Source organism: Natrix helvetica, assembly GCF_964273705.1.
Source record: "Natrix helvetica genome assembly, chromosome: 2".
NCBI lineage: Eukaryota > Metazoa > Chordata > Lepidosauria > Squamata > Natricidae > Natrix > Natrix helvetica.
The window spans coordinates 100107473-100395830 of NC_138552.1; the positions used below are offsets into that span (position 1 = coordinate 100107473).

Genomic DNA, 288358 nt, shown 5'->3' on the forward strand with positions numbered 1-288358 from the left:
TCACAGTGTGGTTTAGAGAGAACATTTTTGCTGGTTCTAATAAAGGACCATAGTTTTGAAACCTCTCCTAAGGAATAACTTTACTATTTTAATAACTAATTGCTAATCCTACTAAGTGCGTTTCAAATCTTTTGAAGATAGAAGAAAGAAGAAACACCCTGTTATATATCAAAGTTGCAATTTTTGAGCCTATTTTTTTAAAAAAGAACAAAAAGGAGGGAAATCTGGATGATGCAGAAGGAAAATATGTAGTCTATGGGAGTGCCCTCCCATAGTAGGCATTTTGGAAAGAGGTGATAAAGGTTCTAAAGGGCAAGGAAGATACTGTGACAGGACAGATATTCTGTTTGTTTGTGAATTAAGGAAAGGATACCTTTCAGAAACAAAGGGCATGGAAAATTCTAGCAACTGAAATCATATAAGTGGTGTTTGAAGAGGGAGGAAATGGAAAGTCTCTTATTTCCTTTAGCTTATACTTTGTTAATCTAGCCTACTGTCAAGACTGAAGCACAATCAACAATGGTCTCCATGCTTCCGTTGCCCTTTTATCTGTACTCCATGGATACACGTAGCAATAAAGAGAATAAGAATAAAGTTCTCTACAGCAAACACCATTAAGTTTCTGCTATGTACTTTGTGGACGTCCAAGTCTTCTACAGCTCACCACAACTTGTCATTATCAACCCAATCAAATCTTGTAGTCAATGAAGCAGATATAGATGTTCTTTGATTTTCTTGAGATTTTTCCTTGATCCAGCATAGATTTGCAATATGGTCCCCGGGGCCACAATCCTTTCTAAAACCAACTTGAATATCTGCTTATTCCCTTCCGATGGCCATTTCAATGATGTCACTATTCCTTGGATAGTGAGGCAAAGGTCACTATCCAAGTCTGTAGAGATTCTCAGTCATCCAGGTCATGGTTGTCCCAAGGTGCTTTTTCAGGAGGCAACTTGACTTGATTGTTTTTTCTTTAGAAGATGTTTCACTTCTCATCCAAGAATCCTGTCAGAGCTAAAGAAGCTTCTTGGATGAGAAGCAAAACATCTTCAAAGAAAAAAACAAGAAACTCCAGTTGCTCCTGAAAAAGCACCTTTGGGACAACCAAGACCTGGTTGACTGAGAATCTCTACAGACTTTTAGCTATACAATTTGGGATGAACACCCTTTGAATGGTGTGAAAGTAAGAATGGATTTCCAGAGGAAAAATTGCAGACTACAGGAACCAGGAACACTACTCAGGACCCTGAGGACACAGATAAACCTCCTAGGGCTTCAATGATCCTCTAAAAGGATGCAAACGACCTGCTGCCTGCAAGGAATATAAATCCTTCTATTCCCCACTATCTAGTCAGAGCTGAAGAAGCTTCTTGAGATGAGAAGCGAAATGTCTTCAAAAGAAAGTTGCCTCCTGAAAAAGCATCTTTTGAACTCACTATCCAAGCAAAAGTCTTTGCAGCAAACTCTGTTAAGTTTTGGCTATGTGCTTTGTCCTTCTGGAAAGACAGGTGACCAAAATGGAACAACAGGGGCAAGATCTCAGTTTTGTAATTTTGTAAATTACTAAGCTTAACTCAGAAGCTTTATCCCTACTGCTGTGTGGGTTTTGCAAAAAAAAAAAAACACACCAAAAAAACAACAACAACCTCATGCTCATTCTAAGAGTAAACGGGCCATTTGTCAGAGCACATGAGTTACGTGTGTGGGGGCTATCTATGTAAACTTACTTGACTAAAACCAGTAAACATTTCTTCATTGTCGCAAATAATCAACAACAGAGTAACAAACGCAAGTTTAACTTTAGATCTGCCTGTTTATCATTATGACTTTAAACTGTTTATAAGAAGAGGAGTAGTTTGAATGCTCCTCCAAAGGATGGGCAAAGCCATATGGGTTTCTTTCTGAAGCAAAGTTCAGAGGGACATGTGCCATTTTTTTTTTTTTTGCTTGATCTATGTATCATTTTAAATGTGTTTACTGACATTTAACCATGACATTAACTTGCAGGATTGATACTCTTTCTACCAACATAGTGAATTAAGAATAGAAGGCAAGGATATCTAAGGCTAAGCATAAGTCTCTTACGTGTTTCTCTATTTTCACAAACTATACAAATTCTTTCAGTTTTGCCCTGGTAAGTTATAAAAGAAGCCAACATGTATCCTACGGCTTTTGATACTTTTATAAATTCATTAAGAAAGAATCAGGGCTGGCCTTCAAAAATTTTAGCAAGGGGTTCTCTGCCTGGTTGATGGGTGGGGGTGGCCATGGTGGGCGTGGCCTAGTTAGCCTCTTGCACCACGGCAGGAAGGAGGGGTGATTTTGCCCTTCCCAAGCACCGGAGACTTTCCAGGAGATCAAAAACGGCCTCCCCAGGCTCCGGAGGCTCTCTGCAGACTGGAAACGGGCCCATTTCTGGTCTTCCGAAACTTCTGGTAGGCCTGTTTTTTGGCCTCTTCAAGCCTCCATGCATTCCCTGCAATTACTTGCATCCAAAATGAGTCACGTGGGGACTCCTGGAAGGGGAAGGGTGGGTGGGGTCAGCCAGGAGTGGGATTTGGGGGTTCTCTGAACTGCACAGAATCTTAGCTAGAGGTTCTCCCGACACCTGCGAACCCCCAGCAGCCCCCCGGAGCTGAGGGGTCCCCGGAAAGAACAGTCAAGAAAGAGCTGGTTCTCTTTGCTCTGTTGCAGTGTTTATCAGAGCAGCTATGGATTAACAACTATGAGCTTGCAAATGGAGATACAATATTTTAGACTGAAATCAATGGCGCCGCTTTAAGCCATGTTCTTCATAAAGGACAAAAAAAAAGTATTACTTCCTATAACAAAAAGTGATATCTTACCCCGAATTACTTCTAAAGAATATGTAAATACTACCTTTTTGCCTAGGGACTATAAATCACGATTGAGTCACAATGGAATAGCTGTTCTTGTCTGTGCAAATCATTGAAACACTAATTCATTCAAACAGAGCTGATCTAAGGCGCTTTACTGGCTAGGATGAAGAAGGTGAGGTTTTCCTCTGTCAGAAGAAGCCAAGTGAGATGCTTCAAATATTTTGCTGCATCCTACCAGCATGCACAACCTGAGACAACTGCCTTGAGCTACTCCTTAGCTCCTACATTTGGGAGCATTTGCACTTTCCATGTCTTTCCCTAAAGTCAGAGGTGTCCAAACATGGGAAGACTTGTGAACTTCAATTCCCAGAATTCCCCGGCCAGCCATGATATCAGAAGTTGTGGGAGCTTCATCCCTGGAGGCTTTCCAGAAGAGACTGGGCTGCCCTCTGTCAGAAGTGGTGTAGGGTCTCTTGCTTGAGCAGGGGGTTGGACTAGATGACCTATAGGGTCCCTTTCAACTTTGTTAATCTCTTAATAGAGATTCCGGAGACCTCCTGCCCCATTCCCTGTGTCAATCAATCAATCGCCTGGAAGACGTGCCAAGAGCGACAGGACAAGATTCTCCAGACTAGCCCCATGCAGACCTACCCCCAAGAGACCTCTTTTGAACTACCTCTTTGTATCTTGGCCTCCCTTACAGTGTTGTTGTTGTGGGGGCCCAGCTTCAACCCCCCTCCCCCCAACAATTGACTCTGCTCACCAGAAATCAGCTGGCAAAATTGGCAGTGACGATCGCACAGCCCTGTCATAAATTCAGTGGCATAAAATTTTGATTACTTGACATGGCTGGCTGGGGAATTCTGAGAGTTGAAGTCCACAAGTCTTAAAGTTCCCAAGTTTGGACACCCCTGCCTTAAATTCTTACTCTTTACCCTCTTAGTCAAGTAGCTGGGAAAAACATGGCAATATGTATCTTTTTTCATGTGCAGCGTTGCTTTGAATATTCAGTCTTTTGGCCACCTCTTATAAAAAGGCCTTGACAAGAATACAAGTAGTCCTCAACTTACAACAGTTTGTTGACCGTTCAAAGTTGCAGCAGCACTGGAAAAAGGAACTTATGACTGTTTTTCACACTTATGACCATTGCAGCATTCCCATGATCGCATGATCAAAATTCAGATGCTTGGCAACTGGTTCATATTTATGATGGTTGCAGTGGCCTGTGATCAGTTTTTGTGACCTTCTGACCGGCAAAGTCAATGGGGAAGCTAGATTTACTTAACAATGGTGTTACTAATTTAACAAATGCAATGATTCACTTAACAACTGTGGCAAGAAAAGTCATGAAAAGGGTGGAAAACTCTCTTAACAAACGTTTCGCTTAGCAACATGCATTTTGGGCTCAACTGTAGTTGTAACTTGAGGGCTACCTGTGATTTAATAAGGTGGGGAAGAGAGGAAGCAGGTAAGCTGAGAGGCAGGAGATCCTAAAGAGTTCTGGACCTGAAGCCTAGAAGTGTGTTGGCTGGGGAATTCTAGAACCTGAAATTAATATACCTTAAGTCAGGGGTGTCCAAACTTGGGAACTTTAAGACTTGTGGACTTCAACTCCCAGAATTCCCCAGCCACCTGGCTGGGGAATTCTGGGAGTTGAAGTCCACAAGTCTTAAAGTTCCCAAGTTTGGACACCCCTGACTTAAGTTGTGTTTACCAATTTGTTGTTAACTGTGGAGACAATTACATCGGCAAAACTGGCTTTCAGAATAAAGGAGCATCTTCTGAAATGGGTCCAAATAGCCTTGAGTAATCCAGCCACAACAGCAAATCATGGCCATAAAATGCCTTCTTCGGCCATTGCAAGACATTTACTATCTATGGGTCACCAGGTGGACCAAAATTCTGTGTTTAAATTTCTAACTGTGCCACCGGAACTCTCGTTTCCGGTGTCTTGCTGAGTGTTCCGGTGTTATCATTCCGGTGGTAACCGGAGTGTTCCGGTGTTACCGGTGTTACCATTAACTGTTTGAATCCCACCTTGTGCATGCACCAACAGCTTTATGTAATCTACACCTCCTGTGGGCGTAAGCAGAGGTGATATCCAGCCAGTTCTGACAGGTTCTGGAGAACTGGTAGTGGAAATTTTTAGAGTGGGGAGGGAATGGGATTTTGCAGTATCCTTCCTCTGCCATGCCTACAAAGCCACGCCCACAGAACTACCCACAGTAGTAAAAAAAAATGAATCCCACCACTGGGCGTAAGGCTTGCCATTGGTTGCTTTCTTGCATTCATTATAGGCTAAATTAAGGTTCTTGCTAGATCTTATATCTGAGGCTGAGTTTAACCGTGTTATTGCAATGTAGGTACTGATGAGTTAATATCAAATGCTTGCATCTACCTGTGTTGTTAAAATTATTAAAAGGGACTAATTGTTCTAAATAACTTAAGTTGCCAAGTTTGAAAAACACTGCTCTAGTAAGTAGGGAGACAGGAGGCCACAAACAGAGGCCAAGGGAACCAGACTTGATCACACCTACTTCTCAATCGGGGGATAGTAGTTTCCCATCTATGGGGAGGGAGGAAAGAAGGAAGCACTTATTTTGAAGAGATTGGACAACCGTTTGTTATAGTTTCCTGCCTGAGCAGGGGTTTGGACAAGGTCTCCTCCAACTTGGTTATTCTGTTCTGTTATTCTGGGAAGGAAGGAAGGAAGGGAGGGAGGGAGGGAGGGAGGGAGGGAGGGAGGGAGGAAGGAAGGAAGGTAGGTAGGGAAAGGGAAGGGAGGGAGGAAGGAAGGAAGGAAGGAAGGAAGGAAGGAAGGAAGGAAGGAAGGAAGGAAGGAAGGGATAGGGGAGGGAGGGAGGAAGGAAGGAAGGAAGGGAAAAGGGAGGGAGGGAGGAAAGGGAAGGGAGGAAGGGAGGGAGGAAGGGAAAAGGAAGGGGGGAGGGGATGAGGAAAAGGGAAGAGAGAGAGGGAGGGAGGGAGGAAGGAAGACTTATTTTGAACAGATTGGGCAATCATTTGTTATAGAGTTTCCTGCCTGAGAAGGGGGTTGGACTAGAAGACCTCCAAGGTCCCTTCCAACTCTGTTGTTCTGTTCTATTTAAATCAGGCAAAATTAGAGGACCTCTGGGTGGGTGGAACCAAGCACCTGCACTGGCATTTCCAGCCAAGTTTGATTAATTTAAACTTTTGAGGGGTTTGTTTTCGTTGCAGCCTAGTGTGTAGTATGAATCCATCCTACTTGGTGAGTTTAGGGCTCAGTGCATTAAAAGAACATGGATTGATTCAACAGTTATGCAACTTGGCTTGTTAGCAGCAGCTTGTACACATGCCCGGAGCATATGTCCAAACTACTGTTTGTGGTGCAGATCTGCAAATCAAAGTAGCTGGATCTCCTCATCGAGGGGCTGTAACATAACACACAAAGCGTCTTGGCCCTGTTGAGGTGGGCAACAAGCCTCCCGCTGACAAAACTCAACAAGGGAGATTCCTCGCAATTCACTCCCCTCTGGAAACAAAACCCAAATTCAGACAAGTCATCTATTGTGGTTGCTCCTAACGTCTTTTTTGCTCTCGCATTCTTTGCACATCCTGCAGGAGTTAATGTGTACTTTTCTTTCTTTCTGTTTATTTTCGGAAAGATAGGCCCTGGGTACTTGAGTCCAACAAAGTGCACTCTTGCTTGAACTTTACATTGTGCTGCTCTTTCGATTTCTCAGAAGTGTTCCATTTTTAGTTTCCTTTTTTTTTCCCCAGGATTGACCTGTCTCCTTTAAAAATAAGGATCAGAGCCTGTTTACATAAGTAGCATTATTCGATTCTCCTCAATTTTCACACACATGTTGTCTCACCAAAAGAAACAAGTGTGTTGCATACTGCATTCATTTACCTTACATTTATTTATATTACGTATATTAGCAGTGTCCTTTCACGTCTTGGTATTTTCCAGATGCTTGGAGTTCACCTGGCATGACCCCCCAAGTGACATGATCTTTGGTTATGATGCTGGCTGATGATTTTCAAAAATGAAGTCCAGCTCATCTGGAGAAGATCAGGCTAGGAAAAGGCAATGGAAGTGAACTACAGTGTACCTTTCCAACTTTAAAATTGCCACCAGGCGAACAGCTCTTTGCAATTTAACTGAGTTATACTCACATTTCTTATTGTAAAATCAGAATCTTGCATCTGTCTTTTTGTCACTGTTTGGCTTAGAAGCATCACCTTTGACTGCACAATATAACTTAGCTTTCTTTAAGAAATGCATTTTGGTCCCATAGCAGATCACCGCAATATGGATTGTACTATTTAGAATCTATTTTAAAATACTAGAAGACAGTCTTTTGCAGTTTTGAAAATAAAAAAGGAACAATGTGTAGCTAAACATTTCAAACTTCTTAAAATATGAATGATTAAATAAAGGAAATGTGGAAAGGGAATAAGAAATCGGTTGGTCCTCAGTAGATCCTCTGTTGGTTCCCTCATTTCCCAGACTCTGCGTCACCTCAGATGAATATAGTTGGCACCTTGACAGAACATAGTCCCTACATCCTTTTTGCTACCACCCTATAGAATCAGTTTTATAATTGTGGGTTTCTTTAGCTTATTCAAGTGTCATGAACAACATCCTTCAAAATAATTCATTCCACCACTTCCACCTCTAAGAGGTACACTATTGTATGTAAATTACTTGTACCTCTGGGAACAAAATAGTACCTACTATGGTTTATTTGTTTGTGGCTAATTACTAAGTATCATCTTATAAAAGTATTCTAAATAAAAGTGCTGTGCATATTATTTAAAACTGGTGACCCACTTGCTACAAAGTATTTGGTAGAAAAATCTAGGGGAAGAGAACATTTGAACAGATTTTTGTGAGGTTTCTCACTTCCCTCACTGCCTTTCCCTTTGAAAGATGTTTCACAAGATTGTTGGTGACAATGGACTTGACAGGTTGAACTGTGCAAACCCTACTCCCTCCCAGCACTGATAACGTTATCTAGTTTGGTAATGAAATGTCTCCAACAAAACACCCAAGCTCAGAGAGTACCAACAACTCAACCATGATCTTGAGGGAGTACAGAAAGGAGAAACCTGCTAAGCACTGTTCTAGGATAATTTTCACTTGAATCCCTGTGGAGAGTATGGGAGAAGATGCAAGAACTACATCTAGGTAGCAGACAAGCAAGGAAGGCCAGGCTAGGTAAAGGGTGTGCCCTGGGGAGAAAGTGATATTTAAAACTTAGATGGACACTTTTCTGATTTACTAAGATAAGAAGAGAAGGAGATACAGCACAATTCAACTGTCAAAATTGAAAGTTTTCAATTTTAGCCAGTTGTCTTTCCCCTGGAGTTGAATTTCTGGTCTGGTCTAGTGTGGATGAGACTTTCCCTTCTTTCTTCAAATATATTTCCCCAAGTTACTTAGTGGTTCTTGTCTTGTTTCAGAGTGTAGGGGCGGAAGGCACTGAGAACAGTTTTGTTCCTTCAGAACCTAGAGAAAAGAGATTAATAACTAAAGCCTTGTATTCTAAACATAAATAGTAGGTTGGTATTTTAAAAAAAACAACACACATGACCTGAAACAGTCACAAACAAATGTTTGAGGCATTCAAGTGGATGGTATATAAAATAATAATAAAGAAATAAACGGGGGAAAATGTCAACAACAATAACTGATAGATAGCAAATAAGACTAGCATAAGGTAGGAATGAAGAAGATTTAACATTCCCGCAATCAATATCTCCTGTACAATAGACTTGTTACTCCTTGTACTTTCAAGAATATGGACTATATTTTTTTTTACATTGTAGCTTATTTTAAAAAATGCAATCAGAGAACTGACAATCTTTATGTCTCTTCCAGTATCAAGAGACTCAACTGTGGTTCATGTGGTGAAGTTGAAAACCTGACCATTTCTAATATTTTAATCTGCACACTTGAGGACATTTGTAGTTTTTTCCCTGCTTGGATATTCTGTGTATCCTCTTCATTTTTCTCAATCACCTCTGCCATCGACATATCCTCCAGTTTTATGGGCATGAATATGGGAGAACAGAATCAAGACTGTGTGTGAAAAGAAAGTCTACAATTCTTTTTTTAAAGTAAGATTCTTCTGGATTTTTTTTATAGCCGTAGAAATGATAACAATTGAATTCAAGTTCTACATTTCATTTTTTAACTATTTTTTTAAAAGGTATCTAGGCTTTAAAAAACCTCTAAGCAATACCCCAAAAAAGCATCATCCTCATCACTGCTATTATCATTACTGTACCATCACATTTGCAGAATATTTAAGAAGAAAAGACTCCAATCTATAGCTGCAGTTCTAAGCCTTCTTTATACTTATTAACCAGGTGGTGGAAGCATGGGAATGGAGGGAGAAAAGGGATGATATGGAAGAAAAAGACATGAGTAATAGAAAATGAATGAACAATTTAGTGGCTTAAAGATTTGCATATCAGTCCATTTTATTGTACAATTTCTATTATCCCTAATAACTCAAGACAAGGTTACATAATTTATAAAATAAAATACAAATAAAGATTATAAAATCATCCGGGGATCCACTATCTCTGCACCCCAAATAAAATCATTTTCACACTTTTACAGAATAGTGATCTCAGAGAGTGAGGCGTTCCATAGTATGGGATATCATCTCCCTTGGTAGCACTTGCAACTGAAAAATGGTGGCAAACAGTTCAAGCCATGAGGGACAATCCTGGAAGTACATTTTACCCCAAACTATGTGGATTTAAAGGCTAAATCACCTTGAGCTGGGCCTAGAAACCTACCAATAGCATTAGCAGAGGTATCCCACTATGAACCACTTAAATATAATTTAGAAAGAGAGGGAGAGGAGAAAAGAGGAGAGAGAAGAGAAGACTACATCAGAATCCTAGAAAAGAAATTCTGGTATAAAAGCTGGAACAAGCATAGAGACCTTATAGTTCATGCTCTAAATAGACTTGCCTGGAAGCAATTCCTTTCAAGATAAACAAATGCTATACGATATTCCTATTGATATGAATAGGCCATAAATCTTATGGTTAGAGACAAACAAACATATATGGAATCATCCTATAAAGGTATATTTACAGGAAAGATTGCAGATGGTTTAGGATAAAAAGAACGCTATATAAACAAGTACAAATGATTCATGCAAATGCTTAGGACAAGCATAGACAAATACATAGAATATAAGTCATAGTTCCTGTGACTTGCTCAGGTCCCACACTTTCTTTTCCTCTCTCTGAGTAAAAGGGTAAAATATTATGATGAGCAAGCCAAATGAGTAAGGCACCTTATATGTTATTTTAAAAAGCAATTTCAAAATATGCACTTAAAATACATTTTTTTCAAATACATTTCAACATTTTAAAATCCGGTTACCATCTCATTCCCAATATGCTGACATTCGTTAGATCTGTAGCCATTTTCACAATTAATAAGCATGCTAGTTTGCAGCACCAAATGATATTTGGATTTTTTTAAAAAAAAATTATTCTAGTGAAGAAAGATTCTTGGCTTATAAACGAAAGTGATAAAGTACTATGGATAAATGCACCGATGCTGTACATCTCCAAAGAAACTAGAACCCTTTTAAAATTATTGTTTTTATTATATGCACAGATGTGAATAGTATTCTTCAACGAGGCTACATAAAATGGTAAAAAGAGACTCTTTTGCATAATATTATCAATCTTTCTATGAATAGTTTTCTTGGTTATAAAAATTAAGCTGCTGATAAAGTTCAAGTGGCCTCCTGTGTTATAAGGACTGGATGAAATATACGTATATTCAGATGGCTAGATTTAATAGTCGTAAACCGTTTGTGCCTATTTGCAAACTGATATTATAATCAGCACAGGACAATATTGCAAAGATATAATTCAATGCAATGCAACGGACCTGTTAACACACAAAATCTATCACTTTTGGAAAAAGATCATTACTTAAAAAAAAAGCTTCATATAAATACTAATCCAAAATATGACAAGCACTAGAACTTAAAAAGTATACTTTATTTACATGACTGGGAGGGAGGGCGATCGACAAGGGGGTATCACTCCAGTTAATAGCAATCCCAGGTAGATTTTGCAAAGAAAAACAGAACTAAAATAGGAAGTGGAAGCATGTTTGGGGAAAATAAATATTGCAACAGTACAAAACATCTTTTTTAAAAAGAGACTCCTAAATCGTCCTCTAACTCAGTGTTTTTCAACTACTGTTCCGCGGCACACTAGTGTGCCGCGAGATGTTGCCTGGTGTGCCGTGGGAAAAATTGAAAAATTCGAAAGATTTTTTTAAAAAATGTCAAATTTTCGCCCACTAGGCGGGCGCCGGACTGTGTCCTGGGTATGGGGGGGTAGGGTTTTTGACCCCACCCTCGGCCAGCAGGGATGCCGATTGGCGCTCCTCAGGGGGACACCCTCCACTTTTCTGATGTCCGGGCTGTGATTGGTCCAGACTCCAGCCTGGACCTATCACAGTAGGACATCATCTTCCGACTTCCTTCCCGCCCGAGCACAGTGTGCGCAGCAGCGGAGAGAAGAAGACATCGCGACTCGAGTCACCAGGAGGACCGGAGCAGGAGGAGACGGACGGAGACCAGGACTCGGCGGGAGTCGGCACTGCAGAGAGACCGCATCCGGATCCAGACCAGGCCGCAGGTGCAGCGTGAGGTGAGGAGGAGGTTTTCATATTTCTGTTTACTTATTATTTCATAATAAAGTAATTATAAAATACTTTGTGTTTATTTGATTCCTATTCAAGCGAATTACTTTATATATAGTCAATATAGGCACAGAGTTAAATTTTTTAACATTTTCTAATGGTGGTGTGCCTCGTGGTTTTTTTCATGAAACAAGTGTGCCTTTGCCCAAAAAAGGTTGAAAAACACTGCTCTAACTCAAGACCAATGGGGTCTGAACCTTTTCCATTGGTCAATAATTATTAAGTAGCTACTGGAACTGAACAACCAACATTAGAAACAAATAAATTTAAGTTAAATAAAACCCAAGTAACTTCAAGGATGCTCACTTAATCATATTTGAGGAATGATCGCCCCTTCTAAAACAAAAGCTGAAAATATTAAGGACTGTAAATTCATAAACAAAATGATTTGAACAGTGATAATAAAGATTTCCAGGCTCTCCAGGTACAGAAGTTGAAGGAATTATTCAGCTTTTTTTCTTTAAACTCTATTATTTGGAATAAAAGAAGATCAGCTCTTTAGATTTCTATACAGCACGGTATTAATGTATAGCAATTATGCAAAATATTAAAATGGAAAGACATGACACTGACCACAAGTGCTATTTTTTCCAAGTTATAATATATGGCTACAATATCTGACCCATCAGAAAAGCTAAACAAAGAAGGGATTTGAGTTATAGTGCTGGAAAAAATTATTGAGACTATCTGAGAACACAAGAAGAAAAAATGATTCTGTAATAGATGACATGAAACCAGACTGTTCACTAAAAGCACTAATAATGAAGCTGAACCCGACCATTTTGGACACATGATGCAAAGGCAGGCATTATTAGGAAAAATTCTGAAGTTTGGAAAAATGAACCACAACAAAAAGAAGCTGACAGAGGTCGAGGTAGCTAGATCTGATCATTGATGACACAAGCAGGACCTCACAAGTATTCAAAACAGTGATTGACAAACAGTCATGCTTTGGGAAATAATGTCCATTGAGGCACATAGCAATCAAGAGAACTGAACAACAAAAGAGTAACAAAGCAGAGAGAAGGATTATAAACCCTGAATTATGCAAATCTTGAAAGTGGTACCAGGTTAGGAGGGAGATGTAAACTCATTTTGCTAAGACTACCAGATGAAAATTCTGGATGACCACTAAATAGAAATTGAAATATGCAGAAAACGCTCATCCAGTGACTGTCCATTGCTCCCAAATCTGGTAGCCCTCCCATTCTCTGTTAATCAGACAATTGCAAAGCCAACATTGAGGCCTCTATCCATTACTGAATAAGAAATTAAAATTAGAATAAAAAATAGAAGGCCCATGGCTGGTTAATACACCAACTCCTTCTGACTTCCTTTTCCTCCTGTTTCTCCTTCTCTCCCATAGAAAAGGTTTATCAGGAAGCAAAGCAACATTTATAAAATAAAATTTAAAGCAATGTTCTTCATATAGGTTATCCAAACCTTTTATTGTTATTATTTTTACTGTTTAATAAAAAGAGAGGTTTTCAGAAACAGGGAAAGAATCATTCTCTATTAATGTACACGCAGTCTTTTCCTTAGAACATTTTTATATTAACATTCATCAAATAAATAGGATAATTTAGAATAATGATTTTACAGTTAAGCCTACACTATTGTTTTTTTTTTTTTTAATGTGACTGTTGAAAAGTAATGTGTCCAGTCTTTCGGATGTAACCATCTTGCTATTTTTACATTTGTGGCATGTTGTAAATTGCATGAAAGGAAATAGCAGTAATAATAGCATTTACTGTAGACTTATACACCACTTCATAGTGCTTTACAGGCCTCTCCAAGCAGTTTACAGAGTCAGCCCAATGCTCCCAAGAATCTGGGTCCTCGTTTTACCTACCTCAGAAATATGGAAAGCTGAGTCAACCTTGAGCTGATCAGTATCGAACTGGGAGTAAGCAGCAGTGAGTTAACCTGCAATACTGCATTCTAACTACTGCGCCACTAGGGGTGAAATGGATGCCAAGTTTCATATTTATACATACCAGAAGTAACTCTTAATTCAGTAAGGTTTAGTGGCGTTTGCTTAAAGCTTTCCCATGTGAATTGTGAAAATCTCACGAGTAGCTATTTTCTGTATCTTTTTGCTGTCATGCAATTCTTACCCCGACTTTCCCAAACCATGTCCAGTAACCCTAAATTTGCTTCTGAGTCAGATCAGATTGCACTGTGATAAACCTGACAATTCTGTCTCAAATGTCTTCCCCCCCCCCCAAGTTTTCATCTAACAATAAGTTACAACTTCATTATTTATGGTTTACAAAATATACCACATTATACCTGGCTGATTGAAAAGAATAAACTAAGCTAGGGACTTGCCTATGAAATGGCTGCGTAAAGGGTGAAATAACTCCCAAAGGTGCTCTCCACCATAACAGCGGGCCCTCCGTAGGGTCTAAACATATTCCTGAAAATAAATATTGTTAGATCGGGTAATGGACACACAGGCTAACGGTAACAACAGCTCTTTATTATAACACAACAAGTAAGAACAATCCAGCAAAGGTTGAGTCTGACAGCAGCCCTTTTATAGGGAGCTGTCAGACCCTTCGACCAATGAGATTAAACCTCTGTTCCCACCGGAACAGAGGACCTTGGTGGAAACCATTATAACTGAAGCTGGAATCTAACACCCCTCCCCTCTTAGATGGAATAATCCTACTGGTCGCAGGTAGGCGGGCTTTTTGGTAGCTCTGCCTGACCTGCGCAGTTCAGTCGGAGGGTGTTCTTCAGACAGGTCAGATGGACCTGTTTGCTCCACAATTCCATTTGGTGGAAGCTCCTGGAATCTTTCACAGGCCGTGGCTGGAGCTTCTAGAGCCGATTCGCTTGGAGCTTGCTGTGGGCCTGCAACACAAGAAGCTAAGTATCCCGGTGACTTCGGGTTTGAGCTGGCTGTGGAAGGAGTGACCTCGTGCTCCTTTTGGGTAGGGCTTTGGCTAACTCGAGCAGGAGTTACCTCTGGCTGCCTAAGAGTGGACTTGGAGAGGTGGCCACAGAGTTGGTCAACATGCCTTCTCCAATTCCGACCGTCCTCAAGCTCTACGAGATAAGAGCGAGGTCCGGTGATGCCTATCACTGTGGAAGGAGTTGTGGGTGTAAACTGAATCCCCTACGCTAAATTTCTGAATTTTGCTTGTGGAGTCAGGGGGCGATGCAGCAGAATAGTTTGGGTGTAGCCGGTCTAAGTGGGACCTTAGCCGGCGACTCATGAGAAGCTCGGAGGGGCTTCTCCCTGTAGTGGCACTGGGCGTGATATGTTGAATTAGCAGATAATGGTCAACCCGTGTTTGCCAATCTCCCGGGCCCATCCTAGATAGGGCCTCTTTTGCAGATCTCACCATTCTCTCCGCCTGACCATTGGAGGCCGGATGGAATGGCGCGACCAGGGCATGCCTGATTCCATGTGCTGCTAAGAAGGTCTCGAATTGCATGGCTGTGAATTGGGGTCAGAGACCAGGACATCGGGCAGGCCGTGTGTGGAGAAAAGTCTCCGTGGTACCTTGATGACCGCTTCTGCCATAGTGGAGGTCATCAGGACTACCTCTAGCCATTTCAAGTAGGCGTCCACAACTACGAGGAATGTCTGGCCATGAACTGGGCCAGCAAAATCTATGTGCACCCTAGACCATGGTGCTTGAGGTCGCTCCCACTCCTTAGTGGGTGCCTCTGGGGGAGTTGGTCTGGAGTCCTGGCACGGTGTGCAGGTAGCCACCCATTCTTCGATCTGTCTGTCCATGTTAGGCCACCACACGTAACTCCTGGCCAAAGATTTCATCCTGACAATTCCAGGATGCCCTACGTGTAAAGCCTCTAATACTGCAATGTGCAGTTTGGGTGGAATAACAACCCGGTCCCCCACAGCAAACAGCCATTTACAACAGACAACTCATCTCTCTTACAATAGTACATTTTGAAATCAGACCCAACAGGCCCCTTGGGCCACCCCCTCCACACCCAGTTCAAAATTTGTTTGATGGTGGAGTCTTTTGCAGAGTGGCCGGCAATGTCACTAGACGAGACAGGGCCAGTCTCCAAGTAGTCAATAAGGAGGACTGGCGTCTCGGGGGTAGGGTCTGCAAGAAGTTCTGGCAGCGGGCAGCGACTCAAAGCGTTGGCATGCCCCAAAGTGGAGCCTGGTTGCTGGATGAGACGGTAGGAGTAGACAGCTAGAAAAATGGTCCATCTGGTCATCCGCGGTGATAATGACACAGGAGTGGGTCAGTCCCCAGCCAGCAAGCCCGGGAGTGGTTTGTGGTCCATAATTAGTTCGAAATCACGGCCGTAGAGGTACTCATGGAACCTTTTTACACCGGCCACTGCAGCCAAAGCCTCACAGTCCAACTGGCTGTAGTTCCGCTCAGCAGCGGACAAGGTCCTAGAGTAAAAGGCTATGGGAGCCTTGGTTCCATTGGGCATGCAGTGGCTGAGTACGGCTCCAACGCCAAATGGGGAAGTGTCGCAGGTCAACACCAATGGCAGGGTCTGGCTGTACTGCACCAGGAACGTGTCTGCTGACAGAAGTCTTTTTACCGCAGCAAATGCGGCTGCTTCGGCTCTGCCCCAGGACCACTTCGCGTTCTTTGCCAGGAGACGATGTAGGGGCTCAGCAACGGTGGCTTTCTGCTTAAGAAAGACGCTGTAGAAATTAAGGAGCCCAAGCCCAACTGCAGCTTGGTTTGATTGCGAGGTGTAGGGGCGTCCTGGATTGCTTTAATTTTTTTAGTGGTTGGGTGAATCCCAGAGCCGTTGATTAGGTACCCTAAGAATTCAACCCTTGGCACATTAATTTGGCATTTTTCTTTTTTGAGACGGAGGCCTTTGTCTCTAATTCTGGCCAAAACAGTTCGTAAACATTTGAAAAGTTGTGCCTCATTTGCAGCCGATACCAAGATGTCGTCAAAATAGGGGACGACCTCTGGAATCCCCTGCAAAAGCCATTCCATGACGCTTTGGAACAATCCAGGGGCGATACTAACTCCAAATTGCAGGCGGTGACATTTGAATGCACCGCTGTGTGTCACAATGGTTTGGGCCTCCACCATAGCGCCATCTACAGGCAATTGTTGGTATGCCTGCGCCATGTCCAATTTAGCGAATACATTGCGGGGCCTAATGAATGTAATAAATGCTATACAATAGGTACATGGTAAGCACTTTGTTGTAACACTTTATTGATTGTGCATTTGTAATCTGTGTAGATGCTGACAGACCCATCAGATTTGACAGGTGTCACTATAGGGGTCTCCCAGCATTCATGATCAACTGGCTCTAGGATTCCCTGGCCTACGAGCTTGTCAATTTCCAGATCAATTTTGGGGCGGAGAGCGAAAGGTACTCTCCTGGGCTTTAGCCTTATGGGGGCTATGTTGGGGTCCAAATTAAAAGAGATTGGAATCCCCACATACTTACCCAGACCGGTGCCAAAGATGTCCTCGAACTCCTTAAAAATTGCTTCAGCGCTCTCATCTTTCAAGGTGTTGATACTGGTCACTTCTAGGCCCAGAGCTTTGAACCAGTCAAGCCCCAGGAGGCTCTGCAGGTCGCCACTGACCACTGTCACTGGGAGCTGGTTGCTGTATTTCTTGAATTGCACTGGAAGGTGCCCTGGCCCACGCTGGAGACTCGGTTCCCTGGTAATTGCGAAGGTGGATGTCAGAGGAGCATAGATGCTGCTTCTTCAGGCTAGGGATAGCCCGCTTGAGTGTAGAGCACAGCATGATGGTCAGTGATGACCCTGTGTCTATCTCCATCTCGCATGGAGAGCCCTCGATGAGGACTGTGACCTTCAGCTATTTTGGCCGCCTAGTGCAGACTTGGCCGATTGAGGTGTGGTAGGTGACTCTGGTGTCACCCTCTGTGCCCCTTTCGCTCACAGCGCTGGCAGATAGCGTCACGGAAATGACAAGCCAATCGGGCATGGTCTCCTCCGCGCTAGCGCAAGGCGGGAATCGTGGTTTGAATTTGCACGCTGGGTTGGCGTGGCTACTGCGCATGCAGTAGCTGTCATCTTCTTCGCCTTCGGAGCTCTCAGCCTCTGCAGCCTCGTGATGTACGCGTGTGCTCTTCCGTGTGTCTTGCGGAGTGCGTTGGTGCTGCAGGGTCTCTGTAGACTTGATGGCCGATTCTGATGCCCTGGCTTTGTCCAAGGCAATTTGTAGAATGAGGTTAGATTTCGCAAGTAACCTCCTCTGTAAATTAATGTCCCACATATGATGCAGTCAAGAATAAGTTCGTCTAGGTCTCAGAACTTGCTGTTTGCTGCAGCCTTTCGTAGCGTCGCAATGTACTCATTGATCGATTTTCCTTCCTTCTGGTTGCAAATATTAAATTCATGCCAGCAGACATGCTTAGATGGCTTGAGAGCGTAGTGGGTCCTCAGCGTCTGCTGGAGCACGGACCAAGCAACCAATTGTAGCGGCGTTGGTTCCAAGAGGTCTTTGGCAGTTTTGAACACTTCCCGTCCACAGTAACCGAGGAACATGTTCTTCTTGCGGCCTTCAAAAAGGCCCATGAGGTTGTTGGCTTCGAGGAAGCAGTCGAACCTCAGCATATATGAGTCCCAGTGCTCGGTGACTGGGTCATACAGAGTCAGTGGGGTGTGCATGGCCATTTTGTGTTCTGAGGGTGTTTTGAGTTTGCCACTCAAAAATGGCTGCTCGAAGCCGCGCTGAGCTCCGGGCTGGATGTACTTGCTGGATTGCTATGCTCTTTTTGGTTCGCCTAGTTGCCTTCCAATCCCACCTTTGTCGCCAGTGTTAGATTGGGTAATGGACAGGCACACACAGGCTAACAATAACAACAGCTCTTTATTATAACACAACAAGTAAGAACAATCCAGCAAAGGTTGAGTCTGACAGCAGCCCTTTTATAGGGAGCTGTCAGACTCTTCGACCAATGAGATTAAACCTCTATTCCCGCCAGAACAGAGGACCTTGGTGGAAACCATGATAACTGAAGCTAGTATCTAACAAATATAAAACCTGGTGTTCTGATTTTTCCTCGCCCTCTGAGATACGATGCACAGAAATATATCAAAATACCTCTCACTTCTAAATAAGATTTGTTCTTAACATTTATTCCCAGCCATAACATCAAACAGCCATGCATCATCCAGCATTATATCATTCCTCTAACTTGGTTGTGTGCAGAAAGGGAATTGGGCTTGCAGTAGCGCAATGCCAGGTAAAATCAAGTGATCTGGTGGTTTTTTAATAGTAGAAACCCATATTCTAACACAATGTGTCTAATACAGGGGTGTCCAAACTTGAGAACTTTAAGACTTGTGGACTTCAATTCCCAATTCCCATGCTGGCTGGGGAATTCTGGGAGTTGAAGTCCACAAGTCTTAAAGTTCCCAAGTTTGGACACCCCTGGTCTAATGGAAATATGAGGTATACTAACTAATTTCCTGTACTACAGGCTACATGAGAAAGGCCAAGGGGGAGAGAAGGAAGAGCCACAGATGGGATAACCAACATAAAAGAAACATCTCCGACCACAGAAGGGAAGTAATTCAGAAGGGAGCCTTCCTAGTTGTTGGGAGAATAAGTACTTTTAGACTTGGAAAGATCCTGTTAATGTAACCTTAATGTAAGTTAATGTATTGTAAGTGTTCCTTGAAAAGCTGGGTTCTGAAGTCACTTTACAAAAAGTTTCCTATTAAGGCATCCTGAGCCTTTCCGTGAATAATTATAATATATGAATAGAGACTACCAGTAGTGCTTCCTTTAATTAAGATTTTAAAATGTGCTGCTTCATGCAGCATTTACCCAGAAGGAAATGATTTGCCAAAAATTAGGCAGATTTTCTGTCTTTTTATAACTGTGTCAGTTCATCCAGTCACTGGAAATGCTGTTGTGAAAAGAAGGCATACGCCAAACCATTAGCTTCCATTGCGATATTTGCTTACTTGAATTTTCTTATTTGCACTTCTGCAAATATTTGCATTCTTGAAAATCTTAAATTCTTATTAATGCAACTGTAAGCATTAGCCTAGAAAACTGTATCCGGAGCTGCTAAACTGCCACAAAACCTTTAGAAAAATAATGCAGGGACCACCTCATTGTAAACTTTATTTGGATCTGTGTTCTTTTCTTTCAATGGAACCAAAAGTTAGCATAATGAGAAAGTAAACAGTTAAGCTAGAAACCCTTTTGTTTTCAAGCTGCGTCCCGAAATGCCTCCACTTCTTTCAAAGGGTTGCAACTATTGCCAGTTTTAATGTCAAGTTAGTATACAGTCCTCTTTTACTAAAAAATCTGGGACCATTTGAAAGAGATAATGGATTAGACAGCTGACTAAGCAGTCCGTTGACCTCTCTAGCAGCTTGCTAGATTGATGATCCTTTGCTTCTCTCCTGGGGAACTGAAGCATGCAAACCTATCTTTTGTTATTTTGGAAATAGCGAGCTCTTCTGTAACATTCTATTGAGTGGTACTCTGTAAGATAACTCGGGGAGGATGGCTCCACTTGGATACAACAGAGGTTACATCAAAGCAAATGAGAAACAAGGAGTTCATAAAACATGAAAGTGCACACAGTCAACCATTGATGGCCATGGGAGCAGAAAACCAATTAAGTTAAATATCCAGGCAACAGTGATTGCTCTGACAGAGAGGAGAGAATAGTCCTATGAGAGTTGTATGCACAGGCAGCCCACTCAAGTTCTGGAAATACAGTGAAATGAACTGTACATCTGATGTTAATTCGTTTTCTCAAAATATTGATATTTCTTGTTAATGGTTATCTTTGGAGTGCTGTGTTGGTTGCCAAAAGGGCATTCTTGATTCTTGGGTACATTAGGATTCTCTGCTAAGATTCAGATTTTTAAGTTAATGCCTGTCTTTTTATATACAAAGGAATAATTTTATAAATTTGACCAATACCAATGGGCAAGCAACTAAAAAAAAAATCCAAACCAAATGAAAATTGTGGAGACATTTTATGGAGCAACTTTTTAAACAGTTGGCTGCTATTTGCACATGTTTTAAGTTTGAAGAGCCCACTAATTTTGCCATTTATTATAGGGAAATACTCAGCTTGCATGAAAATGGGCAGGATAAAGAAACCCTTTCAACCTTTTCCTCAAAGTCATGTTCTTCTTTTTCAAAGTTCTAAATATGTGTTTGGAAATCACATGAAAAGAGAAGCAACTTGAAGGGAATGACAGCAGAAATCCTAGAAGAAGGGTGTATGCATGCCATTCACCAACCTCCACTAGCCCAAGACCATTCCTCCCATAGGAAACAACTGCGAGCTCTTTCGTCTATTTGCTTGTTTTTGTCTGAGTTGCATACAACTTCTGTTTCCACTCGTTAGTGCTGGTGGGCCCTTGGCATTAAGAAAGCATCTGATCAGATCCGGAAATGGTGACTCCAGAAGTCATTCAAACTGACTCAGTGTTAAGATTCTCATTCACTGGAAAGAATGGGTGCATTTGGGTTTGTTTCTTTTTTTTTCCCCAGTAGTGTGGGATGAAATGAACAAGAAGACTCTTTACAGGAATGGGGATTCCCAAATTTTATAGAAATCATTGTAGGAGTTGCACTGTAAGCTGCATCCTTTGTGTTATTTATGTGGCTGTAGTTTTATGAACAGAATATGGAGAAAAGAAAGCTTGGCCCAGTTTTGAACAAATGGAAAGAACTATGTTTATTTGATTATCACCCCATCTTTTGTAAAAAGGTAAAAGTACCCCTCGCACATATGTGCTAGTCGTTCATGACTCTAGGGGGCAGTGCTCATCTCTGTTTCAAAAGCCGAAGAGCCAGCACTGTCCAAAGACGTCTCTGTGGTCATGTGGCGGGCATGACTAAACGGCGAAGGCACACGGAACGCTGTTACATTCCCACCAAAGGTGGTCCCTATTTTTCTACTTGTATTTTTACATGCTTTCGAACTGCTAGGTTGGCAGAAGCTGGGACAAGTAACGGCAGCTCACTCCATTACGCGGCGCTAGGGATTTGAACCGCCAAACTGCCGACCTTTCTGATCGGCAAGCTCAGCATCTTAGCCACTGAGCCACCGTGTCCCTATCTTTTGTAGAGGGTCTCAAAGCAGAGCACATAGAAATTACTCACATTTTTCCTGACAAGAACTTTGTGAAGTTGGTTGGGTTGAAAGTAACGAGCTCAGAGTCATCAGACTGTGTTCCCATGGCTGAGGGTGGACTAAAACCACTCCTAATCCAGCATCTTTATCGCCTCTCCTGTTCAACACATATGTAAAGCCGCTGGGTGAGATCATCCGTGGTTTTGGGGTTGAGTATCACCTCTACGCTGATGATACTCAGCTGTATATTTCAACTCCAAACCACCCCAACGAGGCTGTCGAAGTGATGTCCCGGTGTTTGGAGGCCGTCGGGGTCTGGATGGGGGACAACAGACTTAAACTCAACCCCTCCAAGACTGAGTGGCTGTGGCTACCGGCACCTCGATTCAGCCAGCTGATTCCATCGCTGGCCATAGGGGGCGAGCAATTGCCCCCTGTGGAACGGGCGCGCAATTTGGGCGTCCTCCTTGATGCCCGGCTGTCAATGGATGACCATGTGGCGGCCGTGGCAAGGGGGGCGTTCCACCAGGTTCGCCTGGTGCGCCAATTGCGCCCCCTACTGGACCGGGATGCCCTACGCACGGTCACTCATGCGCTGGTGACGTCCCGCCTGGATTACTGCAACGCTCTCTACATGGGGCTGCCCTTGGGATGCGCCCGGAGACTGCAGTTAGTTCAGAATGCAGCCGCGCGGGCTGTGATGGGGAGTACGAGGTACTCCCACGTAACACCTCTCCTGCGCGAGCTGCATTGGCTACCTGTGGTTTTCCGGGTGCGTTTCAAGGTGCTGATTACCATCTTTAAAGCGCTCCATGGCACGGGACCTAGTTACTTGCGGGATCGCATCCTCCCACATACATCCCTGCGGCCAATACGCTCACACAGGGAGGGACTTCTCCTGGTGCCATCCACTGGACAATGCCGGCGGGCGACACCGAGGAGTAGGGCCTTCTCTGTGATGGGCCCAACCCTCTGGAATGACCTCCCCCCCGACATTAGAACCACTTCTGACCTCCGCTCCTTCCGGCAAAAACTGAAGACTCACCTGTTCCGATTAGCAGGCCTGGCATAATTTAACTGTCCCTCCTGGCAAACGTACTATATCTGGTTATTTTAGGGGTTTTTTAATTCACTGTATTTGTTTTTAGGGGTTTGAACTTATTTTAATCTGCTTTGTACAGTTCTTTTAATGGCATTTTAACCTCCTCCATGTCAACTGTCAACTGTACATATTTAATTTTATTGTATCTGGTTATATTTTGTATGAACTGTACACCGCCCCGAGTCCCTTTCGGGAGAGGGGGCGGTCTAGAAGCATTAAATTAAATTAAAATTAAATTAAATTTATCACAATACCGACACTGGTGCCCTATTACGAGATCCCTTTCTTGAATATAACAAAGCTGGGATTTTAGCATAAGTTTAAAGGATTAGCTTACATCATATGTCTTTTTTCATCCAATAAATAAATTGTTAGGACAAGTCTATCGGCTAAAACAACTTACAAACACAAAATGGTTTAATTGTTATGCAACTACTCAGGAAGAGACCAGATAGAGCACGGCAGAGTGAATGATAAAACCAAGGGTATCACCCCTAACAGCAAGATGTTCACCACGGGTCCAGTGGAATTGAGCTGAGCACAAAGGTCTCTCAGATTGAGCAGAGCTGTCAATTCAGTCAATGAAATCAGTACTTTCCCACCCCATCCACATCACAGCTTTAAAAAAAAAAGGAATTGCTTTGCTTTGTTTATTATTATAGTTGTTCTGACATTGGTTTCTACTGCAGAGCTGCAGAGAATCAGTCTAGGATTCATACATTCAGATCCATTCAAGGAAAAGAAAAAAGAAAAGGGGAGGGGAGAGAAAGGAGAAGGGAAGGGAAGGGGAAGGAGCTCCACTTTGAGATTCAGCTTCCAATTATTTCAATTGCACATTTATTTATTTTTTTAAAAAGCACTGAAATACAGATTGAATTCTAAACAACCATAAATTACATTGCTACTCATATCTGGCTATTGATATTGCCCTTTTCCATTCTCACTTAACTTAGAGGCTCTTGTATAACAGTTGTAGTTCTGGATTGCTTCAGGCATTGTATCTTTTGCTTATTCCTGTTTTCAGGGGATACAGCAATAGCACTTAGACTTATATTCAGCTTCATGGTGCTTTTACAACCCTCTCCAAGCAGTTTATAGAGTCAGCATATTGTCCCCAACTATCTAGATCCTCATTTTTATATAGCATAGTGACTTCTGGCAACTGCTGGTCTAGTCCACACAGTTTTCCTGGCAAAATTTCGGAAGTGATTTGCCATTGCCTGCTTCCTAGGACTAAGAGGGAGTGATGGGCTCAAGCTAGCTGTGTGTCTAAGACACCACTAGAATTCACAGTCCCCCATACGTTAATAGGCTCTCCGTTTCTTTTATTAGATGTGATAACTGATTAGATTGGTGTGTATGTGCGTGTGTGTGCGTGTGTGTGTGAAAGAGAGAGGGGGGAGGGGGAGGGAGGGAAATAGAGAGATGATGGTTGACGGTTGGGGGTGGCCTGGAACACCGGAGGCCACTGGAGGCCCTGTTTCAAGGCCATGGATAGGCCTGAACAGTTACCTAGGCCAAGAACAACTGGGCCAAGAACGCCCCCCCATCTGGAACCACCTTGGACTGTCTCCCACCTTTCTGTCATCTCTGCCATCTCTCACCACTTGAGGATATTCGATCACTTCCCGCCCCCCCCCTCATGCAAGTACTAATCTGGACATTGGACATTGAAGCCTCCTACTTCCTATTGAGACTCTACCCCCGTTCACCAACTTTTTATCATCAGCACCCTTACCCCACTGGGTTCTTAACAATCTATTCGAGGTCAGACCTGCTCCGCCTGCGGGAGGCCCCTCTCTCGCAGGCATGGCCCTTGGCTCTTTCAAGGGCCCGCCTTGATGACGGGTTCGTGGACCCCGAGAGGTGCAGGAACCGGAAGCTAAGGGGATTTTTAGTAAAATGTTTTTTATCTTTTTTAGGGGGTCCCAGGGTGGGGGGGAGGGCTAATCAGACCGGGAGGAGGGCCAGAGCCGGACAGACAGGTGAGTCCAGGAAGGACGGGGATGCGGTGGAGGGGGGGAATATAAAGGTCACTAAAGCAGAGGGTTGTCCTATTACAACGGTCGCGGGGAGGAGGGGATGCGAGGACAGGATAAGATCTCAAGGTCGGTTGGGAGACCGTGGCTGTTGGTTACGCCCGGTCGCTTGTACCAACCCCTGCAGTCTAGGTGGACAGGTCATACAGAGCCAGGGCCTGCGGCTGATACTTTGCAACGCAAGGTCTGTCACCAACAAGGCCCCCCTCATTAATGAGTTGATCTCAGAGGGGGAGCTAGACCTTGCAGGGATAACGGAGACCTGGCTGGGCCACGAGGGTGGTTTACCCCTCGTGGAAATGTGCCCACCGGGTTTCCGTGCATTCCATCAGCCTCGGGCCCTGGGTAAGGGTGGAGGGGTGGCGGTGGTTATGCGGGAATGTTTAGAGCCGAGGGAGTTCACTGTCCCTCAGATACCCGGGTGTGAGTCCCTTGGTGTGAACTGGGGCCCAGGGAGGCAGTGGGGCTTGCTGATTGTATACTTGGCTCCTCGCTATGCATCAGCAGCCCTGCCCGAGCTCCTCGAGCTAATCTCAGCGACGGCAGTTGAGACTCCCAGACTCTTGGTCATGGGGGACTTCAACTTGCCGTCAATGGGAGCGGCTTCCGAGGTGGCCCGGGAGTTCATGGCTTCCATGACGGCCATGGACCTGACCCAATTAGTGCAGGGCCCCACTCACGAAGGGGGCCACACACTGGACCTCATTTTTGTATCTGAACAGTGGACGAGTGATCTGGGAATAGGGGATTTAGTCATCACGCCCCTGTCATGGTCAGACCACTCATCCCTCCGGCTGGACTTCCCTGGCGCTATCCCCCACCGCGAGGAGGCGGAACCAGACTCTATAAACTGGTACCGCCCCAGGCACCTGATGGAATCTGATAGATTCCAGACGGAGCTTGGGCCAATTCCTGTAGCCTTGTCCCGCTCCCGCTCCGAGGACCTAGTGACTGCCTGGAATAGGGCGACGACTGGGGCCTTGGACCGGGTTGCGCCTTTGCGACCTCTCCTGCGGCATCGACCCACCCGGGCTCCTTGGTTCACTGAGGAGCTTAGGGTGATGAAGCGCCACAGGAGACGTCTAGAGAGCAGGTGGAGGTCCTCACGCTCCGAATCTGACCGAACACAGGTAAGAGCCTATTTGCGGACTTACCTTGTGGCAATAAGAGCGGCCAAACGTAGACATTGTGCTGCTCTTATTGCGTCCGCGGATAACCGCCCTGCCACCCTGTTTAGGGTGACTCGCTCCCTTTTATCGCAGAGGGCGCGGGAGACACCCTTACAGGGTAGAGCAGAGGAGTTTGGGGAATATCTTCAGGACAAAATCGATCAGATCCGGAGCGGGTGGACCTCCGTCAGTGGACCAGACGAGCCGCCAACAGCGAGTCTTGAGAGACCATTCTGGGAGGAGTTTGACTCTGTTGCCCCCGAGGATTTGGACAGGTTGCGTGGACGGCTGCGACCCACCACTTGTTTAACGGACCCGTGCCCCTCCTGGCTGGTACTGGCAGCCTGGGAGGTGACACGAGGCTGGCTCCTGGGCCTGGTGAGCGCCTCACTGGGTGAGGGATACTTACCAACCGCCTTGAAAGAGGCGGTGGTGAGACCCTTGCTCAAGAGGCCTTCGCTCGACCCAATGGAGCTAGCTAACTATCGTCCAGTCTCCAACCTCCCCTTCGTGGCGAAGGTTGTTGAGAATGTGGTGGCGCAGCAGTTCCCGCGACACCTAGACGAATCCGACTATCTAGACCCACGCCAGTCCGGCTTCCGACCCGGGCACAGCACCGAGACAGCCTTGGTCGCGTTGGTCGATGATCTCTGGAGGGCCAGAGATAGGGGTTGCTCCTCTATCCTGGTCCTATTAGACCTCTCGGCGGCTTTTGATACCATCGACCATGGTATCCTATTGCGCCGGTTGGAGGGGATGGGAGTCGGAGGCACTGTTTTGCGGTGGTTCGGCTCCTACCTCTCCGACCGGAAGCAATGTGTGTTGACAGGGGGACAGAGGTCGTCCCTGAGGCCACTCACTTGTGGGGTGCCACAGGGGTCGGTCCTCTCGCCTCTCCTGTTCAACGCATATGTGAAGCCGCTGGGTGAGATCATCCGTGGTTTTGGGGTTGAGTACCATCTCTACGCTGATGATACTCAGCTGTATATTTCAACCCCAAACCACCCCAACGAGGCTGTCGAAGTGATGTCCCGGTGTTTGGAAGCCGTCGGGGTCTGGATGGGGGACAACAGACTCAAACTCAACCCCTCCAAGACCGAGTGGCTGTGGTTGCCGGCACCTCGGTTCAGCCAGCTGACCCCATCGCTGGCCATAGGGGGCGAACAGTTGTCCCCTGTGGAGCGGGCGCGCAATTTGGGTGTCCTCCTTGATGCCCGGCTGTCAATGGAGGACCATGTGGCAGCCGTGGCAAGGGGGGCATTCCACCAGGTTCGCCTGGTGCGCCAATTGCGCCCCCTACTGGACCGGAGTGCCCTGCGCATGGTCACTCATGCGCTGGTGACGTCTCGCCTGGACTACTGCAATGCCCTCTACATGGGGCTTCCCTTGGGACGCATCCGGAGACTGCAGCTAGTTCAGAACGCAGCCGCGCGGGTTATTATGGGAAGTACCCGTTACTCCCACGTAACACCCCTCCTGCGCGAGCTGCACTGGCTACCTGTGGCCTTTCGGGTGCGTTTCAAGGTATTGATCACCATCTTTAAAGCGCTCCATGGCAGAGGACATAGTTATCTGCAGGATCGCATCCTACCACACACGTCCCTGCGACCTATCCGCTCACACAGGGAGGGGCTCCTCCTGGTGCCGTCTGCTAAGCAATGCCAGCGGGCGACACCTAGGAGTAGATCCTTCTCTGTGATGGGCCCAACCCTCTGGAATGACCTCCCCCCAGACATTCGAACTACCACCGACCTCCGTTCCTTCCGGCAAAAGTTAAAGACTCACCTATTTCAATCAGCTGGCCTGGCACTTTCTTAGTTTTACCTCCCGGGATTTATTTATTTTAATTGGGTTTGGGGTTTTAATAGGCTTTTAACGTATTATATTTATTATTCTATTACAGTCTCACAACCTCCTTCACCTACGTATTTAATTATTTAACTGTTTTATGTATGTATTTTACAACGTATTTTAGTGACTGTACACCGCCCCGAGTCCTCTCCGGGAGAGGGGGCGGTCTATAAGTGTGAATAATAAATAAATAAAATAAAATAAATGGTGAGAAATGATGAAATAGTTTCCTCAAAGATTGAATTTAAAGGGATTCATTTAAAGAATGTGGAAGAAGACTAGTGTTCCTCAGCTTTTGAAAACTTGATTAAGTTTTCAATATCTTGTTGCTACTACTAGGTATCTCTTTGACAGGTGAGTACATTGGACATTCCAAATCTCCATAGAGACAATGCATAGATACAATTCAGTAGAGGTAAGGTCCTCAGTTCTGGATACTCTTTCAAAAAACATTGACAGAAAATTAGAATACCTAGAGCAGCGCCAACTCCCTCCTTCAACTTTTTGGGCACCAGGGATCAGTTCCATGGAGAGAAGCTTGTCTGTAGACCGGAAGGGGTGTGGTTTTGTGTGCTGCCTGAATCCTGTTGATGGGGCTTCACTTCTCTGTGGGGATCGATTTCTAGCCTCCCATGGACTGGGCTGGTCCATGGACCAGGGATTGGGGATCCCTGGTTTAGAGGGGTACCCCAATACCCCAACCATCCAAACTTGAATAAACTATTCATTGTAAAAAATTACTTTTAAACAATCTACCATGAAACAAATGCAATGCTTCGCTGTACAACCCTTAAAAGAAAACCCATTTGAAATCTGGAATGCAGCCTTTGGAGCCCTTCCAAAAGATGTCATCAGTCTCTCATTTTAAGTGTGAGAGAAAGGAGGAGGGGAAACATTTAATACATAACCCAGGAACAATCATACTAATTATATTTAATTAGAGTGATTTTAGTTAAATTTGTGTACATGCAGTCAGATCTGCTTTGGTTTTGTTCTGCCTCTCCCCACTTTTTGGGAGTCGAGTTCCTGGCACAGACATTTGTGTAGAAGTTGCGCCTCCAGTTTTAAGAAATACCCAAAATACAAGAATGACTTGTGCCAATTCACATGTGCATGGAAGACGTTCACATGTAACAGTAAACCGTAATTCAGACTTACTTACATGAGTAGGAATGTGCCTTTCGAAAGTGGGATGCTCAAGAAGCCCCCCCCCCCTCCCTAAGGTAGACTTTAGCCTCACTTTAGCAGATTTCTGGCTTGCTATTAAATGCAAACCAAAAATTGCAATTTAAAATACGTTCTAGTCCATTCTGTTTGTAGATTCCCAAAAGAGATTCCCCTTCTCCTATTACCTTGGAAACACAAAACACAAATGTAGGGATGACTCATATGCCTACTTTTTACCATTTCCTGTAAAACATGAAACCGCCGTTTATAAATTAAAGATATTCATAGTTACTGATTTTGTACAGACAAGATTGTACCGATGTGAACATAGCCTGGAACAGGGTATTATTTATCACCTACTTCATCAAACTAGGAGAAGCATTAACGAGATTATCAACGCATGACACATGAGATGCTTTCCATGTACACTAATGAGGGGGTTACGCCACTGAACTTCCTGCTTAGCTGAAAAAGCCACAAATGCAAAAGAAATATTTATTATTTTTCTCATTAGAATGTTTGCTCCTTATTTTAAGCATCACAGGCCGAGGTGCTCTCATAGAGCTTGTCAATCCCACAGAAGAATCATGTATCAGTCACTTATTGAATCAATTAAACATTTAACATTTCTTTGCCAGCAAACTGCTGTTGCAAGAGCCTGATGCCAAACAGCAATGAAGTTTAGCAATTTCCTTTTAAATGGGGGGGGGGAGAGAAGACGACGAAGAAAGAGTGTGTAGGTGGGATTGTAGGAGAAAGAAACGTAACAGCAGCTGTGTCCTTGGTTAAGTCAATGTGTTATCTAAACTGTTTGTAAAGCTCAATTATAAACAAAACAAAATAGAATTTAATCATTCCCCATATTCGTTTTAGGTTTCGTTTAACAGCCACTTTGCCGGAGCAGCTCATTTGCTGGAGTTGCTGTCCAGGGATGAGATGAGTATTTGTCATTCTTTGATGTCATTTGGGACAGCATCTCTCTACACTTATACCCTTCTTCTTCTCTAGTCAATGAAAAACCTAGTCACAGATCATGTTCTCAAACATTCTGGCCTCAGGGTGCCTTACAATTCTTAAAACTGACTGAGAACCCCAAAGAGTTTTGGTTTGTGAGGGATACATCCATAGATATGTACTGAATGAGAACTTAGAACTGAGGAATTTGAAAATATTTATTCATTTGACACTTTCTGGATCACCTGAAAGGCCTCAGGAGTCCCCAAACCAGCCTTTGAGTACTGCTGCTCTACATTAGTATTTGTTAGCTTCTCACTTACTATCTCACTTACCCACTCAAGGGGATACGCTAATTCTATGTGTTGAGCAATCATATGAGAGTGATTTTCATAAGGATCAGTTTGTATATTATGATAATAAGCAAAATTGTTGTATATTCTGAGCTGCTGTTTAAAATAAGTGTGCTGTTGCATACTTTTTGGCTACTTCACTTGGCTATTATAAGCAAGTACAGCTAATTTTGGTATGAATTGACCAGCATTCAAAAATATGAATTACATTGGCTTACATTGGTATCTGAAGTCTGGTTTACAATTCTTAGCTTGTTTGAAAAGAATAAAGGGTGAGGTGTTTGCTAGGGACTTCCTAATTAGCTTTACTGTTAGAAAAAGTAGAGTGACATGATTGTAAATAATAAATTCACTATTTTGAATATTGGTTACATGGAAACTAAACCTATATCTGTCAACAGAGGTAATAGAAAATTTTTCATTGATTGAGCAAGATGGATGATCTGCATTTAAAAATAACCTCAGTAATAATAGCAACCAGCTATTGATCTTATTGATCACATTGACTTAATGCCTACCCTCCATTTTAATGGTAGTTTTAATCCAGTGCTTTAAAATCCCTAGGTTTGCAGATAACCCAAATTAGAGATTCATCCAATCCTGAGTGGACTTCTAAATGTTGCAGTTATTCTCTATTTAATTCATAGATCACATATGCTATAGGTCTGGGCTACAGGTATCTTCAAGTCCTCATTTACTCTAGTGTTCAAATGGTTATAAAGCTGAAAGATATCATACGAATCTCATTAATTGTGGAGAAAATAAGTGGTCCATTTTAAAATAATCAAATGCACATTCTTGTCAAGGTGACCTTTAAAATTTGATTTGCAGTTCAGAAAAGGCAAAAACAAGCCGCCAGGGACATTTGTTACAATTTCTCATTCGTTTTGTTAAAGGAATCAGCCTCAGCGGCTTGTTGAATGTACATTTGTCAGTAACAAATTGAGTGCACATGCTCATAAAAATACACATTTTAGGAAACTGTGGTTAAGATGCTGATCTAGAAATGGGACAGTCCCATTTAGCTGGGAAAGTTTAGTGGATGATTTTGGCCTAGCCACTCAATCCATTCTACTTTATAGGGTTAATTTTGAGGGGGAAACAGGATTGATCTCCTGAACGAAGGTGAATATAAATCAAAGACGTATATAAAACATCACACAAACAACATGGTGGCCTAGAGGTGGAGCTCTTGCCTTACAATCAGGAGGCTGTGAGTTTGATCCTAAGTCACAGCAGATATTTCTCTCTCTGGGCACAAAGAGAAAATATCTGCTGTGAACTGCATGTAGGCATCAGGAAGGGCATCCTACCAGGAAACGCTCAGCTCTATTCAGTTGCCCCAACTTCATATATGATATCACTAGGAGTCACTATACATTGGGCAGCTATACAAATGTGTTTAATAAACAAACAAACTAATAATGGTTTGTATTGCTGCAATAGGTAGCTGGGTGATTTAAGCCTAGTGAAGTTGCTGCCAAAATGGCATTTCAGTTGAGTTCTGTACCTTGACACTGTGCACTATCGATGAGTAGCTCTGTGTTCTGGTATCTCTATGTGATTTCCTCTGCTTTGGCTAGTAATAGTCAGAAAACAAAGAGCAATTACAATGAGAGTGGCTTGTGACATCAAGAGGCTTTTTGATGGCTAAAATTCATGGTTTTGGTGGAGAGAGGCTGAGCAGAGGAAGGAATTATGCAAATTGTGTGGGACTAGGTCATGTATATGGAGAGTTATTTTCTTCATTTTGAGAATGAGATGGTAGAATGCTTTACAGGGTTATCTTATAATTATATTTTTGTTATATCATAATAAGACAGCTACTATATTCTGCATTAGAATGGTGGGACACTGTTACTAGTTCTCAATATTTGTTACTGTCGACAGAAGGTCTGGAAGCTACAGAATTAAGAATTAAAATTTATGGGCAAGTCTTAGGGATAGGACTGAGCTACCAAAATCAGTGCAACTGATGCTTCTGACATCAAATGGGGATCCAGGTTTTGAGCTCAGATCTGGAATCTTTACTCCAACAGTCAAGTTGCTGATACCTGGTTCATAGGAAGATGAAGGGAACTCAGAACAGAGATTGCATTTTGGGAGACAGCCACTTGGGCTCCTGTGCTGAATAAGTATGCTTAGTTTCTTTGAACACCTTTTTCAATTCAGTCATTCAGTAGGTGGACAGGTAATCCTTGACTTAAAAGAGTTCATTTAGTGATCGTTCAAAGTTACAATGGCACTGGAAAAGTTACTTATGACCGTTGTTCACATTTATGACCATTGCAGCATCCACACAATCATGCAATCGAACTTCAGATGTTTGGCAACTGATCATGTTTAAGATGTTGCAGTGTCCCGGGGTCGTGTGATAACTTTTGTGACCTTCTGACAAGCAAAGTCAATGGGGAAGTCACATTCACTTAGCAAATGTGTTACTAACTTAACAACTGTGGTAGGAAAGGTTGTAAAATGGGGCAAAACTCACTTAACAGCATAAATTTCACAGAGGGATAGAATCAAGATCACGTGAAGTGTTAATACCACTTGATAATGCCTTGGTAAGGCCACACTTGCAATACTGCATTCAGTTCTGGTCGCCACGATGTAAAAAAGATGTGGAGACTCTAGAAAGAGTGCAGAGAAGAGCAACAGAGATGATTAGGGGACTGTAGACTAAAACATATGAAGAACGGTTGCAGGAACTAGGTATGTCTAGCTTAAGAGAAAGAAGGACTAGGGGAGACATGATAGCAGTGTTCCAATATCTCAGGGGTTGCCACAAAGAAGAGGGAGTCAAGCTATTCTCCAAGGCACCTGAGGGTAGAACAAGAAGCAATGGGTGGAAACTAATCAAGGAGAGAAGCAACTTAGAACTGAGGAGAAATTTCCTGACAGTGAGAACAATTAATCAGTGGAACAGCTTGCCTCCAGAAGTTGTGAATGCCCCAACACTGGAAGTCTTTAAGAAGATGTTGGATAGCTATTTGTCTGAAACGGTATAGGGTTTCCTGCCTAGGCAGGGGGTTGGACTAGAAGACCTCCAAGGTCCCTTCCAACTCTACTATTGTATTGTATTGTATTGTAAATTGTGGGCTCAATTGTGGTTGTAAGTCAAGGACTATCTATATCCCAAAACCATTCTGGGAGAAGGTTTAATCTGGTTTACCATCAAGAAAGCCCATCCCATATATTGGAACTTAAATTAAACTTTTATGTAGTGTATGTTTTGTTCATCATCCAGCCGCACTTGTTTCCATCTTCCAAAATCCTATTGATACTATACTGCCATTGATACTATACTGGGGGAGCCAGATTCACTTAACAACAATGTTACCAACTTAACAACTGCAGTGATTTACTTAACAACCATGGCAAGAAAGATTGCAAAATGGGGCAAAACTCATTTAACAAATGTCCCCTTAGCAATAGAAATGTTGGGCCCAATTGTGGTCATACGTCGAGGACTACCTGCAATAAGTGCAGTTGTCCAGCTGTTTCAGAGCAGTAGTTCAACCTCGTTGTCCGATATGGGCAACCTCCTTTCTCATTTGCAAATACTCAAATAGGTAACTTCTAACATTCCACAAATAATCATTTTCACAGTACTTGTTTATTTTGTCTATGTCCTGCTGCAATCAAAATGAGCTCCCAGCAATTACTTAAGACATGTGAATAATGCAATAAAATGCAGACCTTGAACCTCTAACACTACGAGAGTTTTCAAAACGTTTGCATTATTTTCCTGAATATGGAGCAATTTCTAACTAGATTTAAGGTTACAGGCATTCCTATCTTGAAAACAATAGGCATTGGCAACTCTGTTGCTAAGCAATGCAGGCATTGAGTGACATGCCACAACCTGCCATTTTACTGCTGGCTTCTCCATCAACTCTGCTTGACAGAAGCTGGCTGTGAAATGTGCAAATGGCAAGCACATGATTGTAGGAATGCTGCAACAGTTGCAAGTGTGAGGGCTGGTAATAAAATTATTTTTTTCAGTCCCAATTTAATTTCAGATGGTCACTAAAGAAGGCAATTATTAAGCGAGGACTACCTGTACTTCAAGGACATCAACCCTGACTGCTCTTTAGAAGGCCAGATCCTGAAGATGAAACTCAAATACTTTGGCGACCTAATGAGAAGGAAGGGCTCACTGGAGAAGAGCCTAATGCTGGGAAAGATTGAGGGCAAAAGAAGAAGGGGACGACAGAGAATGAGGTGGCTGAATGGAGTCATTGAAGCAGTAGGAGTGAGCTTAAATGGACTCCAGAGGATGGTAGAGGACAGGAAGGCCTGGAGGAATGTTCTCCATGGGGTGACGAGGGGTTGGACACGACTTTGCAACTAACAACAATGACCTGTACATCCTCTAACTCATATAACAAAATACTTATTCAAACAGTAGACGTGGTCAGTAATTCTAGTTTTGAGATCTAAAGGAAATCTGCTGGTGTTTATGAAGATATCTAGGTTTTTTTAAAAAAATTCATGGAAGGCTTTAATTGTTTTTATTTTACTCAAGGACATTGGGAATTGCAGCCATTTGTATTTGGAAACTAGCTGAAATTTTATACTCATTTATCAGTTTTAAGTGTTGCAGGTATATAAGTGTTTGCAGTATGTATTCTGAAACTACGAATCTAACCTGAGAAGGGATTAGTGAAGCAAGTTTATAACTAACTCAAAAAGAAAGGTTTATTTAAGGAAATACATTTAGGTAAAGCCTAACATTGAGCTAATTAAATCCTACCATGGGTGATAGAGAGTAACTGCTGGATGTGCGTAAAAAGAGCAATAGGAAAATGATGCTGGCAGGAAGTATCCAGGAGCCAAAGTAGGCAAAATGGCAGATGAAGTAAAGTTATCCTTGACTTACAACAAAATTCAAACTTACAATGACACTGAAAAAAGTGACTTATGACCATTTTGCACAGTTACAACCATAGCAGCATCCTCATGGTGATGTGATCAAAATTCAGATGCTTGGCAACTGGTTCATACTTATGATCATTGCTGTGTCCCATGGTCATGTGATCACCTTGTGCAAACTTTTGACAAGGAAAATCAATGAGGAAGGCATATTCACTTAACAAGCGGGTTACTAACTTTGTCGACTGCAATGATTCACTTAAAAACTGTGGCAAGAAAAATCGCAAAATGGGGCAAAGCTCACTTAACAAATGTCTCCGTTAACATCAGAAATGTTGGGCTCAATTGTGGTTGTACGTCAAGGACTACCTGTATCACAGTGCAAACAAGTGAATATTGCACACACAGTCAAAATGAGTGCAGCTTGCATCACAACTCTTATCTTGCTGACTTAAATTAAAGTATCTTATTTTCCAGTCAGATACATGATTGTATGAAGGCACTTTTCTGTTTGTTTGTTTGATTGATTGATTGATTTGTTTTTAGATATTGATTTAGGATTTCTTTTAAGTATACGGATACAAATTACCTAGAATGCACACAACAAACATTAAGTTTCAGTAGTTTCTACTTTACCCACTGAGACACATGCACATCCACAAACATGCATATAATATTTTATCTTGCAAGATACACCAAGTGTCCTTAAAAATAATTTGAGAGTTATAACTTTTTGGCAGCTAAGATGTTTAGAAATCTTCCTAGTTTGAGGATATGGACATTCATGATAGCAAAAGATAAGATATGTCTAAATGTAGACACTGAACAATCTGATACTGTAATACAGAACACTGATTTTAATTTCACACTTCACAGACAATAAGGTCATATTCCTTCATTCATGTTTCCTTTTGTAACCAACAGCTTTCTCTAAGCCACAGAATGAACTTTAGAGTTAGAATAGATAGATGATAGGTCAATGATAGGTAGACGGATAGATACTGTAGATAGATAGTTGATAGATACTGTAGGTAGGTAGGTAGGTAGGTGGGTGGGTAGGTAGGTAGGTAGGTAGGTAGGTAGGTAGGTAGGTGGGTGGGTGGGCGGGCGGGCGGGCGGACGGACGGACGGACAGACAGACAGACAGACAGACAGACAGACAGACAAGACAATACAATACAATACAATACAATACAATACAATACAATACAATAGCAGAGTTGGAAGGGACTTGGAGGTCTTCTAGTCCAACCCCTTGCCTAGGCAGAAAACCCTATACCATTTCAGACAAATGGCTATCCAACATCTTCTTAAAGACTTCCAGTGTTGGGACATTCACAACTTCTGGAGGCAAGATGTACCACTGATTACTTGTTCTAACTGTCAAGAAATTTCTCCTAAGTTCTAAGTTGCTTCCCTTCTTGATTAGTTTCCATCAGATGCCTTGGAGAATAGTTTGACTCCCTCTTCTTTGTGGCAACCCCTGAGATATTGGAACACTGCTTATCATGTCTCCCCTAGTCCTTCTTTTCATCAAACTAGACATACCCAGTTCCTGCAACCGTTCTTCATATGTTTTAGTCTCCAGTTCCCCTAATCATCTTTGTTGCTCTTCTCTGCACTCTGTCTAGAGACTCCACATCTTTTCTACATCGTAGCGACGAAAACTGAATGCAGTATTCCAAGTGTGGCCTTACCAAGGCATTATAAAGTGGTATTAACACTTCACGTTATCTTGATTCTATCCCTCTGTTTATGTAGCCTAGAACTGTGTTGGCTTTTTTGGTAGCTGCTGCACACTGCTGGCTCATATTTAAATGGTTGTCCACTAGGACTCCAATATCCCTCTCACAGTTACTACTATTGAGGATAGATAGATAGATAGATAGATAGATAGATAGATAGATAGATAGATAGATAGATAGATAGATAGATAGATAGATAGATAGATAGATAGATAGATAGATAGTTAGACAGACAGACAGACAGACAGACAGACAGACAGACAGACAGACAGACAGACAGACAGACAGAGTGAGTTAGGTAGTTAGGTAGGTAATTTCAGGCGTGTGATGTACAAAATTTAAAAACTGGGGGATTAACACCATTCCCTAAGAAAACTCAGGAGAATTCTGCCCCCTAAATGTTATATCATCCCTGCAATATCATCCACTGTACTTTAAATCGACTAACTCAGGTCATCAGTCAAAGGGCAGAGCCGCTGCTGAATAAAACATCACAGCAACAGAACTCTCTGGAATTTGTCCAGTTAAGAGACAGGAAAGGAACCAGAAGGTGATCTCAAGAGTTAGGTTCATACTGGACTGCAGAATGAAGAAAAAGTCTTGGCTAGAATGAATTGGCTTAATGCGTAGATGAAACCTATAGATCTCTGTGAGAAATTTCTACTAAGAGAGAGGAAAAGAACCTTTAGTACGATGCATTTCAGATAGATTTGGAGAATTTGATGCCATTTAACACAGAGCTTGGGGCCTTCCTGCTCCAGAGCATTGCTGTTCTCTTCCTTCAGATGGGGCACTTCAGGTCATGATATCAAATTGGTTTTGAGGCTTAATGACTTTTATTTTGGTGTCTGTCAAAATGCGGTTCATCTTTCAGATTGGCCTTCTAATATCGGATCATGCTCTGTAAGATATAATCCTCTCCAGATGTTTGTTTTGCTCTGTGCTTTGAACAATGACTGTGGTTGCAGTTTATTGTGTGGAAATTTGCAGCCTGCGGAAAAAAAAGAAAATACATGGGGAGAAGGCACAATACGTAGAAAGGAGGTAAAGCAAGTAAGGCAATAGATCAGGGGTCCCCAAACGTGGCAACTTTAAGACTTGTGGACTTCAACTCCCAGAATTCTGGGAGTTGAAGTCCACAAGTCTTAAAGTTGCCAAATTTGAAGACCTCTGCAATAGATCATTTTGCTTTTGCAGCATTGGTATGAATGAACTAAGGATAGAAATGTGCTAATTGGGATGTATTAATTGTTGGTGAATCCTCTGGGCAGAATGGAATGGAATAAAGTAGAATAAAATAGAATAGAATTCTTTATTGGCCAAGTGTGATTGGATACGCAAGGAATTTGTCTTTGGTGTATATGCTCTCAGTGTACATAAGGAGAATAAAATACATTCATCAAGAATAAAAAGATACAACACTTAGTGATAGTCAAAGTTACATGGCCTCCAAGGGATTCAGCCGATGAGTTTCACAAACATTCAACCTTCGATAGAGTGATATGTTGCTAAACAGCTGTAGTTATAAATCTTCCTTTTTTTCTGAAGCTAATACCTACTTGATCCTGAGGCTATGTACAGTCCGGCTGCTAAAAAAAATCTCTTCAGATTATGCTGAATAGGACTTGTTAAACTCAAAGCCTTGGAAATAGGTGCAGCTTGTGCCTCTTTCTGCTACTTTTATGACTTCTTCTGAGGGGTGAGCCCATTAACTCTTGTGTCAAGACTGGGAATGGAAGAACAGCTGAGTCAATGGAACGAAAAGCCTTGACTAGGGCAATGGCAATTGATAACTTTCAAAAAGTGATACTAGGTTAGTTGGAATATATTGGGCACTAAACCTCCAAATTGCACCCCTCAATGTTTTTCCACTTAAAAAACAATAATCAGAACCTCTTCAAATACATGTATGCTAATCATTTCACCTTTTTCGCCCCACAACCATTAATTTCGAATTAACTTGAAAACCTGGATGGTTTAAATAAAACTTGATTTGATTGATTTGATGTTTTGGGAGTGTCAGGTGGCTGAAATACAGGTAGTCCTCCTCTTACAACAGTTCACTTAGTAGCCATTCAATGTTACAATGGCACTGAAAAAAAAGTGAGTTATGACCGTTTTTCACACTTACGACCATTATAGCATCCCCCATGGTCATGTGATCAAAATCCAGATGCTTGGCAACTCACATTTATTTTTATTTATTTATTTATTTATTTATTTATTTATTGAATTTATAGACCGCCCCCTCTCCCCGAAGGGACTTGGGGCGGTGTACAGACAAAAGCTAAAAAACCGTATACACAATAAAAATATATTAAATACCCCTTAAAAGCAAATTAAATAAAGGGTCTGTACAATAATAGTAAAAATTAAAAACAGCTTAAAAAGTCAACCCCTAAAAATTTAAAATACCGGCCAGGAGGATTGAAGATTAAGACTACGATTGGGCCAGGCCAGCTAATTGGAACAGGTGGGTCTTGAGTTTCTTGCGGAAGGAGCGGAGATCAGTGGTAGTTCTGATGTCGGGGGGGACAGTTTATGACAGTTGCAGTGTCCCAGGGTCATGTGACCCCCTTTTTCAACCTTCTGACCAGCAAAACCAATGGGGAAGCCAGATTCACTTAACAACCATGTTACTAATTTAAGAACTGCCATGAGTCATTTAACAAATGTGGCAAGATATGTCATAAAGTGGGGCAAAATTCACTTAACAAATGTCTCACTTAGCAATAGAAATGTTGGGCTCAATTGTGGTCATAAGTCAAGGACTACCTGTAATTTATCTGCTGGTTTTTTTGTTTGTTTTGTTTTTGTTTCTGGCAAGTTACAGTTACAGAAGAAATGTTTTGAATTTCCTGTTCACTTTTTCTCAAATTATCATGTGCCTTCAAATTCCAAATATGTATATTTAAATACTATTAACCAATCTCATAGCTGGTTAAAATCCAAGTGAATAAATAGTTAACAATTCTAAAATAATTTCTCTGACAATTAAGTAAAATATCAATGTATTAGAAATGAATCCTTTCCTGAAACTAGGTGTATATATAGTATTTGCCTAAATTGTGATGTTGTTTCTATGCTATCCTGACCTAGTTGTTCTGCTTTCTTAAACCACTAAAGTGTATGCTTTAATGTGGTGTGTAAACTCAAGCAATTGTCACTTATGTAATAAATAAATAAATTTGTAGTTAAACAAATCATGGCATAACACAGGGCAAGAACATTGCTTGAATATTAAACAACTAACTATAGTAAAATTTAAATCTTTATTTCTTAACTTTAGCCAACCAAGTATTCATATGGTCCTTATGTAATCTATAACAATGCCTATTTGTTTTCTGTCAAAAGCCTCAGCATTTGTCCTTACATCTAAATGAGATATACTGTATGCATCTTAAATGTGACATTGTTTTCATTCATCTCCATTGAGACAACTAAATTCTAATCTGAATAATAGCCAACATAAAGCGTTAAAACAAACAACAGAAAGCTGTTGCAAAAGGCACCAGTTATGATCCAAAATGAGTGAGGGAGCTCAAATACATCAAAATGGCAGTCTCAACTAGGTTATCAAAACCCAACCCCTTTCTAATACACTGGCCTAAATTACACAGACATAAAATACAGAATGGCTTCAGTAATCTCAAACTGCCTGCCAATTTAATGTTGTTGTTTAATAATTTTATTAAACGTTTTAATTTTAATAGTAAACAATAATACAAATTAAAAAGGAAAGGAAAAAATGAGTGAATAAAAAGTGCTAGAAAATAAGAAAGAAAAAGTATCCTTATAAAAACGACTTCCTTCTTCATCACTAATATAAACAATTTCACTATATTTTTTATCTCTTCTCAATTAACTATTATAAAATTCTTCTTCCAAAAGCTCAGCTCTTAATGATAGGAAAATCCAATAAGTAAACTCTTCTCCAATCCAGGAGTGGTGTCAGCAAAAAGTCCAAACAGAGCCTTAAAATAATAATGTTGATTAACAAATGTGAAACTCATCTTTCCATATCACAACCCTCAATTGCAAGCAAATCTATATTTAGAAGGTATCAAGTGGTCTCAGTATTTCATCATAAATAAAAGGCTGAAATGTAACATGACAAAGAAGGACAATATCACCTTTAAAAAGAGAAAGCTCACAAAGATTGCTAAATGCAAAGACAATTAGATACTAAAATAATTTAGATACTGTCAGATTAGGTTACAGATTAACAGAGTTGGAAGGGTCCTTACAGGTCATCTAGTCCAACCCCCTGCCCAAACAGGAGACCCTACATCTGCCTCTACCTAGGATCAAAATCATAACCTCCTGATTGTGAGGTGAGAGCTCCACCTCTAGGCCACAGGGCAGGGGTGAAGAGCTGGCCCATGGTGCCTCTGCCAGCAAAAATGGAACTCAGGAGGGCCATGTGTGATTTCCCCCCCCCCTCCCCAAGCTCCATTTTCGCTGGCAGAAGGTTGCAGGAGACCATTGAGCCAAAAACGGAGTTCGGGAGCCTTTTTTTTGCTGGCAGAGCACTCAGGCCAGCACAGGCGCCCCTGATACGAGTGATGTTATGCTGGTGACACCCATCCTGGCCATGCCCACCCCAGCCCTCCAAGGTCAAACACAACCCTGATGCAGCCCTCAATGAAATTGAGTTTGACACCCCTGCTGTAGGGGAAAAGGCTTAAACACCAAGGGGTTTTTTTTTTTTTCTTCATTCAATCAGGTCCAATTCCCAGAGTCTGCTTGTACAAGTACCTCAGTTAACTATAAATAAATCCAACACATATATTTCTAGTCCAGATATTAGCAAGTCCAAAAAGAGCCACCCCCCAAAAATATGTTGCATTTTAACACTGATTGAATAAACCCACTTTATGTTCCTTCCTTTTGTGTAAAAGAATCTTGATTTTTTTAATTCATCATTCAGCGATGAGTAATCCATTTAATCCATGATTATCAATTCTTCTCTCAAATTTCTTCCTTTTTGATGTTGTTAACTGCCTGTACATGCCCCTAACTATTGGGCACACCTTTCAAAAATGATAGTGATTTTTTAGCAGTGTTTTTTTAAAACAAATAACACGATGTTATACAGCATTATTACGGATATACTTATATGTCAGGTTGTATGGAGCATTTTAAAGCAGGATATAAATGAAAGGAATGTGTATTTTTGTGTGTGTGTGTCTATTTAGCAAATATACAGTATATGACCACCAACTCACACATGGTAACTCTGTACAGCTTACAAAATACATACCTTTGAATTTTTTTAAAAAATTATCAAATATGCAATTTACAGAATACTAATGTCCTTTGTGGCAGGCTTAGATTTTAGACTGATATATGGTTGTAATCAAACATAAGAATCCCATGCCTCTTTTATCCTCCCAATCCTAAATTGTCTGATGAAAGTATTGAATGATATAATACCACGGCATTACACTTCCCTTATTAATCACTACATGCAATGAAGATAAAATTTCACAGGATGATGATGCAATATGCATTTTATGTTCAAGACACAACAGGAATGGAAGGGGAAAAGTATGGAATTCCTGTTCTTTTCTGCAGAGCTTAGGAATCAAATCCCATAATATAATAAAAATGCCATTATTAATATTGTGATTAAATATGTTCAGCTGGCATTTGTACAACATTCGCAGACTTATTAATCATTGCTGCTACCTAAAAGTGACGTAAATATTGGAAGGGAATTCTGTGATACAATCTTTCCTAAACATTACCATTCAGCTTGCAGGGTGAGAAGGTAAGTATTTGCATAACGTTCTACGCAAATAGAAAACCACTGAAGAGCTCATCAAGAATATCTTTCTCCAAAACTATACTTGCACAAGTGTCCTTATTTCATGAGAAAGGCATTTGAGCATGGAATTTCTTCATCTTCATTCTGAAGAATAGGATAGAGAGAAAATAATTTTGTTATTTGTTTTATAAAATATTCTGGCTTATTCCACAAACTTTGGTTAAGGCAAAATAAAAATAAAAAACACAGTATAATATGTGAATCCTGCCAATGTGTGCTCTGCACAAACCAATCTCTAGCCAGCTGGGGAATTCTGGGAGTTGAAGTCCACAGGTCTTAAAATTGCTAAGGTTGGACATCCCTTTTCTAGAGGAACTTGATCAAAACTGCTTCCCATCAAAATTGCCCAAGCTTGCCACATAGCTAGATTGAGACATGCCTTTAACACATTTCCTCTTGCCTACGCAGACAGGATACACTTCCTTTTGGGTCATGTTTTCCTCGTTGCTTTTAGCCCAAGTGTTGTCTGTTTTCCTTTTATAGATCCAGATGTTGATGAGTTTAAACATTGAAAAAGAATATGTTAACAAGAGCAATCATATGAGAGTGGGAATAACTAATGGAATACTTGAACAGTAACTTCTAAATTCAAAAGAATTTAGGGATGAACAACTCCAAGAAACAAGGTTGTTGAAAAAAGAGATATCCTTTATTTCCAAAGTATTACAACTATCTTACTGGTATCATATTCCCTAATTGTCCAGCCCAAATTAGATCTCTTTCTTCTCCTAACCCTAAACTGGCGCAAAATAAGTTCTTCCTTCAAAAAATAAATCCCTCTATGAAACAGTACACCAAACTCCTGCAATGGATACACTTCTTATTCATCATCAGTCTAGCCATTGTCTCTCCACTGCAGGATGAGGGCCTCATCTGCATGTTTCAAACCAATGTGGTCTTGAGCTTTCTTTTGCCAATTGAGACCACTTCTCATGATTTAAAGTAATTGAACAGAAACTAGCATTCTAAGTCATTCAATTCCATAATCATCTCTATTTCCTGGTAAGGTGTGGTGGTCTTAATGTAACCCCCATCCATAAACTTAGAAAATAATTTGGCAGGTGGGCCAAATTTCATGCCTATCTGACCAGTGGTGGGCTCCAGGCGGTACAGCCCAGTACAGCCGTACCGCTAGTAGCTGGGAGCAGCAGCCACCATACCGGTACGGTGGCTCGTTTGGCCCACCCACCCGCCCATGTTGCTTACCTGTTTTTAAAGCAACCGGGCCAATTAAGCACATGTGCACAATATGCAGCACCTGCGCAACCTCTGCCGAGCAGCTGTGTCTTACAAGTTGGTGGTGTGTGCATGTGTGCGCAGCTTGCATGCCCAACTAGGACACCTGCCCCCGTACCATCTTACCGGTTATGACTGGATCTGGAACCCACCACTGTATCTGACCAGAAAATATGGAGAGATATAATAAGATCTGATGCAGTGTTAGTGATTGATGGTAAAGTGATGTCCTGACTTTGCCATAGGAAAATAAGGCTGGAAGGAGGACAGCTACTTTTTTTCTATATATAATTTTATTAAGGATTTTGAGTATAATAGTGAGAATTAATACAAACTAAACTGAAAAAGAAGAATCAACAATGTAATAGGAAAGAATAAAAAGTACAAAGAAAAGGAAAAGGAAAAGGAAAGAAAGAGAAGAAATATATAAATGACTTCCAACCTTTATTGTAACAAGACTAGACAAATATAACAACTCTTCACTCCTGGTAAGGTTACAAACAGATATCTCTTCATACCATATCCCATAAATAAATAAATAAATCAACTTTTCAATCCTAATCACAGCAAAAATACAGATGGGTTGGCAGAACGTGGCAGAAAAAAAGTCTAATTATAGCCTTAATCAAGTAAATACATTTTAGATAGATAGATAGATAGATAGATAGATAGATAGATAGATAGATAGATAGATGATAGATAGATAGATAGATAGATAGATAGATAGATAGATAGATAGATAGATAGATAGATTCCCCCCCCCCTAACATCACTCTACTGAACATTTAATTCCCATAGCACTGTCTCATTTCTAATCATTTGTCATCTTCTCATCTTTCCTACTATCGTCTCCTATTGGTTTCTTATGATTTATCAATTGTTGTTTGTAACGTATGATTAATGATTGGAACTTCGTATGATTTGTTACCTGTGATCTATTACTTGCTGTTTATATATGATGTATGAGCTTATGCATTGGAGTCTTCTTTGTGTGTTCAATCACACTTGGGCAATGAAGAATTCTAATTCTATTCTATTCTACTCTACTCTACTCTACACTATTCCGATGCTGTTTCTATGAGGTAGAAGTAGGGATTATATTTTTTGTGGGTACGTTGAAGACTCAAGAAACTTCTCAATTATGACACCTCCACTTTAGAGATCTTTCACTTCTGAGATATGAGAGGCAGTTCAGTAGATCAGTTTCTCTGATATCCACTCTTTGATCCATTTGGAGCTGAGTAGTTTGAATATGTAGACCCTGCACAAAACAGTTTTATAAAAGTTGTGTTTGTTTTTTTTTGCTTTTCATTTTTTTCACTTTTCATTTATTATTTCCCTTTTGAATTATGTCAGCTGTTTTGCTATTGTTTAAATCCAGGAGAAATATGGGAAGAAAGCCGAGGAAGAAAGAAGAGGGAGAAAAAGGAGTTTGTGACAGAAGCAATATTTGAATGGGAGATATCTCAATTCTTACCATAACCTCTTAGCTACGAAGCTCCTAAAGCAGCAATTAGCAACATGAAGATTCAGTCCAATTTAACTGGAGCATCCCAAGTGGCTTCCAACATGTTCTCTGAGCAAGCTGATGCTGAAGTTTCTTGTTTATTCCCAGTTCTTTGTTCATTTGAAACCCTGACAGAATCAGTCATCTATACCTAAAGTTTATATAAGGCTACACCTAAGAGAACTAACTCATGTCATATGTCTTTAATCAAAGCATTCTGCAGTTCAAGATAAACAATAATTCTATAATGAGATTTTAAGGAACTGAATGTAAGTCCCGTAGGCATCAAACCACAAGGAAATGCTGTAACATTTGAACTTTCTCTATGTTGGGACAGAAGCTTAACAACAGACCCTTATTTTATTTCTCACCTCAGCTACTTTTCCAAGAAACTAATAAAAAAGTTCAAAGCCACTTCCATGGAATGAAAAACACTCTGGGAATAGAGATTTGGCTCGTATGCTGAAAACATAGTGGAATAATCAGTTCTTGCTTTCTTGCTTTGATCTGTTAGTCTTTGGTTAAGTCAAAATATGCTCCTATCCTGACACAGATTAGTTGCTAATCAATTATTTCACGTTAACATGGATTTCTTTTCTGCATTAGAATATTAAGTACAAGTAGTCCTGGATGGACGACCACAATTGAACCCAGAATTTATGTTGCTAAGTGAGACATTTGTTAAGTAGGTTTTGTCCCATTTTACAACTTCCCTTGCCACATTTGTTAAGAGAATCACTGAAGTTGTTAAATTAGCAACGCAGTTGTTAAATCCATGCTTCCTCATGGATTTAGTTGTCAGAAGGTCACAAAAGATGTTTCACATGACTCCTGGACACTGCAACTGTCATAAATATGAACCAGTGGTCAAGCATCCAAATTAATTCACATGACCATGTGGATGCTGCTAAAGTCATAAGTGTGAAAAGTGGTCATAAGTCTCATTTTTCAGTGCCGTTGCAACTTTGAACAGTCATTAAATACATTGTTGCAAGTTGAGGACTACCTTTTCGGTCAACTTTATTTGCCAGACTGAGACTGAAGTTCTATATATCTATATAATGTATGTGGCACTGTAAGGTGCATTTGTGTGTGAGAGAGAAAGGTGTGTGTGTGTGTGTGTGTGTGTGTGTGTGTGTGTACACATTCACATATATATTCACAGAATTTCTATCCACACTTCTATGAATGTTATAACTACACTTTTATGGCTTTAATTTAACACATGAGTGGTTTCCTGGGTAAACTTTCACTTTAATCTCCATTTCATGCCATATAATAATATGATATCCTCACACAGCTTATTTTCCATCATGAAGAAAAAAGCTCAGGATAACTTTCATATTCTTGCATATTTGAAATATTGAGTGAAAAGTCTGCAATGACTCAATTACATTGCAGAAGAGAATATTTTAAAGAACCAGTGGAAATCACTCTTTAAACAAAATTGCTACTGTGAAAAAACAGAATTAAATTTGCATAACACAGACTGAATTAACACTATGCTGCATATAATCTAATAAAATGAAATTCAATGGTGAAAATAATAATAATAATAATAAATTTGGATTTATTAGCCGCTCCCTTTCCAGGCAGGACTCGGGGCGGCGTACACTAGGACATATATAAACATACATATATACAAAGACATACATGCATACATGCATGGAGGAGGTAATAGATTACAACATTTAGACAATTAAAACCAGTAACATACCCCAATAATAAAAACCCAATATACAATAAAAATTTAAAATTTAAAAAGACAGTCAGGAGGAATATGAAAAATTACGGTTGAGCCAGGCCAGATAATTGAAAGAGGTGGGTCTTCAGCTGAACACGGAAGGAGCGGAGATCGGAAATAATCCTGATGTCACGGGGGAGGTCATTCCACAGGGCTGGGCCCATCACAGAGAAGGCTCTGCTCCTGGGTGTCGCCCCCCGACACTGTTTGGCGGACGGCACCCGGAGAAGTCCCTCTCTGTGTGAGCGAATTGGTCGTAGGGATGTGTGGGGCAGGATGCGATCCTGCATGTAACTAGGTCCTGTGCCATGAAGCGCTTTAAAGATCATAATCAAAACCTTGAAACGCACTCGGTAGACCACAGGAAGCCAGTGCAGCTCGCGCAGGAGAGGTGTTATAGGGGAGTATCTAGTCCTCCCCATAATCACCCGCGCGGCCGCGTTCTGGACCAACTGTAGTCTCCGAGTGCATCTCAAGGGAAGCCCCATGTAGAGAGCATTGCAGTAGTCCAGGCAAGACGTCACTAGCGCATGGGTGACTGTGCGTAGGGCATCCCGGTCCAATAAGGGGCGCAATTGGCGCATCAGGCGGACTTGATGGAACGCCCCCCTCGCCACGGCTGTTACATGGTCATCCATGGACAGCCGGGCATCTAGGAGGACGCCCAAATTGCGCACCTGTTCCATGGGGGGTAGTTGCACGCCCCCAATGGCCAGAGATGGAAGCACCTGGTTGAACTGGGGGGCCGGAAGCCACAGCCACTCCGTCTTGGAAGGGTTGAGTTTTAGTCGGTTGCCATCCATCCAGACCCGTACGGCCTCCAAACACCGGGACATCATTTCGATGGCCTCATTGGGGTGGTTCGGGGTGGAAATGTATAGCTGAGTATCATCAGCATACAGATTATCATCCCACCCCAAAACCACGGATGATCTCGCCCAGCGGTTTCATGTATGTGTTGAACAGGAGAGGCGAGAGCACCGATCCCTGTGGCACTCCACATGTGAGTGACCTCCGGGTCGAACTCTGCTCCCCTGCCAACACACGTTGCATCCGGTCAGAGAGGTAGGAGCCAAACCACCGTAAAACGGTGCCCCTGACTCCCAGCCCCTCTAGCCGGTGCAACAGGATACCATGGTCAATGGTATCGAATGCCGCCGAGAGGTCTAATAGGACCAGGATAGAGGAACAACCCCTATCTCTGGCCCTCCAGAGATCATCGACCAATGCGACCAAGGCCGTCTCCGTGCAGTGCCCGGGTCGGAAGCCGGACTGGCGCGGGTCTAGATAATCATTTTCCTCCAGGTGACGTGGGAACTGCTGTGCCACCACACTCTCTACAACCTTCGCTAAAAAAGGAAGGTTGGAGACAGGACGATAATTGACTAGGTCCGTTGGGTCCAGGGAAGGCTTCTTGAGCAGGGGCCTCACCACCGCCTCTTTCAAGGCGGCCGGTAGAGACCCCTCACCCAACGAGGCGTTCACTAGGCCCAGGAGCCAGTCGCGCGTAACCTCCCAGGATGCCAGTACAAGCCAGGAGGGACACGGGTCCAATAAACATGTGGTGGGTCGCAGACGTCCACGCAACCTGTCCAAATCCTCGATGGCAACCGAGTCAAACTCCTCCCAAAACGGTCCCTCAAGACTCGCCACGGGCGTCTCTACTGGACCACTGAAAGGGGCCCATCCCATCCGGATTTGAGCGACTTTGTCCTGTAGATATTTCCCAAACTCCTCTGCTCTGCCCTGTAAAGGGGCTTCCCGCGGTCTCTCAAACAAGAGGGAGCGAGTCACCCGAAACAGGGCGGCAGGGCGGTTATCTGCGGACGCAATAAGAGCGGCACAATGTTGACGTTTGGCCGCTCTTAATGCCACAAGGTACGTCCTCAAATAGGCTCGTGCCTGTGCTCGGTCAGATTCGGAACGGGAGGATCTCCAACGACTCTCTAGGCGTCTCTTGTGGCGTTTCATCACCCTTAGCTCCTCAGTAAACCAAGGGGCCAGGGTGGTTCGTCGCCGCAGGAGAGGCCGCAAAGGCGCCACCCGGTCTAGGGCCCCGGTAGTCGCACTATTCCATGCGTCCACCAGGTCCTCAACTCGGGGGCGGGTCAGATCCACAGGAGGTGGCCCAAGCTCCGTCTGGAACCTATCTGGTTCCATCAGGCGCTTGGGGCGGAACCATCTAATACCTTCCGGTTCCACCTCCTCGCGGTGGGGGATAGCTCCAGGGAAGTCCAGCCGGAGAAGTGAGTGATCCGACCATGACAGGGGAGAAATGGCTAGATCCCCTATTCCCAGATCACTCGTCCACTGGCCAGAGACAAAGACAAGGTCCAGCGTGTGGCCTCCCTCGTGAGTAGGGCCCTGAATTAACTGGGTCAGGTCCATGGCTGTCATGGAAGCCATGAACTCCCGAACTCCCAAAAAGTAAAGTTCTACATTTAGGCAAGAAAAACAAAATGCACAGGTACAGTATAGGTGGTACCTTGCTCAATAGTAGTAACTGTGAGAGGGATCTTGGAATCCTACTGAACAACCATTTAAATATGAGCCAGCAGTGTGCAGCAGTTGCCAAAAAAGCCAACACAGTTCTAGGCTGCATAAACAGAGGGATAGAATCAAGATCACGTGAAGTGTTAATACCACTTTATAATGCCTTGGTAAGGCCACACTTGGAATACTGCATTCAGTTTTGGTTGCCACGATGTAGAAAAGATGTGGAGACTCTAGAAAGAGTGCAGAGAAGAGCAACAAAGATGATTAGGGGACTGGAGGCTAAAACATATGAAGAGCGGTTGCAGGAACTGGGTATGTCTAGTTTAATGAAAAGAAGGACTAGGGGAGACATGACAGCAGTGTTCCAATATCTCAGGGGTTGCCACAAAGAAGAGGGAGTCAAACTATTTTCCAGGGCACCTGAGGGTAGAACAAGAAACAATGGGTGGAAACTAATCAAGGAGAGACGCAACTTAGGCAATGCCAGCGGGCGACACCTAGGAGTAGGTCCTTCTCTGTGATGGGCCCAACCCTCTGGAATGACCTCCCCCCTGATATTCGAACTACCACCGACCTCCGTTCCTTCCATCAAAAATTAAAGACTCATCTATTTCAATCAGCTGGCTTGGCACTCTCTTAGTTTTACCTCCCGGGGATATATCTTAATTGGGTTTGGGTATTTTAATTGGGGATGTTTTTAGGGTTTTTATAGTATATTTATTTCTTGTACAGCCTTATCTCCTCCATCCAAATGTATTTAACTGTTTTATATTATTGTATTTTTATCTGCATTTGACTGTACACCGCCCCGAGTCCCTTTTTGGGAGAGGGGGCGGTTTAGAAATCCAAGAAATAATAATAATAATAATAATAATAATAATAATAATAATAATAATAATAATAATAATAATAATAACAACAACTTAGAACTGAGGATAAATTTCCTGACAGTTAGAACAATTAATCAGTGGAATAGTTTGCCTTCATAAGTTGTGAATGCCCCAACACTGGAAGTCTTTAAGAAGATGTTGGATAGCCATTTGTCTGAAATGGTATAGGGTTTCCTGCCTAGGCAGCGGTTTGGACTAGAAGACCTTCAAAGTCCCTTCCAACTCTGCTATTGTATTGTATTATTGTATAATAGCAATTAGCTTCACTGAGGCCAGATCTAGTGTTGTAACTAGAACAAAATTGTTGTTATGCTAGCCCTTGTCTGCTTAGTCCTCCTGTCCATTAATACCTAATGATAACAGTATCCAATGTGATATTATTGCCAATCCAATCTGACTTCCAATGAGCCCATATGTCAGAAAAAAAAGTTGTAAAAGTTCATCAAAACAATGGTCCCTTCTTATTGGCCAGAAAACAGTGAGTATGGCTAAAGCTACTGCAGTCAGACAGTATTTGGAAGGCATCTCCCATAAACCACCTAATATTGCAAGACAATTTTGAAGTTCCTTGTGTTTGCTTTATGGACCAACTGATTGAGTCTTGGATATTACCCAATTGTTGACTGGATTAGTACGTTTACAAAAGACAATTTCTCGAGTTTTGTGAACTCAGCTATGTTTTCTTGGAGGAAAAATGATATCTGCTTTAGTTTCAGCATCTATAGTTTTCTTGGACAAGATGTTGTTAGTGCCCTATTCCTTGAGTGTATCCTTCTTGAAAAATTGCTAATCTGGGTCCAATTCAAAAGTTAGAGATTGAAGAGTTTGATGTTTCTTCTCTCCCTCTTCTGATTATTTGCTTTATTGGAGAAGATAAGGGAACAGAATATAGCAGGGAAGAGAGGACAACTCAGGAAATTTCAGGAATTCAACTTCCAATCTCTTACTTTAATTCTAAGATAAGTTGTCTCCAGTTTGTAACTTTGGTAGGTTCATATCAGCATATAATTACAAGTAAAATGAAAGAGAGAGGGGGAAGAAGATCTTCTCCACTATGTTAAATGGGAAACAACAACTGGAACCTTTGAAGGACATGCCATACTCCATATTCCAAAACTGGGATGGGACATGACTAAGAAGCAAAAGAGACTAGGGCAAAGTTGATTTCATTCTATATCATTTAATTGTGTGAGCTGGATAACATTTATAAATAATATGATTCATCAAAAAAAACCATGGATTTTTCTCCTTCTGTTACAAATCAGCAACAATGCTTAGCGGAACTGCCCCTAAAACTTGCATGGACTGCAGATTGCACTCCCATGCTAATTAAGTAAAGCTATCTCTTTAAAGAACAGAAATTATTCCAAATAATAGTATTTAATGAGCAGATGTGCATACAAAGCTCCTTGATAGCAGATACTCCATTTCTGCTTGTTAATATAACTTGCAGTTGCTTATTTTAAGCTCTTGAAAGCTTGGAAATAATAAATATTATACTATTTCTGTCCACATTGTGTCATTTTTCTAATAAAGTTCATCAAATTGGTGATAAATCAGATGATGTTAAATCTTACATATACTCTTTGTATATAAAACCATTTATACAAACAACCCAGAAATTTGCCTTTACTGGGAAAAATACGCTAATACAACGTCATCCACTATTAGAAGTAGTAGTGCTGCCAAATCACTTGTTTAAATATTCAATCTCTCGTGACCCTCATGTTCCCTCCACCACTGTTTGGGTACTTTAGGTCATCAGATGCTGGAAGTTTATAAATTCAGTATAATAAAAGTTATAGTTAATCTAATTCAGCTGAGGAGGTAGAAAAGAAGTTTTTATTAAGCTTGCAAATATATAACTGCTGATCAAATGCAGAAATATCTTTTTTGAGGGATTTATCTTTATATCTATATCTGTCTGTTTGTCGGTCTATTTATGTCTGTCTGTCTGTCTATCTAGCTAGCTATCATCTACCATGTTTCCCTGAAAATAAGACAGGGTCTTATTTTCTTTTGACCCCAAAATAAGTGCTTGGTCTTATTTTCAGGGAAGTCTTATTATTTTTGAGGTGCAGGAGGCAACGAGTATGGTCACCTCACGGCTGCTGCTGTGTTGCAATATTTTTGGGGAGGGGTTATTTTCAGTGGAGTGCTTATTTTAGCGCATGTGTTCAAAAGCCCGATTGGGCTTATTATCCGGAGAGGTCTTATTTTCAGGGATAGATAGATATAGGGTATCTATCTATCTATCTATCTATCTATCTATCTATCTATCTATCTATCTATCTATCTAAACAGTAAAGTAAAAGTAAAAAAAAGTATCTATCTATCGGCTTAGGTGTGAATGAACTGTTAATGGGATATTCCCAGTTGTGTAAGTTTTTCCCCTTCCAGTCCTCTTTATCTCTGAAAAGTTGAGACATACTCTAGAATTATATGGAAAATAGCATTGGATCTTGAAAATATACGAGAAACATAATTCATGAAAATCACTTTCTTCTTCCATTAAATCAAAGATCAATAGTTCCTCTAATTATAAAACAAGTCCCGTAGAGTTTGATTCTGATGTGACACCAAATAATGGCTAAGCCAAGTATAAGCTTAACAGTATTATCATTATTTCCTCTCCTTTTTTTGCTTTTCTGTTTTGAAGAGAAAATAGAAGCCATTGTTTTCCAACTCAAACATAATGGTGAATTATAATTTGCAGAAAAATTGTCAGGCACAAAGAATCAAGACTATTTGGGAGAGTTGCAGCATAAATAATTTATTGAAACATATATCCAAGAATCTGGTCAACTAATGATCAGCATTAAATTGGTGCTAGATAATGGTCAATGGAATTCAAGGGGGCTGCAATTGGATTACTCCAAAATATCTTCTTTAGTCGTCTGTCTGTTCATTAGAATTACCTTTGTGTCAACACAGATTTAAAAGTGTGCAATTGTAATATTTTTAATAAATAAGCATAAGCATATCTCATTAATAAATGGAGTCTGATTGCAATTGTTGACTGAACAAAATTATTTGAAACCTAAGGTGATTGGAGGGGAAATACCTTGCACTGATTAAATTTGATTTTATTCCTAAAATCAGATTTAATTCCTTCAAAGAGCTACTTTTTTATGTCCAACAGTTATCATTTTATAAAACTAACTTTTATTAAAGGTCAGTGACAAAATGTTGGCTTAAATTTGAAAAAATTAGTGTTCACAATATATATGAAAATATATGTTAAAGTATACAAGTCATGTAGTTTGCCAAATTGAATCCTGGTAAACGATTTCTTCCCCAAAATGCAGGCTTTAAAGGAGATCTAATAATGGTTTTTGAAAGTTAAAAAGCAGCTAAAAAAATAATCACTGAGATGTTCTATTCATTTAAATTGTTACAAATTATAGAATAAAACTGTTCTAAAAACCTTTAAGATGTGAATTGCAATCAGCCTACATAAGCATTTCCACTTGCTGTTAGTTAAAAACGTTGTGCGCCATTTTTCCAACCAAACCTTCTAATTCCTTTTAGTAGCCCATCAGTGTCTTTTTTATCCCTTGCTTACTAACACAACTCATGAGATTATATAACTACATGGTAAAAAATAATAATCAAGATTTGTCACCTTTAAGGTATGATAGAGTATAAATGAAAAAAAATGTAAATCACTATCATTATTTTCCATTTCAGAGGTGGCTGCAATAATGAAATATATAACAAAAGCACCAAGGAGTTTGCATATGAACAGTCTGTATAGTACCAGAAATATTTACTGTACTTACTATCTCAGGAAGTCCTCTGTGAAAGTATCAGACAGGCACAGACCTGCTTACCTGGGCTGTGCAATGCTAAATATGTTTAATTGGAACTAAGTCCTATTTAATTCAGTGGGGTTTTTATTGCCTTAAGAGATTCCAACAGACCAAATGGTTTGCACGCAGAATGGCTACAGTAAAAATAAGCTATTGAAGTGCATTGAATAAACACAGCCTATTTCATAAGATCTGCCTATCTATCTACATGTAGGCCTGCCTTTTATCAGAATTAATTGGTGATGAAGAGGTATTATCTGCATACCTGTTACAAAAGTCATTTCATATCATTGACTCATTATAAAGAATCAAGACACCCGGTGAATCTGAATAGGTTGCTTTTCGATTACCAACCAATAGAAGAGTCAGCAATTAGGTTTAATTCGCTTCACTCCAGGGGCTTGTAGCAGTGGTGGGATTAAAAAAAAAATACTACCGGTTCTGTGGGCGTGTCTTTGTGGGCGTGGTGTGGTTTTGTGGGCATGACTTTGTGAGCATGGCAGGGGGAAAGGTTACTGCAAAATCCCCATTCCCTCCCCACCCCACTCACCTACTTTCCAGCTCTGTTCTCCTGTTCAGGGCAACAAAAGAAGAGTCTGGGGGCTGGGAGGCAATGAAGGTGGGGCGGGGCCAGCCTATTTGCCGGTTCTCTGAACTACTTAAAATTTCTCCTACTGGTTCTCCAGAATCTGTCAGAACTGGCTGAATACCACCTCTGGCTTGTAGAAAGAAAAGACCTGACCAAAGTTTCAGGCCTACTGCAAACCCACCGAAGCATGGAGAGTCTGAGGCTCATGAACAGGGACCCTTGGCGAAGAAGTAATATTCTTCTCCAGGACATGTGGTGAATGTCCTCACAATGACCATTTTGCTCCTTTAAATAATAGCAACACCCTAGTATTTCTCATTGTTTCTAAAACAAATATTTATCTTTAACATTTGTACATATACTGAGCTTGTAGCAGATTTTAACTATGAAAATCCTCACACCAGATCTACTTTAAAATTAGGTTTATGCAGTACAAAGAAAGGCGGTGTGGTGAAAATAATGTCTGCTGCTTGCTGAGCACTGACCTCTTAAGGAAATTGAGAGATACTGCATCTCATGTAAGAAAAGCTTGATGTTTCCCTAGCAAATCTTAGATTTCTTTGAACCATGCTTCAAGGATCTTGACAGTTTATGTGAAGAGTACGTCACACTATTTCAATACCACATATTCAAGAATATCATGTCAGAGCTGTGACAATTGTTTAGCAAAATCATTTGAACCTGCTTTAAAGAGGGGGTTTTTTGGCCATTTTTGTTTGTTGCAAGCAAATATTGTAACATGCTGAATTCTGATTCATTCATTCATTGCTCCTTCCGAGTGTACTGCAAACAACTGCCATCATACTATCAGTGCTTACAGAGTTCAAAATGAGATGCAATCCTGATTAACAGAGATTTGGGGAATCTTTGTATTATTTAAATATCAGAGTAACTAACTCTGAGCCATGATCATATTCACTATGCCACACTATGAAGAGGGATTTCATTGTTAATTTGAAGTTCTAAAACATAATTAAGCAATCTTGCGATACAATATGAATAATTTAAGAGACTTCTAAGAATTAGTCCTTATCCACTTACCAAACAGCAGGAAATTGCCATATTTCCTGGTAACACATGCCTTTTTTTTTTAACTGCAGCTTTGTCTGAAATCTAAAAAATGTTTTTTTGGGGTTTCTTACTCAAGGATTGCTGAGCACATAAAAACCAATGTTGCTTGGATAGGAAAGCTGCACATGTCCATAAATCACCTTGATTATTTAAAATACATATGTGATTTTTGGTCTTTAAGCAACTTTTTAAAAGTATTTTTGTATGTCAGCCATGAACTAATGCACATATTTGAAACTGAGTATTTCCTACTTTGTGACATTCTATCATCCTATACCTCTGGTACCTCTTTTTTTTTTTAGCTGCAGTTACTTTATTTATGCCTTCTGTCCTGTCGTGCAGCACTATAGATCTTCAAAGCCTTATGAAAGTTGGCCCTGGACTTTTCCTACATTGCCCCAAATTGGAACACTTTTTATTTATTTCCATCACCATCTGCGTTGGAAAGCAGGGGTTTTGGGATGAGTGGTTTGCACTTGAAATGTCTGTCCATGATACACAGATAGTAACAATTCATTTAGGAACCATTCAAAATTACAATAGCACTGAGAGAAGTGACTTACAACTGGTCCTTGTACTTATGACCGTGCAAGCATCTGCACGGTCACATAATCAAAATTCGGGCACTTAGCAACTGGAATGTATTTATCCTGTGATCACCATTTGTAACCTTCCCAACTGGCTTCCAGCACACTAAGTCAGCTGGGGAAGCTGGATTCACTTAAGGGCCACACGATTCTCTTAAGAACTGTGGCAAAAAAAAAGTTGGGAATGTAACTCATTTAACAATCGTTCTGCTTAGCAATGGAGATTCTAGTTTTATTCGTGGTGATACATTGAGCACTGCCAGGTGAGCTTCCATTCACAAACTTTCATTTAAAAAAAAGCGAACAGCTCTTGAAAACAACATTGAAAATCTTCCTTCTTAAAATGATCCCCAGTGGGCTATCTTGCTTAGGAAAAGAAGAAATACTCTGCTGGATCAAAATAAGATTCTCTTAGCCCATCTTTCTTAAAAAGACTCCTCCCACCAGAGACACTAAGTCTGCCCTGCCTGGTTGCCCCATTGGCAGAACTGTTTCTGGAGGGCTGCCTTGAAGAACAACATCTGTATTAATCCCCAGCTGACACTCAAAGTGACTGAAGGGCCCAACCCTTCTATCTCAGGTGGCTGGGGAAATAGTAGTTGAATAGTAGTCATTAAAAAGCAATCAATCAATCAAAGGAGAAACAGGATGCTCAGAAAGACATACAGTATTTTAAGAATTCTGCTGAATTTTCAACTAGCAACCTTTTACCAACAAGGCCACTGACTTCACCATTATAGCAGTCTCATTGAAAAATGGATGAAAAATCAAATGCAGTCATAATAATAATGCAGTTTTATCTCCATGTATATGCATTTTGATACTGTGACTTTTATATGTGCATAAACTTTGTGTTAGGGGGGGGATGTCTGCACAAATGGATAGATGTTTGTATACAGGTAGTCCTCGACTTACAACAGTTCGTTTAGTGATGATTCAAAGTTATAACAGCACTGAAAAATTGAGTTATGACTGTTTTTCACACTTATGACCATCGCAGCGTCCCCATGGTCACTTGATCAAAATTCAGGCGCTTGGCAACTGATTCATATTTATGACGGTTGCAGTGTCCTGGGGCCATGTTATCTCCTTTTGCGACCTTCTGATAAGCAAAGTCAATGGGGAAGCGAGATTCACTAAACAAGAATGTTGCGCAAGAATGGTTATAAAATGGGGCAAAACTCACAATAACTGTCTTGCTTAGCAACAGAAATTTTGGGTTCAATTGTGGTCGTAAGTTGAGGACTACCTTTATATGATCAGGAAGACCCACCCAGAGGAAATTCAGCATTGCTTTCCTAGGATAGAAAGATTGGAGAAGGGGAATTATCCAGTGGGCACAGTAACCTCTATCCAGATTTCCAAAATATCTCAGATCACACAGGCATTTTTAAACTGGCTCAGAATCAAGCCAGCATGAGCAGAAGACAGGAGCAGCTTAAATAACAAGTATGGATGGGCCTTTTGCAATATAGTAGTAATTAATATCATGTGATAATTTTTTTCTACATGGTAGCATAGACCAAAGATTCAGTGTACCTTGTGCTTTCCAATTCCCCATAATGAGTAAGGAAGTTTTTATCACATCAATTAATTTCTAATTATACTTTCCCTTTATTCTGTTTTATCAACAGAGATTAAATACTTTGGGGGATCATTTCAGACACAACAATCTTGGAGACCGCAGACAAACACAGACTTGTTCCTATCTACCTGCCTGTAACTCTCTCCTCTAGTTCTCATTGTGTTGGAAAGTTTGCTAAACCATAGTTTTCAGCTGGAAAATAGGATTGTAAAAGTATATGTGCCTGAAGATAGATTCAAAATGCTTCAAATAGATGATTTAACCTTTCCATCACAACTTTTTTACAGTATAGAAATCTATAAAGCTTTTCTTCTTTCTACAAAGCCCCAATATTTGCAACTACCATATCTTGGCAGTAAAAATCTGGTTGAACACTAGATGGCAGTAAATGTATCTTTGTTGCCCTCTTATTATCTTCTGGGTTTTGCAGCCCAGATATGTTGGGTTAATTTATGCTTCTTGGTTCTGGACATTATGGTTTGTAAACCATAGTTATGGCTCAGCTTACTATATGATCCAGATAATTGTGATTTATTCTATACAACTCACAGGCTTTTCATATGTGCTTGGAATTATTTGCCTCTACAAGTACGTTCAGATTAAGGCTTTTTTTGAAATCCACTTTTTAAAAAAGAGCTATGGAATTCTTTCACTTTTAATTATTCAGATGAAGTGGCATTGTGATTGCAAAACATACCAAACCAAGGTTAACTGAATCATGGTTTATGATATTAACCCAATTACCTGGGTTTGAAGAGCACACCAAAATGTAAACTAACTACATGGGCTTGTTTCATGCAATTAAACGTCTTGTCTTTTGTTGGCAGCAAAAATATTTTATATATTTTTATTTCTACAATATACAAATTACTAGAAATAATGAGAAAGCAATATATACAATACCCATGTTCTGTGTGTGTGTGTGTGTGTGTGTGTGTGTGTGTGTTTCTCTATGTGTGTGTACACACATTTGTGTGAGTAAGCAGGTTGAATACTGTATGTGAGTAAACAGATGGGCACATTGCCCTTATTTCAAGCTCAGATACTTCCTGATTTATTTTCAAATGATAGCTCACTTTGGAGGAAGTGTGGTATCATTTTATAACTTTTTTTTTAATTATGGCTAGGGACTCTGAAACCCAGAAGCAACCCAGTTGTCTGAATTCTAAAAGGGGTGGAGCCATTTCATACCTGACATGCTAAAAATAATAATTATTTGAGAAAATCCCATGGATTCCATAGACTTTTCTTCTTCTATGTATAATGATGTATTATAAATAAACATTAATAAGTCTGGTTTATTAAGCAAAGCAGAAACCACCTCTTCCTAAACCACATTTGTGAATGCTCACAAATGTGAGGATTTGCACCTTCACCTTCTCCAGGCATTTCCGCCTTTGGTGGAAATACTGAATATCAAAGCATGATATTATTGGTAATTTATTGTTTACGTAGTAGCAGAAGGCAATAAGGTTCACTGGTACTGTATGTTGCACATTAAAAAGTATAGGGCATTTTAAATCCTAAAATGATTTATATTAACAAAGGATTAAGTGTTGTTATCAGACTTCCCTCAAATGTACATACATAAAGAACACGCATTAGCTGAATGGCTATGGACCAAAGTATTCCAAATGAAAAGTGGGAACTCTTTCAAAGTAAGGATTATACATTTTTCAGTAACTGGGTAAATAATAACATTCTAAGCTACAAGAGTGGGAAAAGATTATCTCTGCAGAGTATATGGAAATGTCATGTCTAAAACAAGGATAGGTAGTTACAGGTATGGAAGAGACAATGTTATACACACATTGGTGCATTTAGGAAGATGGGTACCTACTCTATTATAAAATACTGAAAATTTGTGCCGTCCCTTTGCCATTATTCTGCTAGATGGCATTCCCCACCCCCACCCCAAAGACAGAATTTAAGAGATAGTAAAATACCAGATTACCAATACCCTTTGGGAAAGAGCTGAATTTCAAAACAAAGGAAGTTTTTGATCCACCTTTCATATGTTAAACCATTAGAATACCCATTAAACTTCTCAGTGTAAACTGGAGAGTTAATCTTGTTAGTACAAGTCTGTGTATTGATTGAAGATTTCCCGAAATTAAATCAACTGAACTGCTGACCTAATAGAAAAAAGGGATGCCAGGTGCAATACTTTACCAAATCTCATTTTCTGGTCCCAAGGACAGGAAGCAGGATCTCCTGGATCATTAACTATCAGTTTTGGGGAATAAGAATCTGGATCGGGAGCTGTCATTGCTGGTGCCCAAACTTTAAAAGAAAGGATCAACTTCCTCATTTCTCAGCTTAGTTACTTTTTGTAGGCAATCTGTTAGCCACGGGACAAAAGGCTTTTAGTTTAAAAGAAACAAACAGATAACTTCACAACCTGGGAGGGCAGGATGGGCATCTAGGACTCTTCTCTCCAAAACCTCATTCTTGTACGTTAATTTTGTTTTAGCACTGGCTTGTAACCTTTCAGGTCTAGGCAGAAGGAACTGTAGCAAATGCATCAGCCAGGGTCAACCCTGAGAGCCGAAAATGTCTCCTTGTTTTTAGAGGTGCAGGAGGATGAAAGCTCCGTGGCAGGGATCCCCCCCCCCTGTTTTCTTCCCTCGTTTGTTGACAGTCTGACAAAACTTGGACTAGATGACCTACAAGGTCCGTTCCAACTCTGTCTAATCGAATACATCGCCACTATCCTTGACTTGGGCAAAGTGAATATAGGACTTGAGCAAAAAAGTCTTATTATCCATCTCCAATGGGATCCACTATCCAATAGGATAATGTTACAGGATCCTATCTGGGTCCCAGGATAACGTTGGGATGGGATCCTGCAACATTATCCTATTGGATGGTGGATTGGATAATGGATCTATTGGAATCTATGTAGCAGAAGTTCCCCTGAAGATGGGCTCCAGCACGAATCCAAAACCTCGGAAGACCAAACCGAGTGACCGACTCAGATTGGATCCTGCAAAAGCACTTATTCTCAGGGGGAAGTTTGGAGGGAGCCCCTCTCGGAGGGCGGCCGGACGAGCGGCCGGTTCTCTCTCTCCTTGCAGAAGCGGCCTCTGTTAGGCTCCCTCCGACTCGACTGGCGATTCCCTCGCGGCTGCTCCGCCCCACCCGCCCACATTCCCACACCCTCATGCCCTCCCGGGGGGGTGGGATTGCTTAGGCTTCTCCCGTCCCCCGGCAAGCGGTGTGCCTGAGTGTGTGAGGGTGCCGGGGGCGGACTTACACCTTTCCTGCGCGGAAGGGGGGGGGAGAGGCGGGGGGAGAGAACCTGGCAGAAATTCCCTGCCCCGAGTTCTCGTTCGCTCGCGCTCTCCGAGGCTGCAGCAGATGGAGCTAGGGGGACCGAGGAAGAGCAGCGGGCGCTGAAGGCAGCTGTGCGAAGAGCGGAGGGGGGTGAAAACGGAACAGCGGAGAGAGAAAGAGGAGACGAAACTTTTCTCTCAGCTCTGCTCCGGCCGTTGTCTCGCTCGCTCGCTCTCGCTCTTCCTCGCCGTTGCCCGTTCTGTGTGTGCGCGTGTGGGGGAACATTGGAGTTTTGGAGACGCCACCAACGCTGGACATGAACGAATCGCGGAGGGCAGCCACCCAGGGGCAGGGGGCAGCCGGCGTTGCCGCTTCCTCCTCTTCCTCGCCGTTGGAGGGTCCGGAGAAGAGGCGGAAACCGCGGAAAGGCAAAGGGGGCTCCGGCAGAAGAGGCCCTCCGCGGGAGGAAAGCGGACCAGGTAACTTCAACGCCCCCCCCCCCCCCAAACTATAGGGATGAGAGCAAGAGGGCGCGCGCGGCGAAGTGCAGGGTCTCTTTGGCAGGACACAGGTGGGCGGCTTGATTGGGAGGAACAGCCCCCTCCCCAGTCCCTCGCCAGCTTGGAGGCACATGTCTCTGTGCTTGCTTGTGTGTGTGTGTGTGGCTGCGCGTTGATTCTCCCGCCTCGTCCCCTACTCCAGCCGAGCGGCAGGCTGGTTGGTTGGCCCCGGAGAAGGTCCCGCACAGGCGCGCTTGTTTCTCTTCGCCCTAAGCTTTGGAGCCTCCAGATAGCCGCTCCCCGCGTAACGGCTTACGACAGTTTGCGTGCATAGCCGCTAAGTCGAGCGCTTGCTTGTATTGTCTTGCTAAATGGGGAGAGGGGTGAAGGAAGAGGAGAACACACACAGGGAGAGAGAGAGAGAGAGAGAAACACACACACACACACACCCCTGATCAGCAATCCTGGGAACGCAAAGGAGTGGCGCACTTAGCCGGACCGTACAGGCAGGGTGAGAGCAAGCCCTCGCGTGCCTGCTGCGATAAGCTGCTGTTTGGGAAGTGGTCGTGTGCAGATTCTTGGTTAGATTGGTTCAGATCTGAAGAAACGATCTCTCTCTCGATCTCTCGATCTCTGTCTCTGTCTCTGTCTCTTCCCGGCCATGCTCCCTAAAACGACTTAGTCTTCTTTTGCCTACTTTGAACTACCTGAACTAGTTTCCTCAAGACTCGGTCCAGCTGCTCCCAGAATAACTTAACCTGAGATGAAACATACCTAGAATTGCTCTGTAGAAAGGTGCAAAGACTATTTATCCTTCAGCATTGCTTGAATTCCTGGGAGGCATAGTTGTCTTTACGGTTATACACATCCATAATACTGTATTCTTTTTAGCCTTCCTACTGTATTCACAGTTAATGATGATGAGGTGTTTTTTTTTATCGTGTTTGTAATCTGCTTTGCCTGCTTGACAACCATGTGAGGAAGGTCTGCCCAAATCGACCCACAAAGTTGGTGATAAATTGGGTTTTATATCTTAAATCTTCAATGCTTGATAATGCTTGCTCCATGATGCCTTTCTCCAACTTTTCTCCAACTTGCATAAATTCCATTTCGTGAAATATAGCAAATTTATGTGACTGTGAGTATGCAGACTTAGATAATCTTTGCACTCATGGACATGAATGGAATGAATTGTATTGCTGTGATCTGATAGTAGTGAGTGTCAATATATAAAGTGGAAAATGCCTTTTAATGCACGCTTCAGGTTCAAGTTTGCATTCTGATAACCACAGACAAGTTTGATCTTAAAAGTTGAATGAAGGAAGACCTTTTGCATGTAATACAGAAGGTAATTGCTTTGCCCTAGTTATTCTAGAAGTGACATCTTGCATACTATATTCATATAATTGGTTATGCTTGGATTTTTTAAAAAAAACAATGATCTTGTGTGACTTACTACTTAGAAGGGTACGTCATGCTATTCTAGACAGGAGAAGATAGAACAGCGTAAATCATGTCCAATTGTTAGTTTTTGGAGGATAATAAAAGTTGGTCTAAATTTACAAAGTTGTCTAAATTTACAATAATTAACATCTCTTTCACATCCATTAGCCTTAAGAGCTTTGCCAGTGCATCTGGTAGTGGTCATGTATTTGGATGTTAAAAGCGGACTCTCACTAATAATGCTATATTGGTGGGATATTTCCAGCAGTAGTTCCAGCTGTTGAACATCTGTAGCATGCTACTGAAGCAGTGCTAGTTTCAGCAGCCTACTCCTCAAATCTCCAGAATCTGGAGAATAAGGGCATGACATCTTCCAAGATTAATAATAATAATAATAATAATAATAATAATAATAATAATAATAATAATAATAATAATAATAATAATAATAATATTTAATGCTTCTAGACCGCCCCCTCTCCCGCAAGGGACTCGGGGCGGTGTACAGTTCATACAAAATATAACAGGATACAATAAAATTAAATTAAATATGTACAGTTGACAATTGACATGGAGGAGGTTAAAATGTAGTTAAAAGAACTGTACAAAGCAGATATAAAATAAATTCAAACCCCTAAAAACAAATACAGTAAATTAAAAAGCCCCTAAAATAACCAGATATAATACATTTGCCAGGAGGGACAGTTGAATTATGCCAGGCCTGCTAATCGGAACAGGTGGGTCTTCAGTTTTTGCCGGAAGGAGCGGAGGTCAGAAGTGGTTCTAATGTCGGGGGGGAGGTCATTCCAGAGGGTTGGGCCCATCACAGAGAAGGCCCTACTCCTCGGTGTCGCCCGCTGGCATTGCCTAGTGGACGGCACCAGGAGAAGTCCCTCCCTGTGTGAGCGTATTGGCCGCAGGGATGTATGTGGGAGGATGCCGCAGGGATGTATGTGGGAGTATTGGAGAAGGCAGAAGTCTCAAAATAAGCAGTCAAATATTGTAGTTTCTTTGCCAGTCTCTCCTGTTAATTTTGGTGCGACTTACATCAAGCAGGTGTGTTTACCAATGAATCCATTTAATTTCATTACTTCCAATGAGTTACAAAATGGTATATTTTATTATATATTGCATAATCCTCTGTGTGTATATTCAGAAGTAAGTTTCATTTGCTTAAATGTGACTGACTTGGAAAGAAGTAGCTGTAGCCTCAAGATGATAAACCTGTTGTTGTTTAAAAGAATTTGAGCAGGAAAATCTCTAGTTTAAGACCTTTCCTCAAATGTGAGCCTGTTAAGTGAACATTAGTAAACTTTTTTGGACCTTATGTTTTCATTTGCAAGCAATAGGAATGACAATACTTATTATCCCAGAAGACCATGTAAGAGTCAGTGAAATAGTCTAGAAAAATCACTTTGGGCATTTGAAATAGATCATGTAAGTGTTAATTGTCCTGTTTTATATATTAATCCATAGTCAGTGAAGAAATTAACAATTTCCATGGACAAGCTCTTTAAATGATAGGTTCATAAGTTGTATCCCAAAAAAAGTTCAAGGAACATCAAAGAATAATAATACCCTGTTTCCCTGAAAATAAGACCTCCCTGGATAATAAGTCCAATCGGGCTTTTGAGCACATGCGCTCAGATAAGCCCTCCCCCCCAAAATAAGCCCTCCATGAAAATATTGCAACACAGCAGCAGCCATGAGGTGATCATGCTCTCTGTCTCCTGAACCTCAAAAATAATAAGACCTTCCCGAAAATAAAGCCAAGCACTTATTTTGGGGTGTCAAAAGACTTGGGGAAACACAGTAGTTGTCTTCTGCTTTTTTTGCAGCTGTTTGCATATCTTTGAAAAATTAGTGGGGTTAAAAGGATTCCTGAACAACTTAAATGAAACTCAAGTATTGTTTGGAAGTAGGTGAAATAGAAACTTTCCCTTTTTTTTAATGTAGGAGGATCCAATCCTGGTTGCCAGCAATCCATTTTCACAAAACAATGACCCACATTAAGTCTTCAAAATGGTTTAGGCTGAGGACTGCCAAAAGGGAAATATCAGCTTTCCCTCAAATACAGATATCTTTGTAAACCTTTTCAGATAACCCAGCTGTGATCCGAACCATCAATTAAACTTCCAACGTGTTTTTGCAAATGTGTGTAAAAGACTATAAGACAAATCTCATGATAACAAGCAGTCAATACTAACACTGGGAATTGGTTTGCCATTTTAATAGGAAATAATAACATCTTTATGCATACTTTGCCTACAAATCTATTCTCTCTTCCATATTAATGTATGCTGCTAACATTTAATGTTTGAACAGTGGATTCACTGGTACATTTGGGAATCATCATAAAAATATTTGTCTTTGCTTCTTATTTCAAACTAACATGTGAATCTTGAATGTAGGGTTATTTTTAATGGTTTGGAACAAACCATTCAAGGATGAGTATCTCTACAGGTAATCAGAACGTCTGTAAATAAGTATGCCTATTTGTATACATGAGGCCCTTCAAGAACTGTATATATGAGACTTTTGAAGAACTGTGTGGGGTAAACAATGCTTTTTTATATATTTTGTTTTGCTTTGTTCAGGAACAAGAACAGTTAATGCTATAAGATAATCTAGTAAAATGCTGCCCTCCCCTGTTGTTTCCTCAAACTGTTGGTATTAATGGCTTAATTCTGCCATAATTAAAAACAAATCAAAATGTCCTTGTTCTAAGCACTAAGAAATTCCATGTGGAGCTTCATCTGATAGTAAGTTATACCTGTAATTTAGTTTAATTTAATGGTATTTACAGATTTTTAGTATTAAATGGTGAGGGGGGGGGTCTGGCAGAATGTATTTATTGTTGACTTTATTGAGGCTGTGCTCCCAGTTTCTGCTGATAGTAAAAGATATCTTTGTTATAATAAATATTTTTCCTACAGATATAAATTTCTGAAACCGAACAAGCTTGTCTAGACTGGAAGTCCTAACATCATGTTTTGTTTTGTTTTGTTTTGTTTCCTAAAATGCAAGAACGTAATGAGGTATTATGTAAATGCTTTAGTGGAAGATGATATCAACTAGGATACTAGGAAGTAACTCTTTACTTTCAGAACTAAGACAATTCCATTGACAAAAGTTTTAAAAGATACCTAATGAAATTAATTCAGAAAATGAAAGATTTCTCTAATGTAATATTTTTCTTATCAAATTGTCAAACACAACAAGCTTATAACCAAGCAGCAATTCTTGAAAATAAGTTCTAATATTAGTAGAGAAATGTACAAATGAGACAGATCCAGACGTTGCCTTTTTTTTTCACAAATCTTAATTTTGAGTCATTGGCTTTGAATCTTTTATTAGCAAAGGTCATTGTTCGTATTAACTATGCTTTGAATTGGAAGTAGTACAAATGCAATGCTTTCACAAGTGAAATTAGATGTAACTAAATTTCCCTAATGTAGTCACATTCCACTTAAGAGCTTTGATGTAAAGATGAGTTTCAACCACCTTTCTTTGCAGTATGACATTGCTGAGATGAATGTAGGCAAGTGTAATAGAAAAGGTTTTAGTCAAACATGCTACCAGACAAGCTTTTGAGGAAAAAAGGTGTTGAGTGTTTGAATGAACAGCAACCAGACAGCTTCCTTACCTATAATTGGCTCTCTTACAGTTACAGGTACTACACACAATAGTTGTAGCTTAGAAAACTGAAGTGTATAAAAGGCCTCCAACCTTTTGGGCACCAGGGACTGGTTCCATGGAGAGAAGTTTTTTCCATGGACCAGAGGGGGCGTGGCATTGCATGTTATCTGCATCCCGCTGATGCGGCTTTGTTCCCAGTTTCAGGCATAGCATAGCCCAGCACCAGTCCACAGACTCTGTGTGTGGGGGGGGGCAGGGGGGTTATTTAGTGTAAATATATACAGCATATGTAAAGGTAAAGGTTTCCCTCACACATATGTGCTAGTCATTCCCGACTCTAGGGGGCGGTGCTCATCTCCATTTGAAAGCTGAAGAGCAGCTCTGTCTGAAGACGTCTCCGTGGTCATGTGGCCGGCATGACTAAACACCAAAGGTGCATGGAATACTGTTACCTTCCTACCAAAGGTGGTTCCTATTTTTCCACTTGCATTTTTACATGCTTTCAAACTGCTAGGTTGGCAGAAGCTGGGACAAGTAACAGGAGCTCCCTCCATTATGCGGTACTAGGGATTCGAACTGCGGTACGGCCAACCTTTCTGATCGACAAGCTCAGCGTCTTAGCCACTAAGCCACCATGTCCCTATATTTCCTCTGTCAAAGTTAATTGGAAGCTTACAAAGATACCAACATGCTAAATTGATACAATAGTTATTATAACAATCCTTGACTGTAATTGTACGTTTGCATAATGTCAGAATTCATTAGGATAAGTTGCCCATATATATAGGGAGTAGAATTACCCCAATTTAAAGAAAATCAAAAAGTTAATGATTTTCTAGGCAGCTTAAACTTATTGACACGGGCCATGTTCCATCAACTCCTTAGAAATGCTCATTTTTATTCTGCACTTACATGGCCAAGTGCATTCATCTGCTTAACTTGATTTTTGTCCTCTTGTCTGTTTTAACTATAAAAATATTCCCCTTTTGAGAAAGAGGGAAAGATTATGTACCATTAAATGCAACCCTCCACTTGCAGTGCCTGATATTGTAATAAACCTGAGAAGAAAAATCAAACATAGAGGGTCCAGATTGTAGAATATAAGTTACTCAGTACAAGACAGTTCTTTCAAACAAGTGTTTGAAGCTTTATGGCATACTTTGTTGTATTCATCTGGATACATAATGTTTTCTTAGATGGTCTGCATACAAGAGAATATTTGTTCTTTTTTAATCCACAATTCTCCATGCAGCAAATACACACATTATTTGTACTAAGTTTACATGAGCAAGGATATGCACATTTTTCATTATTAAAACCCTTTCCCAAAACTTGCTATAGATATAGTCTTTCCTTGGACACAAATAAGAAATACCTGTGATCACAGCCATATCTAATTATGGTAGATTATGCTAATTATAACCAAAATAGATTTTTGATATGGTAGTATTTATTTATGGTAGAGTTTATTGATTGTTTCTGTTTTATTTATCTGTCCATAGAAGAATTCCTTAGTTTCTGTATTCCTCTTGCCAATTTTTCCATGATAAAACTTGAAAAAGTTTGAAGATAACATACTCTTCCATCTTCCACAGAAGAGGGATAATGCTGAAATCTTATTTTTGCAAAAAAAAAAAGATTTTCAATATGATCCTGTTTACTTTTTCCCCTTAATATTCTGGTTTGTTCAATTTACGCTTAGTTTTTTAAAAGCAGGTTTCCTTACTAAACAGAAATTAATATTTCTTAACATTGTAATTTGCCGTGCAGTTTCTCTCTCTCATGGTAAACCCATTGCAGACAATATTAGTATATGAAAATTACATGAACTATCATGTAAAGACTTGGAGTAAACTGTGCATTAGAGCTGTGAAGAAGACTGAGTTCTACATGCTTCTCTTCACAGCTGACTAAGCAATCAGAGAAACTAGTCATGTGAATCCACCCTTACAACTTCTATAAAAAATTAACTTATGAATCAAAGTTGATGGTTAATAAAAACAATTTTTGTAGTCCTTGGAATTGTTTGGTCATGATAGGTAAGGGGCACAATCTTAAGCTTAATGAAGCTTGAGTTCCACTGACATGACTTCTAATGATGTCACTGTGAGGACCTGGACCTTTTTTTTCCATATGTTAGATAAGAGTGCATGCAGTAGGGAAGGGGGATTTTATGTAATAGGTGTAGGGCCATTTGCAACACTGGAGATGTGTGGATTGCAGTGACTACTAGTTCTGCTGTGCAACTGAAGTTTTCTCTTTCGCTCCATTGTTAAATAACCCAGAGGTGGAACAGAGTGCTCTGAGAAGTCATTCTGTTGAATAACATTTTGGATGCATTGGCATATTATGAAAGAGAGACCTGAAATGCACTTTTAAAGGCAGTGCAGTAGGTAAGCACACTGTCTTAATTTCGTTTCCTCCCTCCAAATCTCAACCGGTCCTTAAAGTACAGGTAGTCCTTGATCTACAACCATTCCTTTTAACAACCATTCAAAGTTACAACCGTACTGACTTACAAGAGGTTGTGCAGGCTTTGGAGCAGTATATGTATGTAATGGTTAACTAGATGAGAAGGAATAATAATTATTATTTATTTCATTATTATTTATTTCTTAGCCGCACCCTCTCCCGAAGGACTCGGGGCGGCGTACAACAAACATATGAAATAAATATGTAAACAAGACAAACATATAACAGAGACATATACCGAGACATACACAAGGAGGAGGTCGGCTGATGAGTAAAAAACAATTAGAATAAGCTGAGGCTGAGGCCTTAAAAGATTGACATATGTGTCCTTTTCTTGATGGAGCAAGTGCACACTTGAAGCAGTGGTAGGATTCAATTTTTTTTTACTACCAGTTCTATGGGTGTTGCTTGGTGGGCATTGCTTGGCTTGGTGGGCGTGGCTTGGTGGGCGTGGCAGGGGAAAGATACTGCAAAATCCCCATTCCCTCCAGATCAGCTGGGACTCAGGAGTATTTATGTATTTATGAAAAATGCAAAGTTCTGGGTTCATTTGTGGCCTTCCCAGCAACTTCAAAATCCACAGGGGAAGCCAGATTTGCTTAAGGGCCACGTGATTTGTTTAACTGTGACACACACAAAAGATCGTGAAATCAGGTACAGCTCACTGAACAAACACCTTGCTTAGCAACGAAAATTCTGATCCCACTTGTGGTCATAAGGCCAGGACTAACTGTATGTAAGCTGTAACAAACCAAAAATCTGACTGTCCCATACACATTCTAATCTCTGTCTCAGCATATATGTCTGCTGTTCTACTGATAAAAAGTGTTCTCTTTTTAATAGTTTTTTTTAAAGTTTGTATATCAAAGATAGAGAAAAGGCCCTTTTGTAGTTGAGTATCAATTGCAACAGTATACCACAATTACTAAAAAAAATGGCTTCTTGTCTTCAGCTTTCAATTTTTACAGGAGAATCTAAGATGTGAATGGAGGGATCTTTTACTCCAATTAGTTTTGCATCTTCTGACTTAAGCTTTAATTGAAATGGCAACGCTAAAATTTGTATAGCGGCTGGTATAAACAGTAACTTTGCAATAAAAGTTTTACATACTTATGAGCCGTGGTGGCGCAGTGGTTAGAATATAGTAATGAAGGCTACTTCTGCTGACTGCCAGCTGCCAGCAATTTGGCAGTGTCATTCTCACCAGCTCAAGGTTGACTCAGCCTTCCAAAGTCAGTAAAATGAGAGTCCATATTGTTGGGGGCAATATGCTGACTCCGTAAACCACTTAGAGAGGGCAATAAAGCACTGTGAGTCTAAGTGCTATTGCTATACAGTAGACTATTTGTAAAATAATAGTTTTACATAGATCTCACAAAGCCAAACTTGGAATAATCCAGAGATAAAAGATAAAGTTAAAAATGTTTTTAGTATTGTAAATAGTGAGTTAAAAATAAATACCAGTCTTCAATTATGAAGAAATTTGGAAATGGACATTGATGGAATTTCTCTCTCTCTCTCTGATACTTTAGCTGTTTTTCAAATGTTCCTGAACAAATGGATTTTCTTTGGCTTGTTTTTTAAATGTAGAACAATTGTGTCTTCAGCAGTGGGAGGCATTGGTGCTTATAAATACAGGTGGTGGGGAAACTGTGAAACTTGGGAGAGAACATTAATAGAAGTTGACTTTTTGCCAAATGAGATCATCAAATGGCTACACTAAGTGTGTACATAGGGTGCACAATTTGTGAAGCAATTTAGAACACATAAGATTCAGCTAAGGTTCACTATGGTCATAATTCTAGGAAATATTGTGTTTAGAATAATATTAAAAGTTCCAAAGTAAATTATGTTGTAATTTGATCTCAATTTTGTTTTTGATCATATAAATATTTAATAATTTAAAATTAGTTTTGTAGCTGAAATTCTGAATCCTTTACCAGACCTATTGAGCTGATAAACATATATCAAAATATGTTTATCCAATTTAAGCCAAAGTATTTTGGACTAATGTACCTCCTTAAACTAATAGACAAGCCAGTCTTATTTTGAGTGAGTCATGGCAATTCAGTTTTTAAGTTATCAGCACAGAAATCACTGTGACCAGGTTGTTCCTATCCAAGAATAGCTGTCTTTCGAAAGCACTTCTTATTTCAGAAGCTTCTTGGGCCTCCATTGGAAAAGGTGAAACTGGGAATACTCTTCAAGTATGTACTTGCTCCGTCGAGAAAAGGACAGATATGACAAACTTGTCAAGCCTCAGTGTGAGTTTATTCCTTCCCATCTAATTTACCATTATATACGTACATATACTGTTCCAAGTCTGCACATCCTAACTAGATTCAAATGTAGAAGTAAAATGTATCTACACCAACTCTTTTTTTTTCTGCCCGTGATCTAGCTGTATTGTGTAGACATCTAAACTAAGTTCTCCCTATCAACTATGTCATGCACTAAGGACAGTGAGGCCATCATAGATTACTGCTTCCTATTTAGCTAGGATATCCATAATTGTTACTCCACGAGCATATAGAGGTGTGATTTCCCTGGACTAACAAACCACAGGGTCAGAAAGCTATCAAAATGCAACCATATTGAGTGATGGAATTTCACTCGAAATCTCCTGAAAGTGGCTTCTATGGCTCATATGGATGTTGAAAAGCTGATACTAGTACACCCTAGTTCAGTAGCTAAGGCGTGGTCACCTAATAATATTCATTTCACATGGGCACGCAGGTATGGTTGGAAGTACTCCAGCCCTATAATTGATCTACGAAGGCACAATGAGTAGCCAGAAGGCATACAAAGCCGTTGTATGATCAAGGACAATTTATATTGCTCTTTCCAGATGCTGCTCCATACCCAGACTTGAAATCCAGATTGCAATCAGTTTCTTTCAGGAGCATCTAGAGCTCTTCAGACACCACACAGTTAGGCTTCTTCTCTAAGAATGGGATATTAGCAATAGCTGATCATTATTAAGAACCCATTGAAAAATTCTTAGAGATTTTTTTAAAATTACATTTTGGGCCCAACCAAAAATGTATTTGGGCAGATTGAATTAATGATAAATGCCAAATATCAGAGAACTTGTACATGGATATCATATTTGTCCATATTCTTGGAGGGTATTACAATCACATCCAGAAGAATCTGATATGGAGATAGGTGACGTTAGCATCAGATATAGTACAGCACAATAACACAAACATTAAGATTTTGGTTATCTGTATGTTAACCATGTCTCAATCTGCCTAATTGTTGGTACATCTTCTGAAAACTAGGGCACCCTTTGGGCACTGGAGCAGTGAAGAGAATGTTTAAGAACAATCGCACTTTTGGCCTAATGTAATGTAGCAAGATGAGGTTCCCAATCAGGTTGTCAGACCTATCATCTGGAAAACAATCCAAAGCATGCAGAAATCCTTCCAATTTCACACATTTTTGACAGTAGATTATATTCATGGGATCTATACTCCTCCAGCTATTATGTTCAGAGAAATCCGAAATAACTCTAAAGATTCAGGAGAACACACCAGATTGGTGTATATAATGTATCTCTCTTAAACTGGAAAATAAAGATGCATTGATCACTATTGCATTTCTTCGAGTAATGTTTTGTTTGTTTATTTATTATTTAGAAAATTTATATAGCTGCCTGCTTGCTCACAGCAACTATATGAGAAGTCAGTAATGATGTAAATGAAAAGTTTGAAGAAAGAAAGGAAAAATCGATAAATGGAATGTCCATATCTCAGTTTTCCAAGTAGAAAATCTAAAGTGTTGTTGCTATTTTTTAGACTTGAATATTGCCTTACTGACTACTAGAATTTTACTAGCCTGTGACATTTTATTGAACTCTTAAAATGTCATCATTTATTATGGTTTAGCTAGTTTTAAATGTATTGTGTATTATGGCTTAGCTAGTTTTAAATAGTGCCTTTTATGAAGTAGATTAGCAGACGGATAACTCCTGATCATCTACTACAGCTAAATTCATCTATGGCTAAATTATGGCTAATAATCTTTTATGGGCCCTCTTACTATTAAACAAACACAAAGGCTAGGTTTACGTATCATAGACATGCATTTCACACAATGAAAAGAAAAAAGTTTGTGTTTTTTCTTAAACATTCTTAAATATTGTCTCTGCTATCAGGTCTTCTGTAATATGTAAAATATTATCATCTTGTACATTTATCAGCTAAGAGAGGTGAGAGAAATTGGTTTTGTTTCACATTTAATGTGAAATTATATTATAGCATTTACCAAGCCTCTACAAAAAATTGAGACCTGCAGTTTTCTTAAGTTTGTGATGCAGTGAGATTAAAGAGTGTAAAATTCTTTAATTTTAAAGATCACAAATATACATACAGAAGAATTCACTTGCCAAAAATGTATGCTTGAAACCACTTCTATCAAGAATTAACATTTCCATTTTATAAATTATTATTTGTACTTATTAATGTTATTTTATTCCACCTGGTTATACTTAATTCAAGGGGACTTGAGTAACTCACTTCACTACTTTTCCAGTCGGTATAGTCAAAAAAAGGAGTGCTGAACTCCCTTTTGGTAAGGGAGTTACCATTGGAAATGAGCCAAGTGGCAATCTCTTAATGCAAATATATAAATATAAATTAAATAAAAAGTATAAATTGTAGACATAATCCTTGCTATAGAGTTGAAGTGAATTATCATTTATTCACTTTAGTTCCCTTGTTGAGATACATTGGAGTCCAGGTGAAAACTCAAGACTATTTAAATAACTCCAGGAACATGCAGGATAGAAAAACATATTATAGATGCAGCAGTCCTCAATTTACAACTATAATTGAGCCCAGAATTATAGTGGTAAAGGTGATCTGGTTGCCAAGCACCCAAAATGCAATCATATGATTGAATGGAGGCAGAGTATGCAGCTGTCATGACTTTTAAAGTGTAAAATACCTTTTGGGGGGGGTCTATTATAAATTTGGTTGTTACTAAAAGATTGGTTGTAAGTTGAGGACTACTTTTGATTATTTTAATTTACTGTTAATAACAATTCTTTTGATTTTGTGACAGTGTTTTTTCTTAAATGTTCCTATTGCCTCTACCTTCAGGTCTTCTGTAACATGCAAAATATTTTTTACATATTTATATGTAAGGATTTGATTGGAAACATCCATAACAATTACAACTTATAAAAGAGACCCAGTATATATAAATATAAATTTAAAAATGTATAAAAATATAAATAAATTGTAGCTTGCCATCAATAATGTGTGATGAATAATAATTTAATCTTGTGGATTGAGTATCGGTAATTGGTTCTTGCTGAAACCCCAGAAAACAATCTTTCTTTTCCATGTTACCTTTCCGTCTTAATTATGATCTTGCAATTAAATAAGGCTAACTTACCATATCTTTCATAATTTAAATACATGTTACAGGAGTTGTGTCTAATCCATGCAACTGTGACAATTTTCTTGCTACTGCTTTGTTGAACAAATTGTCCTGACAGATAAAATTCTACAGAAGGGAAACTGTATCTTGTGCCTTGCAACTCATACATTATTTAAGGCAGAGATACAGGGCAATTGTTTGTCCTGTTGACCTTAATCTGCCTGCATTATTTGTACCCTGAATTGTGTTAAAGATTGGAGGAAAGGGGTTTGCAAGAAGAAGATTAGAAACTTGTTTTTCCTTCTTTTTTCCTTTTGTGACTAATGAATTAGCTTTTGTGACTAAAGCTAAACAAACCAAGATTCCATTTCAGTTAGAGAAAAAGTGGTCTAGCATAAAGAGGAAGAGCTGGGAATTATCACAGATAAGAGTAACCATATTTTCAAGTAAGATAGGATAATTCTTTGGGCAAAGTAATCTTTTGAAACGAATAACAAATCAATCTCCCTGGGGTTTTTATTCCATGTAAAAATATTTATGCACTTCTGTCATGGCAGTATTGGAAAAGAAAACACTTTAACCTCATGAATGCCTTCAGATATATCAGAAAATATTTAAAAATAATTTGATGATTAATCTTCATAAAATGAATGCAGCCCTCTTAACAGCATGTCAATTAACGTCAGTTACTAGGCAATCAACTTTTGCCTGGAAATAACAAGAGCTACTCTACAATAGTTAGTGGAATGTAAATAAAACGGTAAGGACATACCGGTACTGCTTTTACTCAGTTTACAGTTAATAATATCTACGTACGGAAAGATAGTTCCTGTATATAATAGGCACAGAAACTCTTCTAGACATTGAGCAAATATTGATGGGAGAGAAAGGGAGAACATACTTTGTGCTTGATTTTAAAAGTGGAAATGTGTTAAGCTATGCAAAGAGGTTATGAAGAGGTTATCAGAGCTATGCTGTATCTACTGTATGATGTCTCCTTTGAGAGTGGGGAAAATACAAAAAGGAGGAAGAAATTCTTATAGAATCAGAAGTTCCTGAATGTCTTCAGAAACTCCATGTGTTGATTTGTTTCAAAGAGTTCCAAGTATGATCTTTGGAGAACAGTTTCCCCATTTTCCATGTTAGTTGACCCACTGAGAAATTAAACCACAAGTAGAGATGAGCATTAATTGCTCTCTGCATTAGCCAATAAATGCTTTGATTTTTAAGAAGAAAGGATCCACTTATGGATGGATGGCAGGTGCCAACCAACACCTTAGAATTCTGAACACCAATAATGATTGTGGCAGGGCACTAAGTGTTCTGGAAATGCTATGGATTCTTAGCAAATCATTGTGCTATTAACAGTCCAAAAACAACAAGACTGAATGCAGTCCTTAACAGTGCTGATAGTTTTTATCATTTTCCGTTATGATAGAAGAAAGTAAACCAAGTATCAGGAGTTTGTATAAGTTGTTCAGGCAACACAAGAGAGGCACCAGCACAATAGACGTATTTTCTCTCTTCCACTTTCTAAAATATATCCTGCTCTTGTGATCATATATGCTTTCATACAGGTGAAACTCGAAAAATTAGAATATCGTGCAAAAGTTCATTTATTTCACTAATGCAACTTAAAAGGTGAAACTAATATATGAGATAGACTCATTACATGCAAAGCAATATAGTTCAAGCTGTGATTTGTCATAATTGTGATGATTATGGCTTACAGCTCATGAAAACCCCAAATCCACAATCTCAGAAAATTAGAATATTGTGAAAAGGTGCAATATTCTAGGCTCAAAGTGTCCCACTCTAATCAGCTAATTAAGCCATAACACCAGCAAAGGGTTCCTGAGCCTTTAAATGGTCTCTCAGTCTGGTTCAGTAGAAATCACAATCATGGGAAAGACTGCTGACCTGACAGTTGTGCAGAAAACCATCATTGACACCCTCCATAAGGAGGGAAAGCCTCAGAAGGTAATTGCAAAAGACGTTGGATGTTCCCAAAGTGCTGTATCAAAGCACATTAATAGAAAGTGATGTGGAAGGGAAAAGTGTGGAAGAAAAAGGTGCACAAGCAGCAGGGATGACAGAAGCCTGGAGAGGATTGTCAGGAAAAGGCCATTCAAAAGTGTTGGGGACTTTCACAAGGAGTGGACTGAGGCTGGAGTCAGTGCATCAAGAGCCACCACACACAGACGGATCCTGGACATGGGCTTCAAATGTCGTATTCCTCTTGTCAAGCTGCTCCTGAACAACAAACAATGTCAGAAGCATCTTACCTGGGCTAAAGAAAAACAGACCTGGTCTGTTTCTGAGTTGTCCAAAGCCCTCTTTTCTGATGAGAGCAACTTTTGCATCTCATTTAGAAACCAAGGATCCAGAGTATGGAGGAAGAATGGAGAGCCGCACACTGCAAGATGCTTGAAGTCCAGTGTGAAGTTTCCACAGTCTGTGTTGATTTGGGGAGCAATTTCATCTGCTGGTGTTGGTCCACTGTGCTTCATTAAGTCCAGGGTCAACGCAGACGTCTACCAGGAGATTTTGGAGCACTTCATGCTTACTTCCGCAGACGAGCTTTATGGGGATGTTGACTTCATTTTCCAGCAGGATTTGGCACCTGCCCACATTGTCAAAAGCACCAAAACCTGGTTCAATGACTGTGGGATTACTGTGCTTGATTGGCTAGCAAACTTGTCTGACCTGAACCCCATAGAGAATCTATGGGGCATTGCCAGGAGAAAGAAGAGAGACATGAGACTGAACAATGCAGAAGAGCTGAAGGCTGCTATTGAAGCATCCTGGTCTTCCATAACACCTCAGCAGTGCCACAGGCTGATAGCTTCCATGCAATGCCACATTGAAGCAGTAATTGCTGCAAAAAGGGCCCAAACCAAGTACTGAGTACATATGCATGCTTACACTTTTCAGAGGTCCGATATTGTTCTATGTACAATCCTTGTTTTATTGATTGCATGTAATATTCTAATTTTTCAAGTTTCACCTGTATGTGGAAGAATTGCATACTTGTAGTCCTCAATTTATGGCCCTTAACAACCATTTGAAATTATGATGGACCTCCCAAGGGCTAGTTGTGATATCTGAACAGCCCCCCCCCCACCTCAGGTGGTCACATGATCGTATTTCAGGTGCTCAGCAACTGGCTCACATTTATGGTCATTTGCAACATTCCATAGTCACGGGACCATAATGAAGGGAGGCTCAGCCAATCTCATTGTACACATGTTGTACTCTGACAATAAAAGTTTGAACTTTGAACAACTGCCAGAAAAATGACTGTAAAATCAGGTGGGATCACATTGTGACCCACTTAAGGACCAGCATGATTTACAACTGTAATTCTGGGCTCAATTATGGTCGGTCATTGAAGATAATCTGTATGGTACTGAAACCAACTTTGTTTCTTATATGAAGGGCTGTGAAAGTATAAAAGTGAACTTTTATGCTTACTGGATTATCTAACAACAGAATAGTGATTCACCACCCTTACTTTTTCGTTTACAAAATTAGTTTTTTGCTTTCTGTGCTGTTTTTGTTGGTGCAGAGATCTTTTTAATATGAGTTTTTAAATTCTCCCTTTCCTTTTAATGTTTTAAATAGATGAACTAGTGTTCCTATAATGTCACACATTGGGATCAACTTGTTTTTCCTTTTGTAAACAAAAAGGCACTTTTTTCTTTATAAAATATCATTTACAAATGCTTTCCTGTTTTCTGTAATAACTGAATAAATGCGAGAATGGTATTGATGTTGATTGTTGAAGATATAACATTTTGTTATGGCCGTGTCTACCTTCTTGTGGGAATACTGCATTTGTAAATAAAGAAATAAATATATTCTTTTGGGCCTCAGTTAGAAAACAAATATAACTTGCATTAGATGTTGTTTTCAATAAAATTCATAAATAATACAGTGTTAGATAATTTTTAGAATACACATACTGAACTCACTAGGATTAACAAAGGTTCTCTTGATTTCAGTTCTTTTGCTATAAACATGATTAATCTGGATCCAATCTCTAATTTCCAGTATTTATGTCTTACCTTTATATAAATAACACAACTATTTTGGTATTGTTGTTTTTTAAATGAGCAAAATTGACCACACATTTGCGTAACTTTATAATTGCCTCTGTTCACTGTCTATGACTAAATAAGAATAGTTTCCAAAAGTTTAACAAGAAAGTTTTGTAAGGATTGCTCCTCTTTTTTTTCCTCTTAAAGTAATGAGCTAATGCTTCCTTGGGCAGTTGTATTTAGGTGATTGAATCAAGTTGTCTCATGGAAAGGAGAGATGCTATCTCCAAGTGATGTCACTGGTTATTCTACAAAGGAAGAAGTGAGTCTATCCTTCTCTTTGCAGCTGCTTTTAGATTTAATCGTGAGCAGTGTCGTAAAATATTGCAAGCCACCATTTACACATAGTTCTTATTGAAAGCATTAACTTGTATCTGATGGCAAAAATGGATTGCAATTCAAACTGTATGCATCTCCCAATCAAAACAACACATAGGAGTTTAAAAGATATAAACACTGGGTAGCCAACTGCAAGAAGAAAGCTGTGTAACTAAGTTACACAGGCACCTAAGTTTGGCCACCAGAGGGTGCTCCACGAGCAGCACATACTAAAATACACTATTTGTTACTTTTTATATATTAGTAAGAATATATAAACTGTGAAACTCAGCGTTTCCATATTCTAATCCATACAGTACATTTTTGGGAAAACATTCTGTTATCATTCCACAGTAAGTTATCTTGCTTTGGCTAGGCTGATTATCGATAAAATATTTTAAACTAAGTTTTACCTTTAAAAACAGAGGTGATTTTTTGGCTTTTGTATCCTTGTAATTTATCTATTAAAACCTCAAGTCTGAAAGGATCCAGAATTATTTGAATTAGTAATTTCCGTACTACTTCATAATGTTATTGTTTTGTTTTTAACAGTGGTTGTTTATCTGAAAAGTAATTTTAATTGCTGTACATTTAGTACATTTGGTTTAAGTGTTTATTTATTTGTCAACTTTGTCCCTTTCATCCAAAGAGATTGTAAAACAAGAACTGAAAATATTGCTTAAGGTAGTTTCCAAATAGGTCAACTCACACAATTTCAAGGTTACATTAAATGGTTCAATTAGATAATCTGGAACTAAAGATAGTTTTGTATCCTATAATGAACCCGAGTTAGATAAGCATCATGAATATGTATATGCAAGGTTAAACCTTTTAAACTGTTAAATGTATACACGCTGCAATTCTGATTACGTTATGGACTTTTCCATTTAAACTGATAGCAAGGAGGCAACTGCTTCCATTAGACAGCTGTTGAGTCTTAGAAAAGGTGTGTGTTTTATACCGTCAGAGACTTCTTTAGCTTTATTCATGCCTGACTGACTGGAGAAGATTATGGAAATGGCAACTTTTAAGACAATCTTTTAAAGAGTTAGAAAGGTCATCCAATCTGCATTTGTTCATGTTCACACATGCGGTATATGCATTCTGATGGAGAAAGGCAGATTCTGTCTCAGAAGTTGAGATACTGATCTTGTACAAACTTGAGTATGGAATAAATTCAGTATGAGTCAAAGACATGTCCCAGAACATGTCTTCTTCTCTTTTTTCATATATATATATATATATATATATGTATATATACTGTTCCAAGTCTGCACAACCTATCTAGATTCAAATGTAGCAGTAAAATGTATCTACACCAACTCATTTTTTTCCTGACCGTGATCTAGCTGCATTGTGTAGACATCTAAACTAAGTTCTCCCTATCAACTATGTCATGCACTAAAGACAGTGAGGCCATCATAGATTACTGCTTCCTATTTAGCTAGGATATCCATAATTGTTACTTCACGAGCATACAGAGGTGTGATTTCCCTGGACTAACAAACCACAGGGTCAGAAAGCTATCAAAATACAACCATATCGAGTGATGGAATTTCACTCAAAATCTCCTGAAGGCGGCTTTTATGGCTTCATATGGATGTTGAAAAGCTGATACTAGTACACCCTAGTTCAGTAGTTAAGGCGTGGTCACCTAATAATATTCATTTCACATGGACACGCAGGTATGGTTGGAAGTACTTAAGACTTCCATTTTTGAAAGCATTCTTTGTTTACAGCATTTTTTCACACCTGCCTAAAACTTTTGCACAGTACTGTGTGTGTGTGTTGTGTGTGTGTATTATATTCTATATATTGCCAAAAGTATTCGCTCACCCATCCAAATAATCAGAATCAGGTGTTCCAATCACTTCCATGGCCACAGGTGTATAAAACCAAGTACCTAGGCATTCAGACTGTTTTTACGAACATTTGTGAAAGAATGGGTCGCTCTCAGGAGCTCAGTGAATTCCAGCGTGCAACAGTGATAGGATGCCACCTGCGCAACAAATCCAGTCATGAAATTTCCTCACTCCTAAACATTCCACAGTCAACTGTCAGCTGTATTATAAGAACGTGTAAGTGTTTGGGAACGACAGCAACTCAGCCACGAAGTGGTAGGCCACGTAAACTCATCCAACATCAGTGTGTGACCTCACAAATGCACTTCTGGAAGAATGGTCAAAAATTCCCATAAACACTCCTAAACCTTGTGGACAGCCTTTCCAGAAGAGTTGAAGCTGTTATAGCTGCAAAGGGTGGACCAACATCATATTGAACCCTATGGATTAGGAATGGGATGTCACTTACAGTAAGTTCATATGCGAGTAAAGGCAGGTGAGCGAATACTTTTGGCAATGTGTGTGTGTGTGTGTGTGTGTGTGTGTATAATTTGCCTTTATATATATGTATCAGATAAAGAAAATTTCATGGTGATGCTACCTTGTCTTAATTTTGCAGGCATGGAAAAACTACAAGGTCTATTGCATTCTTCATAAATTAAACTCTATTTTAAACCTGCTAGCATTTTTGTCAGAAACCATCACGTTTCCCAAATTTGTTGATTTTTCCTGTAACCATTTAAAACTGTCTTCAAACTCCAGAGTCATAAGTAAGTATAGATAAGATATCAACTGCCCAGTTTTCACAAAATATCTTTTAATGAATGACATAATATGAAATGAGCTTATCAGAAGTTGTCTTAAGCAACTAGAGAAGAAAAATGAAAAATGTACCAAAATGTTAGGCAACAGGAAAAAAGCAGCTTTCCTCCTGCCACAGAATGTTAAAGGCATTATATATTCGAGTAGTCCTTTGTGGTCGTAATGGAGGTTGGAATTCCCATCGCAAATCATCATTTTGATCATAAGTCAAGGCACCGTGGTGGCCACTTCTGATTTTACAACTGAGTCCATGTATGCCTATCTTCTTTTTTCCCCCTAGAAATCAGCCCCAAAGCTGGAAAGTGGCCAAAAACAATTATTGTACATTACGGTCAGGTGACTGCAGAATGCTGTAGTCAGCCAGAAGATGAGCCAGTTGCCAACTGCAGGAAATGCAGTCATGGGACTATGGGAGGCTGTGAAGCCTTTGGAACTCTGGAACTAGATGATGAGTACTTTTTGGAGGGTCTGTCATAACTCAGTTCCTAAATGACCAATGATTGAGCAAGGACTACTTGCAACTTTTAATATATCAGTGGTGCAATTCAGCCGGTTCTATCCAGTTTGGGCAAACCGGTAGTGGTGGTGGCAGGAGGCTCTGCCCACCCACCCAGACGTCATCACAGCCCGTTTTTGATGCTCTGCGCATGAGTGGAAGGTCTTGTGCATGCACAGAGATGGTGTGTGTGCTCACATTTGCGAACCGGTAGCGAAGGTAAATTGATTTCACCCCTGTAATATATGTCATCTATGTATTAGGAATGTTTGTCATTTTTTTAGATTGTCGCCCTTTCTAAATTATGAATATTAGGGAAATTGAAGACTACTTAGAAGCTGGTGTTTTCTTGATTTGCAGAATAAAAGTGTGTGACGGAAATGTAGCTTCTGGTGATTAACACACACATACCCCCTCCTCCGTCTGCTTAAACTTGTTTTAGAAAATCGAGGCTCCATCCACACAACTTTCCAGGTTTCTAGTTGTTTAGTCCTGCTTTGTGGCTATTCTCTGTTTCTCATCTTGAGAGGATCAACACTTCCACCTATGTAATGGGGAACCTCTAACAACCGCAGCAAGACAACAGATTGTCTTTCTCATTCTGCGCTTACCACTCTGTGTGTGTGTGTGTGTGTGTGTGTGTAAAAGAGAAAACAACCACAACCAGAAGACAATTGAGTACTATGCTGAGGTACGATGAAGTTGCCCCAAAGAGTGACTAGAAAGCAACGAGTATAGTGGCAAGGCACTGGAAAGGAAGAGAATCCTGCAGGTAAGAGATGGGTGAGGCAGGAGTTCCCTGAATGGAGAACTGCTTACCCATAACTAGGAAATAAAAGCAGTAAATCTCTTTTCACTGCCTTTTCTGGGTAACATCCCTGAAGTTCTGAGTCAATTAACTGCAAAAGTTTAGTACTGGTTTAGCACTGCATCTGGAGCAACTTGGGAATTTGTGTCCAATCAAACATAATTCCTAATATCCTAATTCATGTCTTAATTTATTATCCTAATTTATTTCTTAAAATGTGATCCTAGGATCCCTGGGGCTTTCTTGGGGGGGGGGGTGTCCTCAAAATCAACATGATTTCCCAGTAAATATTTTTTTTAAAAAGCACATTACTAAAATCCCATCAAATGATTGTGAGGAATGGTAGTGAAAACAAATGGATCAATTTTAATTTTACTAGGATAAATATGAGTAAACCTAACATGCAAACCAAGGTTCTTTTGGGGTCCTTCACATTTTTTAAAAGTGGGAAGGGGTCCTGCGAGAAAATGTTTAAGAAACACTGTTCTAATTGTCTTCCCATTCCCAACCCCTTTGAACTGCAATTTATTAAATGCTCCCTTTGCAAATTAGACATCATTAAAATTGCCTAGCTTTATGATAAGCAAAGGTTTCAGTTTTCATGGGAAACTTTGAAGCAAAAACAGAACAAACTATTAAATATAATACATTTTTGACTTTTAAGAAAAAACTTGAGGTATTGAAATTCCTCTTGTTCATTTACTTCACAATTTTACCTTCCATAACACTATGAAAAAAAATAATGATAGGGATGATAAAATCAGTAAAAGAAATGGTTATTTTACTCTCTAATAAATGCAGGTAGTCATTGACTTACATCCACAATTGAGCGCCACATTTCGGTTGCTAAGTGAGACAGTTGTTAAGTGAGGTTTGTCCCCTTTTTGACCTTTCTTGCCACAGTTGTTAAGTGAATCACTTAAGTTAACTTAAAATGGTTGTTAAGTAAATCTGGCTTCCCCATTGACTTTTCTTGTCTGGAGATTGCAAAAGGATATTGCAAAAGGCATCATTAAAATTGTCTAGTTTTATGATAAGCAAAGGTTTCGTGACCACAGGGGATACTGAAACCCTCATAAATACATGTCGCATGGCCGTGCAACAGTCATAAATGAAAAACAGTCCTAAGTTGTTTTTTCCCCCAGTGCCGTTGAATGATCACTAAATGAATTTAAGTTGAGGGCTACCTTATCTGTATCAGTACTGAAAGCAACACTAATTTTGATTTCTCTATATTCTCCTCTTTTTGCCCAAATTATTTGAGGAAGGAGGTTTCTTTTAAAAAGTACTTTATATGTTGTTACCGGATCTCTCTATTTATCAGTGTTATGTATCATGCAAGGATGACAATTGTTAGCTTTGAAAGGAAGCTCAACAAATTTGGGATACTCATGAAAAATTCTGCCAGAAGCAGACCTATCTTCATTATTATTATTATTTTCCTTGCCTCCCTCTCTCTCTGACATTTGAAATACTGTAGCTTAAACCACTGTTGTTCTTTCTGAAGCACATTTTTTTCCTGAATGAAAAACAGAACTGAGAGACAATTGACTTTTAGACTGAAAGATAACCAGCCTGATTGTGTAACAGTGAGATTTGCTCATCTTCACACTTTTGCTTCTGTGTTAATTACAGATTATATCATGACTTTTAAATGGCTGAAAGCTTGGAGAAATGATTCACGAAGAAATGCAATGGAGGCTTTGTCTGAAAACATGTAATTCTGTGCCTCTGTTTTGGGTGTGACTGATTCAATCACACCTAATAAGAAAAATACGATTCCTGCCTCATAGTGAATCATGTCAAGATATGGAGTGCAGATTCCTTTGTTGATTACCAACTTCTAATACTTTGAGCTCATAGAAAGTTTGTGTTTTTTGCCACAAAGACTTCATACAACAAACAGATTTAAATATTTAGGAATAGGTAAAAGAAAGAAAGGATGGATCCTTATCAATAAAGCTGAATGTAGCTATTATTCTCAGGAAATGTTGCATGTTAGCAACACATTTAAGGGAGTATTATAATAATAATAGTCAAGAGCTTTAAATTAAGGTGACCAACCGTCCTCCTTTAGGGAGGACAGTCCTTCTTTTGTAAGTTCTGTCCTCCCTCGAAAAGTGTCCTCCTACATGTCCTCCTTTTTGATATTTGAAGGCTAATCTGTTGCGCGTTATGTGACGTATTTTATTAAACAGTTTTTAATGGTGTTTTTTTTTTACTTCATGAGCAAGTATATTGAACAGATATTGAATCTTGTGTTGAATTTTTATCTAAAGAAATGCTAGACATTAAAATAGATGACAATTGTCTCTTTGAAGAAATTAGAAGACTGAATGTATATTTAAATTCTGAAAAATTAATACAATGGGAAAATCAACATGTTGAAATTGATAAAAGATGGGTGGATATTTTCAGCCATTTCAAAAACGAACATATTCCATGTGAACATTTATTTATACTTGTTCAATTTACGTTGTGCTGCCCTGGAACTAATGCAGCAGTTGAAAGAGTTTTTTTTCAATTGCCAATGATTTTTCGACAAGTGAGAAATCGAGATTGAATGTTGATACTCTAGCTGCAGCACTTGCCGTAAAATTCAATATGAAGGATATTTCTTGTTCAGATATTTCCAATATATTGTTAGAAGATGATACATTGACAAAAAATATTAATTCAATGGAAAAGTACTCATTTAAATAATGATTAACAAGCATGTAAGCATAATTACAATATAAAATGTTGCAAATGTTTTCATTATGCATATATCATATTTTAGTGTATTATTGTTGCAATGAATAAAATATTTCTTTTATTTACGATATATTTTTTCCAATTTATTTGTCCTCCTTTTCATTGTAAAAAAGTTGGTCACCTTAGCATTTTGGACAATAGAACGTGTTTTGTCCTCCTTTTCATTGTAAAAAAGTTGGTCACCTTATTAAAACATCTGCCAGTTATACACAATATGCCTGCATTTGTATTGAAAAATAAACCAGAATTTTGGGTTATTATTCATTATGTGCTTGTTTGTACATTCAGCTCTTTTCCTTCTTGGCTTGCCTTGCAGATATTAATTACTAATCTAATGAGAGTCAAAAGCTTTACATATTGCCTAAAGTGGGAATCCTGCTTTATTGCGTATGTTATGAATCATAATTGCTTTTATACTTAGCTTGTTTGGACAGAAGCAAAAAACTTGCCTGTATGGGCACAAGCTCATACATGGTAAGCCAATACACTTTGAAATCTGCAAAATCCTATTGACCAGCATAAAATTACATTATTGTAATATTTTGCTATATATTTTTAAAACCTGATGTCTTTCAATGTAAGGAAGATTTTTCTGCAAATAATTTTTAGAAAGAAATTTACAGTATTTTATTGAAAATATGAGATGACTGATTTGTTTTTCAAAGTAAGATTGGCACTGTGTTTAAGTAAGTTTCTGTATGATTGATCTCATGCTATTCAATTAGCATTAATGTAATGTGCCAGTGATAAATCAATTCCATTTCTTTTCTGAATCTTCTCCTTTTTACATAATTCAAAAGATCTGTTTTAATTGATTGGTAAATGAATTTCTCTTTATTATATTGCAATATGAGTTTAAAAGCATTGGACATTCTAGCAGGCGATTAAGATAGCATTAAGTTATTATCTGTTAACCCAATAACTTGAAAGTTGAAAGATACCAATATTTTGAAATGATTACAAAATTACTAGAAAAACAGTACATAATTAATTCCAATAGAAGAGAACTTATGTACCTCACAGTTTAACTGTGGAATTCTTGGTTCTCTCTAAGCTTCATTATTTGTTTACAGATATTTCATTATCCATCTTGGTAACACCTCTTTGAGAGACATAGGTAGTTCAGAAATGTGAAAAATAAAAAATAAATACATGAATAACATCAGTGCTAATGAGCATGGGATTTGCTCCTAGTTTATAAATTCAGTAGTTTGTCCTGCCAGTTTGGATGGGCATCTGATTTTCTCCTTGGTAGTTCTTTGATTAAGGTATTATTTTCTGTTTGGATAATGCTAATCCTTGCTTATCTGACTGCTAGAAAATATGTGTTCTGGTCTTTTATACCAGTATTACTTTTTTATTGTCTTTTTTGCATGGTGTGTGTGTGTATGTGTGTGTGTGTGTGTGTGTGTATGTATGTATTTGTGTTACAACCCCTGGTATGCCTAAATATGGGAGGAAGGTCACTACTCCCTCTTTCTGTCCTTCGGCTTATCACAGAAGACCATGCAGGCAGAAAACCATATTTTTATTTTTAATGTTGCCTTTTTATATTTGTGTTGTATTTGTACTGATAAATAAATAAAGGGAGACTCCCTTTATTTATTTATCAGTACAAATACAACACACACAAACACACACACACATATATATATATGTATATGTATATGTGTGTGTGTATATATATATATATATATATATATGTGTGTGTGTGTGTGTGTGTGTGTGTGTTTTTGTGTGTGTGTGTGTATGTATGTATATATATCAGTGACGTGCAGTCAGGTGAGGCAAGTGAGGCATAGCCTCACCACTCTCATCATGAAAAAAAAAAAGTAAAAGGAAAAAGCTGAGCTAGTTGCTGCCTCACCGTAGATGACTCTGCTTAACCTCACTGGTGCTCTCCCTCCCCAAGTGTAGTGACTTCCTCCCCAGGCCCCCATTCATTTCTCTCTCTCACACACACAGCTGGATAAAACTATATAAAAATCTAGCCCAGCTTCACTGATTACAAGTTTGAAAAGGCACCGTGGCTCCATCTGCAATCAAACTACACTTGGGGAGGGAGAGCACAAGCGAGCACTGAGGAGACCACAGGAGGAGGCAGGAAGCCAGGCAAAGAGCCATGCTGTAGTACACACACTTCCCCCCAGCCTCTTTCTTTTGGAAGGCTCGGCTCGGCTCTCCTCCGGCTTCTCTGCCTCTCCTCTCACCCCAGCCTGCCAGCAGGAGGTGGTGGGTGGGCTTTATTGTGTTCCAGGCATTTCCCACCCAGACAGCAGGCTGCATTTGCAATGGTGGAGGTGTTTGGGAAAGGCAGCAGGGGAATGGGGGTGGGATGGCAGAGGAGCTGCTTTCAAGCCACTGGAAAAGATATCCAATCCAACTTTTATGTGTGTGGGGGTTTGTTTGAGAGTGAGTGAGAGAGGGAAGGGGTAGGAGAGATAGTCCAATCCAACTTCTGTGTGTGTGTGTGTGTGTGTGTGTGTGTGTGTGTGTTTGAATGAGGGGGAGGAAGGGAGAGAGGGAGGAAGGAGGGGAAGGAGAAGAAAAAGAAAAAGAAAGAAGGAGCAAAGGAGAAAAACAAATGCTGTCGCTTTAAATTGGAACTGAGCATGCCTGGCTGTGGAATTCTGGGAGTTGAAGTCCACAAGTCTAAAAATATTTGAAACTCAGCACTGTGTCAGTGCCTCACCAGTCATAAACCTCACCGCACGTCACTGATATATATATTATATATTATTTATCAGTACATTATATATTATATATTATTTATCAGTACAATTACAACACACACACACACACACACACACACACACACACACACACACACACACACACACACACACACACACACACACACACACATATATATATATATATATATATATATATATATATATATATATATATATGATTTATTTCTATGTGTCTATTGATGGCTGATTTGTATGAAAGCCATTCTTGGATTTAGTTTGGTTAGAATGCTCACAGTTGAAACAATGGTTGAGTCTGTTTATGTGGGTTGTGAGATTAAAGAGTTTCTGTTGTGTCTTGTAACTACTACTTGGGGTTCATGGATATGTGCTGCTTATCTTCTACCTATTTGCCCTACATAGTGGCTGTTAGGTCTTTACACTTTGTAGGTTGTAGGTTCCTGTTTTTTCTTCTTAGACTACTGGATTTTTGTTTGTTTGTTTACTTAACATGTTTTTGAGGGTTTTAATTGGTTTGTGTGCTGTAATAATGTGATGTGGTTGTAATAGGTTGCTGGTTGCTTCTGAGATGCTTTTGATGTATGGTAGTGTTATTCTTTTCATAGGTTGTGTTCATTGTGTTGTAAGGAGTTGAGTGATCAGATGCCTTTTCATAGTTATCTGGATGTTGTATAGGTATTCCTGTTTCCTTCTTGTAGTGTTCTGTGTTCCTGGAATGTGTTTGTACTCATCTGAATAATATTCTTAAAAGCTCCTCTTGTTAGAAATTGGGTTCTTTTTTTGGTAATGGAGCAGTTGGTTAGTGTGAGGAGTTGTTGTTGTTGTTTTGCATTTCTAATTCACCATTGTTTTCTCTGCTGATAAGATTATCCAGGAAGGATAGTGTGTCCTTGTTTTCTTCTTCCTTGATAATTTTTATCGTTTCTAAGTTGTTGTTGATGGTTTCATGTGTCGATTCTAGTTGTTCCTTTTTTATTATGACAAAGGTGTCATCTACATAGCAAATCCGTAATTTTGATTGTGTGTGTAGGAGTATAGTATTTTCTAGCAGCATTATGGTCTTTGCTATGAGTACACAAAGTGATAACACCATAAGTGTTCCTATGATTTGTTGGTATATTTGGTACATTTGTCCATCAAACTGAAAATAGGTAGTACAGCAGATATGGATGAAGTTCATGAGTCCAGATATTATATTTAGTATTTTTGGCTACTTCGGGTGTGTTATGTGGTATAGCTGCCATGGATTCTTTTGCTAATCCTGGGTTTATGGGCATAGATCCACGACACTGAATGAAACCATAATTTTATTTTCTATCTTTAGTTATAAAATAGAGGCCTCGAGAAAAATGAGGGTCCCCCAGAAGGTATCCTCCAGGAAAATTGGAGGCCTCCAGTAACTTTCCTCTAGAAAATTCAGGACCTCTAAGAAAAAATTCCTCTAGGAAACTGAAGACCAACAGAAAATTTCCTCTGGGGAGAGTGCCTCCAGAAAACTTATTTGGGGGGGAAATGGGAGCCTCCCAAAAAAGTCCAGAATTTTTTCCTCCAGAAAACGAAATGCTTCCACTGATTTTCCAAAATTTTCCTCCACTAAAATGGAGACCTCCAGAAAATTAAACATCAAAAAAGAAGGTGAAATTGTGGTTTCATTCACAAGTACTCTTTATATCCAAAATCAACATATTCACCTACCTGACTGAACATGTGCTGAATGTAAAGGAGAGAAGCTAATTATGAAAACATTGCAAATGTTTTTAACAATCTGTAAAGAAAAGAGAAACATTATAGAGAATGAATCTATATATTTTCCCTTCAGTTTGATTGTGTCGAATTCTCAGAGACTTGATTGGACAAATGCTTGAAGGTTTTTCAGAAGTGGTTTGCCATTACCTCCTTCCTAGGGTTGAGAGGAAAGTGACTGGCCCAAGGCCACTCTGGCTTTGTGACTAAAGCAGGACTAAAACACAGAGTCTCCTGGTATCTAGCCTGATATCTAAACAACTATAAAAAAAATCTGGCTGTCTGCACATACATGCATACACAGACGCACATACAAATACGAAGACAGAGAGAGAAGCAAAAAAAATTAGAATTAGTGTGAAAATGAGAGTGAAGTGATGGATGACTGAGAAATATTCATATTAGGGAAAGATTAGTACAAGTTAACAGATATTGGAAATGAAACAATACCCGTGGGAAGTTTGCATTGCTTAGAACAATATGTGAATGCTATCCCATTATCCTGAAGCCAGAATTTTTTCGCTGGACCCCAACATCAATTTAGACCTAGCCAAGAAACCTTTAGGTGGTGACTATGGCAACAAAGATTCTTGTTTCCATCTGAAGCCAGCTCGAGTGTGGTAGTCTGTCTGGTGGTAGGGAAAACAGCTGTGCAGCACGAGGAAGTTGCTTGACTGTAGTAATCCTGTTTGGCAGGTCAAGGGTGATCCCTTGCCTGCCGGGATTTGTGCAATGCCGTGGGCTAGGAAAGCACTCTTCTAATAAACCCCAGATGTTTCAGCTTTTTCTACTCTGAATGTTCTACTTAAGCTTGAAAATAAATCCAAAAACAGGATCAGCAAAAGGGAGAAAATATTTGCTATGAGTTGCTGAAGAATTTCCCTTTTGATATTAATAGTTTGCTCTCTTTAAAAAGAAAGGTTTCCGTACATTTTATAAAGGTGATCTTTTTCCAAAGTGAGCCATTCCCTTTAGATTTCAAGTGAACACAGGACTACTGTCAGATGTTCTACGTGGGGTTGTCCTTGAAGAGCATCCAGAAGCTGTAGTTGGTTCAAAATGCAGCAGTGCCGACAGTTATGAGCACCCCTTGACTTGTGCCTGTTAACATTTCTGCTCGGAGAGTGGCATTGTTGGCATTAAGTATGTTTCTGGATTCAGCTCAAGATGCTGACAATCACTTGTAAAGCCTGTCGTTACATGGGGGCAGGCTATTTGCATGGGGCTATTTGCAGGACTGGCTTTCCCCAAATTGTCGTCCTATCAAATCAGATTTTGAAGGTGAGGCATGTTATGGCTCCCACCAATTAAAGAACATTGTCTGGCAGGACCCAAGAGGACAGCATTGTATTTATTTATGTACTTACTTACTTACTTACTTACTTACTTACTATCTGTATACCCGTGCTCCGCTACGAAAGAATGTGATTGGGCTTGATAAATTGAGACAGCTTGAAAATTAATGAGTAGTTACAGTTGGCATCTCCTCTCTCCTACTGTCCCTCAGACTTGCCCCACAGAAGCCTCTCCTCTCCTATCCCCTTCTCTCCCTCAGGCTGACCTCACTGATCCTCTCCTATCCCCTTCTCTTCCTCAGGCTTGCCCCATAGAGATCTCCCCTATCTTATCCCCTTCTCACCCTCAATCTAACTCATTAGCATCAGAGCATTTTTCAGATGGAAAGGGGGAGTAGAATGGCTAAACTCCCAGCCCGCAGGCCGGATTAAAAATATTTTTGCTCTTTCAATGTTGCAGCAACTCTGGGTGGCTTACAAAATGATTAAAAAGGTAACACAAAACTATTAAAATCAAGAAGACTAAATAGCTAAACTAAAAACCAAGAGGAGAGGAAACATAGGGTGGGGATCCGCCACACCCAACATAGAGATCTCCTATTAGTTTTAAGGCCAGTAGTGTGGGGGCCAACCTGACCTCGAGCAGGAGAATATTACAGAACATAGGAGCTACAACAGAAAAAGCTCTTCTCCTAGATCTCACCAGCCAAAATTTCCTGTAGCAGTGGAGTACCCCAAGGCTCTGTTTTAGGCCCAGTACTCTTCAACATCTTCATCAATGATTTGGATGAGGGAATAAATGGGGAACTCATCAAATTTGCAGATGATACCAAGCTGGCAGGAATAGCCAACACTCCAGAAGATAGGCTTAAGATACAGAAGGATCTTGACAAACTTGAACATTGGGCACTATCTAATAAAATGAAATTCAATGGTGAAAAGAGTAAGGTTCTACATTTAGGCAACAAAAACGGAATGCACAGGTACAGTATAGGTGATACCTTACTCAGTAGTAGTAACTGTGAAAGGGATCTTGGAGTCCTAGTGGACAACCATTTAAATATGAGCCAGCAGTGTGCAGCAGCTGCCAAAAAAGCCAACACAGTTCTAGGCTGCATCAACAGAGGGATAGAATCAAGATCACGTGAAGTGTTAATACCACTTTATAATGCCTTGGTAAGGCCACACTTGGAATACTGCATTCAGTTCTGGTCGCCACGATGTAAAAAAGATGTGGAGACTCTAGAAAGAGTGCAGAGAAGAGCAACAAAGGTGATTAGGGGACTGGAGACTAAAACATATGAAGAACGGTTGCAGGAACTGGGTATGTTTAGCTTAAGAGAAAGAAGGACTAGGGGAGACATGATAGCATTATTCCAATATCTCAGAGGTTGCCACAAAGAAGAGGGAGTCAAACTATTCTCCAAAGCACCTGAGGGTAGAACAAGAAGCAATGGGTGGAAACTAATCAAGGAGAGAAGCAACTTAGAACTGAGGAGAAATTTCCTGACAGTGAGAACAATTAATCAGTGGAACAGCTTGCCTCCAGAAGTTGTGAATGCCCCAACACTGGAAGTCTTTAAGAAGATGTTGGATAGCTATTTGTCTGAAACGGTATAGGGTTTCCTGCCTAGGCAGGGGGTTGGACTAGAAGACCTCCAAGGTCCCTTCCAACTCTACTATTGTATTGTATTGTATTATAATATCATCCACCTGGAGATCAAATTGGCCCTGACCTTTTGGCCTTTCATAAGACCCTGAAGACATAGCTATGTTCCTTGGGCATAGAGGTTGGGTGTCAGAGTCATTGAAATGGTTTTGTTGGTGTGTCATGTATCCAAGGTAGACTAAATTTGAAAGGTGATACTATTTTTATTATAAGGTTATAACAACAACGTAACAATCTTGCAAATCTGAATGCTCTTCCCCTTTATCTTCATGAGAACTACAGAGAGTCATGTTTAGATTTCTTTTATTTGACTGTTGTTTTGGTGCAACTCTTCCTCCTGTTCCTCAAGCTTATTGTTTGTGACTATTACATGATGGCCATCTTATTGTTTTACCTCAACTGATGGTTATGTATTTATTTATTATATTCTTTTGTCAAACATGAAAGATCAAAATCCATATGGTGAAGGTTCAGTTTAAGTGATTTATTGCTAAAAGCCTATGCCCTGGAATCTTCTCAACTAATGGACAGCACCTGGTTATAGGTAGATGAGGATTAATGGCAATCAAGAGGACTTGGACTTAGTTCATTTGTGGCTACATAAATATAGTAGGCTGATTCCTCTTTTTAATTCCTCTCCTGGATCAGCCAGTCTTCTCCTATAGTTTTTGCTACCTTAACTATTGTTCAGCCACCCAGAGTCTCTTGATGAGAAATGCAGCCATATGGATTGAATTACATAAACAAATTAATAAATAAGTAAATAGGAACCACCAGAGTTTGCAATTCAGAAAATATATTTGAAGTTTTAATCTTAATAACGGAGTATCTGGCAGGGATAGAAGAATATACAATCCAATATTAAGATTTTAGACAATAGAGGACTTCTTGGTTATGTAAGATCAGTGCAACTTTCATAACTCCAGCAACAAAGCTCAGTTTAAGTTAGATGAATGTTTTGCCCCAATCTGATTAGGTAGGAAGGTGGGTGAGTTGGATGTAGACATATAGATATAGCAATAGCACTTAGATTTATATGCTGCTTCATGGTGCTTTACAGCTCTCTCTAAGTGGTTTACAGAGTCAGCATATTGCTCCACATAATCTGGGTCCTCATTTTACCAACCTCAGAAGGATGGAAGGATGAGTTAACCTTGAGCCGGTCAGGATCAAACTCCTGCTAGTGGACAGAGTCAGCCTTCAATATTGCATTCTAACTACTCTACCACCACAGGTCTTCTATCTATGTAGATCTATCTAAATCTAGAGATAATAGAGATAAAAATGGAAATTTTGAGAGATCCAAGGATAAAATAGAGATTATTGTGCAAATTAGGAACCTGTGTATGCCACTATTAATTCATGCATAAGAGATGCCCCATTTTGAAGAACTGCTGCTTCCAAAATATTTTGAAACTACTATCAATGCTTTTTCAAAATCAAGAATCCCTAAATCATTGATTATAAATATTTTATAAAGTAGATAGCATTTGTTAAGAATACATAGTAGTTAAAGAGTATTACTTCATATATCTAGTAATAATCCCAAATAGCTCTGAGTTTATTCTGGTTTTTTAATGTATTTGTTTCACCATCAGAAATAAGTGTTTTTACTTTCTCAAATGTTTTTAAGGTTCCTTTACATTTTATTGGCAGTTATCTATTTGTAGTATTAGTCATACACTGTTCTGTACAGTAGGCTAACAACACTGCATGGATCTGATTGTATTGAGTTGCCTTGTTTTGGAAATGCTTAGGGTAGAAATGACTTGTTGTAATTACTTAACACAATTCTTAATGAAGATACATGAATAAAAAGATCAAGAGGCAGCTAAAATATGTCATTTCAATATTTCCCTCTCTGAGGTGGTTTTGTAGCCGAAGGACTTACTGAAATGCCTTTGCATTCCTTCAAGTTGATATACAGTGGTATGAGATTCTTGTGACAGTCAGCTTAGGCTGTCAACACGATCTGGATAGACTGCAGTACACTTTGCTTATGACTGCCTTTAAAGATTATTCCAAAATTGCAAATGGTCCAAAATGCATTAGCTGCATAAAAAACAGTGCACACTTGTGTTCCAAGAGCCTGCATTAACTGTCATTAAGTTTCTGGATGCAAGTTAAAAGTGCCGGTTTTGACATGTAAAGTCCTAAGTAGTTTGGCACTGCTGTACCTTTGGAATGTTCTCCTTCAGCGGGAATTGACAACCCTAATACAAATGCCCTGAAGAAAAATTGACTATAATCCTCATTAATGGATATTAGGTGGACTGAGGACAGGAGGAGTTCTTTTCTGAGATGGTCCCCACATTATGAAACAGCCCTTTTCATGCAATCAGATTCACCCTCACTTTGTTGCCATTCTGGAAGCAAGTTGGAATCTTATATAAATTACATATATTACTTTGTTTATTCAGGTCGTCCACAGTTTATGACTACTCATTCAGCAACTGTTCAAATTTGTGGTGACATTGAAGGAAGGGGTCTTACACCATTCCTTGGAGTTCTGGCAGTCATGTGATCACAATCCAGGAAACGGATTTGTGATGATGACCTCACAATGAGCTGCAGTCACATGATTGCAATTGCCAATATCCTCTGCCACTTCTTGAGAGGCAAAGTGAATGGGGAAGCCAGCAGAAAGCTGAATGTTGGAAGGACCCATATAGTTCTTGTTAAACAATGGCAACTGGGATTGCTTATATACCGCTTCATAGTGCTTTACAGCCTTTTCTAAGTGGTTTACTGTGTCAACATGTTGACCCCCAAAATCTGGGTCCTCATTTTATTGACTTCAGAAGGATGGAAGGCTGAGTCAACCTTGAGCAAATGGGACTCAAACTGCTGGCAGCCGACAGTCAGCAGAATTATTCTGCAATACTGAATTCTAACCACAACGGCTCTTGCAATCAGATGACACATGATCACATTATGTCACACTTCATATGCATGCATACATATCTAGGAACACATGTAAGCAACAAACAAATCTCTATTAAGTATCTTATTTAACATACATTATTGTTGTATATGTTTTATGTGTGGACTGCAAAAACTTGTGATTGGAAGGGGGGAATCAAAGAAAAATAATAATATTTATCTTTTATTGCACTCCTGAAAATAATTTTGCACAAGCCCCAGGACATAAAATGGAAATCAAAGGTTTCCAGTTTTAAGATTATTATGAATAAAAATCGTTTACTTCTTGCAATTAAACAATAATACAATACAAAACAAAATGCAATCATCCTAGAAGCAGGGAGATTTTGTAGGCTCCTCCATAAGCACAGCACACTTTTTCTCTACAGTCCTCACACTGTTCATACTTTTTTAAGTTGTTCAACTACCTATCATATTTTAGCTACATGTTTCTTAGCTGCCTACTACTTTTGCTATAGTAGTATTGCTTAAGGTCAACCACTTTGTACACCAGTAAAATTGAATAAACTTGTGCTGTTTAAAAAAAAAACTTTATTTGCAGCAGTAAGGTTTCACAGTCATAACATTTCTGAAACCAGAAATAAATACTGGTCTCTTAAAATATTGCTATTATATGAATGGAAAGTATAGCAGAGAGTAAGGGTCTCTATGTATATTGAAGTGTTCATAAATTTTAGTACCCTTTTTTCTATTTAGCTGCATATCTTTGTCAGTCTGAGGCTTCAGTAACCTGTTTTCAAGGTAGTTTCATTTATAGTTTATTCTTGTATAAAACAAATCCTTGGGATAGCTTATAAAATTAGAGAAGAAAAGAAAAAGAAAAGAAAGATAGTTCTTAAAGAAAAATAAATCTTCCGCAGTAGAATGCATCTGCAAATATTGCCTTTTAATTTGAACTTCTAATATAAGGTGTTTGGTTCAATATTCTTTGATTGTTATGCTAGTTTTGTTATATCATATTCAAATGCCCCAACACTGGAAGTCTTTAAGAAGATGTTGGATAGCCATTTGTCTGAAACGGTATAGGGTTTCCTGCCTAGGCAGGGGGTTGGACTAGAAGGCCTCCAAGGTCCCTTCCAACTCTACTATTGTATTGTATTGTATTGTAAATACAGGTAGTCCCTGACTTTCGACCACAATTGAGCTCAAAATTTCTGTTGCTGAGTGAGACGTTAAGTGAATTTTGCCCCATTTTACAACCTTTATTGTCACAGTTGTTAAATGAATCACTACAGTTATTAAGTTAGTAACATGATTATTAAGTGAATCTGGTTTTCCCATTGACTTTATTTGTCAGAAGGTCGCAAAAATGGATCGCATGATTCCAGGACCATCATAAATGTGAATCAGTTGCAAAGCCTCTGAACTTTGGTCATGTGACCATGGGGATGCAGCAAGAGTCATAAGTGTGAAAAATGGTCATAAGCCACTTTCTTCAGTGCCATTGTAACTTCAAACAGTCACTAAATGAACTGTTGTATGTCGAGGACTACCTGTATTTAAGAGGCATTAGAAGCATATGTGCTTCCTAATAAAGAGTAACCCCTGAATTCATTTTACTTCCTAAGCACTTTGTTTATGATTTTCAGAAGCATACTCCAAGATGAAGTTTCTTAAATGAGGCGTAACAAAAAAAACCACAACACAGTGTTTTCATAATTCATTGCTGCTAATTAAGTTAATAGTGCTAGAGTATTTGTGTAAGCATCGATTACTGCCAGAGAAATGGTTACCATACTCATTTTAACAAGGTATTTATTTTAATTTAATCAATTGCTGTTTCATTGCACTGTTGACAATTCTCCCTCTATAAGTCATGTGTAACGTGTATTAGCATGCTAAGGGAGAACATTGAATCTCATCTAGAAAAGGGTTGCCAGAATATGTCAATTATAAGGTAACACAAAACTATGATTTTCTTCAGAAGCAAGAAATGGGAAAGGAGCATTTTCCTTACAGTGTTCGTTTGCATCAACCATGTGAAAATTCTGGCAAAGAAGTAAAACTATAGGTAGTACTGGAGTTAATGATTAGAACTGAGCCGGGAACTATAACTAATCCATAATTGTTAAGTGAGTCACCATGCGTATGCCCAGTTTTGCAATCTGTTTTTCAATGGTGGTTAATGCTGCAGTTGTTATATGAATTCAATATACCCAATGGACAATTTTTGTTGCTAAGTGAAGAATATATGTAGTTCTTCATGGATATGACTTTACATCATTTCCTACTATGTCACTTATAGTGACAATTATAGTGACATATTTTGACAATTCTACTCTGTAGCTTTTTCAACAGTCAACATTAACTTTAGACTTTTTCAACCAATGAATTATGCCTTGGCATATTCATTCATATTATTAATTTGCACATGAAAGTCTGACAATCAACAGTCTTTGATTACTTAAGGTACATGATAAATTCAAGGACTTTTGACCTATGCGCCTAATTCTGAGAAGGAATGATAACTTATAGTTCAGATAAATGGATAGAACTCAATTGGCTATCTATTATGACTTTTTAGTGTTCTGGACTACTAAGTTGCTTCTTATGAAATGGGCAATTGTATAAATGTGATAGGTAAGTAGGTAGATAAGTAGGTAGGTAGGTAGGTAGATGGATGGATGGATGGATGGATGGATGGATGGATGATCTCTGATGTGTGCTAAATAAGATGAGCATTGATTTTCAGGTACAATTCAAGGTCCTAATTGTTACCTTTAGGTTCTTTGTGGCATAGAACCAGGTAACCTGTGGGACTGGATTTCATCCATTGTTTTGGCTGACCCATTATATTGAGACAGAATGGATATTCTCCAAGTCCATTCTATTAAACATTGTCAACTTGTGGGTCCAAGGAAGCATGCTTTCTCTGTGCGGCCTCTCGCCTCTGAAACTTCATCGCTCCACCGATACAAATAGCACCCTCTTTTCTGGCATTCCCAAAGCCCTTAAAACGTGTCTTTGGTCCCAAGCCTTGAGTTAATGTCTACTGGAAGAGGATTCATATAACATTAAGCCAAAATCAAATCACATTATGGTTGTTGTTGTTGTTTTTAAAAAAACAAGGCAATTGTACACTTGATAAGTTCTGTAAATAACTGAAAGAGAAACAACACAGGAAATCTATAATAACAATTTGCCACTTCCATTATCAAATCAATTACTTTCAATTATTGATTCTCCAAATATATACATGAATATTTAACATAATCCATAATCTATTGAATTATTTGCCCTTGTCCATTAAACTTAGCATAAATTGCAACTCTGCTCCATCTTTTAAATATACTTCTGCTAATACTGGAAGCATGTCTTCTAAATTCAAGTTTGGGACATTAGCCTGGACGCAGGGTCTCCCTTTCTCTGTGAATATTGTTTTTACTATCTGATGAACAATAATAATAATTTAAAACCGCTTCAGTCAAATTACCTTCTTAAGCAATAGGGAAATTTCACAAGAGGGAAAGCATGCAACATGTAAGAAAGGATGTTTGAGCATCCTCATATTAATTTGTGGAGGGCTGATAATAACAGTTAGGAAATAACATATTGCAAAGTTGTCCCATTAAAAAAAACTCATGTAGAATAAGAGTAAAAATAACAGATTTACTTGATGATATACATGAGTGAAAAATGCTTATGAAAATAAATTACCATTCTATGTTGCTGTTTTGTCAATTATGTAAAGTACATTCTTGTAAACTATGTATTTGATGCATGATTTTGCAGTATATTGCAAGATACTACTTAAGTAGAAACTAGGATTTACAATATACTAAATGTTTTTAGGTAGATAGGTAGAAATAGATAGTTTACAATTCAATGGTATCCCAAAAGTACATTATCCAGCCACATCAATTTGTGGTCCTTAACTAACATAATGCCTAACTAAGGTCATTATGCAATCTTAGTATAATCAAAAGCTTCCATGGACAAATTGATAAATTTCAAAAATATTTAGGTTTCATCATTTGTTTCCTAATTTAAAGGCTCTATAAAAGAATTTGGCAATTTTAAAATGGAATATTAGATTCCACAAGAAGAATTTAATAATAATAACTACCTGATCTACCAGGAATTTTACCTAGAATTATCACTATATAATCACTATCACTGTATATCATAAAACTGATAGCAGAACATGAGCTGTGGGTCCAATTGTTCCAAAATGTCTGAGGTAAAACTTTTGTGCCAAAGGTATGGGGATGTATTAATATTTTCCAGTAAGTGTGAACCACTGACACAAGTTAAGATGATATCAGTATTGTGAATTATTCAGTTTACAATATTTGGCAAACAGTAACAGATAGTTAACAAGATGGGTCAAATGTTCAGGGTATATTTTACCACTATCTGTCCTGCTTATGACTGAAGAGTAGTCAAAATTTTGGTGATCGCCACACCTGTATAATTATTAGTTGTGATATATAATTTTATTGTATTTTATGTCTTTTTTTTTTAGTTTTATAAGTATAGATATATGTATAGGCTGATATCCCTATTGAATGCCTGTTTTGCCCACTGCCTCCACTACATACCTTCTTCAAGATCATAGTTTTTTTGATTCTCTGCAGTGTTTGCTGCAAAAAAAAGCTTCTTATGGAAATAGATTGCCTATATTGAAAAAAGCTAAAACTGAATTCAATATTTTATTGAAAAATATTAAGGCTCAATACAAGCTTAATTGGTAATAAATTCAATAAAACAGCTCTTATTTTGGGTTGACATCCAGTAGGTTGTGCTGCAGATGTGTCCTTTACAAGATGTTTATGTGCTATGCGAGATAATTAGAAAACATTCATGATAAATGTTGTGCAACTTAGCCATTTATATCTTTACCTTTTAAGGGTTTTTCCCCCTGGATTCAGTGAGATTTATTCCCAAATTAAGCTTGTTTTTGTGGTCCTATATTTGGCTTCCATCATTCAGACAAGCTGCCTTTGTACTTTTTAATATCATTTACTCCACACCTTTCCTTTTAACAAGAAATGGTTGTTTGTTTGTTTTTTAAAAAAGCAGCCAATCTGCGGGCAGTAAACTAATTACTACAAGGTCAGTTAATGGTACCTGATAAAGCGAAAATACCACAATGGTTTGCAGAATCTATAGGTTGATTTCTACAGAATCCATGTTCTTAGTTTTTCCATAGTTAACCATGTTTTTTTGGAAAAAAATCACATTTAAAAAGGACCACTAAGTATCACGTTCAGGAAGTAAAATCTCTCAACTTAGATTTCTTTCTGTTTTCCTATCTTGCAATTTTGTAGTAATTCAACGAAATCTTAGACAATAGAACTAGCAATATATAATCCAGCCTGTTTAGGGGATAACACTTTGATGATCTTTAAAAGGTTTTTTTTTTCTTTTGCTCTTGCTGTTTCTTCATTATTTTTTCCCTTTGCCGTTTCTTCATATTAATTCAGGCATAACCTTTGCTCATCTCCTGTGAAAGTAACAGAATTTTACTTTTAAAGTTCTAATATTTCTTGACTGCAGACAAAATAAATACTATTCTTATTGATAAATATATAGTGCATGATAATAAAATTGACTTTACATCAATAATTATAACAGCTGCATTTTTCTAATATCTGAGGAAGAAGCTTACCTATGATTTCTTCATCTTTCTGACTAATTACCTTGATCTTTTAAAAAAAATCAACTATGCCATAAGATGTTAATTGATGCTTAACAGCCAAAATATCAAACAACCTTGGTTTGAATTCTTTTGATCTTGGTAGAGTCAACATTACATTTATTAGTATATATTTAAATAGCTGAACTGTTAAAAACTTGCAACCCTTAGTTTAGCAAAGGGGGGGAAATCACGATATGTGATGACAACGTGACGCCACGAGTTTGACACCCCTGGCCTACTAGATGCCAAGGAAGGTGATATTCAGTTGCACACACCTCACTTCTTCACACAATTTGGCAGCTGATGTGTCTATTTTATATATGGATTTCCCTCTTTGGCAAGTAGAGAGATTTGGAGATTCCCATTCAAGACTTTCCTTAAAGGAAAATGAAGTAAAACCATAAACATACTGTACTTCCTGCTTTTCATTGAATTCTGCCGGTGCACTGCATTCACCCTGCATAATAAGTCATAAACAAGTTATGCAACTCAGTGAGGGGGAGAGAAGTAATTGGGCTGGTATTCCAGCTTGGCTTTTTATGTCATGGAAACATCTGTAATCAAAGCCTGTGTTTATTTTATTACAAAATGTAATGTATAAAGTGTTCCCTCTTTGAAAGGAGAAACCAGATCTTGAAAGATATTCCTCTAAGTTTCAGAACTGGAGAACAGTGTAAATAAAGCAGGCCTATTACTGACAGAGATAGACTCTTTTTGAAGAACAAATTTTATTGTACTGACACAGCTTGGCTTTATTGGAGCTTGGCTCTATATTAGAGCATGATCTGAAGGATCATGAAGCAACAACTTTTCTAAGACTGGTGTGTGTTTTTTTTCTTTGTAGCAGACCTCTGGAACTGCTAAACATGTTGCCTGAATTTCCATTAGAAAAGAAACACAAGATGTAAATTTAGTGGTTTCTATCCAATGGTGCCATTTGTATAGCAGGCATCAACAGTGGAAGGGATTCCTCTGTTGAATCAAGTTCTTATAATTAACCTTTAAAAAGCTGCATGAATGATTTATCTAAAGGCAAGAACATTTACTACATTCCAAATGTTTTATAGGTTAATAAATATTCTAAAATAAGTTTTTCCTGGGTTGGGAAAGGAATGCTTTGCAGGTAAAATAGATTTCTCTGGGCTAGAGAGAATCCTTCTAGTGATCATACTATAATCTATTGTAGAATAAGTGGAAATCTTGTCGAATTCCTCTTCTAGCTTTGAGATCCAGGAACAAGAGGATCCCAGAGTGTCCGTTTCTGAGTTTCTGCAAACTACAAATGATGGAATAAGAGAGATCAGCATTTCCCCATCATATTATCAGTTCATCCCAACGTAACATTATTCAATACACAGAATACACAGGTTACATAACAAACTTAGTGATTCAGAGCAGCTTTGGTTGTTATCATTAAGTATGCACCATTTGTTTCCCTTCATTTCATGATATCTTTTTTTTCATGAACCTGGCAACTTTCATGTAAAGAATGCATAATATTGAGATGTCTTAAATGCTCCAAGTTGCTCACTTTTGTTTTCAGTTTCAAAGACTACGTGGTCACTTACGCATTATTATTATTATTTTTCTTTAGCTGTGCCTCCTAAATTGAAGGAGATGACAAGTCAAGAATCTGCTGTGGGTCAGACAGTAGTTCTCAGATGTGAAGCCAGTTCTGAGCATACCTCGCTCAAATTCAAATGGTTAAAGAATGGAAAAGAAATAACAAAAAGAAACAGACCAGAAAATGTCAAGATTAAGAGCCCCAAAAAACAAAAGTAAGTATATAGTAGTGTATCTAAAAAGTTAAGAATTGTTTTTCTTGATGCAGATATCAACTGTATTAATCATCTCAGATGCCCAAAATATGTTATTCTATTTGGAAAGAGATAATTAATGGAAATAGATTGTTATTTTATTTTAACTTAATGATTTTATGCTTCTACTGCTGTTATATCTTACTTCATAAAAAGTTCAATAGAAGTTCTTTGTCATTATTAAGCTAGTTCTATAGGGCAGAATTTCTTTTACAAATAATGTATTTCTAATCCTGCAATAAAGGGCAATAAACCAAAATGTGCATGAAAATATAAATTTATTAAGTGGGTTTGCACCCACTATGCTAGACACATTCACAGTAATAATCAGTGTGAGAGACAAAAAACAAACCCTTAATTTACTAGCTAGATATTGTTATGTTTCAGGGAAAAAATATCTACAGTTTCCTCTCATTCTTCCTTAGAAAACTCATGGACCTGTTGCATGATAATCAGAATCAATATATTTTCAATGATCTGGTTAGAATGTGAATATAAAGTGAATATATTTTTTCATTGATCTAACTAGATTGGTTTTTAATCTTTAACATTTGTGCGTTGATTGGTTTTGGATACATTTAAACTCCCTATTTTTTAGTTTAATCTGCCTCAAAGAACAGGTATGAAGCTAAAATCTTGGCATGAATTAAAAAAAAGTAACATGAACATTTTGATGTGTTTTGGTCCATTTCCTCTGAGTGAGCACAATTGAACCAAATATCAAGACACAAGTATCCTTCATGCTGCTGATTTTATCATATATTCATTAAACAAAGATGAAGCTTTTTATTAGTTCATTTCAAAGAACGAGTGTCTGGAAAGCTTATTATGCTTATTGTCATGTCTGCAATTTTCAATCCCAAACAGCAGCCGAAATCAATAAGAACATTTAATTTTGTGGGTAAACCAAACTCCTTTTTCTCTGTTTCTTATGTTAAATATTAGAATACTAAATTGCCATCATCTGTCTCTGTATTAAATACAGTGAAGGATGACTTGGAAAGTTAGCTGGGTTTAAAATGAACATGATTGATTGAAGCAGTAGAGTTGTTAAGGCTGTGCAACTGGAGAAAAGGCTTTTTTTCCACCTTCATTTCATGCAAAGCTCAAAGAGGCTGAAGTATTGCAGGAAAATAAAAGTTTTACAGATGGATCCAGGTTACTTTGGACCCAGGTTTGAATGCAATATTATATATTTTGTATATAATATGGTCCCTGGTACATTGTGAGGCATGCTTTAACAAATGAATCTATTTGGGCAGATTTATTGAATATGCATTTATGAAAATTATTAGACTTGATGTTACTTTTCAGTAACAGCTAACATGGTTGTGAAGTTGAGCTTGAAAGTTTGTAGAAAATTTGAGATGGACTCTGAGAATTCAAGAGACAAGCTATAAATTTTTTCAGGTAAACGGATGTTATCTTGGATAAAATACCTTATCTTGGATAAAATTTTGTTTATTCTCCTAGCTACAGACACTGAATGAACTTTGTAAAATTAGTAGATGTATTTTATATGGATTTCTATTTATTTTTAAAAACATGCAAATCAGTATCATGGTCATAGTTTGGTATTTCATACCAGCTGAAGATGTACAGGTAGTCATCAACTTACTACCACAATTAAACCCAAATTTTATGTTGCTAAAATGAGACATTAAGTGAATTTTGCCCCATTTTACAACCTTTCTTGCCACATTTGTTGAGTGAATCCCTGTAGCTGATAAGTCAATAATCTTAAATATGAAAACAGTTGCCAAGCATTAGAATTCTGATCATGTCACCAAGGAGATGCTGCAAGAGCAAAAAACGATCATAAATCACTGTTTTCAGTGCCATTGTAATTTTGAAAGATCACCAAATGAACTGTTGTACATTGAGGAGTACCTACGTATGACACAAGGAAGGATTATGGTTTCTACCCCTAGGGCTTCTGCTTAGTTTCTTTGTATCGGAAAATAGAAATTACCTCAGAACATCCCAATTTGTGCTTGATTTTGCCTGCATGTTTTCTTGCTTTGAATGGAGCATTGCTCCTTCTTTCCCTTGACCTTTTCTGTTCCTTTCTTGTCTGTGCTGCCATTTCTTGAACAATTTTCTGGATGAACTGTTTGTGGTCAGCATACAAATTTTGGTTACTGAGAGAATGTCTGGATGACAGAATTTACTCGTGCTTCAGCCTAAACCACTTTAGCCAGAAATAGCTTTGAATTTGGATTATACCGTTATGTAGGCCTGACATAAGCAGTTACATAATTCCAAAATGCAAACTGATTACAAAAGAAATCGTTTTTAAATATCTTAAAAGCCCACAGTTCCCTTTGCCAACCTGATCACCTCATATGTACAGCTCCAGTGTGATATATTTACAAGTTCGCAAGTGAAAGGCTCAATCTCCTGCTTTTTATTTGGATGCTTTGTGATACTTTAACACAATTTTCTATTTGCAAGTTACATGTAATGGTTATATTAAGTTATTCCCTGCCAGAACTGAGAGCTCCTGTTAGATCAGTACAGCTATTTTTAGGGGAGGAGGCATGAAGTAATAGGCTAATTATTCTACAAAAATTATCATGTATGTAAAGATGATGCAAAATATGCTAAATTTCATAGGATATTCTTCAGTAAAGATTTTATTTAAAAATATATGATCAACAACACAGGAATTCAAATAAGGTTGTTATACTGCAGAAATGTATCAACCATATCACAATTATGCTAATATTTAGACCTCACCTTAATTACAATCTTAAAAGGAGTGAAATGAAAGCTATTAGATCTATCAGGGAAAAATAAACTTTAATTTTTATAATGACTGCATTGAAATTCCATCCCTATCTTTTTATAATTTGAAATTGATACACTTTGAGAACCACCTGAATGTAAAGATTTTGTACATTCACATATGGTTTAAATTAAGCATACCTTGGTATGTTTGAGTTTAATTCATACTGAATTGAGCAAATATTTTTTTTATAAAATAAAAAGGCAGTTTTTAAAGCAATTGTCAGTAACGTTGTGGGGCTTGGCGGCAATAAATACATTTCTGTAGTTAGTTTACCTATTCAACCCATCTTGACTTCATCCCTTCATTTCTCCCTCCTAACCTGGTCTTATTTTTATTTACAATCCAGCTTCTATAGCTGCTATGCGAAGCTGAAAGCCTTCCTCACTACCATAGTACGTATAAGTTCAGTGTCAGGCAAACATTTGTGCTGGAGGATATGTACACAATACTGAAAGCCTATCATACATGCCACTGTTAAGTATCTTCCATATTCATAATATGTTTTTGTGCTAACCATGGCCTTCCACAAAGGATTACCAAGAGGGAAGAGGTTGCATCTTCAACAAAAATAGCCATTGTAGACATCCATTGATTTTATTATTGAGGTATGCACATCGTATTTATATGCAGCCTAAAGACATTTTATGAAATAGAGTTAAATGCTAAATCCTATCACTTTGTGTCACACCCAAAACCAAGAATGATACATGGCAATTCTTCCAAGCTGAGATCTTTATTGTTTCATGCCTATAGACAAAATCTTGCCATACTAAAGACTCTACTATTTACATTTGCAACATATTTTGTGCACTAATAGGGAACTGTTGTCTTCACCCTCTTTCTCTCACACATACTTTCTGATCTGAGTTGCCTCTTAGACTGCTGAAATTCACCCCTCCTCCTAGGAACCCACCTCCTCACTACCTTCCACCACACTTTATACCATGGCAAATTCTTGGCCTTATTTTTAAAATATGTAAAAATAATATACTAATAAAATCAGATGGAGCACAAATCCTGCCCTGGCATGGATATTAAGGGATATATGCTACGTTGCTTGTATCTATGCTGGCTAACAGATACAAGCAGTATTAGTATTAGTATTTTGGTCTAATACTTAGGAATGCACTGTGCTACTATTATTTCAGTGCTTTCATATTACACAAGTTATTGCATATTTTCATTACTTTATCTTCATCATTATTAGGAAAGAAAAATAAGCAGATGTTTAGTAACTGGCCCAATTCAGGCAACTTATATTTGTTATAAAATCATTTACATTTATCTTGTCCTCATAAGTTAAGGAGAGCAGTTTAGTTTATCATTGGCCTAATTATACATTAGAGAAAGGTGTATCTGATACAATTTTAAAGAATGGATATAAATTTATATAGATTCGATGTGAAGTTTAACCTCCTCCTCGTGCATGATTTCTGTTTGAAAATGAAACCTGGGATTTCTGTAAGACTATCCATAGGAATCATGTTTTTATTCACTGCATGGAAATTAATTTGGCGACTTTCAGGCTGAAATCTAAAAGTCATGCATCAAATATAAAGCGTATATTGTAACTGTGAATAAGAAACCCACAACTTCATGCATTTGCTGTGGAGACTTGTAAGCTAGTTGCCAATTCGTTGTATATGACCAATAGCTTCACAATATTAGTAAATATTTAATATTAAAATCTTTTCTACTCATGTGTACTCATGGGTACTCATATAAGAGTATATGTGGAAGTCCTTTTTATTATTTTCCAAAATTGGGCATGATTTCCAGAATATTTTCTTATTTTAGCATTATTTTTCCTTGGTAATTTTGTACCCTCTACAGCATTAAACATTTTTGTCTGTTAACAATCCTATTCATATAGCTCACTTCCCCCATTCTTTCTTGTTTGAGAATCCCTAGGAATGTCTCTAGATATTGGTTAATTATAGTGGGAAGAGGGGTTTTTTTCTGTCTGGGTCTGGTCTTATTAGTACCTTGGAGAGCTCACTACAAAAGTTTACAGGAAACCTGGTGTCCCATGACTCAGTAATGGTCATCTGAGGTTTAATAATTTGACCACTTGGCAACTGGCATGTATTTACAACAGGGTCGTGTGGTCGCCATTTGCAATCTTCTCAGTCGGGTTCCGACAAGCAAAGTCAATGGGGAAAGCCAGGTTCATTAAACTGCCTGATTCACTTAACTGAAGTCATTTGCTTAACAAATATGGCAAAAACAACTGCCTTGCTTAGCAATTCCGGTCCCAACTGTGGTTGTAAGTTGAGAACCACCAGTAATAGCTATTAAGTAATGGAAATGCCAGCTAGGTTTCTTTGTGAGTGTTTGATTCCTTTAAAAATAAAAGACTGAAGATTTCAAACTATGCTGCAAAGGACTGGGTTTCCCATGGTCTGTCCTGAGCAGCTTTTTGAAGTGAAATCACATCCAAACTAGAGAAACATCAGTTTTAGAATCCTCATGTTCTATAGAAGGAGGCATGTTTTAGTCTGGAATCGATGGTGGGGTTCATGCCAGTTTTCTTGTATGATTTGTTTAAATCGCTGTACAAGAGGAATGTTTAAGAGCCACTCTGATGTAGTGATTAAAGCACCAGTCTAGAAACTGGGAAACTGCGAGTTCTAGTCCCTGCTTAGCTATGAAGCTACCTGGTAACTTTGGCCCTGTCACTATCCTAGGAGGAGACAATGGAAAAATCTTTCCAAAAGATCTTGCTAAAAATTGTAATAACTAATCCAGACAGTTGCCAGAAGTCAAAAACGGACTCAAAGGTCCCTCTCCCCCTTCCCCCCAAAATGAGGGAAGGATTGAATTTTATGTCTCCTATGAATGATGTTCCAGATATGTACAAGGAGAACATTGGGCTTTTGTAGCAGGCTATTGCCTTCATATGTTTTACCCAGAAGCTTAGATTTTTTAAAGATTTTTTTTCATCCGTGTTTTATTTAAAGATCCATGCAGATCTTTAATTTATTTCTTCAACAATGAATGGCTTCATTTTAATGTTTAATATTAAAATTAAAAAGGAGTGCTTAGTTTTATTTTTAAATAAAATTTGGTTTATCTTTAATATTATCCCCCAAGGAAGGAAGGAAGAGCTGAATATGATGAACAGTTGAGACAGCTGGGTATGTCTAGCCCAGTGATGGCCAACCTTTTTGGCACCGAGTGCACAAACCAGAATGTGTGAGTGTGTGCACTGGAGCCCCAGAAACTCAAAAACCAGCTGGCCGGTGTGCATGTACGCACCAGCCACCCGGTCTCCTGGTTTCCGGTGCATACATGTGCGCCAGCCAGATGAGCACCACCCAGCTGTTCTTTGGGTTTCCGGGGCTCTGGCACACATCAAGATCAGCTGGCTGGTGCACATGCACACACTGGAAACCAGAAGAGCAGCTGGGGACAGCGCACATGCTCACAGAGAGGGCTCTGCATGCCACCTCTGGCACATGTGCCATAGATTCACCATCATGGGTTTAGCCTATTGAAGAGAAGGATTAAGGAGGACATGATAACTGTCTTCCAGTATTTAAGGGACTGTCACAGAGAAGAGGGGATTGACTTATTCTCCAAAGCAGAGCAAGACAAGAAGTAATGAGTAAAAGCTTGATTAAGAGAGATCCTACCTAGTAGAAGTAAAGAAAAAATTTTCTGACAGTAAGAACAGTTAATCAATGGAATATTTTGCCTCTTAGAGTTGTGGGTGCGCCAACACTGAAGATTTAAAAAAACAGACTGGATAACCATTTGACTGGGACGTATAAGGTCCCTGCCTTGAGCAAGCAGTTGGACTTGCTCAAGCAGTTGTCATATTAAGAAACATAATCTTAATATAAAATTAGAACATAGAATCATAGGGTCCCAGCCCTATGATTCTATGTTCTAATTTTATATTAAGATCATGTTTCTATGCTATATGGTTAGATGTTGCTGTACTATGTTAAACTTATTTTCATGTTGCCCTTTTAATCACAAGAAAGGCAGCATAGATTTCAGGGCCATTGTCTCTCATATACTGGATTAAGAGATAAAGGCACCAACTGGAAGATAGAAGGTATTAAGATACTCCTCCCAGTAGGATCTGAGGCTAAGATGTAAATAGATTTGGGATGGTTTCAGACCTCTAGCCTTATATCCTACATTCACAATCATCCTATGTCTACAGCAGTGGTGGGATTCAATTTTTTTTGCTACCGGTTCAGTGGATGTGGCTAGCTGGGGGGCATGTGACTGAGTGGGTGTGGCCAACCTGATGTCACACATGACCTCCCCCACCAAGCCACGCCCACAGGAAAAGGTAAGGTTTTTTTAGGATTTCTCCCTATCTATCCCCACCCTCCCTTCACCAGTCGCCCCCATTTCCACTCCTAAACCCTGGCCCTAGCCTTGCTTCCTCCCCCACCACTGCCTCTTTGGTTACTTACCTTCCACAGTGGCTCATCCAGAGTTCAGAAGGCAAGCTGACCGGACTTTTCTGCAACCCCCCCATCAGCTGCCGTTGCTGGGATGCGGCTGGCTGGCAAAGATGCCTCCCAGCCACCACCTCTTTGAGAGCTGCTTTGCAAAGCAGCTCTCAAAGTGGCAGCGACTGGCCACAGACCACTGAAAAGTCCTCTGGCGAAAAAGCTGCTTCCATTGCCTCTATTTTGTTCACGCATGCGAATCCCATTGTCTTGCAAGTCTGCTTTTTATGTATCCCTGCATCTGGGCGAGCCCAGCCATTGCTACTGTTCGCCGAACTGGGCAAAATTTCTGCCACCAGTTCAGGCGAATTGGTGCAAACCAGCTAAATACCACCTCCGGTTTACAGGGTTATACAATGTTTTCAAGTTACTAGAAAGATCTGAGCAATGATAATAAAAATGCTGTAATCTATAACTTATCATGGTAGTGTCTACTTCAACATGAAGTCCAAACATTAAAATCCTAAATTAAGCATTGTAGTTAACATTTTTGAAAAATCTCATGCAACTCCACTGCTTTTAGTGAGGCGGTTGAAGAGTTAAATTATTGTACTTAAGATTGTCCTACAAAGTTTGGCAGTAGTTAGAAATCTTAACTGATCCAAACAAAGTTAAGCAGGATTGGCCATCATTAGTAGCTGGATGAGAAACTGCCAAATCCTCTCAGGGTTACAGTCTAAACTGGGAGATTAAAACAACAACAACAGAAGAAGGAAATGCAATCCATATCTGTACTGTTGCCAAGATAAATATGTAAATGCACCCATAAAATCATAGGAGGGTGTTGAGCTTCAAACGGGGTTTATCTCTTAAGATTGTTTTATTTTTTTAAAAAAAAATAGGACCTAAATGTTTGGGTATTTTTATTATTTGAAGTATTTTTCTTTGCCCAGCCAAGAGGGCTCTTAGAGCTACTTAAAAAGTTTAATAATGGGAAGGTTTCTGCTCATATATTCATATTAAAAAAAGAGAATCAAAAACAACCCAATTGAATCCGAGGAGGAAAAAACCGAACTACTTTCTAGTTCTAACTTCTAATGATCAGTTCAAACAAGCAGTTAAAAGTTAATCTCAAGTTAAAGACAATAGCTATGCCCTTTTTAATGTGCTGAACAACAGTTGAGCCTGGAATTTTGGCCACAAGACATTCCTTAACCATGTCATCACATGATCGGACTCTATTTTACAACTGTAAAATTTTATGATTCGATTTTTAAGACCGTTGTAAAGCAAATCACTGTGATCGTTAAGTGAATTATTTGATTGTTAAGAAAACTGCATGGATGCTAAGAAAATCATTTCTTCTGAATAGATGCTTTTTGCTGGAATCTGGCCAAAAATGGCACAAATGACATTGTGATGTTATTGTGGGACATTGTAACCAGTTGTAAATGTTAGCTGAAATGTGCCACACACCAAACTGTGATCAGGTGCCTCCAGATATATCTGTGCAGCAGTCATAACTTTGAGGATGGATTGTAAGAAACTTTGGGGGGAGGGTGTTTCATCATATGGTCATTAAGTAAGGAGTACCTGTACAACCAAATCTATAATAGGAAAATGTGCATTATGTATTACAGGTAGTCCTCAACTTATGACCACAATTAAGCCCGGAATTTATGTCTCTTAAGTGAGAAATTTGTTAAGTGAGTTTTGCCCCATTTTGCAACCTTTTTGCCACAGTTGTTAAGAGAATCACTGAAGTTGTTAAATTATTAACATGGTTGTTAAATGAATCAGGCTTCCCCATTGATTTTGCTGTCAGAAGGTTGCTAAAGGGAATCACATGAGCTCGGGGACACTGCAACCGTCATAAATATGAGTGAGTTGCCAAGCCATCTGAATGTAAATCATGTGACCGCGGGGATGGTGCAGCGGTCATATGTGTGAAAAATGGTCATAAGTCACATTTTTCAGTGCCGTTGTAACTTTGAATGATCACTAAGCGAACTGCTGTAAGTCGAGGACTACCTATACTTTACAATATGTCATTTATCTTATGAACATGGTTCCTCTCTGCACCTCCAGTAAAGGAGGAACAAATCTTAAAAAGTATTTTTGTGTATATTTGTTTCTTTCAATGATGCATAAAATGATTTAATATTTATTCAACTTTCTTTCCTTAGAACATTCTCCGAACTCCGCATTACTAAAGCTTCTTTGGATGATGCTGGGGAATATACATGTAAAGCAAGCAACAGATATGGGGATGACAGTACTAATGCTGAAGTAACTATTATAGACACCAGTGGTAAGATGTGATTCATTCTTATCTAGAATTGTTTAAAATAAAAGTGAATTGTTATAAGAATGATATTTTTAAAAACTCCTGTAATGTATCTACTTAAGGGTATAAAATGAAACAAAACTAAAGTGAAAATATTTTGGTTTATCATTTAATAGATAATATAAAGGCCAAATGTAGGTAGAATGTCTAAATAATAGGATACAATATTGGAGGGGAAGTTAATAATGTTTACACCAGTGTTTCTCAAACTTGGCGACTTGAAGTCCTCTGGACTTCAACTCCCAGAATCCCCCAGCCAGCATAGCTGGCTGGGGAATTCTGGGAGTTGAAGTCCAGAGGACTTCAAGTCGCCAAGTTTGAGAAACACTGGTTTACACTGAGAAGTTCATTCAAGTTATTTGAATATATTCCACCAGATACGTTTTCAAATGCAGCTGTCAAAACAATATATTTTTATAATAAGTGATCATATTTATTTTATTACTCAGATCAGTGAATTAAACTTTTATCTGTTTTTTTGGCTTAAATGCAAGCATAGTATAAGAGACCTTAAAATGTGTATGTTCTACTACAGCAGCACTTGCCGCATTGTTTTTCTAGTCAGCAAAAACAGCAAAGAGATTCACCTTTGTGCACATGGGAACCGCTGCACTGTACTATTCTCATTAAAGAGATTGCAGCAATAGATTTACATGAAATACATATGGAGTTGTTAAATTCATTTATTCCTCTTGAGTCCTGTAATTTACATTTGCAATTTTAAGGTGCAGAAAACAGAAAAGTAAAAAAATAGTTTGTGGTCAATGAAAAGAGATACATATTTTTAAGCTGTGTTCAGCTATGTTTCTCACAGCAGATACACAAATTTCTGTTTACTCCATCAGGATCTATATAATCTTTATAGCAGATACTCCTGGTTATGAGCCATCAGATGATTATACAGTTTGCCATTTTGTTTCCTAAGATAGCAAAACTCCGATGCTTTGTCTGTTTGCCATTACATGAAAAAACAAAAGTAAAATGGAAATGTATTGTGTTGTGCTACTTTAAATTGAATGTTCTGGATTTTCAAACATCATGCTAAAAAGTGATGTGCAATATATTTATGTGCAGGTTATATAATTATAGAAGCGTATACTTAATTATACATTGTAATGTTGATATTAGAATCTTTTATTTGTTCTGTGTTCCCTTGACAGGTTATGGTATAAGCTTTATGCTAAAACAATATTTTTAATATTTAAAAATTAAGGGATTTTAGAGGACTATGTGAATCTTTACAAAGTGATTTGAGGCCAAAATGTCCATAAAATAGTGATGGGAGAAACTTTCGCAGCTAAAATGCCACTATTATTTAAGCTTCATCCTAGGAATTATTTGTATTTGGGTGATATTTCCAGAGAAGGGTCATTTAAGTTTCAAATGTCAAAACAGCACTTTGAATGAAATAAGAAATATTCTAGAAACTAATGAAGATAGTAAAGCATTGGTATATTATGTTCAGATCATCTATTCCCAATTCTAGCAGGTCATTTTTAAATTATGTGGAATTTTGGAGGCCATTTTCAAAGGTTCATTTCCATGTGTAACACATATAAAAAAAAAATTCAGTCTGAGAGTTTCAGATCACAAATACTGAGGACGTAGTATGCTCTATTACCCTGAGTTGACAAAACTGTTCCAAGCCATTTGACACTCTGTGATAGAGTTGAACTCAATGAGTCCCTCTCGAGAGTACAAGCTCAGCCAATAAATAGGAGCTGTGGTGGCGCAATGGTTAGAATGCAGTATTGCAGTCTGACACTGTCCACTGCCAGGAGTTCGATCCTGATCAGCTCAAGGTTGACAGCTTTCCATCCTTCTGAGATTGTTGGGAGCAGTATACCGACTCTGTAAACTCCCCAGAGAGCGCTGTAAAACATTATGGAGTGGTTTATAAGTTTAAGTGTTATTGCTATGCTGTTGCTAAATAGATATATCCTTATTGTATCACATCTTGTATCTGTTGAACTTCATTTACCATCTCCAATCTACCATCAGCTAGATTCTTCTCCAGCTAGTCTGCATAGAGAGGTGTTTGGGGGGGGGGGGAATATAGAGTCTTTGGATGGCATATTTCACAGGCCTGACCTCCCCATAATCCTTGAAGCCTTATCTGATCATTCTCAAGAGGATGCAGCTGGTGAGATTCTTGTAACATGGGTGGCTAGCCATAAGGCTTCTGAGACTCTTCATGAGTGATTCTGGTTGCTTTGCCTGATACTCTTATATCTATTGAGTCTTCATTTTATTGGTTGGCCATGATGCTGTTTTATGGAGATATGATGTTGGCAATTCTTTCCCCAGCTCTTTTCAAACTTTTATACATTAATGAAATTGATAAAAAAACATTGAATCATCATCAAATCTACATGATTAGGTAGAACTTTATGGGAGTTAATTAGGCAGGAGCAGCTTCTCTATTCTGGTTAGACTGAAATTGTCTCCTTTAAAAAAATATAGAATTATTAGCATTAGGAACTTATAATCATCCTCTTCATTTTAGCCATTTTCTATCCACTGTAGGATGAAGGCCTTTTCTGTATGTTTCTAACCATTATGGTCCTGAGCTTTCTTTTGCCAATTGGGCCCACAATACCTGCTGATGTTGTCGATCCATCTTGTTTTAAGTCTCTTTTATGGATGCTTTTTATCAAGTGGGATCCATACTATGCCTGCCTTGGTCAACTTGCCATCAGTTCTTCTTGCTGTGTAACCAATCCATTTCAGTTCTTTTACTCTCTTGATGATATCGTATCGTTCATTCTCTAATCCATATGAAGTCTTTCTATCTTGTCTTGCAATGCCAAGCTCTCTCTCTCCCTCTCTCTCTTTCTCTCTCCATACATACATACATACACACACACACACACACACACACACACACACACACACACACACACACACATATATATATATATATATATATATATATATATATATATATATATATAGTTTAGAATAATAACTAGGGTATCCTTATTCAAAACTAGGTATTCAGATGGCTGAAAAATTGACAGATAGCTATGTAAAGAACAAAATTACAATAAAGTTTAAACTACATGAAAAAACATTACCAGTAAATTCTACTGTTATAATAGTGTTATACTGAAATACTAATTTATGAGTATGGAAGTAATGGATTAAACAGGTATTTCTTTTCAGCGTAACTGACCTAGTTCCCATCCATAAATGAATTGGTTGCCCATAAATCTGCACAGTTTCACACTTGAAATGGTTTTAGCAGTTTGAAGTGATATCCCAGACTCAGGACTCGGTCAGAGTACAAGGGTGAAGTAATGACTCAGATAAATGGACACATGTTTGTGCACCTAAGGATATTCCTGTATTCTCTTCCAACTAAAAGAATGGAGAAAAGATCACAGAAAGTATGAGAATTCTTATTGCAAGCCCTAAGTACAAGATATAAAATTCCAATCAAGTTTGCTAACCTATCCCTATAATGAAATTAAAGTGTGGTTCAAATGGAATTTTTCAAGTGCTGAGCGAGCACCGAGAATATTATATCTTCATAAAAAGAAACATAAGCACTGAGAAATGCAATTCAGCAAGTTTTTTCAGCAAGTTTTTGAAGGCAAAAATACCAAATAGCATACTAGATTGGCAACAGAAGGGGCTTTAATAAAATATAATTGATTTTCCAATGTTATATATCTTGTTCTTTGGTACAAAGAGCAAATGTATTACATCAAAATGATAAAAATAACAGGAGGGAGGGAGGGAGGGAGGGAGGGAAGGAAGGAAGGAAGGAAGGAAGGAAGGAAGGAAGGAAGGAAGGAAGGAAGGAAGGAAGGAAGGGCATTCTCTGTATAGGGCCTGGATGCATGATGGGAACAGTTATTGAGACCTGAGAACTATGCAATTATTTCCTATCATGACTCAGGTTTATTATACGTTTTCTGGGAAACATTCAGTAATAAAAATGCTTACATATCTGATAAATAATATATTAAAAGAAAGCTGTACAGAATTAATGGTTTTGTAGGCCCCAATTATATAGAACAAGAGTAGTTAAACTTTTTTTTTAAATCAAGGGCACATTGAGATTTGAAACGTTGAAATCCTGAAATGGCTGCCATGGGAAACTTCCCTACTTACAAAATGGTTGCCGTGGATAGGCATTGCTAATAACAAAGCACCCATTTATAAGATGATTGATTAGTGATGCTCTCTGTAATCTCAGTGGAGCATTTGCAGCATTTAATGGCTCTCCTCCAAGTGAACATGACAGCAGAAGCTGGTGATTTGTTTTGTAGTATGCTAAGTTTCCACTTAATTTCTTTTATAATTAAAAGAATCTTTAGAAAATATTGAGTCAAAGAAACACCCCAATGGGCCACGTTGAAAATACTAACCCACAATAGAAGGGTATCATATTGTCTGCCCCTGATATAAAGGCATGCTTTTATAAATACACATTGCTATGACGAAACAATAACACAACATATTGTTTTGTCATAGCAATGTGTATTTTTATTTTATTTTATTTGGAATTTGTTTGTAATTCTGTTCTGTTCTGCCCCATTAGCATGCTTCTGCTAGTTGTATCCTTCAACATCTTATCGGATCATTAAAACAATGGTTTTAAAATAATTCTAAATATATGAGCAAAGAAATAACTGCAATTATATTCACAGCATTTTAAAGATCAGCATGTGTATGAAGAAAATAGCAAAAAAAAAAAAAAATCCAATGAGATTATCCTGTTACAATCCCTGTTACAATCAGCTGTTATCTACCTTAAATATAATTGCTCATCTCAAGTGTTTTCTGAAAACTCTCCAAATAGCTATCTTGAATCAAATATTTATCTTGGATTATTTTGTAAGTGGCCAACTGAGGCAGCTTTCAAATTGTGCAAAACCTCTTAATAATCCCTCCCCTTTCATAAAACAATTCATCCCATATATCTATCCCTCTTCCCTGTCTTGGCTCTTTAGAAAAGATTGGAAATTGTAGAGTTCTATGATATTATATGGTACGTTTTCTAGATTGATGCTATGTTTTGGCGTTTTGTAAGCTGCTCAGAGCCTATGAGAACTGAACAACATCAAAACACTAAATAGCATGGATGATGTTACCAAGTTTGAGAATGAAACACCAGCAAGAAACCACCAAGCACAGAGAGAACCAAGGACTCCTCATTCCATCCCTGAGTTACAAATATTCTCTTCCATCAAAAACACTAAGTAACATTTTGTCTTCATTATAACTGACATGGTTTTAGAAATTGAATAGCTTCCTCAGATTCAGATGGTAAGAAAAGAGTCATTGTTTCCAACATAATAATAGTGAAAACTTTCCCAATTATTCCATACACATATCAATAAAATAGAAACATTAGACAATCTATAGGTTGACCAAGAACCTCCAGTATTGCCTTCTGGCATCAGCCTTCAAAGAAATACCAGAACTAGCCTAAAAAAGGCCTCTGTCCCAAGAAGGAACCCAGGGGAGAGGTGGGTGAATCCAAACCTGTTAAAGGTTTTAGCAGAAGAATAAGGACAAAATTATCTTTCTAAATTCTGATGTCACAGCAAAATAGATCTGGATAATCAACACAGTCCTGGTGAACAATCACTTAAATATGAGCCAGCAGTGTGCTGCAGCTGCCAAAAAAGCCAATGCAGTCCTATGCTGCATTAATAAAGGGATTAAAAATTAATCAGTGAAAACATTTGCCTCTAGAATTTGTGGGTGCTCTAACACTGGAGATTGTTAAGAAGAGATTGGACAACCATTTGTCTGAAATGGTATAGGGTCTCTTGCTTGAGCAAGGGGTTGGACTAGAAGACCTCCTACGTCCCTTTTCTGTAAATTTCCCAGCACAGGATTAATGGTCATGTTTCAGGGTATATGACAGCCAGTTTAGTCTAATGGTTAAGGCACCATGCTACAAAGCAGGAGACCATGAGTTTAAGTCCTGCCTTAGCCATGAAAGCCAGCAGGGTGACCTTTGGCCAGTCACTCTCTCACACAACACAGGTTGGTTGTTATGGAGAAATAAGAGAGGGAAGGTGCCTTGGATACATTTTTGAGTTGTAAAAATAATGAAAGTGGGATACAAATAAATAAATTTTAGGCATGAAAAAATTCTTGTTTTCAGCAGAACAGAAGCAGCTTGCAGGAAATACTGTAATGATTGACTTTAACAAGATTTTTCACCAAGTCTCCCATAGTGTCCTTATTAACCAAAAGGTCAGACACAGGCCTGACAAGTCAACTATTGGGTAGACTCTATAGGCTACATAAACAGAGGGATATAATTATTAATACCACTTGATAATGTCTTGGTAAGGCCACACTTGGAATACTGCACCCAGTTTTGGTCGATGTAAAACCACGATGTAAAAAAGATGTGGAGAGTCTAGACAGAGTGCAGAGAAGAGCAACAAAGATGATTAGGGGACTGGAGACTAAAACATATGAAGAACAGTTGCAGGAACTGGGTGTGTCTAGTTTAATGAAAAGAAGGACTAGGGGAGACATGATAGCAGTGTTCCAATATCTCAGGGGTTGCCACAAAGAAGAGGGAGTCAAGCTATCCTCCAAAGCACCTGAGGGCAGGACAAGAAGCAATGGATGGAAACTAATCAAGGAGAGGAGCAACCTAGAACTAAGGAGAAATTTCCTGACAGTTAGAACAATTAATCAGTGGAACGGAATTAATTGTGTGGATGCTCCAACACTGGAAGTTTTTAAGAAGATGTTGGATAACCATTTGTCTGAAGTGGTGTAGGGTTTCCTGCCTAAGCAGGGGGTTGGACTAGAAGACCTCCAAGGTCCCTTCCAACTCTGTTATTCTATTTGATTTGATTTGATTTGATTCAATTCTATAATTGATTCAAGGATTGTACTCAAGTAACAGTTATTTATGGTATTGAATTTATATTGAGAGATATTTTGAGTGGAATATCACAAGGGCTTGACTTTGCCACTGTTCAACATTGTTATAAATAATATGGGTAAGACCCGTGAGGAAACACCAAATCTGCAGACAATGCAAAACTAAGAGGAATGGCTAATATATGGAAAGGGGGGGGGGGATAAAAAAGAGATTAGAACAATGTATAGAAACAGAAAGAAATCTGAAGTGATGCATTTAGATAAGAGAACTAAAAGAAGCATGTATAAAATGGAGAAAAATTGGTTAAAGAGCAGCACATCTGAGAAGGACTTGGGTGTACTTAATGGATCTCAAGGTCAAAGGTCCCGACAATGTTATTGGCAGTGTACAGAATGCTAATAACATCTTGAGGAACATTGAGAGGAGCAAAGAGCTCACATTGTGGAATGTTTATATTCTGGTCCATTTGGAGTATTGTATTGAGTCCTGCACACCTCTGTTTAAAATGGACATCAATAAACTGAATGCTTAATTTCATTTGTTCCAAAGGGTAAGACTAATAGGATGCAATTTCAAGGATATAGATACAGATTAGACCTTAAAAAGAACTTCTTGACAGTGAGAGCTGTCAATTAGTGGAGCAATTATTGGATGGAGTAGTTTCTTTTCCTTCAAGTAGGGATTCTCAGAGGCTAGATAGTTACCTATCAGGGATGGTGTAGAGAATTCTGCAATGTGCAGAGGTTGACTTGATTTCTTAGATGCCTTCCCACTGTACGATTCTGTGATTTTATGCTATTAAGCTGATATGACATTGGTTGAAGACATTAGCATATTTATGCAAGAGTCGGTTTTGAATGGGACTTATTTTTCCTCACTCAGTCACTTCTGGAATTCATTCCAGAAGAATTGTTATAACAATTAAGGAAGCAACTCAAACCCCATTGCCTTTGCAACAACTTTCCCATACAATATTGCTATCTCATTCAATGCTGCTCTCTCATGTCCTCTGTTTCTTTGTCCCCCTTCAAAACATTTCTACCAACAGACACTAGTCATCAAGCCCTATCTTAATAAAATGCATGATTCAATCAATTTCATTTTCCTGCACAAGTGGCAAGGCATTTTACTCTTGTTCACCATCAAATGTGATTGTCATGTAGTTCTTCTGTGGTAGCAATCCTGACACCGATGTTTTGTTTCAATTTTAGAAGGCTGAATACAGATTTGTAAACAATTTTCATTAACCATGTTTTCTTCTCTCATTAATGGTTATATTTTTGACTAAAGATCTAGTTTTGCTGCCTCAGTCAATCCCAAATAATAGAATAATTTAAAAACCAATTACTAAAACAATTCAAATATCACATTTTTGTATTTTAAGGCTATCTTTAAATTATTTGACCATTTTTTCCCCTATTGCTTTACTCTGAAAATGAAGTTCTCCTTGGGGAAAGTGTAATTGAGGTCAGAAAAGATGTGTGGAATTTCTCCAGGAGAAGGATATAAATAGCAAACAGGAGGAATTGGTTACATTTACTGTATGCAAATTTCTTTTTGCAAACTACTTTTGCCTTCACCTTCTTGTGTGAGCTTTGTGGAATGTTAAGTGTCTTATGCCCTAATGAAAGGTAACTGATAATATTTTGTAAAAATAAAAAACAACATTTTTGTCAGAGTTTGTTGCAGAAAAAATCAAGTCCAGAAAACACACAACAGATAACTGATTCAGCTGGATTCATTAACTTCTTTATATACATAATAACAGATGAATACATGTACAATACCAATAGTAGATTCTTTCAACATGGTAGAAGTTACAAGCAGAACACAAGCAGGAGAGAACAGTTAGTTTCATCTCAGAGTTCAGAGCAGACATAGTTTCATTTCCAGCACAGAGCTTAATACAGACAAGACTAGTTTAAATTGTCAGCACAGCACAGAGCTGCAGGGCTAAATCACACCCAGGCTCCAATCTATTTCAGCTCCCATTGGCTGATCTGTTGACATGCCTATTCATTGGCTGACCTTGTTATCATGTCTCTCCCAGTTATGAATATTCTAACAATTTTCAGATAGGTATGTCAAACATAACAGAATATTTTATTTAGACTTTCAAAAAATTAGTTTAAAAAAAAAAAGAAATCCTGCCTGTCGTAGACATACATACATGCCCAACGGCATGCCCAGCCATTTATATTTTATTGGAGAGAAATATGACCTTTCCCCAGATGTTTCTTTATTTTCAATGGACTTCTGTTACATCTAGTTGGATGCTTCTTTCTTCCTTCCAATATTAAGACTTCATAAGCGTGATCATGAATTTGTGTTAATGGGCATACCCATGGAAAGCACATTGTCTCTCCTAAACTGCTTGGGAGAAAAATATATTGACAGGAAGGCAATAGAAATAATGCCATGATTTATATCACACCTGTTGCCACATATAAACTTTATTTCAATGCTAAGGAGAACCTCTAGAAATTCATTATATAACAGATGCCTGAATTGTTGTTATCTCACTTGTGTTAATTATATTGCAATTTTTAAAGTTGTTTTCTTCACACACTTTTGTTTTTAAATGGTTTGACAGCTTGTTTGGCTTTTTTTTAAAAAAATTAAAACTGCTAATTGTCATTTGAAATTAATAAATGCATTAGAATTCATAAACAGCAAATAACAGGAACCATCCGCTACTTGAGGATTTGAACAGACGGGAGCTGTTATGTTTTCAGGAGCCAAACTTCTAAGTTTCCAGTATGAACATAGAACTATTTTTTTCTCTTTTTCATCCCTCTTGACCAGCTTACATGTATGGTCTCCATAGATTGTGTTTAACTTTCAGGCAATGATTAACCCTTTCAGAATATGTTTATGTTTTCATTTTCATCTTTTTCTGGACAAAAATATATGTACATTCCTGCTACTTACCATTGTATCTGGAGGAGGAGGAGAAATATGGAGGAATATTTCTTATTTTCAGGGAGGTATATAGATTTTCATTGAAATATTGAAACATTGGTTTTCTTAGAAATATGTCATTACTCTTAATAAAGAGATTAAATAGGACAGTGACTTCATATTTTCTAAAGTTTGGCAAATGTTTAGATGGCAACTACAGTTCCTTTCAGAAATGTTACTACCATCTGCCATTTGCCTTTTGGCAAGCAATAAAACAAGCAGCACACTTTAAGTAATTTCTTCCTGTTTTCTGTTTATCTCATTCCCATTTTCCTGTATGATGCCAAAAGCTTATTTTTTTCCAACTATAAGGAAGTACAGTGTGATAATCTTCCTATCTCAGAACTTGGAACACTTTCGTGATATTAATAAATATTCTCTGCCTTTGTACCTACATAGATCTTCATATTAGCTCAAATGTTTGAATCATCTTTCCTTTTTAGTGATGGATCATAAATTATATGTTGGGGCCTATTAGTTCTCATCTCTCATACTTTCCCATCCACAATAGACCTCTTTTTCAAAATATCCCGGAGGAGTCCTTTACAAAACTTGGAGGAGGCTTTCTTACTGTGCTTCCAGATCAAACAAAATAAACCCCTCAGTTTTCCTAAGTTGCTTTTCCTATAATGCTTATTAGAAAAGGTTTTTGAAAATCTTTTCATTCTTACATTGTATCATATTATATTGGAAAGGCTGAACATTCTTGAGATATATATAGGGTACTTTTTCTTGTATATAATGTTTACCTTGCATACATTTATATTTAGACATTAATTGAGAAAAAAATCTCCATAAAATATCTAAAGATGCAGATCTAGTATGAATAATATTTAATATTCATTTATTACAACATTTTGGTGCTTATTTATACATTGATGCAATCAAGTATTTCAAATATTTTAAAGAGATATTTAGAACTGTATGATATATATCCTTGTCTAGTCTGGTTTTAAGTTAAAGATCTATGAGGAAAAAAAACAAGGTCTGCAGAACTGCTTATCAACAATAATGGCCTGAAGAGTTAGTCATTTTCTTTTGAAATCCTAATTTCTTGTCTTCCTCTGAAAACAAGATTTTATTATTATCCATGTTTGGATTGAATGATAATAAAATATCAGGATTTTTGTGTTGTGTATGAAAAAATAAGAATGAAATCTCTGCTTCATTTAATATTTAGTGAAAAGATTGCTTCTTTAAGAAGCAAAGTAGATAGTGCTTCAATTTAATTATGAGATTGTAACTCCACTGAAAGATTTTCCCTAAATTGTGATTAAAAAAGATAACCACTTAAGCAGCTAAAAGTAATGATATTCTGCTAAGAAGAGATATAAGGTTGCAATAACAAGTATTTTTTCCTTTAAAGCTCTTGAAAGATGATTTCTAAATTGTGTTCCTAAATCAATATTCTATATCAGTGACAATCTCCCATCATCCTTAAAGGATGTTCCTCAACCGCACTCAACGTGTAGTCCTCAATGGAACTGCATCTACATGGAGGGAAGTATGCACCAAGGCTCTGTTTTAGGCCCAGTACTCTACAACATCTTCATCAATGATTTGGATGAGGGAATAAATGGGGAACTCATCAAATTTGCAGATGACACCAAGCTGGCAGGAATAGCCAACACTCCAGAAGACAGGCTTAAGATACAGAAGGATCTTGACAAACTTGAACATTGGGCACTATCTAATAAAATGAAATTCAATGGTGAAAAGAGTAAGGTTCTACATTTAGGCAAGAAAACCAAAATGCACAGGTACAGTATAGGTGGTACCTTGCTCAATAGTAGTAACTGTGAGAGGGATCTTGGAGTCCTAGTGGACAACCATTTAAATATGAGCCAGCAGTGTGCAGCAGCTGCCAAAAAAGCCAACACAGTTCTAGGCTACATAAACAGAGGGATAGAATCAAGATCATGTGAAGTGTTAATACCACTTTATAATGCCTTGGTAAGGCCACACTTGGAATACTGCATTCAGTTCTGGTCACCACGATATAAAAAAGATGTGGAGACTCTAGAAAGAGTGCAGAGAAGAGCAACAAAGATGATTAGGGGACTGGAGACTAAAACATATGAAGAACGGTTGCAGGAACAGGGTAAGTCTAGTTTAATGAAAAGAAGGACTAGGGGAGACATGATTTCAGTGTTCCAGTATCTCAGGGGTTGCCACAAAGAAGAGGGAGTCAAACTATTCTCCAAGGCACCTGAGGGTAGAACAAGAAGCAATGGGTGGAAACTAATCAAGGAGAGAAGCAACTTAGAACTGAGGAGAAATTTCCTGACAGAACAATGAATCAGTGGAACAGCTTGCCTCCAGAAGTTGTGAATGCCCGAACACTGGAAGTCTTTAAGAAGATGTTGGATAGCTATTTGTCTGGAACGGTATAGGGTTTCCTGCCTAGGCAGGGGGTTGGACTAGAAGACCTCCAAGGTCCCTTCCAACTCTGCTATTGTATTGTATTGTATTAAGAATGTAGAACACATTGCAATTATTGGCATGAGAATGAATTCATGTCTCAGGTTTGCTGATGATTTAGTCCAAACTGTTTAAAAGCATTCCAGGCCATTAAGACTATTTGAGCATCCATTGAAGGTATACCATAGAATAGTCTCAAGCCATTATCTATTCCCAAACTAATACCTACTCCAGCACACCATCCACAGAGCTCCATTTTTCTTGGTATTCTTACTAGCCCTCATCCTGCAGATTCTGGTCCTCTAATCGAATGTAATAGGCTGGATTCCCAGGAGGGACAGAACGCACTCCAGAGGAATAAAAGACAGTCAGTCCACATACCTTGTGCGAGAGAAAAAGGATGAAGGGATACTAGGGTTTCTGGCTATATGGTAGATACATAAGTAGAGTGCTTCAGTTTGACAAGATTCTGCCCAAAGGTATAGAAATATATATATATATATATATATATATATATATATATATATATATATATATATATATATATATATATATATATATATATATATATATATATATATATATATATATATATATATATATATATATATATATATATATATATATATATATATATATATATATATATATATATATATATATATTAAAAATCAACATTTAATTATTTAAAAATCATTAAATTGCAAGAATCAATCTTTCTTGACTTTTGAGCCTGATGCAGATGCAGAATTTATATATGCCCATCTAAATCTGAGAAAGAGTAATAAAAAATGGTTAGAAATTACTTGATAGCTTCACCAATGGCTTCATACCAACATTAACTAGCAGATGGCCAACATGACAACATTCTGTAGCTTAATAATTATGGAACCAACAGAACTTTCCTATTATCAGTTTCGACAACTAATCAAACTGTCCTTTCATTCTTATTTCATTTGACTGCTATATTCTTGTTTCACATTGATGTGTGACACTATAATATCCTTAGAACTATAGTATTTATACATCAAGACACCCAGGTATACATACATACATACATACATACGCTGGTCTTGTTATATTCGGGTCTTTTCCCATGTAAGATTGAGATTGTCTTGGCAACGTTTCGGCGAGGTCTCACTCGCCAACCTCAGGCTGGTGTTTTCAACTTGAAGTGTGTGTGTGTGTGTGTGTGTGTGTGTACGTACGTATATATACACACACACACACACACACACACACACACACACATACACCGGTACTTTGCTCCACATACTGAATCAGAGATTCATAGGAACCTAGATCTTAGCCTATGTCACCCAAGGGAACTACTTATTCACTTCTTATATCATCTTTCAAAATTTTTCTATTTCCAAATAATCAAAAATACCAATAATTTAGAATAGCATTGCTATATCTGAGATATAGCATAGTGCTATATGTGAGGTTACTAGTAATACATTTTAATTATATTAAAACTTATAACCTATTTTTTTTCTTGTTCTTCCTGTGATTTCATCAGACCACCATCTTGCACACATGGCAGTTCACTGACATGTATAGCTGCTTCTGATTCCTGCTTTTGTTTTTTGCAGAACCCACGGGCATGATACCAGTTTTGACAAAAGGAGTAAATGCATCCTCACGTAAGTCAAGTTGTATAACTTGCCTCCCTAATGTTAATTCTACAGATTCAGGGTTTTTTTCCCTAGCCTTTCTCTGCATCATTATACTTTGGATAGAGTTTAGACATATCATAAGGGGGAGAGGGGAATGCAACTGGATCCTGGATCTACATTTATGAGTTGAATTCTCAACTGGAATTTAGTGCCTTTCTCATCTCTAAAAATGCCCTTACATTGTAAGTTGTAGCAGCCTACGTATTACAATTGCAACTTGCCAGGTATTCATCCTTCCTTTGTCTTCCTTGACAAGATACTTTCTTTTTTGGCATGAAATATTAATGCCTCTCATTTCCTCTAGTTTTGCATGCATCCTCTAACAAAATATCATTATTTAAAAAGAGCTGCTATTATATTTAGATCTTTTCCTTATCTTGCTTAGATTGCCTCCGTTCCACATCTTGGATTGTATTTACTTTTTAAAGCTTCCTTTTCGCAGAAATTAGTTTTTGAGAGAGGACCTACATTATTTACAGTGGGGCTACTTACATTTGGAGTTTATAAAACCTTCTCTTTGCAATGTCTGAAAGTTTCTACTCTGACGGCTGTCTTATATGCTCATATTGCATGCTGCTGCTTGTTCTGTTCATCTGTCACTTTTGTGGCACAGCAGAATAATGAATGCTGCATCTCTCTATTTTTTATGAGAGTCTCTTGTCTAACACTGCTAGTTCTGGAGTGGCAGCATTCCGAAACTAGAATGGAGCACGTGGTCTTCTGAATGCATGTTTTGAAATGTTACTGGCATGTGACTACTTTTTGCATTTCCTAAAGATCCTCTGTCTTGCCTTTCCCGTGCTTTAGTCTCCTGTATCAGACTGAAAATTCAGTCACTCCTGTTTTTATTTCTCTTTTCTTCAGCTGGTTATCATATCTGGACTTTGCCAACTTGTCAAGTGAATTTCATCCATTCAGATTTTTCTACATAATTTGAATTACCATTATAAAAGAAATGTTTGTTATCCAAGTTCCATTTTCAGATGTACAATTCAACCTGAAAAGGTGATTCCAGTGGATCATTTTTGAATCGGATACCCATAGTCTAATTATTTTAAATTTATCAACATTACATGCACCATTAAACTTCTTTCATTCTTTTGCATTTTGCTCCTAGTACAGATTTTTTTTCCAAAAGCAGTGCTGGTCATGAATTCTTTGCAGATGTTGAGTCATCTAAACATCTGAATTTTCTTATGTGACCCAGAATAATTAATCTAGTCAGAAATTATATTTATTTCTGGTACTATCAATGTAATAATATAATGGTCCTTCAGTTCAATACAGTGATATCCTACCATACTCCCACAAATGGTTACAAGCATTTTCCTTAATACTGCTAGTTTTCTGCCAAGAATAAGGAATGCTTTTAAGATTAATTTTGGCTTTAATGAATGATTCCCAATGTGATTAGGACCACATGTAATTTCTTTGTAGTTCCCTGCTATTCGAAGCTGCTTTTTCAACCGTTTTCCTCAAAGAATTTGACCTTCCTAGGAAGATAAATTTTAAATCCCGCTTCATGGATAGGACTTTTCCATCTCTATTACCATGTTGCTTTCTGTGTATTGCAGAACTCATAGACACGATTTCTGCCTCTACCGAAGGAACAAATGCATCTTCTAGTAAGTATATAGTACTACTAGCAGTCTTCATAAATCTACAGCCTACCTCTATTTGTTTCAGTAAATATACAAAATATATACTGATTCTTGGAATACAAAACGAATTGCAAAAATAGTCAGATTTTTTTAAACCACCTTCCCCAACTAATATCTTTCAGATATATTGTTTATTGCCACTCCCATATCATCCAAAATATCACCATAAAAATATCCATCATATCTTAACCTAAAACTCATTACATCTGGGAGGCACAAGATGCAGAAAGATTGCAAAAGGAATCACGCCATAAAAAGAAAAAGCAGTTTGCTTCCTTTTTTTTCCTTTTTCCCCCTTTCCTTTCTAGAAAGGTTTTTTTTCCCCGTAGCAGACTGTTTCATTAGGTTTTCTGCCAATACTTTTAAGCAGATTGTGGAAGCAGTAATTACTGGTGTTTCTGACTCCAGAATATGCAAATAATCCTACCCTTTAGATAACATTTTTACATATTTGGAGTGCACAGAATAATTGCATATTGGAAGAATGCCTATGTTGAAAAGGTGTTTTATTAAAAATATCACTTCTTCATTGCAGTCAAGAATCATGAGATTATGAAAGTTCTAAGGACACTTTCTTCCTTAACTATACTGTGCTTTGTGTGCTATGTTATGCTTCAAGAAGAAGTTCTTCGCTCATACTAATGTGTTTTGTTGAATGATCCTTTTGACTTCTTTGAAGAATATTAATAGTAATGCTAGCAATATTAAGATGACATTGTCACAGATAGATCAATGGATTTGAGCTGAGAAGATTGTGGATAATATCCAAAATAATAATAATGCAACATACTGTGTGATTTTGGCCCAATCATAAGACTCAGTGAGTAAGATTGTAGGGTCTAGTACCATGATGGTGAGCCTATGGCATGCAGAACCCTGTCTGTGGGCACGTGCACTGTCGCAAGCTGCTCTCCTGGTTTCCGGCACGCATGCTGGTCTTCGCGGGCACTGCAGCACCAAAAAACAGGCCAAAAATGGCCTGAAAAACAGCCAAAAAACAGGCCATTTTGGGGGCGTTTCTCAGGCTGAAAACGGCCTGAAAATGGTCCCCAAAACAGCCAAAAAATAGGCATGTGTGCACTGGCCAGCTGATCTTTGGGTTTCCAGTGCTCTGGAGCACACACATGCATGCACGTTCCGGTTTGGGCACTTGGTGCCAAAAAGGTCCGCCATCACTGGTCTAGTACATGGCTGTCAAACTCAATTGCGTCACATGACTTTTCGTGAAGTATGACCTTTTTTTTGCCTCTGTGGAACTGGGATGGACGTGACCTGCATGTGACACATTCAGCCCGCAGGCTGCCAGTTTGACACCTCTGGTCTAGTAAGGGTTGAAGGGTTTATTCCTATTACCCTGAAATTCTAAGATTATGTTCTAAGGATTTTCTGCAAGGCACAGACTTCTTTCTAATGACTTTGCAATGAATTAGGCACATGAATATGGTAAATCAGATAAATGTACTGTATGAAGAGTTTACCTGAGTGCAGTTCAGCTAGGTTTCACGTTAAAATAAATTTGAAGAGGTATTTTAGAGTGAAATAAGACCGAGCAGGAGATGAAAATTGGAATGATTAAAAAAAACAGAAGGTCTTTGGACAGATGAAACAGTTGGAGAAGGAAAGTTTTTTTGGAAGGAATATTGTGTGAAATAAGAAAATTGGAAAATAGGCTAGTGGAAATAATAATAAGACATTGGAACTGGATGCATAATAAGATGAGTCCTTAATAAGACAAAGGATCTTTTAGGATCTTTCATTTCTGTTGCAGCAAAAATTCTTTTAATGTAGATGTCTAGTTTTATAATTTTAAATATATGCATGTTTTCAGGAAGATATGAATATATTTTCTTATCTGAAGCTCACAATAAGCTGAAGTTAGCAAAAGTTACTAAAAAAATTCTTCAGATATATTCAACGAAAAGGGAAAGAAAAGCAACATGCCAGCTACTTGGTATGGGTATTGGATAGCAAATGATAACAAGGGGAAAAAATAGAAATGAACAATTCTCAACAATTCAGAAAGTCCAACCTTCTGATATGTATATTTTACATGAAGTTTTAAAGTGGTATAAAAACTATGATTCCAGTTCAAGCTCCATGTCAACATAGTCAAAGAACATCTGTCAATTTTAATGGGTTCAAATATCAAAGCCAGATAGATTCTAAAATTGGGGAAATTCTATCCTTTGGTTGTTGTCCTAGATCAGGGGTGTCCAAACTTGGCAACTTTAAGACTTGTGGACTTCAACTCCCAGAATTCCCCAGCTGGCTGGGGAATTCTGGGAGTTGAAGTCCACAAGTCTTAAAGTTGCCAAGTTTGGACACCCATGTCCTAGATGGACATCTGTGACATTGGACAGTGTTTTAATGAACCATAATTCCAATTCTGTGGTTCTGTTCCTGATCAGTCTCCCTAGTCTCTTCACATCATTGTAACAGAAGAAAGTTAAACCTCTTTATGTTTCCCAACCCTAAAAGACTTAAATAGCAAGAAAATTTAAAAAACAGGAAATAAAAATAAAGTTAGTCCCAAATTGTCCAACTGCATTGTTGAAAACAATGTGAAAGTGCCATGAGATTAAAAATACATGCTCAAAATACCACTTTCAATGTTAGAATTGGGAATAAGTGATTATGGTGTGGAATGGATGAGTGGATGGATGGATGGATGAATAGATTTTAATTTCACCCTTCGTACTGTGAAAAGATCATTAAAACACTCTGAAAATCTGATGTCTGCCATTACTACACAATTGCTTTTATATTTTGTATCAATAGAAAACTTTATTTCTCTCATGTTAGACTATGTCTAGCCTTTGTATCTTCCCCAACATGCACGCAAATTCATGGGAATCATAATTGCAGAAAATACAAATAAATTGTGATGTATGATACTACTCTGTAACAATTGTTGAGAGCTAATATTGGTCTAAGAGGAGATGTTAATTAAATAACAAAATAGGCTCCTTATATCTTAGCGAGGTATCTGTGGTGGCATGTATAGTATACAAATATTTTACGGATAAAGTGCTCTAATACTGTGGCAAGTTCCAACCACAATTAAAATTATTAGGATAAAATAAAGTAAAAAATTATACAAATGCTATAAAATAAGTATACTTCAAGATATGTTTATAATATCATAAAAATACATAGAGATATAAAACCTTATACCTAGCAACCCTGCAATTTGTCTTTACCTATAGGATTTATAACAAGGTATTTTCATTGCTTTATAGTACAATATAGTACAATAGTACTATAGTAAATAATGAAAGTCATATAGTACAATAAGGAAAGTAGGAAAATTGCTGTTTATTTCAAGCAAAGGAGCAAAGACGCAGGGCTTTCTGTTTTAAACTCCCAGGAAATTATTGATTCCTAATCTATGTGTACTTGGGGTTTATTTTTCCGTTGTATGGATTTTGTAGTTACTGATTTATATTTTCTCCTCTCTATCCATACATCTGCTCCTTTATACATCTGATAAAGTTTTGTGAAGGTTGGTTTCTCCCACAAGAGGCTTTCTCTTCTTCTGGCACCAGGCTAATATAGCCACTCTTCTGGAATTTCTATGTGACCTTGTAAGGTAGAACACATGTATAATTTATCAATTTAGGGAAGTTATACTTCCTTGCTAGTTGGGCAGAATACATTTATTTCATTAGCAAGCAGCCTTTTTCTATAATAGGATTAGTGTAAAGAATATATCAGCCAGGCACTCTTCTTGGACACGCTGAAAGGCTTCAGTAGAAAAAAAGTATATGTCAGCTGTCAGAGTCTAGCTAAGAGGTTGCTGGTAATCAATGGCCTCGTGGGATTGATGGAGCCATCTTTCAAGTGGAAGACTGCTGTTCTTCCTGCCATGGGCTCAGATTCATATAGGCAAGGGGGGGGGGGAGAAGATTATTAACTCTGTAAAAATACCATCAGCTGTTACATTACTAAAAAGACCTAGAATGAATGATCAAAATCAAGAAAAACCAAAGAACCAAACTGGGTTTGTTTTATCTCTTTAGAAATGAAACCTTTCTAAAATAGAATTCTGCTTAACCTGCTCTTCTGCGTCAATCTGACACAAATACATCGTCCTTTATAAAATTGTGACATTTTAAAATTTCATATTACATCTTATCAAAAAGCTTGTATATCTTACAACTTTGATACATCATCAACTTATTTTGGGGGGGGGGTCATGGATTTGCTGTATCTTGAAAATTCAATAGGTACATAAATCTGTGCATTTTTAATAAAATTAAATTATGAAATGCAACAATTGTACATGCCAACATTAGCATGGCAAGCATCTCTAATGAAAAGTCTCTTAACTTTTTGGGAAACAAATGCTGCTGTCCTGCCTTCCACAATTGTTGCTGCTGTTACTGTTATTTTGAAACTATACATTATAAGAATCACTGTGTGTGTGTGTGTTTAAGAGGTACTAGATTTCTCATTCTTTTCTATAAGCACTAATTTTTATCATTGTGTTCACTGTCTGCCTTTTAGAAATTGCTGAGTAAACTCATTTACATTTAATCACATTAATAGATCAAAAGAAATGTCCAAACCATTTACAATAAGTTAATTGCTACAAGAATAATTTGAGACTGTCTGCTGGGTTGTTCTTCCAAAACCATATATGAATTTCCCCCGAAAAATTGTTCGTTATTACTTAGCAATTCTATTTGGCAAGGCTTTAGGTCTGTCTCATCACCTAATGCACAGGCTCCTGCTTCTCTTTGCCAGGAACTACAGCTTCCCATTTCAAAGGCTATATAGACTTTCTAGCATCTTCATTCTCATAAATAATGCATTTAGTTTCCCTTATAGAAGGAGGCTGCCTGGGATTATTGAGCAGGGGGAGAGATGGAGGGCAAATGTAGACAAAACAGGGCATATAGTTACTATTATTAAGTAAACATCAGGTTATTTTTGAACTCATCAATTATTTTGGGATTGTAGCGGTTGTTATAATAAAGAAAAATGTAGAGGATTAATTCTTTCCTTACCCACTGTTTCTTCCTTCCACACTTGACAATTTCAAAATGTCTTTGTTCTTTTTTAAGTGGTTGATATTATGTATGGGATTTTATCTATCCATCTGACACACTAAGCTAATCAAGCAGTGTTTCTGTGTTCATTAAGTCAATGTGTTGCATTGTGTGCTTTATAGCAGTTTCAACATGTATGGTATTGATACCAAAAATGGGAAGGTCTCCAAGTTTGTTTCAACTTACAAATTGGCGTTTAATAAAAACAAATTTGTTAAGGCGCTCATGATTTGCTGTATGGTCAGAACTGTAGCATCCTGCTTCTTATCCACCTATAGAAGAGATTGTGGATAGGAGCCTTGGTAGTAGGCTATTTATCACCATCATATCCAAGACAGCAAATTGATTTAGGAAGACCACAATAATGTGGACCTTTTATCTTCCATCCAAGAGGAATCTAGCACGTTTGTAAAAAATACATCTTTTTCATTATAGCATCTAATATCTCTCACTTTCTTTGTAGAGCCCAGCTTGGCCCTTCCCATATCAAAATCGATAACTGTTTCGTGTCCAGTGAATGCTGTTATATTATGCAGGAAATCTGGGATGTGATGGAATCTGTTGAGTGACTGTATTTATTAAGAAAAAATCCATTTTAACTTATCAGGAGATATGAAAGCCATTGTTGGATTATGATTGGAGGGAAATGGCATACAGAATTTAGCAGATATAACAACATTTATAATGGACCAATAGAAGCATGTCAAGGCAGTTTCCATAAAGTTGAGTTTAGAAACGAAGTTTTGCTGCCTATGTGCATGCTTGCTTTAGGAATACTCAACATGCATATTTGTAAATTATCAGATTGCTAATTGCTCACTGTACAGGCTTTTTGGTGTTCTGTGCTAACAATGAATGGTTAACAATATCTTGATTTTTTTAACAAACACATTTCACGTGGATGCTGTATCAGCTGTTAAGAATTCCAAGTATATAAATACATTCTGTCTATTTATATCTGGGCTCTAATTTTGAAAATTTTCCTAGAAGCTTCCAAAAATTCTGTTTTTTCTAAAGGGAAAAAAAGTTTCCTGCAAAAAAATAAGGAAAGGAATCCATCGTATTTGAAAACGTAAGAAATAGCATTTTCAAAATCATACCCACGTTAACATTAGATGAATACAATATCTAAAAACAACAAGATGGGTAGCCAATGAATTTGATAAATAAATAAACAAGGTAGTGTGAAACTGTACCATAATTGTTGAGTGAATGTATACATAGTTGTGGTAGAAGAAGACTAATATGAATACTGTCTTGTTTCTGTGTCTGGAGATTATCAAGTTGTGAATGCCCCAACACTGGAAGTCTTTAAGAAGATGTTGGATAGCCATTTGTCTGAAACGGTATAGGGTTTCCTGCCTAGGCAGGGGGTTAGACTAGAAGACCTCCAAGGTCCCTTCCAACTCTGCTATTGTATTGTATTGTATCAGTCATCCAGCTCATAGTTGTCTCAAAGGCGCTTTTTCAAGAGACAACTGGACTGTTTTTTCCCCGAAGAGGAAGAAGAAGAAGATGACAAAGACTAAACATCTTCTTCTTCCTCAGGGAAAAAAACCTTTTGAAAAAGCACCTTTGAGACAGTCTTGTTTCTGTGTATTTGTGTTCACTCTGTGTATTCTGTGTGTTTCTGTGCATCTGGAGTCATAAGGGCAACGCAGTTCCAAGTTGGGACTCCTCCAGGATCAACCCTCCTGAACTGATGAGGTGAAAATAAACTGTTATGCCAGAGGGAAGGCCTTCTCTCTGCTCAGGGACTTTCAATTTGGTTAGTCAATTCAGATCTTTATTACTGTCATAGACCAACATAGAAAGGGTAAAATAAATACAAACAGTAATTTTAAAAACCAAAAGCAATATAAAATATATAATGCTCCATCTCATAATTTTCTATATTATGTAATGTCGAACTAAGCCCTGAATGATATGATATGATGTGTGAAAGGAAGAACTGCATCCCACTGATTCTTCACTTAACATATTTGTCTGTGTTGCAGGTGGTAGTTAATATACGTAGCAATAAATAACAGGCGTTTATTTATTTATATTATGATATATAGAAAATGCATCAGGCAGTGTTCCAAGTAACATTTCAATAAAATTTATAAACATTGCCAACTCTGGAGCAAGCTGCTAAAGGACTTTAAAAGGAGAAATAATAAATCATCATTTAAAATATTTAACTGAATTTTAAAAAAATAGGTTAATTAAAGGTTGGAGGCTCATACAGAACAATTTCATTTACTCCATGAGCTGATTCAGACCCTCTCCCCCATTAATTAAGAAATTATTAGAAAGAGTAATAATACTGGCCACCACATATGCATAAACATTCATTTCTACAGAGAGGGAATGAACTCATAGCGGATATGTAGCAATATACCTGCAGCTATGCTTCCCTTTAGATTTTCTGAAATCCTCAATGGTTACAACTAGGCCACAGGAACTCTGGTTAATTGTACCATGGAAGATCAAAGCGCATGTATGCACAATCCACAGAGGCAACTTGGAGTAAAGACAAAACTCTTGTTTTCTGAAAATCAGCAAATAAGTGGGCTTTCACCTCGCCCTTTCTTGCCAAACAACTGATGTCAGAAGCCAAGGACAAAACAAAAAGAAAAAGAAAAAAACAATACTGATTTGCTGTGTGTATTTCCCATGGATGGCTATGTTACAATAATAGCTGACTGCTGGAAATAAAACCAGGAAAGCAACCTAATCAAGCAAGGAATGTCTTTATGGGATATTGCAAAAAAGAGGAGACTGAAAAAGGAAGGGGAAGAAATAGCATGAGAGCTGTACTTAGCCCCTTGAGATAGTCATTGTCAGTCTGGGATGGTAAAATTCAATCTACTGTCCTTAATGCAAAAAGGAAATATATACTAAGAAAGCTATCAACCTTGTTGCATGTTGATTAATAGCATTGTGGCAAACACTTACTTTACTGCAGGTTCTATACTACTCATTCTGCAGGTTGAATATACTATTCCTTGAAGTGATTTAGTTAGGTATTAATAGTTTTTAATACCCTAACTAAGGAGCCTTAGTGGCACAGTGGTTAGAATGCAGTACTGCAGGCTAACTCTGCCCACAGTCTGGCGTTCAATTCTAACATGGCTGGAGACTGACTCAGCTTTTCAATCCTTGTGAGGTCAATAAAATGAGGACTCAAGATTGTTGGGGAGAATATACTGACATTGTAAATCAGTCAAAGAATGCTGTAAAAACCACTTTGGAGCAGTATATGTCTAAGTGTTATTATTTTCCGCTTTTCTGTATTTTCCTTTGTTTGGCTGGTTTCTTAATAAGGCCAGGAAAAAAAGGTATTTTTCTACATTTGAGATCCTAAAGCTATTAGCAGATAAAAATGATGAAGGAAAGTTAACGTTTTGGTAATTTCCAGAGTACCTTCATGGATTCCAGTAAGATTTGGAGTGCATCAGGGGTGACCAGCATATTAGAAACCTTGTAAAGGATTGTTCCAAAGGTGCTTTTTTCAAGGGGCAATTGGACTTTATGGTTTTTCATGAAGGTGTTTCGCTTCTCATCCAAGAAGCTTCTGCAGCTGAAAAAGCTTCTTGGATGAGAAGTGAAACATCTTCAAAGAAAAAACGAAGTCCAGTTGGCTCTTGAGAAAAAGCACCTTTGAAACAACCATGGCCTAGATGACTGAGAATCTCCATAGACTTATAAAGGATTGTGTGAAGCTATGATTTGATCAAATATATTAGATATTCCATAAAACCTACCATGATATTATTTTGTACTAGATCCACTAAAAAGAAAAAGGAACTACAAAGTATCCTAAGGGAGACAATACTTTATTTTTAACGTTGAAGATTTTTTTCCACATTTTGTACTGTTATCAACTGTTACCCTGTAAAGTAATATCTTTATAGCTCCTTAACAGTTTGTTATGCCATGGCCATATGATATTCTTGTGCAATCTGTCACTCAGTAGCTTAAAGTCATCCTTAATTTAAGTCACCCTTAGCTATTCCAGTTTTGAAGTATTGTTTTCCCTCTTCTTCCAAGCCAATGGTTTTCTATGAATCTATAACTTTTCATTAATGAGTTGTGTTCTACCCAGTTTCTATTGGCCTTTAGGTACAGATACAGGTACAACTCTCCCCTTCAGACACTGGAGATGGCCCTTTATGACTTCAAGAGACACCTGACACTTGACGCAGCATTTGTTCACATAATAATGCCCGGTTGGTGTTTTGTTTGAGGATTGTTTGAGGGTATTTCAATTACCCTGCACATTAGGAAAGTGCAAAGTAAGAAAGTTTGGCTTTAAAATGTGAAAGTAAAATTTTACAGGTAGTCCTCAGCTTATGACCACAATTGAGCTCCAAATTTCTGTTGCTAAGCAAGACAGTTGTTAAGTGAGTTTTGTCCATTCTATCTTGCCATCATTGTTAAGTGAGTCACTGCAGTTGTTAAGTTAGTACATGGTTATTAAGCGAATCTGGCTTTCTCATTGACTTTATTTATTGAATCACAAAAAGTGATCACAAGGCCCCAGGACACTGCAGCCATCATAAATATGAGCCATTGCCAGGCATCCAAATTTGGATCATGTGACCACGAGGATGCTGCAAAGGTTGTAACTCGAAAAACAGTCATAAGTCACTACATGAACTGTTATAAGCTTGCCTCCAGAAGTTCTGAATGCCCCAACACTGAAAGTCTTTAAGAAGATGTTGGATAGCCATTTGTCTGAAACGGTATAGGGTTTCCTGCCTAGGCAGGGGGTTGGACTAGAAGACCTCCAAGGTCCCTTCCAACTCTACTATTGTATTGTATTGTATTGTATAAGTTGAGAACAACCTGTGTTTATTTTAAGGTCAGGCATTACAAAAAGCAAAATTACAGTTTTGTGGTCTACCCAAACCTTGCAGTCTTATGTGGCGGATCTGGGATTCTGTTTACCACAGAAGACTATGGAGAACAGGGAACAAAGGGACTGCAAAAGAAGTAGTTTTTTTAAAAAAACTATACCTGTCTTTTCAGCCATTTGAGCTGATGATATACGTAAAATAGAGAACAGTATTTTATTTACTTCTCTTTCAAATCAAGTTGGTCTGAAAAGATAGAGAATATGAAAGCTGGTATTATGCATGTGTTCAAAGACATCTGAAATGGATATGTTAAGACTCTTTTTGAGAATAAGATTGTGATTGATCACTGATCATGATTATATATATATCACCTTACAGAGTACAGGTATATTCCTGCAGCGATGTAATAGGGATAAAGATGGGAGTGAGCGATCACCTTCCTGTATTTTTAATGAGGTTTTTTTTCCTCTATTGGACTGGATCTTTGGCTAGAAAAGGCTTTTTTTTCTAGTTGCAAAAATGGCTGAATAGGGTAAACAAACAACAATCTCAGCAGATTTAGTAAAAGCTTTCACTGGAAAAAAAATCAAAAAGTCAAAATAGTTTTTAGTTTTATGAAAAGGCATTCAGGCTTACATACAGAATAATGCAGAATACCTTTCCACCCAATGAAACCTCTAGATCAGCATTTTTCAAACTTGGTAACTTTAAGATGAGTAGACTACAACTTATAGAATTCCTCAGCCAACATGCAAAATGTGCATATACTGCATATTCCCATCATGGCCTCAAATATTTGGGTTGGAAAACTTAAGCTTGTGAGAGGTCCTCCTTCAAGCTACCATCATCTGGGATGCAAGAATCCTGATAACCACTAGAGGGCAGCAAAATCTTAATTAGTGATTGCCAATATCTTTTCACTTCAAATATGGTAACCTCCTTTGAGTCAAGCGCAACTCCCAATAGCATTACACCCATATGATTTTCATAGTAGCAGTATAGGAACAGTTTGTCTGCTGCCTTTAATGAGAGGGGTAGGTAAGTAGGAAAGTAGTTGTAAGGAATGTGAAATCTTTGGAGAATTAGTAGAAACCATTGAACTTGTTCCATCAATAGAACTGCATACATTTTTTGCTGCCTCAGTTTTACTTGATTAGTTTTGATGTGTTTACTCCTATGAAGAATTCTATACTCGTTTTATATTTACATATTTGAAAATCTCTTTTTTACTGTTATTGATTAGTTTTTATTATTTAACAGAAGATATCTTATTCAATACTTCTGAACAACTAAGAGTGGATGAATGATTAAAATTAACCAGGCTACTCCGCAGTGCCTTGAGGCAAGAGAAACTGATACAGTGCGTAATCTTGAAAAACTGTTGACTTTAAGGATTCAGAATATGTTCCATCACTATATATTGATATTTTGGACTGCACAACCTCCAAGGGAAATCTTGCTAACCCTTACACTGTGATATTCAGACTTCTATTTTATATAGTAACATTAAAAGCAGTTGAGTTGTATTTGGAAGATTGAATCTCACCAGGCTCAAGGTTGACTCAGCCTTCCAGCCTTCTGAGGTGGGTAAAATGAGGACCCATATTGTTGGGGGCAATAGACTGACTCTGTAAACCACTTAGAGAGGGTTGTAAAGCACTGTGAAGCAGTATTTAAATCTAAGGGCTATTGCTATTGAAATAGTTAAATTAAGGAATACAATTACAGGGTTTGGTAAATAATAAATTCTCAAACACTGAATCCTGATTATTTATATGGTCCATATCATTTTCTTATATACAATACAAAAGTGGATTGCCATTGAAAATTATCATTTGACTAGTTTTCATTGTGAAGTCAATATTTATATAATTTCTGCATTTGACCAGTCGCGGTTATGTTTCTATGCAGATTTAAGTTCCTTTTATAGTTATTTTTGTATATTTTTCATTTATGTTATCTGTGTCCTTGAAAGTATTTATTTTGGAATTGGTAGCAGTTCATCAGTTAACAAGAAAATAATGCAGATTGAAGAAAGAAAGTGAAGAAATGCTTTACATTTGGTTCTCCTTTAAATACTTTCAGACAAAATAAAATGAAATATTTGCAAAGCCAGATTGTTGTCCCACATAACAGGTTTTTCCCATTCAAGGCTTTTGTGTGAAGCTCATTCAGTACTAATAAAGCAGGAGCCACAGTAATCATCATTGCAAAATCATAGATTGTTGATGTGAACATTCTGATTTAAGTGCAAACTTTCTCAGATTGGATCATATGACCAAAAAGAAAAAAAAAACGCTTCCAATTTAAAATGAGGATTATGTTCTCATCCGGTCCATTATGACTCTAACTTGCTGGATTGATAGGAAGGCAAACTTTATATCTAGGTAACAGCAGAAAGCAATTGCAGCTGAGAGGCCTGCCATCCCCCTTGGGAAGGATCGGATATCCAACAGCCTCAGCCTGAGGTCCAGCCCATAAGGCTGTCACCTACAACCTTCTTCCCCGCCCCGTCCTCACTGCAGCTTTGTTAGATTTCTCTAATGGTTGGGAATCCTTTCGTGATCATACACTGGGAGGAAAAGGGAAAAAAAGACCGCTCACTGGCTCCTGCATGCCTCTTTTCTGATTGTACGTCTCTATTCCATCTAATTGGATGAAATAGGAAGTCCCTGGCAGCCCTGTGTTGCTGGGTATGCGGATTTAACTCAGGCCAGCCCTGCAGAGGGGTGGGGAAAGAGGAAAGAGAGCAGAAGGAAGGAAGGCACGGAAGAGAAAGAGTACTCTGGAGGGACGAAGAAGAGGAGGAGGAGTTGGTAAGGACGCAGAGCAGAGAATCCCCATCCTTTTATTCCTTCCTCTCTATAATGATGATGCTGGGAGTGATGCTCAGGAAGCAGGCACCTGCTGCTCTGTAATGATTCAGCCTCTTTCTGCCAGCTCCTTTGCACAACAGGATGCTGTTGTTACTGTCTCTGCTGCTGCCGTTGCCGCTGCTGCTGCTACCCTCCTTACTGGTTTTCCTTTGGCTTCTCCTGCATGACTCCAGCTGTGTTTTCCTCCTCCTGAGCAGCCCCCAGTCTCAGATGCTGAAGGTGAGAAGCCGGCTGTTCACTTTGGGCTGTTGTTGGTTCAGTTAACTAATTTTGTGGAGGAATTGAGCTTTCTGGTTTTCCTTGCCTTGTTTTGAAGAGCCGAGGATGGCTTGAGAGGAAGCTAGGAATTTAAAATAAGAACCTTTGAAAAGTGAGGAAGGGAAAGGAGCTGATTCATTCACTATGAGAAGCTTCTTTTCTGGGAATTTCGAAGGTTTCGATTCTTTGGTGGTCTCTTTCTGTGGGATCATTTTTTCTGATGCTTGGACTCTGTTTTTATGCCTGTGCTGTGATGCTGTAAGATTTCTGAAGCCGACTTTCCTGTGAAAGGGGATGGACCCGAAACAAGCTTTATAATTAAGCGTTCTTGAGAACAGCTCCCCTTGGAAAATACAGGCTCAAAAATGTCGGAAGCCAGTCTGGAGAAAGCTCCCCATCCTTCAGCCCAGCTGAGTCCCACTGCATCCCTTGACGGGCTTCCTGGTGAAGACGAGATGCCAGAGACTCAAAGGGAGGAAACCAGGATGCAGGGAATAGCAGGCCTTGCAGCTACTTGTTGTGTGTGCCTGGAGGCAGAGCGACTGACGGGTTGCCTTAATTCCGAAAAGATCTGCATCGTCCCAATCTTGGCTTGCCTGATCAGCCTCTGCCTCTGCATTGCTGGCCTTAAGTGGGTGTTTGTGGACAAGATTTTTGAGTATGATTCTCCTACCCACCTTGATCCCGGTAGGGCTCGGCAAGATCCGATTACCTCTATGGACCCTACTGCACTGTCTGCTTGGTTGCCATCTGCAGCGCAAACCTCCTATTTCCCCCTTCCCACCAATGAAGCCGCACAGGAGATCATGGAGCAACCCAGAGGCCCCATGGTAGTTACTTCTGAGATCGCCTCTAAGTCATCTCCATATAACACTGTCCGAAATGATTATTTCTTGCCATCTTTGGTACCCTCACTACCTCTGCCTAGCCTAAAACCTGAAGTGAAAAGACCCACCACTGCATCCCTGGTACAAGAAATTGAAACCAATATCCAAACAGCTCTACCAAAATTAGGTAAGTTCACATTTTATCCCCCACCCAACCACTTCCTATGCCAGTTGGATCACAACACTTTGCATAAAGTACCATGATGAGTGAACATGTTTTGCTGATCATTGAAACTGATGAGGGTTAGGGAAAATTATACTTTCAGCCTATTCCTTTATGAAGGTTCACAAAACCAAGTGAATCTTACTGTACCATTTGCCAAGTCACTTGACTAATGAACTTTACACGTGCATTACAGTGATTTTATTTTATCTCAGCTCTTCATAATTGGCAAATTTCTTTATTATTCAACCTCTGTGTATTTTGCATTTCTGACAAATTATCTGCCCCTTCACATAGCATATGCATTTCTCCCTTAAAAGCAAGAATAAAATAAAAAGTACATTATGGAAGAATTGCTCTGAATTTTAACAATAATTCTAATAATTTTAGCAATTAGAATTCTATAGAATTCTAATAATTCTATATTACAAGTTGTACAATCTTTATCAAGGATTGCTTCATTGCCATATGCAGTTCTATTTCATTGCTATATGCAGTTCTATTAATACCTCTTTTGCTGTGGAATTCATTAATATTGTTCATAGCTCTTCATTCTGAGGTTAAAAAAAAACAATAACTTGCTATATTCCACCCTGGAATCTTTTTTGTGGCAAGAGCCTTGGAACGTATAGTATATGAGCCTTGGAATGTATAGTATAGCAATGAAAACAAAGGCACCTCTAAGCATGTACAGACTGTATTTCCCTTGACCTTAGCTACCAGTTTGGAATCAAAACGCAATGCATCTGACTTGGAGCCTCTCCTTTCCAGGCGATACTTGAGAAATGTAGGTCAGGGTGGCATTCAAGAGAGAAAGGGAGTGCATATAATCATGCTTTTTTTCAGGATTGGAAATATCTGAATAACTCAAAACATCCCCTCTTTGCTGATTGGCCAAATCTTGACCCATCAGTTTAAATTAATAACTTTATCCCCCATTCATCTTATGGTTCAAATCAGAAAAACAGAGAAAACATTTTTTTCACTAACATACCAAACTTGCAAGTAATGAAAATGTAATGGGATAATTTGATGTGCAGCTCTGAAAGAAAGTTAGCATTTATTTTTATCAAAATCATTTCTAACCTTTTGTATTTTGAACGTTTAATAGAATCACCTCCAATATTAGAGAACAAAAGTGCTGAGGTTTATTAAAATGCAACCGTTGTGACAATGCAGTTTGTGCATGGTGTGTCTTGAATCAGAAAGCTGCTTTGAAGTGATTCATAATGTTTAAGAGGAACATGCAGTGAAGAACGCTGCTAGTCCTTTGATGTATGTTCACTTTTGAAGCAAGAATGTTCTCCCTCTTTTTTCCCTGGCCAAGCTGCTTTGTAAGATATTCCTTCTGAGAACATGATGTATCAAAGATGCATCTTCTCTTCTGTGTAGATACATGTCTCATAAATTCTGTCATTGAAACAGTTTTGCCATTTCAAAAATCAGGTCTACACAAGTTCTTACAATTCTTCTGCTAGATTAATAACTTTAGGCTTATAGCCTTCATGTATGAATGACTTGAGTTATACAATTCAGAAATCCTATCACTTTCAGGAATGCTGTATCCATTTTCAGCAACTACGGTTTGGTTCTTGCCTAGTTATTATATTTCAGATGACAGAGTCTCACTGAGAGGAATTGAAGGTTATAACAATGCAGCTTCTTCATGTACTTTTTGCTTTGAGAATTCATTACTGAAGTATTGGCTGGAGTTCTACCTATCTTGAACTGATAAACTGTCAAATAAAGGATGGATCACTGGATAGTAAAGATCAGCTAAGTAACTGTCATGTATCAAGATTGCTTTAGATCATTTTAGCATACAACAGTGTCATCTTTTCTTCCTTCCAAATAACACTGCTGACAAATGGGTTATCATTAGCAGGAGGAAAAAAATTCTTCCCAGAGGAGCAGAAAATACCAAATACAAATTTTAAAATGCCTGCCCCACAACAGTCTGTAAACTGTTAAGGAATTTAGTTCTTTCAATACTATAAAATTAGGCCAAAAATATGGCCGCTGCTTATACCCTAGTCACTGAATAAGTTTCTACAGGGAGAAAAAAAGAGTTATAACAGCTGGTTGATTTTATTGGTAATGCAATTAACTCATATATTTGCAGAATAAAGGAAGGAGGTGACTCCACATTAATTCCATAGAGAGTTACCTTTGGTTATGTTTTCATTTGCATTTAAAATCAGTCTATCTTAAGTTTTGCAGCAATGAACATCTTTACATAAGGGAGAACAAGGTTACAAGTTAAAAAAAACATAGGTTTGGCATAAAATGTAAAGAGGTAAGAGGTGACTTACAGCTTAGCCCTATCATAAATTAGAGGTTACATGTTATTGGAGCGGATTGTAGAAGAAATCCATTAGGTGGATTGTTGGAAGAGAGTGAAGCATATACATGTAAGGAAGCATTGAGCTTTGTTGCACTGTTCAAACTAAGTATAGTTCAAAGCCTGACAGGTCAATTTTGAAGCTGGATATTTTTTGTGTATGGCAGAATCTCATTTCCTTTCTCTCCAACTCAGCACATTCTGTTTGGGTTTGCATCTTTCAAGGTCATAGCCTGACAGGAGCTAATTGATTCTTTTCTGAGCTGGAGTCAGAAAGAGAACATTCCTAGCAATTGTCTCAGTTAACATTAGTTTCAAGCAATTGTCTACCTCTTTAGTACCTAACATTTTGTCAATTTATCAGTAGGAACATAAATTTTCTTTAATCTTCCTGATTTTGAAATAAATCTCTCATTTCTTCTCCTGAAGTAAGATTTTTTAAAAAAAACAAATTACACATTTATAGGCATGGTATGTTCACATGTCAATAGAATCTGTCATATTTTGCTATAATTATTTCAATAATCCTTTGTTGGTGTCATGAATCATACAAGAGGTAGAAATATACTTTTCTCACAACTGTACAAAAGCAGCACAATTATTGTAATAGCTAATAGGTTGGATTCTAGCAAATGTTTCTGTAATATTGTACATACATTGTATTATATATTGTAAATATTTTTGTTGCTACTGTGCTAAAGAAGTAAAGCTTTTTTATATATTTTTTGCTGTTACTATGCTAAAGAAGTAAAGCCTTTTTACCTTTTGTTTGAACATACTTTTAACTGCTACAGGAAGATTCTGTGCTGCATTTTTCAGCAGAGATCATTCTTATTGTCCTCTAAAATAAGAATAGCCTATATATATATATGGTGACCAATACTGACTTATTGGCCAAAAAATAAGGTGACCATTACTGACTTTGTTCTATTTTACAGCTTGATTACCTACATTTTTGTCTATTTATTGTTAACTCCTTGTATGTGGATAACAGATGAGACAAAAATTTTAGAAGCATAAAGTAAAAGAGTCTGCATTCCTGAAAGCCACCAGGAACAGCTCAGAGCATCCTTAATGCCTAATCAACAGAAGGACATTATGTGGCTGTTTAAAACAGTGGATTTAGACCTATTTAAAGAAAATCCTAGCTGAATCTAAGCTTGCATACTTTGGAGAATAGTAACTGCTTCTCAAACAGCCCTTTAGATAGATAGATAGATAGATAGATAGATAGATAGATAGATAGATAGATAGATAGATAGATAGATAGATAGATAGATAGATAGATAGATAGATAGATAGATAGATAGATAGATAGATGATAGATAGATAGATGATAGATAGATGATAGATTGATAGATAGATAGATAGATAGATAGATAGATAGATAGATAGATAGATAGATGATAGATAGATAGATAGATAGATAGATATAGATATAGATATATAAGCACAATTTAAACAATATACACTATATTGCCAAAAGTATTTGCTCACCCATCCACATAATCAGACTCAGTTGTGAGTGAATACTTTTGGCAATATAGTGTAGATTAGGTTCTTGAATTTATGGAAACAATATTTGCCTTGCAGAATTTTTTTCATTCACATGCAAACATGCGAATTAAGACATCCTTAATAAATATGACTGCTATTGTAGTTTTTAATCAAAATGGATCTTCCTAAAAGGTATATTGCATTGCAATCAATTTTGGTAATTTTTAAAAAATGTTTTTCAATGGATTCTGAATGAAAAAAAAGATGAGTGAAATGATAGGAAAAATTATCATTGTTGCTTTTCCTGTTTCATCATGCAATGTACATCTTTGCAGGTGATTCCAAAATTCAGGTGGAATTGTTAGAGCCTAAGTAGAATATAATTGCATTATTTATTCAAAAAATGTTGGATAAATGAAAAAAGTCAAATTAAATTAAAAATTGATATGCCATGACAATTGTGCATGATTCCATAGGCAGACATGTTCTTTCTTATTCTTTTTTTTAAAAAAATACTTTGTCACAATTTCTTTAACTCCAATAATTTCAGAAGTTATGATTGAACTTTGAGAGAAACTTGTATTGTACAAAAGTAGTTTACTTCAAGCTACCTGTTGCTCCCTTCTTACAGACAAAAGAATTGAGCCATTTGGTTTTGATTTGCCTGAGTTGTAGAATTTACTTTGCCATTTCAATGTAAAATTACTACATAATTAGTCCTAATCCTTAACCAGGGTAATTTTTTCATGTAATTTCCATTTATGCCAATACCTGAATCAGCATCTTATTTTTCCAGAAGAGATTACTTGATTGTTCCATTAATTGCAATCATGTAAGCTAATCAAATTCCTAAATGCAGACTCATCTTTTACTTTGTCTTAGTTATTAGCAAAACAAGGATTAGTAATTCCCTTTTCTTCCTGGACTTGCACTTCTACTACAGTTTGTTTTTGGCATCACTTAACTATCTTTGTTTAGAGGCAAATAGGGTAGTACAAAATCTGGTCTGTACAGGCTTGTGATCAGATCAGCCAATGTAACATGACTGATCTGTTCATAAGAGATCAGTTCTATTGCTTCTAGGCAGGCAAGCTAAAAGAAAAAAGAATGGCTAGCTTAAAGGGAACAATTTACATATGAATGAAGTTTAATTCCCAGTTGCCAATGCAAAAAAAGAAAAAGAATTACTTTTTTGTGGGGAAGCAATCTTTAACTGCAATTGGTTTCCATTTTTCCTTCAATACCATGTCTTTCTTTTTTTCGAAATCTCTGCTTCCAATGTTTGGTGAATATTCTCACCTTAGGTACTTTTTTTGTAACATTCCTAATTTTTCATTCACATTTGTTTTCCTATTCCGTATGCTGTTTGATGAGTATGATGATTTGAAAGAGCAGGATTGTAAAGTCAGAGAACTTTTATATCCAGACAATATTCATCTTCTGCCTAGGATTTTTCTTTTTTAGAAGTTTGAAGCTTGGGTCTAATTATTTTTCTACCACATTCTTTAATAAACTTTTCAGGTAGATCTCGCATATTTTAAAAGATTACTAATCTTTTTTTTATTAGCTCTCCTTATAATAGTTGACAACTTTTTGTCCTCAGTGATTGCAATATTCCTAATAATCAAAAGATTCAGGGAGCAAACCAGTGATGAAACATGTTCATCGCAGGCTACAGATTTAAGATTTAGGTAAGAAATTTTAAAAAGCACCCTTGGAGACCACAGGTTGCCCAACTTTGCATTATATAAAACGTGTTGTTTCCTATGAATCATAAACAGTATGACTCCATTGCTAGAAATAAGTTCAAAATATGAACAAAATTATTATTTCACTAACTTTTTTTTAAAGAAATTGAAAGGACATGGTTGGTTAAAATGGATTATATTATTTTCTTCCTAAAAGAAAAAAGAATTTTCTTTCTATTTTCCTAACCTATCCTCTAGCAGTTGCTCATAATCAAGTAGACATACTGAGCAGCACTATTTTAAGGTTATTTGAAGTTTGAAGCTTCACCCAAAAGCACTCTCTGCTTTTTCCCCAATCCTTAATGCTTCCTCTTTCTACATCACAAGCATGAATTTTATATACATTTAGACATACAACATCAATGTAACCTACTGTGCATTACAGTTTGATTAGTAGCTTTGGCTTCTAAGATGAATTAGTAGAGTACTTGAAACTAAAAGATATACCAATAATTCATATATTAATATGAGAGATAATAAATAAATTATCATGCAGAATTGTCAAGCAGATCCAAAACACCATTCTCAGCATTTTTATCATAATAGTATCAGTTACATGAAGAAAGTGATCAAAGTAATTAATTGTAGTCCTAAAATCTTCAAAAGGTTACCTTTCTCCCCATCAAATTAATTTTTAAATCAAATGCCCTTGTTCAATGTCCCCAGCCTTTGAGTTGAATCATATGATTCCTGAAAATCTAGCCATATGAGATTACTTTCCTCAGTATTTAAACCTGGTGTTGTCTTTATTATTTTTTCAGCATTTAGGAAATCACATCATCGTTCTTCAAATGGCGTTTGATGTGCCTTTCTAAATATTTGGTCCTGCTATTTCTGTCTATAGGATCTTGGTTTTTTTTGCACATTTTATTTATTGTATTATATCTAGGTTTATTATTGTTGCTGATTTTAGATGTTACTTTATTATTCTATAAGGCGGCTAACTTAAATTTAGAGAAGGTAGTTATTAACAATAATATTTATAAAATATTGCTGGCTGACCATTCTGCTATGTAGTCCTTGACTTACAACCACAACTGAGCCCAAAATTTCTGTGGCTAAGCAAGATAGTTGTTAAGTTAGTTTTTCCCTCCTTTTATGACCTTTTTTGCCACAGTCCTTAGGAGAATTACTGCAGTTGTTAAGGAAGTATTAAGTAAATCTGTGTCAGGGTTCTGACCGATGCCCTAATTAAATCATGAGCCCCAAGCCAAGCTTCAAAAGAAATCCAGTTATTTATTAGGAGCTTCATGTCTGCAGAGACCAAGTGAAGCCAACTCTGACCACACTCAATTCGCGCCTTGGCTCTGACTCTGTTTTCCCCTCCCCCCCAAGGTGGTCATCAGTCACATTCCCCAACTAAGCAATTCCGCAGGTTGTAGAAGTCGCTCTGGCCACTGTGGATCTGCGTGGAGATGACCTTGACATTGCTGGCTGGAATGTGCTTTGTTTTGACTGAAATGCAAGTTCCTTGATACAGCTGCAAGGCTCGTTTCCCCATCCTCTTCCTATGGCAACTCGAGAAGAGGTCTGGAATGCGTCGCGAGTTGACAATCTGGTTTTCCCATTGATTTTGCATGCCAGAAGGTCACAAAACGTCGATCACATGACCTGCAACTGTAATAAATATGAGCCAGTTGCCAAGCACCTGAATTTTGATCACATGACCAAGAGGATCCTGCAACAGTTATAAATGTGAATAAGTCACTTTTTTCTCTGCTGTTGTAACTTCAAACAGTCCACTAAACAAAAGGTTGTGAGTCAAGGACTACCTAATTTCTCATCCCTGTCCTCCCATTTCAGTTGGTTGTTATCTGAATCCTCTTTTCACATTCTAGTGATTGTTACTCAAAATACTCGTATACTGCTATTGTGATTGATAATCGTATTTAGAAAGATATTAAATACATTTCTTTCAACAGATCAGAGTGATTTAGATGAATAGTTTAGAAGGGAAACAGCTTCCTGCAGGTCTCATCAGTTCCCCATACTTTTTTTTGTCACTAAAAGAATTTCTTAAGATCTTTACATTAAAATGTTAGAATGAAACTCTTTTTTAATTTCATATGGCATAAAAGAAGATATAATTACTGCATGAAATTCACAAACACATGTATAAAAGTATATTACACCAATACAATCAATTGTTTTAAAAATGTACAATACAAATCATGAATAAATTATGAATAAAATTAGGCATTTCTTTTTAACAGATTTTGCCCCTTGTTGCTATTGGCTGATTTAGAAAACAAACACTAAAGTACGAAAGAGGCCAATGAATGTGACTGATAATCTTTACAATTAGTCTATAAAATAGCCAGTGTTATTTTTTCTCATTTGATATAATTATTATTATTGTTGTGCCATTGTTGTTATTCATTTGATATAAGGGTTTTCCCCCTTATTCTGCTATCTATCAGGCAGTCCTGCTCTCTCAAAAGAGGCAACCCAATCATAAATATACAAAATATATGAATTATTTTGATAAAATATCTTATTAGTTGATGAGGTATATTATAATAAAAATACATAAATATATATATAATCCAGAATAGACAACTAGATTTGCTAATGCAATTTAAAATTTACAGCAGTGAAATCACTTACCTTTTAAATTTCTAAAACAAGTAACATTTCACTAAGCTGAAATGAGAATAGTGTAAAATAATTTACCTGTTCTGCCCTGGCAGTTTAGACATGAAGTCAAAATGCTAAATAAGCTATATCACTCTGCAAGAATTAGGAAAATAAATGAATTTATGCTTGCTATGTACACAATATATACCATAGCTACAGAAAAACTTCAACTTATCTTCCACATTGAAACGATGTGATTCAATCTTTCAAGACTGCACATGTGCTTAAAAATTTTAATATTGGTGTTTTCACAACCACATATTAAACTCACACATTAGCAAAAGTAATCAAAAGTGTCACACACACACACACACACACACACACATGATATGTTACTATTTCCCCATGTAAAGACTGATAATATTTGTCTTCAACTATAGCGTGGGATGGTGTAATATTGCTAGATTTGTCCTTTGAAGATTGCATATATTCAATTTGTGAATTAGTCAATATGTGTAAGAACAACAGTGAAAACAAAAATCAGGAATTGGTGCACAGTAGTTGGCAACAAGACAACATTTTTTCCTTCCAAGAGGTTATGGCTCAAATTGCTGTGTAGTAGAGCATTTGTTCTGCAGTGTGCAATTCAAAAGATATAAATGGAACCTTTTTTATCATTTGCACTCTTGCTAATGGAAATGCAATAGATTTTGTTGCAGAAACCTAACTCTGAATCAATATTGATGCAATGCAATGAAGCAGCTGGTTCAGCAATGAAGCACCTTTAATACAGAACCTGGATTATAGCTGAGCAGTTTCAGAGGCCATGGTCAGTTTGGAATAGCAGTATACGACTGAAGTAGATATTGTCCGTTGTACTTTCTTTAAGACATACTGGATATCAGTGGGACACCAAGTCTCTTCATTGTTCTGTTAATCATCAAGACTTTTCCTGAAAGGAATTTTCATTTTCAGCATAGCCACAGGAATGATGAAATTTGAGATACAATATCTGATTAAAGCAGAGCTGGGCATTTTATGGCCCCCTTGGCTGTCCCTGTCCAGCCTCATGAAATCAACCAGAATTTTGAAATCAAATGTAAATAAGTGCACTGCAGGGGACAGGAAGTGAAGTTGTGTCTGGCTCTGTACAGTCGTCATGCACTCCTTCAGTCATCAGGCAGCCATAGGAGGGCAAGAACAGAGCACTCGCCTGGAGCAGCCTAAGGACCTTTGGAAGCAGCCAATAAAGCAATCCCCGCTGCCTAGAACAGCTGATAGGCGGTATTCCAGGAGGCCAATCCAACCGCCAATCAGCTGCTTGGCAGCAAAGGTTCCAGCGTTCCCCAGCGGTGGCAAATGGCAGCACTGGTGACAGGCAACGGTGGCATTGAATGCCACCTCCGCACCAAACTGCCTCCCCCACCGCAATATTCGCTCTATAAGACACATACACATTTCCACCCATTTGGGGGGGGAGTGTGTCTTATAGTGTGAAAAATATAGTATTTTTCATATTTAATTTAATCTTTTTCAGATGTGTGTTGTCCCCTCCCAAATGATGAGAGAGAAAGAGAGAGAGATATATATCATAGCCATCCACATAATAAACTATATGTGATAGGTGCCATACGACTGCCCATTGTCAATGATGAACCAAGAGGACCTCCAGATTGTAAATCCAATCTTTTAGGAGAATTGTGGCCATCTAGAACAAATGCGTCACCTCAATCTGAAAGTCCAGTTTCCAAAATCAGCAACAACTCTCATTTTGTCTGAACTCAGCTTCAGCCTGTTTCTCCACATTCATTCCATCACCCAGAAGGCTCTTGAGAGACCCAATCTTGACCCTTACAAAAAGAAGTATAGCTGGATTTGATTGGCAGTCCCAAAGAATTAGATTTTGCGTGTACTCTCTATCTTGTGTACACACCTACAAAAACTCACACATCATATTATGTGTATAGATTTCAGTATGAAAGAGGGTTTTCTACCCTTCTCTCTTTTGAGCCCTGTCTAAGCTTTGTGTGATGCTGGAAAGGACTGGTTATCCATAGCATAACATTTCCAATCCCTATACTGGTACTGAATCATGTGAGACTCTTTGAGGTGAATATATTTTTGTTCAGAATATATACAGAGATATCACATAAGATCATATCTTATCACAGATGGTCTAATGCTATCTCAACCAGCATCTGTGACTTTGTATATGAGTCACTGCTAAACTGCATGTCTTAATACTTTCCAATGATACCCTACATTATACTCTGATATCAATATTGCTCAAATGTCTTGGAATGAGAAGGTCAGAATCATTTTTACACACAACATTGTGTTTATCCACCTTTTTTTCCCTTGGATGGTTTTTTTATTCCAAGCGCATACAATTCAAAGAGTTCATTATATCCTATTATCTCCCCATGACTGACCACACACTCATATCTGCATAGCAATATATTCATGCATGCATGCAAGCAATTTCTGTAGCCACCCGTTGCAGTCCATGATTATGGGTGGCTTACAATTCAATTACTGAAATATTATCAGGCACTTTTTTTCCTGTCTTCACTGTCCCAAACTCACGTTATCTTCACATATACTTTACAAGCCGTGTCACAAAAATACCCAGAAACTGTATCCATGACTTATCATTACACTTCAGACATTTCTAGCATAATTGATACAGATAGTCCTCAATTTATGACCATTTAAAGTTATAATAGACCTCTCAAATCTACTTAGAGTATGACACAGTTCCAAAGTTCCCAATGTCCACATGCCCCTGCATTTATGTGACCACATTTGGGGTACTTGGCAATGGGCCCACATTTATGGCCATTTACAGCATCCTGCAGTTACATGACCACAATTTGTGACATTTTTGCCACAAAACGGCATTTACTTTTGGTATTTGGCAAAAACACCTCATACTGAACAATGGGTTTAATTAACAGCCACTGAGTTTACTTAACAACCATCACATTTGCTTTATAACAGTTGCAAAAAAAGTTCTTAAAATCAGGTCAGTCACCTGTCCTACTTTATGATTCTGACAACCTACGGCCATAGTAGGCAGTCTCCATTTATGATTATAAGTCAAGGACTACCTATACTACATAATATGAGCTTCATTACAACAGATGTCAAATGCAGCTTAGGTGGCTGACATTCGATAATTGAAGTATCTGTGCTACATTACTCAAATGGACTGGTAGCAAGCTGAATAATAAAGGGAGTAATTTACATGCAGGATATGTCATGCAACCATAGCATCTAAAAATTATTTTATGTTAAAAACGTTTATCTGAACAGCACTTCATTGCAACAGGAGCCAGTAAAATTTAATTTGTTACTTCAAAAGCTCTGGCTAAATTAAAACTATATTTTGCAGTGTGGTCTCTATTTTCTATTTACCTGTCTCCAGAGTGAGATTCTCTTCCTTTATTTGGCAGGGACTTTTTAAATCAATTCTTCTCTCTCCTTCCCTCCCTCCCTCTCCCCCTGTTTCTATTTATGTTTCATTTATTGTTATTTGTGCAAAAGCAGTGTCGCTAGCTTAGCAAACGTATTTTCATGGAAATATAAAAGCAGTTATTATAGGCTTTGTGTAATGTTGCCAGATATGCAGGCTTTAATTTTAATTTATCTAGAAACCAGAGAGGCCTGGTTTCCAGGGGGAGGAATAAATCGTGAATGATATACACTTAGCTTGATTACTTGGTTAAAAAGCTGAAAGGGTAATGATATGTTATAAACTTATCAGAGGCACAGGATGAAGTCAAGCTCTCTGTTGAAAATAATAATCTAGTTATTAATGGAAACAAATAGTCTGAAATAATCTAATAAATGCTTCTAGAATATTCTAGGATTTTGAACATTAGGATTGCAATTACTAGATAGGCTTTCCATATCAGACTACAATATTCTTAGCATATTTTAGCTATTGCCATCATATAATGTTATTTAAGCATATATTTCTATCCTTGCAATTTTCATGCAACTTTGATGAGCTTGGAAGCAGTAAGGCTCTTGAAAAATTTACAAATCAAGTCAGACTACAATATATAGTAAAATTTAGAACAACTTTCCCCAACCTTTGCGGCTTGGTGGCCCAGCTTGATGGTGGGGGGGGGGGTGTTAGAGGGGAACTGAGTGGCGTAAGGAGTGGGCCGGTATTCATGCATGCAGCTCAACCTGCATGAGCAGCAGCCTGGTACACATGTACATAAGTGCCCCCACCCCACTATTCATGGAAGTTGAGCATAAATACATGTGTGCACTCCAACCAGCCATTTGCTTGGCCGAATTCCTAATAGGTCACAGCCCAATAGTGGGCCGTGACCTGGGAGTTGAGGACCACAATTTAGAAGAGTTTCATCCAGGCAAGTGTTGAACATGCATGAAATACCAGAGAAGTCTGGAGATAATACTTGAGATGAATTACCATGTGAATTTAGAGAGTTGATCAAGCCAATTAGTCCCTGAATTTCTTTTGGAAAAAAATAATAATAACATCATGAGTGATTTCATTTTATTGGGGTTTTTTGCAGATGAAATAAATGAGTGATAGTAAGGTTTTAGCATAAGTCATCATCTGTGTTGCAGGATTTATACTTTAGTTTTGGAAATTGTTAGGCAATTGTGATTTAAAAAAGCCTTTGGATAAGGCATATGTTTGGCATTCTGAGAATAGGAAATATTGCCTAGCTGCTTCATAATACTCTTCGTTATATGAATTATGCATTAGGTCATAATATAAGGACAGCATTTTCTAGTTCCTATTTGGGGAGATGATTATGAGAAGTGGGAGATAAGAAATATGTTGCCAATGTTCTTTTCACTTTTATTTGTTAGTTGGGTTAAAAGCAGCCCTTGAATTGTGTCATGTTTTTCCTGAGCTTGATCATATTTAATCATCTGAGGGAATACAGGCATGGATTTTGTGGCAAGATTTATTGCACCCCTAACTGCCAGCAAAATGCTTTGTTCATTTGAGCATTGAGAAAAAGCTCAGTTTAGAACATTAAATGGGCTTCATTCTGGGAGAAAAATAGCTTGGGTGATTGAAATGTCACTGCAGAGTTAGCTTTTTGGGCTGCATCTTAAATAGTATTAAAATTGTAAGATTGGTCTTCTTTCCCTCCAAACAAAAATGCCTATGAGATTGCTATCTATTTTTTTCCCAAATGCAGAATTGTGGAAGAGGGTTTTTTTTTTAAATTTAGTTAGGCTTTATTGGAAATATCAGGGTAAATATTATAGCTATTCACTTGCAAAGGGAAATGTCACTTTGCTTTTATTGTGTTATCATTGTGATTATTCGTTTGCTTAGATTTATCAGGGCAAATAAAAACAACTAGAAATTTATCCAGTTCTAAAAAAAAAACAAACCCTGTAAGAGAACTGAATAAAAGTATTTTAATACACAAAATTTGTCTAGTGTCAGCAGAATAAAAGTGGTCGTCTTCCAGTTGCAAGTGAAATGGGATCAGACTTGAATTCTAAATTGCAACTTTTATTTCAAAAGATATTAATCTGTACATCTTTTTGCATCTGAATTTCATTGGGGGACGATCCAGTTTCAAGCAAAGAGGTTGCTAAGTGAAATCGTGGCTATTAATGATGTTGTTTCAGCTTTCCCTTGCTTTTCAGAGCTGCCAAAGGTTATAAATGGAAAGATTGTTTGCAGTGTTACTTTTTCATGCAGGATCCAATCTGAGTTGGTCAACAGGACCAAAGGTTTGTTCTTCCAAGTTTTTGGGCTTGTGCTGGAGCCCATCATCAGGAAACTTCTCTCTCTCCAGAATATGCACATTGGCTGTTCTATACATTATATTTATATAGCTCCTGGTTGTGTGTAGCTTTTAATTCTTGGTTAGGGTGTTAATGACTGGCTATTGAGTCATTTATTGTTGTTTTCTTATGCTTCCGTCCCATTGGTACCTAAATACCTGATAGGCTGGTGGTAATTCTATTGATTGAAAAGGGGCCCTTGGCTTCAATGATTTCTCTGGCTATTTTTATCCCTGATCAGCCAACAACTGTAGTAGCTGAAATTGAATGTTGTTCATTGCAATGTAAATCTACTAATGAGTTTGGGTCTCCTAGTCTAACTTCTTGCTCCTGTTCTTGCAATCTGGTGGTTAGCTTCTTCCCCATCTGTCCCATATAGGTATAAGGGCAATCCATGCAGGGAATCCAATAAGTTACATTCAAAGTTTCTCCATCTCCAAATAATTACTTTTTCATCACCAAATGGTTGCTAAATGAGGCAATTGCTGAACTACCTATATAACAAGTGGATATTTTTGAAAGTGGAATATTTGCACTTTTTCTGGCATAATTGCCTTCTAGCTGCCACTTTTGTAAGGAGTGAATGCCGGGGTGCCATAAACTGTAAATCTCTTATTTATATTTTAGTAATGATAAATTTCCAACAATTGCTTAAAAGCACTTTGAATTTGCTATATCTCCCAGCAATAAAAGAGGATTTTCTAAAAAGGATAGAATACAGAGAAAATGTCTGGTAATGATTATTATGAAATCAGCTTGAAGGCCTCCTTAAAATATTTTATAATGTTATTCAAGTTTATGTCAGCAAATTGTCTCTATGCTGGATTTAAAACTTAGAAAGGAAAAGCTAAAGCTAAATTACAATATACAGTATATCTTGGAAAATGCTGTTATTCTTCAATACATTATTAAAAGTCCAATCACCTAGCTCCTAATGATTTCAAGGATACTTTCAAAGAGTTTCTTGACAGTGCAGAAGGGTCATTCTGCTCTTCCATGATTATTTCTTACAGTCCCAGTCTAGTCTAGTGGTATTTCATCCAAGTGCTAATCTGTTTGCTTTAACATATCGAAATAAAGAAAAAAGATACAATAAACCAAAATAAAACAGGAAAAAATGGGGTAAAAGGACAAAAACAGAAAACTGCGTAATTTTTTAAAAATAGTTTTAACCTTTCTTCTCTACTGATTATCCATTTATGTAATAGAAATATTGGTCAATATTATTCATTGAGTGTTTAGAGAAGTCTAAACACATTTAGCTTTTTGTGATCATTTAAGGTCAGCTAGATGTTGCCATATATTTGGCCTGTATCTTGAGCAATAGCTCTACAGTCTGCTCTGCACTGCCAGATTGTTTACCAATTAATTGAGTGGTGATAAAATTGGATTAACCAATATAATTAGCACATTATGACATCAATTTTAGAGATTCCATGATAGCGACAAATGTGCACAAAATTTCTACTCAAAATACATTAGTTTCAATATAACCTTATAAAGGGGAACTAAATCTCTTCACATTTAGAGAATATATATATACATAATTCCAGTGAAAAGAATAAAGATTTATATTTTATTTATATATCTAAATTTATTATAGCTGTCCAATGAATTTTGATGACGTATAAAAAAACACCCCAAAACCATAAAATTGGATAAAACATAAAACCACACTAACAGTCTGGGCTAAAATGATCTAAAAGCAACACAAATCAAACAAAATAATACAAAGTTTCCAAAAATACACTAACCTCAGGCCTGGGACCAAAGCCAGGTTTTAAAAGCCTTCTTGAACCTTAGGAGAGAGGATACAGTCTTTACCTCAGGGGGGATTCTTTTTCAAAAGGAGGAGACTGTGACAAAATAACAGCATTTAACAGAGGGGACCTGGAGTGCTAGAACTTATCAGGCAGGCAGAAATATTTGGAGACTCGGGTCTCTACTTTATGGCATCTTGAACTGCACTCAGAAACCAATTGGCAAACCATTCATTTCTCCATAGTGAAGTGACCTGGAAATTGACTCTTAAACTTTATTTAAGTATGTCCCTTAAAATAATCTGAGGAGAACAAGGGATGGCATTGAATGTAGCAAAATGGCCTGCAAATATCAAACTGTGCAGCAGTTTAAGAAAAATACTAAATACTGTACTGATCAAATCTGACCAAGATAACCTAGCACTCATTGAGGTTTCCAAGTTGTTTTTTCTAAGCCTGAAGATTGTGAGAGCAAGGAACTTTGTTTATCTAAAGGAGAATCTGCTTATCTCTGGCAACCTTGCATTGTTCTCATTGCTTCAGAACATTGAAAAACAATGCATATTGAAAGTATGCTGTCTTCTGCAGCATATGTTGAGCAGACAAGGCAAGAAAGTATCTTTTAAATTCCTTCCAGTTTTCATTTTATAAGCAGGATATGGTACCATTGCATCTCATTTCATTTTTTCCCTGCTGCCATGACCAAAACCTGCCACAAATGTTTGCCTCAGCAAGAAGTTCAGAAAAGCTTCAATAAGGGCTACTTCTGGCTCAGTATTCTAATGAAATAAGCACTTTTTCCTTGCTTCCTGCAATCTAAGACTATAACATGAACAAACAAAACCCATGGCTTTTCCTTTGTGGTTTCTATATAACAGGGAGATCAGCCTTCGGAGCTCTGTCTAAACTTCTGGCAGTATCCTTACATTTAATCCACATCACTGATCCGGAGCCAGTAAAATTGCTAAAGGACTTGGATCTGATTTCAAAGTCCCCAAGCCCAATTCTGTTAAGTGGTCGTATGCTCACTTCCAAAAGCATTTGCTGATCATTTATTGTGGACAGTTTGTTGAGCATCAGTTCAGAAGAGATGACAAGGAGCAAGGCCCCAGCCAGAATTCTTCCCATTACATCTTGTTATTCCTTATCACAAAAGCAGACAATCACTGTTGTTTTATTGCCAATAATATCACACAATTATGCCCATTTAATGACTGGCAATGAAGCTGAACTCAGCAGCATGTTTAACCTCTATTCAGAATGGAGGATGAAAGATGCAATGAAGCTCAAAAGCATGAGCAAACTTAGATGACAAAAATGCTGTAGTTGCAACAAGTAATCTACTCCCAAGGCCTTGTCCAAGGTCCTGAAAGTTCTAGCATCAGATTTACGGTAACCTCATCTTTTCTTTGCCTTTTTTCTTGCTTGAGCTCCAGACTGTTTGCCAGTTATTCAGTTTTGGCTGGCTGCCAAATTCATAAACTTCTGTACTGTCTGGGCTCTACTTACCAGAAGAGGTCAAGTTGGGGTACACATACACATACACACACATGAGATCAAAGTTTAATGAATCGGTCTAAGAGAACATAGTCCTGTGTTTGAACACAGGTTTACTTTGAGCCAGGTGAGTTGAGTTTACTGAGTCACATGAATGTTTGTGCAAAAAAAATTTCCCAACATGTTTGCTGCACTGTGCCCAATATAATTGTCACAACCTTATTATCCTGTCAGGAATGACTGAGTGCTTTCTCATGCTGCAACTTTTACAAAATGTTGGGAAACAACTTTGTGATCTATTCTCCTAGTTTGTCATATTAGATTAGGAACACCAGGTTCAGAATCACGTTTATAAACAAAAGAAACCAATTCTTTTCTTATATTTTTCAGGAGATAGTTGAAAGTTTTCTTGAAGGCAATCAACTTTTTAAAAAATCCTTAGCTATGTCCTATCAGAGATGGGCTTGAGTATTGCTAAAATATAATCAAATAAAACCTTAGAGTAGGGTGGCAAAAGACATAGTACTTGTGGGTACAAATATACCTACCAGCCTCCTCATTTGTGTCTATCCAGATATTCAGGGTTGCAAATAGGCAATTTTAATACTCTTCCATCTTACTCCTGTCCCCATCCCATCAGGCTTTAGGCATCTGTTGATCAGTAGAAACAACTTCCTTTCCATCATATCAGATAACAGTTGAATTTTCATTTTCAAAAATAGAGACAATTCAGTTTTTCTAATATGATTTCATGTTAAGAATAGACAGTCGTCAGGCCCCAAATATTAAAAGTTTCTCAACTGTGTGCTGATAGGGTGTATAATTAGGATGACTGAAATGTTGACTGCGGGATCAGAATCAAAAACCTATTTAGTAAAGTATCCTTGAACCATAAAATGTACCCCTGCCCTACATTGAAGAGTTCACAACTGGAACTGAATCCATATTGGGACATAATTTTTTAATGTCTTTATTTTTTTCAATGGGGGCCATGAAAGCTTTATAAAGCCAAAATGACATTTTGTTGTAAAATAGAAAAATATTGGCTATGGAAGTAAAATACATATTTAACTATAAAATAATATCATTTTGCTATAAAGCAGAAAATCACTGGGAACTGAAGAAATAATGGTATGTTACTGGTTAAATTTCAATGATTTTCTCACTTTTATCCTTGTAAATAAGCTTGTGGGTACAATATGGGGCAGTTCTTTCTGATAGATCTGTTAATCAATGTATTCCATATACTTACCTCAAAGGTACTGACTAATGCATCCATTCCCTCCTATTCTGTTATATAGGGTTAATGTTTATATGAAAAGGGCAGTGGGAATTGGTACGCAAATTCTGGTGTAGAATTAATGGACATGGAAAAAAGTGTAAGCCACTTAATGTTCTGGCAGCTTTACATTTTGAGATCCTTTTTCTTTAAAATTTAAGCTTAAAAGTTTCCTTGTATTATGTCAGGAATTTCCCAACCCTATATGGAAATTGCATGAATTATATGTAAAGCTTTTTGCAGGAAATATACAGTATGCATTCTGTCATTGAGGTATATACAATTCATCAGTACTATCAAGCAGTGATTTATCAGTAAACCCGAACATTATAGGCAATATTCCAGTATGTTCAAATGATATACTATCGTCATACCATATCACCCCCTCTGTCCATTGCAAGAATCTACTACTACAGAATTCCTGCTGGATGACCAACCAATCTTTGTTTAAACACTTCCAATAAAAGATAGTCTACCATCTCCTAAAGCAATCTGTTCACCAAGGAATGTTTTTCTGGTGTCCAACTGAAATCTACTTCCTTGTAATGTAAACTTACTGTTTCTTTCCTGTTTTCTGGAACACCTCTAAACAACCTTAACATGTCTCCCCTCAGTCTTCTCTCCATGCTAAATATGCCTAACACCTTGAACTATTTCCCTTACGTTTTTCCTTCTTAGTCCCCTTATCATCTTGCTTGTTGTCTCAGGACATTCTGCAGTTTGTCAGTATTTTTTTTTTCTAAATGCAGTCCCCAGCACTGGCTGGAACACTTTAGGTGCAGTCTGATTCAAATGGTTTACAGAGGGGTAGAATTTTTCATATGAACAGTAATTGGCAACTCCTTTAGTGTACTATATTACTAGGTTTGTTTTATATTACTGAAACAAATTTATAAATATAACCAACTAGTTAGCTTTATTGTTCTACAAGGAGAATTATAAGAATTTTAAGGAAATACAGTAGAGTGGCTGAATATGAATTGTAAGTTAGGTAGCTTTGAGTTCAAATATTACCCATTTGGCGAGCTTTTGTGCATTAGAAAAAACACTTTTTTTTTCTAAAGTGAGAAATTTACATTTGTCTCAGCTCCATTATGTTATTTTGCCACATTAATATAACTTAACAAGATCAGTTTGAATGTATTTGTTTTGTGGAGTAATAAACAGTTTTGGGTTATCTGCAAATAATTATACCTTCTAGCTTATCATCCAACTAATTAATAATAAAATTGAATATTGAAGAATAGAGGGCCCAGGGATGAATTTTTCATGATACTGCTAATCCTAATATCATAAGGTTCTTTGTCAAATGCTTGTTAAAATCAAGATATATTACAACATTCCTACAAAGTTCTTATAACATATCAAAAAACTTTATTCAAAGTGTTTTCAATTATCTTCTGTATTAGCAAAAGAGCTCTCTATAAACTGAACACTTGATTTATTCAGCTCTTTTCAAAACATAACTTCAGCGCTCCTCTCAGTTGATAATTAAGAGTACTGTTCTTGGGGAATATCTGTTTGAGAATAAAAGCTTCTAAGAGATGCCTCTAACTAGAAATCTTTAAAATATTTTAATATTTAATATATTTAATATTTTGTAGCCAATTAAGTAGGGTTCTCCAAGTATTTCTAGAAAACTTAAATAATAGAATAGATGATAAAAATTAATATGTTTTAGCCTGCATCCATTGCAAATTTAGCATTAAATTTCTAGTGGATTCCTTTGTAATGTTAGGGATAGCTGAAATGTATCGGTTAAAAAAAGCAACAGAAATGAAAACAAATCTCTGATTGTTATAATTTTATTTTTTTAAGCGGGTCTTAAAAATGGCATTCTGAATTCATTAATTATGTGACTAAACAGCATAGGTAAATTACAAATCTATAGATTTCAAATTTTGATATCTGAGCTCCCTTTTCAATTTATATAGAAATAGATATTATATTCAAAAACCTGTAATAATCAATAACAATTAAAATAACCAGAAAGTAGGTGGTGATATTTTTGCAAAGATGTTTTATGTGCATGGACTAAGTTATTATTTACAGTTTGTTAAAAATCTAAAATGTTCGTACAGAATTCTCAGACTCAAACCATGATTTACAATGACTAGGTTCAAATATATTAAACAAAACAGAGATTTTGGTTTAGTGCAGTGAACCCAGCAAGTGTTTTATTTGTAGCCAAAGTTTTCATGATTTCAAAACTTTCAACTCTCTGTTGTAATGAGTATATTATCATTACAGAAATTTGTAACACTTATTTAGATCCATTTTAGTAGTATTGGTTCTTTATACTCTACAGAATAGGAACACTATTTTTTTTAAAAAAATCATAGTATTTTATTAGTACTGATACTAATGGATAACTGTTAGGGATTCATCAGAGGTGGGTTGCCAATTTTTTTGCTACCGGTTTGGGCACGCGCGCGCGCAACACTTCTGCACATGCACAAAAGTGCCCTGGCAGATGTGCAGATCCTCCTGCCACTGCTACTACCGGTTCGGCCGATCTGAGACAAACCGGCAGCAACCTACCTCTGGATTCATCATTGAGAGCAAGGAAATCCATGCTTAAGCCTATCAGTGGCTAATTTTGAGCCTCCATTATCCCACAACCTAACCTACCTCATATGATTGTATGGATAAATGAGGGAAAATTGAAGAGTGGTTTAATTTCCTAATGAAAAGCAAGAGCTATGGTGGCACAGTGATTAGAATGCACTAACTCTGCCCACTGCCAGGAGCTCAATCCTGATTGGCTCAAGGTTGACTCAGTCTTCTATCCTTCGAAGGTGAGTGAAATGAGAATCCAGATTGTTGGGGGCAAAATGCTGACTATAAACTGCTTAGAGAGGGCTGTAAAGCGCTATAAGTCTAAGTGCTATTGCTAATATTGATAAAAAGGTATTATTATGAGCCATGGTGGCACTGATTAGCATGCAGTAGTGCAAGCTACTTCTGCTGACTGCCGATGACTGCAATTTGGCAGTTCAAATCTCACCAGGCTCAAGGTTGACTAAGCCTTCCATCCTTCCGAGGTTGGTAAAATGAGGACCCAGATTGTTGGGGGCAATGTGCTCACTCTGTAAACCACTTACAGAGGGCTATAAAGCACTGTGAAGCAGTATATAAGTCTAAGTGCTATTGCTGTTATGCTTTTATTCATCAAGTAATAAAACTACAAAGATCAAACAAAAGAAAGATTAACTGGTGTTCTTTGGAAGTTTGTTTTCAAATTGTTCACATACAAATGCATTTGTATATGAAAATCACATTACATTTTAATACAAACTTTTTTTTTCAGAAAATTTTATTGTTTTTTTTAAAACATTTATAAGGAAAAGGGTAGGTGGAATGGTATACAAATTTTGGCAGTTGCAAGTGTGGCAGACGCCCCCTCCCTCCAAACTCATAAGATACATCTATGTATAAAACATTAATACAAAATCATATAAAATCAGCATATTAATTCTAAGAAGAAATTTCAATCAGCTTATATATTATGATATATAATCTAGATATAATTTCATTATTACTTTCGGTTTGTTTATAGCAGTGTGATTTTCTTATTCATTTTTGTGATCTGAGCTTTCTTGGTGTTGCCCCTTCTCCCCCCGCTGGCAGAGCTCCGGCCCCTCCCGTGTCCTGTGTGACCGTTGAAGAGTCTTCTGTTTTTTCTAGGTTCACTTTATTTTTTTCCATAAAGGCCTGAGCCTCTATGGGTGTATTGATTCTGATTCTTGTCTCCTCCCAGAATATCAACATCCCTTCAGGCATCAACCATCTAAACCACACCCCTTTCTGGTATAATTTATTCGCCAATTGCGAATAATTTTTTCTTTTCTCCCTAATTTTTTTGGGGATCTGCTTCAAGATGGTTATCTCCCTGTCGTGATATGTCAATGCTTGCCCCCTTTGTACACCCAGAATTATGTCTCTTGTGCTTTTCCTAAGAAATTTGATATGGACCTCCCTGGGTACATTGTGTGTTCTGGCATATGCTGAATTCACTCTATAGACCAGGTCTATCTCCCATTCCATCTGTTGTTTATCTTTGTGTATATATTCAGCTAAAATATTAGTCATAATGTCCCTTATGTTTTCCCCATCTGCTTCTATAACATTTTGAAATCTAAGATAGAAGAACATTCTCTCAAATTCTGTTTTCATTTGTTGGATATCAAGTTCTTTGTTACCCTTCTGCAGAGCTTCTACCCCCCCCTCGCCTCCGCCACCCCACCCTCCACAAGGTCCAGTCTCTGTGAGTTCTTATAAATTTGGACTTGATTCTCTTTAATTTCTTACTTCATTTCCTTTAATTGTTTCTTAATTTCTTCCTGGCCCTGTATGAGTTGCTGAAGCATTTGTTGCAAATCCATCTCTGTACTCTTAGGTTGCATCAGTTCTGTAATCTTTGACTGTGTAGCAGGACTGGATGTTGCAGATGTTGGTGCAGAGGTAGCAAAGCCAGGTTTTCCAGGTGGTGGTCTTTTTGGAGACATAGTTTAAAGACAGAGAGATCAGTCAGTATAGAGACTGGACAGCTGGAGAAGTAGAGCAGGCAGATGAGTGCAGGAGGCAGAAGATCCAAACAGATGGGAGTTTCTTTAGTCAGTCTAACAATAGAGAAAAATTTTCTTTCCAGAGAGTTCAAAAAATAGCAATCCACAAGAGATTCTTCTGGGTGACACGGAGACAAAGACCGGAAGCCTGAATTTTAAAGGTGGAGTCAGGTTTCAGAGTTCATGAAGACAACGGAAGTGTGCCATCTTGCCCTGCCAGCTTTGGGCTCAGAGGCATAATAAAGTTTAAAAAGTTCAGAAAATTCTCAGTTCACCCATATATTCTGGAACTAGATCCAATGAAAGTCACTTTTACAGGGGTGAGGCATCATTAGTTGGCTCTCCCCCCTCCTCCTTCCCCTGGGGGAGGAAGCAAAATCTTCTCAAGCCGCTTGTCCAAGGGGGGGGGAAATCCCCCTCCCTCTAGCCGCACCTCCAGCAAGAATCCGAAAGCTTAACTTTTAAAATCGCTGAAAAGTCCATCAATTCAAAAGAAAAGGAATGAAGAAAGGAAGCCTCTCACCATACCGCCGCTGCTTCCTTCAATAGTGTGTTGTCCGATCGGCATGGAGCGAGACGCAAGCGCGCCCTCCGATACTGCTCCCCGGTGCCTAGAGCGAAGCGGAGAAGCCCCCACCAGCCGCCGCCGATGCCAGGGCTCTCCGCGAGCCGCTCCCTCGGCAGGACGCCTCTCTGGGGCGTCCTGTGCCCCCCCAGAGCAGGGGAAGCCCACCGGGAGAGCGGGAGCGGGCAAAGGACTTGCCCGTCGCCGTAGCCGCCGGAACCGGAAGTCTTAATACAAACATTTTCAACGTTCTTTTCAATTTTGTAATTATATTACATTTAGGAATTTCTGCACAAATGCCAATCAATCAGAGTGGCTATTCTGTCATGATATTCTTTATAATCAGAGTGCAATTTTGATGCATACATACCAACATGATTTATATTTTCCTTACAAAATTTGCATTTGCTGCTATTGAGCCGTGGTGGCGCAGTGGTTAGGATGCAATACTGTAGGCTAACACATTGTTCACTCCAGGAGTTCAATCCTGACCAGGTCAAGATTGATTCTTCCATCCTTCTGAGATTGGTAAAATGAGGACCCAGGTTGTTGGGGGTAATATGCTGACTCTGTAAACCACTTAGAAAGGGCTGTAAAGCACTATGAAGTGGTATATAAGTCTAAGTGCTATTACTATTGCTATTTGATAGATGTAAAACTCTTGATGATTGTTCCTGAGATATAAAAATTAATCTTTCTGTTTATTTCTTGATCAGGTTGGAACCATTGCCAATTCCTGTTTTTGCCTATTTTTATTTGTATTATTACTACTATTATTTCAATAATGTATCTTCTCTAACTGTTTATTGTTAGGGGGGGATCAAAACTGTAAGTAAGGAAATACAAATTGTGTATGTTCAACCAAATTATACTGATCGCTGCTTTATTTTATTTAAAAATAATATCTATTATTTTCTCTAAAATATCTGATTCTTGGAAAGTCTTGTTTATAGTTATCATGAATCATTTAAAAAAACAAGGATCAGCAGGACAAACTGAACAATACTGTAGAGTAGTTTCATATGTTACACTGAGATAACAAAGGGAAGGAAGTTGCTATCTCTTTCTTTGTCAAATCTCTGTAGAGCCTTTCCAAACAAATGCACTTGTCAGCCTCCATAAAACTAACATTTTCTGTCTATAACAGGAATCTCTATAGATAAAACGTGTAATAGTTTAAATTCTATTAGGATAAAACTTCTCATTTATGTTATTAGCTTAGAATTAGATACACAGAACACAAACACGAAAGTACTTGCCAAAATACTAAAAATGTTTTGTGGCCACTTCTTTCATGCACTCCTTTGCTGAATGTCTTAGGTAATCTTCTCTGGTCAATAGTTACATAATCATAATGATTTTGCTATAAAGCCTTCCCAAATTAAGGCCAGTATAAAAACCAGCAGAAGAAAATAGCTTTGATGCCAGTGCTGCCCAGCCATATATGTTATCTTTTTCATTCACAATTCACAGCAAAAACTCAAATCTGTATGATAAATTGAAGAGAAAATGAAAGGGCATACTTAAGTAATTGTAAAAAAGGAAATTGTTTTGCCTTCAGTCCAGTTTAACATTATGCTGTAATAATGCCATGTGGCAATGACACTCTGTCACAAATAGTTACACAAAATGTTCTTAATATCACTTTTGCAAGCTCTTCATTGCATTACTAGAAGCTACTCTGAACTTCATTCATGTCAGAGCATCTGTGTGCTGCCCCACACCCTCTATCCATTCATTAGCATGCAAATTTACACACACACACACATATATATATGTGTGTGTGTGTGTGTATATATATGTGTGTGTGTGTGTGTGTGTGTTATATTTGTACTGATAAATAAATAAAGGGAGACTAGTATAGATCTATTTTGAGCTAATTAGCTCTCATCAGCTAGCCATACCCTTACTGGGATTAAGTGGCAAACATATCCAACACATTTTCCTCTTCCCATTTTCCCCACAACAACACCACTTTGAGGTAAGTTGAGCTGAGAGAGAGTGACTGGCCCAAGGTCAACCAGCTGGCTTTCATGGCTAGGCAGGAATAGAACTCATGCTCACCTGCTTTCTAGCCTGGTGCCTTAACCACTGGACCAAATAGGCTCTCACTATAAGAATTATAACATTTGTAAAATTCTAGCATATAGTTTAGGGTTAGATGTCAACACTGTTGTTTATTCAGTAAACCATATTTGAAGCAAACATGATATGTGAACTCAGCTTAGGCTTTTAAGTTATACTTTATCATTTAGAACTATAAATTCATCTTGAGAGAAACCAAATCTTACTTATATTTATCATTTACTATGGTTTGGATATGTTATCAAGTGTATTAGATTGACCAAAGTCAACTCCATTAAATTAATTTTATAGAGATTGGCTACTATAGCAGAATCTTGCAAGCCTGGTTGAGCTATATCTTCTTCTTCTTCCTCCCCCTCCTCCTCTTCCTCTTCTTATTCCTCTTCCTCCTCCTTCCTCTTCTTCCTCTTCTTCTTCTTGTCTGAGCTCCTTCCAAATGTTACCTGGATATTCTGGACTTAAATAGTATATTAGCCTTTTTTGCAACAACCTTTGCATATCTCAGTCAAGGTCATCTCCTTTACTGTCTACATTTATTCCCAACTGCACTTTTCAAGGCTTTCTTCAAGTAACAAAAACATTAAAATAGGATGCTAAAACTTAGCACTGCAACATCTCCTAAAGATGCCATCCAGGGACTTGTAAAAGTCAATTCTCTTTTTTCCTCCAACATGTTCCTGAAGAGCCATTTTTTCCAAGACATTTAGACAAGCCGGCAAATGAGGAAGTGGGCAAGCAGGTTTCATAGATTGGAGGTCATAACAGAGAACACTTGGACTATGGAGTCCCTGGCATTTTCTCACAGAAGAGATCCTGTGCAGGCCTTTTCACCCAGCTTTTCCTTGATGAGCAAACTCAAGCTGCTGTAGATTGGAAAGGAGTTTTGTATGCTGTCTCTATCACACCGTCTGCTTGATATTAGCACACATTCTCAGCTGCTCTGAATTCACATTCTCAGAATATAATATGCAGCATAAGGCAAGAAAATACTTCATTAATATACAATAGAAAGACTCCTGAATGACCTTGTCAATCAAAAATAATTTAACCATGAATTAATATTGTAGTACATCATTAGTAGTATAATTATCCTTATTTTAACATAACCATTCTCTCTGTTATAGTCTTTTGGTTTTCTTTATCATCAGGCGTGATATACTGCTGAGACACATATTGTTTGAGGCTTGGAGACTTTTCATGAAAGTTATCCTAGGGAGGTAGCTACTGGTACTCCCCATGTCTATGACATCTTGCTACACATGGCTGATAAGATATGCTAAGATAACATGTGAATTGCTTGATATGCATTGTTTTCACTTTATTTCCCTCACATACATATGCATGCATCATCAACATGGATGATACTTAAGAGGGTCTCCCACTCATCAAGTGTTCTGGTAAAATAGGTAAAAGAAGATGGCAAATTCCATTGAAGGAGTAGAATTTTTGTGCAACATTTTGATAAAAGCTATGTATCTGGTCAATGTACAACAGCTATCTTTCTTTCTATTCCTGAATTCGGAAGAGAGCTAATATCCTCTTTCCCAGTTCGTCCTTTCTTTCATTGTTGTTTCTTCTCTCAATCCGGAGAATGGATGCAGGTAACAGTGTGAAATTACAGCTGCCAATTCTTTAGCTGGTGTTGGCCTTCATATGCACTGAGTTCTTCCCAAGGACCTAGGATGTTATAATGTATTGGCATAATGTGTGTGCATACCCAAGCAGTGTGGTCTTTTGTAGTTGACAGTTGGAAATATTGTCAGGGCACAGATTTTTCTAATACTAAATTTCTAAGGAACTGTTGTGGCCCGCCAGTGGAGCTGGCAGCAGATTCGGAGAGTGAGGAGCTTGGGGAGGAACATGGGCCAGTCCTACAGTCTGGGGAAGGCTCTGATGAGGGCTCTATGTTGGAAAGGAGGCCAGAGCTGTATGCCAATTATCAGCTACCTTCAGAGTCAGACATCAATGAGGCAATGAACAGCTGGAGCCTGTTCCCAGTAGGTGCAGGTGCAGAGTTGCCAGACAAAGGGAACAGCTGAAGAACAGGGGTCGACTTGGGAGTAAGGCCACAGGTGGATGATGAAAGGAATAAAAGAGGAGCGAAAGGGGAGTGGAGTTTGCAGGAGACAATTATTTCGCTTAATTGGTTTGTGACTCTCTGAGACTGCTTGCCAAGTTTTGCTGATATTGGCCTGTCAGCTCTCCAAGCAAGATAAGGTCTGTGACTGTAAATCCTCCCTTGAAAGATTTTGCTGAATGTGAATGAGAAGAATTCACAGTAAATTAATAAAAGGGTTTTTTGTTGGGACAAGGAGTCTGCTTCATGCTCTTGGGAAGCCTAGGTCAGAACAGGAACTACCTTCACATGCTCATGGAGCTTTTGTGCTGTGGGGAGAATGAAATCTCTGCCAAATATTCAATCATACTGAATAGGTCTTATCAGAGGTGCCAGACAAAGAGTGTCTCATCCATATACAATATGGTGACACAAAATTTACAGAAACCCATACTGGATTGGTTGTTTCCTAGGTCAACAAGGACCTCAGCAGGTGTTGGAGTTATTGGAAGAAATGGGCTACAGGACTCTGAGCAATCAGGGCCAGCAGTTACAGAACTACTGGGGAAAAATGACTTACCTATTGCAAATATACAAAGACTGAAAGCAAAGAAATAATTATCTGAATAGGATATCTGAAAAGAATCCACCATCTCTGGAAATAACAACATCCAGAATCAGAAATAACTGAATAGAGGCTACAGGACTCTGAGCAATCAGAGGCTAGCAGATCAATGTCAATTTATAATATGAAATAAAGCATTCACGGAAGTAGAACTGGAAGAACTGCGAAGGTCTATTCAGGGCAAAGACAGCCTCAAAGCCTTGCCAGAAATTGCTCAGACTGTAGAGGCAAACCAAGGCGAGTCAGCAGTAGAGGAAGCCAGCACAGCTATTGAATCGTTTTAATCCCCAAATTGTGAATTGATAATGAATAATTAGGCTGTCTGAAAATAAGGTTCAATATGGGGTTTACAAAATCTGTGTTTTCCCATGAGAATAAGAAGACTTGGCTACCCAGAATAGTTAAATGCATGTATCATATGCATTTCCCTTTAATTGCCATCTGGTTTCCTTCTTTATTTTCTTTCCTCCCACATTTCTGATTTTCCATATGTCTCTTTAGTCGGATCTTAAAGAATCTAGTTCTTATCTGTGGGATAAAAGTATATGAAGATAAATTTTATAGTTGTCTGACAAATATAATAAAAGTTCATTATTCAATTATTAGCCATTAATTTGCTAGGGTAATTGTTGCTAATACTCACCCGGTTTGTTGGACTTTTGTTCATGTCAGTATATAAAGGTAATTTTTCCTTAAAAATTATAAACGGGCTATTTTAGAACACCAATGAACTTGGAACTTCATAGAAAATAACATTGTGTAAGATTAGTGGCCCCAACCTTTTGGGCACCAGAAATCAGTTCAGGGGGCGGAATGTCCAAGGACCAGAGGGAACATGGTTTTGCATGCTAACTAGATCCTGCGCATATGTAGATGTAGCTTTGCTCACTTGTGCGGCCTGGTTTCTAATAGGCCATGGACCAGTCCGGGGATTGTGGACTCTTGCTGTGCTGCCCATACACATTTTTATATTAGGATCAGCAGGAAATCAAACACTTTCCCACTTAAAAGCAGTATGATGCTATATAGAATAAGAAAGAAAACCTGCTGCATTGAACTGCTGCTATATTTGTAGGTTTCCGGACAACGGATATCCTTTCTGAGAAAGAAAAATTTACAGTTGAGCACTGGGAAATTTTAAAGATACTTGGATTACAAGAAATGCGATCAAAGAATTGTACTGAATTATTTGGCAGCAACGGCACTATGCTGACAAAAAAGTAATTAAATATTAACTAGCTAGTTCATTTTTATGCACTATAATTCCACAGAAGGAACAAACATGAAGCAGAAGCTGCACAGTATGAAAGCATGAGGAGAAAAGGAAGTCATGTTAAGAGAAATAAACATATATAGAGATATAAATCCTCTATTGTAATCAGCTGTGATCCTTCTTCTGGCATTGAATATCATTTGTATGGCATAATGTTTGCATTAACTGAAATAAAATAAGTCAATTAAGGAAGCTTTGAGGGAAACATTGTGCTCAATAGTAGAATATATTTTCTTTTATTGTTCTGTAAGTGTCCCTAAAATTTGATTTGTTGCAGGTTGATTTCTCATTTAACCTACTCCCTCCAGTATAGCATTTGTGGCATCAGGCTGAGGAAAGCTGTGCTGAATATTTATATCAAGAAACTCATGGCAGGGCTCAAAAATGTATTACAAGCACTTCATTTTTGCTCAAGAAATCTGAGCTTCAGCTTTGCCTGGAATGGCCAGTCCCTCAGGATTACCTATATGGGTTCTTTATCCTTTTTGAAGGAGAAGAATTGAGATTTAAGTATAGCTGTAAATAACTGTCAAATTACAATTCAAATGGGCATGGACATCCAAAAATAGCTCTTAGTACCAATTTCTTGACCCACAGAGCACTCCTGTGCTGCAAAATGGCTGACTTGGGCTGGTGAATATTTTCTGAGACTTTAATTAATTCAATTGGATTTGGCCACTCCAGAAAACTCTATGTGACACAAAAAACCCCAATAAAACAGTTAAAACCCACATAAACAAGCTACCCTGACTAAATCAACTAACACAGCAAACAATACAGGCAGTATAATACAAAATTACTACAAAAGGCCCATCAATAATCACATCTCTGCATTAACCTCAGACCTGGGAACAAAACAAAATATGTGTATTGAACTCTTGTGAGGTATAAGACCATTATTTTGTACCTTGGATCCCAAAACCTAGCCCCACCCATTGCAAAATAATAATAATAATAATAATAATAATAATAATAATAAGAAGAAGAAGAATAAGAAGAAGAAGAAGAAGAAGAAGAAGAAGAAGAAGAAGAAGTTTGGAATTGACAAATGTGCAACAATGGCAACCAAGGCAGGCAAGGTCCTAGAAGATGATGGAGTACAACTTGATAATGAAGAAATGATAAAGGCAGTAAAACCAGAAGAAGGCTACAAGTACTTGGGGATTTTAGAGGCCTCTGACTTAATGCATAATAAAGTCAAGGAATTAACCCCAGCCAAGTACATTCGACGAATTCGCAAGATATTAAAGTCCAAACTGAGTGGAAGAAACATCATAAAAGCCATAAATACCTGGGCTATACCTGTAATTCGATACTCTGCAGGAATAATTGACTGGACTCAGATGGAGTTGGACAATTTGGACAGAAAAACAAGGAAGCTTATGACAATGAATCATGCTTTGCACCCTAAAAGTGATGTTGACCGATTGTATCTACCAAGAGCAGAGGGTGGTCGAGGACTCCTACAAATAAAGCAGACTGTGGAAGAAGAAAGACACAGCTTGAATGATTACATCCAGAAAAGTGAAGAACCAATGATTAAGGAAGTAAATAAAGGAGGCCTTTTGAAGACAACTAAGTTAAAAGCTGAATATAAGAAAGAAGTAATTGAGAAGTGAGCTGAAAATTGGAAAAGCAAAGCTATGCACGGCCAATACTTGAAAAGTATTGAAGGCAAAGCTGACCAAAAACTAACTTGGAACTGGTTAAGATCAGGAGTACTGAAAAAAGAAACAGAAGGCTTTATTTTGGCAGCTCAAGAACAAGCCTTAGCCACAAACTGCATGAAGGTAAAAATTGAACATGTTACCACCAACAGCAAATGTCGCCTCTGTAATGAGAAAGATGAGACAGTCGACCACTTGATCAGCTGGTGCAGCAAAATTTCACAAACTGACTACCTACAACGCCATGACCGTGTTGCTAAGATTATTCACTGGAAAATGTTCCAAAAGTTTGGATTTGAATACAGCAAAAACCACTGGGACCATCAGGTTGAGAAGGTTTTAGAGAATGAGAAAGGCAAAATCTTGTGGGACTTCAGAATCCAAACTGACAGGCACTTGGCCTACAACACACCTGACATAACAATAATTGAAAAGAAAAAAATATGGTTCATTGACATTGCAATACCTGGTAATGCACAAATTGAAGATAAACAGCAAGAAAAAATCACAAAATACTGGGACTTGCAAATTGAGCTTGAGCGACTGTGGAAAAAGAAATCATCTGTTGACCCAATTGTAATTGGAGCCCTGGGAGCAATACCTAAAGGGCTACCTCGCTATTTGAAAATCCTAAATTTACCTGACTTGAACATTCTGACTCTACAAAAAACCACCTTACTTGGAACAACTTATATCCTCCGATGTTACCTTAACAATTCCTAGGTCCTTGGTTAGGACTCAAGTTGTAGGCTACCAACCAGCCCCAAAGGCTGTGAATCTCACCAAAGATGATGATGATGATGATGATGATGATGATGATGATGATGATGATGATGATAACAACAGAAATAACAACAATAACAACAACAACAATAATAATAAAAGTTGAACCACTTTTGCCTTTTACTCCTGGACTGCATTTTTGTGCCGTTCAATCCCCAACTTCCTCCTAACTTAAGAAGATGAAAAACAGCATTTTGCTCTGGAAGAAACTACTGTATGGCCTATCTGGAATTTAAAAAAATTAAAATGAACATAGGATGCTAAAATCAGGTCAGCTTTTTACGTCTGCCATAAATTAAGATAAACTAAAATTTAGGTCAGGAAGCATTCTCTATCATAATATTCTTGATGTTCATATTGGAATGAAGAGAATGCCTAGATGCAATTTCATAATTCCAGAGCCCTCTGGAAAGAAAATAATTTGGAAATAACTTATTTTAACCATCCAAACAGTTAACTCCTATACTTGGAAGAGCATACTTCCGTGTGTGTGTGCAAGCAAAGCGTGATCAGAGCTGCTGTCTTGGTGTGGGGTGTGTGGAGTGCTGACTTTGTTGCTGTAAGCGGGTTGGTTGGCTGTGTTGTTACATCTTGATTAGTTGATGGAGTTGATGTATGCAGATTAGTCGACCTCGTCAAAATGTCACTAAGATACTCTCAATCTTACACGGGAAAAGACCCGAATACGCCAAAACCTGCATACCTGAGGCTGGTGTTTTCAGCTTCATGTTTGTGTGAGTAAAGCGTGGTCGGAGCTGCCGTCTTTCTATAAATCTTGGTGGGGGTGGTGGTGGAGTGCTGGCTTTGTTTCAGTAAGTGGATTGATTGGCTGTGTGGTTGTATCGTGATTGGTAGATTGGTGCTGATTGGTGCTGGCTGTGTGTCCGTTGTTGTTTTGTGTTGTAACGGCCTGGGTGGTGGGTGGGGCTCGTTTATTGACTGGGGCTGGTTTCCACATGTCTGGTAGGCGGGAGGTATCGTCACATTTATTCATGTAGTGGGGGTGTTTCTCTATTTCGATAGCTTCCATAATTATTTTCTTATTGAAGTGTTAAGTTTTGGAGATTAATTTGGTTCCTTCAAAATTAATTAATACACACACACACACACATACATATTCTAAATGTCCCACGCTGCTTGTCTTGTTTGAAAAATCCCTTTGCAAAATAAAAAAGGCAATACATAACACATAACCCTTATCCTAATTTTTAAATTATTTGGCACTTGGTTAGGTTTTACTGTTACAACAAGCTTATTATAAGACTTTGCATTTTTTTTTGTGTACAAAAAAGTCCCATTAGCAACCACAATTGCGACTGGCAACTTAGTCATAAAATGGAGCCATCAGTAAATGAAACTGCAAGTATGCTTACAATTTTACTTCAGTTTCCTTTACTGAGAAGGTCATAAATGTGAGGATTGCTTATTCAGTTACTTTTTCATCACTGTCATAATTGGAACAGTCACTAAATGAGAACTTACTGTATTTATGTCTTTATGAGTTTTTAAACATTTTGTTCTGATTACTAAGTTATGGACCCATGACCAAACTAACTATAAGTCTCACTTATTTTATTCTCATAAAAATATTGCAAATTTTAATTTATGCTTTAAATCATGTCAACATATCATTGTCTCTCTTCAATGCTGTTTATATTAATATTATTGAGTTGGAGAAGGTGAGAGATCTTACCATCAGACTTACAAAAGAAACAGTAAAGACAAAAGGAAGTTTAATGAAAAGAAAAGGTAATGGATGGAGTTCATTTTCAAAAGAAAAGTTGTAATCTGTCCATAGGTGTTTAAATACTGCAGAGAACCAAGATATCTTATTTGATGTGGTGGCACACTTTGCTCAGCTATTCTTATTTCTTTGACTATAATGGCATATTGGTAGAACCAGAAAAGAAAATCCTGTTATTTTTGCAGTTTTTAATGAAGAGCTTCTGCTCTTGAATGTGGGATTGTTTTTCACACAAATTGCCAACTTTTAAGTATCCTTTGATTGTGAGAGCTTCATAAGAGTTCTACATGGAATTTAATCTTGTGCTTCCAATTTGTATTGCCAACGCTATTCTATTCAAGTAACTAGGATCATATTAGTCAGTGTGAGAATGGCCCCAGCACTAGCAGTTTGCACACTGGCGCAAGGCTGAAGTGCAACACTAAAATTAAAACATTAATTCCTCGGCCATCATCTGGAATTAAGTCTTTTATGTGAATGGAAAGTAAATTTCTGATAGTTTCCCTTTCAATGGTTGTGACCGGATAGTCTGCTGCTGCTGCTTGGAAGAGTAAGACTGAAAGAACATTTGAAAGGAAAATCTGGAGCTTAGCTGACTATGCATAGCTCTCCTTTTGAACTCACTGACCATATTTTTTAATCCTGTGTGGACATCTCTTCATCCATTCTTAGAATTTGAATGAACAGCACAACATACAGTAGCATCTAAGTCATAAGTATCAAATAAGATGTTGTAGCCATACAATTGCATGCAAGAATAATTTCTATAGCATCTTTCCCCAGTCTTCCATATATATTGGGACTATAGTTCCTTGGATTTTCAGTCAACAGTTAATCATGCATGATAGGGATTCTTGGAACTGTGATCCTAATGTATCACTCTGGGGTATCTTGACTTATAGAAATGGTCTAAAGTTTAGAACAATAACGAAGTAAGTACTGGGATGTCATTGAGTTGTCCCATATTGTAATATGATGCGTGCAAATTGTGAAGGATCTGCTTGCTGGGCACTTAAGGTATAACCATTAAAATAATAAATACAATTGAAACAGATGTAAACTGCTGAGAATTGTTATTCAAGTGAGTTGAATAATCAATTATTATATTTTTAAAAGAATACAGCAGACAAAAAATAAAGCACAGCATAAATGCACGGGCAGTTATTTGTGCTCCTAGAACAATGAATGTTACCTTTCTGCTCCCTGACCTCCTTCCAGGTCCAACTCAATATGCTGTTTTTAACCTTTACACAGTCATTCAAGTCATGGCGCCCGGTTATCTGAGGGACCTCCTCTCCCGAATTATATCTGCTTATCCCACCAAATGTGACAGAGAAGGCATTCTGTGGGTCCCATCTATTAGGGAGATGTGCCATCCTACAATGGCTCCCTTATTGGAGCTAACATCATCCTCTCTGCTTATGTGCATTCTTAGTGGTGGTAAATGCTTTAATATATTTTTTTCCATTTTAAATAAAAATATAAATGAATATACCACCCGTAGACTTGTGTGTGTGTGTGTGTGTGTCTCCCTCTGTGTGTGTGTGTGTGTGTCTGTGTGTGTGTCTGTGTGTGTATCCACCCATAAGCATATTGTGTATGCTATGCATGGCTGTTAGTGCAGGAATGTTTAGCTCTCAGAGAGAATTAAACTGCCCTGGCTAAAAAGAATGCCGCAACCTTCTAGGATCAGCAATCATCATTATTCAAATGCTCCTCAAACCAATTACTATTAGCAGTGGCTCCTTAACTGCAACAATAAATGTCTGCAGTCTGATGCCTTGCTAAATCCTGCTTAAAGAAGCACATGGGCATAACAGCCTTATTGTTACAATATGTAAGTCCAATATGTACAGTAGCATGCCTGAACATTTGCGGTCTTAGTTTTCTAACAATACTGCGCAGAACAAGTCAAGCCTTTATCTCCCTCTTCTTTCCCATTCTATCTGCCATCATATTCTATGGGCTCTGCCAGCGCTCAGATTGGAATTCTGTCCCTAAGTATCTTTACTGAGAGTACTTTACAGTTGCTTAAAACAGCTCAACTGCTAGCAAAATGGAGATTATTTGAAATCACTGTTTTCAGGCAAGCATGGGAAGCTAATGATTTTCTTCAGCTGTTTGATTGTTTTATGCTACAACACCTGTGATTCCTAAATACCGGCTTCTTGTATTACTTGGTTGTGAAATGTAATCCAAAATAATTGGAAGGCACAGGCTAACAAAAATAAAATACTTGATACAGAAGATATCTAAGCCCCAAATGCAAAAGAATAGCTGATACACATCTAAGAGAAAGATGAACCTAAGAACAGGTTAAGCATGGAACAGCAACTACTATGCCATCCTTTGTAAAGGGCATTTAGACAGCTGAGCATCTAATCCTACCATTCTCATTAATGATCAGAATGTGGTCGTTGGGAGATCATTATCCTTTGCAAAGAAAATTATAGGAAGAACTTCTCCTTAGCTTGCGATTCTTCTTGCATTATATCGATATTGCTGATCTCAGAAATCTAAGCAAGGTTAGATCTGGTCCACAATTGGATGGGAAACTATTAGGGTTAGATTGCAAAGTGAAAACACACATTCCGTGTGTGTGTGTGTGTGTGTGTGTGTGTGTGTGTGTGTGTGTGTCTTGGAAAATGTTTAGAAATCACATCTATTCTATTGCCAATAAAACTGTATAGGGGGAAGTCTGTGCATACACCAGGAGTCAAGTTCAATTTTACATTTACTTTATTTGTTTAATGTAAAAATAATGGCAGACAATGAATGGCAATTCTCAAAAGACAAGTAGCCGGTATGGAAATGAGATGACCAATGACACTGGCATTTAAAGGCAGGAATAGGCATTCTTACTTGAAATGACAAAGAGGCTTGGTTTGGAATTGTGTGCTGAAATAGGGATGCCTATTTCTCTCTTTAAAAGCTTCTGTCTCTTCTGTAACAAAGTGGAGGCATTTAAAGTAAAACCCGCTGACTTTGATAAAGCTGCTTTATCATTCCTTGCTCTCTGCAGCTTATTGTCCAAAGCTGCCTCCCCTATTCTGGCATTTAACACTTTAGTCTTAAATACAACATGTGTGTTGTATCCCAGATGTCTCACAGAAAGGGACTCTATAGCCAAAGTAAGCAAGATGGTATCTTGAAAACACAAAAGACCAGATGTTGCAAAAAACATCTGTACAGCCAGTCTTTTAGTAGCATGAAAAAAATATGTACATAGAATTTGTAAAACATTTTCCTCCAAATTTAGGAGTTGCTTTTCACTGTTCTAACATTTTTCACTTCATAGATTTTTATAAATTGGATCAGTTTTCCACTAAGGGTGCTTACTAGCCACAAAGCATTTTTATTACTGGAAGAAGTATGCAAATTGTCCTTACTTACATAAAAAAAACCCAAAAGGTCGAAATTAGATTGTTTTGTAAACGAGTCTAAAAGCTGAACAGAATAAGTCCATGCAGTGCATATTATAAAACAGAATTTTTGTTTAAAAAATCAATTCCCTCCATATTTTATTATTTTATATATTTGTGACTAGGATGTATCATTCTGTTTTCTGTCCATAAGGCACTTTTCTGTATTATGTCTGGAAGCTACAAAAAATTAGCTCCAATGTTTAAATAATGTTTGCAGGTATATAAAACATAAGCCTTGTGTGTGTCATTTTTATAAGAGGAATTTCCTCTCATTAAAATTTTACAAAAGCCACTGAAAGTATTATTCCAGAACAGGAAGAATTCCTCAGTCGTGTCTTGAGTCTCAGCTTTTAGCATTTGGAAGGCTCAGATATATGACAACCACATACTATTGCTGGAAAAGAAAGGTATTCCCGTGGTAACAATTTACTAAGTGTTGCAGTAAGATGTTGCCACAAATTTCCATGACAAAATTGTCTGTAAATTAGCTCAAAATACTATTGCATGTGTAAAAGCCAAAACTAGTTTTGGGGTCAGATCAAGACAGGATTACAGTCACTTACAGTAAACATTTTATTATGCAAAAAAGCAGTAGGAGTATGTCAATTCTATAGAATAACTGAGCTAGAAATACAGTATAACATACCCCACATACCTCCCTAACTTTAGTAGTTTTACTTGCTTCCAATATGTTTCCTAATTTAGCCCCCAATACTACCCTGTTTTGCCAAAAATAAGACCTCCCCAGATAATAAGCCCAATCAGGCTTTTGAGCGCATGGCTAAAAGAACCCCTCCCCCGAAAATAAGCCCTCCCCAAAAATATTGCAACACAGCAGCAGCCATGAGGTGACCATTCTCACTGCCTCCTGCACCTCAAAAATAATAAGACCTCCCCAAAAATAAGGCCAATCACTTATTTCAAGGGTCAAAAGGATGTAAGACTTTGGCTTATTTTGGGGGGAACACAGTAGGTATGAGTATTAAACAATAGAATGTCTCATGACTGGGACATCTTTAAAGGATCGTCTTTTCCTATGGGAGCTTGGCATCCTAAAAGTCTTCTAGGATAAATTTTCATAGCTTTTCACTAACATCTGGGTTGCTTTGATTTGGATTCGGGAGAAAGGAGATACTTTGCTGTGTGATTTTTTTCCTTTGTGAGGCAGTGCGCTTGGTTAATTTCTTGTGCTTTAAGGTTACTTTTCTTCCTCTCTAAGCACTCTTTCCTTCTCTTTAGCTGCTCAAACTTTACCATTCTGGAGTTGTTTTGGGGGGGAGGGGTTCCTTCACTTGTTTAATGATTTGTTATTCAAACTTAGTGTTTTATTATATGGTTGTTCTGCTGATGCTGAAAATTGTCCAGAATATTTTTAAATGAAAACCAAGGTAGAAAATATTTTAGTAGTGTTTGTATGTTTACATTTATCCCTAGTGCTGTTCCTGCTTCTCACTGCTTTGGAAAAGAATTTGTTTGGAAAAGGCCTACGTAATTTAATATCTGGGTCCCACAATGACCAACTTGATACCAGCAAAAAGCCACAGGAAGATATGAGAGGGAAAGGAATATTATGTATTCCCAATAATTCTTAGTAGAGCCAGGAAAGATAACTGTGTGGACTCCTGGGTAGCAATTCTCAATAAGCATAGATAATTTGCTACATAGGCCAAACATTAATCAGCAAGTAGCTTTGATAAGCATACCATTTTTCATTTTTTAAAAAAGATATATTAGGTGTAGATGACCTTTTTAGATGATCTTATTAGACTTTCCTTTTCCTGGAAGTGCCTGTAATCTAAAGGACTGGTTTGGACAAAACCCAGCAGTGTTGTTTTGTGCGGCTGTTAATAAAAATAGGATCGACAACATGATCGCCAATGTCCAATAATGGATATAGAAGAAAGGATGAGGAGCCTCAGTGACACTTTTTTTTTTTCATGCAGCTTAAAATTATAAATATTAACATCTAACAATGTATTCAATTGTGGGCAAACATGAATTTGTTCTTTTTGTTCTATATAGAGCGCCTGGTGGATTCTTGACTTTTACAAGTGTGTTCTTAATGCCTTTGCCTCTTTAAGTGACAGATGAGATTTGAAGCCGGTACAGGTAGTCCTCGACTTACAATCATTCATTTCGAATCAACCATTCGAAATTACAATGGCACTAAAAAAAAAAGTGGCATGATCATTTTTCACACTTATAACTCTTGCAGCATCCCCATGGTCATGTGATCAAAATTCAGATGCTTGGCAACTGACTCGTATTTATGACAGTTGCAGCGTCCTGAGGTTATGCAGTCACCTTTTGCAACCTTTGAACAAGCAGGGTCAATGGAAAAGCCGGAATCAATTAACAACTGTGTTAGTAACTTAACAGCCGCAGTGATTCACTTAACAACTATGATGAAAGAAAGATTGTAAAATGGGCCACCACTCACTTAACAAATATTTCACTTAGTAATGAAAATTTTGGGCTCAACTGTGGTCATAAGTTAAGGACTACCTGTACTGAATTAAGAAAGGAGTGTGAACTACAGTAGCTGAAGAAAAGACTGAATAACTGGAAATAAGGGCATAAAATTTCATTAATACTTCTTAGAAGTTTAGTTATTGACACTGCAGTCATTTATAGTACTTTTGTATAGTATGAGTTTGAAAATAATTCACCCTCTAGCTACAGATAAGAAACACTAAAGCAGTGATGGCGCACCTTTTAGACACTGAGTGCCCAAACTGCGCCCGTGCATGCCCAAACTGAAAGGAGCTAACCTTTAACCAGGTTAGTTCCAGTCCAGACTTGGAAATTAGGAAAGTAACCTGGAAGGGGTGTGTGGATCCTGTTTGTATTTGAATAAGAGACACCCAGAGAATACTGGATCAATAGACTAAATTGAGAAGATGAAGATTTTGGAAAAAAGATAGTGGAAAACCCTATTTTGTCCACAATACCTCTATATTGCTGTACCGTATTTTCCGGAGTATAAGACACAATGGAGTATAAGACACACCAAGATTTTGAAGAGGCAAATTTTTAAAAAAAGTTTTTGCATTCTGCAGACCTCCCAAAAGCACCCCATTTTTTTGTGAAAACGGGCCTATTTTTTTTTTCAAAAAAGGGGCATGCCTTTAGGAGGCTTATAGAGTGCTCCTGGGGGCTGGGGGGCAAGATTGAGCAAAAAAACAGCCTGTTTCCACTCATTTCTGCCCTCCCCAGTCCCCAGGAGCACTCTATAAGCCTCCTAAAGGCTATGCACAGACATTTTGATGAAGGGGGTGGGCTTTCGGGAGGCAAAAAATGCTGTATTCAATGTATAAGATGCACCCAGATTTTCAACCTCTTTTTTGAGAGAAAAAGGTGCGTCTTATACTCCAAAAATATGGTAGTCAGCAGAAATCAGATTCGAATTGAACAGGTCTTTTGCCTTTTTCTTTTGTCTGTAAGACTCTGGCATATTAAGACATGCATTTCCATCCTGCTCTAACCTTCATAGTCATTAAGCAGCCATTAAAAATTAACTTCTCCTGGCCTGGAAAGTAACAATGATGAAGGGATTTAGCATGCTCAAGACAGTAAAGAAAATGAATAATTAAATTAGAGTAGTTGTAAAGAACCCTTTCTAATTAGTTAAACAACTAAAGCTTTGATTAGTAATTAACATGATTGCAAGAATCTCCTATGTTTTCTTCAGTGGAATATTATATCACTGATGATTATGCGATAAAACAAATAAGAAAATGTTGCTTCAAAGAACAACACTAGAACCTGGATTACTTTCTGTTTTCCTGCATCTGTCCTTTTACCCTCTGCACGACAGAACGAGGAAGAAATGATTATATTAGAAATATAGAAATAAAATTTCCTATTGAAACTGTGTGTGCCCAGTGTTAAGCAATGCAAAAACAGACTGAGAATTAAGCCACACATTAATATGTATTAAAGAGTTCAGTAGTGAAAAGGTTGGTGGGCTGATGGCATTGAAGATTACATGTGTGAGAGGCTTAATTCCCTCTCTCCTAAATCGCTTACAAAATCTCCCACTAGATGTTGGAGTTAAAGAGGGGGGAGGGATCTTATTAGTAGAGGAGTGATTTTGCAGAGAAAGGGGTTGGGAGGATATGAAATTTAAGTACAAACATGGATCTTGATCAGATTCAGGTTTACTGTAAACAAAAGTCAGAAGGAAAAATAGAGCTAAATAAATGTCATTGATTTGGCCAACTACAGCAATGTAATTGTTTGGAATGTCTTTTAAAAGAAGATGCATTAAGATCTGGTGCCTAACATTCTCATATGTTGCCCTTGCTGTTTATACTTGGTAATGACAAGCATAACTATCTGCAAGTAAATTCTGTAGAATAGATAAGGGGAGTGAAACCTTTTCTTTCCACCAAAGTGTAAATCAGGAAGATGAACATGATAAATTTAAAAAAATCAATAATAGCAAAAGGAAATTGGAGGGTCTTCCTTCACTTAGTGTATTCCCTTATGGCTCATGACATGAGGTTGATTGCTTGAAATTGTCATGTTAATGACAGTTTTGCTACAGAATATATATAATTTCCTTGTCTCATAGCTATCCTTTCTCTAAAGAAGATGGATGCCCCAGACAAACTAGAGAATTAAAACATAGCAGAGGCTTTCACTTCTCTCTCAAAACCAGCCAGGCATACAAACATAAGCTCCAATCCATTTCTTTAAAAATTAGAGTGCAAATCACATGATCAAGAATAATTTTAAACAGGCTTTCATCTTTGCTTTGCTTTTTTATTTAAAATAATTGGATCAAAGGGATTTTTAAAATAAAAATTAAAGTTTGTATGGGTCTAGGTCAGCTAGACATTTCATTCTTTCTCTCTGGAATAATTTATAACACACAGAAAGTACTAATAATAGTTAATGTGCATATTAACAATTTAGCAAATTATGCATGATGTAAAATTAAAGGAAGATATATAATGAACAGGCTTTTGAAACAGGAAAACATCAGATGGAACATGCTTCCATAGAAGCAGATGGTTGTTACCATTCAATTTTAAGGATAGCTTTTATTGATGTTAAAGCTATAATAGAGCTGTTCTTATTATTGATTTGACTTAGCATGCCATATACTTTTATTCAGTATAGATGACAATGAGGTTACCATATAGATAAATCACCCTTTTGTATTAATTTATTTGAATGGATATTTTAATTTTACTCAATCTCTACATTTTATTTGTGCAGTTTGGCTATCATCTCAAACCTGATGGATTTTTGGATATTACAATTTCCATATGTCACAATATGTGATGATTGAGTTATTTCCCAGAATTGCTAGTGTATATAGCATTATTTTTCTCATCATGTTATCTATTTCGCTTTCTAATTCTAATTTCATGTGAGAGCTGTGTAACTTATTCTATAGAAATGAATTCATACCCTCTTCCTAAATAACTCTGGATTCTTTGAGCTATTTCAAAGACAACTTTCTTTTTTCTTTTTTTTTAGGACTTGAAAAGTCCTAAAGAAGGACTTTTGGTTTATGTTGTATCTTCTTTATGCTAAGGCAGTGCAATTTTAATTAATTCAATCAAACATTCAATACATTTAGAGAGTAAATTGCTTGAGAATGTAAATTAATCCCATCAGTCAGACTGTGGAAGAACTACAAAATTTACATTCTGTGAAGTGTTTTATTGTCATGCTAAGTCAGTAATATTTTTACATGTCTTGAATAATTTTGGGTCAATCCCTAATTCATTGAATTTTTTTCACCAAAACCAGAATCTTAATCATGTGTGTGTGTGTGTGTGTGTGTGTGTGTGTGTGTGTGTGTGTGTGTGTATATATATATATATATATATATATATATATATATATATATATATATATATATATATATATATATATATAGTTACAGTTCAAAAACATAATGCTAACTTTTTGTGCTTGGGCCAGATTTTTAAAAATATAATGATGATTTCTTCAAGCTTTAAATTGTTCAAATTACCAATGTATTGATTTTTTAATTACTAACTAGCACCTGGCGTTGCCTGGGTATTTATTTATAAGGGGAAATGTTTGGACCAAACGTAATTTCTAATGTTAGATTTTCCCCCTTACCAGAGTCCCCTTGTGGAATACTGTGAAGCCATTATCATAGCAACTCCATGGTAATGTGCTGTATAGTAAAAGCCATTTTACGGCAGTACAGTAGAAGCCATTTTAAGGCACAACAGGCTGTATCTTAATGGAACACACACCCCGAGGGGTTTTAGGGGTGTCTTACCCCCACAGTATTTGTTTCCAGAGAGTAAGAAATCTGTGTACCAAGTTTGATTGAAATTTCTCAAGGCATTCCAGAGTTATGCTGGAACATACACGTGCACACACAATGGGTCATATAACCCATCCTTACGTTGTGCAACTTGAGGCAGCATAAAAATGTTCCTTCTTATTTCCCCCAAAACAACCACCCTATGAAGCGAGTTAGACTTAGTGAGAGTGATTTCCCTGTCTAAGGGAGGACTAGAACTCCTTGTCTCCAAAATTCTAATCCAGTAATGTAACTACTGGTTGGCAGTTATATTTAATTATTTATTATATTTATTTGCCACCCGGTTATGATTACATTGTTTCATGATGGTCAAAGTTTAAAAGCCAAACTGAAGTAAGAATAGATAGGCATGATGGATTTGCCTAATGTCTAGGAAGATCCAGAATTCTTAAGATTAGTTTTTCCTGGAAGCAAAATAAAACTCAGATGTTACTAGATTGTGGAACTATATACCATTTTTTTTTCAAATTTATAAAAATATTTTATTTTAAAATATTATTTTTGTTTCTCATATTATTCTTGTTTCTTGTTTTGAATCAGCTGTGCTAAAAAACAAGGGAATATAGGAATATAGGACAGGGAACGACGGGGGTGGGAGGGTGGGGCCAGCCAGAGGTGGTATTTGCCGGTACTCTGAACTATTCAAAATTTCACTACCAATAAGCCAGAACCGGTCCGAACCAGCTGAATACCACCTCTGACTGCCATCTAACTGTTCCTGTGATAGGTTTTATTCTATGCGAAGCTAAAAATTGCTCTTTATTGCAACTGGATTAGTAATAAAAATGTAAAATATATACTGACTAGGATGTTCATTCATATTCAAGCCATTTTCTTTGCTTTATTAAAAGTAGTAAAAATAATAAAAGAGAGAGGCTAAGTAGAGTTTTAACCCTTTGTATAGAAAACTTACCATTAGTCTAATAATTAAAGAAAGCACACAAGTCCTTCCATGTGGTTTCCACTCAGTGGTTACATTCTCAGTTTCAATACATATTGCAGGAAAGGTGTTTGCTGTGATGACTGGTTTTTATGGACTTGAGAGAAGTGGACACAGACTTCATCCTCTTTGATCAGGAAGTCTGTTATTCCTACTGTTGCAGTTAGATAGTGATTTCCAGAAAGACTCCAAAAGGAGAAACGGTTGAATCAGATGAGATATGAATAAATGGAATAAAAATATATGAATAAAAGATAAAGAAATGAGGGAGAACAAATGAACAAAATAGCTATTGGGAAGTTGGGATGATGATGATGATGATGATGATGATGATGATGATGATGATGATGATGATAAAAGTATGGGAGCTCTGGTGGCGCAGTGATTAGAATGCGGTATTGCAGGTTAATTCTGTCAGCTGCCAGAAGTTCAATCCTGACTGGCACAAGGTTGACTCAGCCTTGCGGTTGGTAAAATGAGGACTTTGATTGTTAGGATAAATATGCAAATAATGCTTTTACATTGTAAACTACCCAGAAAGTGCTATGGGACAGTATACAGGTAGTTAGTTAGTTCCTCAACTTATGACTACAATTGAACCTAGAATGTTGCTAAGTGAAAAATTTGTTCAGTGAGCTTTGTCCCATTTTACAACTTTTCTTGCGACATTTCTTAATTGATTCACTGCCATTGTTAAATTAGGAACACGATTGTTGAGTGAATCCAGCTTCCCCATTGAGTTTGAGGTCGCAAAAAATGGTCACACAACCCTAGGACACTAAATATGAACCAGTTGCCATGCATCCAAAGGTAAATGCTGCAGTGGTCATAAGTCACTTTTTTCAGTGCTGTTGTAGCTTTGAACAGTCACTAAACTAACTGTTGTAAGTCAAGGACTACCCATTTAAGCCTAAATGCTATTGCCATTGCTATAAATAATAGCAGTTGCACAAAACACCAGTAGTCGATCGTTTTCTTTTTTAAAAAACTCCAAATCATTATTGAGTTGCTGTTTTTGGTTGAACTTGTACTGAATACAAAATGATCCCATGATGACAAGAAGGAAATAAAGGAATTTGCCTTTAATTTTTCTTATCAGTGATAAAATGTTTTCTACAACCAAGGCATCACCTAATTTCAGTTTGTATATAATCATCATGGTATGAGAGGTATTACAAGACTGGGAGGCATTTATGGATCAGGTACATCATTCATTTTATTGGCATCTGGTTATCCACAGTAGAATTAAATTCCATTAATTCTTCTAACTGAAGTAAGCCTCTATTACAGCAAGACTCATTCATTATTTAATTCCATTTAAGTTATCAACAGTTTACATAGTATAAGGTAGGTTGCATATGCACTTGAATAAATCTACATATCCCCAGCAAGGGTAGGCGTGTACATCTAAGACTTCCATTCTCAAAGGAATAAATTGAGTTTGTGTAATGTGATTCTTTCTGATTCTGACTCTAATTGCCTTTGTGATAGTTGAAATAATAAATATTCCAGCCACAACACTGACATAGTACAAAATTTGGGAGCACAATGGAATTCAGTAGTCTTGTTTAGGGCCACACTAGTATCACTAGAGAGGGTTTGATGCAATTGTAATTCTTCCTTGCTAGAAGCAATGGCTGATACATTACGATGACCATTGATTGATCTCTACAGCTTGTTTTTAATGTTTTGCTTGCAGTGGTTTGTCGCCCATGGATTAGATGAGGGAAAGAAAGATCTTCAAAGCAGCCTTTGAAAAGTTAGAACACACCAACAAATACATAGAGAAACACAGAGACAAAAGTTGGGACAGTCATGCTGTCTTGAATCAATATAAATTGTATCGTGCATTTGAAGACCCTCAGGATGTGAAAGGCTACTATATAATATGAATGATTTAAATTTATCAAAGACATTTCTTGGTAAATGAACTTTGGGAAATAGAGCTCTGTTTTTTTTTTTTAAAGGAAAATTGATAGCAATGTCATTTTGCCGAGATGATGAAGTTAGGAGGAAAGTGCTACGGTTGTATTTTTTTATTTTATTTTTTTTAGGAAAAATCATTTTAATCATGAAATATGCTGTGGGCAAATTGTCTCTGCAGAAAATAAAATCTGTAGAGTAACTTTAAGGAACCTTATGTCAGAATTTGTAACTTCTCTGTGATGTCTGTCTCTGCAATATTTTTTCCCTTCGGGGTAGAAACAAAGATGGCATGAGGTGAAATGCAGCTATCAAGTTATAATTTCCTTTTATGTTTTAAAAAGTTATTTTTAAAGATTTGTTTTGAAACTTACACTTGCAGAGTTAATACAGGTAGACCTTGACTTACAACAGTTCATTTAGTGATGGTTTAAAGTTACAATAACTCTGAAAAAAGTAACTTAGGACCAGTGGTGCAATTTAGCCAGTCTATCCGGTTTAGACAAACCCTTAGCGGTGGTGGCGGGAGGCTCTTCCCACCCTCCCGGATGTCATCACGTCCCATTTTTGACACTTTGTGCATGCGCGCACACTCACATTTGCGAATCGGTAGCGAAGGTAAGTTGATTTTACCCCTGCGTAAACCGTTTTTCACAAGTTGCTTCCTTTCCAGCATCCCCATGATTATGTGATCAAAATTCTAATGTTTGACAACTGGTTCATATTTATGACCATTGGTGAGACCTAAAGTCACAGGACCTCCTTTTGCAACCTTCCGACAAGCAAAGTCAATGGAGAATCCAGATTCAGTTAATAATTGTGTTACTAACTTGACAACTACAGTGGTTCACTTAACAACTTAAAAAAACCACACCCATTGAGGAAAATAGATTTACTTAATGACCACAGTGTTTGCTTAATAACTGTGGCATCTGCTTAATGGTTATCATTAAAAATGGTTGCAGCTTCAAATCCAGTCACATGATGCGTTGATCTATGACCACAATGACTTATGATCCATAATTTTTGTTTTGGGTGAATTATATCCCCCTCTTCTCTTCTTCATGCTTTTGAACATATCTTCGACTTTTTGACTCGAGAAAAAGCAGATATCAGCATTATACTCTAAGGACTAATGTTGTAGTACGTGTGTATTTGTATACATGCTGATAATACGTTACTTTAAATACTGTGTTTTCTGGCCAAAACCCTGATGGTATAGAGATGGGAGAGATTTCAACTTTTCTTTTACAGTTCCTTACTCTGTAGCAATAATGACATTGGACAGGGCACTTGAAAGTTAAATTTACTCATATGAGCAGGTTGAATGCTTGCCTAAGTCTCTTTGTTACTCCTTTTCTGAGAGAGATTTTTAAAGTCACCCAGGGAGTTGTTTTCCTGAATTGCCTTTTTTAGTTGCTTAAACTCATCTCTTTTTCTATTGATTTTATGTTTTCTGAAAATTGAACTACACTGTGGAAGGGCAAAATTTGTAAGACAAAGATAAGACTGCCTTTCAGCCTAATTGGTGCCAGCTCACAGGCTTCTAAAATTGACATATAATCACATCTGCATTAGTGCGGTGTTACAAACTGTAGCCTTTAGCTGGCCTTTGAGTGATGGAGTTCTGACATTATGGAAAGACAGGGCTGCGGAAATAATTAAGCTCAGGATGCTAGTGTAAGTGAATAGGATAAATTTAATTGCTACATAGGTTGCAAACCAATGTTTATCTGTGGAAAATATACATTGTCAAATACTCCTTTTGAACCGTTTCAACTTTACAATATTTTTTTTTTAAATCAGGCTTGGCTTCGTGTATAGAATTGCATAATGTCCTTGCTTCAGAGAAAAGGTTTATCACTGCATTTTATGGCGATAATACTTTTTTTAAAAAAAATATTCTACGATGATTTATATCATTTGCATTTATTCCATACATTGTTGCTCTGAAGGTATTTTACAACATGGCAAAGAATGTATATGTCAAAACTAAAATAAGTTCTAATAATGACAGCTGCGTTGCGGATTTTTAAAATAACTTATGAAAAATAAGTAAGCATCTTTTGCAAATTATGATCATGGTGTGCCATGCAATTTAGTGTGACTAACTTCTGCTTTACAAGCCATAATGTGAATATTAATTATTTTAAAGTACATATAAATGTAGTGATACATGCAATTTTGGGGAAGGCTTTCTATGCCACCAGGCTCTTGTAAAGACTAAATTTTAATCTTGGTATCAAATATTACCGTAGCTTCTTTTAAAAACGACCTCAGGACCAGTCTCTCTCTTCTTCCCATCTTTAGCAGCCAAGTCTTTCTGACTTTGCTGCTTCTTGATCATAATATTGTTCTCTCTGGCTTCTAGTGCAAGGTTAGATGTTACACAGAGCCAAGTTTCAATAGTGCTTCTGCCAAATGGGCTCCTTTGTCAGAGAGCAAACATACTGAACTGGAACATTTTTCTTAAAATTTATGTTTCAGCTTGGATTCAGAAAGGAGACTAATCCAGACTTTTTGAGTCATGTTGTACAATAAAGCACCCTGAATTGTTTCAACAAAAGTTTTCACTTTTTTTATGAAGTCTCTCTCTTTGGGCGCTACAAGTGGTCCTCAACTTACAACCATCCGCTTAGTGACCATTCAAAGTTACAATGGCACTGAAAGAAAAGTGACCTATGGCCATTTTCCACACTTGCAATAGTTGCAGCATCTTCATGGTCAAATGATCAAAGTTCAAATGCTTGGCAACTGACTCCTATTTATCACGTGTCCCAAGGTCATGTGATCACCTTTTGTGGCCTTCTTACGAGTAAGTCAGTGGGGAAGCCAGATTCTCTTAATAACTGTATTACTAACTTAACTGCAATGATTCACTTAACAACTGTGGCAAGAAAGGTCGTAAAATGGGATAAAACTCACTTAACAACAGAAATTTTGGGCTCACTTGTCATAAGTCAAGAACTACCTCTAATTATAGATACATTCAGAATCCTTTTATTAGAATGCAATGAGATCCATAGCCCCACTGATTCATTAGCCTAATTTTGTGTGTACCAATACACTGAGGGTCAGCGTTCCAAATATCATGCAGAGTCCAAGGCAGAGCTATCCTTAAAGTTCCAATTTAATAAGACAGACATGTTGGCACATCTGTGGAATCCCAAATATAAAAGCTTCCTGGGATTCCACCCAGTTGAAAGTTCATGATCTTATCCCCACACCCATAAATCCATCACATGGTCCAATCTTCTTCGGCCACGCTGGCATCTCCACCCAGCTGGTTCCGGTCAGGTGCAGAGGTGCAGAGACAAAAGATGACCTTGGGCTTCTAGAAAAGAATGACAACAACACATTCCTTTCTATTCCCCTCCCAATTATTACACTAATGAAACAGTATAGGAAAAATAATAGAGAGTGTGGCAGGCCAAAAATCCTAAAAGGAATATAACTGCAGGCCTGACACTGAGAGCACTAAAAATCCCCACATTCTGCAGAAACAGTTGTCACAGAGTTATGTGGTTGAAGTGAGAGAATAAATTCTAGCAACTTAACAAGTTGCCCTTTTTTCTTTTTGGAAATTACAGATTGTAAGAACCACAATTAATGCATAAGTGTATTTCAGTAAACAATTTTTATATGGATTTTATCAAAGTATTGTAAAAATCTACTGTACTAAAGAAAATGAATCATTTAAATTAACGCCGTCTAAAAATAGCCGGAAATATAAATCTTATATATAGGGTATCATAATTTAAATGTTCTCTAATTGATTTCCAGCATTTTGGATCATCGTAAATCACTAACTCACTTCAGTAGAGTGCATTACAATTATGCCTCTACTGACAGCTATATTTATTCACAAAAACCTGTAATAGAGTGAGCTCTTTGTTCTGTCTTTTTTTTAACTAAAGAAGACATCCTTGTCTATTTATAATTCAGCAAAAGAGTCTTGTTCCCGACCTACAAGAACTGAAGCTGATACTTTATTTCCCTTCATCAGTGTCATTAGGCTTGTCACCTTGCATGCTTGACACTCTGAAGTTATACCTGATCTCAGCAGAAACTCTTTAAAATATAGAGCAGATAGATTTCATTCAGTCAGATTCAAAGCAGCCCAAGAAGTAACTTCAAATAGGAGGCTATGTTATTAGCTGTATATCTGTTACTGACCAATTGAAGGTACCACCTGACTGGTTTCATTCTTGGGCGTAGGCCTCTCCTGGGAGATGGTCTTGAAAGTAGAAGTATGAAGCCCCAAACCACAGTTATCTATTGTGAGAGTATATTTTTTTAAAGAAGAAGAAAAAGCATAACTTTATAAGTCAATATAAAAGATTTTTGGAAGCCACTATTAAATCCATGCTAGGCCTTTGAAAAACAAACAATTCAATATAGTAAATGTTTCCATATCTCTAGGTATGAAAAGAGGTCAATAGTATCCAAATAAGCTGAAAAAATTCTGGTTTTAGAGCAATGTATAACTAAAACAGAACTATTTCAGTTTTACTTTGTTAATGTGTTTAAATACTTTAAAAATTTAGCACAGTAAATATTTTATTAGATAATGTGTACACAAATTGAAAAAGAGGAAGGATAGAAAGAAAAACTTGAAACCTTGCATTTTGTTGCATTTTATTTATTTTTGCTACTACTAAGAACAAGAATCTAAATTTGATTTATTGTGAAGTTTTGTTTCTCAAAAAGGTTTTCTTTTCGTAGGAAGAAATCTTTCAGTTGTGCCTTTGAACAGATGAATTATTATATGAGTTTTAAAGCTAAACACAATTGTGCTTACTCAGTATCTATCTGGAATGAAACTATGGCCCTTATTTTTTTTTATCATTCTTTGCTGATGTACTGTTTATTGGTACCACTTTTATATATTTAGCACAGTAAATATTACATCAGATTAGTATACTGTTTCATGTACCACAATGATGCATTAATAGTATACATTTCAATAAAAGAGACATTAATTTTGCAGAGAAGTATAATACCTGGTATGAGTTTCTGTGGTCTTTTCTCAAGCAAAGTCCTTTTTTTATTAATAGTAGAAGGTGTCATAATTTGGAACTGTAATAAAGCTGGTACAAGTTCAAATAAATAATTATTGCAAAACATTTGACTCTAAAAAACCATCATAATCCAATGAATTCTAATTTCAGTCTAGCATATTCAGAGGAGCATTGTACAGATGTAGAGGACTTGCCATCAATTGCTTTCTTGCAAAAGAATTAATAAAGTCATGCAAAAGAATTAATAAAGAAATGCCCCTTGGCATTTCACAAAGCCACTTTTTACATACATAAAACCTGGGCTCCAGATAGGTAGGGCCTTAACTGCTCAACTAAAATTAACAAAGCACTCTCTGTACAGCTAGACCTCGACCTACAATAATTTATTTAGCGACCACTCCGAGTTACAACAGAACTGAAAAAAGTGACTTATGATCATTTTTCAAACTTATGACCGTCACAGCATCCCCATGGTCAAAGTGATTTACATTTGGATGCTTGAAAACTGGTTCATATTTATGACGGTTGCAGTGCCCCATTTTCTGGCAACCAAAGTCAATGGGAAAGCCAGAGTCACTTAACAACAGTGTTACTAATTTAACACAAATGTGGCGGGGAAAATCGTAAAATGGGGCAAAGCTCACTTAACAGATTTCTCACTTAGTAACATAAATGTTGGGCTCAATTGTGGTCGTAAGGCGAGGAATACCTGTACTATATGTATAGCTATACAGTGTCAACACTGAACCCAGAAAGATGCTAGACCCTAAATATGTTCTATAAGATGAATGCAGTTCAACTTAAAAAGGTATATCACTCAAATTCTGAAAGTCATTCGTTAAAGTCAGCTTTTACCCTGTTGTTCAAAATCAGTTTATGTTCCTGCGTCCAACCCCTTAGAGTTTAAAGGCAAGTGATGTCCCCCAATATATCATATCCCTTTTGCAGGAAAAGAGCAGTGCATTTGGGTATCATCAGTATTCAAGGTAGCAACTAATTCTGTACCCACATATGATTGTTTCCAGTATCTTTAGAAAGCTATTAAATATCATGGAGGACAAGACAAAGATATCAAGGTGACTCCCAATGTCACTATCTCGTAAGTCAGAATGGTAAAATGGGAAAGGGAAACCACCATAAACTGATATCTCCAAAAACCTTCAAGCACACTAAAAAAAATAGTATTATCAAAATCCATAGAAAGATTCAAGGATATCAATAAGAATGTACTCTCTCTGCATGTCTTCCAATACAGGTAGTCCTTGACTTACAATAATAGTTCATTTGGTGACTGTTCAACAGCATTGAAAAAAGTGACTTATGACCATTTTTCATGCGTATGACTGTTGCAGCATCCCCATGGTCACGTGATCAAAATTCAGATGCTTGGCCATTGACTCGTACTTTTAACAGTGGCAGTGTCCTGGGGTGATGAGGATTATCTGTACACAGGACATCAGAGCAAACAAGAAGCTTTTCTTGGCTCCTTGGAAGAACAAAAGCCTTTTGTAGTTTTAGTCTTCAGAGCTCTCACTTACTTTTTTCCCCTCTTATTTTCTATATATTTGTGGCTTCTGAAACTCATGCAGTCTCAAAGGTACTTTCAATTTTATGCTATCATATCAGCCCTTTCGTAGCTAAGACCTGTCCAGGATTCAGCTCCTAAGCTTTGGAACCAGACAATGTCTTATTTTTAAGATACTGTATTTAAATATAGTTTTAAAATATGTTAACTGCAGTTCAGGGTAAACTGGAAAAAGCTGATGACAATCTGGGGAATATTAAAATCTAATCTTCTGCCAAGCAGGTAACATGGAGATATTTAAATTTACCGACATATGGATTTAATTCCATACTTTTATTGGAAATTGTGATAGGATATAGTATTCATGTTTAATTCAGTTTGCTGCAGTCCAACCACCTTCTCCACAACTTTTCCCAAAAGGTGGACTTCGAAGACTTAATAAAAATTATCCAGAATGGTTGAATCCAGAATTAGTTGGATTCTTAAGAAGGATACTGCTCCTTTAAAACAGATAGAACAGGGTTTTTAAATAATAAATTCACTAATGTTGCGACTAAATTATAGACCATCTCTTTTAGTCAATTGTAAATCAGAAAAATCATGTTCTTCCATGTATTCTATACATCTATGCAATTGTATTCAGAGTTAAATTTCTGTGCATTCTTATCAACTAAAGTTATAAGGATGATCATTCAAGAGAGAACTTTCAAGGTAGCATCCTAGCAATGGGGAGTGGGGGGGTATTTAGTGTAAATATATACAGTATATGTAAAGGTAAAGGTTCCCCTTGCACATATGTATTAGTCGTTCCTGACTTTAGGGGGTGGTGCTCATCTCCATTTCAAAACTGAAGAGCAAGTGTTGTCTGAACACATCTCTGTGGTCATGTGGCCAACATGACTAGACGTGGAAGGTGGAAGGTAACACTGTTACCTTCCCACCAAAGGTGGTTCTTATTTTTCTTGCATTTTTACATGCTTTTGAACAGCCAGGTTAGCAGAAGCTGAGACATGTAATGGGAGCTCACTCCGTTACACGGTGCTAGGGATTCGAACTGCCGAATTGCCGACCTTTCTGATTGATAAGCTCAGAGACTTAGTCACTGAGCCACCACGTCCTTTGTGTATATCTGTGTATGTACATAGATACACACAAGTTTCCCCTTGATGTGGTGCCTTGTGGCATTTTCAGCACCACAAGAAGACTTCTTTATTCATGCAAGAATCGTTTTCCTCAACAATTTTTCATCAAAGCATTTCTGCAACTTTATTATCTTTGTTGTTGCTTCTCATTATCACAGTTTATATTCCAATAGTGTGTTTTTCCTCCTATGGTCCACTTAAAGGACATTTATTAATAAACAAGATACCTCCCCATATCTGGTTGCTCTTTAATTGGTGAATTTCATCTCCCAGAATTCTCACTAATAACAAAGGAAGCCAAGGAATTCTGGAAGTTGAAGTTCACATTTCTGAAAGCACCCAAGTTGGGAGAAGCTACTGTGCCATATCAACAAACAGACAAATAATATTTCCCTAATGTTTGTATTATTTTTTTAGAGATTCCTCAAAAGAATCAATGTTAGGCCTGTTTGTCCATGGTTCATATTGGCCCACAATTTATTTCAACCCCCAAAATATCTGTTTTTTGCATTCCAGGTAGATTACTTTTGATCTCACAATTGCTCAGAGAAAAAGTGCAAAATAAGATGGCCACAGCTATTATAGATAGCTTTAAGCTTAACTCTTCTATAGTCATCCTTGTAATTCAATTTAAAGCATTCCATTAGCCTTTGTGGCAGTAATAAACTTTGTCTGCAGGATCTCAAGCAGACAGTATTACATTTCTTTTTAAATTAATGCATTTACTTCAGAACTGCAGGTTGTCTCTAGAGTAATAGTCTGATTTAAGAAGAAAATGTGATGGGGGGATAAGGAGAGGTGGCAATAGATGGAATGCTTACATGATTCTAGAATTGCATATGCAGTAAATATTTCCACCAGAAAACACTGATAAACCGGTTTATGCCTAATTGTAGTTTTAAGTCATGATTCCGCAATTAGTTTTTAACCCAGATTTCAATATAATGGAGGTAAGATGTGCAGTTATTTGGATGTCCTCTCCTGGAGTCTGTGTCTCCGAAGGGTTTGAAATTTGGAGATGGAACAAGCAAATGCTATCTACACCCTGGAAATCTCAGAGCTGATTAAATCCTGAAATTATTAGCGTCGGCTAAAATTGGAAGGAATAATGATGGGCTTTGACAGCTCTACCAACTGTTATTGTTCTTTTGGATTGAAGCATCTACAAGAAATTAAATGAATTGATTGAATTGATTAAATGTTAGCAGCAAATTAAGGAGAGAAAGAAGTAGATATGGAAGGATAGTTATGAGCAAATTGGATTCAAGGCAGACAAATGCCTTGTTATTCAGTTTGACTTTGATTTGCTTGGTTAAGGTTGAGTCCCCTTTATTTCATGTGTGTGGATCATCACCCAAAGAATAGACCCCTGCTGTAAAGCCAGATGCTGATGTCACAAAAGGTTGAAGAGCATTTTACAGCTGATGCTATAACCTGTCCAACATACCATCCTTCTATTTTCCCCACCACAACAACCTTGGGAGGTAGATTGAGCTGAGAGAGACTGGCCCAAACTTACCCAACTGATTTTCATGGCTAACGTAGGACTTGAACTCATCGTCTCCTGCTTTCTAACCTAGTGCTTTAACCACTGTCTGGATTAACAATAGAACACGTAAAACGCAGAAGGAACAAATATATGAAGAGTGAATAGTTTGAGAGGAAGAGGAAGATTTTAAAAAGTTTTGATGGGATGAAATTGATGAGATCCTCAAAAAAGAAAGAAATCAGAAGTTTAAACCACAAATGACAATATACAAGGGGGGGTTGGATATAGATCGAAACAAGCATAGTTTGCAAACAAATAAAAGTATGGTGAAGTACTCAGAGGAGTTGGTAAATAAGATACATTGTAGTTATATTCTTTCTCCCTCTCTCTCTCCCCCCCTCTCTCCTTCCATTTATTTTGCTTTCTATTTCTTGCTCTCTCTGAACATTGCAAAATGTTACTTTTCTCAAAAAGAAATAACATGGTTGATATGTATGTGTGGATATTACAAAGTTTTGGTTTATTGTGGATATGTAGATTTGTATACTACTTGTATTCCTTTTTGGATGTTCTTTCTGTACTCAGTTCAGCAAATATTTTTTATAAGGAACTATATAAAGTATAATAAAATAACATGCCAGGAGCAGGAGACTTGCCTTCCTTCGCTCCTTTATCCATCCCACAGTGTCACAAAGATCAATTCTAAAATATTATAGTACGGCAAGAGGGTCTAAGACAACTCACTGTGGCCAATTCAACATGACCAAGTTGCCAGGGCCAACTCGCCATGGCCAACTTGCTGCAGGAGAAACTCACCATAGGATAAGAGTTATACTAATATTGCAGAAATGGTGGAATAGAATCATTAAAGAAAGGATGCCAAAGGAGGGAGAAAATGACATGTGAATGACAAAAAATAAAATAATGTCTTAATTATCTTAAATAATCAAATTGTTGAATTATGCTGTGTCAAGTTATACCATGGTGAGTTGTCCCATTGTGAGTTGGCCATGAAGCCTTCTGCAGTGAATTGACCATAGCATGATGGCCATGACGAGTTGGTCACAGAGAATTGGCTGCGGTGAGTTGCCCCATTCTACAAGCAGGAAAATGATTATTGACTCAGACACATCTTTACTTTACTTTACTTTATTTCGTATTTCTAGACATCATATGGTAACCCCCAGAATACCTTGGACAAAGTGATTTTTGTTGTTCTTTTTGCAACTAAGATACTGATTATTTGTTACATGTCATAAAAATGCTAAAACTCTTTAACTCTTTTGTTCTGAGCACATGCATACTGAGATTTGTCCCTTTCTATTTTCATTGTTTCTTCTAGCCACTTCTACATCTACTACTGGGACAAGTCATCTCACAAGATGTGATGTGAATAAGAAAGGCTACTGTGTAAATGGGGGTGAATGCTTCATGGTCAAAGATCTTCCAAACCCAAGATATTTATGCAAGTACGAGAATCTTTCCAGTGAAGCTACAGTATTTATTGCTTTAATGCATGTTTCATATGGTAACACTGTTTAACCTAAAGAATATATGTTATGAACTGATGACAGCTTTTTTTTATTCTCCAAAATAAGAGTTAAATACCATCCCAAGTCATTTCCCTTGTTTCCAAAACATGCAAATGCTATTGTGTGTATGGTTTCAATTAGGTTAAATCCATATATAAAATTCTTTAGCCAAAAAAAAAAGGGAATAACAATCTGTTAGACACAAAAACATCACTTTTTTCAAAAAAATAATAATCCTCAATACATTAAAATAAAAGGGCCACTATTTTGTTGCCCAATTTGCTTCCAGAGGTATTGGACCATCATACTCTCTTGACATGGCCAATGACTGCATTTCATAAAAATTATCAGACCCATAAGTCAACATAGCTGGAGTGAACCAGTTTGAAAGGCTACACAAAATGAATCTGTGGTTTGACTACATGATATTGTTGTTCATATGGTAAAAGCATTCAAAAATTTTAATGTTATTTATGCATTTGTTTGGAGAGAAAAAAACATGTTTTAAATTAAAAGACCATTTACAAAATACAAATATGAAATATACACGTGCATATGCTTTCTCTCTTTCATTAAAACAAGACTTTCTGAAATTATTCCATAATATTTGCTAGATCAATGACCTGTGATAGCTCAACATTGTGTGGTAGGGCTGCCACAATTGACTTTCCAATATTTTTCAAGCTGAAAGTTGCTCCAGAAACATTGCAACATAAGCACATACTCTGTGAACAATTAGATAATTAATTGGGTGGAATTCTAAAATGTCTCATATTTTGGCTACAGCAAATAAAGATGGGTTATCTTTTATGATTGCTTTATGAAATGCAGCTAAAATATTCTATTTCTTTTCTTAGAAGCTAGATCGTAGAGTTTAATTAATCTTGGTACTATAGTGCCATATTCATTTTCCCCTATAATCCTGATTTAACGTGATGTATTTTAAAATATCTAAAGCTGTTTAATATTCATATTATAAACTTCACACCAAATTAAGAATACAATTGCTACCTAATGGATATTCTTACGTTCCTTTGTTTTCAATAACCAAAGAGTGTGTTTGAGCACAATTGGAAATTATCAAGTGCTTTCCATTTCATACCACTTCTACTGTATTGCTCATAATAACATTCAAGTCCTGATATAATTATATGCAAGAATGGATAAAGCAGAAAGATCAATTCAGATAAAATGTCATACCAACCCTAGTTAAAATGTTCAGACTGGAAAACAAATTTGACCAGTGAAGTGTTATAAAGACCACACTGAAGAGTAATATAGATCCAGTTTTGACAAGCAAAGTCAGTGAGGCGGCCTGGTTCACTTAACAACCGTGTTACTAATTTAACACCTGCAGTGATTCTTTTAACAAATGTGGCAAGAAAAATTGTAAAATTGGACAAAACTCACTTAATAAATTTCTCACTTAGCAACATAAACTTTGAGCTCAATTGTGGTTGTAAATTGAGGACTACCTGTACAAAGTCTTGATATAATTTGTCCTAGACGGGAAGCATTTAGATATTTCAGTTCTTGCTTTAATAATAAATTCATATTTATTATATATGATTTACTTTTTGAAAAGCAAAACAATATTTCCTTAAACTGAAATGCAAACCATAACATTTCAGACAATTTTTCTATTATAAAACATTCTCTGTTTCACTGCCAACTTGGGATTCAAATGTCTTTATAGCGAACAAAGTTATCAGTAAAATATCTAACACTAAGAAAATTTCCTAACAACTAAAAACTCTAATTCTAATTCATATCACAGAGTCAGGTCATTGTTTTGCTAATGTCAACCTTAGTCTTCAAGCATAGAGAATAATTAATGCAGTGTTGGGAGGTCTTCATTTTAAACATGTAGTCAATGTGTAATAAACACTGCTACAGTGTTGTTATAGTCACTGTTGCTGTTATAATTTTTTTAAAAAAATTAACCAAACCACATGTTTTGCTATTTTCAGAAATAATCAGAGTTTGAAAGTGGAGTTCTGGTTGAGTTAGGAAGAGAGAACACAATTTGTTTTGTGTTTTTCAAAAATTAATTCATGCCCACCAATTACTGTGATCCATGAATAGTGGTGCTATTTACTCAAAAGGAACTATTGGTATTCTTGAAATAGGACACATTTTTTACAGGCATTCTAGTTTATCTGCTAATAAGGCGTTTCTGAAACTCACAAACTAGATTGGTGATAAAATAGATTTTTAAAAACCTTAGCATCTGTGATTTGATGAAACCCTTCTGAAAAAGAATGTTTGATACATACTAACATTTGCTGTACTTCATCAAAATAGTTTCAAAGTGCCTTAAATACTATACTATTTTGATCAGGGTATATTTCAAGCAAACTGCGACTACTATACAGGACTTAGAAAAACATATTTGGGAGAAAATGACCCTTCAATGTTAAGCATGAAAAAAAGTTGTATACTTTTAAAATCCCAACAACTCTATTCATAAAAACAATAACCTGTGACTCATACATCATTTACTTACTGAATTTTCAAATAGTTGCACTTTTCACAGGGGAAAAAAGGAATGATCCATTGTTTTTTTAGATTTTTTTAAAATAGATAATTGAGATTAGAAAAGTTAAAAAAGCAAAATGTTTAAAAAGAGATTGAATTTGGATTGGATTCAGGCAGCAAATAAAAATTTCTAGCCATCAGGAACAAGAGGATTTTTTTTTATAAACCCAGCACAATTTCTTTGTATGAGACTTTTTGTTTAAATAAAACAGGGACGATGAGTTTTTGTAAGGTATAAAATTTCAAGCAAGTTTTTTCTCTTTTTCTCTCTTTCAACATGACATTTCTTTTCATCCCTTGGATTCAAAATAATGCTGAACAAAAGCAATGAAATCTAGTTCAATTCTAGTGGGGATTCTTTTCTCTGTTTTTTTTTTTTACTCCATAGCAATAGCTGTAGCAGTGATAGCAATAAAAAAGCACATTTTCTGTGGCAAATCCAATGTGGGCCACTGTAACCTTTCCAAATGGCTTTGAACTTATGTCCTAAGGAAAGCTCAATAATCCCCACGAGTAAATTACATCGCATTTTATAGATGAGATTTTCTTCTCTATCTTTTTTTTCCTTCAAGGATATGAACAATATATTTTGCTGTCTCAGGAAAATTGGGTGCATGATGGACCTTTGGCTATGCTGGCTAATTAAAACCACCAGACGGAGACTGTCTAAATAGACAGAGGAAATGATAAATGCTTCCCTGTAAGATTATAAATTACCTGCAGTATTAAAGGACAATACAATTAGAACATGTCTAAAAAAATCCATTATCCCCATTTCTCTTTCCTAGATTATTATTATCCCTTTTTAAATGTTCTCCATTCAGACCAAAGTATTTGAATGTGTGTTACAATTCCAATTTCACACATTTTTGATTAAATAATTAATTAGACCAAATTAATGGTGAAATATCCACAATTGTGGAATCTGTGATATTGTAATCTGCCAATTGGTATAAATCACATCAAAGTAAAGACTCTTGAACTGAGAAATTAGCTTTACCTAGAAACTGAACTAAATTAACAGGGTTTTTTTTTAAATGTATTTGTTTTGCTGACCATTCTTTGTTTTATAAGCATTAAACATATGTTTAATCCTTACCAATCTGTCAAAAACTATTAAGAGCTTATAACCCTGATTTAAATTCTTGATCTAGATCTATTACAGTTCAGATTCTGGTCTTGAGACTTAACTATAACCAATTGAAATGTACATGCATACATATATACGTACATACATACCCATTATGCTATTCCCTTTGTTATGTACAACACAGAAAAGACTAATAAACAGTGACCCCCAAAAAATTAAACACACGAAACAAAGAAAAAGAGAAACATATATTTCTTCCATCATGGATATAGTGGAATTTCATCTGAAGAATTAGATGTAGAGGTTGAAGAATCTAGAGAATGCATCTAATGCAAAGTTCTTAATAGAATCAAAAAGAACATTTTGGGAGCAGAGCATTCCTATATGATGGAGGCTCCCAGTTTTCTCCTGAGGTAAATTCAAGTCCTGTTGCTTAATTTCCAAGAGTTTACATCCTCTGAGGAATTGCTTGTTTCAATATAAGTCTGTTTAATCTTTACAGAGGACTTTTTATTACCGATTTTCCTGAGGCATGGGTACAAATCTTTTTTTTTTCTTGGCTAAAGCTTTGGAGTTTCTTCTTGGAGTTCTGTTTGGCCAGTTTGCCTCCTTTATTCTGAATAATATTGAGAATAAGCTTTTCTACTGGACGCTAATAATAGAATAAATTGATTTTTGCCTCTGATTTTATGCTGTTCTTGCTACTGGTGGTATTATATTGTTGTTTTGACATAATGCTGCCCAGAGTCCATTTGGCTTGGTCAAGTAATACATTTAAATAAGAAAGAAAGAAAAAGAAAGAAAGAATTAATTAATTAATTAATTAATTATGCTCTGCTTTGGTAGTTTTGTAGTCCAACTATAAAAGTCCATGTTTCTGCATATTTATTAAACTATCAATGGATATGGCAGTAGAAAAAAGATAATATCTTTAATTGATCTTGCCATCAAAATAAATGCTGACAGCACCAATGAATTCATGGTACATTATTCTAGAAAGAGAAACATCAGCTTTAAATTTATCATCACCCTTACTTCCTTTCCTTGATTGTACGTTTTAGTTTTGTTATTTGTGGTTGTCTTTTGGTGACACAGAGTTTGTTTAAATAAAAATGCAATGCTTTTGTCATCCATTTTCATTTTAAATTCTTTCTCCGAGGTCTTTTAGAGGAGTCTCATGTGCCATAGAAACAGAATAGGATTTTCGCTACCCCTTGGGTTCTTCTCTTTTTAAATTGTGGATCACATTTTTGCCTTTAGGTGTCAGGATGGATTCTCTGGACCACGATGTGCTGAAGTTGTACCCATGAAAGTCCATAAATTGCCAAAAAGTCCACAAAGTATGTTTTAAAATAAGATGAAATCTGTTTTCTCCCCAAATTACAGCAATCAAAATCGCTATCATTTGATGCATTCACTCTTCAGTTTAAAATGGGATCTTTTTCTTTTGCCTTTGACCATTCTGTGAAGATTTGACAGTACCAAACACCTATTATTGTTTTGGTAATTGCAGCAATTCTTTATTGTTCTGGTTGTCATTGCAAGTATTCCTATCTGGAATCTCTTTAGCCTTAATTTTAAAAAAAGCTGGTTAGTGTAAACATTACATTCAAGTTCACTGACTAATGACAATATCAAGTTGTACTTTTGTATTTACTAAAATTAATCACCTTCCTCCTTAAATTGGTATTTGTGAAGCCATTTTTTCTTCAAAACGTTTTCGGCAATAAGAAACAGGCCCAATTTCTGAAGATGAATTCATCAAAGTTCTGGCTGCAGTCACTCAAGGAGCCTCTTAGCATATAATTGCCTCTTTTTCTTTTTCTCTGTTTTCTCTTTCTTTTTCTTTTTGTTTTTACTCTCAGGTGCCCAAATGAATTTACTGGTGATCGCTGTCAAAACTACGTAATGGCCAGCTTCTACAGTACGTCCACTTCCTTTCTGTCTCTGCCTGAATAGGAGCATGCTCAGTTTGGTGCTGCTTTCTCCTAGTCGCATCTTTCCTCAGATTTTCCTTTATTACTAAATGGATTCCATGAAACTTAATCTTGATTGCTTCTGCCTGTTTGCATGGTAATGATTGTCAAAGCAATGTCAAAACTTCAGCAAAATTAGAATAATAAAAATGAAGGTGGGGGGAATGATATTGATTCCAATTAATAGTTGTTCAATGAGCTAAATATGAACATAAGGCTAAATATCATTACAAAGCTATAACTATCCAAATGTAATCTAAGTAAGATATTTCTGAGCAACAGTCATGGAGGAAATTGGATATAAAACATGGTTTATATCATCCTTATCAAATATAATCAATGAGCAGTACTGGAGAATATGTGGACTGAGGAAAATGGTTCTAGTTTTTTTTTTTAATGTCCAACTTAACATAAATAAGAGAATGCCATTTATATGGCATACATGTCACATTTCAGATTTATATATTGATTTGCAAGGTTAACTGATTCTGATTAACTGGATGTTAATATATTTTGCTTTGCCCTCATAGCAAATATTTAGTAGGGTTCTAAAGAGCTATTTTAGAGCTAACCAAGTCCTTGGGCAGACCTAATGAGATTTTGCGAAACAACCTTTTGTGACTTCCTATAGAAATGTTATAGATTATATCTCCCCATAATTCATAGCCAGTAAGTCCAAAGCTAAAATTGGCCATGAGATTATACAATGTGAACACTTTATGACTGCAGAGTTTACCATAGAGATTTCTTACAGTTCTATGCATATCCGAATTTTTTTCATTAAGTTGTCAGTGGAATACTAATGCTTTAAGAGTGTCATGTTCATTTAATGAGTATTTCCTTAAAGCAGTGGCATCTCTTCTTTAAATTCCTGAAGAAGCCTGAATCAAAAAAAAAATGACCTGCTTTAATGAGCAGCAGAGAGATCCTGTTTTTTGCACATGGCCCGAAGCATGTCTTTCAAATCATTTTTGAAATATGCAGAGTGCTACCAAACAGTTCTTGATGGTTTATTCAACAGCAGTGAAAAATGTCAGCTGCTTCATAATGATCCTGTTTAATTTCCATTGGCAAGGTAGTATGCATCAGTCATATGGGTTACATTTTTCATGTCTGTGAAAAAATATATATGAATAATTTATAACCATCCTAAGCACTCAGCTTCTAAATTAGAAGCGATTTCCCAAGGAAGGTTTTTTGAATTAATATTGCCTAATATTTTTCTTGGGTTAAAAAGTCAATTAGTAGAGAGCTTGTTCTTGATATTTTCATTACCCAAATACATCTGAAAGAATTTTGTAACTTTTTTCCTATTATATAAAATGTTCAGGAACCAAGAACAAGTGAAGGCATAATATGAACATGAAGTCTCTGCTTATCTAGAATAACAATTGAACCCTTTATTTGGAGAGAGAGACAGAAAGAGAGAGAGGGAGGGAGGGAGAGAGAGAAAAATCTGGACTCCTTAAATATGTTCACATATCATGACAACCCTTTTACCTAAAATATATATACCAAAGGTCTCTTTTAAAGTCTTAATAATGTATTACGTAAATATACATTTGCATCCCACAAGAATAATCCAAAATGAAGCAGTTTAAAATGGTCAGATAGAAGTACAGATATACAAAAAAGGGGTTTGTTTTTGTTTTGCTAATAGTAACATCAGAATAGTAACATCAATATTATGCGAGTAACTGTAAAACACCTAATGAGGATTTATTTTATAATGTACCCTAAGATAAAATGAATACCAAAAAATAGACATAGTACTGCTATAAGTTTTAGTTATTCCTGATACAAATAACTTTTTAGAAAATTGCCACATTGCTGCTTCTATATTAATCCCATCAATAACTCTTGCAACTTCACAAAATGTAATTCTCAGTGGTTTCCCAGTTCTAAGGGATATAAGTAGTCCTCAAGTTATGTCCATTCATTCGATACCTGTTCAAAGTTACCATGGTGCTGAAAAAAATGGATTTATAACCCAATTTCAAAATTCCAGCCATTGCAGTACCCTCATAACCATGTGATGAATATTTGGGGCAGCCCACTATTATGACCAACCTCTTTAAACTTTTAAACTTTTATTTGATTTCTAAACCGCGCCCTCTCCCAGAAGGGACTCTTGTGGCACCAATCCATCCTCCCTAATTGCTACCCATGGTATCTGCTCCCTAATAATCACCTGTGATATCCACCATCCTGCCTTTTAATATTCAGTCAATAAATATTAGTTTTGAGAATAAATTTTACCTTATCTTGTTGGCATTCAAGCAGAGGTCCACCAGTTTCAGGCAACATAGAAATCTCCTTTGCTGCAAAAGAGACAACAAAATTACTAAAAGTTATTTTTCCTTCATTCAGGCATATCAGCCTTTGAAATTAGAGGCAGTGGGGGGGGGGGAAGAGGGGTTCCTAAGGAAATAATAGAAAAATCACTATGTTCTGTCCCCACAGCCAAATTATTTTGGATCTTAAATTGTTTCATTACAATTTTGGTAACATCATTAGCTTCATGCATAGATTATGATAATTGTCTTCAACTTCAAAGCACTACAGAATGGAGCTTAGGGGTATGACACATGTCCACATAGGCAGAACTGCCTAAACAAGCAAGCAAAAAGAAAAATTACAAAGCTGTTCCCAACACCTCCGACTCAGTGAAAACATAGTCTCAGAGTTTTAACAGCAAAGTACAAGCAAAGTGCTATCACTTTGCTATTTATAGGCTGTGTCCCTGTGTAATAATTATTTAAATAAGCTATTATAAATTGTAACATTCAAGGCAGGCATAGCAAATAAAATCATAGTAGCTATATAATACTATGAGTGTATGGAGTAATATATTTAGCACTGAACTTATTAGCAAGCATGACTGAGACTTTCAAATTCAAGAGAACATATGAATTTCAAACGTTAATTGGCATTTATTCTTAATTTGCATTTATTCTGGAGTTAGAATAAGCAGTGCATGTTCCTTATGCATGATTTATGCTACCAGAATGAATGAATGAACAAATGAATGAATGAAAATTATATATATTATATAATATATATATAATATATATCCAACTTGCCATTCAATTACTTGATATATAAGATGTTCGAAATTAGTGAATTTATCTGAAATTCATCTGGGTTGTCTATCTTACCATATGGTGAACTACCATATGCAATAATATTTATGCATGAGCATGTCACCAAATCTACTGAAACTTCTATGCAACTGTAATTAATATGTATTGTTTGTAGTGTTCATATAGGCAAGTAACACTGGCTCTTAAGTATATGGAAAAACCTATGTATTTTATTTAACCCTTAAAATATGACTGATTGTAAAGGAAAAGTATACACTGTTGGGAATATTTTAACCTATAAGAAGTGAAAATGAATATAGTATATATACACCAATAGAAAGGAATCAGCAATTGCTCCTGAATGATAAATATAGCAGTTATAGTTTGATACAATAATTAAATGATAACATAACAAAGTGTGAGTAATCAATGAATGTTTTATAAAACCAGCAGTCTAATATTATCATTTAAAAAAAAAAACATAATCCATGCATTATTCACATTCCAAATATTGCAATGAAGTAGATTTTCGATCCATATTGGTCTGTCTATATCAAACGATTTGAATGAACTAAAGATGCAAGTAATTCTGTACTTTAGCTGAAGTATCAATATAGTTTCCTTGTAACAGATTATGCTGTCTGAATTAATTCCAGCAATTACAATAGCCACAACATAACAGGCACCCTATATGGGAGGTAGGCATTTGCAACTACACACAGTCTCTTCTTAGTTATTATCTGCTGTAACGCCATTGTTTTCTGCTCCCACTTCTATTAGAAAAAGAAGGGGGAGAAATCACTCATAAGAGTCAATATCGTTATCATATAGTACTCTGAAACACATAATGTTTATACATTGTTTCATGGTTTTACAAAGTTACTTGTTGTAAATTTGCCTCTGATCAGATTGAGTCTTACTTTTCTTCCTGAGGCTTCATAACACAACAGTTTCAGTAATTCTTCTCATTGCTTTTTGTGATCTAAGAAGTATTCCGAATCAGTTTTAAAATCGCAGAAGAGGCTACTACCACTTCAGGTACAGAACGGTGTAGATTTATAGTGTCTCCCTACTAACGTGAGCTTGGAGTAGACTAAACTTAATTCTGCCTGCAGCAGACTAAAGCAGTGTTTCTCAATCTCACCAACTTTTAAGATGTATAGACTTCAGTTCCCAAAATAATGACTAGGGAATTTGGGGAGTTAAAGTCCACACATCTTAGTTGCTAAGATTGAAAAAACAAGGAACAGTGTAGTTTTATGTATAGTGAATTCCAAGATTAGTTCCCCACTATGGATCATAGATATACTAAGGAACATGTTTTATATGGGGATACGTTAGACCTGAAATGTGACATAGATGATATAGCAAACCCAAATACTTCAGTAATATTTTTAAGGGTTAAAATACATTGGTGAAGTCATCATGTTAATTAAATTACATACAGGTACCATTGTGTGGTTTGGTTTAGAGTCAATATTTTTAAATAGTTTTTTTTAAAGAAGCCTGTGAAAGCTTACATGAGCTCTGCACCATTAACCTTACTGCATTTGTCCTGTCTCAGTGTGCAAACAGCTAATAGGTATAATATCCATGTGCAATTTGTTTTTTTCAGTAAGGTGTATTGCTCTTTTCTGAAACTATTTTCCCTTTTCTTTCTTTTTTATGTCAACTTTCTGCATTGGCAGAACATCTTGGGATTGAATTTATGGGTATGGACCAATCATTCCTTTTAGCTTGCTGAAAGATTGAAAACTTTTTTTTTCATTTCCTCACCTTCAATTCCTAACCAACTTCCTTGTGCTTCAAAAGGGATCATACAGCTATAACAGCCTTTGCCAGCTCCCTATTTACACTTAACTCAGTTCTCATAACCATACGCCTGTGCCCTGTGTGTGTGTGTGTGTGTGTGTCTGTTTGTATATCGGTGAGAGAGACAAAAACAGAGAGAGATGCACACACAGACACCACTGTGGAATGTGCTTGAGATGCCCACAACAGACAGGAAATTACGTTTTCTGATGGATAACTTGGCATACTTTTTAAAATTTGCAACAATATATTACTGCTGATATCTCTGAAAGTATCTATTCAATTTTCATGTATGAAATTAACTGATGTAAAACATTCAGCAAATAACAAGGAGAAGTCTCCTTTTTGGAAACTATTAGGAATAACTTGAAGTCATTTTATATAACCATTATTTGCATATTTCCCTAAAACAACTGACTGAAAATACTTATTGGATTTGCACCATGAAAAGGAAAAAAGTTATATAGGCAGTTATTGACTTACAACCATTTGGTTAGTAACCGTTCAAAGTTACAGTAACACCAAAAAAGTGACTTTGGCCATTTTTCATACTTATCACATTAATGATTTTTAACATGCATTCCCAGGGTCATATGACCACCTTTTGTGACCTTCTGAGGAGCTAAGTTAATGGGGAAATCAGATTCACTTAACAATCATGGTAGTAACTGCAGTGATTCACTTAATAACTGTGGCAAGAAAGTTCATAAAATGGGGCAAAACATACTTTAAAAATGTCTTGCTTGGCAATGCAAATGTTGGGTCAATTGTGGTCTTAAAGACTACCTGTACAATGGGCAGAAGAGAAAAGAAGGTGGAACACAGAGAAAGTGGGGCACTATAAAATGTGAAGACCAAGCTTTTGGGCCTTCAGGATTGGGACTTGTTTTTCCAACTCTAAGTGAAGAGAAATGGGGACTGAACCTGTAATTAATTATTTCAGAGCTACAGTCCTTTATTGTTATTCAGACCAGAAATTGAATGCTGCTTCAAACTTTAAATTAGACCTTACTCAGGACTTAAATTTTAACATCTAAACTGTTTTGGCTAAAAACGATTTTAAAGTTGTGGTGGGTACTGACTTCTTGTATTTCTAAACATAACCTTATATGCCCATTGTGATGCTTCAAATGTGCCAGTATGAGTGAGTGGGCATCCATTGGCAAAATAGTAGTGTTCTTTCTTTTATATTTTGTTCAGCTCTGGATGCTTTTGTTTCACTGCTGTTTAGGACTTCTTCACTATGATGCCCAGCCAGTCCAGGATAATATATGTATTGATGTCACATTACATGCCTGGCAACATTATATTAAACCCTTGTATGGCCGCATTCATAAAAGAAGGAAGGGAAAATGTAGCCTCTAGCTAACACAACCATACTGACATTTTTTTTTTCATAATTATACTACATTGCCAATTCTAGAACCTTACTATGTGGCAGGATTTTTCCCCGAGTCATATGATTGGCTATAAATCTCATGGTGCAGAGCAGTGATGGGATTCAAATAATTTGACAATCGGTTCGCCCAGGGTCAGGTTGGCTGTCAGAGGCGTGGCTCATCCCCGTCCTCCAGCTCCACTGCACATGCAGGGCAAGCCTCCCGCGAGGGCCAATCTGACCTTAGGTGAGCTACTTGTTAAATTACCTCCACCCTCGGCTATCCAAGTGGATCCTGGGTGCTGCACTGCAATGGAGAATTGGGAAATGGAGCGGCCAGCACAAGGGAAGGAGTAGGAGCAGGGAGAAGAAAGGGGGAAAGCAGCCTTCTCCTTCCCTTGTGCTAGCTGCTCCATTGCCCATTTCTCCCTTGCAGGGCAGGCGGAGCCCAGTGGGAGGTGGGAGTAATTTAACAATTGGTTCACCCAAACTAGCACAAACCGGCTGAATCTCTGGTGCAGAGCTATATTAAAATATATATCCATACCCACATCATGCTGCATGTGGCCTGCAATAGAAGCCAAGTAGATTGAAAAAAGATAATGTTGGTTTAGTAATGTGAATACATTCCTCGTATCCCCATAGTATCTGCATAAATGCAGCCATTGGGAAGGAGACATAAAGTCTGCAAAAGAGGATGCGTTTGACAAGTGATTTTGCAGAAAATGCATATTATTAAAGTTCCAAACAAGATCACATAACTCAAGAGAGGACAATTAGTGATGAGGAGACTGAAAAAAATGAGAGAATACTGAATAAAGCTCACCCTGCTTTTGCATTGCACTAAACATCCATAAAAATGTCACTAGAAAAGCACAGTGCATCATATCCATTGTGATATAGCACTGAAAAAAACTATATCATTAATTATAGTTAATATAAAACTCACACAGCTTGTGCACCCATCCTAGGCAGTGGGCAGGAAGGAAGCAGTCATACAATTAACCCATTAATGAATGGTGCTACAAAGAGAATTCTGATAACCCTTTAAGAACTGCATTATTCCCTATGTACTGGATTGTGTTTAGCATGGCTTTTGCTATCTCTGATTATATAGTAATAAGACTCCACTATTTGGCTAATCAATCAGTGCTTTCGGGAGAGCATAAGTTAAGAGTTATGCTGTATGTTAAATCCCTTTAAATTCCGCTTCAGTCTTATTTTCAAGCATTTTTCTTATTCTTCCTTCCAGTTATCAAGCATGCTGTGCCAGGCCTATAGTTGACTTTCCAACTTCTAACCTTATATTTCCCTTTAGCTTCCTCTTCTTCCTTCATCTGTTCCTTTCCTTCTTCTTTCTCTCCTCTCCCTCTTCCCATATTTGTGTTTGTTTCAGTACTTCTACTTCTTGTTCTTGGATTTTTGTTTGTATAATCATTTGAGCATTCTAGTTTTATTTTCTTACAAAACTGATCCTTCCCTCCTTTTGTTCATAATCAGTATCGTTCATTTCTGTATAAATACTGTATGTTTGGAAACTTGTTAATCAATGTTTGTATTGGGATTGGCTTATAGGAAACAATAATATGCATTGTATCATAGGTATGGAGGTTTGAAAGATCGTTTTTAAATTTTAGTTTTGGTTTAATTGGAATTTCAAACTGTAGTACTAAAAGCAGACTGAGAGTTAAATATGGATGCCATATAAAGTTATATATAAGGTTATGCTCTCTTTTTTTTAAAAAATAAACTACATTTCATGGAATGCCCAGGTTGGGAGAGGAGATGCTCACAGATAAAGATTTGAGGAAAAATACTATGTCCTTAAGAATCTGTTTCCTTCATGTAAATTTCAATGAATGTAAGGGATTTGAAAGGATAACTAATGGCTCATAGCAAGAATCTAAAAGAGATAATAACCTTTGCTTTCTCCAACCTATATATTTATACACAAATTCATAATTCATGGTGAGTGAGCTTGAAAATTTAGTATCTGGGTAGCCTATTCTTTGTACCTAAGAGCAGTGTTAGAACAAAATGTTAAAAACCATAACATAGATTATTTTTTCAGATATTCTCAAATCCCGGCACTATTGTCATTAAAACTAGTATTAGATATTGAAATAAAAAAGAAAGATACTTCAAATTTCATTAATGTCCTTAAAAAAAACGTGTTTTTGAACCTCAGGAGATTTAGCCTCTAAATGTTCTTTAAGGGATAATTGACTCCACAAAGGGGAGCTACATATACATGAAAGGGCTATTGATTGCAATTAAATATTTTATCCTTTAATCTGTTATGATCTGAAAACTCAAAGGAAAACCAAAAGCTGTTTACATACTCACATTCCTTCATTCACATGAGTTTGAGCTCATATATATTTACTCAGAGGGAATCACTAGGATTTACTCTCAGCTAGAAGGGTATAGTCTCCCCTTAATTTGTTCATTTTGCCATATGAAAGTAGTGTGCTGAAAATAGCATTTGAAAATTATGCAATAAACTTTTGATCAAATCCTATCGCCCTTCTTTTTTTTAAAAAAAAATCCAGACAGCATGTTTTTTTTTTCCTCCAAAATGGTTACATACCAATAAACGGCCCTACATATCAGCAGACACAGCCAGTTATTGGATCTTGGCCAATATGACATAGTCAAACTATATATTGGGTCAGTGTCTAAGAAAATATTTGGATCCTTAAAGCAACAGTGACCACAGAAGTCAGGAATTTGGGACCTGACAGTGCTTATTGCCAAAAATCAATCTGAAACAACAGGCTAAGGCAAAGCAAGCCCTAACAGATGTCTTATCTGCAAACATACAAAGATCACCAGACCAGGAAATTGCTAAATACGAACTATCGCAAAGCAGAAAAGTAACAGATTTTCAAATCCTGTTCCATTGATGACAAACTTATTTCCAAGGGTACTGATTTTTCCAGTCCCCTTTCTATAATTCTGAATAGTCATATTCCTAAAAACATTCCCATTATGAATGCAAATTCTTGTTGCATTCACATGATGGTTACTTTGAGATTGGCAACTATATGATTGCACAATTTTAAATTAAAAGCTAAATAAATTTTAGCAACCAAATAAGATAAAGAAAAAAAGAAAAAAAAAACCAAAGTTCTGGCTCGTTCTGGTTTTTATTCCTGTGCACCATTGGTATCAGTGCCCTAAATGTATCATTTCCTTCCTTTAGCATATAAATTATGTTTTACCAAGCGGAATTTGATTATCTTTCCCTAAGAATTCGTTCATATTGATTATAACAACTTAGACTGAGATCACTGAAATAAAACAGATTTTTTTCACCCAAATATCTTCATATTTTCTTTACTATTCAATCAACAATATACTGTCTATGGTACAATGCATATTGCTTATTGGAGGTGGATAAACTTAAATGTTACTGTCAGTTCCTGATGAATTATGCAATTGTCCCATGTGGCGTAGCAAAATTCAAAGTAGAATGTAACATTCCTCATGTAAAGATTGGTGTAGACCAGGGGTGTCAAACTGGTGGCCTGCAGGCTGGATGAGTCACACGCAGGCCATGCCCATCCAAGCTCCGTGAAGAAAAAAAAATCGCGATATGCAATGTGACGCCGCAAGTTTGACACCCGCAGTGTAGACCAAAATAATATTGAAAAAAACCTGGATATTTTAAATTACTGTAAAGACTGTAAAGAGAAAGTTGGGCGGACGGAGGTCCAATCTTTATCCCAACTATCTTTGCAAGAAAACCCTATTTTTAAACAAAATGATTTGTTCTATCAGTGCCTTGTTTTTATTTCATTAGACAGCTTCCTAAATTTTAAATTATGTTAAACAAAACATGGAATTGTGATTTGATTTGATTTAAATTTAATTTAAACTTAAACTTAACAGTCTATCAACTTATAGCTACAGTGAAAGTATGACAAACTACGCTCAGAAATGACAAACTATATTCAGTATCACAGATATTGAAACTTGAAGTTTTCTCACATCTGTGATACTGAATATAATTGGTCATTTCTGAGCGTAAAGTCTGTCATACTTTCACAGTAGCTATAAGTTGATAGACTATAAGCTGCATTTAGTGGTCTCTTGTTTTTTCATCCAGTGTACATGTTATAACCATCTATATTTTCTCATTTTCTAGAAGCTGAGGAACTCTACCAGAAAAGGGTGTTGACCATAACTGGCATCTGCATTGCTCTCCTTGTTGTCGGCATCATGTGTGTTGTGGCATACTGCAAAACCAAGTAAACATCCCTTTTCCTTTTTTCTAGTTTTGTAATCAGGACCTCACAAAACAAAATAAAAATAAAAAATACATATTTGCATCTTGATACACAATTAGATGGCGTAATAAACTTAAAACTTTCTCTGTGTTTGTAAGCATAGCTGGAATGTAGTATGTAATTTGTCACAGCTTTACATAGGAAGTGATCTCTTAGAATCTAATCTAACTCATGATCCATTGAGATCATTGCAAAAACATCCCATTTGCTTTAAAAGGCTTCCACCTTGAAACGTGTTGTACCACATGATATTACACACAATGACTGAGCTGGGCTTAAATCCAAGACTGTCTTTATCTTTAGCAGTGTGTGAGATGTGTTGAATCACACTAATAATGAATGTCAAAAGGTGCCTGATAAATGAAACTTGGAACCTCCAAACTTCTACCCCCTTCCAATCAGTTGGCAACAATTGATGTTGTTGATATTAAAGTTTATTATGTAAATATAGCCCAATATTGACTTTTTACAACTTTCGGGAAATGTTTTAAAGCTTTCGTTCACAATCATTATGATTATGTTTATCTTTCCAAATTAAAGCATGGCATCTTTCTTCAGAGTGAGCTCTTCAGACAAAAATGTTACCCAGCTCAGAGCTGTGTTTTGCCTAGTATATTGGGGATACATTTTTACAGGCAAAAATATTTACTTTTATGGCATTTAAAAAAATAAAAGACATACCCAACCTTCTCATCTATCGATCTTCTGAATGGAGAGAAGTCAAAACTTTTATTAAACTTCATAAGACTTCAAAAGTTTTCTAAGTATGTTTTCCTTTCCCTGTTGATATTACTTTCAGCAATTGTGGACTCAGTGAAAGTATTGATCAAAGTGATATCTTAAGCACAATTAATTGAATGAATTCTAGGTGTGGAAATATTGAGCCTGTTTATCTTTCATAGGAATTTTCCTCTCAGAGTCCCTTGAGTGCTTTAATGAAATGCAGAGAGGTGTTATGGACGTGCAAGAGCCAAAGCAATACTTTTAAATCATTTTAGAAGTCGACATAACAATAGCAACTGTTATGTAAACAATAACACACATTTTTCAACCATGTTATCTTCTCACTTATAGAAAGTGCACATGCGTAGCTTAGACATAATAGGAAGTTGTTAGAATGAGCTAACCTGAACTTTGACCTTTTAGTCCCCAACCCTTTGCTTCTTTAGCTCTGATGAGGAACCATCACATCCAATTTTAAAGAAATCTCCATATTCAATCCATGGATTGAATCCGTGCATTTAAGCCTTGGTTGTGTTACAGAGTCCTACAGATAGTCCTAGACTTATGACCACAACTGAGACCCAAATTTCTGTTGCTAAGTGAGACATTTGTTAAGTGAGTTTTGCCACCATTTATTACCTTCCTTGCCACAGTTGGTAAGTGAACCACTGCAGTTGTCAAGTTAGTAACACAGTGAATCTGGATTCTCCATTGACTTTGCTTGCTGGAAGGTTGCAAAATGGGGCCACGTGACCCTGCAACTGTCATAAATATGAATAGGTTGCCAAACGTCTAAATTTTGATCATCTGACCGTGTGGGTGCTGCAATGGTCATAAGTATGAAAAATGGTCATAAGTCCTTTTTTCTGTCCTGTTCTAGCTTTGTAACTGTTTAAGGACTGCCTGCTTAAGGTTTGAAGCTCCTATTTATTTTTTAAGTATCCCACTTCCCCCCCCCCCACAAGAACCACCTTTCTGATGTTATCTTAGCCAAAATAATAATTATTAAATAATACTAAGTCTAAAAATGCTGCTGACCCCAGATTTGGGAAAATCAAAATCTTGCTAGTTCAATATCTCAGTTTGAGAGTTTAAAGCAGGAATCTGGCCCAGTAATTATATTTTCCCCCTCGTATACCCTTCCTTTCTCCTGAATGATGTCAGGACAAGACTTTTAGGAATAGGTAACACTGCCTCTTCTTTCTTCAAAATCTTGTCCCTGAAGGGAGGGATACCTGCTAACTTTAGTCTTCTTCAAAAGTGGGGTGTTATTTTCCTTTCTCTATATGGAGATAATGGAGGCAACTTCATTTAGGTGGGTGAGGGAGGCCTTATTTCCAGTCTTGGGCAGGTCAGAGAGAAGGAGCTTTCTCTTCCCTCTCTACTGAAAGAAAAATCAATATATGGAGTGGATGCTGTTGTATGTTTGGACTAACATCAAGCACATATCTTCAGCCCAGTTGAATGTGCAGCTAATGTAACATTCTCTCATCCAAGGGGCAGGAGAGGTCAGTGAGTGATTCAGCATTTTTAATAAACGAATTAGTTGAAAAACTCCAGCCAGTAATTGCTGCCTCTTTCAGAATCAAAATCGTGTCTTAAATCCATGTGGGATAGAACCATTTTGTTTCCGATATTTTTTATTTTAGAAGAACTTACTTTTTCCCCCCTTTACCTTTACCATCAAAAGTAAACTGCCTAGCAAATAAGCTATAAAAAAACCAGCACACAGCCCTCAGCTGTACATTATTGGTTGCTGGCAGGCAACCACTTAGCTGCGGAGTTCAAAATAAGGTCTTCCAAAGGGTCCCTGTTTCGGATATATTACAAAGACCTAGCCATAGGGAATAAGGTTTCCAGTGTGCTGTTTTTGCCAGAAAATACAGGAAAGGGCAAAAAAGCTACTTTCCTAGAAAATTCTACTCCTCTGGATCTGATAACCTGCCTTTGACTCCATGTATTATAAACCACTGGAGTACAATCTGCTTTCTGTAGCATCTTCATATGATACTGTGATGTAATTGGATGAGATTGGTATAGTTTCAAGATGCCAGATACCATATCAGAAACGTGATTTGTGAACAAATCTTCTTGTAACTTTGGCAAAGTCTAGTACTGGTTGTCCATCAGCTCCTGGTATTTCTGAACCTTCAAATGATTAAACATTCAGTTCTATAATGGGAACATGCTATGGTCAATAAGGCTTATAGAACTATTTTATTTAGTCAACTATTTGAATACTAAAATGTATCCATATTTCAAATTCAGGAAGCAGCGAAAAAAGTTGCATGACCGTCTCAGGCAAGGCCTTCGATCAGAACGCAATCACAGGGTCAACATGGCAAATGGGCCTCACCATCCTCATCCACCGCCAGAGAATGTCCAGCTGGTGAATGTAAGTTTCGCACAAGCTTTGTTGGTCATCAGTTCTTCATCAGTATTTATGTGATTGACATTTAGTCCCTTTAACAATTTCAAAAATAGTACCACTATCTTATTCTCCCACTAGTTGTAAGGCAGAAGAAACCAGGAAGCAAGGCAATTCAAATGAATACAGGTTTATTGCTTGGTAACACAAGCTGATTTAACTGAAAACAGTTATTCTCCCACTAGTTGTAAGGCAGAAGAAACCAGGAAGCAAGGCAATTCAAATGAATACAGGTTTATTGCTTGGTAACACTCACTGCAAGAATCTGAACTACTAACAGTCAAAGCAAATATGTGGTAGATAAGAGTCAATGGATCCAAGGTGGGCTGGACTAAGGTCTCTTGTGAGCACAAAGGAACTCGGGACTGATGATGTGCTTGAACCTCCTTTAAGGCTCAGCCGGGTCATATCTTACATTTAGTTTGTCAAAACAATGGCAATAGCTGATTTAACTGAAAACAGTTGTGAAATTATATTTAGATGCTGGTGGGGTTGTTTGTTGTGGGGAAAATAGGAGGCAAGTATATTAAGTATTTTCACCATCTTGAATTATGTGTAGAAAACACTGGATAAAAATCTAACAGCAATAATAAGAAATTATTATCCACAAAAGAAACCATTTTAATTTGCTATTTATTGTTATTATCTATAAACAGCATTTTGTATAATTTTATGAGATGTTTATAAGGTTCAAATTAAAAGGAAGAAACATTACTGAAATCAATAAATAGAAGAGTGGTTCACTCTAATGCTATAAATGCAAATAATAAAATACAACTGAAAAAACTACTGCTAAACAGAAATATATTAAAAGCTAATACCAGGACTATAAAAGTACTTTATGAATAAAGTACTAAAAAAGCTCATTTACTAAGTGCTATGTGAACATGCACAGATATACCGTACCTATATTTGTTTGTATATATGTATACAGTATGCACATATGTGTGTATACAAACAAATCTGTTGGTGTCACTGAGTTGAGATATAAATTGATTTTCACATTATGCTTGTGAGATACCAAAGATTAAAGGAGCAATTTTCTGCATAAAACATTTGGGGCCACAAAAATTTTGTAACTATAGTAGCAGTGCTAGTTCCAACCCATAAGTAAAAACCAGATGAAATTGTCTTCAGAACCTTCTTGTAGCAAGATAGGGTGCATTGCTGTAGAAAGCATATCAAAGGAAAATGTGGGCTAGGATGGATGTGCTGGAGAAATCATCTGAAATTAGAGTGGTTTTAAGCAAAAAAAGGAATTTTTGTGGTGCTTCTCTGTTCACAAATTTCACTCAACTTAGAGATCTAATGAGACAGGTCTCTAAACTTTCAGATTATAAATTGTACCATTCTTATTTTGGGAAAAAAATAATGTATAAAGCTGAAATTGTTGCTGAAATCTGTAATTTAAGGTTTTTCCTTTGGTTGGTAATGAATATGTTTCTCTAAAATAGCTTTGTTGTTCTTTTTCCTCTGGGTATGTACATGTAAGTTTACCTTGCCAATTATCTAACTGATAAATATAAATTTAAAACTATAATGAACTCTATGAATTCTGTGTGGACCTTGGGTGTACAATCTACTGTTTATTTGTTTTGGATCTAAAATAATGTTTGTATATTCCACATCTGAGCCTTTTCTCACAAAACTGAACCCATAAAACTGTCAAAAGAATCCCAGTGGTGTAGTGAATGTGTGAACCCTTTTCTCCTGATTGAGAAAATTCAATATGAAAAGCAGATAATTCAGATCTTCGCTTGTTTTAACTCAATTTCTGGTGTTGGTTCTCTTGCATTCATTTCAACAGAGCTCATGGTTTTATTCTGCTTTCAAAATGCATTCAGGACCCACAGCCTAAATTTATTTCAAGAAAAAGCAAAATCCATCACTATGAAGGAATATTTGCGGGTGACTCACAACATATGTATGATAGTTTAGGTAGTTCTATTATCTTCCTCAGCAAAGTAAGAAGAAATGTCTGTGCCTTTAGATTAAGTTGTTCTATCCCAGATTGAATGGGATTCATGTCTATTGACTAGGACAAAAGCAATAGCAATAAGGACATATTCTCAGAAGCTTCCGTCTCAGAAGAAATATGCATACAGTATGTATATTCTATCTCTTTTTCTCTGTCTCTCTTCTTCTGTCTCTCTTTCTTTTTCTCCCTCCCACTCCAACACACACACACACACACACCACCACCACACCACACCACACCACAGATGGTATTCAGCAGGTTTTGACCTGTTCTGGAGAACCAGTAACGGAAATTTTGAGTAGCTTGGAGAACCGGTAAATACCAACTCTGACTGGCCCCACCCCCTTCTATTCTCTGCCTCCCGGGTCCTTGCTGATTGGGAGGAAATGGAGATTGAACAGAAATCTTCCCCTGGAGTGGAAAGGGAATGGAGATTTTACAGTATCCTTCCCCTGCCATGCCCACCAAGCCATGCCACACCCACCAATCCACGCCCACAGAACTATTGCCCCACACCAGTCCACTCTGAACTGAAACAGAATAAGGCCTGATCAATATACAAGAATGGGTTGGGGAAGTTCCCATAGGCAGATACAGTACCCAGATAGCAATATACACTTTATAGCTGAATCAGTTTTATTGAACATGGAAAATCCTAAATATTCAACAGGGGTCTTGCTGTCAGTTTCATCGGATGCAAGATTTTTATCTATTCCAGTATAATTTTTTTTTGTATATTTAAAAAGTGCAGACATTTCCCATGGTGTATCATTCTCTGAAAGAACCAGTTTGTAGACAAGCTAGACCAATTATTTAGCCACTTCAAAATCAAACATTCACTACTGCCAGTAGTTTTTATTATACAGGTAGTCCTCAAATTGAGACCATCTGGCTTCCCCGTTGACTTTGCTTATCAGAAGGTCGTAAAAGGTGATAATGTGATCCTTGGTCACTAATCATCATAAGTATGAATCAGTTGCCAAGTGTTTGAATTTTGATCACCTGACCATGAGGAAGTTGCAACAATCAGACGTGGAAAACCAGTCATAAGTCACTTTTTCCATTGCCATTGTAACAGTCACTAAGCAAACTTGATGTCTCTTCATTATTTCAGAGACATCAGATGACAGCCAAATTAAATATTTTGAAAGGCTAATTCATAAAATTACAGAAAAAATATTCTATTCCTAATCCATTTCATAGAAAACAAGGTTAACTCCCTGTCATTAAAATTCAAACACGTCATGAACAATTAAGATTGCAAAAAATACAGTGAGCAAAAACAAGGAGAAAAATAAATCTACCACTCAAACTGCTCGGTAATAGTCCTATTCCTACCTGTGAATTCCATTAAAATATATTTGTTTTGGTGAAAGAATTCTGCAGATAATAAACTACTGTTTCCACTGAATCACTCTACTTTCATTTGAATTAATTCTAGGAAAATGTCTTCTCGTGAGAATAAAAGTATTAACAGCTAATTTGAGAAATACTACCACTTCAATTTTTGAAATGCTTTCATATGGATATATAAAACAGGGATGTCCAACCGTGGCAACTTTAAGACTTTTTTTTGTTTTTGTTTTTCGGTGACACCTGGTCTATCAGAGCAAGAAGTCCTCACCTAACCATGCTTGGCTGGGGAACCCTTGGAGTTGAAGTCCACAAGTCTTAAAGTTACCATGGTTTGACATCCCTGATATAAGGCAGAAGTACAGAATTGATCAGTAGTTTTGTGTGTCTGTTTTGTTTAGCAATATGTATCTAAAAACATAATATCCAGTGAACATGCTGTTGAGAGAGAAACTGAGGCATCTTTTTCTACAAGTCACTATACCTCAACTACACATCATTCTACAACTGTCACCCAGACTTCCAGCCACAGGTAGGAGGCTCAGATAAAGCCAATGTATTTCTTAACTGAAACCCCAAAGTAAGTTTTAAAAACAGTAAACACAAGTATTTGGATTTAAAGGTGATGGACTTTTTTTGTAATGTCCTAAATTGCTTTATTTTATTAAGCTTCCTTTGCTTCTTTGATTTTTTCCCCTGTTTTGTTTTTTCCTTTGAAAAGAAGCAGGTCTCAGTATCAACATGTTAGCCCGCTTCTTCACAATTGCTGCCTTGTTTCTGTGGACTTTATATCACACCATTAATTTGCACTTACAGAATTAGTACTGCATTTGAACCATGATGAGTTACTGCATTTACTCATCATTATTCTTTCGTGTACATAATTTGGCTTTGCTTGACATAGAATAGTCCTACTCTCTGGCATTGTTCATTATGTCATAATCAGAGGTAGTATTCTACCAGTTCAGACGAGTTCACCTGAACCAGTAGTGGAAATCGTGGGTGGCCACCACCCACCAGTCCCGGCTCTACGGCATCCCATTTAGGTCCTTTTTTGCCAAAAGCGCACACATACACATGCTCACATTTGCAAATCGGTAGGGAAGGTAAGTGAATACCACCCCTGGTCATAACAGTAAAATCTTAAAAATGATGTTAGTTTAAGATTGAGTGTTTATCTTTTTATATTCCCAACAGTTAGGGAAGAATGATCAGCTCAATTCTTCAGCAAGATAATGAATGTAAAACACTATTGCCCAACAGACACACAGAGGACCCTGTCAGACTCTTTCTTTTCACTTTCCTGTTCTTGAATTTTAAAATGTTCTCTTCTGTTTTTCATAACGGCTCGTGGTCAGTTGGAGTAATGGTCGGACCGAAAGCATAATCTCTGAAAGTCATTCAGCCCTTGTGTGCTCCTCAGTTGAGAACAGCCGCCATGCAAGCCCCTCAGGACCTCGCGGTCGCCTCAATGGCATTGCTGGACCAAGAGAATACAACAGTTTTCTCCGGCACGCACGAGAGACACCGGACTCTTACCGCGATTCACCGCACAGTGAAAGGTATCCACAGGAGCTGATCTTAAGAAGAGTACCAATCTGAAATACTGTAGGGCATATCCAGATCCTGACAGAGAGAGAGAACTGCAGCTTGAAATCTTATCAGGGTTGGTGGGTTTTATTTTGGGATATATATAAAGCTATCACAAAAGCACAAAAGAATATATATATATATATTCGTAGATTTTCACGGGTGCTGGTTTTGTTGTATTCGGGTCTTCTCCCGTGTAGGATTGAGATTGTCTTTGCAACGTTTCAGCGAGATCGCACTCGCCATCTTCAGGCTGTGGTCTTAAAGTGTGAACGGAGCTGCCGTCTTTCTGTATATCTTGGTGGGAGGGGATGGAGTGCTGGCTTTGTTTCAGTGGGTGGAATGATTGGTTGTGTGGTTGTATCATGATTGGTAGATTGGTGCTGATTGGTGCTGGCTGTGTGTGCATTGTTGTTTTGTATTGTAACGGCTTGGGTGGTGGGTGGTGTTCGTTTATTGGCTAGGGCTGGTTTCCAGATGTTTGGTAGGCGGGAGGTATCATCACGTTTATTCATGTTTATTCATTCACCTTTATTCTTCTGTTGGTTTGTCCGATGTATGTGGTGGGATACATCGGACAAACCAACAGAAGAATAAAGGCACGCATTGAAGAACACAAAAACTCAGTCAGAAAGGAGGAACCAACTTCTTCCCTGGTCCAACACCTCAAAGCCACAGGACATGATATAGACTTTAAAAAGACCAGAACTATTGCCAAAATTGAACACTTTAACAACAGAATAATCAGAGAAGCTATTGAGATAGAAAAACGACCACACAGCATGAATAAACGAGATGATACCTCCCGCCTACCAGCCATTTGGAAACCTGCCCTCACTGACAAACGAGTCCCTAACACTAAGAATGATACCAGACCCACACTCACGAAAACCACACAGGATGTCACTATCACACATCCACGCAAAAAGCAAGCCCAAACCCACACCGATAATGACCACAAACCAGAAGCCCGACCACAAACCAGAAGCCAGACCACAGCTGCATTATTAGCCACTTTAAACCCCTCCAATCCATACATGAAGCAAACTGATGCCCACCACGGAGATGTGGCACGACCACAAACACGAAGCCAAACAACAGTAACGCAGCTCACCAGCTCAAATCCCTCTGCAACTCAGACTAACACAAGCACAACCAGGCCCCCACCCAAACAGAACACGCCCCCATCCAATCAGAGCACAGCCAAACTCCCATCCAATCAGAGCACAGCCAAGCCCCCTACCAATCAGAATACACCTCCACCCAATCAGAATGCAGCCAAGCTCCCACCCAATCAGCACAAACCCCCACTGGCAGTTAAAAAGAGGAACCGGCTGAGATCTCACATTGCTCCTGGAAGCACCAAGCCGGAAGCACCAAGCCGGAAGCAGCAGCCTGAAGATGATGAATGAGACTTCATCGAAACGTCGTGAATATACTTCCAATTCTACGTGGGAGAAAACCCGAACAACCAAAGACGTACATACAAACACCCGCGAATATATATATATATATATATATATATATGTGTGTGTGTGTGTGTGTGTGTGTGTGTGTGTATATATATATATATATATATATTCAATCAAGAAATTCTAAACAGAGGTTTTTTATATTCATATTTATATAATAATTTGCCATTTTCATAGTGTTTTGGCGCTTTTATGATAGCATTTTTCCTTCATTGTTTTTAAAGCTATGCCTTATGTCACCACTGGTTAACCCTAGAACGTATCATTAGTTTTGCATGAAAAAATGGCCAAAATCATCTTCACAACTGCAGCATATGGTGATTAATGAGTGTGATTTATATTAGAAGTGTGGGGAAAATATACAGCCTGAGTGGAGAAGCAACCAGAATAGCAATATAAATAGACAAGAATTGAAAAGGAATGTTTAAAAAGCAGTGCTAAATGAAGTTGCACTCTTTTCCATTTAATAATTTTTTTAAAAATTACCTATTCGTACCCTGTACTGAACAGACAGGCAAGTTAAAAGCATTTCTTCCTTTCAAAATAAAGATGAGAAGGTGAACAAAACTCTATTATTTGGGACAATACCATAATCCATGAATTAATACAGTCTTCACATATTTACTGTATATTGGTTTTACATGCTATTAATTTCTGATCAAATTATCTGGATTGTGGAGAATGTTTGACTGAATTGGCTCATTCCTTCACCTAACAGCATTATCTTGTTTCCTTTCTGGAAAGCAAAGCTGGCCTGTTCTTTCATTAATTCCTAATTGTTGAGGTAAAATAGCACAGAGAGTGCAAAAATATAAAATGAATAAATAAATAAGCCATACTTTCCTCAATACAACTGGTACTGTTTGACTATTTTATTATAGAAATAGTTTGAAAGGTGGAGTCCCGATGCTCTACAATACTTACATTTCCTTTTGCACCAATTTGTAGTTATTTGCACTTACAGGCCATTAATTCTGTGAGCATTAGAGTTTAAATATTTAACTCTCTACAATAGCTTTTATTATCTATATTTCATCCTGGATTTTTTAATAGCTACAAAACCTGGAAAAGTGAATGAAAATTGGGAAAATGAAACTATTTGAATTTTGCTTGTTGACATTGTAGAGCACCAAAACAAGAAATGTTGAAGAACATCCAAAGTCGTCTTGGCTCTGTGTCTTATTCCCAAATGGACACAAAATCTTTCTTAATCCTAAAATTTGGATAGATATATTGTATGCAGTGCAGTTGCTTGCAATAAGATGGAAATATTTTTTAAAAGACAATAAAGAAGGAAGAGAGTCAAACACTCTTTTAAAAAAAAAAACCTCTGCATGGTTAGTAGCAGAAGCTCCATTATATCTTCAGAAATGTCAAGAGACTCCAAGGCTGGAATAAATCATAGATTAAAGTGAGTTGTGTTGCCAATATTCCATTTTTTTAGGTGTTGGGTTTGCATGTTGAAAATCAAGAGAAGTGAATAAATGATCATTTAATGTTATTTTAGCTTAGAAATTTAAAGTTACATTTCAGTAGCTAGTAGCTATTTATAGAAGTCACATTTCTAATTACAGAATGTGTGGCTGTTACATCTGAATTAAAATTCTTATTACTGTCATGGAAGAATAAATACTTCTTACCACCATCATAGTTCTATCACATTCTTATTCTTCAGCTTAATTTTTTTATGTGTATTTCTTTAGGTACGTATCTGCCATGACCACGCCAGCTCGCATGTCTCCTGTAGATTTCCACACTCCAAGTTCTCCAAAATCACCAGCTTCACAAATGTCTCCACAAGTCTCCAGTTTAACAATGTCTGTCCCGTCTGTAGCTGTCAGTCCATTTATAGAAGAAGAGAGGCCTCTCCTGCTGGTGACCCCACCCAGGCTGCGGGAAAAATATGAGCTTCACTTACAACAGTTCAATTCTTCTTACCACCACAATCCTGTCCATGAAAGCAACAGCCTACCACCGAGTCCCCTGAGGATGGTAGAGGACGAGGAGTATGAAACCACGCAGGAATATGAACCTACACAAGAGCCTCCAAAGAAACTAGTCAACAGTCGGAGGGCCAAAAGAACAAAGCCCAATGGCCACATTTCCACTCGATTGGAAATGAACACTGGCACGAGCTGTGAGAACAGTAGCTCAGAGAGTGAGACAGAAGACGACAGGATAGGTGAAGACACACCTTTTCTGAGCATACAAAACGCTACAACCGCTGACCTAGAATCAGCTGCTGCATATAGGCTCACTGACACTAGGACTAACCAAGCCAGCCGCTTCTCAACGCAGGAAGAATATCAAGCAAGATTGTCCGGTGTAATAGCTAACCAGGATCCCATCGCTGTATAAAGGAGGGGAGAGAGAGAGAGAAAAAAACACTTTAAAAAAACCCACATAGATTCACATGTAAAACTTTATTTTATATAATGAAATACTCCATGATTAAATTAAAACAATTTATTTTATTTTAGCAATTACGCTATTAGGATTTAAAAAGAAAAACACAGGAGGGGGAAAAACTTTTATAAATTAAATATATAATGTATATACAAACGTGTTATGTGCCATATGTAGCAATTTTTTTACAGTATTTCAAAAATGAGAACGATATCAATGGTGCCTTTATGTTATGTTGAGAGCAAGTTTTGTAAAAGTTACTAGTGACTGCTGTTCCACAGTATTTTGCAGAAGTCTCTAATAGTCTGTTTCCCATCGGATTCATGGCGACTGGCTATACGGTCTGTAAGAACTGCAACCGTTCCCTGTCTTGCTTGTCGTAGCTCTGATAAAAGAAAAAAGAAAAATCCATACTGGCATACCAACCTAGAAACAAAACATGCTCGTTTCTTCTTTGAAGAGGCTTCTATTTCTTTGCGTTTTATGAGTTGCTCTCTGACAAAACGAGATTTATTTTGGAAACCTTGAGAAAATGGGTAGGTCCAATAGCCTGCCATTGTTTTGGGTTTTTTTAAAGGATAATGCAGCTTTCAGAAACAGAGAACTATATCCAATATTAGACATCACTGTAGGTTTCTCCATTTGACTATAATTACCCAAGAATCTACTTGAATTTAAATAGGAGCTATCACTGCTACTAACAACAACCTTTTCACTGAGACGCACATGGACATGCACACACATAGTTTTGATTTGTGTAACAATCTTTCCTAGATGTTCACAGTGGTTTGACGGAAGCATAGTGGGATCCATTCTGGCAGGAAGTCCTTCTATGCAAGCATCTTTTACATTAATAGGATGGGTCCAAGAGCAAAGAGTTTCTTGTTTTAGTGTCCTTTGTATAGGAGAATGTGCTACTGAATTATCCTGGGTTAAGTACATTGAAGTACCAGAGCAGGTATTTTTAGACCATCAAGGAAGTGGATAAAAGCAGAGAAAATGTAATACCCACTGCTAAAATTACAGTAATTTTGAAACAATATATTCAGGTAGAGCACTTTTTTTTCCACTTTAAATTGGGATGATCCATACCAAAAATAGGACTTTGCAGTGGATTATCACTTCCCGTGTGCTTAAATTTTATAGTTTACATATGGATGGAATACAAATGTAAAATGAGCTCTGATAGAAAAAGATAAACATGTTCTGTATGCCTAGTGACCTATCATGTTTTTTATCTAAGTATTAGTAAGACGAGCATGTTTATACTTCTCAGGCTCCCGTCATGCATGGGTTTTTGTTATATAAATATATATAGATATATATGCATGCGGCTGGAAATAGATAGAAGCCGCCTTTCTTCGAGGCATGTTGGAGAAACAATTTGGACATGATAAGAGCAAATGCATTTGTTTAAACTCCAGATTGGCCCAATCACTTAGAAGGATTCTATTTCTAGAGCAACCATATCGAGGCAGGTGAAGGAAGCTTGTCTAAGTGAAATGTATTCCTCAGCGGAGAGGAACAGGAGGAGGGAGAAACAGAGTGCTATGCTGTAGATAGGAACAAAGTAATCATCTATGCTATGATTTTCTCCCCCAAATATGTAACCTCTTGCCCTGCTTTATGCATCATTTGGGCAGACTAAGTTCAAACAAACAGGTCTGGTATTTAATTTGGCACCAGCAACAACATTACTGCAGCTTCTTAATTCACAAGCCAGTAATTTATTTTGGAGACCTGAATCTGGAGTAAAATTAGCCTTGATTTATATCATACTATAGAGCGCAGCCAGAGGCCAAAGACTAACAAACCTATTCTCTTAGCCTTCGTAGCGTTGGCAATCATGTCCGTTTGATACTGTCGTGAATGAAAAGCAAAATGGTTTGCATAAAAAATATTTTATTTAAAAAAAAACATGCCCAGTGCTCAAATTTGCTTAATACTGGTATCTTCACAGAAGGCCTAGTCTGGAGAATTGTTAATTTGATTACAGAAGGCTAACATGGCAATCCTAGTAGTATGTATTGGAAAATAATTATAGAGTAGACTTCTGCATAGCATTGGGTAGAATTGTGCTATAAAGTGATATTTACATTTCAGAAGCACCAGTAAATCACATTCCTACGATGCAACATACATTCACTGTGAGTTTCCAAATCATATTGACTTCAACTGGATATTGAAGCAAACTCTGGTGTTGACTACTGTTCCATTACTTTATATGTGTTTCCTAATATTCACTTACAGGCTTCAATTGCATTCCCTTTCTCTTGACAAAATCTGGTTTTTTTCTGCATTGCCAAAGAACCCCCTAAAGCAGGGGTGTCCACCCTTGGCAACTTTAAGACTTCTGGACTTCAGCTCCCAGAATTTCCCAGTCAGCATGATTGGCTGGGGAATTCTGGGAATTGAGGTGCCAAGGTCTCAAGGTTTCTTAAGCATAAAGTTGGACAGACCAGAGAAAGTTTTCCAGAATGTTACCAATCCTTGACACTGAATGTCGACTCTGCTATTAATATACATACTTCTTCCAGTAATCTTTCTTCAGTTTTCTGTTGTTTCAGAGTCATTATGGCTATTGTATGTAGGCTATTCGGGGGGAATAGTGAAACAGACATGTACATATTTCATTTAGAGTACTTGATAGAGTATATTGAGGCTCCAATATAAAAGAAAACAGAAGAAATAATTTCAGATTTCAGAAAGACTATTCCGACTCTATAGCATATGATATAGATTAAGAAGCATTTCAGAAACTAAACATTTCACCAGTTTTATCATGTTGTTTCAATAGTCTTCTGCACACATTCCTTTCTTTTAAATACATTAATGCATTGTATTTCTGCCAGGGCAGACAATACTTCCATTACATTAATGTCCCTATAACCTTTAACTGTCTTTCCATTCATTCTTCCGAAACTAAAAACACACCTATGCGAGACTATAACATGTTCTCCTTTCTGTGCTTACCAATACTAAACTGATAGGTGCATCCACCTGATCTCCCTGCATTTTGGGTGCACTTCATCATTCCCAAAACTTGTCTTGCAGTATTGAAGGTGGGATCCCCAGAAGAACCTGGGGCGAGAAATCCATGCATTTTGATTGCCCTGCCTTGCTGCTGAATCTCACTTTGGGATAGTGGATGGGGGAAGCACTACCAGATTCTTCTAGCATTTGAGCCTGTTGCCCTGGCATTGATTCCCTACTAGATATTTCCTTTGAGTGGAACTCAACTCCTGGTGACTTCATAGGCAAGAGTAGTTCCTTTGATTATAACACTGCCTTTTAAAATATGGGTAAACAACTAATGTGGTCAAGGGAGAGAGTTTAAATCAATGCAATATGGCTTTCAGGAAGATGCATTGACAGGATTGCACATACATTGAAAAATGGCTCTAAACCAGTTATAATTCTACCAGAAAAGAAATGCAATTAAATTAATGACTAATCATGTAACTGCATTTAAATTCATTCACCTAAAATTTAAATTAAATCAACTTGAATTTTTGCTGTACTCCTAATTCTTTATTTTATGCTGGGTCCCTTCAGATTTCAGGTAGGGTAACTTGAGCTGGCCAGTGCAACCTTGAGTCCATAATGAAACTATGCATGCCCTGTTGTAATAGGTAACACTACTGTGCCACTTAGCTTAATATCTTACTCTTAATTGATGTGTCCAGATTAGTTTGTGCATGAATATTGCTTGTTTTCTCATCATTTTGTGATGCACAATTGAATGAATTGTGATAGAGTTGGTTTTGGACAATAAGAACATTCCATCTAGATAATTAAGCTGTGGACTGCATTTATGGTTATAAATCAGTGCTGCATCCATGACAGATATAAGTGTTAACTTCAATAGTGGTGTGAAGAACAGCTATGGGTTACAAGCCATTCCTCTCAACGACTCCCATTTCATAAAACAAAACATCATGTAGAAATATCCAATGTGGTAAGAAAAATACGATTGAAGGGCAATTTCAATTCTCAGGGCAATTTTATTTTATGCATTCAAACGTTATTTCATAAATGTATTGAGCGTGGTATTTCTACTCACTTCTATTTAATCTTTAATTTGGGGGAAAAAAGTTATGTCAAGTGAAACAGCAGTCAAAATAAAGAATTGCTCTTATGAATGTAACTGATACTCAAGTTCAGTTCAGACATCTCACGATAAATAGTTTGGCATCTTAAGAAAATACACCAATTAAACTTCTAGATAGGACGCAGTGTACATAGAACAGGGTATCTGGGATCTCTGCACCTATACATTTTCATCAGCCAACAATCTGTTTCTTTCTAAGCTAAGCCATGTTAGCCACTATTAGTGGCTAATGGACAACTAATAATGTATAGTTCTTTTTTTTTTTAAGGTTGAAGTATTGTCATGCCCATATTTTCCCATGGTTGATATCAAAGTATGGAGTGGCTACTTGAATATTCAGCAAGATGTGTTGATGTATGGCTAAATTGCACATCTTTAATAAGCGACACAAGCAGAGTCTGGTTTTGGCTGAATTTTTAATAGCCACGATGACTGATGCTCAACCAATCTGAAATGCTGCAGAGAAATGCAGGAAATGCAATGGCCACATATCATTTTAAGTATATATTATTTTTGTAAATACATCTTGTACATACTTGGATGTTCCATCACAATCATTTATTGTCTTTATGAGTTATATATCCAATATAACAGTGTAAATAACATAATGTTCCTTATTATTTATATTTAGGTGTTTGGAAGAAAAAAGAAAGTCATCATTTTATTTTAAGATATATGTCAAATATGTTTGGTTATCCCTTTTTCCCCCTTTCACAATTGAAATGTACCCTTTGTTTTTTTTCCCCTTTCTTTTCTTTAAAAAGAAATAATTTATTGATCCAGAAAGAATGTATTGTAATGGAATTGTACATAGAATGCAGAGTGGAAGGCCATAAGGTACTGATAAACTAAAGATTCTATAATCCCAAATATTAAGCAATAAGTAATTGTTGATTTATTTAAGGTTGTATTGCTCATCTTCAGTAAAAGAGGTGCTGGAATAAATTGCTACTGTGTAGTATGGGCGCAATTGGCCCTGAAGATTGTTTCAGACCATTAGATTCTCCTGCCCTCTTTTCTATTCTAGTCGGTGACTCCTCTGTCAATGACACAGTTCTGATGTCATCTGTTAGTAAAAATCGGATTCTCTTGTCAATCTCTCTCTCCCTCCCAGTCTTCTCTGTTCTTATTGCTGAAATGGACAGACCATCCAGTCTGCTACGTGTTGCCTGTGTTCTTAGAGATCACATGTCTAATTGCTGCTAAGCAGTTTAGCATTAACCAGGGTTCAATAAAAAAAACAATAAATCCAACGGCATGTCTTACATGTCTTTAATGTTGCTAACCTAAGTGGGGCATTAAAGCTATGCAAAGCATATTCATAACGGTGGGGATGGTAAGGAAAGTAAATACGGACCAGGCTCATTTTTAGTTCCTCGACAAGAACAAGATTTGGTTAGGCTATTGAGTTCTCATTATTATAATTTAACTTTTGCAACGGGTTTCATAGAAGCAAATGGACTTCCATTGAGTTCACCTTCTCCTCGGCAAGTATAACTATAAGAGCATTTGTTTATCATAATCACATGCACCATCCATGCACAAATGTATGTTCGACACAAACACACACACAAGAAAAATCTATTACAAAGCATCGGAATAAAAAGAAATCAAACATAAACTTGGAAAATGTTAGTCATTAAATTATATACATCGTAAGCATGGAGTATGTGGTTCCCACTTAACTGCTCAGCATACAGTTGTCATACATCATTTATATCTCCATTTCACCATTATGTAATCCCATAAATGTCCACACACATCACTGTCGGGAGTTTCATGTATAAAATATGAAGCACTTTTTAAAGGAACATTTCTTGCAAGGTATAATCGTTCATAATAATCATAGAAATATCTGACCTTGAATCACATTGCAGCAAAATCGAACATGGAAAAGGCTAATGGAACTTGTAGAAGTCGGCTGGTGTTACGCTGTGCTTGATAAAACTGGCAGATAAAACGGTGCTGCACTGCGCTAGACAAGATGTGGGTGAGCAGCTAGAAAGAACAGCTGTTTCTAATTTCTGGTTACCTACACTTAGTATTCCTTCTGAGCTAGAGCAAAGACGTTTGCTGCAACCAGATCTAAATTCTCCTGCTCAATGCAGGTTTTTTAAAACTCTAATCTTAGATACTGCATGTCTGCTATGAATTAAATGCACGTTAAGTTCTTTTCATAGGCAGTAGCCTGGAAGAAGGACGGGGAATATGACTCAGGTACTCAATGAGTGCTATTACCAAGGACTTTTTTGGTTGGCATTGTATGCTGCTTATGTGCACTGACTTATGTGCATTTGATAAAGAAGAAAAATGCTTCTTTCCCAAATGTTTGTCAGAGATTCACTTTCAAATAAATGTGCTTACAGATTATCCTAGTTCACCATAATATATATCAATAAGTGTTATAAAAAAACCAGACACAGATCATTTTAAATCCATGAGATGCTTTTTTAAAAAGATGTTTGGCTTTATTGAGCCATAGGAATGTATGTCAGCAATACAGGGACATTACCAGAGTGACAGAGCCTGAGCGGATGAGGTCATTTTCTTTTACTACTATAGTATTATTAATAAAAAGATCGCAGGAAAGTAGATGTTTTATGCTCCCCAATACAATTTAAATTGCTCTTTTAGAAAGAAAGAAAGAAAATGTATTGCAGATTTTTTTTTTTTTTTTGCCATTTGTCATACATTCTAGAGGACTTAGAACAGGGGTGTCCAAACTTGGCAACTTTAAGACTTGTGGACTTCAACTCCCAGAATTCCCCAGCCAGCAGAGCTGGCTGGGGATTTCTGGGAGTTGAAGTCCACAAGTCTTAAAGTTGCCAAGTTTGGACACCCCTGACTTAGAAGCTACTCAAACCTAAGCTGGTGATTACATGCAACCAGAGGGCACCACTCCAATTTAATTCTTGTAAAAATTCAAATCAAATCTCAGGTATAATTCTTGAGATCTGACATTCTTGAGGTTGTTCTTGAAAGTATCTTAGGTGCCTCCTGTGCTTCAACTGACAGTTCTCGTTTTCTATTCCCTATTCAGCAACTGTACTTTCTCCTTTCTGATTAAACTATTTCACAGAAAGCATCTCCAGGCTTATAATGACAGCATTCACCCCCACCCCTATCCCTCCACTCTTCAATGTATTAGTGTTATCAATAAGTAGGAATAGGTATGTCTGGGAAACAATTCCAGTTACTAGACAAAGAAGGAGGAAGCTCTACTGAATCTCTTAAGTTTTCTCAATCAATAAGGCAATGGCGTAGTAGTACAGGAAGAAATCTCTGTTTTCCATTTTAGGCAATAGGGTTAACGTCTCTTGAAATACACTTGTTGAGAAATTGGCCCTGACAAGAGCACAAAGCCATACAATCCAAATGAGAACCGAATGAATGTGAGTAATTTGCTATTTCTATTCAGGGGAGCAGAATAGCAAGGGAGGGATGTTGGCGGAGGGGGTGAATGGGGTGGCTTGAGGGAAGATTGCATTTTCTCTGAGGAAAAAGAAGTTCCAAAATATGGTGAGGGTCCCAAAATTTGAGCTAACAACCTTTCTCAGCTTTATCCTAATGAGAAGAACTGTTGGGATAGATACTGATAATATTACAGAGGGCTCAAGAAGGCTTCTAGGATGAGATTTTGCAACAGATGACATGATTTGGATTTGTCTACCAACTTTGACAGTCCTGATATCCTAGATTTGCTATCTAGGAAGGCTGCGCTTCTACTTCCTGAAGACAGGAAGTCTCCTGTTTCCCTGTCTCTGGAGAATTTATGGTTTACTCTTAAACCAAAGGAGCGTAATTTTTATGAGACCAAAATCCACATTTGGCATTTAAGACGCGTGCCAAGGCAGCATCCAAGAAGGAAGCAGAGACAAATTAAAGAAGTGAATAGGGCCAACGCAAACACTGCCTTCTATTCAATTATATTAAAACTGAAGTTCCATCAAAATTATATGAAATAAATGTAGACAATAACTGTATTCCCCATGGCGTCTTTTCTGCTTTGTTTCCAGAGTGCAGAGTAGGTTTCTCTATTGCTTGCTTTACTGAAACCTCTTAAAGAACTAACTCTGCAAGATTTGCAGCATATTTTGGTAGCCCCAGTCATACGACAACACAAGGTCATTGCAGCCCTCTCAGGGTATAAATCCATATTATATTTATAAATGTGGGCTCTGTCATAGCACTCCTATACTAAATATAATAGTACCCATCATTGATCATGAGCATGCACTATGTGTCTGTTTCAAAGACAAGTATTACTGGTGGTAACTGAGCAATTATAGATTGGGGCTTCAATATTTGATCCTAATCTTTAATCTGCATTACCATTCTTCTCAGACAGTCAATGTGTCAGCTCCAAATATTATCAGAAACAATCTCAATGATTTAAGTAAATGTGCCAGATCTTTCTTTGATCTTTCCTATTGTCCACTGTCCTCCTTAGTCTCTTGATAGTAGGTTGCCCTACAGATAACTGTTTTATTTCAGCCTATGACTGTTCATGGTGTTTTAGTTATTTTAAATAAGGTTTGAGAAGGCCCAACTTAGAACCTTAAGGGTTGTCCTAAAACATTGCTGGAATGAATTGCTCCATGTTCTTCCTTGGCATATGCAAATAGAAAATTAGTTAAGATTTTTTGATTCCCAATGTTTTCCCATACATTGCCTGCAAAACATTCTTGGGATTTTGGATAAAGTTTTTGGTCAATCCTCTTTTGTTGTTGTTAGTTGCGAAGTCATGTCTGACCCATTGCAACCCCATGGACAACGGTTCTCCAGGCTTTCCTGTCCTCTACCATCCTCTGGAGTCCATTTAAGCTCACACCTACTGCTTTAGTGACTCCATCCAGCCACCTCATTTTTTGTTGTCCCCTTCTTCTTTCGCCCTCAGTCTTTCCCACCATTAGGCTTTTCTCCAATGAATCATTCCTTCTCATTAGGTGGCCAAAGTATTTGAGTTTCATCTTTAGGATCTGGCCTTCTAAAGAGTAGTCAGGGTTGATTTCCTCTAGGACTGACCAGTTTGATCACCTTGCAATCCAAGAGGGTCGCAGGAATCTTCTCCAGCACCAAAGTTCAAAGGCCTCAATTCTTTGGCACTCAGCCTTTCTTATGGTCCAACTTTCATTCTCTTTTAGCTGAAGGCTATACTGCTGATGATGCAGATCTGATTTCATTTCCCCCCCAGCAATATCTGAAAGTTCAGCTACAAATTGTGAGCGATAGTTATTCACTTGTTCTGGAACACTATTCTTGCAAATATTCCTTCCAATACTTCAAAGGTGTTTTTTCAAAAGGCAGCTGGACTATTTTTTCTTTGAAGAAAAAGAAAACGTTTTGCTTCTCAGCCAAGAAGCTTCATCAGTTCTGTCAGGATGGTGGGAGCCATGGAAGGATTAGTTCTGACAGGATGTGGAGGGTTGGAAGGATCATATTTCTTTGGAGTCACTTAAAGAGCTCTCAGGGAGAGTGCTAATGACCAGATTTCTGTAAAGAAATTTGATCCTTCCAAACAGCTCCCCTTCTTGTCAGAACTCTAGACTCTAGAAAGAGGGCAGAGAAGAGCAATAAAGATAATTAGGGGACTGGAGGCTAAAACATATGAAGAACGGTTGCAGGAACTGAGTATGTCTAGTTTAATGAAAAAAAGGACTGGGGGAGACATGATAACAGTGTTCCAATATCTCAGGGGTTGCCACAAAGAAGAGGGAGTCAAACTATTCTCCAAGGCACCTGAGGGTAGAATAAGAAGCAATGGGTGGAAACTAATCAAGGAGAGAAGCAACTTAGAACTGAGGAGAAATTTCCTGACAGTTAGAACAATTAATCAGTGGAACAGCTTGCCTCCAGAAGTTGTGAATGCTCCAACACTGGCCATTTGTCTGAAGTGATATAGGGTTTCTTGCCTAAGCAGGCGGTTGGACTAGAAGACCTTCAAAGTCCCTTCCAACTCTGTTACTCTATTCTAACTAATCCTTTCATAGCCCCCACCATCCTGCCAGAACCAATGAAGCTTCTTAGATGAGAAGTGAAACTTCTTCTTCTTACTCAAGAAAAAAACAGTCCAGATGCCTTCTGAAAAAGCACCTTTGAGACAACTACGACCTGTATGACTGAAAATCTCCACTTACATTCCTTCCAATACCTCTGCAATATGTGTGGCAGTTGTTGAAGTCACGGAGAGAACTTCTGGGCAATGTGCTACCAAATTTTAAAAGACTGTACCTATAAATGGTTCTGTAAAGTTCATGCAAATTCTTTGCCATAGAGAGGCAGGCTATTACCATGGTTGAAATAGCACTGATTTCCCCATCTTTGATATCCTAAGCATCTCATTCCAAGCTGTTCATTGCATTTGTCTCCTCACAGCCAACAAACAAACACTTAAGCTAGTACCTTTGTCTTTACTACTCCAAGACGTCCAATGTGTAACTCATTGGATAGTCCTGTGTTTTTCAGTATGCATATAACACATCCTCTGCCAAGTGTAAGCACCAATTATGGTGCTGACAGAACTTCAAGAACTGGGGGAGGCGGGTGTTTCCCTGTGTATTCTGACAATTCATGAGAGCATTAAATTCTTGCTCTAAAAATCCACTAAAATATTATCAAAGAGAGAAGGGCATTCAGTGCTTGTCTTACTAACTTTTCAGCTGTGTGTTTGACTCAGACACTTAAGTATTCTTTTTTGTTTGCCAGCATTTATTCTAAACAGAATAAATACTTTTTTTGTTCCAATTAAGGGGCCTTCCAGTTTGGGTGCCATGTTTACATTTGAATTCAATGACTTCTTCATGGTTTTCGTCATTTGTGGAAGTCAGTGTACAAACATTCTCCTTGTTGCCACATTGGTGTTACCTGAAAATATGCCTGTTGTGGGCGGGGGGGGGCATCTCTGCCCTAACCAAGCTTCACTTCAGTCTGAAAGTCTTGCTTTCTGCTCATTAATAGAACTTTCATCCTGCCTTCACTGAATTTCAGGTTATTCTCCTCCATCCAACCCTTTCTTAAGTGTAAGCAACAATGAAAGGAGCCTTGCAATTAGGGGATGAGAAGCCATCGAGATGAGGTACTCGACTGAATATCCATCAAGGAGATCAAAGCATTTGCATTACCAAGCTTTGACCAAGTCCCAATTGAAGCAAGTTTGGAATTTCACTTCCATCCAGCTTCACTTGGAACCACAAGGCAGCCATATTCTTGATCAACTTACCTAGGAAAGGAAGATTAGAAAAATGGCCTATAATCACATTTTGGGTGTCCAGAAAGTGGTACAAAATTTATGGCTGCCTCCCATAAGCAAATGACAACATCCGGACATTCAAGGAAGCATCAATCACCTCTTGCAACCTTGGGATCAGTTTGAGGGCAAAGGTTAAGCAAACAAGTGGATTCTTTCATCTCTTTGTCTACCCCATCCATATCACTGCAGTCTCTAAATTTACCTTCCAATGACCTGTGTTAACACCAGCATTCAGGTTGAGGAAAATCAAACCAACAAAGAATGATGAAAATGAATCACTGCAAGGACCAAATGTTTGTGGCTTCCCTTTTCCAACAGCTTGATGAAGAAGATACCACAGACCATGGGAAAATGTTGCTGACCTCTTCATGGCAGCCAGTCTGTCAAGCATGAAAAACAGCTAGGTGACCTTGGGCCAGTCATTCCTTCTCAGTCCACAACTCACAGGGTTGCCATTACTGGGGAAAGGGCCATAATAAAGGTTTTAATTTGATTTAATTGGAGTAAAGAATAGAATAGAATAGAATAGAATAGAATAGAATAGAATAGAATTCTTTATTAGCCAAGTGAAATTGGACACATAAGGAATTTGTCTTTGGTGCATATGCTCTCAGTAAAGAATAGTCTTAACTTCCCAGAGTCTTTTTGGAATTAAGCAACATTAAGAAATCTAATGAATAAATAAACCAGAGGCCAAAGAATTATGTACACTGCCTTAGGTTACATAAAATAAAAGTGAGATACCATCAAAAATTGTCTTGCTTTGTACAGAATTGGCTTACAGGTTGTTTTGGACCCAGAAGCAATGAGGAAAACCAGCATTTGCACCTGTAGCCTGATCTTGAGAGACAATTCACAGTGATGCAAAACCTTCCTCAAAGTCTAAACAAAAAGATGGAATTGGGGTGTTTATTTAAGTTTATTAAGATTGTAGCCATGCCACTGGAAGAAATTCCCCTGGAATGCCCTTTAAAGAGAACAGAATCACCTTCGAAAAAATGAAAACTTGTTTATAGTGTAATATTGGAATTTTAAAAGTGTAAAGAGGCAAAAAAATCCCTCATTTTAGTGGCAGACTGCATCCTTGAACTTCAGCAGCAATTCAGAAGAGGTCTTGGAGACAACAACATTGCCTCAGAGAGAGGAATATTGGCTGTTTGGCTGCTCATTTTAGGGCAGATTTTCAATCCTGTTATCTTACATCCTGGTTGTCACACTGCAGACCTTTGGTTTAGGGCAGTGGTTCTCAACCTGTGGATCAGGACCCCTTTGGTGGTCAAACTAACCTTTCACAGGAGTCGCTTAAGACCATTGGAAAGCACATCTTTTCCATGGTCTTAGGAACTGAGACACCAATGTTATGGTTGGGGGTCACCACAACATGAGGAACTGTATTAAAGGGTCGCGGCATTGGGAAGGTTGAGAACCACTGGTTTAGGGCTTCATTCTTCTCTGCACATTAACCTTCTCATCTCCCACACAACAAGCTTTTTTTAATTCATGGGACTCCATCAACGTGGTATTTCAGAAAATATACAAGCAATTTTTACAGTATATTAACCTATTCTATTCTATTCTATTCCATTCCATTCCACTTCACCTCACCACACTACACAACAACCCATCCCATTTTTATTTCTTTTATTTTATTTAAGATTTATACAGTGCCATTTGTAATAAAACTGGCCCATGCAAAACAATAAACTCCCAAACCAAATCAAAGCTAACATCTATAAAAACTCATGACATCCGAGGACAATAGTGCATTTTGTTCATTTCCAGTCCCATTCTACCACGATGCTTGTACCCTGCACAATCTTTTTTTTTTACTTCTGACCCCTCTTGTCTTCAAAGGGTTCGTTTCACCTCTGCATGGATGTCTCCAGGATTATGAGAAGCACTAGGCAAACTTCTTACAGTATCACCACAATGCTGTTATCTTTTTTTAAATTGTTTCATTTACTTTTCCCCAGAAAGGATTTTATGTGTACAAATTATATAAGAAGCTATTGTTCTTCAGCTATTTAGTAATCCCCAAATAAAATAGCTTTCTGGGTGTAGAAAGCCATATCCTGTTTCTATTCCACCCCAGATGTTCTATTTTAATTGGGAAAGTATCTGCATTCTAAAGTATCTGAATTCTAAACATGACCCCAAGATAGAAAGTAGTAGAAAACACAGCCTCCTGAAGGCCCCTGAAGGCTCCGGAGGGCTAAAACCAGCCCTATGAGCAAACTGGAAGTCCATTCCCGAAATTTCGGTTTACCCGTAGGGCCTGTTTTTCGCGCTCCGGAGGCTTCAGGGAAGCTCCTGAAGCCTCTGGAGGGCCTCCGGGGAAGGGCAGGGGAGGCTGTTTTTGCCCTCCCCAGGCTCCTATAAAGCCTCTGGAGCCTGGGGAGGGTGAAAAAAGCATGCCAAAAATGGGAGGTAGCTCTGGTCATGCACGTATGTGTGCTGGGGTCATGCACAAAGCATTATGGGTGTGGCCCACCTGCACATGACCCCCCTGCACTCCTCCCATTTTTGGCATGCGAGCCAAAAAAGGTTCACCATAGCTGGTATAGCCTTTATTGTAATTGTACATCATGTATACAACGAAATTGGTACAACAGTACTGAAAAAAGTGACTTATGACCATTTTTCACTTTACAACCATTGCAGTATCTCCACAGTAATGTGATCAAAATTCAGATGATGGCAACTGACTGGTATTTATGATGGTTTGCAGTCAGTGGTGGGTTCGGGATCCCGTTCCAACCAGTACAGTTGGAACGGGCCTGGTGGCATCCACATGGATGCAAGCAGCATGTGCATGTGTCTTAGCGCCTCTGCGAGCCTCCATGATGCTCCAGCTGCTCAACAGAGCATCGTGCAGGCGCTGTACGCACCATGCGCGTGCACGGAAGTGCAGGATTTAAAGACCAGTAAGGAGCTTGGGTGGGCGGGTGGACCCTCCACAGCACCATACTGGAACGGTATCCAGTGCTTCAGGCAGGCTCTGGTATGCCATACTGGGGCATACCGCCTGCAACCCACCACTGGTTGCAGTGTCCTGGAGTCTGGTGATCACTTTTTCTGGCCTTCTGACAAGCAAAGTCAATGGGAAAGCCAATTCATTCAATAATGGGTTACTAATTTAATAACTGCAATGATCCACTTAACAACTGTGGCAACACGTTGTAAAATAAGGCAAAATTTACTTAACACCTGTCTCACTCAGCAACAGCTATTTTTGGCTCAATTGTGGTCGTAGTTTGAGAAGTACCTGTATTACGGGGGAACAGCTACAATGCCCTGAACAGACTTGATTTAAACACCACTTAGTGTAGAATGGCTACGTAGCTTTGGATTGGCAACCTTTGCCCATTGACTGTAATTCAGAGGGATGTTGTAAAATATAAAATGTGGGAGACCTGTGTCCCCATCCCAATTTTTGGGAAGAATGGGAAAGAATGCAATTGTTAGCATGGTTAGCACGAGTGAGTACTTGCCTGCTTATGGTTACTTCTGATTCGTACTCAGTGCCCCAAACAGTCATTACCTAAGAATGCAGATCTCACCATTTTTGGCATTAGATTTCTCTGAATGGAATTTGTCGTACAGATAAAGCTCTCAATGAAACAGCAGGACAGGATTCCAAGGACATTTCCTCTGATAACAAACAGTCAACGTAGGGGGAAAAATATAAATTATCCACTGATTTGTCTGAGGTCAAGGATTTAAAAAAACAATGTTTAGAAATTCCAGACAATCTCTGTGCAAATAATGGTTACACAACCATTTTGAGATGCTCGCTGGGCAACCTCATCCCATTGAGCTCAATGGGAAATATTTACTCTCTGCACCCTGAAATGAAAGAACAGAAGGCAGGTTTGTGATGCATGAACTTTCCTAGCTTGTGAAACACAATATAATTTACCAAGAGCAGGAATAAGACCAACTATTTAGTCAATCCACACAAAACTTAACTACCGGGGGCTAATTATAGAGGAAAGCAGTGTTTTTCAACCTTGCCAGCTTGAAGATATGTGGACTTTAGCTCCCAGAATTCCCCAGCTAGTAGACTGGGTAATTCTGAGAACTGAAGTCCACATGCCATTAAGCTGTTATGGCTGAGAAAGGCTGTGCTAGGGTGCTGGATCATCTCTCTCTCTCTCTCTCTCTCTCTCTCTCTCTCCCTCTCTCTCTCTCTCTCTCTCTCTCCCTCCCTCCCTCCCTCCTTCCCTCTCCCTCCCTCCCTCCCCCTCTCATCTATCTATTTATATCTATATTTATATCTATATCAATCTACATTTATATCTATCTAACTCTATCATTTGTCTATCATATATCGTCTATCGTCTATCGTCTATCGTCTATCGTCTATCGTATATCGTATATCATCTATCTATCTATCTATCTATCTATCTATCTATCTGTCTATCTATCTTTCATTGCCTATCTATTTATCTGTTCGTTCCTGAAGTAGCCTTTACCTTCTTCCACATTTCTTTGTCCCCTGATATCCAAAATTTCTTTGGCTCTATGTATTGAAATGTCCTCCCCTTATGATGGAACTGGTTTTGTTCTATGATCACTCCTTGTATATTGTGTTATGTTATCCAGAGCAGTCTGCTAAAAAAAACATAACTATTCACAATGTGAAAAGATCCCTTCTAAGTCTTCTCACCATATATTGCCACCATATATCACCAGACTGATCTTTTTGGACAGTCTTCATTTGAAACCTGGTTTGTCCATAATTTTATTGCATTTTAATGATTTTCTGTAGGAAAGCATCTCAAGAAATCAAAAGATTAGTTGTAATAACAAAGGCACCTTTTAACAGCCATATGTATGTTTTGGATAGGCATAATACAAGAATGAGCAGAAATCCCTACTGGTTAGTCTTTAGGATTTAGTGGCTAACTGGAATAGGTTGATAACACCTCCATATGTCATCTTACTTTAATGCTAGGCTCAAGAGGATCTCAGTAAACAAAACCACAGAGACAAGACACTTGAACAGAGCTCGTAGGTTTTGATACTTCTCCTCACTTTTACATTGGAAGAGTTAATCTGATAAGTAAAGAGATTATTAAGTACACCAACTTTGGACAAGTGTTATCTAGGGAAGTGCTCTTTTGCTATTACACCTGCAGCTCTTTCTCCCTTCTCCCCCTTCTTCTATCCTTCACACACCTGCTAGTGCTAGGCATTTCCCCAGGGAGGGACTTACAACTTGGCTAAGCTGAATGGCTGATTGTAAGAGGGGATTAATATCTATCCAGAGGCTAGGATGAGATCATCAAATATGGCCTTATCCATGATGTTTGAATTTTGCAAACTTGTTGAGAGGCACTTCTTTAAAACAAAAGCATCCTACATATCCCGATGCAACCTCGGTGTTTCCTTAGATAGCAATTGGAGAAATAATACATAACAGTTGCATTGGGAAAGGAGATAAAAGACTTGTTTGTTATAAAAGTGGGGGGGAGGAGGACTTTAGCTGGAGAAAGATTGTAAATAATGGAGAAGCAGCCGCCGATGAAGTAATTAAAAACATGGGATTCAGGAAATAACATCCTGTAATCATTACACTGCTGGGGTGCCTTGATTGTACTTGATCTTATCAGCTAATTGTGGCATGTATTCTGTTAATTTAGATGAATTTTCATTGACCAGGCATTCTCTGGAACTGCAGAGTGAGAATGCTGGGGACTGTCCTGGATAACACTTGGCAGGAGACAATCAATACAGAATCCAATGGTCATTTCAGCCTAAACCCAGCCAGAATAAGCAACACTGGACTTTAAGGACTAGATTTCTTTCGTTTATTCTGATCATGTTGATCAGGCATTAAATGTTCTAATCTTCACTACCAGTTCGGAATCGGGAGCGCACATGTGGCACTTCATCTGTGATACTGCCTGGGTGGGTGGGTGAAGCCTCCCACTGCTGCCACTACTGGTTCGCCCGAACCGGGGCAAACTAGCAGAATACCTCCTTCGATGTTGATGATGTTATCCATTCATTCTTGGCGATTTTATGGGACAGGTCTCTCCACCTCTTCCAATTTTGTACTATTTCTTTGAGTGTTTTAATGCTCTGGCTGGTGTCAGCTTTGATGGTGCCCAGCCACTGTTGTTTGGTGGCTTGGTTTTATTTTACCACTTTTGAAACGTAATTGCTTTCTCAATGAATTCTACTGCATAACTTAGCCAAAATAAGTGTTCGTATGTTCTACCTGAAGACTTTTCCCCAGCAGAAAACTGAACCCCCCTCTGTGTTTCTTTCTTTTTTGGAAGATTGACATACTCAGTTCTTCTGGAAAATGAACTCAATCATTTCTATTTGTGGTAGTGTTTATATCTATAGAAGAAAAGAGAGCTAGTTTTTGGAAATCAACTTGAGCCTTAATAAGAGCTTTTCAAGGAGTTCCAGGGATATGGGGACTTGCTGCAGAGCCGAGAACATACATTTTGAAAGGCACTGTTGGAAAAATGTATATTAATAAAAATAACTGCTGGGACACTTGTACACAATCAAAGAATAGAAGACTTTAGAACCGGAGGATGGGTTTGTAATCCAACACATCTGGGAGATAGCAGATTAGAAAATGTTACTTTGGAATACTAAACACTATGCTATTTATGTGCATGAATAAAACTAAGTGGATTTTCAGACACATTTTTAGTACTGGTCTATTTTTATGTTGGAGAAAGAAAAAAGAAGGAGGAGGGTGTTTTTCTTTATCTTAGACTTTGCTAGACATTGTCATCTTGGTCCACTCTAGAAATAATGTTCTCGCCAGTCATTATGGTCTGAGACAGATTTTATTCTGGACTCATAGAATGTTTGTTCATTCTTTTATTCCAGTCTTGTTTGAATGCCTTCTTCCCTTGAACAATCTGTTTTTATCTTAGTTTAGCACTGAGGCTGCTAAAGTTTAGTACTGCTTAGGCTGCTTAGTTTATTACTGAGGCTGCTTAGTTTAGCACGTAATGGCTGCTAAAGATCCAGATTGGGGTAAGTGATAATTTGCTTGCTTTAATAGAACCAGCTTGGAAGAAGAATGCATTCTGCAACAGTAATTTGGAACATATCTTTGTGTTACCATTACAGGGGAATATTTGTAGGTCATAGTAGAAATGCATCTACCTCCAGCAAGGCTAGCAAAAATGTTTCAAACAGATCACCAGAATGCTGGAAATGCAACAGACACAGGGAACATACTATCACATGTGGTGGACCTGTCCTTCGACAAAAAAATATTGGATAAGGATTTAAAAAATGGTTAGAGGAAATGGTAAAACAGAAAAAAAAAGTTAAAACTGAAGCTATTTCTATTAGGCATAATAACAGGGAAATATACCAAAAAAACCCAATATTTAATGCTACATGTAATAACGGCAGCCAGAATAGTATATGCTCAAAATTGGGAAAATGGAAATATACCCTCTGAATAAATGGTAAGAAAAAAAAATATTAGACTGCGCTGAGATGGATAGGTTGACAATGGAAATAAAAGACAAAGGAGAAGCAGAATACTATTTAATTTGGGATGTATGGTATAATTGGCTTGATAGTAGATGCAAAGATTAGAAAACTAATAATGAAAGATGATTAAAGAATTAGAAATTAGAAATAAGTGTAAATATAATGAAAGACGAAGACTATGTATTATATATAATAGTATATAATGATAAGATGTTACAAAAATGTAAAAGAAATCTAGAATGATAACTACATGATGTATACATAATAGTACATCTAAATGTAAAAAGACGGTGGATATAAACCAGTATAGAGTTGTTACAAAGATGAAACTGTGATATAAAATGAAGAAAAATGTATAATAAAAATATTTTTTTCAAAAAAGAAAAGAAATGAGGGGTGCTTGGTGCTTTGTTGTTGTCTTGCAGATGTTTCGTTACCCAATCATCAGTGCTCTGATGATGTTACCTAGTTTGGATATTGAACATCTGCAAGAAAACAACCAAGATCAGAAAGCTCCAAAGACCCCTCATATCTTTGTGTACAGAACTCAGGGTCTCTTTAGTAGCAAGTTTTAGAAACAAATTGGCTCTCCCTTGAGCAACCATTGCAAGAAACCCTCCCAAGAAAGACATCTGCACAGAATCTATAGCAAATATCACTTTACAGCTCCATGGTCCACACAAGATGGATGGTTAAGTGATGTACCCCTAGGATTTACAGCTTTTCCTTGGTTGGTCTCATTCAGGTAGACGTTTTCCTCAATGATATTTCCATCCTTAAATGTATGCGTCAGCTCTGGCATCCAAAACTGGTTTTATTTATAGAAAGAAATTTGCCAGGAGAAATTTGTATGGCGCCATTACTTGGGGTTCGAAAGATAGATATTTTCAATAGACTTACTCTTCACATCCAGATGCTCTGCCTGAAAAACTACTAGGAGACTTTTATTACCTCTGATTGAGCACTCAGCTTGATTTGAAAGTTTGACTAAGTTCCAAGAATCATATTACCTTTAGCAAAATATTATCCGAAATCATTTTTCCCCACTTGCAGCTTAAAATTCCGATACTTCTAAAGGATCGCTCACGTTAAGTGTCCTTGAGGAATTCAATCTTTATGAATCCCAGTATGACTATAACTGATTTGCACCTTCCGGATTAACTGGGGGGGGGGTGAGGGGCAAGGGGGGAGGTGAATGAAAGCTCTGCTAGGAACGCAAGATAAATTTAGCTGAACACCAGGCTGGCTATTACTTGATGGTTGATTTCTGTTTATGGCTGCAGTGCTCTCAATCAATTAATTTTAATCTGCTAAAAACATTAAACCAAACATTAAAAGGTCTTCTAGTAATTAGCATATCTTTTTTATATTCTAGAAACAGAAATGCTTGTAAAAGATTATGTATGGCAGGCAGTCAGCAATTGATTTCCCCGACAGGAGATGTTTCCTCTTGTTTGTTCTGTATTTTCTGTGCCTACTGAAATATATATAATATTTTTTTTCCCAACCTGGTATCCTCCAGATGTGCTGGGCAGAAACGTCAAAGTTGAGATAGAAGTTACAAGTTCAACCCCATAGGAAGGTTGCTGTTAGGGGAAGTTATCTAATACGGTCGATAAATTGTAATGATTTTGAGGTCATAGTGAACTATATATGTATATGAATAGATGGTGGATTTTAAAAAAACCCATGGGGGTGTGGTTTTTTTAAAAATCTTCCACTTATGCTCTTTCTAAGGAGTTTTTCAGAGCTGTTAGCTTTCTTTGGTAGATCACCCCCACTATTAATGGAGAATCTTCAATTCTGTTCTTATCTTCATCATTATGCAAAATTGGGGTTTTTTGGCATTAAGACTTCATGGACATGTTTTTCCCTCTAAAATTATTAATAAAGAAGTCATAATGAATAAAACATCTGTCTGTGGTAGCAGCTATGGACATACCTAGGAAAGTGTGTCAAATTTTTCAACTTTCAGTTGTGACATGCCTTAAGGGCTTGTAAAGATATTTTTATTACTTTACTATAATTTAGACGTGTTTGGTACATCTAACTATATAAATATCATGGCTTTTTAACATTTTGTTTGTTTCATTTAGACTCTCTCCGCCCCTTTACAATGGTTGGAATGGATGATGGTAGATATGCAAGGACATTCAGGAGGTTCTGGACAATCAAAATGTCACTGCAGGTGAAGATAAGAATTGATCCGGGACCTCCTTATGTCACAAAGGTGCTTCAGATACATATCCTCATAATTCACCCTAAAGAGCTTTGCCAAGACTCTTGTCCCCAGTTGCATGACAGTCCATATTTGTAGGAGTATCTCAGCAGGGGGGAAGTTTGAGTTAGCTTTTAGATATCTTTAAAGAGTTTGGTGGCACTTTCCCTATCCTTTGCCTTGCTTTCTACAGCTGCCTTCTTTTTGTCCTTGAGTTGAGCTTGACTCCTGGTTCAGCATCATCTATGCGATTTTCTTGGCAATGCTTCAGAAGTGGTTTGCTGATGCAGTCTTGAAGGGATGTCTTTTGGCATTCAAATCTAGCTAACAGCCAAAAGATTGCCATATATCAAATGAAGTATATGTCAAAGTAAATGCAGAAACCTTGAAATCAATGATTTGGCAAAGATGCCATCTGGATTCTCTACTAAAAGTGAATACATAATGGTCTGCAATTCTATAAGACAACTCAATGAATCTGGTCTCTCTCTCTCTCTCTCTCTCTCTCTCTCTCTCTCTCTCTCTCTCTCTCTCTCCCTCCCTCCCTCCCTCCCTCCCTCCCTCCCTCTCTCTCCCCCTCCCTCCCTTTCTCCCTCCCTCCCTCCCATGGTCTCCATTGGTCCCCAGGGTTGGTGCATTACAGCAGATATATTAAATGTGTCCATTATGTCAGTCGGCCTGGGCTGATAGCTACAGTTGGCTGCAGATCATAGCAAGAAGTTCTAAAGTACTAACTCTGATATAAAAGAAGGGAAAGACAGTCTTGCTCCCACAAATTCACAAAATAAAGGAAAGGCCAATGACCTGTCCACATTTTTATATCCAGCATGGAGAGACATCTACTGGATGACTAGTGTATAACAAAAAAAAACTCATTTTTGCCCTGCAAGATGCTTCCCATTAGCCTACTGCTATCCCAAGATGCTGTTGAACTGTTTTTATGAGCAACGTGTCAAATCTTTTCCATTCAATTGGCATTCAACACAAACAACTTTTTGGTGCCTCTTTCAAAGCCTGCTTGATCGCCTGTTCCGATACAGACTAAACTCTGTTGTTACAAACCTTGGAAAAAAGCCTTTATCTAGTACTGAAGCTTGACTAGCATTGATGATGTTACCTAGCTTGGGTAACAAAAACGTCTGCAAGAAAAGAACCAAGCACCATAGAGCACCAAGGACCCTTCCTTTCAATCCTGGGCTATTCTCCTTGAAAGCTTTCATTGTTTGCCAAAATCTATCACTTTAAAATAATAACTATATAGAGAGCAAGTGCTTGATTTGGTTTAAGACTTTGTCATCTGGCTATTCAGATAAATCGGCTGGTTCTAAATAACTCTCCTAACTAGATGTGGGGCATGTTTGATGGAAGAGTGGCAGGTGGAGATGGCTTCCAGAAATGAATTTTATCGGGCAGATGAATCCAGATGAATTCCATCACGCATGTTCACAACCAGCGAACTGGTTGTTAAGGTAAGTGCAGCTCATCTCTGTACTAGTCATTCCTATAACGACAAACTCAATCACCAAAACCTAGTCAAGATTTTTATCTTTTATTTTTGTCTCAAGCACAAAATCTAGAAGTGGTTTCCAGGTAGAAAAGCAGGATATATACTTTTCTTTAATTAAAACAGTCAATTTTGTCATCTCTGCCAACTCCATCTCTTTTCCCATCCATTCTTCTCTCGTGGGATTGAGGTATCTTTCCATTTCTGGCCATAAAGAATTCTTGCTGCAGTCAACATATACAAGAACAAAGTTCCACATCTTTTTTCCAACTCCTTGTCCAATAAACCTAAAAGAAAAACTTTTATTCCTTTGTTTTATACCAAGTCCACCAAAAATGATATAAAGTATCTTAAGATCCAAATGCAATGTCTAATTCTTCTACTCCTCTGCTCCTCATATGTACGGATTTAGTTTTTCAGGATAATAGTACAGCCTTCAGTAATAGAATTCCTCTTGGGATGCTATTAGAATATATTCTTTCATGGTACCCATTTTCTGTATTATTGTTCCTCCTCTACAATCATGGGGTACTATGTTTCTTATAAAGGCTTAATATTGCCAATCTTTCAGTTAGAAATGTAGTGGGGTTCCAGATGGCATCATCTCCTGGAGAAAGATGTGGCTCTCCGAACACGGTGGAAGAGCATAGAGAGTTTCAACTCCACTTCCAATCTTTTGCTAATTTTATTTAATTACTGATACAGCTATTGATTTCAAGGCGGATATAACAGACTTACCAAGCCACAAGGGAATTAATGGCATGTGTTTAAATTCCATATGTTGATTAAAGCTGTCAGGGGTCACAGAAGCAAAGTTGAATGAAATTTCCACTCCGGTTTTCTGGAAAGTAATGATTAGAAAATGCGGCCAGGCTAAATTCAGATGGCAGAAAGGCAGGGCAGGAAATATTTGTTTCTTCTGATTTGTCACATTTAATTATATGAGTTTACATTATAGGTAACTTCACTCGTGTTCAGGAATGGAACTAGCAATCCAAAGAGTAAACAATAGCAGGTGAGCATTTCACAGGTAGGGTTTGCTCACTCCACTGAGACACAAACAGACACACACTTTTTCAGCAATAGAAGCTTTTGTTGGTCAGGAATAGTGGGGGCTTCCCCCTCCACTGCCAAAGCATGTTTCCACTGCAGAATGTGCTTTTCTACCTACAAACTTATTTTACTCGAGAAATGGATGGATAAATGATGCATTGCATTAGAGATCATACAATGGAAATATGGGCCTTGGATACTGTCCTATCACTGCTGTATTAGCTGGGTTTCTAGGAGTTTTAGGGCTTCAGTATTCAGCCTTGTATAAAACTGAGTCTTCAAACACCCTTGGAAAGATTGACGTGTCCCAGCCACTTCCCCTTTTCCACAAACATACAATGCTTTCACACAAGTTCCAGATCACAACAGTTGAGTAGAGAGATCATGGCTCCTGTCGAGTGTCTATGGAGAACACAAAGATTAAGTGTCCTACCTCCTATCTCTCATTTCTCTTCACAACTGGTCTTCTCACAAGTGCTTGTTGCAAAGATGGGCCATAGGCCCCCTCGTCCACACATGGTCATAATCAATGAGTAGAAGAAACATGGATCATCAATGCATTGCAGCCAAGTTTAGTTCCAAGACTTTGGTGCCTGGAATTCAATTTCTTGATGTGACACTAAGCAGTAACAAATTGGAATAATTAATTCTGGCAGCTTAGAGACTAAGGAAGATGACACTGATAATGAGAGGCCAGATCTAACAACAAAGTGACAAAGGAGAAAATAATTGCTTGAATCCCAAAGAGTATCCATAAGCAGCTCAGACAGACACCTCCTTAATTTGCATGGGTATAAGAAGGGGGAGGAGGCACAATGCAATCAGGCTTACAAAATTCTGCTATTATAGTCAATTTTGGAAAAAGTAGTCTTAGCCTTCCTGTGGGTAGATTCTTGGTCCCATCTACTTGGTGGGGTTGACAGGCAGATGCGTCTTAGATCTTTTATAGCAATAGCAATAAGGACAGAGGTGGTGATCAGCCAGTTCAGACCAGTTCTGGTGTACCGGTAGCGGAAATTTTGAGTAGTATGGAGAACTGGCAAATACCATCTCTGGCTGGCCCCGCCCTCCCACCCCCACTGTTCCCTGACCTATATTCCCTTGTTTTTTAGCTCAACTAATTCACGCAGCAGAGTGGATTGCCATGCCTCAGCTGAGCTAAACAACAGCTCAGCTCATCAGCGCTGACACCAAGGGTGGTCTTTGAGAGCTGTGTGTATGCGCAAAGTGAGCTCTCATAGAACCAGTAGGAAAAGATTTGGAATCCCACCACTGAATAAGAACCTCTTTCAGATCAAATATCCTTTTATAGTATTTGTAGACTGAGAGACCAGAAGGGGATGGCTATGTCTAGTACTAATAGAATAATTGTCATGTCATTTGCTGTTATAGATCCCTGGAGGTAAAGGGCAAATTCTGTAGAATCGCTGGCAGCAGAAGAGACAGAGGGAATGTTTTATTGTCCACATCATTCCCAATGCAGCTTTTCGCTTTCCCCATGTGAACTGGTTGTCAACATACAATGTCTGGATAAAATAAAGAGACACATGAAAAGAAAAGGGAAGGGAAGGGAATGAGAAATGAGAGGCTCACCGTGCCTCTTGGCAATCTCAGCTATTGAAAGTATTGCCTGATCCCATTTGTTCAGCTGTATTTCAGGCCAGGTTCCTCGTATGTCTTTTGTGATTGCATGTCTCAGCTGTATTTCAGAACATGTGATTGAATGTGTCTATCAACCAGTGATGGGTTTCAACTTTTTTAAGAACCTCTTCTGTAGGTGTGGCCTGCTTTGTGGGAGTGACTTACCGGCCATGTGACTGGGTGGGTGTGGCCAGCTTGTAAAATGTGGTGAAACTCACTTAACAACGCTCTTGCTTAGCAACCAAAATGTTGGCTCAAGAACCCTGGCATTTGAAGCATGCAAGTCTTAAAGCTATCAAGTTACAAGACCCTTGAACCCCTAACCCTTTAGAAAAAAAAACCTAGGGGTGTTCAAACTTGACAGCTTTATGACTTGTGGACTTCAACTTCCAGAATTCCTCCTCTCGCTCTTCATCTTGATGATGTGCGGACGGACGGGGGGAGGGAGCTGGAACCGGTTCTAAATGGCACTGTAGATTTGTGGAACCTCTTCTATAGAAGAGGTTAGAACTGGCAGGAACCCACCCCTGCTATCAACGACCTGTTTGCTTCTTCCATATAGAAGAATGTACATCAGGAAGAAGACCAGAAGTTGTTTTTTTTTAAAAAAAAGGTTAAAATAGGGTGCAGTCCAATTTAACTAGCTCTGCAAGAACTGAACTAAAATGTGACAGAGATGACTGTCAATATGATATAGCGTGGCTCTGGGTGGCATACAAACGCATCAACAATTTTAAAAAAGATAACCGATCTTGCAACACTAGACATAACTGAAAATAAAGACATGGAAAAAGCCAAGGTTGTGGGAGAATAACATTATCTACCATGTTTCCCTAAAAATACAACCCACCCCCAAAAGTAAGTCCTAGCTTGATTTTACACATGCACCTAAATATAAGCCCTAACCCCCCCCAATAAGCCCTAATTCAGACCCCGCCCACTCCAGGGTGCCCGGGTAAAAATTAAGTTAAGGTGGGGATGGGGATGAAGCTGCCCTACTACTTACCTTCAGACAGTTGCAGCCAGGTCTTGCATACCCTGACACCTGCCTTGCTGACCCATTTCTTCTGCAGATGGCAAGCCTTTCCTGAAGGCATCTGCAGCTGATAACAGGGCTCTGGTTCAATCTGGAGCTCTGTTATCGGCTGCATAGGTCTTCAAGAATGCCTGGCTGGCTGCAGAAGAAGTTCCTGAAGGCCTCTGACAGCGAAAAGAAGACCAGGGGCGGCGTGCAAGTGAAATGAGTCAGTGGATGACATCCTCCCCCCCAAAGACCTGGTGCCTTTTTGGTGGCAAAAAAAAAAATTAGACAGGGTCTTATTTTCTGGGAAACATGGATATCATATAAGCACCTCAAAAATTCCCATAGAATCATTGATCATATGACCTAATTGATTCTTCAAGTGAAATGTTTTGAGAGAAAACTATTTTTTTAATAAGAAGGATGTTAAAAAGAAAATGGAAACAAAAGCAGAGAGGAATGTTAGGATATGTTTCTGTCGGAGCAGATTAGTTTCCAACCATGGACTTCATATATTGTAGGTAAGGCATGGTTTTATCATCCATCACAAATTAAAGTCTCACTAGCTTCTTGAATGACTTAGCAGCAGTTATGGTTCACAATATCCTGAACATAAATCTGTTTACAACCCATCTCCTTGGGTTGTTCATTGCATCACATAACAAAACATTATAATCCGTTGGCATTCAACTGTCTTCAATAGAGAGCAGAAATCCACAGTCACCTTCTTAGACTGAGACAAGTTTGAAAATGACTTTTCCAAACTTCTTGGAAGACAGAGAGGGAGCTAATAGGAAGACATCCCTCTAATTTGTAAAAAAAATAAAAAGGATGAATAACAAAAGCTGTGAGATGAGGTAAGTGAAACAACTCAGTTTCCTTCTAACAATCTACAACACTGCTATGGCAATGGGATTTTCTCTACATGCGGTAGATTCCATACTGGAATAATTCAAAAAGAAGCAAGGAAGACATCTCTGGGAATGAAGACATTTATATATGGTTACCAAACAGTTGTAACTAACAGTCAAACTATATGCCCTACCCTACATACATTCCCTATAGCTGACATCACTAGCATTAGCTTTTGCAGTAGTATTAATATTGGTTGCAGTCCAGATTGGGTTAATTTAAACCTCCAATCCACCCCACCATCTCATTTTACAATCCCTTGACTTTCAAGGAACATTTCAAAATATAGTTGCTATTCAGCACTGAAATTGGCATGTAGAAGGGGATGTTTCTTACGGCTAATGTATTTCTCTGGAATCTTGAATCTGATCTGTAGAATTTTTAGGCACATCTCACATCCTGGACATAAATGTTTCAACTCCTACCCTCAAAACAACGCTATACCAAAACATCTAGACACAAGAACAGTTTTTTTTCCGAACACCATCACTCTGCTAAACAAAATAATTCCCTCAACACTGTCAAACTAGTCACTAAGGCTGCATTACTATTACTATTGTTCGTCTCATCATTCCTATTACCCATCTCCTCCCACTTATGACTGCAAGACTGCAACTTTGTTGCTTGCATCCTTATAATTGATATTGATATTGATTGTTTCCTGATTGCTTATTTGCACCCTATGACTATCATTAAATGTTGTACCTTATGATTCTTGACGAATGTATCTTTTCATGTCTTTTTATGTACACTGAGGGCATATGCACCAAAGACAAATTCCTAGGCCAGTAAAGCATTCTATTCTATTCTACTCTATTCTATTCAAGTGACATGCATGAAGACGCCATTTGATCAAGATAACTTCAAAAACCACTTCAAGTCTTAGGGCAGGGTCCACACCATAAGGCATTAGTCCAGTTGTCTATGTACCTGTTGGGAATTTTCACTCAGAGACAGTGTTTCCAGCCATGAGCAAAACACCAAAAGTTTCATTTCTTCTTGCATTTGAAACAGCTCCTTTCTATGTCCTGTAATTCCACCATCAAAACTAGAAAACAAAATTGCACCCAAGCATTACTGATTTCCTCAATTGGAACAGGCTCAGGTTGGCTGAAGTATTTCGTTGAATCCCAGCCATTGAAATTCTGTTGTAATTTCAACAGAAAATGTACACAAGTATGTGCTATTCCTTATTTTAGAAGCATGTTGACCCATGGTTTAGCTGCTATATTAAAATGTTGTCGATCCAAACCCCCCATGCTTGAATCTTTTTATAAATTAAGGAGTTTTTATGAGAAATGTCATAATTATCCCTCTAATTTGATTTCCCCCCAGGTTTTTCAAAATTATCCCCCTCCCTCACACACATTTGCAAAGAAGAGTCCACTGTTCACAAAATATTTAACAATATATGAGTTCACATTAATATTATTTTAATAGTGAATATATTATTTAACATAACATTATATGAAGTTTAATATTAATAGGAATTAAAATGAATTTAATGAAATCTACAGTGTAAATGTAGTTCTCGGCTTATGACCATAATTGGGATCAGAATTTTGGTCATAAATCGTTTAAAGTATAATGGCACGGCCAATGAGCACATCAGAACCAGAAGTGGGTTGCTTCCAGTTTGGCCCAGATCGGGTGAACCGGTAGTATCAGCAGCAGGAGGCTCCGTCCACCTGCCCGGATGCTTCTGTGCATGCATGCACAGAAGCATCGCACACATGCAAGAGCATGCCCGAACCAGTACTAAAAAAATTGGCAACCTACCACTGATCAGAACATTTAAACATTGGTGTGAGACTGCTCCATTTCATGGGCCCAGTTTGGTCTAGTCTAGTGGTTAAGACGTAAGACTAGAAAATGGGAGATTGTGAGTTCAAGTTCTGCATTAACCATGAAAGCCAGCTGGGTGACTTTGAGCCAGTTACACTCCCTGAGCCCAACTCACATCTCAGGATTGTTGTGGCAAGAATAGGAGAGGGAAGGTGTGCTGGGTATAGTTACAACCTTGAGTTACTTGTAAAAACAATGAATGAGTGATATAAATTGTCGTCGTCATCATCATCATCATTTTTCTAGCATTATTCCTGCAGGTGCAGGGTCCAATTTTCAGATTGTCAAACGCCATCTTCGGTGACCAAATGTTAGTTAGTTAGTTTGGTGGAGATGATTGTAGATCCTTTGGTTGTGACAAAAAGCCCTGACTAACCAGCTTGGCACCTGGGATATGATATCGGAAAGATGGAATATAAATAAAATAATTAAATAGTAATAATGGGGAGGCATATGAAAAACCTTTCCCAAAAGAACTACAGAAAGAGAGAAAGATGGGAGGAGAGAATGAGAATCTCTTACAAAATAGGTTATAATATACTGTACAGTTTATCAAATGATGAATGCATTTGTTCCCACTTTATCCCTGAGACAGAAGTGTCATACCATGCAAGTAAATGCAAGTAAATTTCCCAAGACATGAATAAAATATTACTACTTCCTTGGATATGGGGTGGGGCAGTGTGGGGAGAGATGTGAATTGAAAAATTCAGCAGCAAGTACTAGTCTACTAAATGCTATCATACACTTCTACAAATTACTATAAATTACTATTTCATAAAATGGAGCAGACTTTAACTTTAAGACTTGTGGACTTCAACTCATGGCTGGTTGGGGAATTCTGGGGGTTGAAGTCCACAAGTCTTAAAGTTCCCAAGTTTGGACACCCCTGCCTTAAATGGACTCCAGGGGTGGTAGAGGGCAGGAAGGCCTGGAGGAACGTTGTCTATGGGGTGACGATAGGTCGGACACGACTTTGCAACTAACAACAACAACAACAATGTACCAGCCCAAGGATCAGCAACCTGTGGCTCTGGAGCCACCTGTAGCTCTTTCATTCCTCTGCTGCGGCTCCCTGTCGCTCAAAATACGTGTCACAACCACCAATGTGTGACACCTGCCAGCATGCGATTTATTGAGCTTTTCAACCCCCAGTAGGCCAACCATGGATAAATCCAAGAAAAGAAAAGTTTAAGAAGAAAATAGAACCGTTTATTCAAATACATATGGTAGTTTTGTGGGTGCTCAGGAAATAGTCAGCCACGGGAAGGGATTTGTGACCCCCGGTGTTTTCTTTTCTGTGGGAAACAGGTCCAAATGGCTCTTTGAGTGTTTAAGATTGCCGACCCTTGTACTAGCCTATCCAGGAAGAGCAGCAGATCTGTATAAATATTAAAGGTAATATTCTAAGCATCAGCAAAACTTAATTTCTGCAACAGAAAAGTTTGTGTCTCTTTGAGAGGTAGCCAGATTGAAGATAGCTGCAGCAAAAGAGATGGACAATATTTCCTCTGCCAATTGCTAAAAGCTTTTTTTCCCCGTAGTATGAAAGTGCCAAGTGTATCCTTTCGGGATATGGCTTAGTCATGCTGGGGTCAACTATTCTGACATATTACTGGAATCCTGACAAGGTATGGAAAAGTTGTATTTCCTACCTCTCTCTCTCTCTCTCTCTCTCTCACACACACACACACACACACAGACACACACAGCATTTGTGCTCTTCAGGAATCCGTGGGCTACACAATGGCAATACACAGATTGCCAGGAAGAAAAGCTTTATGTCAGTAGTGCCTGCGTATAAATGGTCTTTTATCTGCACTGGTTGGCAGGGCTTCAATTATAAACCCAAACTCAATTACAAAAAAAAAACAAAAAAACCCCGTATCTGATAAGTTACTTGAATGACATAGATTCCTGAGCTTGCTTATTTAGAAATAGATTTGGTACAATACATATGCTTATGGTTGCAGTCTTAATTTTCTACTTAGGGTACGAAGTTGGAATTTTTCTTCCATGCATAAGTTATATGAAAAAGTAGGGAAAAATGAAGGGGGAGGACAATATTTGAAGGGCTGCCACAAAGAAGAAGGGGTCAACCTATGTCCCAAAGCACCAGAAGATAAGAAAAGAAACAATGGATGGAAACTAATCAAAGAGATGCAACCTAGAACTAAGGAGAAATTTCCTAACGGTGAGAACAATTAACCAGTGAGCAGCCACTTGTTTGGAATGGTATAGGGCAGGGCTGTCAAACTGGCCCAGATGCCCTGCTCAATTTAGCGAAGCAGGAAAAAGTCCCAATACGGCACGTGACAACACCATAATGACACGAGTTTGACGCCCCTGGTATAGGGTCTCCTGCTTGAGCAGGGGTTTGGACTAGAAGACTTCCCAAGTCCCTATACTTGGTGCTTTTTAAGGAGTAACAAAAGCAGTAATATTTTAATGCCTAAAGTCATTTACCAACATTCCAATCCTCTTTTTCCATTATTTCACCATGCAGTAATATTATGTAGTCAGAAAATGAGCATAAATTATTAGGTGGAGGATCACATTATGATACATATTAAGAAACACAACAAAACTTCTGCATCCAAAGAAACAGATGTCAAGGAGGATCCTTTTGAAGTGTTAACTTTTTGTTAAATTGTGAATGACTGTGTTTTGCTCTTAAGGAAGCATTCAATCGTACCTAACTTTCCAACTATAATCTGACAAGGACCTGTCAAAAATCACACGATCCTTCCTTTGTGGAAACCAAGGCTTGAAGGGAATTTGAGAGAAAGTGCAAAAGCCCCAAGCAAAATGGAACCACTGCTTGCACCACATATCTGATGACATCTGGCAATGACTTTCACCCAACCAGAAGAAAAACAGGAACATTTTCCATGTATAAATCTATTTCCAGGCATAAATAGATTTCAAATTTGTGTGACGTTTGCTTTCGTATCCTTTGCCGCACCATCAGTCAATGGCTTTTCAAATGTAGTCAGCAAAAAGAAAGCAAAAGAAGGATGTTGTTCAGCCAGAATACATTCATCATTCCTGTCAATTTTTGGTGGCTTCTAATATAACCGAAGCCCTTGTGAAGAAGATTTCTTTTAAATATGAATTTTTATGTTACCATTGAATTTAAACCTTGAAATGTGGTGTTCTCTTATTATGACTTGGGCAAATTGCTAGGAGAGAATTTTGCCTTAGATCTCAACCTTTATGCCAATGATTATCCAAAGATTAATATATATTTTTATTAGGCTTTTATCGTGATTGCACAAACTGACTTCCAGAGGTAACATAGAGAAACACAATCCTGTAACCCAATCCCATTTTTCTATCCAATGAAGCCACAAAAATCTGCACCACTTAAGGAGGTTGAAATTACAGAGAGAAAAGCATATCTGACCCTTCTCTGTCTTCCTTTCTTGCACTAATTGTGCAGAAAAGGGAATTTTGAAAAATACAGGTTATTGTTATAATGCAGTAAAATTGCTGAATTACTTTCAGTGCTTGTTTTACACTGATCAGAAATACTTTGTCAAAAGTAGTCTACTCTTATTTCAAGTCTGATTGCACCAGGTGCTATTTCCCTTTGGTTTCTACAGAGAAAAGCAATGTGAAGGCTCAGATTTGGTCTTTGATAGGCAGGCCAAGCCTCACAGTCCCAAAAATATGGAAATCCTTGGCATGTCAAAAGCCAGGGAGTCAGGATAAAAACCTATATTTCTTTCCTTTAAATGAAATTAAGGGGAACTTAAATTTTGTTCGATGCAATTAATATGGTTGTTGCTCATTTACTTGACAATTTATTAATTTAAATTTCAACAGTGCTTCCGATGGTATGTTGAGAGGCCTATTCCTAGATTTGAAGTCTGATGTCTCCAGGGACAGAACGGGGGAGTAGTGAGCTCCCTCCCATATTTGGGCATACCAGGGGTTGTAACACAAATACATACATACACACACACACACACACACACACACACACACACACTCACACACACACACACATATTCTATATATTTTCCCAATTCTTTCTTTACCTATATATTCTTCATTCACCTCACATTCTTTCATAATCATTTAAAATTTTGATAACTATCTTTCTCCTTGAATCCTTCCAGTTCCAAAGCACGCAAAAAAATGCAAGTAGAAAAATAGGGACCACTGTGGTGGGAAGATAACAGTGTTTCATATTCCTTTGGCATTTAGTCATGCCGGCCACATGACCATGGAGACAACTTCGGACAGCGCTGGCTCGGGGCTTAGAAACAGAGATGAGCACCACCCCCAGAGCTGGAAACTACTAGCACGCATGTGCGGGGGAATCTATCTATTTTTATATCATCACACAAAATAAGGAACTCTAAAAAATAATAAGTGTCAAATCTATCATATTTGAACCTTGTAGAAAGAAGGAGGAGAATGGGGTATATCTACTTGTCCATCCAGATCTCAAAAACCACACGTAATATCATTTATATTGGGAGGACCAAGGTATGAAAAAGTTATTCCAGCAATACAGGTATTACAACCATAATTGAACCCAAAATTTCTGTTGCTAAGCAAGACAGTTGTTCAATGAGTTTTGCCCCAGTTTACAACCTTTGTTGCCCCAGCTGTTAGATGAAACACTGCAGTTGTTAAGTTAGTAACACGGTTAAGTAAACCTGGCCTCCCCATTGACTTTGCTTCTCAGAAGATCAAAAAAGGTGATCACATGATCCCAGGACATTCAACCATTATAAATATGAGCCAGTTGCCAAGCATCCAAATTTGGATCACATGACTGTGGGGATGCTGCAATAGTCATAAGTGTGGGAAATGGAAATTAAGTCACTTTTTTCGGTCCCATTGTAACTATGAATGGTTACTAAATGAATGCTTGTAAGTCAAGGACTACCAGTAAAGGGCCCCTTATGACCTGACTTGTAAGTCATTTGAAGTCCCCCAACTTGGAGAGATAGATATATACAATAGATTTTTCATTTTGGACTTCCCTGATCAACTTACAGAGTAAAAGAAGTTTGAATAGGACCTGTATTACTGGACAGTGTAATTCTATACAACAATTTCATTTCTCTTCATTGACTGGGCTAACATCCAAAACATTAGAAGCAGTGGAATTATTGATAAATGGAAGACTATTTATGTAAGGCACAGTCTTACAAAGCTAAGCAGTTTTAGATCTCATTTAATTTACAGTGAATATTAAACAGGAATACGCCAGACTATACTTGAAGGTTGTGGGAAAAGAAATGCCACTGCCATGCCAACAGAGAAGCTGCCATGTAGTATAAGCATTCAGAAGTGAAGGAGGAAGACAGGTTGTAGGAGATCAGAAGTGGGGAGAAATGGCAGATACAGTCTCGGTATTCTTGAAGGCACTTTCCCCTTTTCCATTCAATCATTTATCAAGGACAACCCAACAAAGATTCTACATGTTCTGTTGTCATAGAAGACAACTCCCCATATCAGGTGTGTATCCATCATACTGCTTTATCCACCACATCTGAGAAATGTAAATAGTTACCTAGGAATCACAGAAATAACCTAGCAAATGTTGAGAAGCATTCTGGTAAATTGGAACATAGATAGATAGATAGATAGATAGATAGATATAGATAGATAGATAGATAGATAGATAGATAGATAGATAGATAGATAGATAGATGATAGATAGATGATAGATAGATAGATAGATAGATAGATAGATAGATAGATGGATGGATGGATGGATGGATGGATGGATGGATGGATGGATGGATGGATAGATAGATAGATAGATAGATAGATAGATAGATAGATAGAAAGATATGATGATAATAATAGGACAGAGACAGAGAAGAGACAGAGAGAGAGGGGGGGAGGGAGGGAGGGACAGAGTGAGAGAGAGAGAGATACAGAGAGACAGAGAGACAGAGGTGGGATTTAGCCAGTTTGCACTGGTTTGCTAGAACCAGTACATTTTTTTTGTTGAGTTCTGTGAACTGGTTAGACATGTTCTGGAAAATCTGTGTTTTCCAGAACACATATGGTTTTCATTCAACTTCCTTCCAGGTGGAGGGAAAACTCTCCCCAAAAGTCCAAGAGAGGAGCGACAGAAACCTTTGATCACATCACTCAGGTGCAAACTGTCTCAGGCAGTTTTTTAGATAGATGATAGATAGATGATAGATAGATAGATAGATAGATAGATAGATAGATAGATAGATAGATAGATAGATAGATAGATAGATAGATAGATAGATGATAGATAGATAGATAGACAGACAGACAGACAGACAGACATAGGTGTGTGTGTGTGTGTGTGTGTGTGTGTGTGTGTGTGTGAGAGAGAGAGAGAGAGAGAGAGAGAGAGGGGGGGGGCTGTTTGTGGCCTTCTAATTCCTTTCTGTGTCCCTGCTTGTGGCCTGCCTTGCTCCCACCCAAAATTAGTCTACAAAATGCTGAAAATTGACTGCATAATTTTCTGCATTTAACAAAAGAAACAAGAACTAAAACCAATGTGTTTAAAAGGCCCTCTCCATCCTCCAAAATAAAAAAAAAGTTTAAAGAAAGCTCTATCCCATGTATTTTAGATATGGGAAAAATAATGGTGGGAACCATGCAGTGCCCAGCTTTGAAAATATTATTTAACCATAGTTAGGAGATGAATGGGTCTTCTTAACTGCAGATAGTTGCTTTAGTATTGATTTGGCTTTTCTTGTTCCTCAGAGAAGCTCTGTTCCTCTCCTGTTAATTTAGATAATTATTAGAGACTTGAAATCATGGAGAACCTAAATAGCTTTGCTGAACACAGAGAGGATCTGCATGGATTCTGGGTATGGTAAATGGAAATTCTTCCATTTGTGATTCAAACATAAACACAGTTAATGAAATCTTCCTCACTTTTTACTGTTCCACATTGCCAGTTACACCAACAGAAGTTGTCATACATGGAGTCCAATACAGCTTGAGCAATTTCTGTTAGATCTCGGTTTTGACAAAATATTTTCCTGGAACTAAAAAGTAATATTTCCAAGCACTTCCATATTTCATATACATCATCTCAATCCTTCCTATAATAGCCTATAAGTAGATGGCATTTCCATATTAGTCAGGTGATAACAATAGAATTGTTATAGAACACAGAATATTAGAGTTGGAAGGGACCTTGGAGGTCTTCTAATCCAACACCTTGCTGGAGCAGGAGATCCTATACCATTCCAAACAAACAGCTATCCCATCTCTTCTTAAATCTCCAGTAATGAAGCACTCACAACTTCTGGAGGCAAACCTGATTAATTGTTCTCACTGTCAGGAAATTTCTTTTTAATTCTAGATTGGATCTCTCTTTTATAAGTTTCCATCCATTCCTTCTTGTTCTGCCCTCAGGTGCTTCGGAGAATAGGTCGACCTCCTCTTCTCTAAGACGTCCCTCAAATATTGGAAGACTTCTATCATGTCACCCCTTAGTCCTTCTCTTTGTTAGACATACCCAGTTCCCACAACTGTTCTTTGTACAGTTTAGCCTCCAGTGCCCTAATCAGCTTTGTTTCTCTTTCCTGCACTCTTTCTAGAATCTCAACATCTTTTCTGTATCATGGTGATCAAAACTGGATGCAGTAATCCAAGTGTGATTTTATGCAACCTAGAACACATTAGCTTTTTTGGTAGCTGCAGTACACTACTGGATGATACTTAAGTGGTGGTCCACTAGGATACCCAGATCACTCTGACAGTTACTACTGTTGAGCCAGGTACCACCTGTTCTATACCAGTGCATCAATGAAACTGTGAAGAGAGTAAGAGACATTATGGAGGACAGAATTCATATCAGTAAAAAGATTCATACTTGAAAAGGGAGATTTTATATAGCCAGCCCTAGGATTGAGTAATCTGAGGTTGTCATCTAAAGCCGTGATGGCCAACCTATGGCATGCGTGCCACAAGTGGCACGCAGCACCCTCTCTGTGCGCATGTGAGCCATCACCCCAGTTTAGCTCCCCAGCGCATGTGTGTGAGCCTCTCACTGGCCAGCTGGTCTTTGTGTCTCTGCCGCACATGTGGGGGGAGGGGTGCATGCAGGCGGCCCATGCACATGTGCACAATGCACAATGCTCGGGGGCAGGGCACATGCATAGGGCTGCGCATGCATTCCATTTGGGAGGTTTGGGTGTGCACACGTGCATGCACACTTTGGGTACTCGGTCCGGAAAAGGTTAGCCATCTAGGGCATTAGATGCTGTATGTTGCAAACATGAAAGAAAGAGAAGAGGACAACCTGCAGCAAGGTGAATGGACTCTTTTACAGTGGCAATGAGTGCAACATTGGGAGGCCTGAAAGACCAGGTAAGGGACACTTCATGGAGAAAATCTATGTGATTGCTAAGAGTTGATACTGATGATATATAATCAGTCAATACTACAAAGCGATGGGGAACCTCTGGAAATAAGACCTCTGTCTATTGTGCCCTTGCATCCTGAAATGACTGACTTGCTTATTAAGTAGGAACTATGATCACCTTTCTCTCCAGGCATCAGAATGACTCCTGAATACAAAGCATGGGCAGATGTAGAGCAGAAAAGTGAGGAAAGGCAGAGTTCCCACGTGTTTTGCTGACCTGCTCCCTCAGCCTTTAAACAGCAGTGTTTTTCAGTCTGATTCAACAATCTTTTCAAATTACTTTTCTCATAACAAATGTCACCTGTTAATAGCTTTTTTTGGTCCTAGTGTTCTGATCTAGGCTTCCCGATAAAGCATAAATCACACGCTTAGTCCCCAAAACCCTCTTCTCATTTAAACGGCTGTGAATTATATTCCTTCACAGCTTATAGTGATTCATAAACACTCTGTAAAGAGTCTGACAGATGTCTGCCACAGTCTTTTTAGGGTAATACTGATAAGCACCCATCTTTATCTCCCTTGAAACGCTGCCAGAGACCTAATTGCCAATTAGTTTTGCAAGGCCAAACAAAGCACAGAAACAAATGAAGCTTCTCAGAGTTTAAACCAACCAGAATGAGCAAAGTTGCTTCCTGCAAAGGCTCATGTCCATTTGCTCCTCTTTTATGTCTTATGGGAAGGGCCAATCATTTCCTAGTCTTACTCTCGAGTCGCCCTTTTTGTCTTAATTGTTCTTGCCTTTTGGAAATTCTGTGCATGCGCACAATGGGACCAGGCTCACACTATTCTTCTGCCTCACTGATGTCAGACTCTGGAGGCTCCGGGCACAGCATGTAACTTACCAGATGGCCCTGGCCCCCTCTCTGCATCCGACACAAAGCCCTCATCTGAGCCTTCCCCAGACTCCAGTACTGGCCCATGTTCCTCCCCAACCTCCTCACTGTCTGATTCTGCTGCCAGCTCTGCAAGCCACCAGTGGACTACAATACCTAGGTGCTACCACAGTGAAAGAAGCCGGACTAAGAAAAGATGGGAAAATTGAAAGATCATGAAACAATGGAAAGGTGGATTCTGACAAGAACCAAAGGATTTGTTACAGTCATGTCAATAGGAATTTTGAAAGAACTTTGAAAGACATTCTTGCCTACCATTATTTGAAAGTGTCGCAATATCTTATTTGCCTGTCTGTTCAGTTTTATGAGGTATCCATTCACTAGCAATTCCCTTAGCAAGCGTTTTAATTTCAGACAAATGGTTAGCATTTTTTTTAAGTGACTGGTGCCATCCACAACCCTAAACAGTGAAAAACCTGTTTCATGACTTAGTGGCGTTGCTTCCCATTAGTTCCTCCAGCCATAGCCATCCTAATTTTTTGTTGTCTTGTAACCAAGGCTATACATTCAGGGAGCCATTCTGACTTCACTCCTGCCTGCCTTTTCGAAAGAATAATTTGGCATGCATTTGCAACTTATTTAGCCAAGTAAAAGAGATATGGATTTCTGTTCATATATAATATATGTATTATGAACATCTGTCCTAAATAAAATGTAGAGACCAGGGGACTTTTTCCTGGATTAAACTGGAAATACTCTTAATTGTAATTTTTAAGTATATGTATATTGATCTGCTCATAGTCTTGCAACTGACGAAGCTCAATTAATATTACTTCCCTGTAGTCTCTCTTCTCTTGTACTTTGTCAGTCAGCATTAAGAGATTGGATTATGCTTTCCATGTAAAGACTATTATCTCCAGAGCTACTTGGGAATGGCATTTGAGAATCCTCCAAGTGTATCACAGCAAGAATTGGGAGGTTTTTCCATCCCATCAAGAAAGATGAATGCATCAATCGTGCCCTGTGCATGTTTTATATATTATTATTGTTGTTGTTATTATTTCTTTTATTCATTAAACATGAAACTCAGTCAACTGAACATTCAAAAATGCATTATAAGTACCAGTGACTGGTGCTAAGGGTTGATACGGTTTGCTGCCAGCGTCCCAGGCATCAACCAAGTACCTTCTTAAAATATATGATGTTCCGAGTAGCGCAGTTTTTTGCAGTTCCGCTGGTGTTATTGCATAAAGCTGCAATTTCTTGATGTATTTTGTAAAATTCTTGAACATGGTACCAAGTGCCCCGATGACAATAGGTATCACTGTTACATGTTTCATCCATAGCTGTGTAGTTTTGATGGCCAGGTTGCGGTATTTCGTGATTTTTTTCCAGCTCCTTTTCTTCCACTCTGGCGTCTCCTGGTAAGCGATATCAATAAACTGTACGCTTCGGCCATCGACAACCGTGATATCTGGCATGTTGTGTTCCAAATGATGATCTGTCTGTATTCAAAAGTCCCACAGGATCTTCACTGTCTCATTTTCAGTAACTTGTTGTTGTTGTTGTTGTTGTTGTTGTTGTTGTTGTTGTTGTTAAACATGAAACTCAGTCAACTGAACATTCAAAAATGCATCACAAATACCATTGACTCGTGCTAATGGTTGACCCGGGTTGCTGCCAGCATCTTAGGTATCAACCAAGTATCCTCTTAAAACATACAATGTTCCGAGTAGCGCAGTTTTTTGCAGTTCATGGACATGGTACCAAGTGCCCTCTATGACAATGGGTATCACTGTTACATGTTTCATCCATATTTCATATGGATATTCATATTTCATCCATTACTACTATTACTACTATTACTACTACTACTACTACTACTACTACTACTACTACTACTACTATTATTATTATTATTATTATTATTATTATTATTATTATTATTATTATTATTAGGTTAATCTTTGGTGAGATTCAGTTGCTGCTGCTGCTGTTGTTGTTGTTGTTGTTGTTGTTGTTGTTGTTATTATTATTATTATTATTATTATTATTATTATTATTATTATTATTATTATTATTATTATTATTATTATTATTATTATTATTTCAACCTTGTGCAGTCCTTGGAAATTCCCTGGACAAGTCCCTGCAGTTTTCTGGGTAAGATTTTTCAAATGTGTTTTAGCATTGCCTCCTTTCTAAGGCTGAAAAATAAGTGATTAATCCAGGGTCACCCAGCTGGCTTTGTGTCTAAGGTAGAACTAGAACTCACAGTCTCCTGGTTTCTAGACTTATGACTTTACCACCACACAAAACTGGCTCTCTTCATAGCATGTAGTCCCAAATAAATCACAGTATTCATTCAGATCAAAACATTTAACTTGGTCAAAAGCCCTTCCAGTCCTAACCCAGCTTGGACACTGGACACTAATTTATTTTCTCCTATCACTCGCTGTGGGGAAAAGGATTTTCTTTTTCTTTTTGTAAAGAGAGGGGGGAGGGAAGGGAGGGGGAGAGAGAGGGAGAGAGAGAGGGAGAGGGAGAAGGAGGGAGGGGGAGAGAGAGACAGAGACAGAGACACAGAGAGAGAGAATGAATTTTATTATGATCACAGACCAGGTAAAACACATTAAATAAAATAAATCAATAAAACAGATTGAAAATAAAATAAAAACAAAACCGGGTTTGAATACAGGGATATCTTTGCTTCTTCTTTTGCTGACAAAGCTTTAAATAAATCAGAAGCTAAGAGTTGAATTGCCCTTACATTCTTGAATGTTCATGTGTGTCTCCTTCCATTTCTCACTAAATCCATTCAGTACGTACCACTCTGTTTCAGTAGTTTTCAGAACACTGGTCTGTATTTTCATACTTTGTTCCCTACAGATAGGAAGTACAACAGCATATAATTCAAAGTAGTGAATGCATTCAGGACAATATTTCAGAAACTTCCTGGAAGCAACTATACCGTAAAAGCAATAGGAAGCCATTCGTGATGTTGAACCGGATATTGGTATGAAGTGGAAATAAAACAGTAGCATTAAGCCATGAAATAGAGGAAGCAATTTTATTCCTTCCCTCTTTCTCCTGAGAGACAGCAGTTTGAGGGAAGGGCATAATCCATCACCTTTTACCTCAGCACTTCTTATTCTCCTGTTTCAAGATGAAAAAAGACTCCATTAATTTCTTTTGAATGGGCCCAAAGAACGCGAGAAGCTCTAAAGACAGCCCCCTTTCTGATTCCAAGAAAAGAAATAAGACTCTTCATAATCCAATTGCACTTTGCAAGATTCTGATGCAGTTAATACCTGTGTAGTTTAAACACAAGGGTTTTATCATGGGAAGGAGGAAAATCCATCTAATCTGGTTTTGCAATTGAGAAGCTATACGTCAGCAGAATGCAGGAGCTTAAAGAAATGGTTACAGTGCTAGTGTTTCTAAAATGCTGAGGAGTTCTGAATTGTTGGAATACTTTGAAAGCCTTGAATTCTGATACAAATCCTGGTTTATTTTAAGGATGTGCATATAAAACCTCTGCTCACATGCTTCAGGCAACTCCACGTGCCCAGAGTCACTTGTCTGAAATGGGTGGCTTGCAGGAATTAAATAAATAAATTTTCTACCTTTAGGGGGTTGGAGCATAGTAAGTGAAATTAGGCTCCCTTGGCTACACTCTAGAGCAGGGGTGTCAAAGTGGTGGCCAGTGGCGGATGCATCATGCGCAGGCCATGCCCACCCCAGCTCCGTGAAGGGGAAAAACATTGCAAAATGTCACATGACAGCAACGTGACACAGCGAGTTTGACACCCGTGCTCTAGAGAACCAATATGTACAATGGAACGATCAGAGGGTCTATTAAAAATAAAAAATAAAAGTTTCCCCTGTCCAGTCGTATCCTACTGTAGAGGATGGTGCTCATCTCCATTTCTTAGCCAAGGGACTCAGAGTTTCCCAAAGGCCCTTCGGTGGTCATGTGGCCAGCTTGACTATACGCTGAGGGGCACGTGTTAGTGTTACCTTCCCACCAAAGTGATACTTATTTATCGTGTTTGCATGCTTTCAAACTGCTAGGTGGGCAGGAGAGGGAGAAAATAATGGGAGCTCACTCCATCACACGGTGCTGGGGTCTCAAACCCAGGCTTTCAGCTTTCCAGCTGAGAAGCTCAGCAGCTTTTTACCGCTGAGCCATTGTGTTCCCACCAGGATCCATTACTTTCATCAAAATGATGAAAGCTGGATTGCATATCATGATGTAAGCTCTGCTCCTTTGGAAGGCATCTAAAAGGTCAGAGGTTACATTGGGGCACCACTACTTGATGCATGGGGCTGGAGTATCCTTTTCTTCTTTTGAAAAAGCTATGATCCAAGAGACGAGTTGCTCAAGAATGAGATCCAGAAGGGTAATTTTGCTCTTTCCCCTAGCAATCTTTCCCCGTATGTTCTATTAGCCTCCGAATCTGCCATTAACTGTGTTTGTATTTGAGGGAGGGGTGAATTTTTGGGTGGGACCAAAAGAATATATCCCACTCCTTCAGGCTACCATTGTTTTCAAATAAAAGAAAGGTTATAAACCAGAGAAAGAAGATGACGATGAGAAGGATATGTTTCATAACCAGGAAAATATTTTGTACCCCAGATCAGAGGTGGTATTCAGCAGGTTCTGACCCGTTCTGGAGAACTGGTAGCAGAAAATTTGAGTAGTTCAGGGAACTGGTAAATACCACCCCTGACTGGCCCCGCCCCTATCTATTCTCTGCCTCCTGCGTCCCAGCTGATCAGGAGGGAATGGAGATTTTGCAGTATCCTTCCCCTGCCATGCCCACCAAGCCACTCCCACTAAGCCATGTCCACACAACCGGTAGTAAAAAAATTTGAATCCCACCATTGCCCCATATTATTCTCTGCTGGACAACATAACTGACTCCACACTGAAGCATTATTGCTTAGTATGAGAGAAACAATAGCCAGACATTTCACCACCTGCCTAAGTTTAAAATAAAACTTGATCTTTTTGGATCCTCCATGTTCTTTTTGGAAGAGATGATTGAAAACGGCTACGGCTTTTCAGTCTTAGGAGAACAGATGTCATATTCTTCCCCAAATCGACTGATGTGCCTGCTGGCTGCAAAACCATTTGTTTACATCCAAGCCAATGTTGTATAAAGCTCGAGAGGATAATTTTCGAGCTAAAGGTTCTCATGGATGAGGGGATACTAAAGACTCCCATCAGGGACAAATATCTCTTTAGCTCTTTTCCAAATGCTTGTTTTTCTCCCTGGTGATTTCTGAAACTGAGATTTTGTCTGGCTGGCAGTTAGCAAAAACCCATGGCGACGTTATAGGCATGAAAACTGCAGCCAAGAAGGTACAACTGTAATCGCTATCAATGCAAACATTTTACATCGGAGTGCAATGTAACCAGAATTCAGCAATTAGATCTGCTGCCACCCAGAATAGGATCCTCTTACCATAAGAACAATATTTTTTTTTAAAAAAAACCAAAACACCTCCCTCCTATAAAGCAATCCTGGGGCATGTTCTGATTAGTAAAGCTGGTTCCTGCTGGAGCCTTTGGCCCAGAAAATTTGAACTTCTTGTTAATAAGTAAACACAGCATCTTACATGCCATGTTGATTGTTCAGGGCAGGGAAAAGTGTAAGTAAGCAAAGGGCAGGTTCATGTCATCATCCACAAGGCAGCGTTACAACCACGAACTGGTTCACGTGACTGGCAGTTTGCAAAAAAAAAAAAATTGGCAAGTGGCTTGCACCTTTCACCAATCAGCACAGCCCATGATGTAGGAATTTGCGTAGGAATATGAGTGGAATGCAAGTCCCAGAAGTTTAGAATTGTATTGCAGGGCATGACTGGGCAAAAACAATCACCTTTGCTCTGCTTTGTATCTTAGGGGGGTAAGCATACCATGACTTGAAGATTTTCTATCCATTTTAGTCATTGCTGCGTTTATGGCATATCTTTATGCAGCCTAAAGAGATTAACATCCTTAATAGGGAGACTTATTAGTCTTATTAGTGATGGCAGCTAAGCGGAATATTTATTTTCAATGATATTTTTATTCTGGAGTACAGAAGATAGATTTCCCCGCCTTTGTGCCTGATCTGCTGGCTTTGTGAAGATATCTGTTTGCATCATTATAGGATATTACATATTGACAGTCGGCACACAAGACTTTGAACTAATTTGCCATCAGCCCTGGAGCTGGTTCATCTTGTGATATCAGCTGGTTGATTTACTTTGGGGTCTGAGGTGGATTTATTTCAAACTGAAGCAAAGTTAGTGTTTCCCTTTGAATTATTACGGCTCTTCAGAGCTTGTTGTTTGTCCATCATTGTCAACTCTTGCCTGGCTCTCCTGGAGTCAAGGCAACCATTCTTTATTATCTGTTCCTGAAAGCTACCCATAGGCATTGCTTATATTTTTCTCTCACCCCAACTTCAGCCATTGCACAACATACACATATAGTTACAGTTATTGGGAGAAACAAATAATAGCAAACACTATTATTTCACCTTCACAATTTCAAGGGGCTTTTAATGCTGTGGAAACAGTGGCTTAATAGTCATGAAGCTTCCCCTCAAAGCAACCACTCAGATTTTCTTTGTAGGCAACCAGATATATTAGACACAACATAAACTGAAAACAAGAATCAAAGCAATTTTGTATTGGGGGAAAAAGTGGGGGGATTCTTGTTACTCTAGATTTTAGGTAACTCAGAAGAGATATTTAGCTGAGTGACATTTTTGTCAGTCTCTTCTCAGTTGAATCAAGAGCTAATGAGCTTATGGTATTATCTGCTTTAATATTTCAGGATCTTAAAATTCTTGGTGTGGAAATGTGATTAGATGGTCTAGTCCAGTGATGGCGAACCTATGGCACGCGTGCCACAGGTGGCACGGAGAGCCATTTGTCAGGGCACGCGAGGCACTGCCCTATCAGCTGGCCAGCGCGCATGTGCAGGCTGGCCAGCTGAGTTCACACTTTTTAAAAGCCATTTTTCGCCCTCCCCAGGCTCCAGAGGCTTTATAGGAGCCTGGGGAGGGCAAAAAGAGCCTCCCCGCCCCCCCGGAGGCCCTCCGTAGGCTTCATGAGCTTCCCTGAAGCCTCTGGAGCACAAAAAAATAGCCCTACGGGCAAACCGGAAATTCAGGAACAGTTCCGGTTTGCTCGGAGGTTCGTTTTGACTGCTCCGGAGGCTTCAGGGAAGCGTCCTGAAGGTCCCTCAAGCCTTCGGAGTGCTCAAAACGACCCTCCAAGCAAACCGGAAGTCACTTCCGGTTTGCTCGGAGGTTCATTTTGACTGCTCCGGAGGCTTCAGAGAAGCATCCTGAAGGTCCTTCAAGCCTCCGGAGGGCTTCCAGGGGGCGGGGGAGTCTGTTTTCGCCCTCCCCAGGCTCCTATAAAGCCTCTGGAGCCTGGGGAGGGCAAAAAAGCATGCAAAATATGGGGGGTTGCGCCTGTAGTGCGCGTATGCGCACTGGGGGGTCGCACATTGCATTATGGGTGCGGCACGCCCGCACACTACCCCCTGCGCTCCCCCCACGAGCCAAAAAAGGTTCGCCATCGCTGGTCTAGTCCAAAGAGAGGAATTCTTACATTGTAACATATAAATCGCCTCTTAGGCAGTTCCCGTGACCTTTAGTTGTATATTTCTTTCATGTTTAAAACCATACGCTGAAATTCTGTGAAAAGGTTTCTCACTCACACTTATAAAATTCATTTGGGGCATCTCTTCCTTCTTTTATTCACACATTTATGTAGTTGTCACCTTCCAGTTTCTGTTCAATTATGTCTTGAGCTGTTCCCTGATTTCTCAGAATGTGCCTATCATGAGTAGCCCTTCTTTTTCATGCTTGGTAGCAGCTTCCTTTTAAAATAACTTTTAAATTAAGTTCAGATCTCTTAGTGCTCCTCTTCCACCATGCTGCCATTAAGTGCATTCAGACATAGCTAAAGCACATCAGACTTGATTTCTGCTAAAGCCTCTTTTTTTTCCACATAGATAAACCACAACCTTCTTTCATCATTGATTCAAATGCTCTTCTCTGCCCAAGGCTCTGTAGTACTCCATCAACTTCTCAGAGTCGTATCGTCCACTCCTTCTTTTCCCCTTCCCCCGGCACTTTTTGATCCATGTGTGCTGTTAAGTGCTGTCAAAAATAGAACAGGCTGGGCAGATTACACACTATATTATTTCTCAACTGCAGCAAGAGCAAGGACCAAGGTCAAGAGGTTGTCTTGACATCAGAGAAAAGTATGTTGCAGAACAGTAGGCATAGACATTTCCTGCGGGCAGAATAACAAGGGCCCTGGTGGCATGCTAGAAATCTTAACAAATTATGACTGAGCTGTTGCAAGATGCACAATGAAGTAATCATCCAGAAGTCAGCAGATAAATAAATGCAAATCCGTATTTTAGTGCACTGTTTATATGTTTACCCAGTTATGTTATTTAGAGAGCAGCACATTCCTGAGGGTACACAGCAGAATAGGCAGGGCATAGAATTGTTTAGCATAATCTCTCAGCACTGCAGTTCCGGCTAGGAATGATGGGAAATAGATTTAAACATCTTGGAGGTCCACGTGATGCTCAGCCTTGGATTATAGATTTACAGAGTACTCCTAAAATTAAATCAGAGCACTTCAATTATTCTAGTGTCCTCTTAGCGGTGGCTTGGCAAGAAAACAAAATAGAACAAAGACACACACACACGCACAAAGAAGGAATTAAATTCAGAATTACTGAATGTCTGCAGTGTTTAGAATTAGAATGTTATGTGAAAATCCATGATTCATTTTACCTCATTTAGCCCCATATACGTTCCATAGAAATTGTCAGCTGTAGAACCAGTAAAGTGGCAAAAGATGACACTCACATGTCAGATGCTCTTCTCTGAGGTCAAAAGCTAGATAATCCTACAGCATCTGGGGCAGCATCCCTAAGCCATATGATTTCATGTTTAATCATTTTGGTTAATCTCAGCACCATGCGGTTTTGAAGGGGAGTTCTCAGTAGCTTTTTTTTTTCATTTTGCCTACTTCTGATGTTACTTGAGAAATCAGATGAAGTTTCACTTGAAATTATTTAAATCTTTTTCTAAAAAAAATCGGGCAATTTTTAAATCTCATGCTACCGTGTTTCCCCGAAAATAAGACAGGGTCTTATTTTCTTTTTACCTACAAAATATGGCTTGGGCTTTATTATGAGGGGAGGGTTTATTGTTTTGGGGTTGCCGGGTGGCTGCTCTCTTACGAGCGGGCTCCCAAAGAGCCAGGCACAGCCTCAGGGGCGAATGGCTGTGTTGCGCTGTTGCAGCAGCACAACACAACAGCCATGAAGCGACTACATTCACAAACAACCACCCGACAAACACCCTTTCCAGCTGGGCACAGCGCCATTCACTGACCTAGGTGTATCGCCAAGTCGCGTGAGTGCCTATTCGCTGCCTGGCTCCTGCGGCTTGGCGCCTTCGAAATGACAGTGAATGACGCTCTGCACGGCTGGAGAGGGGGGTTGCGCGAGCCAGGGGACCTCCGCATGGCTTTTTCTGGGCTTCCAAACTGAGTCTTCTGGCAGTGGCCACTTTGGGCGTACGCTCTATGGTTGTGGGCCAGCTTCCGGCAGAGCATACAACCATAGAGCGTGCGCCAAGAGCGGCTACTGCTGGAAGACTCGGTTTGGAAGCCGCAGAAAAAGCCATGGGGCGGAGGCAGCAGAGGTCCCCTGGCCCTACAGAGAGAACTGGGCCAGGACATCATGAGGCTGGGAGGCGCGCGAGCCAAAGCAGAACAGCCGCTTGCGCAATCCCCCTCTCCAACTGTGCAGAGCACCATTCACTGCCATTTCGAAGGCACCAAGCCACGGGATCCGTGCGGTGGTGAACAGGCGCTCACGCGGCTTGGCGATACCCATAGGCCATTGAATGGCACTGTGTCTGGCTGGAAAGGGGGCTTGTCGGGTGGCTACTCATGAGTGTGGTCGCTTCATGGCTGCTGTGTTGCGCTGCTGCGACAGCGCATCAGAGCCATTCGCCCATGAGGCTGTGCTCAGCTCTTTGGCAGTCCGCTCGCAAGAGAGCAGCCACCCGGCAACCTCCCTCTTCAGCTGGGCACAGAGCTGCTCACCAACCTAGCGGTATCCAGAAAGCGCTAAGCAATGTGATCACCTTTGCCTACCCCCCCCGGTTCCTGCGGCTTGGCACCTTCGGGATACCGCTAGGTTGGTGAATGGCACTCTGCCTGGCCGGAGGTGGGGGGTTGTCCAGGGGGCTTATTTGTGGAGGAGGGGTTATATTTTTGCCCACCAGAAAAATGTGGCATGGCCTTATTATCAGGACATGTCATAATTTTGGGGAAACACGGTACTATTATAGTACACTTGCTACCATTTCAAGTCTGAATACCATAATCATTACACTTCTTTTATATTGACCATCGTACAGATGAAAGCTAAATATATGATTGGTAAAGGTAAAGGTTCCCCTCACACATACTGTATGTGCTAGTCGTTCCCGACTCTAGGGAGCAGTGTTCATCTCCATTTCAAAGCCAAAAAGCCAGCACTGTCTGAAGAAGTCTCCTTCTCATGTGGTTGGCATGAGTAAATGCCAAAGGCACGCTGTTACCTTCCCACCAAAGGTGGTCCCTATTTTTCTACTTGCTTTCGAACTGCTAGGTTGGCAAAAACTGGGACGATTCACTCAGTTACACGGCGCTAGGGATTTGAACCGTCAAACTGCTGACCTCTCTGATCAACAAGCTCAGTGCCTTAGCCATTGAGCCACTGCATCCCTACATATATGGTTAGAGAACCCCAACTTCTCTTCGTTTCTTCCTTATACCTTTGTAGAATATATGGGTTGAAAGAGACCTTAGACATGACCTAGCCCAATGTCCTGCCCCACACACAAATCCACAACATAGAATCCCAGCACACAGCCATCCAGTTTAAATATCTACAGCAAAGAGTTCTTCATCTCCTGGTACACACTTGTCTGTTCTTACCATTACAAAATTAATTTATGTCATTCATGGCTCAGCCCAGAGGAGAACCCTTAATTTTCAAAAGAACTCAATGCAATGAAATGCCATAAGGGATGCTTGGAAAGTTGCATGGATAAAAATCAGCAGAGAACCCAACTGAACAAAGTTAACAAAGGTCCTGTAGAATTACCTTAAGACAATGAAAATGTCAATATGCTATTATTTGTCCACTTTTTTTGCCACTGTGGAGAGCTATCTAGAGCCCTGTAAATTATGCTAAGGAGGAACCAGGGAAGTAATCAAAGGGCCACTATGAGGATTATTCTTGGCATCTGTTTGCTAAAGTCAATCACATGCAGTCAAAGTTGGACAGTTGTATGGGTCCTATATAGTTAACTTAAGCATGGCCTTAAGTTTAACTGGGCACAATGTGTTTGTCTAGATAAAGAGGAATATCTTCAGGGTTCTAAGTTCAATTACTTGTATGTTGGATCTACATCTCTCCTAGATATTTAAGGCCATCCAGAGGAATCTATGTGTTTTTTAATGTTTCTTTGAAGGATTCAATAATTCTGCTGGTCATTAAGAAGCCATTGGACTCTCTTCTCATCAGACCCTTCTTGGATGCAGCAGATAATTTAATGTGTCCTTCCAATCATTCCTTCCTAAGTTGTTGAGAAAGTGGTTGACTTGCAACTCCAGAGGGCTCTGGAGGAAAGAGATTAACCGGATCCTTTTCAGTCAAGATTCAAATCAGGTTTGTCAATGGTCTTTGAGAAACATGGGCTGTGGATGACTATCCTACTTTTCTGTGATCTCTTACTGTTATGGCTTTAAATACCTTTGTTGATGGTATTTTCTTGGACAATCTTAGAGGATTGGGGGTCAAGAACATTGTTCTATAGCAATTATCCTACTTTTTTTGAGGCTGTTTGCTAATCATGAGGACAAATCCTTTATTTTTTATTGACTTCAACTAGGCTTCCAGTGCAATCCAAGTGGTGATTATTGCCTATAAAGTCCTATATGGTATGTTATTTACGAAATTGCCTATCTTTGTTCCTGCTTGCTTAACCACCTCCTGTGCGGTGGGTAGGGTCCAGTTCCTCCTGCAAAACTCTTTCACCTTATAAGACCATGGAAATGTGGCTTCCCTTTAACTCTCTCTCCTCTGGAACAGCATTCCCACAACAGCTGGTCCTGTTTTTGTAAGTCTTCCAGAGAGCCTTAAAGACCCAGATGATGTGAGAAGCATTTGCTCAGGATGTTAGCTGAGCCTGGTTGAATGTCTGAATTATTGTAGGTGTGATCTATTGTGCCTTTGGCTATATTTTATTCTATTTTTATAGCTTTTATTTTTATGGAGATGCTATTTAAGGGCTTTTATATACTGTGAGCCATCCCATTCAACTCTATACTAATGAAAAATATCCCACAATTCAAGACTATTTAAGCATCTAAAACTACAAATGTATCAAGGAGAAGGATGTTCTATTCCACTGGGATCTGGTGAAATAGTTTCAGGGGAGAATTAATGTGGGCATATTTTGGCCAGTATGACACAGCATGCCCAAAGCACAGTTTTACATCAAGCAGGTTCTACACAAGCTAGGACTAGTTACCTAAACTAGAGGTATCTAGAATTGCCCACATCCCAACGGGTGTGATGGCAATTAAAGAAACTAAGCTTGTCAGCTGGAAAGCTAACAACCCAGGTTTGCGACCCAAGTGTCGCACAATGGGGTGAGCTCCTGCTCCTGCCCAAGCTCCTTCTCATCTACCAGTTCAAAAAGCATGCAAATGTGAGTAGACAAATAGGAACCACTTCAATGGGAAGGTAACTATATTCTGTGAGCCTTTGACGTATAGTCATGCCAGCCACATGACCATGGAAATGTTTTCGGACAACACTGATTCCCTCGGGTAAGAAACAGAGATGTCCCCTAGACTCAGACTCAACTGTACAAGGGAAAACTTTACCTTACCTACTCACATTCTATCGACCAGGAATTACCATAAATGTAGTATAGAACCAAGAACAAATTAATTGCTATTCCATAAAGATTTTGATAAAGACTCAAATTGTTTCTTTTCATGGTTAGGCTTGCATTAGTCTAATAGAAGAGAATATCTGTAACTCAAGGTTGAATTGTGGAGTCCTTGATGCTCTCTGATCTTGGTTATTTGCTTGCAGATGTTTCATTACATGACTAGATAACATCATCGGTGTGAGTGTGGAGTTTGCTCCCTGTTTATATGCAATAGCTTGCCTTGCCAGTTTTGGTGGGGTGTGGTTCTCTCCTTGCTAATTCCAAAGACTCCAGTTTTATTACTATAATCATGTTTAGCTCCTTTCCATTTTATACCTCTTACCCCACTCAGTTATTCCAAAAGTAACCTGTTTTGGAATAACTGAGCTATCTTGGAAAATAACCTTTTTTTCCAAGATAGCTAATTTCAAGCATGTACAGAGGGTAATTCTTTATTCTGCGTGATATTAGCTAATATTCAGTCCTTGAGTATTATGCTGTCTGCAATTCCCTTCATAAAGCAGCTTGTTAATATAAACACTTGAGTATGTTAGAGATAGCAAATCATTTTTCCCCACAAGGAAATTAATTGCTTTAGGTTACCCATGGGGGGAAAATACACAAATTTGACTGCATAGCTGACTTCTGAATTTAAATGAATCCAATACTCTGTAACCCTGCTGAAATAATCTGTAACTAACTTCTGCTCTACTTCAACTGAGAAATTTAGAATTGGCTATGTATACATACACAATGATAAGTAATTCTTTGTTTATGCAAAAGAGAACAGTTTAAAATTACCAGCATAAACCTCCCTAACATAGTAATGAATCATAGATATAACTTAATTTTTAATTTGATGTTATCTGGCAGGAGTCATCAAAACTGAATTTTTCTTGAAACCAGTAATGGATGTTGTTGCCCAGTGACTTCAGTACTTCCCTAAAGTAATACTATATTATTTCAATGCACACTTTTAAGAATGAGGTTAATCAAAAAGAGTTATTTTCCAAGTGAAGCTTGTATATTATTAAACAATCAATTTCCTCCTCTTTCCTCTTCTCTTTTTAAAACTGGTTACAATATGTGTGAATATTCAAGAATAAGAGAACAAGTTCTGCATATCTGATTTTCTTATTGCATTAACTGGCACTCATGGAGAAGTGTGAGGAAACGTGTTGGTGTAAAAAGGGACAAGTGCCAGTGGAGGCTTTGTTTTAATTTCATTAAAAGCTTCTGGTAAAGTACTCATTAATCACTTAGTAATTCTCTCATGGTCATCTTCCCTCTGTGAAGCAGCTGCGGCTTGGTGTCCCAAATTAAATACGGGAATCTAACATTGCATCTGCTTTGCAAATAATAAGATGTAGCCTAGGTTATCATTCATACATGATGGTACCCATTGGTAGGACAATACCTCTAATACACTCACATGAAGTGTTAATGCCACTCTATAATACCTTTGTAAGGTCACACTTGGAATACTGCATCCAGTTTTGGTTACCACAGTGTCAAAAAAAAATTGAGACTCTAGAAAGAGTGCAGAGAAGAGCAACAAAGATTATTAGGGGACTGGAAGCTAGAACATATGAAGAATGGTTGCAGGAATTGGATATGTCTAGTTTAATAAAAAGAATGACTAGGGATGACATAATAGCGGTCTTCCAATATCTCAGGGGCTGCCACAAAGAAGAGGGGAGTCAAGATATTCTCCAAAGCACCTGACAGTAGGACAAGAAGCAATGGGTGGAAGCTAATCAATAGTCTTACTATGTGTACATTTCAGTACACATAAACAAAGTCTTATTTAGTACATATAAACATAGTCTTATTATAAGATGTTTGCAAACATCTTATTGTTTGCAAAGCAGATGCAATGAGATTCCCGTTTGTAATTTGGGACACCAAATGCAATGGAAATATTATATTTCCATTTTTTCACATTATTTATACATGTCTTTTATTATCACCCTTCCGTTCTGAACCATCTCTTTGTCCTTTTGTATGTCTTAACAGATTAATATATAATAATTATTTTTCATCACTATTTTCCATCCCTATTTTAACTTTTCCCCCCCTTTCATATCGCTATAATATTCAAAGACATGTTTTCCACCTATTTTGTTGTTCATATTTCCTTAGTTAAATCAAAGTTCCATCCTTCATTCTTCCATTTTTCAATATCTCTTTATACAGTTTTTGTATCAATCATGATCATTGGGGTATTTTTATTCATATTCTTTCCAGTTCTTCAATCCATATAATTCTATTAATATACGTTTAGATTAATATATATTTATATATATTTCCCTAATTGCCCATTGTTAAGTTCTAACCTTCCGCTGTTATTCATATTTGTATATTTGTATTTAGTAGTACAGTCATTCAAAATCTATTTTTCCCATTCCTCGTATCCATTTATATTACAATATTATCCTGATATCAATCACATTTCCATCACGGCTTTCTCAAAGGTGCTTTTGCCAAAAGGCAACTGGACTGTTTTTTCATTGAAGAAGACCTTTTGCTTCTCCTCCAAGAAGCTTCATAGGTTCTGAAAAATGGATGAGAAGCAACACGTCTTCCTCAAGGGAAAGTTGTCTTTTGGAGAAAGCATCTTTCAAACAACTATGATCTGGATGACTGAGACTCTCCACAGATATCAAGCCATTGCAGCTTTTTTCAAAAGAAGGAAAACCTTTCTCTTGATATTCAGAACTTCTAAAACATTGATGATGATGATTCTACCTGTTCAATCATGACCGGTTTTCTGAAATTCTGCTCTCTCTACATTTTTCAATTTTGTATAGTTATTTTATGCTCTGTTGGCTTTGTTAGTGTCTAGCTACCATGTTTTTGGGTTGCTTTGTTTCCTTTTACCATTGACCATTTCAAGCACAATTGTCTTTTCCAGTAAGTGTGATAGCATGCCATCGCTGAAATAAGTAAGGCTGAATTTGGTGATTTTGCACTGCAGTGATACGTCCAGTTTTATATGCTTCAGCATTTGCTTATACTTGTTGTGGCCCACCAGTGACCAGCGGAGCTGGCAACAGATTCAGACAGTAAGGAGGTTGGGGAGGAACATGGGCCAGTCCTGGAATCTGGGGACGGCTCTGAGGAGTGCTCTGTGTCGGAGGCAGAGATGGGGCCAAGGCCGTCTGACAGTTATCAGCTGCCTTCGGAGTCAGACATCAGTGAGGCAGTGTGCGCATGCGCAGAGTTGCCAGATGAAGGGAACAACTAACAAACAAGGATCGACTTGGGAGTAAGGCCCAATTTCTGTTGTTAAGTGAGACATTTGTTAAGTGAGTTTTGCCCCATTTTACAACCTTTCTTACCACAGTTGTTAAGTGAATCACTGCAGCTGCTAAGTTAATAACCTGGTTGTTAAGGGAATATGGCATCCCCATTGACTTTGGTTGTCAGAATGTTGCAAAAGAGCATGACCCTGGGACCCAGCAACGGTCATAAGAATGAACCAGTTGCCAAGCATCTGAATTTTGATCACATGATCATGGGGATGATTCAAAGGTTGTAACTGTGAAAAATGATCATAAGTCACTATTTTCAGTGCTGTTGTAACTTTGAACGGTCACTAAATGAACATTGTAAATCGAGGGCTATTACATTTTGAAAAACTGACATCTAATTTGGGAGCACACTGTGCTGCTGAAATTCCATATCATTTTTAACAAAATAGCAGGAAGGGTGTCCCCCAGTTGCAGCATCACAATATAATTCCTAAATACCAAAACCCATTTATACATCCAAATGCAAAGTTTAGAAATGCAGGTAGTATTCGACGTACGACCACAATTGAACTCAAATTTCTGTTGCTGAGACATTTGCCCCCATTTTAGGATCTTTCTTGCCACAGCTGTTAAACGAATCCCTGCCGTTGTTGAGTTAGTAACCCGGTTGCTAAGCGAATCTGGCTTCCCCATTGACTTTGCTGGTCAGAAGGTCGCAAAAGGTAATCCCATGATCCTGGGACACAGCAACGGTCATAAAAATGAGTCTGAATTTTGATCACATTGATCATGAGGGTGTCGCAACAGTTGTAAGTGTGAAAAATGGCCCTAAGTCACCTTTTTCCATATTATTGTGCAACTTTGAAAGTTATAAGCCAAGGACATTCTTCTAAAAAAAAAGCCTTCTGAATAAAAGGCCTCAGGTGCTGACAGATGGTAGGGCCATATTATAGTGGTCACAAGACGTGTTGGTTGGGTGGTCTATAAAAGCCCTGTAAAAGCCAGTGCCATGATGGAGGATTAAGTTTCCCTTGCCACCTGGGCCCCTAAAGTGCTTACGTTTTTCTTTTCTCCACAGGAAGGGATGGGGAAACACTTAGGGCCATACAGTATGGGAACTCTATTTGCCTATGTAGAGACCAAGCAATTAAATAATTTTGTAATTTTTTTTCCTTACGTATTTGGCAACCGTTCATGATGGAATGCTGGAAAAACAGGTTCGAATGTTAGCAACTGGGCTCTGTATTGATAGATAAGATTTCCCCCCAGTATTTCTTTGCTACATGGCCCTCTATATTTTCGGTGACCGACAGCTGCCACTCTTGTTTTCCCTCCTTTTCTATCCCATGTCACTTTGGAAGAAGAGAAGGAGAAGGATCCCACAAATGAAATCCTAGCCTAGCCTATTGCCACAGCCAGAAAGCGGCCCCTAAGACTATTCACTATTTGAAACCTTTTGCCTAGTTTTCTCTTATCCTGCCTAACACTAAAAAAAAAACCCAAACATTTCTCACAGGTGGCTCCTTCTATTACTACCAATTTCCCATAATTGGAATTTCATTTTGAAATTCTTTGCCTTTGCAAACTGTTGGGAACATGCTTATAATCAAAATGAGTCCGACTGCAAAAAATAAATGTCTATAAAATCTTGTATATGACCTGCTAATACATTGAAACATCTCTGGAGACTAGTGAAAAAGAAGATAATTGAAGGGGTTTGTATAATTTCTCTTCCTCTATTTTAAACCCTGATAAGCATAAGTGCTAGTCATTAATTTTCCATTCCTTTAGAAAGCTCTGGGCCCTTCTGCTTCGTTTCTTTCTAGTTTCTTGCACAGAGGTTGGCCGCTGCACTTCAGCAATGCGCCATTCTGTCAGAAGGTTATAATTTATTGAAATGGGTAAAGTCTGCAGGATCGGTTCCTTAACCAATCGTGTGCTTGCAGAAGCTGAAATGCAGGCAGTACAGATAATCCACAAGAATGCCTGTAATACATCAACGTACAGATGAGATTAAAAAAAACCAAGTCTAAGTTATTGGGAGAAAGAAGGCTGCTGCAACCGTGAGGAGATGATTTTTTTTCTCTAGATTTCTAGTAGAGTTTGAATTGAAATATTTCTTTCATTAACTCTGATGCTGGGAAAGGGGTGTCAAACTCAAGGCCTGTGGGCCAGATCCGGCCTGCAGGTTGCTTAGATCTGGTCCATGGGGCTCCCTAGAAACAACAAAGGTCCAACCCGCGGTGCCTCTGCCAGTGACAACAGAGCTTGGCCGGCCCTCCTAAGTTCCGTTTGCAGCCACGACTGCTGCTACCCTCTGCCAATGAAAACTGAGCTTGCGGGGGGCTCTGTTTTCGCTGGCAGAGGGCTGCAAGAGGCCATCACAGCCGAAATGGAGCTCAGGAGCCTGTTTTTGCTGGAAAAGCGCTCGGGCCACAGGCGCCCCTCCAACAAGAGTGATGGGGGAGGTGATAAAATTGCAATGATTAGAACATTGTTGTGTCTAAGTTGCTGGTTAATCAGCAGGGAAGAAGCTATGATGAATTTGGGCCTTACAGGATTTCAGCACTTTAAAAAATCCAGACCTGATCAAGACTTTGGCTCAAGGCTCAAAAAAAGCAGGAGAAGGGTAGAGGTAGTCCTTGACTTACGACCATAGTTGAGCCCAAAATTTCTGTTGCTAAGTGAGTTTTGCCCCATTTTACGATCTTTCTTGCCACAGTTGTTAAGTGACTCACATTTATGAATTTTTCGTATTCTGCAGCCTCAGACTCAGACAATAAGCTATGGTAGATGTGGTCAAAGCTGAAAACTTGGAAGAGAATAACCCTTAAGAAAACAGACAATTTCTAGATGTTTCCAAATGGAGTACTTGAATCCTTCTCTTAAATTTCCTCTTTGATAAATCAATCTATCTATCTATCTATCTATCTATCTATCTATCTATCTATCTATCTATCTATCTATCTATCTATCATCTATCTATCTATGGCTGTGTGTGTGTGTGTGTGTGTGTGTGTGTGTGTGTGTGTGTGTGTGTGTGTGTGTGTGTGTGTGTTCCAGGATAAGTCTGGAACGCCTTGAGCAATTTCAACCAAACTTGGTACACAGATGACTTATTCTCTGGAGAATACTACTGTGGGGGTAAGACACCCCTAACACTCCTCAGGGTGTGTATTCTGTTAAGATATAGCCTGTTGTGCCTTAAAATGGCTTCTACGCTATTGCCGTAAAATGGCTTCTACTGTACAGTGCAGTGGAGTTGCCATGGTAACAGCTTCACAATACTCCGCAAGGGGACTCTCTCTGGTAAGGGGGGAAAATCCAACATTAGAAATTACGCTTGGTCCAGACATTTTCTCCCTATAAATAAATACCCAGGCAACGGCGGGTTATCAGCTATGAAATATGAAGGATGTAGTGACTGAAAAAAAAAGCATTCCATTTTAAAATGGCTCCTTTCTGCTACTCCTCCCATCTTCCTTTACATTATGATAAATCATAATGATAAACATCAACAATCCCCTGTAGAAAAACATAAAAACCTATAGAGGATCTTCCCTTAGGAATTCCTTGGTTGGACTGCTTAAGAGAAGAATGCTTGCATGAGATCACTGTTTCATCTCCTTGCCAGCTTTTCAGGAAACATTCCTTTTTATGTAACTTCTAATTCTCATCTCCAGTGACAAATGTGTTAATGTATATGTGCGTATTCATAATTTAATCACTTCCCATCCAGCTCCCGTCCCATCTTATTCATGGGTTATCTATTTTTCAGCCAACATTTGTCTTTTTGGCATTTAATGTTAAAATTTGCATACCAGGCTGTTCAAGGCATGGATACAACAAGAATTGATGCCATGGCTACCGCTTTCCATTTGCCATCTCCCCCCCTTTCCCTTTTCCTCTAAACATTGCCCAGCATGAAACACAGTTAAGGAGCAATAATAATTCATACAGAAAAAACTCAAAACTGTTCCTGGAGCAGTATGAGATATTTAGCATGTAGAATTTCACTTAGCACCCTGCCAAAAAAACATTTTTAAAAATATTCTACTCATATGCATATGCATTTGCCTGTCATTTTTTTAAAAAAAGAATCTTTTTACCTTGCTACTGGTGTCCTTGTCATATGGTGCACTTGTGCAATTCACTGTTTGCACACTGGGTTGGAGCGGCCCAGTCATAAGCCCGGAGTCTTGCTTTTGAACACGCACAGCAGGAGCAAGACAAGCCTTTTCAAAATGCCAACTGGATTGGCAACTGACCCTTCGACTGTGACATAGGTCTTGAAGACATAAATGGACAGACGAAAAATCTAGGAGTTTATTTATTTATTTATTTATTTATTTTATTGAACTTATTAGTCGCCCCCTCTCCCCACAGGGACTCGGGGCGACGTACAGAGCAATAATCAAGATAGCACCATAAAATCGTGCAGAGGAGGTAAAAATAAGTCCATAAATAAGCATACTTACAAAGTTTAAAACCCCAAAAATATTAAAAACAAAATTTCCCATTGTAAAATGACCTGGGGTGGCAAGATAGTAACGTTATGCCAGGCCGGCTTGACAAAACAGGTAGGTCTTCAGCTTCATACGGAAGGAGCGAAGATCGGTTGTTGTCCGGATGTCTGGGGGGAGGTCATTCCAAAGGGTAGGGCCCACCACAGAGAAGGCCCTACTCCTGGGCACCGTCCCCAGGCACTCTCTAGAGGACGGCACCCGGAGTAGCCCCTCCCTGTGTGAGCGAGTGGGTCGCAGGGATGTATGGGGCAGGACGCGATCCCGCAGGTAACTAGGCCCTGTGCCATGGAGCGCTTTGAAGATGGTAATCAGTACCTTGAAGCGCACCCGGTAGGCCACAGGAAGCCAGTGCAGCTCGCGCAGGATAGGTGTTATATGGGAGAATCTCGATCTCCCCATAATAACCCGCGCGGCTGCATTCTGGACCAACTGCAGTCTCCGGGCGCACCTCAAGGGGAGCCCCATGTAGAGAGCGTTACAGTAGTCCAGGCGGGACGTCACCAGCGCGTGAGTGACTGTGCGCAAGGCCTCCCGGTCCAAAAGGGGCCGCAACTGGCGCACGAGGCGAACCTGGAGGAACGCCCCCCTTGCCACGGTCGCCACGTGATCTTCTAAGGTCAGCCGATCGTCAAGGAGGACGCCCAAGTTGCGCGCCCCTTTTCAGATTTCAGTTTCAGATTTAAACTGCAGTACTCTAGAAGACTAATAGATGGCAGCCAAGATACAAAAAAAAACCACCCTAACTCCTAGGCCCCATCTAGTGGTCCTCTAGAGTTTTGCAGTCCAGAGCCCTAGGCCAGCCATACCCATGCATGTTTTTTCCTCCAATAAGGAACCACTACCCAATAAGC

The 288358-nt window shown here is 38.2% G+C and overlaps 1 protein-coding gene across 7 annotated transcripts; it reads left to right on the forward strand.

The window, feature by feature from the left end:
- Positions 1–61491: 61491 nt before the first annotated feature.
- On the forward strand, positions 61492–228845 carry NRG1 (neuregulin 1; the record flags this gene model as incomplete). Of its 7 annotated transcripts, XM_081943213.1 has the most annotated exons (13): positions 61492–61999; positions 103701–103884; positions 113313–113437; positions 127319–127369; positions 128977–129027; positions 200130–200256; positions 205813–205871; positions 210695–210718; positions 216347–216449; positions 219480–219606; positions 223372–223502; positions 224329–224532; positions 227736–228845. In XM_081943213.1, 13 exons carry the CDS (start codon positions 61837–61839, stop codon positions 228388–228390), a joined length of 2004 nt encoding a protein of 667 aa, XP_081799339.1. In that variant the 3' UTR covers positions 228391–228845. The 7 variants fall into 7 exon arrangements, with proteins under 7 accessions (XP_081799339.1, XP_081799340.1, XP_081799341.1 ...); XM_081943214.1 differs by lacking the exons at positions 205813–205871; positions 210695–210718 and adding an exon at positions 205208–205287 and having other exon boundaries at positions 61493–61999; XM_081943215.1 differs by lacking the exon at positions 128977–129027 and having other exon boundaries at positions 61494–61999.
- Between the last annotated feature and the right edge of the window lie 59513 nt (positions 228846–288358).